The 288,358-nt window shown below is 44.6% G+C and overlaps 1 protein-coding gene across 1 annotated transcript; it reads left to right on the top strand.

Moving 5' to 3' along the window:
• Positions 1–10,031: 10,031 nt before the first annotated feature.
• On the top strand, positions 10,032–136,394 carry Chd7 (chromodomain helicase DNA binding protein 7). Its single transcript, XM_059253833.1, has 37 exons — positions 10,032–11,799; positions 50,120–50,538; positions 66,798–66,939; positions 70,918–71,055; positions 72,101–72,166; positions 78,476–78,531; positions 87,371–87,485; positions 90,643–90,726; positions 92,059–92,196; positions 92,293–92,414; positions 92,756–92,999; positions 94,119–94,295; positions 99,083–99,226; positions 100,368–100,623; positions 106,102–106,312; positions 106,958–107,153; positions 107,720–107,887; positions 108,226–108,405; positions 112,013–112,123; positions 112,208–112,413; positions 114,623–114,822; positions 115,000–115,159; positions 118,588–118,677; positions 119,102–119,205; positions 120,523–120,652; positions 120,934–121,006; positions 121,157–121,214; positions 121,833–122,061; positions 122,315–122,523; positions 122,615–123,286; positions 124,386–124,543; positions 125,955–126,182; positions 126,554–126,997; positions 130,374–130,595; positions 131,811–131,951; positions 132,089–132,193; positions 133,955–136,394. The coding sequence occupies exons 1-37, from the start codon at positions 10,159–10,161 to the stop codon at positions 134,873–134,875; spliced, it is 8,958 nt and encodes a 2,985-aa protein (XP_059109816.1). The 5' UTR covers positions 10,032–10,158; the 3' UTR covers positions 134,876–136,394.
• Positions 136,395–288,358: the final 151,964 nt, after the last annotated feature.

Below are 288,358 nucleotides of genomic sequence, written 5' to 3' on the forward strand. Positions count from 1 at the left end.
TCGGATAAGTGTCTGGTTCTTCATGCAATCTTCTTATTAAACCAATTATAAAATAAAGCTAGGAAACTTCCCAGCAGCCTTAAATCATTGCAGTTATTCTCCCGTGTCTGGTGGCAGCTCAGCTCACCACATGAAACTTTTCTTGCAGTGGGGTCTGTCCATCTTGCCAATTTAAGGTGTTTAAAAGTTAATCTGTGATCAAAATGAACACATTGTAGACATTTGAGATGGAAGAGCTCTTTTCAAACTGAAACATAAGATTTGCCTACAAGTTACAATAGCAGCCTAGTTTCAGTCATCTGGTACACTCACCCATAAAGCGCAGAGTCAGATGTGGCTTGCTTGATGATTTTCAAGGGGAATAAGATGAGGTAGAATCAGGTTATTACAGTCAGCTTTCAAAATACCATGGTGATGTGGAAAAAGAGTAAGAGTTTGTCACAAAATGCAATGTAATAAAAAGTCAGATTTAGCTTATGAGTGAATTTGCTTAGATATTAAAAATGTTTTATCAAATTAGTTTTTCTGCAGCACAGAGCTGTTTTGGGAGGAAACCTAGACGATTCTGTGGAATGAGAGAGGGCACTTGTGGTTGAGCCTTGCCTGTAGATGCTAGAAAATATCAAGTTTTAAATATATGGAGCTTGTGGAGAAAAGCTTTTTTAATCACATGCTAATGCGAGCAAAGCATTTAATTGGCCCAAAGACACATCAGGTGGGTTTAGCTGCATAAAACTGACAGTTTTGATTATTCTAGAACATACTTGAATATAGTAAATGTAGGTGTAAAGATGTTTTACAGCTATGTTAAATTTGGAAATGATTATGAAATAGTGGGTATGAAACTCTTTGCTCTGCATTCTAGCCTTAATTCCTTCTCACTTGTCAACACGATTTATTTGAATTAAGAATTGAGTGCTTCACTTATTGAATGCATAGCTATGTTTTTCTCTGTTCTTGCTGTGGATCTAACCTCCTGAGGTTCCCTGCAGTTTTCTAAAACACTTTCTTAGATGCTCTTCAAATGTCTCAACCCACCTTTATGATTCAGTCTGCAGTTACACTGCTCACTTCTCTGGAAATCTGATCTTAAATGATTCCTATGTATTTCTCTTTTGTTAGTCTGGTGCCTAAGGCATCAATTGGTCCTAGAAAGCCCTCCAGCTTGTTGAGGGACCCCTATTTTCTATCCTGTGGTACTTGCTTGCAATTGTGCTCACGTTTATTCATGACAGACAGGGCTTTCCACCACGTATATGCTGATCTAGCAAAGAGAACAAATTATTTCCATCTGTAGTGTTGCCTAAAGTTTGTTTGTTTTTTTTTTAAATAAGGAAAAGAATGTTTTAGTTATGCTGGATAGATTATGTCAACTTGATGCAAACTATGGTCATGTGAGAAGAGGAAACCTTGATTGAGAAAATGCCTCCATAAGATCAGGCTGTAGACCAGCCTGTAGAGCACTTTCTTATGTAGTGATTGATGGGTGAGGATCCAGCCCATTGTGGGTGGTGCTGCCTTTGGCCTGGTGGTCCTAGATTGTATAAGAAAGCAGGCTGAGCAAGCCTGTAAACAGCACCCCTCCATGGCCTCTGCATCAGCTCCTGCCTTTAGGTTCCTGCTCTGTGTGAGTTCCTGTCCTGGGTTCTTTCAGTGATGGACTGCAGTGTAAGCCAAATAATCCTCCCCAACTTGCTTTTAGGTCATGCTCACAGCAGTTGAACATTGACTAAGACATTAGTATATCAGAAACTTGCCTTTAATGGCCTCCTGACTATGCCTTTCAAATCAGGTAACATTGAGTACATTTACATATTAAAAATTATTTTAGGTGTATGGGTATTTTGCTTGTATATATGTCTGTGCACTGTATGCATTCGTGGTGCCCACAGGGGCCAGAAGAGGGTTTCAGATGTTCTGGAACTGAAGTTATAGACCGTGATGAGGCACTGTGTGGGTGCTGGGAATTGAAGCCAGGTCCTCTGGAAGAGCAGCCAGTGGCCTTAACACTGATTCACCCGTCTCTCCAGCCCAGTTGCATACACTTTTAAACTCCCTCTGAAATATGGAAAAAATGTATTTCAGCTTTTGAGAACCTTTTCAGTGTAAAAGAATATAGGAAATGGCCATTGCAGGTGGCTGGTTCAGCTGCAGGAAGTGAAGCAAAGCACACTACCCACAGGAGCATTTGGCTGCCCTTAGCATGTCGTCCTGTCCTGCCTCTGGCATCTTCCAGAAGTCTGTGATGCCTGGGTACCTGGACGGGTGTGTGTGTTGTGGGGGGGGTGGCCCCAGGGTACCTCTTCCCTGGTTCTTCTGTTTTACACTCATTTGTTAGCAAGCTTAACACTCAGATGGGTGTGTGTATAGGAGACCAGTAGCTTGATAAAAAATGAGTAGAGAAATATTTTCTAATGTTATTTTTTTATTAGACTGACAAATGTGGTGTTGTTAGCCTTTATAATATCTCAGGGATTTTATAACATTTAGTAAAATTAGCAATCAGGAGGTTTTATAGAATTAGTCTTCCTTCAGTCTTTGGCAGGATGGTTGAGTCTAGAATTAATTTTTCTTCAACTTAAATATGGTTTTTTAATTTTTTTTTATTTTTCAAGACAGGATTTCTCTGTGTAGCCTTGACTGTCCTAGAACTTGCTCTGTAGACCAGGCTGGCCTAGAACTCCCAGAGATCCACCTGCCTCTGCCTCCCAAGGGCTGGGATTAAAGGAGTACACCACCACTGCCTGATTTAAATATGTTAGTTAATATGTTTATATATTTTTGGATCTGCCTCTACATTTGCTCTTCTATCTTCTGTATTAAAGTTACTTAGGATAACATTAAAGAGTTAGGAGAGTAGATACACATTTTACTTATGTGCAAGGTTGCAGTACGATGGTGTGTACAGACATGTATGTTCTCAGTTCTCTCGTGCTGCCTAAGGTTGAATGCTGTGGCATTATTAGTCTATGTGGCGGTCTTTTGGGGAACCATGCTAAGTTGCATATAACATGAAGACCATGCTGAATTTGTTTTGCTGTTATGGTAGGAGACGAGCTGCCTCTGGGCTAAGGTCAGGGTGCTGCATGCCTGCTCATGGTCTGTCTTCAAAGAGCCGGCTTCAGGGCTGACAGTTGAGGCTGAGTTGCAGTGTGAAGGACTTTCTCTGAAGGAGGTACTTTCTGATTTTTTTGGACCAGAGTGGCACAACTTGGGGATGGGGCAATATGATCGTTTTGGTCATTTAGAAAAAAATACTGGGTGTCCTCAGTGTCCTAAGTTGTTACTCAGTGCTGACTGCCTTGTTGTCTTTAAAGCAAACACTAGTTCTCAGCTAATGGGGTGGGGGGACTTTTCATCTGAAAGGCATCTCAAGGTTGTGTAGAAATAACTGAAAGGTTTCTGCAAGAAACCTGTGAAATAGTACATTATGTAACATAGCGCTGGACTATTGTTAACTGAATTTTCTTACCAAAATGATTGGTAAGCAGATGAACATATCTTTAAATGTAAAACACTCTTAGGTGTCCACTGCCTACAGACTGTTAAACATTCAGGTTTACCACTAAGAACTGGTGGAACGTTTTTGGATGAAGTCAGTATTGTTGGTCAGTCGCAAATGCAGCACGACCTTTTCCCCTTTAAATGCCTTATCATTGTATCACTCGCTTGGTTCCCTGAAACAAGTGTCACTTGGGATTGTTGGTTCTCACTTTAAGTGGTCCTCCATACTGTGATGGAGGACAACTCACAGCCTGAGAGCAGAGTGTCCCAACATTCATATGCAGATTCCATAGCGGGGGTGGGGATAGGGCTGGGGGCGGGGTGCTCTGAGGCTGTATTCTGCATAGCAGGCAGAGGTCCAGTGCTGTCCTCAGAAGCCAACTCATGGCAAGACTGTCTCCAGGAAGAGTCACACGAAGAAACACAAAGCAGAGTGCATGGTGCTTTGTAACCCTCAGCTAGGTGACCCTACCAGGGAGGATCTCCAAACCACCTCCAGGAGGGAGTCCTGAAGCATCTTCAGATGGATGGAAGCCCTAGATGGAAAAGAAGCCAGGCCGCACTTGAGGGGATGAGGAGGCCAGAGAAGAACAGGTTCAGAGGGGTATCTGTTAATCCTTCAGAGGGAGTGTTAGAGCATAAGGAAGGACTTTGGGGAGCTCAGAATGGGGGTGCATTTGGGCATCTGATGACAGCATGCATCCAGCCACACTCAAACATCTACACAGGATCCTGAAAGCCAAGGGAAGGCCTTTAAAGATTTCACAAGAAGCAAGAAATGACTCAATAGTACTACAGAGGATTGGCCATTCTTGGTCGGGAGGACCAGGTCACCTTCCAATTTTATGTCCTTCACTGATCCACAAAGGCCTCACGTGTAGCAGGAGGAGGAGGAGGATGAAGAGGAAGTGGTGGTTCAGGTCCACATGGACCTGAGACAGGGTGAGCAAATTGAGCTAGTTCAGAATACTTGAGGGGATTTGCTAGAGCAGCAAGCTGCCTGAGGATGGGGCCACACTGTTTGGCTTAGCATTGTACGTGCACGGTGTGAGAGAACGTCTGCCATCTTACATCATCAAGATTGCTTCCTATCTGGTGAAACCATCAGTGCAATACTTATAATGGTTTAAACTTACTCTGTGGTTCTGGGGATCAAATCCAGGGTTATATACTTGCCAAGTGAGTTCCATAACCAGTTCCATGGTATTCGTTCATTCATTCTTTCACTCATTCATTCATTCATTTGGTGGTGTTTTTGAGACAGGGTCTCACTCTGTAGCACTGCCTTGGAATTTGATATGTAGACCAGGCTGGCTTTGAACTCACAGTGGTCTGTCTGCTTCTGCCTCCTGAGTGCTGGGATTAGAGGTGTGTGCTACCATGCCCAGCTCCCAGTTTTATTTTTAGTACTTTGTTTGGACTAATGCAGGCCTTCAGAAGGAACTCTCAGCTTTTTAAATACTTTTCTGTATAGTTAAGAATTATGACTATCATGGCTAAAATGATCAAAAATGGAAATCTGTTTTAGGAAATAGAGGAAGGAGAGATTTTATAGGTTGAAGTGTGGTTAAAATGGACATATGGAAAAAATACCACATATTGTATCACAAGGGATGCTATTGGCCTTTGAAATAATGTAAACCTTTGTGGTCAAGGAAGGGTACTAGTCAATATGGTCTCTTTCTGGAAGGGCCTTCGGGACGAAATGAGCAGCCTTGCTGTCTGGGCTTTCCGCACTGATGGAGGTGTTCTATGTGTGCCCTGTCTGATGAATGGCTCTTCAACACTCGAATGCAGTTTGTAAGAATATGGACTGCATTTTAAAATTCACTTAATTTTGTTGATTTTAAATGGCAACATGTGGCTAGTAGCGGCTGGCTTAGGCAGTACAATCACAGCATGTCAGCAGTGCCCAGGCAAATAAATGAGGAAGAAAATGTGGTCTTGGCCAGAGAGTTCCGGAAGGGCACCGCTTGGTCCAGAAGGCAGATCTGAAGCTGACTGGTGATGAACCGATGTTCTGATGCTGTTTGGAGGCACTTCCTGAGCCCTTCATCTGGATGCTTGTCAGTTGGATAGATGCCCTTCTCAACAGCAAGAATTGGCCCCACTGGACTTTCCTCTTTCCAAGCTGGCTGTTGGAGGCTGTGTTGGGGTAGGAAGATGGCTGCCCGTAGGCTCTGTTGAGGGCTTTCAGTTTGAATTCAAGCTCAGCAGAGAGCCCTTTATGTGGGGTCCTATCTTCTATGTGTCCACCTATCATCATGTGGATTTCGTTCTTCTCTGACAGTGCTGTCCCCCTGGTGACCGAGCGGCCTCTGTCTGGGTTGTGGACGGTGCTGATGTGCTGTGTCCCAGGACACGCCTTTGGAGACTCTGATCTGTGCTTCCCTCCATCCAGAGTCTCTGCCCGTCTTCTCAGGTCCTTTGGAGGTAGAGAGGTTGAAGGAGCCTAAGCAAAGCCAGCAACACCAGGAAGTCCTCTGTATCTCAGCAGATACTCACAGACTTCACACTAGCCCAGGTGTGCTGGACACTCCTGGAAGAGCTCTGCCACCCATGTGGTTGAACTAGAGGACATAGTTGGGTCTGAAAGGTGTTTTGAATTTGCCTGTTTCCTTGCTAGGTTTCTGGTCTATGCCTGTGACGAAAAGTCTGCAGCACTGTGGTACTGCATTAAAACTCAAGTGTGCAGAAGGGCTGTGGTGGCGCACGCTTTTAATCCCAGCACTCGGGAGGCAGAGGCAGGTGGATCTCTGTGAGTTCAAGGCCAGCCTGGGCTACCAAGTGAATTCCAGGACAGCTGGTGCTGTTATACAGAGAAACCCTGTCTCAAAAAACAAAACAACCCAAACCCAAACCAAAAGCCTAAGTGCACAGATGATGTCACTTTCAGAATTGTGGGTAATTAGGAATTAGTTAACTTTGTGAGGTTGGAAAGTTACTGCATTAACTAATCAATGTGACACTAGATAATAAAAACTAACCTACAATGAAATTCTTTTACATTCTTAAATATTTATAACTTCTCATTGACTTCTTGTATACTCATTGCTCACACTGCTGATTTTTTTTTTTTAATTTAAAAAAATTCAGAGATGTTGTGACAGTAAGCCCATGGTTTTGTCTGTGCTGGGCAAGCAGTCCCAGCCACTTCTCAGCTCATTGTTGGTTCTCTGTGCTCTTTACTTGTTTAGGTGTGCCTGTTTATTCCCGGGGAAGTTACCAGCAGTCCCTGCTTGGTTCTCTTGTGTGCTTGTTCTTAAAAGTTAGACTGCTGGAAAATTTCTCAAAAGGAATTGAATTTGCTTCTGTTGGAAGATGCATTCTTCCTAGACTCATCTCTGGATAAAGGAGACCCAGTATTGGCTTTAGTCTTTTGCCCGTATTCACCTGCAGCCGTCTTATCCATTCGTCACTCTGTCTGTCATTCAAATGTTCGTTATAAGACACTCTGTCCCGTTAACCTATAAAAGGGTGTTTCATCTGGGAGGAGGAGCTGGGGGCAGAAGGCCCAAAAGTGCTTGCCAGCCTGTAACTGGCATCGTGGTGTACTTCTGCCCATGCTGATAGTTCTCGTAGGTGGCAGTTTTGTGCCCCTTCTCACCTCCAAACACATGCATCTTGTGAACTCTCTTTCGGTTCATACCAGGTTTCATAAGGGTTAAATGGAAATTATTAATTTTTTCACTCTCTCTGCCTAGTTATAATGCATGGTTCCTAGAAAGTGAACATTTTTTTCTGACTCTGCTTCTTAGACGTGGCCCACTTGACAGTGATGTGTAGCCATAGGCAATGTAGACATTGAATATAGAGAAGGATGAAGCCTTCAAAATGGAGTTTTATTTTAAACATTTATAAAACCAGAAAATTATATACTGCAGCTGCAACCTGGGCATTCAGATGGTCTTGGTCGGAAGTATGGACCGCAGTTACCAGATGGGTTCCCGGCACAGTTGCCAGTTGGTCCCAGGGGTCAGAACAGTTGTTGATGGCCTGAATGCTAGCAGTTACTGCTGATCGACTGCAGAGCCACAGGTTTTGAACCTCTCTGCCTGGGGCACACCTGAGTGTGGTCACAGCTGCAGTGGGTGACATGCTCACTTGATACCACATAATGCTGGCATTTTGGATGCCTCCGGGAGTGGATTCTTAATGGGAATGAGTAGGGAACCGGAAGGAGAGGAACAAAGCCAAGTGTCTGGTATAATTACTCTCAGCGAGGCTCTGTGTTGTCTCTTCTCACGCCTGCACAACTTCCTTTCCCCTTATGCTCGGCCCTTAGCTGATAAAAAGCAAGTGCCGACCCCACTGCCGCTGCTCCAAGCTGGCTCTGCGATGCCCTGGGCTCCGTGGTCCTGCAGGAGAGGTACCAGGGGCCTCTGTGCTCCCTTCACCCCGGGCAGAGGGGGCCAGGATCTACCCAGGCTGTGACATTCCCCCCCCCCCCCCCACACACACACTTGGTGGGCCCCAGCTGATGAAGCTGTTGGGATACGAAACAGGGTCTCCCAGAACATATAAGTGACACTACTTTCCTTAAGAGGACGTGCTGAGTGGCCTGCATGGCAGGCTTAAGCTATTTGCAAGTCCACTGCACTATTTATTTCCTAGGAAGTTAAGGGTGAGCCTTGAGTAAATGAAGACTGACTTTTTAAGCTTTTTAGGTTAGGTACAAATTCAATTTGTCAATATTTGTTGCATTTGGCACTGGAGATTTCTACTCCTTGCTCTGGATTTTTAGTCGTTCTGTGGAAAAGCAGCACATTTTCAGCAAAATGGCTTTCATGTGTACCCGAGTCTCCCTTGTCTGACCTCTGTATTTGGAGAAAGTAGATCAGAAAATTTGTGGCAGTTAGTGGCAGAGTGAGGAGACCTTTGACGTTAGCTGACAGCTGTCACCTGAAAGCTGCAGACCTGGAGACCCTCTCAGGTGTCATGTCTGTGGTGCTGACAGTGAGCAGGAATGTTGTTTACACTTCCATAAACAGCTTCCTCTGTGTTGTGAATATGTTAGAATAGGGCAGGTAGAAGCAGATTTTATCTGTCTCACGGGGGGACTCCTCAGCGGAGTTGGCTTTTTCGATATTCTCGTGGAAGTGTATAGTAGTAGAATTCATGACCGAGTTTGTTTAGAGCATCGCTAGAAAGTCTTTCCCGTTTGCTTCCGTGCCCCAAGTGGGTCAGTATCACACAATGCTTAATGTGCTCTTATGAGGAAATCAATGAGTTAAATTCCAAAGATGTCTAAGATTTCAGGCATTTTTCTTATATGAATTCATTCTTTATGTTGATTCAATAAGCAGTGAACAAAAACACTTTTCTGTTTTGGTTGTTGAAGCATTCTTCAATTGAAATTGGTTATTTTAATCTGACCCCAAATCTATCAGAAAGCGTTTATAGAGAAGGCAGAGGGCCCGGTAGCTGTACTGTTAGCACAGGAGGCAGAGGGATGCGGCAGTGAGTCCACTCCCTCCTGCTGTGTCCTGCTTTGTCCTGCGAGGGTTTGAAAAGGTCTGGTGGGTATTTTTAACTTTCTTCTGTTAAAGTAACATCCAGTTTTGGCTAGTTTCTGAAGAGGTCTCTGTCTCTTCCAACAAGAATAGTCATCGGTTACCAGCTCGTTTCCCTGAGTTTTCGGGTCCTTAGCCCTCACCAGAGCCAATGGTGGAGCATAATGAAGCTGGTGTCTGGACCCTGCTACCATCCGCCCCGCAAATCTGGAACGTGGTGGGCCCAGAGCCATGAGTCAAATTGGTCCTCATGGAGAATGAAAGCTTTTCTTGTAGTCTCTCTCTGAATCTTGTCTATTCCTGCTATTAAGCATAATGAAATTATGAATTTATTGTGCTGCTCTCAAGCTTGCTTTTCAACCTCATTATGGGCGCTTTCTTGTTAGATGCCTCTGTTGCTGTTAGACCGTCGTATGTGGGCTGTAAATATCTAATTTGTACAGAATGACTGATTTTGGTATTTGTGTAATCCTCCAGTCAATTTCCCTAAGTTGGGCTTTTCGCAGGCCTCGGTGCCGCGCGCTCATCTGATTGCGCTGCTCAGGGGAGTGAGGTTAAGGGCGGCTGGTGGTAACCAGAGCATTTCCAGGGCTTTGGTTCAGCAGATGGGTTGCTTGGCTATATTCATACATCTGCTTGCCTGCTGTGGCAGCTGCTGCTGCTTCATGTTGTGTTCTTTTGTTCTGTTCCATCCAAGAACGGAATGTGAGGAAGTGTAGTGAATGGATTAATTTAAGGTTAAGGTTAGTGTTTTGCTGGCTTTCTACGTAACCGATCATAATGCGTCTGGTAGAAGCTAATGAGTTTCCCTTAAAGTGAACTAGATTTGTAAAATACAGCTCAGCAAGGGGCCTAGCTTAGTATTGTTGATGGAAACTAAATTCAAATGTGTAAAATACTGGCAGTTTTTATCATTTGTTCCTAATTCTTTGTTTTCTTTTTCTTTCCTCCTACCCCCGCTCTCTTCTAGGACCTATATCCAGACTTCGCCTGACACTGCAGGGTCCAGGAGAATTAAAGAAATTTAGAATGACATGAAGAAGATTAGTTAAGGATTATAGGCTTTGAGGACAAGCACCTCAGTGAAGAAGCACAGACAAGCTCCCAAGCTGTGTTTGGGGGAGCCGTGTGTTGGAAGAAGATGGCGGATCCAGGAATGATGAGTCTTTTTGGCGAGGATGGGAATATATTCAGTGAAGGCCTTGAAGGCCTTGGGGAATGTGGCTACCCTGAAAACCCAGTGAATCCCATGGGTCAGCAGATGCCCATAGACCAAGGTTTCGCCTCCTTACAGCCGCCCCTTCATCATCCTTCCACGAATCAAAATCAAGCCAAGTTGACCCATTTTGATCACTATAATCAGTACGAACAAAAGATGCACCTGATGGATCAGCCTAACAGGATGATGGGCAGTGCCCCTGGGAACGGCTTGGCATCTCCACACTCACAGTATCACACCCCTCCTGTTCCCCAGGTGCCGCACGGAGGCAGTGGCGGCAGTCAGATGGGAGTCTACCCTGGCATGCAGAATGAAAGGCATGGGCAATCTTTTGTGGACAGTGGCTCCATGTGGGGCCCTCGGGCTGTTCAGGTACCAGACCAGATACGAGCCCCCTACCAGCAACAGCAACCGCAGCCAGCTCCCTCGGGGCCACCGGCACAGGGCCACCCTCAGCACATGCAGCAGATGGGCAGCTATATGGCACGTGGGGATTTTTCCATGCAGCAGCATGGCCAGCCACAGCAGAGGATGAGCCAGTTTTCCCAAGGTCAAGAGGGCCTCAATCAGGGAAATCCTTTCATTGCCACCTCAGGACCGGGCCACTTGTCGCACATGCCCCAGCAGAGCCCCAGCATGGCACCTTCCCTGCGCCACTCAGTACAGCAGTTTCACCACCACCCCCCTACTGCTCTCCACGGAGAATCCGTTGCCCACAGTCCCAGATTCTCCCCGAATCCTCCTCAGCAAGGGACTGTCAGGCCACAAACCCTTAACTTTAGTTCTCGGAGCCAGACGGCCCCCTCCCCTACTGTAAACAACTCAGGGCAGTATTCTCGATACCCTTACAGTAACCTAAATCAGGGATTAGTTAACAGTACAGGGATGAATCAAAATTTAGGCCTTACAAACAGTACTCCAATGAATCAGTCCGTACCAAGATACCCCAATGCTGTAGGGTTCCCATCAAACAGTGGTCAAGGACTAATGCACCAGCAGCCCATCCACCCCAGCGGCTCACTTAACCAAATGAACACACAAACTATGCATCCTTCACAGCCTCAGGGAACTTACGCCTCTCCACCTCCCATGTCACCCATGAAAGCAATGAGTAATCCAGCAGGCACGCCTCCGCCACAAGTCAGGCCCGGAAGTGCTGGGATGCCAATGGACGTTGGCAGTTATCCAAATATGCCCCACCCTCAGCCATCTCACCAGCCCCCTGGTGCCATGGGACTCGGACAGAGGAACATAGGCTCCAGAAACATGCAGCAGCCTCGTCCATTCATGGGCATGTCCTCGGCACCGAGGGAGTTGACCGGGCACATGAGACCAAACGGTTGTCCTGGTGTGGGCCTTGCAGACCCACAGGCGATCCAGGAGCGACTGATGCCCGGCCAGCAACATCCTGGTCAGCCGCCTTTCCAGCAGTTGCCAACCTGTCCTCCACTACAGCCCCACCCAGGCCTGCACCAGTCTTCCCCTCCTCACCCTCATCACCAGCCTTGGGCACAACTCCACCCGTCACCCCAGAGTACCCCGCAGAAAGTGCCTGTGCATCAGGTAAGGAGACGCAGAGCCGGCCCGCACCGCCGCCTGAGAAACTTGTCTAATACGTGTCATGGAAACTCTTTCCTCATGAACACCTTGAGTTTTTAGCTTGTAGGTTGCCTCCACCCCCATTATTGCCTTTATTTACTTTACTCACTTACTGGCTCATTCATTCAAGAATTCCTTAATCCCCATGCCCTGGGAATTGTTCTAGGTGCTAAATCTGTGGCTAATGTAGTGGACTGAGACTCGGCCCACTCATCAGAGAAAGATTTCTTTTGTTGCCGTCTGTTTCCTCCTCTCCCTCCCTCTTTCTCTGCTTGAAAAATGCACTGAAACTTGATTTCCAGCAAAAGTTTGTGCGTTAGCATCCCTTATGTGGGAAGCTGTGAAATAGGTGTTTCTATAGTACTTCATTTACCAACGGTTGAGAGTGTGGATTTAAGTTATAGGAAATGACAGTGATTGGTAATTGATAGGATTTGGTTTGAGATTTGTGTACCAGCATCGAAGGGCCACAGTGTTTTTGTAAGTTAAGATGTTGTTAGCTTTCCCAATTTATATTTACAAAGACATTTTCCCCCCCGTATGTATTTTGGTCTTCGTGATCTTGACCAGTGAAAAGTGGTGTTCTTGAACAGATTTTTCTGAGTGCATATTCATCCCCCAGGTCTGCAGGTCTTCACGGGGTGGGGGCACTGTGGGTGACTTCAGAGCTGTAGGGCATACTGCTTCTTCCTGATGGACCTAATCATCGGAAAACGTGACCTGTGGGTGAAAAACAAAACAGAGTGAAAGATCACGGGTGTTTATGTGACAGATGTCCCGGAAGAGGAAATCCCAGTAAAGGATGAGTACTTGAAATTCCAGTCAAACTTACCTTAGGGAAGTGATCCCTGAAGACACTTGGTGTGGTTTTAAGGTGATTGCCCAAACATACACCTGGAGTTGAGCTTTCTGCATGGAGAAATGGGTCAGTGGGAAGGTTCTGGCCAGGGAGAGCTATTGGGATCTTGCATTCCGTTTTAAGAAATTGAACTTAAATGAGGAGTTAGTAGTGGTGATCATACCACCGTAGGACAGATGGGGGAGCGACCGGAAGTGGGAACCACCTGTCCAGGCTTGCAAAGACAGTTGGGAGCAGAACAGGTTGAAGCTGTTTGAAGTAAAGGGCCTGCCCTCGTGGTGAATTCGGTACTAAGGCCAGTAAAGTGCTGAGCCTTCAGCCAGCCCTGGTGTTGGGAATCTTCCCTGCGGGGCCCACTCCTCCCATTTCAGACCCACCCCTCAAAAATCCCGCCAAGGATTGGCTCCTCCCCTGGAGATGCTCAAGACCACGCCCATAGAGTATTTAAGACACATGTGTTTCCTCTCCTGCTTTTTATACCTCCGAGAGTCACCGGGGGTTCTTTGCTCATCAAACCTGGACTTTTAATTCCACCTTATTGCATCGGAGGAGAAACCTAGTGTCGGCGTTTGGAAACCTTTCACCGGGCTGCCAGAGCGAAGGTACAGTCAGTTGCTCCAGTCTGGTACATCCAGTGTCTCAGGAGCACTGCCGAGGTAGCACAGCACACTCACCCAGCGCGGGGCAGAGCAGACTTCCTGTGGGACAGAATGCAGCCCTCTGGAAAGGGATTCTGGAATCTGCCCTCAGATTCCAGATAGGAAGGCAATTAACTGAGCAGCTGCCTTCAGAGCCGAAGGTCCTGATGGAGAACCAGCTTCAGGGCCAGCACCGAGGTTTTTCCCTTCCTGTCTCCTCGGGGTCAAACACTCGATGGTGCTGTCCTGAAGTGAGTCAAACTGGGTACCTCCAAGGCAGAAATGCATTCGACTTAGCTTTGGGGAAGTAGTTTTAGTACCCGGAAGCGGAAGCTTTCTTAGTAAAGAAGGTATCTCTACAGTGCTGGTTTCTGACTTTTCACCCCAGCAGTTGAAAGGTGAGCACAGTTTGAGGGGTTCGCTGAGGACACGGTAGTGGTCCCCAGATGAAGTTGCTCTTTTCTGGCTTTCAGAGGTATTCAGAGGACAGATACTCTGGCTTCTGAGCTGGAGGCCAGTGCTAGGTGATATGGTCTGGGGACCCCAAGGGCATTGCGCTCTAAGCAGGCATCTCAAAAGACAAACTCAGCACTTTCGCAAGGTTGTAGACGTTTGAGCTGTGTTTCTTTGCGGGTTGAGTTTTGTTCGTATTTTTCTTGGTATTTACTTCACATCTGTGTTTAACTTTGGATCCTCTTCAGATTCTGGGGCAATCAGTAGTTCTGAAAATGAAGTTAGAAGGGTATTTGAATCTCTGCTCTCCCCTATGCAGCTTGGTGGTATCGGACAAGTGATTTAACCTCCCTGAACCCGATGCCTTCATAACACAAGAAAAATGGTACTAGTCCCTAATGCTCGGATTAGGTGGGGGTTACAAACTCCCTTGGCTGTGTCCATGCTTCTCCAGGTTGTAGTTTCTTTTTATAATTGTGATTGTATGTGTGGATAAAATATATAATTAATTTTATCTTAAACAGATAAAATACAATTAGGTTTCACCTAAGTCATAAAATAGTATGTTTGATTTGTGCAGCCAGGCACCCCCATGTTGCTGGATGTGAGGAGGTTGATTGTGTGCTTAATTCAGAATGCTCCCATGTGATCTAGAATTTTCTCTTCCTGGGTGACTCATCCTGGGCCCTAGCAAGTATATCTTTCTAATTGTGCTTTGCTTTAGAATCATTAAATCCACACTGAATTTCATATATGATGGAGTTCCAGATTGTGCTGGGCATCTGGGAAGCTATTCCATTAGTTTGAAATAAGCATGTAATTTGCCAACCACATTCGAACAGACTTGAATTGAGTTTTTGCACTTTTTTTTTTTCAATTTTTTGAAACAGTTTCTCTGTGTAACAGCTCTGGGTGTCCTGGAACTTGAACTCGCTCTGTAGACCATTCTGGTCTCAAACACACAGAGATTTGCCTGCCTCTGCCTCCCAAGTGTTGGGATTAAAGGTGTGAGCCACCACCGCCTGGCAAATTTTTCCACTTTTAAAAAGCAAGTTGTATTTCTTATTTTATAGGTTCTGATTAGGTCCTTTATGAATTGCATGCTTACATATATCTAGAGATTCCTTTATTTATTCTTAGTTATAAAAGTGTGGAATCAAAAGGTTTATTGATTGAAAATTTACAAAACTACATTATTGTTCATTGACATTCGTTATTGGAAACTCTAGACTTGGTATTTGGTAAGATTTATAGAGAAAGGAAAACTATAGCTTGCATCTCTTTTTCAGTAGCTTACACAAATGGTTTTGAAGCCCTTTCAGTTTCCTGAACATCTATTAAAATTATTGGGGCATGTAAACTCCACAGAATGTGGGTTATTTGTATTGGTATGTACTGTCTTAGAAATCAGACTCAAGTTCAAAGCTAGAACAGATACTTGATATGTGCAAGTCCCCGCGTTCCGTCCCCCCATCCCTGTGCCATCTGTGCGAATCACAGTCCTGGACCAGTCCACTGCCTGTTTGCATGGAGAGAAAGCATAAACCCAGTGTCCTGTAAAAGTAAGTGCTGCTATCCCAAACTCTCCAGCGGCCCCTGCCATAGTATTTAGAAATAATGGTATGAAGGAAAGTATAGACTTGGAGCCTGAGCTTTTGGTGGTAGTGCCACAAATTTTCATACCCCTGCCTTGAGCAACTTCCTTAGCCTCAGGGCCTTGATTTCATTATCTAAAGAGTGGGATTTTTCTACCTACCTGGAAGCACAGGAATATTAGCAGTAACATCTTGTAAACGCACAGTGAAACACCCAAACAATACACTGTCATGCCGAAAGTGTTCAGGATTACCTGTTGCCAAGTTTACAATTAGCTTCACTGATTTCAGTGTCAGACATTATTGTCGTGGTTTGACTTTGCTTTGTTCAGGGAACATTTCTCAAGCAATGGAGGCACCCTCTATGCCTTAAGAGTCCAAGTGAAGATACTTCATGAAAAGGATAGAGACCCATCCTAAAGGTGTCTCGGGGAAAGTAACTGTCCTTGTGGAGATTTGGAGGATCAGTCTGCGCTGAGGGGAGGATGAGGATGGATAGAGGCGGTGGGGAACAGTTTAAGGCTTAGAAAGCTGTGAGTACAAAAATGACAGAATGGACAGGCCTTGCGTAGCTCATGGACTGACGTGTAGCACTGAGGCACAGGACACACACTCTGTTCCTGGGAGGTTTGCAGAGTGGTTATGGCACAGGAGACGGCAACGCTAAATGTGAGGAGAATGAGGGCGGGTTAGTCAGGATAGACTAGTGTGCACTGTGCACCAGGAGAGTGTCGTTCATTTGAATGGATTGTCCCTCAGGTCAGAGGCAAGTCCAGGCTGCTGAATGGTTTCTGCTGCACAGTCCCTGCGATTTCCAGTTCCTGGGTTATTCTCCCAGGTGGAAAGTTCTGGTGGAGTTTTTAGGATCTGAACCATTGTGTTCTGGGATCAGTGTAATGTTGATGTATTTATGCTCCTTTCCTTAATTTGGTCCTTAATTTTTTCACCATAAAGGAGAACAGAAGTTAAGGGCTTGACAGTGGGTAATAATGCTCCTATGTGTCCCCCCCCCCCCCCCCCGAGATTTCTAGAAATAAATACAAGCTCTAGAAGAATCAGTGGTACTTTTAAAAAATGACTTTCTGTGGCAACTGAAGAGCAGTTTTAAAAGCCTTTTGCAAATCCTTTTCCTGGAAGCTTGAGTTAGTCCTTTCTTGACACTCTGCATTTACCCAATATGGGTAGAATCATTGGCAACCATCTAGTAAATCAGTGGGAAAAGTTGGCCATACAGCTCAAGCCATATGTATTGGAGTTGTAATTAGAAAATAGACAGAAAGAGCCTTTTTAGTGACAGGCACATGCATCCGTGACTGCTGCCTATGATGTTGCTCATGCTTTGACAACTTTAAAGTTGTCTGAGCAAGATGGGAAATTAAAGTCGCTGTGCATAAAGCCAGCTTCAAGTATAAGCGGCATTTAGGGATGTTTCCGTGTGCACACACCTGCAGAGAACAGGCCTCCAGTTAAGCCTCCGTGGAGCAGCTGGCCCTCTGTGGGAAGCACCGTTCCCGGCTTGCTGGGTTCGGGTGCTTCTTCATGACCCATTGGTAAAGCTCTGTGTCACCTTTTCCTTCATTTGCCTGTAGCAGCCTTGTGACTTTCATGACGTCCTTCTTCTGACTGCTTTTCATACGCTTCAGCTTCATGAGCAATCTCCCAACACCGTCTTCTCTCCTGATATTTCCTCCTCCCCAGAGCTGACTTTCCTCAGAGGTCAGAATTTTAGTGAGTCAAAATAGAAAGTGCCAGGCGCAGACTGAAAGCCCTGTAGACTGAAAGCACACATGCCTCCAAGACAGCTGTGTCTCTTAGCTGGCTTCTGTTTTGTGAAAAAGGACTGTTTTCTATGACAATCAAATTTGACAGTTTATTTAGTTCAGCGCTTCCCAACTTAATGCTGCAACCCTTTAATGCAGTTCATCATGTGGTGGTGACTCCCAACCATAAAATTATTTCATTCTACTTCATAACAAATTTTGCTACTGTTATGAATTGTAATGTGAACATGTGATATGCAGGGTATCTGATAATTGATCCTCGAAGGGGTTGAGAAGTGCTGGTTTAGTTTTTCAGTTATCTTTAAAGTTGGATATAAGGCCACTGCTAGATGTCCCAAGAAGCCATTTGACTTTTATTAACTGTATGTGCCTATGTAAGTTTGTGTGCACCACTTGCATGCAGAAGCTCGTGGTGGCTAGAAGAGGCTGACATTTCCCTCTAACGGAGGTTATAGGAGGTTGTAAGTCGTCACTATGAGGTTGTTGGGAACTGAACTTGGGTCCTCCTCAAGAGCAGCAAGTGTTCTTAATACTGAGCCATATCTCCAAACCCATAGTATCCAAGTTTTAAATATTTTTGAGACAGGGGTCTTGCTTTGTAGGTCAGACTAGCTTCAAACTCACTGTGTGTAGCCCAGGCTAGCCTCAAACATATGATCGTCTATCTTCTGTCCCTGAGTGCTGATACAGCCTTCATGCCTGGCAAAGAGTCCATTGTTAGATACTACAATCTCATCTTGTATCTTGGCTGCCTCCATTTAACTACATTTCAGAAAATTTATCATTTGCTCTCCCCAAGCACTTTATTAAGGCAGTGATTGACAGTGTGTCGTTAGGTGGAGGGGGAGGCAAAGGCTTCCATTTAGGTGGGTACGGAATTTTGTTATTTGAATATAATATTCTACCAACATTACTCACGTATTTATTTTATTCTATATTAGTGCTTTACAGTGGATACATATCAGGAATTGCTTGTTTACAATGTGCTATTTGAGATTTTTCTAGTGGCCAAATTAAAATTAATAAAACATTAATAATGAGTTTAACTCACCCAAAGTTTTAAGATTTTTTTCCAAATATAATTTCTAACTATTAAAAATGAGTGACATGTATTTGCGATCTTGTTTTTCATAGTTGGAGTTGCTCTAGCACTGCTTTGGGGACTCAGCAGACGTACGGCTGGTGGGTACCACACTAAACAACTGTGGAACCAACCAGGCCTTCAAAAAGTCAGTACAGTAAGTTTATGCACATTATAAACAGGTTGCAGAGTGGTCAGTGTGATTATGGTAGGAGGTCTCCAGGACAGGAGCTCCCTTTCTTTCTAAGGATGAACAAGTATTTGTGTTGCTAGGGAGCATCAAGAGACTGAAAGGCTTGAACGTGTGAGAGTTCTCATCATTAGTTCTGGAAAGGTGGGTCACTGAGATTTCATTTGCTTGAACTCTAGGAAGGCTTAGTGGTGTCTATCTTGTAGGAAAACTGACTGTGTGGAAGGAAGCTTCCAGTCATTGTCAAGATTTTAGGTTGAAGTGGTGGATGGATGCCGTGAGCAGTTAAATTTCTCCGTCGGTACAGGCCTGCTCCCTGGTGCTGTCTGTTCCTTGTTTCCTCTTGAAAGTGGTTCTCCAAGGGTAGGGAAAAGCCTCATTTTGACTAGAAATCTTTTGCCCATCTAGACCTTCCATTCTCTGCTTGTTTATTCTTTATTTTAGCCACCATTTAGAAGGGGAATCTCTAGCACTGTAGAACACAGTTGGTTGGGAAAGCATTAATAAGTGGGTTGGGAGGAAGTTAGAGAAAACCGCCTTAGTGACACTGACCTGGAGAAGTTACCTTAAGTCTTGATGCCCTAATGTTTCCCTGCAAGCTCCCTAGTTGGAGATGTAAATCTGTCCATGGTTCTAGGGACCACAGAGGATTGCCCTCGTTTTCCCTTGAGGCAGCCCTCACCCCGTGATTTAGAATCAGTGAAGAAGCCAGGGAGTAGCTTGTACTTTTGCCTGGCAAACAGAAAGCCTACTTAGTGTAGTTCTCGGGGCAGTACCCAGAGTGAGGTCTCATTTTATTTCAGTTTTTTTCTTTACTTAGTCCTAGAATGTTTTCCTGTAATTTTCCCCCCTCTTTACACTTAAGCATGGAGGAGAAATTAAGAGAAGCTGACACACACAGTTTCACAGAGTTGACATGGATACAGAGGGCCATCATTCCAGCTTTTTTTCTGGGCCGTTTCCAATACAATGAAAGTGACAGCCAGGCAAGGCTGCAAGGTGGTTCCTTGTCTCATTTTAATGTTTGAATGAAGGTCATGACTCAGGCAGTAAACTAAACACTCTCTGGAGTCCTCAATGAAGAGTGTACTGTTTCTGAGCTACTTTACTTGACCCGTTCTCCATACCTTTCTGTTTTTGTTTTGTTTTGTTTTTAAGTTGCAAGTAATTCGGCATCATAGGTTCCAGGAGATTCTTAAGACCTTAGTAAGTATTATGTAAGCAAAAGCTGGTGCTTTAAGGTATGAGCAAGCGTTGTTAATCCTAGGAGCTTTTGTTTTGTTTATTTGGTCCACAGGGTGTGAAGAGTGGAGGATATGGTGGTAGGGCAAGGAGGCATGTTGGGAAACCTGGGAGGGTTTCTGAAGGACACTGTCTTGAGGCAGTTCTGGGAACAGAAATCTCAATCAGCCTGTCTCCTGGTAGGCCAGGACACCTAGAATCCTGTCCTCGTGCACAGGTTTTCTGGACTTCTAGCAGCCTGGCTCAGGGGATTAGGAGACTGCAGATATGTTTCCCTGGTAGTGATGGGGCAAAGAACTTTAGACTACTAGATCACACATCAGTGAAGGTGAGCAGATAGACTTAAAATTCTTACTGAATATAGGGATGTTGGAATTAAAGTCCGTCTCCTCCCCCCCCCCTCCCCCGCCCCCTTCAAGACAGGGTCTATCTGTGTAGTTCTGGCAGTCCTGGAACTCACTCTGTAGACCAGACTGCCTCAAACTCACAGGGATTTACCTGCCTCTGCCTCCCAAGTGCTGAGATTAAAGGCGTGTGCCACCACTGCCCAGCAAAAACAATTTTTAGATCGCGTTTCTTGATATATTCTTACAGCCTGAACATTCTTTTTAATTTAAACAAACAAAAATTTGTGGGATTATTCATAACTATGGCATATTTGTTTCACCATTAATTTAATTAAAAATAGTTTATTTTTATTTATATGTATGGACTTTGTTGTTTTTCTTTTTCTGCATGTGTGTGTATGTACCACATGTGTGACTGGTGCCTTCAGAAATCGGAAGAGGGCATCATATTTCCTGGAACTGGAATTACAGATGGTTATCACATGGGTGCTAGGAACTGAACCTGGGTGCTCACCTCTGAGCGATCTCTCCAGCATTTCCCCATTAATTTAAAAGTTTTGGTCTGTGTGAGGAGATAGTAAACTTTGGCGGTCCCTAGAAGTGGGCAGTGGAGAACTAAGTTGGAGCATTTACCTTGCTCTCATCATCCTCTCAAGTTCAAGCAGCAGACCTGTAGGCCACCTTTAAGTACACACAGGGACAGAGCTGGGCGCTTACACTGACCCATGCCAGAGTCGACTGTGTTCTCACTGCGAGCAAGTTGTAGAGGCATTCCTGGGAAGGAGCACTTCTGGAGGCCACAGAGGCCCTCCTCCTGAAGGAGACAAGTCAGAATCTTCAGGGAAGTGTTTGATGGCGTGGAAAGGCACCGCACCGGGCAGTCTTTCATGCCCATCACTTGTTCTCTCCCCTTCTACTTTGGACACGTTCGTGGGGACAGCGGGTCATAGTGAAGGAACACGGCCATCGTCACAAGGTGCTGTGGAACTGCCTGTGTTTAGTGTCTTTGCTACTTTGACATCTGTTACAGTAGGCTGTCCCTCTTTCTTGGAAATTATGGTTGAAGACTTAGTTCAGTGAGGAAATATTTCAGAGTTTAAGTTTGAAAAGATCTGCACTTAGAACAAAGCTTCAAGGTTGCAGCTTCAGTTCTTACCAGAGAGTTAAAAATCACTAGTCACAAAGAAATAAAGTCCGTAAGCTGGGGAATGATTGGTGAATTAAACAAAAGTAAACCAAAAATCAGTTCAGAGACGAGTCATAAAATTAAAAATGATGCAGACTCATAGGTTGGTTTTAATCAGCTTTTTACATTGATTGGACTCCTAGATGGTAAGGTAGATATTCCGTTAAAAGTGAATTCAAGTCTAAGAATAAGAGTGGAAGAGATGCCAGCATGCTTCTTTGCTGTGCCACCTTACACTCCTGCTATTCCATGTAATGGCCCCAGCCTGTGGTCCCATCAGGTCTCTCATCCCTGGCAGAGGTTGCTGATGGGGGCAGGAACGTGGAGCTTTGAGGACAGTGGCTTCATGTGCGCCAAGAGCTCCATTTTCATGGCTCTTCAGTCTTTTCTTAAGTCATGTAGTGTACTTACTTCACTAAACTCTAGTTTCCTAAGGATAATAAATGTACCAATTTCCCAGGATTATTACGAGAATTAAATGCGATGATGTCTGTGGAGTTTTTAGCACAGTGTGTGGCATGCCGTAAGTGCGCAGTGAGTGTTAAATACTTGTATCCTCCTCCCTGCTGCCGCAGTGGCTGTGGAAGGGGGCGCATGGAATTCTTCCTTGTTTTGTCCCTTGCACCTTAGGTTGTGAATACTTTATCTTCAAAACCAAGACATTACTGATGCTTTAAGAATCCTCAGATATTTTTATAAGGTGAATGAAAAGTCATGATTTTGATGTGTGTGTGTGTGTGTGTGTGTGTGTGTGTGTGTGTGTGTATCTGTGAAAATTGCCATCACGTTTAAATGTCTTTTGTTTTTATTAAATTTTAGGAAACACAATGTATTTAAAATATCATTTGTCTTCTTGTATTTTCCTGGTTTCACTTAAGGTGAAAGCCACCCCTTTGCATTTAGAACCTCAAGTAACAGAGTAGGTTGGCATCCTGTTTCATATTGCTAGGGAGCCTTGCTGGCATTCCTCACTTCCAGCAAGTTAACCCGCTGAACCATATGTGGGTCAGAGTGTAGCTGTATATAGTTGAGTAGTACAGTCTTTACTGTTAAGTCTACGTTTACACTTAGCCTTAACGCCCATGATCTACTCCAGTCTTCTGTTGTTTCCAGTGTCTTCCTGTGTCCCCGGAACCTGGGATGACATTCTACCTTTGTGTAGTGAATGAGTTCCTTTCTAGGAGCACTAAGGGATACTTGTGGCTTCAGTGAAAGCCACCCGACTATAGATCTTTTTAATGTTACTGTAGCCTACGCTTTTTTTTTCTTAAAAAGTAACTTCATATGCTGAAACAAGAGAAGTGTGAAAGGAGAAGAGGACCTTGTATTATAGTAGCAAAGTTAAAAATTGTCAAGAAGGCAATTCACATTTTCCAAATATGAGATTTAATTTTTGGACATAGCTTTTATACAACTCATACCAACATTGCTACACATGATGGATATGTGTTAGAAATGGGCCCGAGTCCAGTGTTTTGTTTGTCAGGAAACAATAAATTACATCTTCGACCTACTCGGGTCTGAAGGGAAAAACCCTTTTCTTTATCATCTTCAAGCTTTATATGCTGCTATTATTTTATAATGTCTTTGTTTATTATAAGTTTTTTTCATTTGTTTGTTTTCTTTTTTGGCTTTTTTGAGGAAAAGTTTCTCTGTGTAGCCCTGGCTGCCCTGGAACTCCCTTTGTAGACCAGGCTGGCCTTGAACTCTTATCTGCCTCTGCCTCATGAGTGGTGGGATTAAAGGAGTGTGTCACCATGGCCCAGCCATTGTAAGTATGAGAAAAAAGTAAATTAGAAATCCTGTTACCTATCTAATGGAGATGTTTTTGAAAATTTTGTACATTTGCATGTGCTGCTTTATTGAAATGCATTTATACAATCCATCTATAAAATGCAATCTTCCCTTCATGTTATAAAAATACTACAGAATGATTTCAGTCCAGGCTGTTATGTACTTTTACTGAATTCAGAGTTTAAGTTTTAAGAAAAGGAAACATTGTAAAGTAATATTGTGAACTGAAATTTGTCCAGAAGTATCTCATGTTTTCCAGGTTGTTTTGAAAGAGTGTGCCCTGTTCTTTGATATCAAGTTAGTTATGAATTTTTGTAGAATCCCTGTAGCCAAGTCCCCTGAGAGACCTTTCTGATGACATGGTCTTTATTTACTATCCTGTGTGGTGGATGCTACATGTGGCTGCTGTACCCTTGAAGCTGAAAGAGACCAAGGACCTGAAACAATCACTTTGTTTAGTGTTAAATGTCCACTTTCTCGTAGGGACCAGTCAAGTGTAACAAAACAAGACAAGTTTTTTAAATTGCCAGAAAGTAAGATGTAGGTCACAGTTAATGCTAGAACCTTAAAAAAAAATTATTAAAGCTACTGTCAGTTTTATTTGTTTATAATGAACACAAAGAGAAGCTCATGTAGGCCCTGTTGGGCAGTGATAGCATAGAGCCGACAGCGCATGGCCATGCTGGTCCAACTTGTTTTGTTGTGTTTGGATAACCTAGTTAATCTTGCTGGCATTTTAGTCACTTGTTAAACACAGTATGTTTTTGAAGAATGAACAGAACATCGTAATTTAAGGTAAGAGTGATACTTTGGAAGGTTATTAAAGAGGTTTAGTCACATGCTTAGTATAATTCATTTAAAAATGAAGGCAGGTGCAGGTACATTGCTCATCAGGATTTTTGGTTTTCTAATTAGGTCATGGGTCAATAGAAAATAATTTGACAGGTCTTTAGGTCATCAAGAGACTAACATTTTTGTGAACATACTATATGTGAACATGTAGTTCATTGCAAAATGCTTGATTTTATGTTGTGTGAATCTCAACTTAATTTTTTAGAAAGTTGAAAATACTAATTTGTATCTCATTGCTGGAGAGGAGAGCCCTTTGGAAACCAGATAACGATACTGTGAAGGCCTGACATTTGTTCCCACCTGGATGATATGCTCTCCTTCCTGCTGGTCTCTCAGGCGTAGCATGACTAGCTGAACCCAGTCTCCGCCATGGAAAAGTTAGTTGCTCTTTCTACTGTCAGGATACTGGAGCAGCTCTGGGAGGGCCCACCACAGCAGCCCATGGCTGCTTGTTGTTTGGAAGCACTTGGGGTGCACAGGAATGACTGAAGGAATGCGTTTGAAAGTCTACTCAGCAGTTTAAACTTGAGCCAGCCCATGTGTGCTAACAGCCGTAACTTGTGTCAGCCCAGGGTCCAAGACTCAGAATCGATAGAGCAAAAGTCTTCAAACTATTATCTGCCAAATAATTTTTGAAAAGTTTTAAAATCCTGACTTTATGTTTGCAACACTACATTAATGAATATATTAAGATAATACATTCACCTGCATGGCAGCCAGGTTTGTTGCCTGGATGAAGTGAACCTGTTTCTATTTTCTGTTTTAACTGCAGTTCTGCTTGGCTCTTTTAATAGACTGATGAAACGAGGGTTTTAATACTGGGACTGTGAACTGGGGACACAGGAAAGGACATCTTGGTGAAGATAAGGATTGTGGGAAGAAAGCGGCAGTAGAAAGGATCAGAGCCATGTCTCCTGGATGCTTTTTGGCCTCTCTAGGGTTTTCCTTATCTGGTTGGAAGATCAGAGAGAAGGGGCACAACACCCACATGTCTTGTAAAGAAAGGTCCCCCAGCTGCTGGCGTGGGCCCTGACGGTTGATGAAGCGTCTGGTCAGGAGAGTCTGACGTGCACCCGGGGCCAGAAAGAGCTGCTGTGTGCCAGCACAGGTGGGGCCTGGAGAAGTTCAGGGCAGGCTGCAGGTGGAGAACTTGGATCTTTCTATGAAGTGGGAAGCTACCCTAGTGCATTTCAGTAAGATGAATTGGTAGAAACTAGACCAAGAAAATGGCTTGACTTCCATGTGAGCTTATCAGCACCGAGTCCCCCTCCATTTTAAGAGGATAGACGGCAGCAGTAGCTGCTGATGACCAGAGGAGTGTGCTCAGGCATGCATTCTGCCAGGACGTTATGATAATAAAACATGGCAGGAAAATGAGCAAGACCATGCATCTCCCCACTTCTCAGACAGCTGTGCAGTCCTTCTAGAACATTCCATCCACGAGACAAACGTCTCATCCATTCACACTTGAGTTTGTTTAAAGCAACATTTTTTGGATGTTTTAGTTAAAGGACCTTCATGTTCATAAACATTGACAGATCCCAAAGAGCATTTGTATGTTTGATAGTTGTATCTGTTATTTGCTACACTAGAAATTAGAACTTGGGAAATTGAAAACAAAACAAAACATTAATTTACTTAAAAAGAAACCATTACATTATTGCAATTAACATCTAAAAAAAACTGTTTTTCAACAAAAAATCAGGCTTGGAGAGGCTCATTGTTTAATATTTGCTAATGATTAATGTCCTGTTTGCTAGAGGCAGCTGGGTCCTATGTCTGCTTCTTCAGGCTGTTGTTTTGGTTGAAATACGTGAAAGTTACTGGCCATTACACACATGTAATTATAAGAAGGAGGAGTATTATAATATCTTTGCAGATAATTATAGATATTCCAAAACTCTACAAGTGGTTGACTCACTTGGACTCTTAAATGTCAGTGGGAATGTGGGGGATAAAGCTATGCCAATTAAAATTTAAAGACTGTTAATTAGAACATGTGGATCTCTACCCCCTGCTCTGAATAGCTTTGTAACCACCGTTGATTCTGTAACATCAAATATTATTTTGAAAGTATTAGTTCGTTGAATTATGTTTATCTTCTGAATTCAGGGTCTATTGAAAAGTCATTTTTTGTTTATATCATCATAGTTTATCAGAAGTATTTGCAGACTGGCAATGTGTTAGAACACTGAGGAGGATAAAGCACGAGGAAGTCCAGTAGAGAGAGACCCAGGTTTCAAATCATAAACAAAGCGTGGGAATCTGTGAAGCCCATGGGTGTCTGAGAAATTCTGATTTTTTGCTTGAAAGTTCATAGTTACATATTATAAGTACACAGTATCGGTTAACTTCCTTGAAATGAGAAGTTCACATTATTTGAGGAGGATGGCTGGCAGATACCTGATCTTGACTCTCTTTGGCTTGTCTTTTGTGCTTTCAAGTTAAAGTCGTGTCCCTTGAAGATAGGCACATGGTGGTTGTAGCCCTCCTGTTCACATATGCAGCAGCTCTGTCCCACACCGGCTTCCGTTTTTTTTTTTTTTCATGCAGAAGATCAAAAAGCATTACGAATAATAAAAAAATCAATTTTACTGTTTGTCAAGGTCATTCTTAAGTCTTTTCACTTCTTTTTCTTAGTGCAAGTTTGTAGCTGCAGGGGTGGTGGTGAATGCCAGTGCAGTGTGCTGGCGTCGTTGGTGCATATGTATCCTTGTGTCAGTGCTAGCACAAGTGAACAGACGTGTCAGGCCATGCTCTTGTGTATTATGAAGAAATCCTTTTTGTTATAGATGCCCTGAAAGAGTATTGGGGACCCCAAGTCTCGCCCACCCACACATTGAACTGCCGTTGACTGGAAATTCCGCAGGAAGTGGCTTTCCTCAGACGACGGGAATGTGTGTTTATCTGGGAAGTGGGAAGGCGAAGCAGAGGGAGGTGTCCACAGTCAGGAAGCAAAGAGGGAGGATGCTGGTGCTGGGCTCCCTTCTTGGTTATTCAGCTAGGGACTTAAGCCCTGGGATGTTGCCCCCACATTCACGGTGGGTCTTCCCTCTGTTAAGCCTTTCTGGAGAAACCCTGCAGACACAACTAGATGTTTCTGTGGTGATTCTGAGCTCCATCAAGTTAACAATCATAATTTACAAGCTAGTCCCTTGTCAACTTGACACCTAAACATACCACTTTTAAATCATAGCCTGTGGCTCTCAGAGGCTCATGGCTATCTCATAATGCAAAATGCACTCATTCTGATTTCAAAACTTCCCCATAGTCTTTAATAGTCCCAACACTATTTAAAAGTCCAGATCCTAGGGGCTGAAGATGCCTCCCTCTGTAAAGTACCTGCCATGCATCCACGAGGACCTAAGTTTGATGACCCAGCACCTACATAGAAACGAGCTGCAGTGGAGTGTGTCTGTAACAGCATAGGGGAGTGAGCAGAGTATGGAGAGACAGGAGAATCTCTGAGCTTACTGGCCAGCCAGGCTAGCTGAGTTCAGTGAGTTCAAGGTTCAGTGAGTGACTGTCTCTAAGCAAAGAGTGGAGAGAGCGAGGAGGACACCCACCACTACTCCCTGGTCTCCAACAGCCTATGTGTCCTTAAAGGCGTTTGTGCACTCACACAAGTAAGTGTATGATACGCACTTATCCAGAGTTTCTTCTGAGACTCAAGGCAGTTTTAACTGTGATCCTATAACTAATAAAGAATAAGTTATAGTATTTTAGTATCAGTGATGAAGAACATGCATTTCCACTTCAGGAGGGAGGAGAGGGTCGACAGCAGGCAGGACTGAATCAAAGCAAGACTGAAGTCCAGCCGTGCAGACGCCAAACCTGCAGACGCACGTTTGGCATCTGGGTTTGTGATAGAATCACCTGGGATTAAACAGCCTGAAGAAGTCCTATTCTGGCTCTGCTGCAGCAGCAAATGTAGACGGTCTCTTGGGCTAGTTCCATTGGGCCTGCAACCGTTCTTGGTGGAGATGCCACAGTCCTGACACCTCCATACTCTTGTCTCCATTACAGTGCAGGTTCCATTTTCCAGGTTCTGTCAAGTGGCTCTTAAGGCTTCCTTGTGGGGATATGGCCATGTCTCATGTTGCCTAGTCTCACTGGCTTTCTGGAACATTGTCTCAAGTCTCTGTGTCTCTAGTCCTTGCACTTTATTTCTGTCATGCCTGCAAAACTAGTGTACAATACTGTTCAATTCTGCGGCTAGCGCACGATGTTGCTGGCCTCCCTTGGAGACAACTGCAGGCATCTGTGTGCCTTTAAAGCTGACCCGTAGATGGCCTGTAGAACCCTGAACCCCTTCAATGGCATTCTCATTTGCACTGTTTTAAGCTGGAGCCTTTGGTATGGGATGTTACCTTCAAGGTTTCTTTCCTGTTGTCCCAATGCAGGGAACACAAATTTTCTTTAAGTACTGATTTCTCTACAGTTATCGTTGCTTTCTCTGTACACCCCACCCCCTTGTCTTCAGCTTTGAACTCAGCCACATTCTTCCCTCACTAAACCGTACGTTTTCTGTGTCTTTCTGCTTCACTTGCTACCTCTCACTTTAGACCTGGGTAAGAGCAGTAAGCAGCAACCATACTAGGACATGAGTGTCGCTTGCTGTGGGATTTCCTCCACCAAACAACTTAAGTGAAACTGAATTTAAAAGTAATGAACTAAGTTCTCAAGACACAGGCAGAATAAAGCCAGGTTCTTTGCCCAGAAGATGATATGAATGAGCTTTGGCCCAGTTTCCAGTAGACTCCTTGGTCTCTTCTGAAACCTTTTGGGTCAAGGTATCCATTGTCTACATTTCGGTCAACATTCTGCTGTTTAAAATTCCCACCTCTTAATCTCTGTTTGTGGCTTTGTAGGTTGTCCCTGGTCCCCAGCTCAAAGCTCTCACATTTCTCCTAGGAAACCAGCTCCTAAAAAGTTAGTCAGCTTTGTCCCAGTGACTCTGGCTGTGAGCTTTCTCTGTTAGTTGCTGTTCTTGTTGGTTTCCCCCAATTTTTATTAGAACTTTATTATAACTAACTTAATTTTAGAAGTTTATTAAAATTAAAAATTTAAATTAAAATAAAATTATTAAATTGAAAGCAAAACCTCATCCAGAAAAATTTACCAGACCCAAAGACTGCATCTCAGTGAATCTCTAGGCAGTTAGAACAGCCGTTTTGAAACTATGGAGCTTCAGACTGGATTTTACGCTTTCACTATCAGGTTTTTGTTTTTTAATCTTTCGAGACAGGGTTTCTCTGTGTAGCGCTAACTGTTCTGGAACTAGCTTTGTAGACCAGGCTGGCCTCCAACACATAGATATCAACCTGCCTCTGCCTCCTGAGTGCTGGGATTAAAGGCGTGCATCACCACCGCCCAGGCTCAAATGTATTTTTTTATGTACTTATCCACCATTGAAAACTGAAAATTCCATGCTAGAGGTAAAATTAGAAAACCAATTAGCTTTCTGTCCTTATTTATGACTTATGTCTGTCCATTACCTGCAGTCAGTTCCTTATTCTCACCTACTGTTTACCTTCCTTGTTCTCCTTTCTACCTGTTAAACTGTAACCGCATGTACATTTTGTTTACATATATGCTAGGATTCACGTATGAGGGAGAACATCTTTCCTTCTTTCTTTCTTTCTTTCTTTCTTTCTTTCTTTCTTTCTTTCTTTCTTTCTTCCTTCCTTCCTTCCTTCCTTCCTTCCTTTCTTTCTTTCTTTCTTTTTTCTTTCTTCCTTCCTTTCTTTCTTTCTTTCTTTCTTTCTTTCTTTCTTTCTTTCTTTCTTCCTTTCTTTCTTTCTTTCTGAGATTGTGTGACTTCATAAAACATATATTCTAAGTCCATTTTCCTGGAAATTTTGAGATTTTTTTTTCCCTTTAGAACTTAACAGTATGGTGGTATGTAGAATGGAATGCTGTTCCACTCTGCTTGTTAGTGTGGCTGTCTAGTAAGAGGCAGCAGAAGAAGCAAGGGCTCATTTTGGCATATAGCATGTAAAAGGATGCTACCCAGCATGGCGGGGAAGATATTGTTTCCATAGCACAAGACAGAGAAGGATTAATGCTGTGAAGAACTTTTGTCTTTGTCTTGTTTTAAGTCCATGCATCCCATAAACCTTGCTGACCAAATCACTAAAAGCAGTGTTTTTGGGGGTTGCTAGCCAGCCATGTCCTGTTAATCCATTCTTACCAGGTTATACAAGATTGATTATTGTACAACTTTTCATTTTTCTTGTGTGCACTCAGCTCTTGGTTTAGTTTTAAAAACTCAAGTAGCTTTTTACCATACTCATCATAAGGTACTTTAGTAGATACTTGTCTGACACTCAAAATGCTTACTGATTGCCCCTTCTGTGCCAATAATTGTCATAGGTATAGCGATGATCTAGAGCTGGCATTCTAGCAAGGGAGACAAATGAATGGTGTGTGTGTGTGTGTGTGTGTGTGTGTGTGTGTGTGTGATCAAGCACTGATAGGAGTTGTGAACACAGCGATGAGAAGTGGAGTAGAGAAATGTAGAGGGTGCTAATTTGAGTAAGTTGATTTAAAGAATGTTTTTTTAGGCGGTAACAGTGAGCAGAAACACGGGATAAAGTCTAGGGCATGAGCACAAAAGTGTCTGGAGAAGAATAGCCGTGCGTGGACCTTAAGTCTGGAACGTGAGGCTTGTCTGAGGGGCAGCCAGTAAGCTGCATTGTGGTGCAGTGATGGACGGGAGAAGTGCTCAACAGCTGGACATGAAATGAAGAAAGGCACTGGGAGTCCTGGTCAGGAACTTGAATTCTGAGGTGGACATAACCCGCTGTGTCAGGCTCTGCGGTTTTTCTGAGGACTGGATGGGAAGGCAGGTACACATGGGGGCAGATTGGAGGTTTGTTACTTCAGTTGATTGAGCTCGTGTTAACTTAGTCTAGGGTGGGCAAAGTGCTCTGATGTCTCAAGGTAGCAGGAAAGAGCGTTTGCTGACAGGTAGGTGACAAGGTTTGGGAGAATGAGGAAGGTTAGGATTTTGGCTTGTGTAGTCAGTAGACTGAGAAAATTGTGGGAAACTGCAGCTGAAAAAAAATCAAGCTCTATTTCCTAATCTCCAGCTGCTTTCTAGACTGAAGTGGAACTTTCAGGTGGGTGGCTAGGTTGTAGGGTTTGGAATTGAAAGGGAAGTTGGGCTAGAGAAGGAAGTCACAAGCTGTCATCAAGAAGATGGTGTTTGCTGTGGGCCTGGATGGCTTAGGTAGAGAATGTGGTCAGTCTAAGAAAGAGGCTCTTTGGTACTTGGCCATTCATGGTCCTAGAAATTAGAGGACTGTAGGAGACTAATCCTTGTGGGGAGGAACAAAGGAAGTGTGTGTCTGGTAACCTTAGTGCCGCATGGTTTCCAGGCTGGAGGTCATGTGATTGTATCAGGTGGTCTCTGCCTTTATGATAAAGACTGGGTCTTAGCAGGTTTAGTTTTACAAGCCAGCTACTTCCATGTTCTTACTTGCTTCTCTATTTTTTGCTGCTGTTGAACTGTAGCAGAATTTTGAGTCTGAGCTAGCCAGTTCACCTATAGACCAAGCATGGTGCTGCTTGTCTGTAATCCCATTACTTGTGAAGCTGAGGGAGAAGGATCTAAATTCACAGCTGATCTGGCCTACATAATGAGACCGTGCATGTCTCAGAAGAAAAGGTCCAAACAGCCCTGTGAACTACCAGCTGCTTGTGGTCTTACAAGAGAATGTGTACCAGATTTGTAGTGCATTGCTAATGATTAATTCTGTGCAGAAGCTCCTGATAAAGCAATGTCAGCTAGTTGTTGTTATGACCAGAATTACAGCCAAGACTTAGCGTCAGTAAAAGGCTTGCTCTGTAAACCTAAGGATCTGAGGTTAAATCCCCTGCATCCTTGTAAAGAGTTAGGTGTGACTGCATGGGCCTGGAACCCTAGTATTGGGGTACAGACAGCAGATCATGGGAGCTCAATGGCCAGCCCACCTAGTCAAAACCAGAGGTTGTGGCTTTCCAGGCAGTAAGACAGAGAGCAGTGAAGATACCTAATGTCCCGCTCTGGTCTCTGCCAGCATGCCCATCTGCACACATTTGTATAGGTCACACGCACACAGACCATCAACTTTCCATCTCCATTTCCTTTCTTTCAACTGTAGCAGTCTTTACACACATAAAATCAACCAGTTCTCTGGCCTCCCAACCCCCACTGTTTCTGTTTTGAACCAGGGTCTCACTGTCTAGCTCAGGCTGGCCTCAAGCGTCAGAGCTTCAGGCCCAGGTGAAAGAAATCCCCGTCTTAAAGCATTGGAAGGTATTTATGAGGGGTGGTTCATTTGAAAAACAAGAAAGCACACTTCCTTACAAGGTACTGCAGGAGAAATCCCACAGTCACTATGCAAAACCAGATTGCCCCAGCCAGGGCTTGAGGTCAGACCAGTGTGTGTGCTTTGTGTGCCCCACTTTCTTGCCAGGCTACCAAAGTAAAGAATCTTGCCAGGCTGTTTAGGTGGAGGTAGGGAGAGAAGGAGGTTATGATGACACGAATTGGTGAGATAAGAATTTGTTTTAAAAATCTCAGATTTTATCTTTATGACAAAGGTGTTTTGCAGTCCACTGGTGTATCATGTTTGCCTAGCCCTTCCCTTCCCTAAATCCTGATATAAAAGTTCTGATACTTAGACCCTATGACACCCCCTAAGTGCACCCTCCCCCATATATTCTTATAGAGATGCTCAGGCCAGGGCTTTGTAACATTTTACACATTAGTTACTTTTCTTAGTGCTGTGATAAAATAACTAACCAAAGTAGCCTAAGGCAAAAAGGGTTTATTTTGGCTCAGGATTGGAAGGAGATGCAATGTGTCATGGCAGGGAAGGGAAGGATACAGTGTGTCATGGCAGGGAAGGGGAGGATACAGTGTGTCATGGCAGAGAAGGTAGGGATACAATGTATCATGGCAGGGAAGGGAAGGATACAATGTGTCATGGCAGAGAAGGTAGGGATACAATGTATCATGGCAGGGAAGGGAAGGATACAATGTGTCATGGCAGGGAAGGGAAGGTAGGGATACAATGTATCATGGCAGGGAAGGGAAGGATACAATGTGTCATGGCAGGGAAGGGAAGGATACAATGTATCATGACAGGGAAGGTAGGGATGCAATGTGTCATGGCAGGGAAGGTAGGGATATAGTGTGTCATGGCAGGGAAGATATACCAGTGGATACCATAGGTAGTTGATTATAGAATCTCCACAATCAACAAGCAGAGAGATGAATGCTTTGTTGACTTTTTCACTTTTGCATTTTTTATTTAGTCTCAGTCTGTGGGATGGTGCTGCCCACATTCAGGGAGTGTCATCCCTTCTCACAGACATGCCCAGAGGTATGTCTCCTAGGTGACTCCAAGTCCTGTCAAGGTAACAGTGAAGATAAATTATTACACATTTTTATCTCATGATTTTTCTGAAATTTAGATGTATGCATGTATTAGGTGAGTAGGCAGAACCGTCAGAAGCCCTAAGCCTCCACTGGCAGCGCACCTCTGCCTGAGGGTTCCTGTCAGAGAGACAGGGCACTGATGCCTTCACTCAGAGATGCTAATGTTGAGGTAGGGCTGGCTGGGATCAGGAATGAGCCACGCCCGGTCCTTCTCTAGCTCTTGCTCCTTCCATGTCTCCTTGGCCTGGTGAACCAGTTGTTTTTAGAATGTTTTCTCTCCAGAGCCTTCCGTCCCGAGCTTGCACCCCTAATTAGAAATCTCTCCCTCTGCAATGCTGTGTCCGCCTTCCCAGCAAATGCAGATCGAGGCTGTTGACTGAATCAGTCAGCACTGTCTGGGCAGTGACCACTTCCTGCTGTTCACCAAGCATGGCAGCATTAACATGGGGGTGAAGAACATGTTGTTGGAGCCCTGAGTGCCACTTAGTGAGTTGTGGTAGAACTATGTAGTTTTTCTGGGTCTCGGTTTCTCTCTCTAAAATGAGAATTGTATATGGCCCTACCTAAAAGTGCTGTTAGAGGATTAAGGTTATGCAGGCAATGTGCCTGGCTCATGGTATGGTCGCTGTCTGTAAATTATCATTGTAATTAATGCTGCATTTTTACAGCCGCTCCTGCTACTGAACTATATTTCTGCTAGTATCCCTGCCACTGTATTCTAACTGGAGTGAGGTCAGGACTTGTGCCTGCTGTCTTCACCATCATGGGCACAGGTGGATTCTGTCTGTACTCAGATATGCAATGTGCTGATTAGCAAGGTGTTTTGGAAAAGAATGGTTTCAGGGATGTCCTGCTGCAAGGAAGGGTCCCTGCTGATCTCTAAATGGCTGGGTTGAACCCAGAGCCAAGGCTACAGGCAGCAGCATGGAAGCCTCTGGGAGAGGGGTGGGAGGAGATGGGACTACTGAGTGAGGCTAGCTCAGGAGATGGAGTGGTCTTGGGCACTGCTGTCCTGTGGGAACGGGATGCAAAACACGAAATTGTCTAGACACATTAAAAGCACAATGTTAGACAGGTAAATTGAATTGTAGTATATTTTGTTTATTTCCAAATATATACCAAATATTTTTAATGTGTAGTATTTGACTATCACTTCAACAAATAACGTTTCATACAAAAATGATTTTTTGTTTGATTGTTTATACTGAGTCTTTGATGTGATTTTAGGCTTGTGACACATTTTACTTTGGGCTGGTCTATCTCAAGAACCCAGGCTGCTGGTGGCCACTGTGTTGAATGGCTCCAGCCTTGGCACAAAAGACAGTGGCTGTAAGGGTGGAGAGAAAGAAAGCTGGGGCAGGAAAACTGCCATGCTTTTTGTGTGATAACTAACTAGCAAGTAGTTTGGAGGACTTCAGGAAAAAAGGCCAAGGTTTATCTTTGTTTTCAGGAATGGAGGGCCAGAGGTGAGCTGATGAGCTGCGCTTGGGGTTTAAGTGTGACAATGGGCTTTGTGGGTGTGGATCTTAGCTCTTGAGGCCTGGGAAAGGATTTGATTTGCTGTGAATCCAGCATGGCCTCTGGGCTATCCCTCCCAGTCAGTCCTGTTCTGCTCCTGCTCCGCTCTGCCTTGAGCATACTGCTGCTGGGCTCCAGGAAGTAATCAGCCCACCCCCACCCTGGGATGGTGTGGCCAAAGACAGCAGCACGTGTGGTCATTCTCACACGCTTACCCTTTTGCTGAAGAGATCAAGGAAACGCTCTGCAGTTCACAAGTCATGAGGGGGAGGGATAGGTGCAGAGCTCTTTGGAAACTGGAGCCTGGGACTTGCTAGATAAGTGCACTATCACTGAGCTGTACCCTCCCAGGTCCTTTTAAAGTTCATTTTAAAGTCATGTACAGTAAAGTCAATCACAAGCCAATTTTGTATTAATAAAAGTATGTGCATTGCAGTTCAGCTACACTGGGAAAAGGTCTGTACCTTGTTTTTGGAGATGAAATTCTGAGAACGTTTCCAGATCCCTGTCCAGGCACCTTGTCTCTTCAGGAGTGAGGTGATTGTGGTTACTGTAGGGAGTTATCTATCTGTCAAGTCTTTGATGCAGGGTGCTCATCTGTTCCATTTCTATCCATCTATTCATTCACCAGCCAACATAATTGCTCATTTACAATGTGCCATTCTCTTTACAAGAGCCAGAAATAAGGGTACAGAAATAAGCCTTTTTTTTTTTCCTTAAAAAAAAAAAATCTTAGTTAACATTTAGTGGTTGGTCTGCCATGACAAAAAATAAATGCAGCCATATGTAGGAACTGATATGTTGATATGCAACCAAATTATTTTCAGGGCTGGATAGAAAGGTGATGCTTGAGCCAAGCAGAAGGGGCATTGCAGAAACTTAGCAGACTGGACAGAGCATGCGCTCTCAGACTAGAGCAGATGTTGCAGCATGGCCTTGTCCCAGCTGGTAAAGTGTGTCTCCGTTTACATATCACATCTATTTGCTCAGCTAAAGGTTTACTGTCCTGTGCCGGGCACCAGAGGGGCAGAGAGAGAGAGCACGTGAGGTGCTGGGGGCCCTGAATGAGGCCTGAGAAGGGACATCCATGCTCACATTTGAGGTGTGGAGAGGCTTTGATGTTCTACTCTCAGCACTGAGCCTAAGGATAGGTCAGTCCCTGCATCAGGTGTTAGAGATGGAGAAGCAAGCACACCTGCATGCACGCACACATATGAACACATACATGCACACGTGCACTCACTCCATGCTCCTGTCCTTCATGGGGCAGAGGACTAGAGGATGTCAAAGGTCAGGCAGTTTAGTAAGAGGTCCTTGGCCTTGAGAGGTCCTTGCCTCTGCCTGTACAGGTCAGGGACAGCCCCATGAAGAAGCTATGCTGCAACTGAGTGTTAAAGACTGAGTATGGATTAATGGAGAGGGAAAGATGGAGTCATCTTACCCAGCTCTAGAGTGGGAAAGAGCAAAGTGCCCTGGTGGGACTGCAGTTGTGGGGCATGGCAGAGCACAGTGAGGGGTGAAGAGGCAGGAGGCCAGCTGGAAAGGTGGCACAGGGAAGGGCCTGACCCCTTCATGCCGAGGGATTCTGTCTTCAGTGTAGCTGGCAGGGAGCACTCGGTGGATTGTGCAAAAGTGTCCGTTTACACTGAGAATGATCATTTGGGAAGATTCAAGGGGGCTTTAAAAAGATGGAATGAGAAGCAGTTCTGTCCAGGCCCGGACTGGAGAAACATGGCAGAGATGTGGCTGCCAGTGGGACTTGGAGAAGGCAAATGTTAACCGCTATTAGATGTAGCCAGGAAGGGTGAGGAAGGAAGATTTCTGTCAGGGTCAGGCACCCAGATAATAAGCCAGCTTGGAAAGTTGGGAGCTTAGCTGAGGGAGGTGGCTGAGTTTGGCACCTCTTGAGACACCAACAGGAAGCCTGGAGTCCCCAGCGGAGCCCAGCACCTGGCTCTGCCCTGTGGCGAATGAACTCATGAGTGCTGTCAAAACCTAAGAGAGTAAAGAGAAAAATTCAAGACAGGATGAGTGAGGGAAGACGGTCGGGGACAGGAGACAGCTGAGGAGAGTGGAGCAATGCGGGCCCCCATTTTGGGTTTTGAAGATTTTCAAATCTATAGAAATGTTGGGAAATTAATACAATAAGCACCAGATAGTCATCTTATTTATTATGTGTATGTATCCATGGCGTGTGTGTGTGTGTGTGTGTGTGTGTGTGTGTGTGTGTGTGTGTGCGCGCGCATTCACACACATGCGAGTCAGAAGACAACTTTGTGGAGCTGATTCTTCTATTTCACTTTTTTATGGGTTCCATTAGGCTTACATAACAAACATTTTTACTTTCTGAGCCATCACTGCCCCCTCTAAAAATTAATTAGTTTATTATTGTGGGTCTGTGTGATGTGCACGTGTGAAACAAGTTCTTGGATGTCAGTTCTCGTCTTCCCTGGTGGGACCCAGGGATTGAAGTCACATGGTCAGGTTAGCATGGAAAGGAACTTCTACACCATCCTGCTAATTTTTCACCTAAAACAAACAATGTCGGCGTTCTGCCACGTTCATGTTAGTGTAGTCCTGCCTAAGTTTCCTGCAAAGAAAGAACTGGGGGGGGGGGGTGTAGATGTATTTTGAGGGGCTGGGTCTCATGTGACCCAGGCTTGCCTCAAACTTGATATGTTGCCAAGGCTGGCCTCTTCCTTACCCTCCTGCCTCCACTTCCCAAATACTGAGATTATAAGGTACATTACCATGCCCAGTGTGACAGGCGGCATAAAGAGCTCTAAGGACAGAGGCAGCTTGTGCAGAGACCCTGAGGTGGAAGGACCTTTAGCCTGTATTTGTTGATAAACAAGGAATAGATTTTACTGGAGCAGAGAGAAAAGGTGGGAATCATGGGAGACATTAGCATCATGGCAGGAGGCCATACCACTTGGGGCCTTCATGAAGACTTGAGAGTTTACTGTCCATGAGATGGAGGTCAAGAGAGATGTGTGTGCGCGCGCGCGCACGCGCGCTCTGATTTGTAACTTTAAGGATCTCTGAGACTATAGCAGATGGACTGGGGTAGAGGGTAATACTAGAAGAGGAGAGAAGCTGAAGAGGCGCATCCTCAGGCTAGACCACTCTCCAGGCCTGAGAGGCTGTTAGTTAGGGTGTGTTTCCTCCATGCTGAACATGGAGTCAGTCAGTTATAGACCGACTAGGTGTAGAACCCAAGACTCGGTAAAAGGACAAGGATCATGCCAACTTTTTGGCTTAGTGGTTGAGTAACAGTATGGTGGGTAGAGAATCAAGGATCAGGACTGAGATGACTGTTGCCATGTCCAAGTGGACATTGGACTAGACTGTTGGATAGAGAGGCCCACAGCTTAGGGGAGAGGTCTGAGCTGGAGGAAGGACTTTGTGAAGCACCTAGATGGAGTGCTAATTTAGAAGCGTGGGTAGAGAGGAGAGGACTTCAGGCCCGGAGCACTGCTGAATGACAGGTGGGGAAGATAAGCCAGGCAGAAAGTGCGAGGAAGGAGGGAAAGGGCCATCCTGATGTCTCCCAGGAAGCAGCAGTGAGCAGCTGTGTGGGCTGTTGCTGGTAGGTCAGGTGAGCTGAGGAGCCGGCCGCTGGGGGTGGGGTCACCTTGGTGTGAGCAGCTTTGTGGAATACTAATGTGGTTTGAGCAGACGAAGAGCACTGGAGGAGAGGAAGTGGAGACAGCAAATGTCGTCGCTCTTTCAAGGACTCTTCTCCACGGGGGAAGCGAGGAGCAGGCTGAGTGGGAGGAAGACGTGTCAGGAGGCTCAGTAAATACCTGACACAGTTAGTGTGAGCACAGTGGAGGGAGAGCAGGTGGGGAGGACTGGCCATGCAAGAGGCACATTAAGAAGTTGGTGGATCAGTTTGGAGGAGATAGTATCTAAATTACTCCCCAAGGCAGACTCCAAACCACTACTTTAAAGTGTGGCTGTAAGGGTTCTCTGTTGAAGAGGCCAGAATAGGGACCTCCTTGGCTGTGTTTAAGACTTCTAAGCTCTGGGCACCTGCTGGTGCTTGTCAGCGCTGCTGTGCCCTGGCCCCTGACTCCTGGTTCTGCTGTGTGCCCTTGGCTCTTCTGTGTATACTGGGAAGAATTCGGATGCCTGGAGGTTTCCCCATCATGATTTCCCAAGGCCAGTATCCAGCCTCCAAGGTCTCACTAGAATTTCTCCCAGGGAACCTTCCCTAACTGCAGGCTCTTGATTGCACTGGATTCCTTATGCTGCAGCTCAGGCCACACAACCTGGGGGCGTCCTGTGCCTTCTGCTTCACCTCCCCTCTCCGGGGTTTGTTTGTTAGGGATCTAGGACTTCAGTTCACAAGTAGAATGAATTTTGTCTTCCTAAGCATTATTGTTCTGGACATACTGAGGTAGCTAATGGGTACCATTTTATGACACGTCACATTGGACTGAGATGTTAAGTTCCCACGGGAGGAACTGATAGCCTGTGGGTGCCTTTCGGAGTGTTCTTTTGCACCTTTGAATTTTCATCGTCCATGGTACTGTGTTACATAGGACGTTTCCATGTAAGTATATACAGTACACTGAACATATCTCCCTCCCCTTGTCAGCCAAGTTTTGCTTCTGTAATGGAAAAAGTACATTTTATTGGATGGTTTCATTTGATTTCCAGTTCTGGTAATCTAGTCTCCATAGATCTTCAAATTAATATTGTTTTTATTTGAGAAACTTCACTGATACTTCCCTCTGAAATTATCTTTACTCCTCTCACCCCATCTTACAGATGCTTACTTTAACATCTTCAATCCAACAATGCCAAACTACCTTGAAAGTATTACTTAAGATATGTGTAAATATTGCTGAACACCCTTTTTAATGAGAACAATTATCTTCTTTTCCTTTCTCCCTTTAATGAGAGCATTAGAACATGGATGTTGATATTTTAGGCAGAAGTCACCTGAAGTAATATATTTTACACATAGTAATGAAATTAATATAGAAATAAAGTGCTCAGTGTTAAGTATTTTCAGATAGACGCGAGTATCTAAGCGATCTAAAGGAAGTTGCTGAGTGGATGCTGGTCCTGAGGCCAGGCTAACTTCACAGCTGTTTAAACTCCAGCAGCTTGGCCCAGAGGGTACTGCTGTTTTATAACCGTATTTAAAAATCTGTTCCTCTTTTACTCCCTCAAACTGAGTGCAGAGATATAATGGGTCCCATTATAGGTAAAAGGTCTGTGACTCAGCCATCGAGCTACTCAAACTCTGGGCTGTTTTAATTGCCGCCATTAAAGCTTTAGTACTTTTATCTCATAAAAATAGATATCATTGATGTAAAATGTGTGCCTGTTGAAGATACATGTGTACCTCTGCCCTCATAGTTAGCTAATCAGCCGTTTGAGTTAGAAGTTAGTTAGGTTTTATGCAAATGGGAACCTGACATAGATCACAGATTTTGTTCCGAGTTAGTCCTTTAATTAAGAAGACATTCCAGTGTACTCGGGGCAGCATCTCACTAGAATATCTTCTCAACGAACCTTACTTCTGTTGGGGCTCACATGGAAACTGCATTTAATTGCTGGAACACCTGTGGGTCCCCCCGTTCCTCGAACCCAAGAGTACTGTGATTCCAGTTCAAATGCTGATTTCAGCAGTTTGAGAGACAGACACAGATTACTCTCCTGTCCCTACTGGACACATTCGCTTAAATTGAAATGGGTAGTTAGAGGTGCTTACTCTGCCTGTCTGCTGGTGGGTTCTTGTTGCCAAAAATGCAAATTTGACGATGAGGAAACTTCAAAGTATGATGTAAACTCAAAAATGCCATGTAACTAAATATGAAAATGTGAATAGCCGGTTTGTTCTGAGCTTTTTTTCCAATGTGCTTGCATACCACCGTCATTCATTACTCATATTGCTGTACACAAAGATGACACCTCTCCAGGTCTGCAATGAGGGCATCTCAGCAGAGGTTAGCTGCCTACCCATTCATGCTCACATTTATTTCTCTGTTGTAAAAATAGCAGCTAATTAGTGGGACATTTCGGTAGGTGACTCTCGCCTGCTCCTGCAGTTATAGGATTTTATTCAGAGAAGAGAACAGAATCTTAACTCTGAGAAGGACTCAATCCAAACAATTCTAAAGTACGAACCCACCCACACAAAACATTTGTGAGCTACACAGCCAGCCTCTCTACTTGCCCAGCTGTGTAGATTCAATTATAATAATTTTCTCAGTTGCATAACATTGCTGTTTGTTTATTACTGCATTATTAGTCAGTGAATGAACCTCCCCCCTTTTGACCCCTCAGCAGTGTTTATAAAATACTTAATTGCTTTGGTATCTTCTGGTTTGTGTGTAATTTCAGCTGGAAGGAGTCATGGGGACATAGTGTAAGTGTTTAACAGACTGTTTCTAATGTGCGGTGAACTTTCTTTAAAAATAAGTGTCAGGAGCCTTTACTAATTTTTTTTTTTTGTGTGTGTGTGTGTGTGTGTGTGTGTGTGTGTGTGAGAACTTGGAAAATGGAGATTTTCTTTAAGAATCTCCTTGTGACACTGCAAGTGGTGTGGTGGGGACCACTGGCCGCTCCCCAGCCCTGTGCGGGTCGTCCTTACATCCTGCTCTCCTTGCCTCTTGGAGGAGCTAGTGGGATTCATGACTAACAGCGATGTATTGCTGGGTACTATGGTTGAGAATGTGGGCTTCGTAGAGACTGCCTGCTTTCAGTCCTGCCTCCTTTTAGGTGTGTGTGTGTGTGTGTGTGTGTGTGTGTGTGTGTGTGTGTGTGTGTGTGAGAGAGAGAGAGAGAGAGAGACAGAGAGAGAGAGAGAGAGACAGAGAGAGAGAGACAGAGAGACAGAGAGACAGAGAGAGAGAGAGACACTTGGGATAAATTTTCATTCCTTTGGATGTGTTAGCTCTTCCATTTGTAAATCAGAGAATGGTACCCAGTGACACTGTCAGCAGGGCATCTTTACAAAGATACGGGGAAGCTCTACCATGCTGTTAGTGTGTCAGTGCTCTCACAGGGGAAGAAGGATCCTAAGGGAAAGACACCCAAACCATTCACATTAGAAATAAGAAGATATGAAGGTAGGTATTTATTTCAGTGTGTGTTTTACTGTGTGACATGTTACCACAAACTTCGTGGCTTCTAGCCACATCCTGTTCCTCCTCAACATTTTGTTAGATCGGAGTCTAGGCATGGTTCAGCTGAGACCACTCCACTGCTCAGGGCTCTCCAGGCTGTGGAGCTGAGGTCTCACTGGAAACTTGATCTCCAGGTTTGGGCTGCCTGGTATAGCTTTTCTGGGTGTCACTGGAGGACACCCTTGGCTCCTGGAGGCTGCCTCCCATCATGTCTGTGGTTTCTTCTCCACTATGGCCTCTGGCTTCTTCACAGCCTGGAACAGAGTCTTTTCTTTACAAGCCTCCCTGATTCAAGCCAGTCTTGCCTAGGATAATTGCCCCTTTGAGGGAACCCTAAACCAGTGATTCCCACCTTGATCAGACCTGTGATACCCTTTTACCTTTGGCTGGAAGTTGCAGGTCCTGCCCCACTCAGAGATAAAGGGGCAGGCTTAGAACTTGCCTCCCACAGATGCCAGGGAGTTTTTATAGACCACGGTAGTCTATCATTAAGCATTTATTGTGAACTGACTAGGCTAGATTCCCAGTCTCTGAATCGTGGAAAACTTGCCTAACGTATATAAATTAACTTTATCACTAAATTCCTTTAATTTCCCCCCTTACAAAGATTGTTCTATTCCCAGTTCTGCAAAAACTTCTGCGATTGCTCAATGTTAGAGAGCGACCTGTTGTCAGTCTTTGAAGTTTGAGTTTTTTTGTTTTTGTTTTTTGGTTTTTTTGTTGTTGTTGTTTTAGTTTTTCGAGACAGGGTTTCTCTGTGTAGCTTTACGCCTTTCCTGGAACTCACTCTGTAGCCCAGGCTGGCCTCGAACTCACAGAGATCCGCCTGGCTCTGCCTCCCGAGTGCTGGGATTAAAGGCGTGCGCCACCACTGCCTGGCCTGAAGTTTGAGTTTTTACAGCCATAAGAATAGCAGAGTAAGTTGCTTTTAATATTTTACTTTTTAGATAACACATGTAAGCAGTGTAAATTGCTTTTCTGGAACCAAACTCTATACTTTTCCACTTTAAAGATCAAACTTGCTGTTGAATGCACCAGTGTTGGCAAAGCACATTGTCCCATGTACGGCAGAATTTATTGAGCTGGATTAATTTCGTTTTTAAAAGTGTGTGAGTTTGACCTTTGCCTTCATTGTCTGTGAATAGTATTCCTCCATGATCTTCTGTGTGTGAAACAGTTTGACCGACCTGGAAGCGTTGTTGAAGACGCATACAAGAGTGTTTCACTGCATTTGATCCCTGGCAGCCGGGGTAGTTTGGGCAAGTGTTTGTCCATGCTCAAACTCCAGCTCTTGACACAGGTTTGAGAAGTGAGGGCTTTAGTGCTAAAGTGAAGGGTGAAGGTGTGGATTCTCACTCAGGGATGTAACAGGGTAGCTTTGTCAAGGGAGGGCAGAGTGGACAAGAGAAGGAGGGCCGGCTTCGCAGGGTTAGCACTAAGACACCACAAACAATTGTTTTTGCCAGTTTTCCTTCTAGACAGCATCTCCGAATCACAGCGCCTGGTGTTCCTACTGTAAGCAGTTGAGAGATTCAGAATAAGGAACTAAAAGCAATACCAGCTCAAAGTTCTCTAATGGGTTCATTGTTCTGGTTTCTTTATGAGAGGCCAACGGTGCCTTGATCAGTTGTGGACCCCACTTTTTCCTAGGATGTCACTCTTATAGAACACTGGGCATGCCTGCTGTTACTAGGGACTTCCCTGCTCTTGTGGTCCAAGCAACACAAGGAATTATTCACTCTTAGTGACACAGGCCTTTAAAAAGTAATTGTTACTGTTATTTTTGGTTAAGATGCTAACAACCGGGCTTTCCCTTAGGTCTTTAATTGTGTTTGTATTGTGTCGTCCCTGCGATGGAGTGGTCGCTCTATTGGCCTTCTGTGCTTTCTGGGAAGGAGATGGTCAAGATGCAGAAATTCCAGTTATCTGCACACTACTTTTGAGCAGCCATCATGTGAGAAAACATCACTCAAGTTTCACATAAATGACTAAGCTAATTTTTCCAAGTATTTATGAAGTGATGGAGACACCTCAAAACCGTGTTCAATTTAACATCCATTTACCTTGTACTCTAGGAGTGTGTGTGTGTGTGTGTGTGTGTGTGTGTGTGTGTGTGTAGATGAGCAGCAGGCTGTTTCAGCCCTGTGGTCCTTAAATGTAAGCCTGGGATTTTATCTGCTGTTTTCCCCAAGAAATAGCAATTGACTGACAAGGTAGAGGGAGGAATGGGCTTAGAGTCCTTCCAGTGCAGTAGATTCAATGAAACACGTGTAGGCCTCTTCTTTAGGGTTTTGGGAGAGTTTTCAAGGCCGGGCGAGGAGGCAGGGAGCGAATGTCTTTTCCTGGTCCTTACAGAACTGAAGTAGTCTTCGGGATGATTCATCTCATTACCAAGTTGAATGGTACTCCTGTCCGGCGGGGAGATCTGGGAGCAATGTTGGGAAGAGTTTGTTTACTTCAAAATGCAGTAAGAACAGCAGTTCTGCATTTGGGTGAGAAGTTAGTGATACTCAATAATACTCTAAGCTGTGGTTCAGAACCAAGCTAGAGTTCTCCCCTGACCCTTTGAAGCAAAAATTTCAAATTTGTATTGAATACAAGCCACCCCGTCCTGTAGGCCAGGGCGACGGTTTTAGAGGCACAGTCTTTATGGCTTAGGTTTGGACGGGGGCCACAGCAGAGCTGGGCTGCTCAGCCACCCTTCTAGCTGAGGAACACCATCTTGGCAGTGACCAGCATGCTTCAGTGCTTCTCGGGGGAAGCTAGGCAAAACGCAGTGGCTCCATCTGTGTTAAAATTGAAAGCCTTATCATTTTCCAGCCCCGTGACTTCGGTGAGTTAATTGTAAAGCTTCAGTTTCCCCCGTTCAAAGCAACAGTAGCAACATCCACTGCACCAGCCTCACAGGGCTGTTGGGTCGTTCCAAGGCTGAAGAGGGGCGGCATGGAAATGGCGTAGGAGAGCTGGAAGCATGTCTAATTAACTGACAGCAAATAGTTGAAAGAGCAACGACTCAGTGCTGTGCCCTGGGACAGCTTCAGAACTTGCTGTTCACTCCCCCGCCCCCCATGCTAGGATGTGTCCGTCCATATAGTGCCCTCTCCATCACCGCAGGAGTGCTGGCTGAACACCAGGAGAGGGCTGTGGGCTCCTGACTCTCAGGGGCCCCCGCCCCCGCTGCAGGGAAGTACAGTATCCAGCTCTGGTTAGGGTCAGGGAAGATGAAGTAAAGACAACCAAGGGGCTCTGGGTGATGGGTAAGAGCCAGAGAGCAGGGGATGAAGACCCTGTGCTCCGGGAGAGCTCTGCTGCTCCGACTCCCTCCCAGGGTGTCCAGGAAGCTTCAGTGCTGCCCACATCTGGCTCTGCTGTGTCCTTTAGGACAAGTTAATGGGAGAGACACTACACTCTAAAGTTGCTCTTCGCTAGCTCCCTAGGCCTGACCCTGCTCCTAACTCAGGAGGCTCAAGATTGGGCATCTGATTGGAAACTTCTTCAACATGGCTGGCTGCAAATTTGTAGCTCTTAAGGGTTGTTTGTATGGTGAATCAATGTGCATTTAGATTCAGGTATGTCAGCACACACCTGTAATCCCAGGTACCCAGAAGGTTGAGGCAGATGGATCACAAGTTCAAGGCCAGCCTGGGCAATTTGCAAGACTCTGTCCCCAAAACGAAAGACACACACACACACACACACACACACACACACACACACACACACACACTCACACTCACACACCCCATGGGGACATATATCTCAGCTTGAGTAAAGTGTTCTGTGCTCTCCCTCCCCAACATCCCAGCAGTTCCCTCACTTCCTCAAATATGTGTTGAATGAATAAATTAGACTCCTGATAGTGTTAGCAGCAGTTCCATCCTGAAAGTCTCAGTAGAACTTAGTAAAACTTAGTAAACTAAATGCTCTGAATCTTTATTCTGCTTTGACCAAAGGCAAAACACCTCAGTTTTTCACCAGTCTTACTTTTTAAAGAGTGCAGAGGATCTCGGACCCAGGACTGACTGGAAAAACAAAAAGCAAAAGTTCAGAATATCTGTAATAGGAATGTGTCCAAAGTCATTTTTTATTTTTATTTTTATTTATTTATTTATTTATTGGTTTTTCAAGACAGGGTTTCTCTGTGTAGCTTTGCGCCTTTCCTGGAACTCACTCTGTAGTCCAGGCTGGCCTCGAACTAGGATTTTGTTCACTCCTGTTACTCTATGTTGCTTACAGGTTCAGACTTAAGGAGTATTGTTAAGGCAAAACATGGAAAAGAAGATAAGATAGCTTTTTAAGCCTGAAGACCCCTGGAAGAAAAGCATGCTTCAGACAGCTAGAACTTTCTCCCGCCACACTTCCTCATCTTCTCTGACACTTCAGAGCACCGTGGGTCAGCTTTGCCTAGGAGCAGAGGAATTGTTCTTGCTCCCCCATTGGCTCGCCTTTGATAAGTGCATCTGGCCCCTCCAGTTCTGTCCAAGATAGCCTTCTCGTGGGTTTCCTAATTACTGTGCTCTCAGCAGGAAAGTCAAGGATAAAAACAATATGACTGATTTTTTTTTTTTAAACATACAAAACATACACTTTGGGCCATTTTTACTTATTTAAGTATCAGTCAGCTGTTCTAGGTCCCCAGAGTACACAACACACTTCTTACAGACGTCATAGTATGTCAAAAGGCATATGGAATTATGATAAAATTGTGTCATGTAGAAAGTCCTATACGGGGTATGTGAAATATGCTTGGTATCTAAAATCCTTCACATTCGCTTTAATAAATGAGAGGTTGTCGCAATGGCCTGTATGGTAATATCAGATGTTAATGGCATTGATTACCTGTCAGGCAGTGGGGATTGATGGGAAAATGTCCGCTGTAAAATTAAATAGCATTAGAGAAGACCTTACCATGCGCCTGGTGGGGGAGCAGGGGAAGCTGGGCCTGAGAGACTTTCTCGGGGCATTACTGGGAGCTCCAGGTTTTTTTTCCCCACATGATTAAGGCAGACCATCTGTTCTTTGTTAAATGTTTACAAAAACAGCTTCCCTCTAAAAGATTCAAGGAGAAGTAGGTCTGGTAAACACTCATATCTCTGAGCACCTTTTCCGCCCTCCTTCAGATAGTACCAAAACAATTCTGCTGCATATCAAACAAGATTAATACTTTTTTGTGTTCAGTCTTCACTTTTCCCCCTCCTTATAGAAGATTAAATTTTTTACAGAGTCACTAATTTATGGACTCATTTCTTTCTAAAAGAAGCATCTAAATGATTTGTATGCTAAAGCGTGTAGATGAATTTTCAGCTTTTTTGTGTGGTGCATGAAATGCTTTTTCTAATTCATAAATGTGTGCTGGGAAAGCTCTCAAGAGACGCTGGTATTCTGTTCCTGGAGTGGATGCCATGCAGGTTGAAGATGGGTATACATGTCCTATAGTAAGTAATTTACTGCTCTAAATGGGAGTCATTGTTCTGACTTTCCCTTGCTTTCAAGGAGTAACTTTTCTTCTATTTTTTGAATACTAGATTCTCCCAGGGGAGTTTGATTTTTATGCCCCATGCAGAAAAGCAATGTCTTTTTCCTTGTCAATTACATTAAACAATATAATAATTAACTGAGCTTCAGCTGAGTGCGTGTAGTAAAAGTTGAAGTCAGATCAACTAATATTTAGCTAATGCCTAGGCTGAGGTCACTAGGACATGAAGGAATTTGTGAGGGAAAGTAGAGGCCAGCAGTGACTTCAGTGTTTGCTTAGTTCTGTTCTGGTTTCACGTTTTTCCTTCCTGGAAAGATGCCTGTGTGTAAGGCTTCAGGAGGAGAGGGGTGGAGCCAGAAGAGTGCTAGCTTTAGGAAACTTGGTCCATATTTCATCTCTTTCCTTTAGGTGGCTTCTGGTAGCCACATTGCATCCTAGAATTCACACTTCTGTCTGAAAGATGGGGTAAATATAGGCCCGTTTTGTTCCTCTGTGTAGGAGGTGCGTGTGAGTGTGCACCGGCATGCTCTTCCTCACACTGTGCTCACCTCTCTGTCCTCTGACGGGCCTTTACTCTTTGATTCCCTCATCACTATGACCAAGAAGGGGTAATATGTATTTTAAGATTGGTCTGCTGGTGGTGATGGCACACACCTTTAATCCCAGCACTTGGGAGGCAGAGGCAGGTGGATCTCTGATTTCGAGGCCAGCCTGGTCTACAAAGCGAGATCCAGGACAGCCAAGGCTGCACAGAGAAACCCTGTCTCAGAAAACAACAGCAAAAATTATATATGTATGTATGTATGTATGTATGTATGTATGTATGTATGTTGGTCTTAATACCAAGTTATTGTTGCTGTCGTTTTTTTGGAGTGGTGGGGATCAAACCCAGGGCATTATGTGTGTTAGGCAGGTGCTGTACCTCTAAGCTACATGCTCAGCTTTCCCAGATCCTGGAAGAATCTTTTGTATCTAAATCCTTCACTTAGCAGGTGAAGAAGCTGAACTTTGGTCGAGTGAAGTGTCTTCTCCAGAGAGCATGGTGGTGGGGCCTGGATTAGAGTTCTAATGTCTCAACTTGGGGTTCTGGGGCACTTCTTCGCCCCTGGTGTGGCTCAAGAATTGAATGTGATTGTCTTTAGAGTAGCCAGGGCTGGCTTTGGTGGGAACAGTGAGCTGTCCTCTTCTCCAGCTGTGTTTCAGTTTGTAAAATATTGTCTTGGGGACAGTCACAGAGCCTCTGGGAAATGGGATGAAGCTTGTACCGCCTCCCTAGAAGTATTCCTGTGTGTAAGGTTTTTAGAAGCTAGATTGAGTCAGAAGACACTGGGTAAAGGAAAGCTGCATTCAGGTCTCCCCTTATATGACCCCGGGGAGCCACGTGACCTTCTGGGACTCTTAAGTTTCTCTCTGAAAGATGGAGATAAATTACTAAGATTTTCTTGTAGATTCAGGTAAATGGACATACAAACTTCAATATATGGCTTGGGATCCAATAAGTATGTGATATTGAGATGTGGTTTCTATTACCTGTACTTAAATGTGGGATTCCCTCCTTTGCCCACAGTAATGCTTAGCTTTTGCTGTGCAGTGTTGAGTCTGTGTGGGGGAGCCTGGCCTCCACTCTGCTCTACTTTTGTAGGTCTAAGGTGTATCAGCTTGGACATCGATTCCTTTATGAGCTGTGTTTCCTCGGACAGGTTGCTTTATATTAGTATGTCATTGTTCTGTGAAATCAGAAGGTTCATTGCCTTAGTCCAAAGGTCTAACTTGGGGTATTCGGTGATGTTAAGGTCATGAAGCCCATGCTGGACACATCACATGATCACTCATGTAACAGGAATGTAGGAAAAAGGCAGAAGATGACTGAAAGTTGCAGATGTTCTCAGGTATTTTGTTGAGATGGAAAGAGTCCTCGGATGCCATGGTCTGCCCTGTGGGTGATGTGCCTGCTCAGCCCTGTTCTCGGGTCCTGGGCTGTGAGGTCACCCAGTGCAGGCGTCGTTTACTCTGATCTCAGCCTACTTCTCAGCACCTCGTCCTGTGTGTCAGCGTTTACTGATGTGCAGAAGGTGCTCTGGGCACTTCCCTAGTACATTCAGGATTTCCTCACACTGTACCCCACAGGAACTGTTTGAGTTCTTCTATCTATATAAATGACTTCAAGAAGTTAGGGAAAAGATTGTCCACATTTCATATTACTTTAAGAAAGTTAGCCAATGCAAAATCATTGTTTCACATGACATTTTAATCTAGACAATTTGATGTCAGAAATGACTGTATAAAATTTATGTTGTACTTAACTCTATCCCCCACTTTTAATATTAGAATTTTTCGATGTTTTATATACTTGTTCTTTTTTAAAGCAATTGTATTCTCTATCTTTGAGTACCGCCTCTCACATGGGGCGAGAACTCTGCAGACGGAATCCATGCTTTACTTCTCATCCTGTCTTCTTGCCGTTGAAAGGTGCAGAATATCTAACTCCATAACAAATTTAACATTTTTCTACTTAAAAGCGTTCCTCATAAAGAAACAAACATTTCCAGGCTGAAAGAAAATGGCAAGTCCCATTTTTGTAGAAGTCTGCTTCCTTGAGTACAGGGTGAACTTTGGAAGCATCAGTCACTGACTTTCAGTTCCTTTCTTTACTTTGAATAACGAGAAGCTAATTTCAATCCCATTTGTGTTTCTCAGCATTCTCCATCGGAGCCCTTTCTAGAGAAGCCAGTGCCGGATATGACTCAGGTCAGCGGACAGAACGCTCAGCTCGTGAAGAGCGACGATTACCTGCCGTCCTTAGAACAGCAGCCACAGCAGAAGAAGAAGAAGAAAAACAACCACATTGTTGCAGGGGATCCCAGTAAAAGTTTTGGTAAAGATGACTTCCCTGGTGGGGTTGATAACCAAGAACTAAGCAGGAACTCACTGGATGGGTCCCAAGAAGAAAAAAAGAAAAAGAAAAGGCCGAAAGTCAAAAAAGATCCGAAGGAATTGAAGGAACCGAAGGAGAAGAAAGAGCCCAAGACCCCAAAAGCCCCGAAGATCCCCAAAGAGCCAAAGGAAAAGAAAGTAAAAACTGTCACACCAAAACCCAAATCCAGCAAAAAGTCAAGGTAGGCTGTGGGTGGAGGCAAGGCCACAGGGCCAGGCAGCCCCAGGCTGCAGTGGGAGGTATGGGGTGTGGAATGGCTGTTGCTTTTCATATTATTCTTGAGTACCTGTCGCTCAAGAATGAAGTAAATGTGAAGGTTTTTGTGCATTCCAAACTTTAGGACTCCACTGCTACGAACTGTTGATTGAGAGTCTTTACTGGATAAAAAATTTTACTTAGCAACCAACTTCTTATTTTACAAGCCAGAACTTTACTTGGCTCTTTGGGTAACTGATAGGAAAGTTTGCAGGGGAAGTAAGGCCTCTGAAAGGCTCTGAGCATCTCAGCGCCATCTCCAGAATCTGAAAGAGAATTAATTGTGTCTACTTGGCAGGGTAAGCCTTTCACGGCAGGTTGAAGTCCTTGTGGGCAGCGTGGGAGAAACCCAGTAGCACTCATCATTAGATGTGGCTTCAAGGACAAACAGCGGGGACTTTAGGTAACAGGAAAGAGCCTCTTTGCTCTGTACTCCCACCAACTCTCTGACCCCCTAGAAGGCATATTTATTCAGTAAGAAAATCTGAGAGACGACATTGAAGACTAATTTTTTTCATTTGTTCTGAACATTTCTAACAACTGTTCTGAACCAGTTCCAAACATCTGAATCTATTTTTCAGAATATGGCTCATGTTAGAAAATATAGTTTCCAGATGGAAGTATGGCCAGACTTGGTTAATCTGAGCCTGTTTGCACACTCTGATAGAAAGCACGCTCCGCCCTCTGTCCTGTGTGTGCATGTAAACATTTGTGTGCACACATACTCAATTGTGCCATTGCCTGCATTGTCTGTGATGACTAGCTGTGGCCCTTCTGCTGGTGGGCTAGTATGTGTACGTGTACAGGCACACCAGCACACAGAGGAGATGGTGGTTGTGCCGGGCGAGCGAACGGGCAGGCCTTTCCAGTGCCCCATAGGAACAGCAAGATAACTCAAATCTGTGGTTACGCTGTGTGTTGATGATGTAAATCATAATCATTTAATTTTTTTCCATGAATGTCTTTTATGGTAGATGCAATAATTCAAACTTACTGATAATTTTGTATTTACAGTTGGGCTTTGATTCCTCAGTATCTAGTCTCTTTATTGAAAACACCTTTTCTCCTGATGAGTATTTTTCTAAGCCTACAACTTACTATAAAACCTTTACATTTATTAAAGAGACATTTTATTAAATGCTTAAGTGTTGGAATGATAATGGTGAGTAAGTAAGATGCAGCTAAAAATTTTAGTCTGACAGTATGAGTTTGTTTTTAAAGTATGTAACTGCCCAGATATAAATACTGTGCTTGGGTGTGAGGAAGCACATGCTTATGTCTCCCAGGAAGAACAGTCAAATCCTCATGTGAAGAAGAGTGTCTTTTCCTCTTAAGGTGTGTACCAAAGAGGCTTTCTGGACTTTAGAAGTGCATCACCAACACTTCCAGTACCAGGATAATTTGGTTTCAGTTTTCATTGTAATTATTTTGATCTCTCTCTCTGTCTCAATCTTTCTTTCTTTCCTTTTTAACCTGATTGTGGAACTGGATAGAATCATTCTGGGATTCTGACATAAATTTGCCACCACCCCCTTCAGCCCGAATCTGATCAGCAGGCCCTGTGTTTACAGTTTGCTTGAGCACACCCGCACCTGCTGTGGAGTACTTGGGTGGTAGAATCAGAAATGCTGTGTGTAATAGTGACCCATGTAGCAACTTCCTGACATCTGTGGGCTGCCAGGGGGTCAGCACTGGTTGTGCAGCATTTCCTTGGGCCTGCTACAGATCTCTGTTCATCCAGAGAGCCTCAGAGAGGGCTTTCTCCAGGGTGGGCCAGCAGCTGTCATCCTGAGCATGAGTTAGGGTCTCTGTAAGTGTTTAGCACAGCTACTGAATGGGGCCTGCACATACTCTTTTTGTAGGAGCAGGAGGGTATTTTCGCTCAGGAAGAAAGTATAGTTCTTTCCTTCTCGCTGTTGGTCCTCACTAGCTGTCTCCTTGTGAGCTGTACAAGTAAAAGTTGTTTTTAATCATTTGAGAATCTTTGACCAGAACACATTGATATATGTGGAGATATTCAAGTGACAGAAAGCTGGTGGGGTGTGTGCCAGAGACTTAGCAGGCCATGGGGGGGGGGCATGGTGAGAGTTGGTAGCACCTCTGTTGGCTTGGATAGCCTCAACATGTGTGTGACCACTGGCTGATTTACAGTGAAGTGTGGCAAGGACCGTCCCCAGAAGCTTTCGTGTCGATGGTCTTTCAGGATTGGCTGTCCAAACATAGGATAATTGCATTGAGATGTTAAATAAATTAACAAACCAAACCATTATTTTGTCAAACCACATTGTTGCTATTGGTCAGATGAATTGAGTATGTCAATTGTGGTCTCCTTGTTCAGTTACGTCTACAAGGAAATAGCATCCTTGAATCAAGGATAACGAGAATGCATACGACTCCATGTAAATTCTGAATAGCATAGCAGAATAATTATGTAAATTGAATATGCAGTGATGAAGGTAATAGGGGGTTTGGGTTGTGTTAGTGCCGGGGCTGAATTGCCAGAGCAGTTTGTGTCTACGCAGTGGAATACAACAGTGGCAATTTTGTTTTGCAAAATGCTATGTGATACCGGTTATTTCCATTCTTGAATAAGTTAACTTGATGAATTTGTTTATACAGAAAATAATTTTCCTACAGAGGGCTGCAACAGAGGAAATAAACAAGTGAAAAGAAAATTTAAACTAGTAACTCGTCGCTCCTTCCCTGCAGCCTGTGGGGAAGGGCTTGCTGCAGCTCTGCCCTCAGACATGCTGTCCTTTGAGTGGATGAGGAGGAAGTGACCTGCTGGTGGTCTACATCATCCTCACACCCTCCATAATGAAGGAGGCATGGCGGGGGCCTGGTGCAGCCTCCTTGCTCCCTGGAGCCCACTAGGTTCTGTAAAGAGAGAGGAGCTTGAGTTTGTAGACATCCCCCACCTTGATAACCAAAATAGGATGATTCCACATGTCTTTCCTATGCTAGAGAAACTAATATAATACAGCTGAAATGTAAACTAAAATGTAAACTAAAATGTAATGGCTGAAGCAGTTACATCGAATGGTGGAGAAACAGGTTAAACAGCTGTCTAGCATATTAGAATAAAGACACTTTGCATCCTAACAACAAGAAAAAATGGGCTCCCCCTGGGCCACACTCTTCTTCTCTAGTGGAACTATCTTCTTTTTTTTTTTTTTTTTTTCCTTGTAATGTGTTTTTCTGTACCTGTATTGCTCTCCCTGGGTGCCTTTATAGCTTTCAAATATTGGCTGTTAATATTGGAAATAAAGCCAGGACCTCTGTGGCTGGAGAGGATGCGTTTTGCATGTGCAAGGGTTCTCAGGGGATTTGCATCCTCCTTTCAGGGTGGTTTCTGTTGTGCATGCATGGGCTCTGTGAAGTGAGAGAGAATTTGGAGGAAGTGCTTCCTTTCACTGATTCTTGAAGGATTTAGTGGTCCATTTAGCTACATAAAGATTCTTTGAATGTACAGAAAGAGGGGAACTTGGCCAAGGATTGTGACTTGACTACCGAAGCCTGAATTAAATGAAGCTGTGTGGCTGCTGCTGATGTGGTTTCTAGGAACACGTTTTGTTCCTTGCTCTCTCCCCCACCCCACCCCTGGTGTTAAATTTAGCAGAAATGAAAATGTTATTTTTCAATTGAATGAAGATAGCATTTTATTGTGAACCAGAAAATAAACATATCACTCTTATTGTTTAAAAAACACACAAAGTAAAAAAAAAAAAACACACGCGAGGAGTGCTTTTTGCAAGCTCCTGTAATTACCATTAACAATAGTAGTTACTATTTGTTTAGCAGTGTCCTTCTGAGGACTTCATTGTCTCAGTTATGCTCTTACAGAGTTAGGGTGTTTTTACCCAAGAAATACTTACTCAGTCAGCAAGCCCAGTGTCTTGGTAAACTAAAATATATTTTCAGTGTGTTCCGTATTTGTACAGCTTCTTCTTGATGGAGGTTGCAAATAAAAGCAAATCTTTAAACCAGCCTTGGTAGGAAGAATGAAGTGGGCGCAGACACACATGTCATCAGGTGTCTTCCCAGCGAGTGTGTAAGTTGTGAATTAAGTTCCTACTTTTCTTTTTCTTTCTTCTTGATCCTTTTTTCCCTTTAAAACACTCACATGCTATAATTTAGTTTGGTTCAAAACATTGGAAAATCAGAAAGACATTGTTTTGGCTCATGCCAGCGGAAGAGGATACACACACATGCTGCACACACACACACACACACACACACATGCTATACACACACACATGCTATACACACACATGCTATACACACACACACATGCTGCACACACACATACACACATACACACACACATGCTGCACACACACACACATGCTGCACACACACACATGCTATACACACACACAGACACACACACGCTATCTCAGTGCCTCTAATGCGGTCCTTCCTCTCTAGTTCACTGAATACAGGCAGGAGTGGACCATGGTGGGGATATCTGCAGAGAGCTACAGTGGAATGGACAGAGGGACCTGCTGCGGCTTTGGTTTCTGCAGGAAAGGGTGGTGTGGCCCTACCTCTGACCTCTCGGTGCCACCAAATGACAGTGGGGTCAAGGAGGCCACGAGCAGCCATGGATGGAAGATGGAGGCTTCTCTAGAGACTTCTTTGCAGTCTTTCATAAGCAGAATGTTAAGGAGGAGTGTATTTTGCCATAGTAGACATGATTTTGATGTTATTCCCGATAGAAAGGGACAAAAAGGATCGATCGCAGGCTGTTATGCTTTGGAAAAATAGGAAAATCTGTACACGGCAATGTTTGTTTCCTGTTGTGTAAAGACGTTTGGCAGGTTAGCCTGAGCCTAGCCAAAGCCCGCCTGGAGTCACTGGATATCAAAGCCACAGTTTAGAGAACCAGACACTTTCCCTGTTGTCTTCTCTGTCCGCATGTGGCTTTAGCTCTGAAATGTTAGATAAGGAAATGCTATGAATTAAGGAATAAAGTTTTAGTTCTTCAAAAGTTAGAAGCGTTAAACCCTTAAACATCTACTAGAGTATGATTTTGTTTTATTTTTTTGTGGTCCTGAATTAGAGAGAACAGTGTTGTTCACAGTGGTCTACCTTCCCTGTTTGGCTAGATGGTGGTGCTTTTCTCTTTTGTGTTGATCCGCCTAATTCTCATCCTGCCGATTGCACCTGATTCAAATGTGGATGGATAGCATGTCTCCCTTGTGTTAGCCACCCTGGCAGGTCAGAGAAGATCATTGTAAGCCCAGAGAGTGGTATTCTGAGTGCCAAAGTGACCTCCGGAGTGCTGTCCATAAATAAAAGTGACATCTCAGAACATGGGGCAAGTGGTCAGGTGTGCATCCCTCAGTGTGGCACTCACGGTGTGCTCTGAGAGCCTGCTGGGGGGCTTTGGTTTGGGTCGGCACCGGAATGTCTAATTGAGTTCATCCTTTGTGCTGGATTGCAGGTCCAGAGAGTGCCACATAGCCAAAGTGGCTCATGTCTGTGTTGGATTTCGGGGAAAAGACATCTTAGCTGACTGTACTTCCTCTCCATGTTCTACTTTCTAATTGAGTCCACAAAACAATGTAGATCTTCGGTGTTATTCTTAACTACATGGTAAAATTCTTTGCTTTAGAATATGTTACTGTTAATTTAATTCTTTCAGGAAAGTTTTCTGTTGTTCTCACACCTAAATAAGTAAACAAACAACTGAATAAGACGTCCTTTAGAAAATGACCAACACTTTGGCAACACTCTAGGCAGGGGGCTGATGTTGGCTTCAGATGGCCCAGGCCGACACCAAGCATAGCTGGCCTTTACAGGAAGGTTTGCTGAGACCCAACATGCCACAGGAGGCCAGGCAGGTTTGCATCAGGCTAGGCTGCCAGGCCTGGAAGTTTGATTGTAGAATGTAAAGATGACACATGTATTTGAAACATGAAGTCAAATTAGGCTTTGAGATCTTTTCCGTTTTCTTTGCTATTCCTTTCTTAAAAATCTAGTATTTACTGTACCAAGGACATACCTTTTCTGCAATAGCAACACCTTTTAAGGCAAAAATGTAAAGGGCTCTTTTCTGGGTGTTTTATATAGTGACTTTCATAGAACTTTTTTCCTTTTTTTTGGTTTTTCAAGACAGGGTTTCTCTGTGTAGCTTTGCGCCTTTCCTGGAACTCACGCTGTAGCCCAGGCTGGCCTTGAACTCACAGAGATCCTCCTGGCTCTGCCTCCGGAGTGCTGGGATTAAAGGTGTGTGCCACCACCGCCCGGCGACTTTCATAGAACTTAATGCTAGCAGTTTTTGTTAACATCCTGTGTTATTTGTAGTAAACCCAAGTTCTTTGTGTTTCCCTCTCACAGTTCTCTGTCTTCCTCGAAAGGAGTAAGGTGAAGAAACCATGGGGATGTGGTAGCTAAGTCCCAAAGCTCCCTTGTGGAGTCAGGGAGTGTGTGTGAGCTAGGGTCCCAAGAACTCTGTGTGGAGGAGTCAGGGAACTCTGTGTGGAGTCAGGGAGTGTGTGTGAGCTAGGGTCCCAAGAACTCTGTGTGGAGTCAGGGAGTGTGTGTGAGCTAGAGTGTCAAGGCTCCTGTGTGGCGTCAAGCATGTGGGCACTTCAGGGTAAGTGAGAACACAAAGCACTAGGTTGCCTGGTCCCAGGACAGGTATTAGGGCCTCTGCTAGGGTAGGGCTGGTTGTCTTGGTGTGATGGTGTGTTATCTGATATTCAACTTGTACCGCCCCCTTTTCACTAGTTTATTCTGCTGTCTGCTGTTTATTACATACTAGTTAGGCCTTTAGGTGCATTGTAATAGTAAGGCTTTAAATTTTTTATTTTATTTTGTAGGGCTGATTTTACTTTTTTTTTTTTTTTTTTTGTTTTTTGTTTTTTTTTTTTTTTTTTTGAGACAGGGTTTCTCTGTGTAGCTTTGCGCCTTTCCTGGAACTCACTTGGTAGCCCAAGCTGGCCTCGAACTCACAGAGATCCACCTGCCTCTGCCTCCCGAGTGCTGGGATTAAAGGCGTGCGCCACCACCGCCCGGCTGATTTTACTTTTTGATGCACCACATTTTATGCTGATTTAATTGTTCTTTCAAAAGTTTTGTGCTTTTTAAAATTGACTTTTAAGTTGCATACAAAATGGGTTTCATTATCGTATTTTAATAGACATATACTTTGTTCATATTTGCCCAGTTCCTCTCCAATCCATCATTTTCCCCCAAAGAGTGCCCCCTTCCGGTTGTGTATGTGTGTGTTTGTGCATGTGCGTACGTGCAGGGATCTAGGTTGCACATGGGAGAAAAAACGTGAGTTATTTGTTGTTCTGCCTCTGGCTTGTTTTGTTTAACATGATGTTATCTATTAATTTTTCTACAAATGGTGTTATTTCATTCATCCTTATGACTGTACACACACATATGTACATATCATTTTCTTTGTCTATATAGGCATCTCAGCCTGTTTCCATTCACTGACTATTGTGAATAGTGCTGCAGTGAACACGGATGTGCATGTTTCTCTGTGGTATGCTGACTTGGATTCGGTCAGGCATCTATCCAGGAGGGGAGGGATAGAGCTGAGTCACAAAAGTTCTATTTTCAGTATTTTGAGGAACCTGTACACTGATTTCCACAGTGGCTGCCCATTTTACATTCCCGCCTGGAATGGTTAGGGCTCCTCCTTGCCTACATTCTCTCCAGTGTTTGTTATTGTTGGTTTTCTCGAATCCAGCTACCTGAGGAGTGAGATGAAATCTCAGGACAGTTTCAATTTGCATTTCCCTGATGGTGAAGGATGATGAGCTTTTTTCATGTATTTCATGTCACCTACATGCTTTTCTTTGGAGAATTGTCTGTTCAGTCCATTTTGTTCATTTGATTAGATGTTTGTTTGGAGTTATAGATTATAAATGTTAATCTCTGTCAGATACATAGTTGGTAAAGATTTTCTTCCATTCTGTTGGCTGTCTTTGATCTGCTGGCTGTTTCTTTTGCCGTATAGAGATTTTTAATTGCACTTGTGCCTATATGTCAATTTTTGAAATTATGTCCTCAGCTATAGTAGTCCTTGTAAAACAAATGCCCTTGTTTATACCTGCATCTTGTTTTGGCTCTGGAACTTTCAGAGTCTCGGGTCTTTTTTTTTTTTTTTTTTTTAAAGATTTATTTATTTATTATGTATACAGAAGAGGGTGCCAGATCTCATTGCAGATGGTTGTCAGCCACCATATGGGTGCTGGGAATTGAACTCGGCACCTCTGGAAGAGCATTCATTGCTCTTAACCTCTGACCATCTCTCCAGCCCCGAGTCTCCAGTCTTAACAGTAGCAAAATTACATTTATGAAGTAGCAGTGAAAATAATTTTATGGTTTGGGGTCACCACAACATGAGGAAGCATTAGGAAGGTTGAGAACCAGTGCAATAGGTCTCTGATCCATTTTTAATTGAGATTTTTGCAGGGTGGATATTCCATGTTCTCAGCATCAGTTGTTGAGGCTTTTTCTGAGTATGTCTTTGAGATGTTTGTCAAAAATTAGGTACAGTAGCTGTCTGGGTTCATTTCTGGGTCCTCTGTTCTATTCCATTGCTCTAGATACATATTTATGCCTTACTGGTTTTTGTTACTATGGCTCTGTAGTACATTTTGAGATCAGGTATTGTGGTAACTCCAGCATTGCTTTTTCTGCTCTGGATTGCTTTGACTATTTGTTTTTTGGGGTGTATGTGTGTGTTTTTGTATGATTTTGAGATTACTCTTTTTGTTGTTGTTCTGTGTAGAACGTCATTGGAATTTTTATGGGGATTGCTTTCAGTAATACACAGATTTTCACAGCATTAATTCTACCATCCGTGAGCGTGTGACGTCTTTCCTTTGAATGTCTTGTTTACCATCTTCAACATCAAAAAAGTTGTCATCAAATAGGTCTTTTATAGCACTGGTTGAGTTCATTCCTAGTTCCAAATTTTCTTACAATATTCTAAAAGCTATTTTGATTCCTCCACTCCAATTCTTTCTTGGCAAATTTGTTATTAATACATAGAAAAGCTACTGGTTTTTGTATGCTAATTTTGGATCCTGCTACTTTGTTGAAAGTGTTTGTCAGTCTAAGAGCTTTTCTGTGGTGTCTTCAGGCCTTCTGAAGACAGGATTGTATCATGTGCAAGTAGAGATAACTTGTACCACTCTTCTTTGTTTCTTTACCTTACTGCTCTAGCTAAGACTTCAAGTAGCATATCGAATAGACAGAAGCAAGCAGATCACCCCAAGTACCAGGCCAGCCCTAATTATATAGTGAGACCCGCCCCCCCAGAAAAGAAAGAGCCAGTCTTTCAGGTTGCCCCATTTAGTAGAACATTGGCTGTAGATTTTTCGTAAAGCCTTTATTATGCTGAGGTTAATTTACTAGTTTCTTTGGTTTGGTTTTTTTAATGTTACTTCTAATTTTCACTGTTTAGAAAGCTCACTAAGTAGTAAGGTATCTTAGTTAGGGTTTCTGTTGCTGCAACTAAAAACCACGACCAAAAGCAAGTTGGGGGATGAAAGTGTTTATTCTGCTTACATTTCCAAATGACTGCTCATCACCAAAAGAAGTCAGGACAGGCACCAAATATGGTGGGAAGCTGGAGGCAGGAGCTGAGGCAGAGGCCATGGAGGGGTGCTGCCTACTGACTTGTTCTCCGTGATTTGCTCAGCCTGCTTTTTTATGAGACCCAGGACCACCTTCCCCAGGGTGGCACCACCCACAATAGACTGGGCCTTCTCTATCAATTGCTAATTAAGAAAATGCCTTACAGAACAGACGGATCTTATGGAGGCATTTTCTCAGTTGAGGTTTCCTCTTTTCAGATAACTCTAGCTTGTGTCACATTGACAGAAGACTAGCCAGCACATAAGCGCTTAAAGGGCTCTTGATTTGCGAGCTGGTTGCACTTTTTAATCAACATTAAGCCCTGGAGTCCAGCAGCAGGCTGCATTCTATTATGGCAGCCAGAGTTGCTAAACCACAGACTTCTGTTCTACATCCTATGTGGCCGTTCTCTTAACTGTTAGCTTCACTTTATTAGAAAGTCTTTTGTTGTTGTTGCATGTGTTACTTCACACCTAGTCCAAGCTGTCTGGGAGGCTGAGACACAAGTTCAAGGCCAGTCTAGGCTACAGTGAGATCTTGCTTGCTGTGCAAGTATAGGAACCTGAGTTTGGATAGCCAATACCTATATAAAAAGCATGTGATGGCATGGACTTGTAAATTGTAGCTCTGGGGAGGCAAAAACCAGGTGTATCCCTAGAGCTTGCTGGCAGTCAGCCTAGCCATGGAGCTCCAGGTCAGGGAGAGACCTGACATCGATCCCTCCCACTGCACACATGTGCACTCAAGTGCATGCACGCCACACACACACTCCCCTCCAGCATATCAATGCCCTTCTTCTTAAGGAAGATGGTGTAATATTTTGGAGAAGCTTGAGTCCCTAATAATGTCTCAGATTAATGGTCCTGACCTAAGTCTCAAGGTTGATTTTCCCACTGTAATGAGAATCCTCATTAACTTACTTCATCTGAAGGGCCTGCTCGGTTGCTAACTCCCGCCTACTGTCCAGTCACCTTTATTAATTGACCGTATTCCTCATCACATTTGGTTTCATAATATGGCTCCTTTTTAAAGTTTCTTCTGAGAACGAATGTTCACAGGTTGACACTAATGACTGTTTAACTGCATTCTGTTTTGCCGTAAATCAGGCCAGCCCTGACTTTCTAGTAAGTTCTGGCTCTTTGGATAAAGCCTTGTTTTAATTCCTCAAACAAGCATTGGTCAACTATGAGCCACCAGCCCTGTCTTAGACACCAGCCCCCACTCTGTTTATGGACAGCTGTGTCTTCAGCTGAATAGGAATCCTTCCAGAAGTGTGGAATCCCAAGAACACCACCACAGGACAACACAACCCTGAATATGGAGTTTGTGTTTTAGGGATTGTACAGAAACTACAGAAACGTTCTCCTCAGGGTAGTGCATGCTTTGACGGCATTGGGGATAATTGTAGAACTAATGAGCTTGGCCGGGCAGTAGTGGCGCACGCCTTTAATCCCAGCACTCGGGAGAGCCAGGCGGATCTCTATGAGTTCAAGGCCAGCCTGGTCTACAGAGCAAGATCCAGGACAGGCACCAAAACTACACAGAGAAACCCTGTTTCGAAAAACCAAAAAACAAAACAAAAAAAAACAAAAAACAAAAAAAGAAAATGAACTAATGAGCCTGGCTATTGCCTGTGGACCCCACTGTGGGCCAGTGTGAGTCTGCTCTCATAATCAACTGTGAAACAGGAGAATGCAGAAGCAACAGTGGCCTTTCGCATTTCCAGGGACATCACTGGGTTTATGTTTGATTTCAGGGCTTGCTGGCGTGAGTGGAGGCTCTGCATCTGAGTAGGGGGTGGGTTAGAGCTGTATTTTTATTTTTGTCATATTGCAGATTGGGGAGATAGAAGAAGAAAGGGCTTTGACTTGGGGATGGTATTTATAAATGGTATTTATTATACTGCTTTTGAAAAATTCCTGTTTTACTCAAGTTTGTTAACAATTTAGTTTCATTTCATTTTTCCTCTCTTCCCTTTCTTTTTTTTCTTTTCTTTCTTTCTTTTTCTTTTTTGAGACAAGGTCTCAGGTTTACCCTTAAAATCCTAATTTTGCTGCGTCTTCCTCCCAAGTTCTGGAAATGGGAGTGTGTGCCTCTGTGATAGTTACTGAGGGCAGACCAGGGCCTCGTACGCCTTAGACACCACTCTGCCAGCTGAGCCTGCTCACTCAGCTCTTCGGCTCTGTTACACTGAGCTTTATAAAGCTTTATATATGGCTCATCACGAAGAGAGATGCTCTTCCAGCTCTTGTTTATCCTTTAAAAGTATTTATTTTTATTGTATATCCGAGCACACCCCGCAGCGTGCATGTGGGGTCAGAGGAGACCGAGACACCAGTTCTTGGGATCGAACTCAGAGTCCCAGGCTTGTGTGGTAAGCACTTCTACCCACTGGGCCATCTTGCTGCCGCTGTCTTGTGGTTTAGAATTTTTATAGTATTGTGGGGTGTGGGGGGTGTGTATGTGTGTTGGAAAATAGGAAAAAGCTTTGTAGCTGGGTGGTGATGGTGCACACCTTTAACCCCAGCACTTAAGAGGCAGAGGCAGGAAGATCTCTGAGGTTGAAGCCAGCCTGGTCTACAGAGTGAGTTCCAGGACAGACAGGGCTACACAGAGAAACCCGTCTTGCATGGGGGAAAAGGAAGAAAGAAAGAAAAAGAGCCCTGTACTTATTAAACTATTTAATAAATAGGAAAAGAAACCTAGCAGCCTATCTAAGTAGGCACTAGGACACAAAGATAGTTTTTCTTTTAGCTCACAGGATAGTTGATGAAAGATACACAATGCGTTAATTTTAATATAACTCAGTAACGTTAGCGATTTTTTTGCTTTCAGTATTTGTATGCCATGTGACCTGTAGGAATTTGAAATCCTACCCAATCCAGCTACTGTGGTGTTCTGAAAATGTATCGTGGACTGAATGATCTGTCAGCTAAGTCTTGCAGACGAGTAGGTAGATTTCAGGGTCCCGGAGGCCAGAGGGGGTTAGCACTCACTGTGTAAGTCTGCAAAATGAAGCTGTAAGGACCACAAAGGAAGCGACTGCTGTAAGTTGTAAAGGTTGGAGAAGGTCAGGACCCCAGCATGGGGACTTACAGACATCCTATGCTGGGGTTTGGGTTTAAACACTTAGCGGGTTTTACTGTAGTCACCTGTGGAGGTGAGTTTGCTAATGGTGTTCCAGCTCCAGCAGGATGCTGATCCAGGAGGTAGAGTAGATTAAGGAGAGAAGTGGGAGGAAACAGTGTGGCCTGTGCGGGCCTGGCTTTTCTAGTGACTCTACTTTTAGATTGCTGGGTGACAAGCCATGGAGCTGAGTCGGCGTCGCTGCGACTGCTGGAGGGACAGCGAAGCTCTGTGTCTGCAAGCGCGGCTCAGTGGCTTCATTGTCAGTGTCGCGGTGCTGGCTTAAGGGATGCTCCTAACAATGTTCTGATCCCTACAGCCAGGGCAGCTGTCTGTTTGCATATTCAAGCTTCGAATATAGTTTGGAAGAAGAGTGTGTGTGTGTGTGTGTGTGTGTGTGTGTGTGTGTGTGTGTGTGTGTGGTTATGTTTGGAGTTTGACAGAAAAGACCAGTTTGGACCTCACAGATACATACAGAATGATTCTGAAGGTGGACTCTGTCCTTTTCCACTGGTCTCATGCTGGGGACCCTTCCCATGGAGTACGAGGGTGATGTGGCCATGATTGTTGTGGTCTAGGTTGGGATGACACGTGTGTGGCTGAGGTAGTGGCAGTGGGCATGGGGTGGATGCTGTTTGTTCTTGAGGCTAGGGACTGGAATTGATCATGCATGTTGAAGTGAGCCTTGATGTGAGCCTCCTCTCTGTGAGGTCCTCAGCTGAGTTGGCACTGGTGGGTCAGAGTCCCAGCCAGAGTGCTTCTCTTGGATGTGATCCTCGTCTTCCAGGGTGTGCAGAGTGTGGCCATCTCTCTCCAGCATTTCCTCATCTTTCTTCTCTCATCTCAAACTCATAGAAACCCTAACAGTTGCAGATATTAACCTCATGCTGTAGATGAGGAAATGGAGGTGCAGGAAAACCCTAAGTGATTTGTCGGAGTCACAGTTGGAAATGTGACAGTTAGAACTCAGGCTGATTCTTGCTGATGGCAAGCACCATTCTGTAATACTTCTGGCAGAAAAAAAAAAAATGGACTTCAGTTTTACTCAGCTTAAAGCAGTTTGAATGCAACACTTCATAGGAACCCAGATTATACCAGAATCACAACCAGGACAATTTAATGTAAGTAATTGAATTTTGTCCTGGATTATGAAGTCTTTGGGTGGCCACTGAAGATTTCTTAGCCTTCCTTCTTGGGGTGCTTGTGTGGGAGAACCTAGCTGTTCCTCAACATGAATATGGTGAGGTCTAATGAGTTTGCCTCTTGCAGTATCAGATCGGAAAGGGCGTAGTTGGGCCGTGAGGTTGTTGTCTAAGCATTTGAGGAGATCCTGTCTGACTCTCAGCCATCTTGGAGGTTCTGTGCAGCTCATCTTGGACAGAGCAGATGGAAAGTCATTAGTGCTTCTGTCCCCAGCAAATAGCTGTCTCCTCAAACCTGGCTCTGGGTGGCGTCCAGACAGTCAGCCTCTCACTCCTGCAGGCTGGTGCTTCCAGGGCCCGAAACCCCACCAACGTGAACTCTATCCTTTGCTCTGGTTGAGCGAGGTCACCATGGAAAGTACTCACTGCCAGCTCAGTTTACCTGGCAATGGTTCAACTCTTTGACAGACCTACCTCTGATTTAAACAAATTCGAGAAATATGTAAAGTTTTGGAAGCAGTTTTGCACTGATTTGATAAAAGAAACCACAGAACACTGCAGCGCAGGTGTTGAGAATGTTTGAAAGCTGATTGAGGGAAGCAGATGGCTGTAGTCAGTGGCATCCAGCCAAAAGAGCAGGTGCTGGTCATGTGACCGCTGGTTACCAGGGTAATCTGATTGCTCTTGGCGTGCAGATGAAAGGAAAGGGGCCCAGTGTTCAGCTGTAGTATTGTATAATTTGTGGCAGTTAGAGCGGAAATAAATGCTGGAAATGGAGCCTCATGGTAGGGGAGACTTCTGTCCGTGTGTAGCGTAAACACCAGGACACTCCCGTCAGGAAATGCTGCATGAATTTTTTAATTTAAAAAATATTATGCTGTCTGTGGATCTTTGACTGAGTCACACCACCTTTTTGTAAATAAAATCAATGTTCAAAATGAAACTGCTGTTTGTGATAATCTTGAATTGTTTTGAGTTGTTGCCCGATGTAGTTGTTTGCTATGCTAAAATGCTCACATATCAAAATAAACTCAGTATATAAAAATAACAGGTTTAAGGTGCTCAAAGCATTGTTAGTGGGAAAGCCTGTCATAGGCGTGTGCTGGGTACACTGTTGACATACTTTGGGGGTGGTTAATGTGACACATCTTTACTCAGAATCACCAGCTCCTACAGCCTCTTCCTAGTGTCTCTGACAACGCGCTGTGTAGTGCGTTCTCTCGTGTGCTTTTGGGACTTTATAAAATTTAATAAATGTTGGGTTTTGAAATATATCTTTTGTTTGTTAAGCTACTTAGAGTTTGAGGCTCCTAGAAATAGAAAAAAAAAAACCTTTGCAGATTTTTGGATTATTTTCTGTGTTGTATATGCAACAAATGATAACTGATGTTTGGAAGTCTTGGATCCAGAGTGTAGATTAAAGGGAGCACTAAGTGTTTGCTCTGGCGCAATGCTGAGGAAGGGTTTGGGGTGATGATAACCCTAGAATTTTATTTCTCTCAGAGTATACTCATGTGTTTTGATGTAGCATTCAAATACTACTGATGTTTTTTAGTAACGTTTGGAAAGTGAGCTTTAGTTACTGGTTAGACACAAACACACATATAATTTCAGAGACCTAGCTTTTGGTAGAAATGCTAGTTGTGAGCCTGGTGATGTCCTCAGTGGTAGCACACTTGCCCTGGGTTCAGTTGCTAGCACTAGGGGAAAATAAAGGCCAATTGTGATTATCGCCCCAAAATGCTTAGCACCAAAACAAACAAAAAAACAAGCAAACAAACAAAAAAACAAAACTTGCTTGTAAATAAAAAGACAATTAAATAAAATTATTCGTTTCTAGGAAATGCATTTTTATTAAACAATTGTGAGTGGGATGTAAGAAAAACTACTATTACTGGTTTCCATAGGAATTTTAAAGGAGTGTATAAAACTTATGCCAGAGAAATAAGGATATGGTCATTAGATTGTATTTTTTTCTTTAGTTAAAAAAGGGTGAGTACGCCTTACTTTTTAGCAAAGCAACATCTCAATTTTTAATCATGGATTGGTATATTAGCAGGGGCTACAAGCAATACTCTGTAGTATTCAAAGTTTTACATTGAATTCACTTTTAATAGGTGAAAAGTTTGAGGAAGTTCATCAGTTATAAGTTTTGCTGTCAAACATTAATTAGGAGTACCATCTAATGAAAAATGGCCAGCACACATCGACCTAGCCCTCGCCACCAGTGCTGGTGGAGAGAGAAGGTTTGGGGCATGTGGGAAACCACACTGAAAGTGAACTCTAAGTGATGTACTTTTATTTCTAGTAATAAGAAACCAGATTCAGAAGCAAGTGCTTTGAAGAAAAAGGTCAACAAAGGAAAAACAGAAGGTTCTGAAAATTCAGACTTGGACAAAACACCCCCACCATCCCCTGCTCTTGAAGAGGACGAAGACCCAGGTGTTCAGGTAATGCATTCCCTCCTGCGCTCCGGGTGGGGAGCAGGGTAACTTTAGCCACGTGGAAAGCAGATGAGGTTTACCTGGCTTTGTTGTCAGATGTCCTTATTGTTGTCTGGAACGTTAGATCCATAGTGAAGAGAGCCGGGGCCAGCAGAAACTCAGCTCACTCCAGGGCTGCTGAGCTTTGAAATTAATAAAGCAAAAAGCTGCCTTTATTTCCATATTTTGACGTTTATTTATGCTCTCATAATTATTTTTAACATTGCTATTATATTGCTTCATTTAAAGTGTCATTCACATTTAAATTTTTCCCTAAAATTTAGTTTCTTGTCAATTTTTATTTGCTGATTTCTCTCTGTGTGCATATGTGTATGCACACACACACACACACACACACACACACACACACACACACACACGAGTGTGCACACATGTAGAGGCACGTGCACATGTATGTGCACATTCATGTGGGAGCCAGCGGCCACCCTACGTGTCATCCTTTGGGAGTCATCCACCTCCTGTTCCTGAGACAGGATCTCTCACTGGCCTGGAGTCTGGGAAGTATGCTAGCCTTGACCGGCCTATGAGCCCCAGAGGTTCTGTCTCCACCCCCCAGGGCTGGAACTGTAAGCTTGTACCCCAGGCTGTGCCTGTCTGTTGTCCTAGGGATCCAAGTCGAGTCTTCACGCTTGTGTGGCAAGCACTTGACTGACTGAGCCCTCATTAATCTTTTCATAATAAAAACCAAAGTATACTTATGTAGCTTATCTTCTTGACATGAGATGGTCAGAGATGAGATATATTCATGGGAGAATTTCTGTGAACAAGTCAGTGATTTCCTAACGGCAGCTGAGTTTGGGTGCCTGTGTGTGCGCTTTGCTGTCTTCACTATTTAGACTGAGAGGGGCTGAGAGGACTCACAAGTACACCTGACAGTTAAGAATTATTTCCTTGATAGGTTTCCTGGAAACACTCCAGTCTGGCCTATTGGGATGGCTGGGAATGTGGCTTGTGCAAGTGACATCTGAGTCAGCAGGGCACAGTTACTGTTGAGTCCCATTGCAGTCGTCCTTAGGACCTGGTTGGGCTTCCTCTGACCATTAGTGTGCTCCCAGGCCTTCCTGCCTAGGGTCCAAGGATTTGTAAAATGTGGCCCACTTACAAAGAATTCCCTTAGATGTTGTGTTTTTCTTGAGCAGCACTTGTGTCTGTAACGTCACAGAACATACTGAAGGAAGGACTGAAGAGGGTAGAGTGGTTCCAGATGGTGGTGGTCCACCATGTGGGTTTGAGGAATTGAACTCGGGTCCTCTGCAAGAGTAACAAGTCCTCTAAACCACTGAATGACCTCTCTGGCCCGAATAGGTACCTCTTAAAAGTTGGTTGAGAAGTTTGAAACAAAAAATTTTTAGTGAGATTCATTGTATCCTTGAGGATGGTTTGTCTTAATTTGTGCTTAAAGTAGGAGCTTTATGACAATAATATTTGGATAATATTAAGAATTATTCTCACAGGCTAGATGTGGTAGTGCACACCTTTAATCCTAGCACAGATTTCTGTGAATTTGAGGACAGCCTGGTCTACATAGCAAGTTTCAGGACAGCCAAGGCTACAAACAGAGACCCTGTCTCAAAACAAAACAAAGAGTTTTTTTCCCAAGTTAAGTAAATTCCATCATGGCTTCACAAACACAGCTGTTATTTTTTAAAAGTCTGCAGTCTGACTAAAATGGACTCTCCAGTTGCGGGTAGCATTCTTTCCTTCCCCTCCCCTCAACTCTCCCCTCTCCCCGCTTCCTCCTCCCCCTTCCCCCCTCCCCTTCTGCTCCCTTCCTGCTTCTTTTCCTTCTGTATTTCAGGTGCAGAAGAGAGCTTAGCAATTCAAGCCAAGCTCCTCGGTGTTTTCTGTCTGCTTGTCTCAGGGTAACCGCTCTGGGCTTACCAGCCAAGTCAGGCTGCCACACAGAGACCTGCCCTGAGGGCTGTCTTCCTGTCTGACACAGGAAGTGATGCAGACTGCTGTTTATTACGCTTTTTCCTGTGGTGCATCTGTGAGGCACTTGCATGAAAAATTTTGACTTTCCTGGTTGGTTGTCAAAAGTAAATGACATGCTGACTCTAACTCAGAATCATTCAAGAGGTGCCACTGCAGCAAGGCCATCGAAACACACTTAAAATTCCTCTTCAATACACAGCTCTTGTCACCAAAAGTATCTTTATAAAGCAGACGAAAATGCATCATCTCAGGCTGTGAGATGGTGTGGGGGTGCGGTCTTGCCCTGAGAAATGGCGGTGTCCACCATGCCTTCCAGTGCATTTTGCTGCTTTCCCATCTTAGTGTTTGGCTGTAAAATTCATGAAGGTCTTTAAAAAGCACCGATTCCCAGTATTACTCAGTGGTATCTTTATTCTTTCATTGTGAATTTTGATTTTCAGCCCTTTATTACTTTAAAAGTTTCCAGGATTTTTCTTTTAGGATTGAAATTAAAATACACTGCCTTCCCTTGCCCTTTACTCTTTATTCAGAGCCCCGAACCTAGTAACAATTTGTATTTCTTTTCAGATTGTTTTCTGTTAGCAAAAGCACCTACACTTTTCTTACTGAGTATTGAGACTAGAGAAGTAAAGATGTTGTACACTCTCTTTGTCTTGAAGTTATTGATCATCTGCACATCCAAATAAAGGAACAATTTGAATTTGTATTAAGTAGAATCTGAAGCTACTTAAATGGTTTGCTTTCGTTCATCAGTTTACCCTGGACAGATTTCCAAATGTATTCTGTATCTTATTGTAAGTAGAACTGCTAGGTCAAAGGGTTGGTGTGTTTTAAACATTGGTAGACATGACTACATTGTCCTGCAAAGGCTATGCTGGGTTATATTTTGACCACAGAGTGAAAGCATGCATTTTGCTAACAGTCACACTAATGCTAGCTAGCTGTTACGGGTCTTTTAAATTTTAAGGAGCGTGGTAAAAAGTTGTATGGCACATACTTTTCATCCCAGCATTTGGGAGACGGAGGCAGGTGGATCTCTGTGAGTTGGAGCCCAGCTTGGTATAATCATGAATTCCGGGCCAGCCGTGGCTGTACAGTAAGACTCTGTCTCAAAACAAACAAATAAACAAACAAACAAACAAAACCCAACATACTTTTTATAGCCACTCATTATGAATTGTGCATTCAGTTCCCATTTCTTTCCACTTTCTTCCTCCAGTACTAGGGATTGAACCCTGGGTCTTGTGAATGATACGTGAGTGCTTTATCACTGAGGCATACATCCCCTGCCCTGAACTGTTTCTTTTTTTCCACTCCAAAATTAAAGGGCATTGGAGGACCTTGGAAAATAACAGTATAACAATATTTGTATAGACCTTTATAGCCTATAGATTATTTCCTAATGCGCTACTTTAGGGGACTTTTTGCATTAGAAATTTCAGTCATACAAAACTAGAGAAGAGTATGCTGGACTCCCGTAGATTCCCTACCTACCTCAGTGTGGCCGCTGCTCTTGATGGAGATTGGCCAAGTGAGGAACACAGTTTGCCGTAGTTTGTGTGTTCTTGTCGAAGGGACTGTTGTCGGGAGCAGCAGAGTGACATGGTCCCAGGACCCTAGATCTCCAGTTTATTACTATGGTTGCCACAATGGTCTTTTCACTTGACTTCCAAGATTAAAGTCATCAGTTTTTCTTTAAGATTAAAAGAAAAAAACAAACAAAAAAATGCATTACCGCCGGGCGGTGGTGGCGCATGCCTTTAATCCCAGCACTCAGGAGGCAGAGCCAGGCGGATCTCTGTGAGTTCGAGGCCAGCCTGGGCTACCAAGTGAGTCCCAGGAAAGGCGCAGAGCTACACAGAGAAACCCTGTCTCGAAAAAACAAAAACCAAAAAAAAAAAAAATAAATAAAATGCATTACCACCATGTGCCATATAAAGAAGCCCCAAAGGTTGCCTTTTAAACTCTCTTTGCTGGGTTCCATTTTAGAAGAGGCGGTCCAGCAGGCAGGTGAAGCGGAAGCGATACACTGAAGACTTGGAGTTCAAGATTTCTGACGAGGAGGCAGATGATGCAGATGCTGCTGGGAGAGACTCTCCATCCAACACCTCACAGTCAGAGCAGCAGGTTGGCAGCCAGGCTTGTGTGATTTCGTATGGATTTTCAAGGTGGACTGGAGTCCTGTACCTGGAATCTGAGCAGTTCAGTGGCAGAGGTGGACTTTGAGCGGTGGAATATTCTGCTAATGTTGGCTGATATCCCGTGGGAAATTCTTTGTTTAGTAGTATCTTAAAAAGCCCTGCTCACTCACATTTATTTTTATGCAAGGCTATGATATGCAATTTGACACAATTTTGGAAAATTAATGGTCTCTGCTGAGGAAGAGTCTCAGCTAGAATATGAGGCACTGAATTTACTCTGGAAACTCAGTGCTGTAGAGGAACTGTAATAAACCACCGACGTTCCCTCCTGCTGTTCAGCACCGTAAGAACCCCTTTATGAAATTACTGCCTCGGAGTACACAGCAGGGCACACTTTATTCTCTGTGCAATGTAAATGATGGGTAAAACAGTTGGTATGAAACACGAGGAGTAACTTAGAATTGATTAGTGTAAAGATTTTATTTATTCATTATTTTGCTTTTACTGAACTTTAGTTAACAAACTGGTAGCCAGTGGAAAGAAAGGTCTGTTATATGCAGCTTTGTGCTTAGTTGGCAATTGGTTCTCTGTTAAATTGTTGGACGGTGTTTTACACAAACTCTGTAGATAAAAGCTGCCTACAGTAACAGAATGATCGGAGTATTGACTCCATGAGTACGGATGCAGAAAAGTGCCTTTTTAAAAAGTTGCTTTTCAGATGTAGAAAAGTTGCTGTCGTGCACTGATTACTTTGTCTTGGCAGCTAGACCGAGTGCTCTGTGGCTTGAGGGGGTCCGTGCTAGTCTCCATAATTAACCACACAATCAGGAAGTCATAAACATAGCTCTTCCTTTTGCCGTTCTGTGCAGGAGGTTTTTTTTGTTTTTAGTAATGTTTCCCACTAGTGACTTTGGACTAAGTGATTTAAAGGGCGTGGAAGCATGGGCAGAGGGGAGTGATTTCCTGCTTGCTTTTGTAGCACAGGTCAGATGTTTTCCATTCGGATCGACTGATACCGCTTTCTCTTTCAGGAATCTGTTGATGCAGAAGGCCCCGTGGTAGAGAAGATTATGAGCAGTCGTTCAGTGAAAAAGCAGGTGAGCACTGTACGAAGATGGAGACCCACGGGGTGTGGTCTGCCAGGTGGTTTGCTGCTCTCTTAGGTCCCACTGTGGAGCTGGGTACTGTGGCAGGTGCTAAAGGATCAGGAGTTCAAGCCTAACCCATTCTACCATTTCTCAGACAAACAAAGAAAAGCTCAGTAATTGCATTATTGTAAAATGAAACTTCGGGTGAAATATCTGATCCTGTCTGATATACTAGGCCAATATACGTTGGAGGCTGGGTAATTAACCTAGAATGAAATCAGAACTCCATTGAGCAAGGAAATTAAGATGTATCAACCTTTATAACACTATTTGGAGAAGGCAAGAAACCCAAATACTGCTAAGATTTACATAATTGTAGACTACCTTTTCCATAAAAAGTATTGATAAAAAGATGTTGCTTGGGAGGCCTCTTTGGAAAGATCCCCAGCAAGGTCTGTTTATTACCTGGGCAAAGATGTTTTATCAGACCTCTTACAACTTTTTACATATATAACTATGTGTTCAGACTATCTTTATTTCCACTACAAAGCTGATGTTGGTAAGCAGCAGTACCTGCCAGTGGGCAGCCGGTGAGCTGGTGGCTGAGGGACATTAGAATGAGCGCCAGTGTTTCTTCTAACCAGTGGAAGTTCTCGGCTGCAGCCAGTTGCTTTTCTTACCCACTTTGGGGGACACTGAGCCTGTATCCCTGGAAAGTACGTACTGTGGATATAGGCCAGTCAGTCAAGCCAACCTAGTTCTTTTTCTTTAAGTTGAATGAAAGTACAATTTTGTTTTTTGATATACAGAGCAGATGTGGTTTCTTTCAGTAAAATGTATGCAAGGTACATTTTCCCAGTAGCCAAGAGGAGAGTGGCAGAACTATGGGACTTCAAATTGCTATCCCAAAGCTTATCAACTGTCAGATGAGGGAAAATAAAAGAAGCCAAATAGACAGACAAAACCACCAGCAGCAGCAACAAAGTGCCAGAGACCTGGGCACTTACACAAGGATGTCTGTTAAGAAGTCATTTGTTGGGATTGGAGAGGGAAACTCGGCAGTGAAGCATACTTCCTGCTCTTCCAGAGGACTAGAGTTCAGTTCCCAGCACCCTTGTTGTTCACAAGCACCTATAACTCTAACTCTTCTGGCCTCAGAGGACACCTACATTCACATCCACATATAGACATGTAAATGAAAGTAAATCTTATTTAAAAAATAGTAATAATAAGAGGTCAGCCAGGTGTGGTAGTGCACGCCTTTAATCCCAGCACTCAGGAGGCAGAGGCAGGTGTATCTCCATGAGTCCAAGGTCAGCTTTGTCTACAAACCAAGTTCTAGGACAGTCAGGGCTGTTACACAGAGAACCTCAGTCATGCAAAAAAAAAAAAGAGGTTATTAAAATGCTGTTGTGCCAACAGTGGACTTGTCTGTACCTCCCACTCTAGTCTGCTTTTTTTAGGTTACTCGGGATGTGCACTTCTTATACATCACGTGTTCATATGAAAGCTATCAGGGCAACAAGTCAAGATATTTTCAAATTGAGTTTCAAAGTGGGGTGAGAAGGAGACTATTAGTGACTTTGGATTTGCAGGTTCTCGCCCTGGTGAGTTACATGATAGAAACTCAGTCAGATTTGCCACCTGTTGAAACAGACGTGAGCACCACTCACCTCATTAGAAAGGTTGCCTTTTTCCTAGTGACTCTAGAACTGTTCATTTGTGAGTTACAGATATATGGTAAAATTTAAATAGTTGGCATGCTTCAAAGAGAGGTCCCCTTCACTGACCTGGGGTGACTTGTTTGAGTAATTAGCATGTTGTTGGGATGGGGTACAGTCATATCTGTTAAATTGGTAATACTTCAGCAGCCATTCTCAGCAGATTTGGAGTTGCAAATTATAATTAGATCCATTATTCATAGCTAATGAGATTATACTTGGTGTGTGACACGGCTTTTCTTTCTGTTTTGCCCACTTTGGAGCATTTATCTTTTCCCTCTGCTCACCTTTATGGACTGGTATCGACAGATTAGAAATAGATAGTACCATTTTCTATGAACAACCCCATGTAGCTTACCATAAAGCGTTAGGAGTCACTACAGATGTATATGAGGATGGGGCATTTATTGCAGGCGGTTCTCAACCTTCCTAATGCTGGTACCCTTTAATACAGCCCTCGTGTTGTGGTGACCCCCAACCATGACATCATTTTCGCTGGTACTTCACAACTGTAATTTTGCTACTGTTATGAATCATAGTGTAAATATCTGATATGCATGATATCTGATATGTGACCCTTTGGAAGGGTTGTCCGACCCCCCAGAGGGTCATGACCCACAGATTGAGAGAACCACTGATTTATTGGCTCGGTGAATCCGCAAATGGAGAAAACTAACAGGAAAAGTCCTCAGGAAGATGGGGACTGACTGAAGTGAGGGAGAGTAGAGTGTCCGCAACTGCTCATCTGCTGCTGCTGTCTCTCAGAGGATCGTGAAAACCCATGAAAGAGACTGGACAGAAACAGGCACTAACTTTAAACTGCTGATGTTCTCAACATAGGGTTGCTAGATTGCTTTAAATTCTCAGTTTAAAAACAGTGTTGCACGTGGAAACAGAAGGAAATTTGAGATTTTTTTCCTGTGGATTCTAGCTTCTGGGGATGCTTGCTGGTCTGCTTCCTATTACCATGAATAATTTAAGAATTGTCTGTGAGAAGAGTGCTCGCGCTCTCCTCTCCCTCCCTCGAACGTGTGTGTGTGTGTGTGTGTGTGTGTGTGTGTGTGTGTGTGTGTGTGTGTGACTGTGTGTGGCTGTCTGTCAGTTCCATGGAAACCGACTGGACCTCCTCTCAGGCCTGTCCTGAGGGTGCTAACATAATAGGTACTCAGTGGGTTCCAAAGTCAACCCCCTCCATTCCTGAACCCTCACAAGGCTGGAGATCCGTTATGAAGGAGTTCTGTTACCTCAGCCACCTCAGCTTAGCACACCGTGATAATGGGTGTGGCTTTGCATTATATATTGTCTTAAACACAAGTTAATATACCTGAGACCCAGGCTAGGGGCCTTGTATATAAACTTTGAGGTAAGTTTGAATGTGTGAATAGAAGATCTTTAGTTTCCTACATTTAGTAACAGCGCTTCTATGTGCCTTCATCTGGGGAAAATAATTCAAGTCCTTTTTGGATCACAAGGTGAGAAGTATAGAGGCAAATTCTGAATGAACTACATTCTATTCCCTAAAATTCTTTTATGTTTTTACACTTATTTACATAATATATTTTCCCCATAAGAAGTTACTTTAAATTCCAAGATGTTTGTCTTAATTTTCCTGAATCGAACCAAACAATACAAAAGTAGACTATAAAATGAATTCAGTCCTGACCTGAGGAACTGTGTGAAGGGGTCACAGCATCAGGAAGGTTGAGAACCACCGCAGTAAATGCTCGGTCCTCATATACGTCTGTAGCGACTTCTCACGCCCACGGTAAGCTGCATGGGGTTGTTCATGGAAGGAGGTACTACCTGTTCTAATCCATGGATACCTGTCCATAAAGGTGACACATTCCCTAGAATGTCCTTATTTTCTTACTAAGTAGACTGTGACTCTCTATTTTTGTTGGAGTATGAAGTAGGTTAGACCAGAAATTGAAAGGGATTTATATCTGTACTTTATTATTTTTGTTGGGATACTTTTTCAACTTTTGTTCATTATTTAATAATATTTTCCCTTTGTTTGGTGCAATATAGTTTTGAGTAGGGGAGCCATCTAATTTAGAAAGACCATTCCTTTTTTCAGGTGTGGGATTATTATGGGCTGTTTCACGCCGGGTTAGAGAAGTAGGCTCCTTGCCTGATGGAAAGTTCTTGGTCAATGAACAATGAGGCATATAGGTTAATACATGTAAAACATCGTTTCATGTAAACCGAAAAGATTCCTTACACTTGCTGGGGAAATGAACGGAATACATATTTTTCAAATGTTCTGTTGAGTCCATGGAAATGCTTGATAAGGAGTAAGCGTCAGTGTCGTGTGTATGTATGCATGCAACTGTAAGTTACCACCCCATCCTTCACTGAGGCTCCACATTATGGGAGAGTTTCTGCACAGGTAGTGTGGGGTGCAGGAGGCTGGACAAAGTAGATGTATTTAGTCAATTCTTGAGTGCTTATGGATCCCTACACTATCGGGGAAGCAAAAGAAGTCATCTTGTACATATTTATGTGAAACGTAAGTAACAGTTGTAGTTGTGGCTCTAGAGCAAGAACATGGCCATGGTACATGTGTGGTCACATAAACAGATATCGTGTTTTGTTTACTTGGGGACATTTAGAAGATAGAGGCCCCAGGGCAGTTCTTCACCAGCTCTAGTGGTAACTGGGGTCTCAGAGCCCCTTTGCTTCTCCCAGACAGCTCTAGATCCTCTGGTGGGCTTCAGCGGGTGCTTCCGAGAACAGGTGATCACGACAGTGGGGAGTGATGAGTTACAGACAGATGGCTTTTGGAAGCAGAGCTGAGGTGGAATAAACCCATCTCCACTGCTGCAGGTTTGGGCCTGTGTGTTTCGATGCCAGCCAGACTTATGGGACCCTGAGTCCATTAAGAACAAGACGGAAAGTGCAGCATGGAAAGATTAGAAAGAAGGAAGTCAGAGGAAATGATAGTGCATATAAATGATGGTTTGTTTGACCCCACCTGGAAGAGGTGTCATTCTGAAAAATTATTTTAAAGAAATATGGATTACACCTCAGGTTTGTAAGAGCATGGTTACTGTAGATCCACATTGAGGTTGAGTTTAACAACATGCTGTAAAACCTCTCACTTTCCCTGGCTATCTGTTTTCATCTTTAATCTTCTGCTAGAGTCCCTGATTCTGTATAAATGTGATATACCTTGAATGGGAGTAGGATGAGAAAATACTGGGCTTAGAAATGGCGAGTCAAGTCCTAGATGGATTGTCACTTGAAGTGCAGAGAAGAACAAAGTGGCCTGTGTCCGTGTGCTTCCTCTTGAGGTGTGAGCAGTCATTTCTTATTTTGGATAAATAAAAACAGTATGTTGATTTAGAAAGCTGCTTTATAGTTAGGACCTTTCATAGGCACGCTAAGGTAAAACCAGATGCTGATAGGTGCTGACCATGCACTAGAATATCTAGGCTTCTCATTGGTAAGAAGCAGTTTAAAATGTAGGTTTAATTGAAATTGATAAAAGTTATGAGGGATTCTGTTTAGATTATAGTCTTTAACTTTCGTTTGACATTACAGATGGAGACCAACCCTAGTGCCTTTGAAAGATGCATGTCATCCTCCACGCCTGCTTCTCTGTTCAGTCTCTACCATGTTCCTACTCATCTTCATTTTCTTCACACATCTGGGAGGCCACATGACACCCATTCATGAGCCTCAGGCAGGCAGGCAGGCTTGGGGGCTCCAGTAGCAGCGTAAAAGAGCTTGCTGGAACGTGGATTAAAAAAAAAAAAATGTTTATGATTTACATCTCTGCTTTATCTGTGCAAACATTTGTAAGAAAATGACATTCTGAACCGTTTAACAGCCTAAAGTAAAAGCAAAAAGGGAAAGAGAGAGATGTCTAAACCATAACATTGATGTTGTCCTTGGTACCCTCTGGAGGCAGTCTGACCACTGAAACTCTTGACTTGGAGGACATGCATCGCAATTTTAACCCAGCTAAATGTGGGATTGGAAGTGTTAATTTTATTTGGCTGCTGTGTGTGTGAGACATCTTGTCTGAGAGATTTTAATTGTTCCACTGAGTAAAACTTGAACTATGAATAGTGATGCACTGAATTACACCATAAGAACAAGGTTTACTTTTATATGGTTTCTTGTTTAGAGTTATTAACTATATGGAGAAATAAATGTCTTTTAAATATTTTAAAACATTACAAAACCCACAATGTAAAGTTGCCATGAGGCAGCCAAAAATAATACATATGGCATTCAGGAGAGCAGTTGCTAATTGGCTGCTGCCTGAGAAAATGGTACACTTGGCGTCTACTTAACACTGTGGGTTTGGCAGCCAGCCAGCTTTGGGGTCAGGTTGTTGTGAATGAAGCTGCATGTGGTTAGGGAGGAGTTAAAATGATTCATGCCGTAGAATCACAAGCACGTTGAGTGGAGCAGCATGCATGTGCCTGAGTGCGTCAGTCTCCGTGGCATGGGCTGCCAAGGCTCCCCATGTGCTCATCTTTCCAGGAAGGCCTTCTCAGGCATCGTGTCCCCATGTGAGAGTGTGTGGTGCTTTTGAAATATTCCAGTATACAATTTTAAGTGTGTGCCTCAATTTCTTTTGTTGCAGAAAGAATCTGGAGAGGAGGTAGAAGTTGAGGAATTTTATGTGAAATACAAAAACTTGTAAGTAAATTGTGACTGTTTTCAATGGGGAGGGGTATACTTGGACTACAGAGTTTTTAATAATTGTGAACATGAAACCTTCGATATGATTTCTTTGGTGCCTCCAAAGGCTATTTCCTACTAACTTTGTTATTTTTGGTACTTTGTAGATGTTTTTTTCTGGAAAATATTTACTGTGTAAAAGTTGATGAACTTTCTTATATATACCCAAGAAGGTCTTTGTAGACAGAAACACCTGATGTAATTATAGCGAGATAAATAAAGTTGCCTGCCCTCTAAAGGGTGGCTCTTGCTCGCCCTCCTCATCTGTGAGATGAGAATTCTACTACTGTCCTGCAGAGCCCCACAGGCCCAGGATACCCCTCAGGCCTTCATGCACCGAGCTATGGCTTTATGTGGGTTAGTTTCCATATTTGTTTAGTGGGTTTAATTTTTTTTAATCTGAGTGGAAAAACACAGCTGCCCTGAGCTCTGTTCTAGGATCTGTGTGCTCCTGTTGGCCAGCCAGCGCGCTTTCGGGATTGGTCGTTAACCCTCCTGAAGAAGCCCGACCCCTTCCTAACCAGACAAGCGGCTGAGGACAAAGATCCTCATTGATTGCACATATGCTCTGCTTTGTCCGTCCGAAGACAGACCCTGCGGCCTGTGGGACTCAGGCCTGGGTTTTAAAGAGGGCATTTTAGGAGTAGCTGCGAAGACCGGCCCTGGAAGAGTGAGACCACTGGGTGCCATGTTGGCCCGCTGTTGTCCCTGTTAGCCGGCATTGTGTAAACGCAGCTTCTGAAAAGATTGTAAGCAAAGCATTAGTGAAAAGGTGAAGGTGTCTCTCAGTTTTATCATGAGAGTCCGTGAAATGGAGTCTGGTAGTTTAAAGTGCTCAGGAAATGTTAGCTGTCGTCATCATTGTGTCCTCATGGTGAGTTTTGGTATACACAAACTATTCCTATGACATGATTTCCTGGGAGGGGGATCGTTAAGGAGAGAAACAATGGGCAAAGAGGAGGTAACCTAAATAAGCGGGAGGGGGTTCCCTTGGATGTATCCAATCAGAGGACTGAGGCTACGTGTTCACTGACATGGAATTGTACCACCGGGCAGGCCTCGGAGACAGTGGCCGTGGGACCCAAGTGCTTCCATTCATTCCCCTGAGGGAGGTTCCAGAGAGGAACGCAGACCCTGTACCAGGCACTGGTGTCGGGAGGGAGGAGCATTTTCAGACACTAACTCAGTGTAAGGAGTCCTGAGAGCTAGTTTATGTGCGACACTTTGGAGATGTCAGGGAAGTTAAACTTTTAATAGCCGTTTTTGTTAACTTGTTTTGATGCAAATTCAGATTTGTAGAAAAATTGCAGAATCAATAGGAAGGATTTTTTTTTTATTGTGATGACTGTATATCTGAAATACTTTGAGATTGTTAAATATGGTGATACTTTCTAAGTCAGCCTATCATTCCTTCCAGGTGGGATATTTGGGTTCTTAAGGATGCCCTTAATTCTCTGCCGTGGCTAATTTACAGCCGTGTGAACCTGCGGGTTCATTTGAAGAGATTCGAGTTCTTCCCCCAAGTAGTAGTATTCATTTTGCTGTCATCACTCCAGATGTAGCTAGTGGAAGTCCCGTCAAGTTGGCCTTTCTGTTCCGTTATCTGTTTCTGAGCACTGAGGCCAGAGTGTGTTCCTGCATCATCCTGTCTCAACAAGTTGCAGTTGTGGAATTAGTTGTTTTTTCTCGAGAGTCTTGGTGTTTTCATTGGATGAGAGAGTGTAGGAGCTAAATGTAGGCTGTGAGCATGCTCATTGCTGCTAGAAGTCGCAGTCTGGAGATGTTGTAGGATTGCATGCACACCCGCAAATGCATATGTACACAGGATCTGCAAGTACATGTACCTGTTTATTCTACATACATATTTGCCTCTACCTGTGTACCTGCCTGCCTAGCTAACAGCTGCCTTCATTCGGTAATTCCAGCACTGTCCCCCACCCCACAAGGTGGCCTCTGCCCTTCCCCCTTTCGGTGTTAGCAATTCCCCTCTTCAACCCTGAGAAGCTTGGCTCACTGTCTGTCTTTACATTTTTTTTTTAATTTTTTATTTTACCAGCCTTATAATATACAGGAAGTGAATTAAGAATTACTGGCTGAGAATTGTGTGAATCAGAAGCCTGTCTTTGTTTCCTTGTTTAGAATATTTTATACTTAGTTTGATAGAGTAGAGGTTAGATACTTTACTCAAAATTTGGCAAATTCCTAGGGCCCCATCATTATAGTATTTATCTCACGGACCATTGGATTTCCAAGTTTCAGTTTGTGTCTAACTTTCTGTGTTTATTGTAGTGTAAGCGTTAAAGCTTGTGGCTGGTGCGATGGCTCAGCACTCATGCAAACCTGACAGCCTGAGTTTGAGCCCCAGATCCCACAAGGTTGGCAGGGAAACATCAGCACCAGAGAGTTTCCTCTGGCCTCCACATGTGCACCACCTGAGCCCTAAGTCATACTCGAAAGCCCTTCCTTCTGTTTGTGCGCAAGTAGAATGAGCCCACACTTGCTTCTAGTGTGTGCATGCTTTTTGTGCTTAAAGCCGTGACGTGTGCATGTTTTTTGTGCTTAAAGCCGTGACGTGTGCATGCTTTTTGTGCTTAAAGCCGTGGCGTGTGCATGCTTTTTGTGCTTAAAGCCGTGGCGTGTGCATGCTTTTTGTGCTTAAAGCCGTGACGTGTTTGGTGTTCATCCTTTCCAGCAGCAGGAACCCATTCTGAGAGTCACACCATAATTTAATTCTTGCATTGTGTAGATGTCATAGCATGTCCTGAGTCAGACCTAGATAGTATATGTCAGTCAGTCAGTATGATGCTTTTGATGTAATCAAAAGGCAGGGTAAAGATGAGCTGTCTAAGGCTGCTGCTGCTACTGTAGAAGTTCACTCTAAATACTAGTAAGGATTGTATACTAAATGCATAGCCAGGACCATGGTTGTTGTCAACATTATTTTTCCTGTATCTAATCGTATGTGCTACAGTTTTATGCCGTTGGCAGTATAGTAAGTTTCCATTTGTCACCACAAACACATGGGTAACTTACGGTCCTATGGCATTACAGTGTGTATGTACATCACCAGGCAATAGGTATTTTCTATGTCTTTTATAAAACTATGGGACCACCATCTGCCTTACATGTGATCTGTCAATCAAAATGTTAGCTGGCTCATGAACTGGATGATTGTAGCACCATAGTTAAGAAGTCCATCTTTTCCATGGTGATTCAAGATGTAATTATTGTGTGCTAACATGTTTATTTGTGTTTTGTATCTATCTATATGCTCTTCTGTTTTGCTCCTATATGTGTGTGTACACATGTGTTTGCATCTAGGCACATGTATGTGTGGGTATCCATGTATATGTCTGTACATGGATGGAGAAGCACTGGGATTCTTCTTCAATCTCGCCTTACCATAGTCATTGGGTCAGGGTCTCAACTGAACCCAGAACTCACCAATATAGCTTTTCTGGCTACCCTTACCAGGCAAGGCTTTGCCTTGTGAGCCCTGGAATTACAGGCAGGCCCCGTGCCCAGCTGTATTTATGTGGTTTTTAGAAATCCAAACTCCTAACACTAAGGTCTTAGTTAGGGTTTCTAGTGCTGTGATAAAGACATAAGGGAAGTCAGCTCAGAAACTCCAGCAGCGTAGGGACACAGCAGAAGCCAGGGGAGGGCTGTTGACCTGCTTGCTCCTCATGGTTTGCTCAACCTGGTTTCTTATGCCGCTGGGGACCTCCAACCCACAGTGGGCCGGGCCCTCCCACATCAGTCACTAATCAAGAAAACCACTACAGACCTGCTTGCAGGCATCTGATGGAGGCGTTTTCTCAAGTGAGGTTCCTCATCTCAGGTAACTTTAGCTTGTGTCAAGTTGACAAACAGCAATAACAAAAACCCAGCCCCACACAGTATCTTAACTTGATATACAAACACATCACTCATTAAATTATAACCTTTTCCTTCTTGTTCATCTCTGAGATCTCATATTAATACTGATATTACAATATAAAACCTCCCAACTTATAAAGTCTCACAGTTAGTTTATAAAAATTCAAACTTCAAAAGTCCAGTCGCTTTAGAACATCCAGAGTCTCTTTCAAAGCTAAAAGCTTCTCTAAAATATCCATAGTCTAGAAAATTCCAAAGTCTCTTAACTGTGGACTCCTAAAAAATAATAATAAATAATAACTTACATACTTATTTCAAAAAGGAAGAGCCAGGGCACAGTTACAATCAGATCAAAGCAAAACCAAAGCCCCCCAGTGTAATAAGCGCAGCGTCATACATCTGGGATTCACCCTCTGACAGAGGCTCTCAACCTTCCTAATGCTGCGACCACTTAATCCGGTTCCCCATGTGGGGTTGTGACCCACAGGTTGAGAATGGTTGCGCTGTGATCTTTTGGACTCTAGGGCCTAAGCAGCTCTGCTTCTGGCTGTACCATCTCTAGTGTACACAGCTTGTCTCAGAGACTTAGCCTGGCTCCACTCCACACCTACTGCTGTGTGGTGGTCACCCATAATACTGACATCTCCGAAATGCTGGATCTATTCTACGGCTGTGTTATACCTTTACCAATAGACTCTCTTCAGGGACTCGGACCCTGCCACGTGGTGCCAAAGTCTCCCTTTTGCTCCATTTGAGCCCTTCAACTCTGGGGACTTTTACTGCAGTTGAGGCTGCATCTTCGCTAATATTCTCTTCTGGTTTCTCACAGTGCCCAGCCTCAGCCATTCTCCATGACCCCTTCATGCCTTCAAAACCAGTACCACATCAGAGACTCTTACATACTACCAAGTTCTACTGCCAGCATCACATACAGCCTTGGTCCCCTGTGGACCACAGAGCTTCTGTGTGCTGACCCTGAAAAAACACTTCCCAGAAGACTTCACCTTAATGATGCTGGTCTCTTCTTTATCACAGCTAACTCTTCAGTCCCAGCTGACCAGAACCACAGATTCTTAATTCAAAATACTGAACAGTGCAGTAGTGTTTAGGGGACTCTCCAACTTCTCCCTGAAACTTCACAAGCCAGGCCTCTGTCATCTACACAGGTCTCAGAATTCTTACCTTCTAAGCTCCCACAGGACAGCCCACTGAACTCTTGAGCACTTTCTGTAGCTTTTCTATCCCAGGGTGCACATATCACCACAATCCTCCTCCAAAACACATGGTAAGGTCTGTTACAGCAGCACCCCACTCTTGGTACTGATTTCTGTCTTAGTTTGGATTTCTATTGATTGCTATGGTAAAATCATGACCAAAAAGCAACTCAGAGAGGAAAAAGTTCATATCCCAGGTTACAGTCCATTGAGGGAAGCCGAGGCAATAGCATAGAAGCAGGAACTGAAGCAGAGGCCATGGAGGGGAGCTGCTTACTGGCCTGTTCCTCATGGCTTGCTCAGCCTGCTTTCTTATAGAACCCAAGATCACCAAACCGCGTGTGGTGTTGCCTAGAAGTCAGTCTTAACTGAGGTTCCCTCTTCCCAAATGATCTTGATTATGTTAGGTTGACCAAAACAAGTGAGCGAATTAATGAACCACTCAGAAGAGAGTGCAGGGCTGGAAGACTTCTCTTTGGGTCAGTTTGTCTCTTCATGTCAGCACCGTATTACTTGTGGACTGTGTGGTATATTTTAATATCTGGTATGTTTCCTAGTTGCCCCTTGTTTTTAATGTTCCTGTGGATTTTGTTGCATGTTTAGTCTTATATAAGCAATCTTGTGTGAATTTGTCTAGTTCCACAAGAACGCTTACTTATATTTTTCTCTACATTGTATTACACTTATAAATTTGTGATTTAGGACATTGACTTTGTACTGTATAGAAACACGACAGTCCTTTTAGTTGGTTCAGCATTATGTTTGTGTCCCTTTAAGAGTGTGTACACGTTCATGTGCACATTTGTACATTCTCTGTTACATTTACTGCTAAATGAAAGTTTTCTGAAAGCATAATGCTCCCTCATTGGCTATTTTTGTGAATGACGTCTGCTTGTTAACTTCCACATGCCAATTTTATTTCCTTCTGCATTACTGAATTGCTTCATTCTTTGAATTAGTTTTTTAACTGATTCAGTAGAGGGGTGTGCGCGCGTGCATGTGTGTGTGTGTGTGTGTGTGTGTGTGTGTGTGTGTGTGTGTGTATAATCATATAGTCTGTGAATAGAGATAGTTCATTTAATGGCATTGGCGAATACCTTGGATAGATACACTATTGCATAGTGACTATCTATGCCATCCTCGTTCCTGATGTTTGTGGAAAAGTCTTTGTTGCTTCTCTTGTCTATTGATAAGACCTGGCTTTATGATTAAAGACTACATATTTACTTATGTTAAGGAAATCAATTCCTAGTTTCTTGAATTTTAAAACAGTCAGTGTAAATGTTGGATTTTGTTAAGCAATGTTCAACACCAATAGGAATAATTGTGTAATTTTTCTCCTTAGATATATATTAATGTTGTATATTTTAAAATACATTTCCTAACAGTAATCTAACTTTACATTACTGGAGTAAATCTTACTTCCTTGTTTTTCTTCCTCTCTTTTCCCTGTCTGGGAGTGCGGGGAACTGTCTGTCTGTCTGTCTGTCTGTCTCTCGACAACTTGCAGGAAGGAGTTGGTTCTTTCTTCCACCCTATGGGTTCCAAGGTCATCAGGCTTGGTGGCAAGCATCTCTTGGTGGCTGAGCTCTCTCACTGGTTCATCTTTTGTTTTCTTAAAGTAGTATGGGAGTGTTTGCTAACATTTTACTCAGGACCCTCTACCAACACATAGAAGAAATAGGTAAATAATTTTCCCTTTATACCATCTTTGTCAACATTAGGTATAAGTATAATTTAACTCATTTTGTAAAGAAAGATTATGTCTTGAAATGAATATTTTTCAAAGTGACCATGAGGCATGTTCTCTGTAAGCCTTCATTCAGATTATTGATTAGTCTGTTCTTCATACAGTTGACTCCTCCGTGAACATTGTCTCATGTTTTCAGCGCTAGGGAGTCTGTCAGAAAGACTTGGTGCTTTGTTGCCTTTTCCCACCAGGAGACAGTAGGCAGCCTTTGGCATGGTTTCTTTTCTTCCTTTTTTCCTGAGTAAGCCGACACAGTGGGTTTCGATGTCTGGGTAGACAGTGTGTGGTCACTGACTGATGGCTTCAGGTTGCAGGTGGCAGAGCAGGGCCAGCTCCACTGCCCAGGTGCTTGCATCCAGCTCGGAGCCATCCTGCTGGCTTCGTGTATCTTTGTTCCTTTCTCAAGGCAAGAATTTTAACTACCCATGCATCTTTTTCTACCAGTTAGCTAGAAAGACAGAAGTAGGCTATTTGCTGTTTTCTGAATATAGTTGTATTGCTTATTATTTGCTAGAAAATTGTACAAGTTGGAAGCAGAAAATACAATATTTGTTATCTTACTACTCAGGATAATTATTAACATTTTGATGCATGCACATTTGGTCTATTTTCTCTCTCTGTCTTTGTGTGTGTATGTGTGTCTGTGTGCATGTCTGTGTGTGTATGGGGTTTTTATGAATTCATATCTATGTAAGACACTTCTGTTTAAAATATTTTCCTCTTTCACCTGACTTTAGTATTTAATCAGCCCTACATCTGAAAAGACATATTAGGACATAAATATCAATGTAAAACCTTTTTGAGGATTCTGTAATTGCCACTTCATTTCTATGTAGCAGCATCTTGATGCTAGAAGAGTGGTAGATCCAGGTATCTCCCCTTTTCCTGTTTAACGATGCTGGGATGGAACCCTGCTTGCCCATACTTGTGCCTGCTCTGGTGCTGAACTCCGTTCCTGGCCCTTCGTTTTTTGAGACAGGGCTTTGTTATGTCACTGAGAGTGACCTTGAACATGCTCTCATCTCCCCTCTGCCTCCCTAGTGCTTTGGTTTTAGGCGTGGACCACCGTGCTCAGCACCAGCTTTTTAATGTCATCAACAGAAAGAAAAATAAGATGATGGGAGGATGCTACAAAATGATATCAAAATATCAACTAGAACAATGTATTGATTGTACTTTTGAGTCTTCTGGAAGGAGAAGGGAGGGTTCAGAATATGTTCAGGTTCAGGTTAAGAAAGGCAAAACTGTGCTCATGACAGGCGATGAGTCTGAAAAAGATGGGAGTTGACCAGTAAGAGTAGACATTAGCCGGTGAGTGTGTTTGAATGACAAATCCTCAGGGACATTGTTTCAAGCTTCTAGAACACAAGCTAGTAACACGGGAATGATGAGCTCTGTCAGAGGGGCACGAGCCAGAGCCAAGCTGCACCCTTGCTCCTGATGGCTAATCAGGGCCTGTGTTTAGGCCTTGGATGAATGAGGGACATACCTCTCCCCATCCATCCCCAAGGAACTGAGGCTTTAAACTTGAGTTCTTCTAACCTGATTAAAAACCTTTTATTTCTCAAAGATAAAAGGCTCAAAATATTTCATAATTAAGGCCACCCAGTAGTTCTAATTGTTTGATACTGACATGTAATCTGTTCATTTAGGAGAACACCTTGCTATTGGGCTCTTTTCTGTTCTTTTGTTTGTTTGGTTGATTGATTTTAATTAAAAAACAATTTTATGGGTAGTGGGTAAAGCAAGTCACAAGACTTGGCAGATAGCAACTTTTAAGTACTATTACATTATTGATTTTCTCTTATTTTCAAAGATTGGTGGCTATATTGAATGTTGCTTGGCACTGTGATCATTAATGAAGCGAGATTTTTGTGAACAATCTTTTTTGATAATTTAAAAGAGGACATAAATGCAATAATTATGTTTCAAAGATACTGTTTTATTCTTTCAGCTCTTATCTCCATTGTCAATGGGCATCTGTAGAAGATCTGGAAAAAGATAAGAGAATTCAGCAAAAGATAAAGAGATTTAAGTCAAAACAGGGCCAGAACAAATTCCTTTCAGAGGTATGGACTGCCTGATTCACCTTTGGAATGTTGTGTTAAAATACTCTAAAGTTTGAGTTTTAGGTCAGTAAACTATGAACAAAGACTGGTTTTCCTCATTGGGTGCTGTTACTTGCATATTGGTAGCTGGTATTGCTAAAATTTGTAAACAGGAAATTTCTCATTCTTCCTGTTGGCTTCATCTAGAAAATACGGTTCTTATGACATGGGGAAATAGCAGTGATGGTGTGATTAATATTTTACAGTGAACACACAGCTGAGAAATGAACAAAGTGAGTAGACAGAAGTCTGCTGAGAGCAGGTCAAAAACTTCAGTAGGTATGGAGGGTTAACTGGGGTAGTATGTGGCAGATGGCTGCTGTTGAAGTTTGTGCCTCTCACAGAGGTCACTGAACAGATGCTGTGTGCTGTTGCGCAGAGGGGAGGCGGTGTCTCCTACCCTAGTTATCAGTTACAGATAGACAGAGATAGCTAATCTGCATCGAGGAGAGGACCAGCTCCTAACACAGTTAGTGACCTTTTAAAGGATGCTTCCACAAGTTGCTTAGCCGGCATTCTGGACTCCAGATCACTAAGTTACCTTCACATACAAGACAAGAAGATTTTAAAAATCAACAGCTCTCTAACTTTGAAAGAGATGACTTGATGATTTCTTAGCTGCTGTCCTGAAAGAGTTAAACCAGGGCCAGGCATGTAAGGAAGTACCAGAACACTTGCTCGCAAGTGTGAGACTCTGGGTTCAATTCTCTCGCATTGACATAGGGGCAAGAAGCAAAATGTAAGTAACTAAGACTTAACTGAATATGAGCTGCAAAGAATACCAAGGTGGTAAAATGCTGCTTGCTGGGCGGCTGCCTTCATGTTCACCCCTTTGTGGAGATGAGGAGGGTGAGAAAGAAGAGCATCGTATTCTGATGCCATAGAATCCTCACCAGAGCCCCTGGCGCTGAGTGTGCTTTCCTGGAGTCTGTCTTCAGGACACCTGCAGGCAGGCGGGGAGCCCAAGATGCTGCTGCATCTCTGGCTCACCCTCCTGCTCCGCTGCCTTGGTAGCAGACACTGAGAGGATCTGACCACTGAAGGTGACTCTCTTCTCTCACCCAGGAGAATATTAAGATGATTCTTTCTTTGAAAGTGGTCTGAAAAAACAACAACAACAAAAAAGCTGGGAGTTTCGATTTCTTGTGCCCTTCTTAATGAAAGTGAAGTTGAAATTTTGAGATGCTGGGTGAGCAGCATCACTAGAGAGGGGACCATATGTCTTGTTGACCTTTCCTGAGGCTCCGTAGGAGGGAAAAGGGGAAAACACAATGGGATCTTTTTCTCATCCTTAAATCATGGTCCTGTTTATTAAATTCATTTGGATTCTGGTTCCTGTAGTTACACACTCTCCAGGGAATTGTGCCTGGCCCTAATGTCAGCCTGTTTGTCTGAACTTGTCTGTATGAGTCACTTGCACCCAGGATGCAAAGCATTGTCTTCCTGGTGAGGTGGTAACTAGAGATCTTCGTTCTGTCCTGATGGAGAGTTAGCAGAAAAGAACACAAGTCTGTCCACCCTTCTACACACATGCAGACCCCTCAGTGATCATGGCTCCACATGTCCCTCAGCTCTGTCTACTCTTCTGTCTACTCTTCTACACACGTGCAAACCCCCTCAGTGATCATGGCTGCATATGTCCCTCAGCTCTGTCTACTCTTCTACACACATGCAGACCCCTCAGTGATCATGGCTCCACATGTCCCTCAGCTCTGTTCCTGCACAATCCCTGGCTATGGCTGCTTTTGCATTCTTTGCTGACACCTAGGCTTCCTGACTCTGCTACATCTACAGTCTCTTCAGAAACAACACTTAGGCCAGGAAGTTTATCATATGCATGATGCCACAGAGCACTCCGTCAGCGGGAAGGGGCTTAGGGGAAGGTAAACTGAGCATTGACTATGGGAGCTTGTGTGGAAAAGGAAGAGGTCTTACAGAGACCAGAAGCTTCGGCCAAGCTAAATGCATCAGTCTAACACTTTAATCAAGTGAGCACTGTGGTGTATTCTGTTTCCTTACTGCTCACCTGTTCAAACGCCCACGGCGGCAGAAGCACAGTTTTGCATCTGTGCTCTTTGTTTCATAATTCATAATTTTGTAATTGAAGCACTCAAGTTGGACATTTTGAGTGGGTACAAGTAGCCCAGAGTGTTTATCTTCCTTGAACATAGTATGTGACTGACAGCTCACTTTTCCAAGGGATTGAGAATGAGGCCTAACTGACTTCTAAGCTGCCTTTTGCTTGTTATTTTTTAAAAAAATGTTACCAAGCTAATCTACATAACGATGTGGCTTTTGTTTCTGATTTGGATCAGAAACTTCACGGGTGTGGGCTTCTTAAAGTATGAGATGACCTGTATCTTCATGGGAGCCACAGTCTGTCCTTACATGTGACTACAACGTGTTTGAACCATATTCTACTCTTGTGTTCTTTCTAAGTAAGCCATATCGCTTTGCTTTTGTAAATATTGTTAGAATATTAGTTAAGTAACCCTACTTGGGCTTCAGTTCTTTGAATTCATTTACCCAAACACCCAGTGTTCAATATAAATAAATTATTAGAATGTTTAAGATTAGTCAGAAGAGTGTTATTCTAAGTGAAGTCTTGATATTGGCTGGCCGAGCTTTCCAAACATCCTACCCATGCACCCTGCCAGTCAGGGTTCATAGCTTATGCTGACCTTCTGCCCATGGTGGCTGACAGCATCAGGAGACTCAGTGGTTCTGAGATGCACACTCATGTACTGTGTAGACTCTGACTCTTTGCTGTAGTCTGTACTTTCAAGAATGCTAAATGTATTGCATGCCATAAGCCTTTTGGATTGCTCATTAGTGAATTGTAATTTCACAGTTCATTTGAAATATTCTTAAACATTCCTTCATAGTAAAAGGTTTCACACAGTAATTAAAATACCCAGTTAACAAAGTCTGAGAAGTTTGATTTCCTCACGGGTAGTGATTTTGTTAAATTGTAGCATTTCAATTAATAGACTAGAATATGTCAAATACGAAGTTTGTGTTGCTGGGACTCAAAATAGTATTGCCTAGTGAAAAGTGAAATAGTGTTTTTCTGAAGAAATGAATAAACATTTTAACCTCTTTTTCTCCTTTGGAACAGATTGAAGATGATCTTTTTAATCCAGATTATGTGGAAGTTGACCGGATAATGGACTTTGCACGTAGCACAGATGACCGGGGCGAGGTAACAGATCTTCTGGGTTACATAGGGTGGTTCAGACAGCTCACATGTGTTGACAGAAGGCACAGAATCCAGGCCTGGGCCTGCAGAGCCTCTATCACCATGTACTTGGTCTATGTTTAACTAAAACTTAATGATTTGTTAATACATTTTGTGACTTAATAGTGAGAAATATTTTTTGTTTAGTATGAAGTTTCACTTTTAATATTTTCAGTATGAACTGTGTTAAAAATTTCACAATTGTGCTGATCAATAAAGACCGCAGCACATTTTGTACATATATATCATGCAACACAAAGTTGCCCTGTGAAATTGACAGCACCCTTGTAGCAGAACAGAGTTTAATGGTAGTTGGCACTGGGCACCCTTAGTGAAGCTGATGAACTTCATTTAGTGGGATGCCTCGAGGATAATGGACCCCAGCCCCAGCTATCTTGCACTGTTTTATAAACCTCTGAGACTTCCAATAGGGAAGTGAAGACGAGGAAAAGTCTGGTAACGAGCTTGTCTCCGCCCTGCCGTGAGGTCCGGCACTCCTGGCCCTTCCATGGAAGCGCTGAGCTCTGAGAGCCGAGAGAGCACTCCCTTTCCTCTTGGCCTGTGTAGGGAAACCTGCAGCGTTCCAGAGGCCGCATCTGCGATGCATCTTTGCCTTTGCGGCCTGACTTAGTGTGCTCACAAACTCTATCTCAGAACAGGTCTGCGGTGTCAGCAGATAGCTTGGACAAGTCAGTGTACCTTGATCTTGAACGGAAGATCACCAGACTCAAGTGTTTCTAAAGGGGACAAAGAGGAGAATTCCTGCTGACACAGATTGCCCAAAATATTCTGCCCTTCATTTTTGTAGAACTCAGGTTCATTATCTTAATTTAACAGAGTGCAAACAGTCATTTTTTCCCCTGAAGGACAAAGTACATTCATCTAGTACATTTGTCTGTTTTTCACTCTTCAGGCAACTATTCAGTTACATAAAAAAGGTGCTAAGATGGTTTACTATAGAAATACAAATCATAGGTTTGATGAGTGATTGACAGATTAAAAATGAGCCTTTGATTTGGCTCCTTGCTATTCATTAGCTACTCCTTGATATTTTGGTCATGAACTAATGATTCAGATTTTAAAAAGTTATTTTTTTTTTTTTTGTTAACACCCAATAGTACAGTTTTTAGTGTACACTGGAGACAACTTTCAGTGGCTGTAGTTTCCAAATGTGGGCAGTTCCGTCTCACTGATGTTGGGGGTTATACTGATAAACAAAGCAGAGTGCATGTGTCTCCTTAGTACATAATATCTGGTCAAATGACTCTAGTTCTGATTTCTTTGAACCCGGTCCAGCCCGTGACTCACTATTTGGTGAAGTGGTGCTCACTCCCTTACGAAGACAGCACATGGGAGCTGAGGCAGGACATAGATCAAGCAAAGATCGAAGAGTTTGAAAAACTCATGTCCAGGGAGCCGGAAACAGAGCGTGTGGTGAGGATTGGCCTGTGGTGAAGGGTTTAATTTGGAAGTCGCATCGTGGTGCAGTCTTGGAGAAACCACTAATGGGATTTACTGTGTTTGGAACAGGAGCGACCTCCTGCTGATGACTGGAAGAAATCGGAGAGTTCCAGGGAGTATAGAAACAATAACAAACTCAGGGAATACCAGTTGGAGGGAGTGAACTGGCTACTTTTCAATTGGTACAACATGTATGTCAAACATGCTTCTCTTTACTCTAACAAATGCTAGAGCGCTTGTCCTTTGTAGTACTAAAAATGTTAATTTTAAAAAATCTTAAGTAATATTTAATGCTGTAATACATTTTTAAAACCCAACTGTTGGAATACACTTAATTTATTTATCAAATAGGTTAACAGAACTTTGTAGAAATAATATTTGTTTCTTAGAGACTTTCCATTGAAATGTATTTTGTTGAACTAAGAAAATAGTTGCAGTCATGTGGGATATGTATTTGTGTCGTATATATTTTGGGAAAAGAGAACAATAGCTAATACTCATTAAGCTTTTCTGTCTTCTTTCCTTCTTAAAGGCGAAACTGCATTTTAGCAGATGAAATGGGTTTGGGAAAGACTATCCAGTCCATTACATTTCTCTATGAGATATATTTGAAAGGAATCCACGGCCCTTTCTTAGTAATTGCCCCTCTGTCCACGATCCCCAACTGGGAAAGGGAGTTCCGAACCTGGACGGAGTTAAACGTGGTTGTGTATCATGGGAGCCAAGCTAGTCGTCGGACCATTCAGTTGTATGAAATGTACTTCAAAGATCCCCAGGTAACATTTGTTGGGGTGTGACCTCTGTGCATGTCATATATATTTTGGGGGAGTTGAAGACTCAAATCTTTGTGACATGAGGATGCCTTGATTTGCTAACTTGAGAAACTTGCTTGAGATTTCTTATCCATTACATGTTTGCATAATCTACATGTGTGAATATTGATTTTTATATCTTTAGCACTTGTCATTCTGATTATTTAATTAGAAGAAATAACTCTTAACATTTGGTGACCACAAAACTCCACAATATATTAGTAGTTTAGTTTTATTTTGTATCCCTAAGACAATACCAAACAGAAAATGATACTAAAATGTGATCAGAGAGAACATTTTGTACTATGACCAGAAGTGAAAAAATATTAAGTATTTTAAAAATTCAGATACACCAAAGAAGACTTTAGTACCTTAACTCTTGTAAGAATTGCTTTAATTGTTGTCTTGTTGTAGTTACTGCTTGTAATTATTGCCTAATATTGGCAATGCAGCATTATGCATGCCGTGGTAGGGCATGGTGCATGCTAAAACATGTGCAGGCTTTGAGCAACAGATGCCGTCCTGTGGTTGGAAATAAGGCTGTTTTATACACATGGACTCTTTAGAAAGTGGGGCCTACAGTTAAAGGAGAAAAATACTGAAATGTGTATTTATCTTTAGATTTGAGAAATTATAAGGTTCATCCTCTTTGGATTTTTGAATTTTTTTAATTTCAAATGTTTTGGCATTTTACAAGAAATGTTAATAAAACAAGTTAAAAAAGTAAGTTAGAGAAACTTCTAAACAAATGAAAGCTCCTTTGGCACTCAGTTCCCTTGGCCTTGCCGCTCTTAGGTTCTGTGGGCCCCATGCACCTGATGGCACTTTACTACCTGTGGTCTTCAAGGAAATTTGACCCTAGATTTCCCTAGCACTTCTCTATTTTCTTTTAAAAAGGAAATGTTTTAAAATCCTGTGTTAGCCAAAATAGCTCCAGTCTGAAAAAATAACTTGAAAGCAGAATGTGCTACCTAAAATACAGGGGTCTCCAAAGGGTTAAATACATGCATTTTAGCAGCTTGTTTATCCTCAACTACACCAATGCAGTCACTCGTGTGTAATAATTCCGACTTGTTCTTGTAGGGTCGAGTGATAAAGGGGTCCTATAAGTTTCATGCCATCATCACTACGTTTGAGATGATTCTGACTGACTGTCCTGAGCTGCGCAATATTCCCTGGCGCTGTGTGGTCATTGATGAGGCCCACAGGCTGAAGAACAGGAACTGCAAGCTGCTGGAGGGACTTAAGATGATGGACTTGGTTAGTGACCGTTGATGACGCCACCTCAGCACTGTCCCTTTAGTTTCGCTGCGTGAATGTGTTGCCTCTGAGGGGCGCCTGCAAAGCCCGTTGGTTTCCTAGCCTCAGCTGCTTGGAGGTTGCTGTTACCTTCTTCTCTCTTGCCCCTTTCTGGCATCACAGCAGAGTATAGCCGTGATGTTCTCACCAGCATCAGCTTCGCCTCAGTGGTGACAGTCCAGCTGTGTTCCCAAGCATGTGGTTTTCTCCACTGGGCCGGTTGTGTATGCACGCTGTCAGTTGGCCGAGACGCCCATTCAGTTTGTGCAGATGCTGAAAAGTTTGGGATATTGAAGACCTTACATTGATTCTGGGTTTTTAAACCATGCTTATTGTATACTCTTCCCGTTTCCAGAGGAGTAGCCATGTCTTCCTACTTCGGTGTTCTCAGATTTTTTTCGGTCCTATAGGAATAATTACCAGTAGCATATTGTAAGAATAGCAGCATTTGGTTATTTGTTGTGCCTGCTGCTGTGCGTAGGCTCCTCTGACGGAAGCTGTTCCTCCTTACTCTCTGGTTTGCAGCATAGTCTGACCGTTCCTTTCCCTCTCTACCCCTCCGGTGCCTTTACTTCCTTGTGTGGAGGGTACACCCATACCATCGCTGTACCATGGAAGTGAGAGGAGAACCGGTGGGTTCAGTTCGGCAGCAGCTGCCCTTACCTGATGAACCATCTCACCAGGCCTGCTTCTAATTTGTGATGTCCACTTGTAAAGGAAAGTTGTTAACATTTAAATGCTGTTGGCAGATTTGATGAATTTCAAGAAACTAAAGAACTTCCGTAGATGTCTTGTTATTGAGAGTGTTCGGGGCTACACACATTTTGCTAAAGACCTCAACTGCTGAAAAGAACCTCAGAGCTTTGTAAGGGGTTGGACTAACCAGCCATCCTTTTAATCACAACAAACAGACGAAATCTAATTTTACTTAAAGGAGGACGTCTGACTGATTTTTCCTACTTAGGATAGCATTTCCCATTTTTCTGTCAAGTAAACAATTTATTGACATTGTCCTAAGTCTTTTGTGAAAACACTTCACCAATTTTGGTATACCAGTCTGCAAAGCAGCATGAGCATTTAGAAACAGAAAGGTCTTGACATGGGATTTTTCTAGAAGGAACAGCTCCTAGCTGTCTTTGGTTTCTCTAGGTGACACTTCAGTGGTGCAGTGAGGTAATCCTTTTTTTGCAGGGAATCACAGATGTTCATGACCTCTCTAACTGTATCTTCAGAGCAGGGATGTGCCTTCATGGGGATTCTCTAAGAGGCAGTTGTATGGTCCCTTTCTGAAGGCTTAAAGTCATGTGGCTGAGTTTGGCTTAAGTTATATTTTATTATTAATTCCCATGTCTCAAAATAGTAGATTCTCATTATAAAACAGGCACTCCTTTGTTAGGGAGAGACATTTATTTACCTCTAACAACATCAAAAAATGTACTTGCCTTTGAGATATTTTGGAAATTAACATTTTATTAATGAATTAGAATCTGGAATAGAAATAACTTTTCTGTTACATATCAAAATATTTATTTTTTTAATGTATAATAGTGCAACATAGGGGAAATAATAATATTTTCCTTGCTGCGTCAGAGAGGGGAGGCTAAGGCTGCCCCTTGCAGTGGGAGGCCAGTCTTAGGGTTCTGACCATTGCAGCCAGTGGGCCTGTAACACATCCTAGGCTCTGACCATTGCAACCAGTGGGCCTATAACACATGCTAGGTTCTGACTATCTCAGCCAGTGGGCCTGTAACACATCCTAGGCTCTGACTATCTCAGCCAGTGGGCCTGTAACACATGCTAGGTTCTGACTATCTCAGCCAGTGGGCCTGTAACACATGCTAGGTTCTGACTATCTCAGCCAGTGGGCCTGTAACACATCCTAGGCTCTGACTATCTCAGCCAGTGGGCCTGTAACACATCCTAGGTTCTGACTATCTCAGCCAGTGGGCCTGTAACACATCCTAGGTTCTGACTATCTCAGCCAGTGGGCCTGTAACACATCCTAGGCTCTGACTATCTCAGCCAGTGGGCCTGTAACACATCCTAGGCTCTGACTATCTCAGCCAGTGGGCCTGTAACACATCCTAGGTTCTGACTATCTCAGCCAGTGGGCCTGTAACACATCCTAGGTTCTGACTATCTCAGCCAGTGGGCCTGTAACACATCCTAGGTTCTGACTATCTCCGCCAGTGGGCCTGTAACACATCCTAGGTTCTGACTATCTCCGCCAGTGGGCCTGTAACACATCCTAGGTTCTGACTATCTCAGCCAGTGGGCCTGTAACATATCCTAGGCTCTGACTATCTCAGCCAGTGGGCCTGTAACACATCCTAGGCTCTGACTATCTCAGCCAGTGGGCCTGTAACACATCCTAGGCTCTGACTGTCTCAGCCAGTGGGCCTGTAACACATCCTAGGCTCTGACTATCTCCGCCAGTGGGCCTGTAACACATCCTAGGTTCTGACTATCTCAGCCAGTGGGCCTGTAACACATCCTAGGTTCTGACTGTCTCAGCCAGTGGGCCTGTAACACATCCTAGGTTCTGACTGTCTCAGCCAGTGGGCCTGTAACACATCCTAGGCTCTGACTGTCTCAGCCAGTGGGCCTGTAGCACATTTTGTCTAATGCACTGGAAATTTCCAGTGACCTATCTCAGAAGAGAATTTTTTTAAGGTAGAAAATATTATTGTTGTTCAATTCAAAATGTACTTGTATTGATATAGTTCAGAATTGCTAATTGGTTGGTACTTCAATCCTAACTCAACATCATTTGAACCTATACTCTTATTTAACCATAGTTAAATAGTGAGAAGGAGCCCTGTGCAGGCAGGGCTGTACATCTTAGGAATTGCCATTACTTTCACTAGAATGAGTTGGGATGAGCTTGAAGAAGATGATCTCCAAGTCAGAGAAGAAAAGAAGATTTCTGGGTATCTTCCTCTACTCCATGGCAAAGGAAATGGAGAAGTATCGGGGTAGTCATGGTCACCATAGTCCTCCGTAGGAGCTCGGGAAGGAAGCCTCAATAACGAGGGCCTGCCATGAGATTGTTGGAGGTCGTCATCGATTCTGTTGTCTCCTCATTCATTGACAGGAAGCTCCACACAAAATTGTGTTGCTAAAATGAAATTAAGTACATATCCTCTATCCACACTTAAGAGAGCAGTCGTGTTTTCAAGGCAGAAGCATCTCTACCTCTCCGTTGAGACTGGAGGTGATAATGCCCAATAGCCCAAGATGGGGCTTCCTTTTTTTTCAAATAAGTTTACTTTGAAATGAATGTACTTAAAAGTCTTTAACTTTAAAATGAAGTGTTCAGAGCTTAAGCTGGTAAGAAAGAGTATGGGAAGGCTCAAGACGGTCAGTTGCCTTCCTCCACCACAGTGACTCCTCCCTTACTCTGTGACTACACTTTCAAACATTCTTGCATAAAGTCATTCAGGACTTTAGCAAATCAGTGATCATGGCCCTTGCAACTCACCAGTCAGAAGGCCTGGAATTCATTTGCAAATTGCTTGCACTTTATGAGCCTGATGATGATGGTGACCCATCTATCTTCTTTAATCAGAGACTTCTACTGAGAGAGGAAGAAAAAAGGAACAAAAACATGGAACTGCTCACCTCGCTGTTAGAGAACTTGATTGACAGATAGACCTGATGGATGCTGCCCTTCCTTAGATTATCTCACACGAGTCTAGTGAGCATATGTTCTGCATGATCAGATTTCAAGCTAAACCAGAAAATCTTAATTTTGAAACAATCACTTCCTAAAATAATTCTGTGTGTTATGCACCAAATACCAAAACAAGGAAGGAACTATTACAACTTTTAAAATTTATAAGCTTGGGGCTAAGAGTGTAGCTCAGTTGGGAGAGCCTAATATCCACAAAACCCTACATTGGTTTGACCCAGCCCCCGAAGCACTGCATAAAACCTGGCATGGTGATATGTGTCTGCACTTTTAGCACCGGGAAGGTGGAGGCAGGAGGATCATAAGTTCAAGGCCAACATGGGACACACAAGACCCAGTCTCAAAAAACATTAAAAAACTAAATTTACCGTTGTTAATCCTGATCAATCTAGAACGTAGAAAAGGAGAAGACATAGTTGCACCAAGAGCTGGAGAGTGGGGCTCACAAGCTGGAAAACTGGCTGAAGAAAGACCTAATGTGCTTCAATGATACAGAGTTAGAAATAGCATTGGCTTTTTTTCTTTTTAAGTGATTTTGGTATTTAAAACTAAGGCGACCTCTTTGCTAGCGGGAAATTGTTGCAGAACAGAATCATTTTCATGTGCTGTTGCATTTAGAAGCACTTCTTTTGTCTCTACAGTGAGTCATGCAGGAAGCAGACGGAAAGGTGAGCGTCCTGCTGATGCAGAGAGCAGAAGGGAGTGTGTAACTGAGTCTAGGAAAAATTTAACTGCAGTGGAGGAAAAAAATCTGAGACTGGGGGACTCAGGAAACGGTCACCCTTAAATATCAACCTAGAAAACTCAGAAGAAACAGTGGCAGGGCACGTGGAGGGAGTCTGCGGACTTTGCCGCGGTGTGTGTTTGCGTTTACCTGAACCAGGAACCGTGCGTGCCTGTGTCTCCTCCTCCTTGTTCTAAGTTCTGCCCTTGTGTGTGGTGCATGCTGACCCCATCACAGTGAGCAGAAGTAGAGGAGTGTAGCCACAGAGAGAAAGCATTAGCTAAGAAATGGTTCTGGTCCCGTTAGGCAAGTTGTTTCCTCATGTTCTTCTAGGAACACAAAGTGCTGCTGACAGGGACCCCGTTGCAGAACACCGTGGAAGAGCTCTTCAGCCTGCTTCACTTCTTGGAGCCAAGTCGCTTCCCTTCAGAAACAACCTTTATGCAAGAATTTGGTGATCTGAAAACGGAAGAGCAGGTACTTAACTCTCCACTTTGGCTTTTGTGAATTTTAAGATGTAAGGATTATGCCACAGTATTTGCCACCATGGCAAACAGCTTTATGCACCCTCCTCTAGGACTTCAAGTCATCATTACGAAGGTGGTCTTGTTTGTCCCTCAGCCCCCACAAAAGCCTGTTGAGTTTTTATAGACAGGTTACGTTACAAACCCAACTTTCCGAGAGTTTTGTGCTGTGTGGGTTGGTGCTGCTGCAGGGTGTCCTTCCAGGGGGCGTGTCTGCAGCCCCAGGGGGCGTGTCCACAGCCCCAGGGTTTGTAGGCACACTTGTCCACTGGAGATTTGGGTCCTTACTCTCATTTCTGAACCATACTGCTTCCAGTTTGCTTATTTTCATTTCAAAATTGGAGGTAAAACTGGCCCACTGGGTTTCTGGGAGAAATCAAAGGGCTTGTGTGTAAAGAATACTTGGTTGCTGTAGGCACTATAAGAGTTATGTGTGTACTAATTCATGTGGAGTCTCCTGTCAGTGAACCAGCAAAGACTACACCTCACTAATTTTGAAATAAATGCATTGATAAGCTGGAGCTCTTGGTTGTTTGCCCCTTTCCAGCTTACTGGCTCAGACCTCCTGGTTCCGCTCAGATCGTGCCCCGTTTTGTTTCCCCTCGGTAAATTAACAGTATTGTGCCAGTCAGTGGGAAAGAGAGCCGGACGGCGGCGTCCCTCCTCGGTTTGGTCATGGATGCAGAGTGATACCTCCCAGCTTCCTCACTCTCATTCTTCATCTCTCTCCACAACGAAAGAAGCATGGAGCCTCTGACATTGCTCCTGCCCTCTTCCTGTTCATCTCCACGCCTAAGACAAAAAGGAAAACTAAATAAACACCCTTCCCCCAACACCTGCTCTCGGTGTTTCAAGCCCTTCCGCCTATTCAGCAGTTCTGGATAGGTGAAGTTTTCTCTTTGACATAAGCCATCCAGCCTTCCTGTGTTTCTCTTAGGACAACACGCAGGTTAGCCCCTTTACATTCCTCCTAGGCTTTGGAAACTGAAAGTGGATAGTAAATAAATAAGACAGTCTTCCCTTTTACAGTATGCCAGAATGTTTTAACCCCAAGCAAATGGAGATGCCAGTATTGACATGAGGTCCTTTTTTAGGTGCAAAAACTACAGGCTATTCTAAAGCCAATGATGTTGAGACGTCTCAAAGAGGATGTAGAAAAGAACTTGGCCCCCAAAGAAGAAACTATTATTGAAGTTGAGCTAACAAACATTCAGAAGAAATATTACCGAGCCATCCTTGAGAAGAATTTTACATTTCTTTCCAAAGGTGGTGGACAAGCTAACGTACCTAACCTTTTAAACACTATGATGGAATTGAGAAAGTGCTGCAACCATCCCTATCTAATCAATGGTAAGCCTGCCTGCCTGCCTGCCTGCCTGCCTGGAGCTTGTTAAGATGGAGGGTGGTACGCTCCTCAGCAGCTTCCCTCTGCCCCTGTGCTGAGGCTCTCATGGTGTATGTTCGTCACAGCTCTGTCTACTCATGGGGGATACCCTCTTTTCTCATTGCTGAGGTTAGTGGCCAGTGCTCCCGTGGACCTGGAAGCTCCACACCATCTTGCCTCTTATAATCCCCTTCATCTGAAAGCAGGTGTTTGCTCCAGGGGTAGATGTTGTCAAGAGGAGCTGGCTGTTAAAGACAGGGAGGCCCTGTGAGGCCTTCTCGGAAGGGAGGTGGGTGTTTGATTTCAAAGCACTTAAGAGCATCCCTATGTGGGCAGCACCCTCAGCTACTTCAGGTATCTGTTGGAAAAGTGGCCTTTGGTCCCTTGCAGTCTGGAGGCTTTCAGCACATGTCTTCTGAAAATGGGAAGGAATCTTAAAGTTTTGTCCATTATATTGTCCCTTTACTGATAGAGACTCTGTTTTCTACTCCATAGTGACATGCGATTTTCATGGGTTAAATGCCTTATATACTTCCAAAAATTGTTAAGGAGATGAGTGTCCCATGCCTGTACAAGCACAGCCAGTATGAACTTAGAGGGAGCTACTAGGATGTGGAGGAACTGAGATGAAAGTCTCAGAGGAAGATGATGTATGAGCAATGATTTTGTCAGGCAGGACTAGAAAAAAAAGGGTGCTGAGGTCCTAATATAAGCAAAGAAAGAGCAAGGGGGATCTTGCCCAAAGTACAGCAATGGGTGAGACACAGAGAGACTGAGCCATCTAGACACATTGGACCTTGCTGTGATGCCCTCAGACGAGGTCACATGTTGCCTTCACTCAAGACTTCAGGTGGAGGGAAACCATGGCTGATGTTTAGCTGAGCACTGATTAGAAATGTGTCTGTGGGGCTGAGGATGTGTTGCAGTTGGAAGAGTGCTCACCTTAGCCTGTTCAAAGCTCTGGGTCCCATCCCAGCACACAGCATAAAGCCAAGTATGGTAGCACATGCCTATAATCCCAGCACTGAGGAGGTAGAGGCAGGAGGATCAGAAGTTCAGGGTCCTTGTCAATTATGTAGCAGGTTTGAGGCTATCAATGGGGGGGGGGGGTTGTTCATGAAAGCCTGCCTCAAAAATGAAAATAGTAGAGATTCTGATCACAGCCAATATCATAAAATAGATGGGAGGAAGGACAGACAGACAAGCAAAAACGTGAGCCGGAGGGCTGTCTGTGGCTATGATCTGTTTATACTGTGATGGCAGGCTAACCTGGGGTTCTTCTGGCTGTTTCTAATAGGCTAGCAGCGCAGTTGGGGAGGGCAAAGCCTCTCCCGTCTAAACTGTGAGCGTCGAGGTCAGCTGACCTAAAGAGTGCCTCACCTTTCCCTGTCTTACAGTGTACACCTGTTCAGCGCTCCGCATGCCCTTGTTAGTGTAGAAAGTGGTGTCTGCCTGGACAGTAGCCTCAGAACATAGAGCCTGAGGCCACTGCTCTGCAGTGACATCTGTGAACTCCTTTTGAAAGTAGTGGTTTTGGTTTTGTTTTCTAAAGAGAGTGCCGTGTGTGATCATTACGTGTTTATTATGCTAGCCCCAATCATGCCATTGTGAGTTGGCAAGCCATGGTGTCAGTCAGCCTGTCAGTGAGTTGGGACTTATAGAAAATACTGGTGTGAGTGGAGCCCACACCTGAGTGTGCACACACACTTTTCCATTCATAGCCTATAGAAAGAAAATAGACAGTAACAGTCTCCAACAGGAAAAAAAATGGAGAAAAGGAGATGTTCCCCCAAAGGACTCAGGGTGCTCAGCACTGTGATGAAATGCCCCCCCTCCCAGTACCTCTGCGTCCTCCATGCTCACTCAGATAATATGCATCAAGCATTGCCGAAGTTTTCCCCACAAAGCATAGCTGCTGGGTCTTTCCGTGGCTGATTTTCCTCCAGGGTCTCCTGTATAGCTCTTCTTCCAGAGCCCCTTAGGACCCCTTGAGGTATTTGTTCTAATTGTCATACCTTGAGGTGAGCCTTCTGTCCTTAGGGTAAATGTCAAAGTACCTGTTCAGCAGGTGTCCTGGTGCCTCTGGCTTGGTTGTTGTTTTTTTTTTTTTTTTTAAGTATAATTTTTAAAAATGCAGGTACACACACTAGGCTTTCAGCTCCAGGAGAACTTAGGGAGGGGGACATTGTGTCTCACAGAGACTGTCTAGGGCCCAACTGCACATTCTCATCCAGGATCTAGAAGTGTCACCTCTCGTGGAATCATTGCAATACACAATTAGCATTCATCAGGAAGTTGTTAAATTGTTATGAACTCTAGCCATGACAGAGAAAGTGCCCCAGTTGAGCTAAACTTCTGTTCCACCGGGCATGTCTTAGCAACAATTCTGTGCATAGGTGGAAATGGTAAAATAAACAAATGGGAGAAACTGCTGGAAGAAATACAAAGGCATGTGTGATTGAAGAGTGTCCAGCATATAGCAGGTGCTTAGTCAATGTTGCTAAAAGGCTGGTAACTGGACAGCCTAAGTTGAGTTATTAGCACTGACCTAAGCATTGCTCGGATAGAATTTTGTTTCCTGACTTGAGAACAAGAATAATGAAAGCGTGTCCAAAGGCCCCTGATAGTTGGAGGTGACGTGGAGTCATCGTTTGTTACAATTCGTTGTAGGAAGAGTGAAGAAAATAGGGTGCTTTGAGATACAAAAATTGAGATTGACCTAGTGGAATATATTTTGGAGGGAAAAAAAGGTTATATTATTTTTATTAACCTTCAAGAACTAGATGTTTTCCTGTTTGTTAATGACTGCACAGATGGCATTCCAGTCACCACCCCAATGGCAGCTCTCTGTTGAATTAAAGAAACTCCATTCTCGTCTCCACTTGCCTTTGGTGTGCACATCCTGGTGAACACGGTACCAGCCACACTTTAATTTAGGGCAGTCCCAACACAGTAGTTTGGTTCATCATAACCCATATCCAGTTAATGTTTTCAAGTCTGACATCAGAGGAAATCTTCAACTGCAAATTTTAAAACTTTGGCTGTGATACATAGGGCAGAAGTTGCTGCTCTCGCACACAGCCACCCCCTCTTTCTATGTACCATAATAAATATAGCACGAAAGAAATGTAAAGGGGCCTGGCATGGTGGTGCACACCTTTCCTCCCAGCACTTAGGAGGCAGAGGCAGGTGGATCTCTGTGAGTTTGGGGCCAGCCTGGTCTACAGAGAGAGTTCCAGTTCTGGGACAGCCAGATAGCCAGTGCTCTGTTTCACAGAGAAACCCTGTCTCAACCCCACGCCACCCCCCGCAAAAAAAAACCCACCAACAACAAAAAGAATTGTAAAGGATGTGTATTTGTACATAACAAAGGATTATTGATATAAAGTACCCTGGAAGAACTTGAATTCCTAATAAAATGGATCAGTTCCACATATTCCCCCCCCCAAAAAAAAGACTACATTGTCTCCCTTTTTACTGTTCTTATAAAATAAGGAGTCATGGGGGCTGGAGAAATGGTCATGGTTATGGAGAGATGCTTGGCGACTAGAACACATTTTCCTTCGGAGCAGGGACCCGAGTTGGATTCCCAGCACTCACATTGCAGGACATGGCTCACAACCATTTGTAGCTCCGTCTCTGGAGAGGTCTGATGCCTCTGACCTCCGCAGGCATCTGCACTCACATGCACATATACACACACTCACTTTAAAATAAATTCTAAAAATTTAAAGATAAGAAATTATTGGCCGCATTGAAAAGGCAGAAGAGTTATTTTACTCATTCTTAATAAATTTAAATTTTTATATTGTAAGTTCAGATTTCTCTATTTGAAATATTTATATTTCAATTTTTTACTAAAATAATTCCAGCTTATCTGACATTTGCTTTCTCAAAGTAAAAATCTCGTTTTTGAAAACTATTCCTTGATCCTTAACTTATTTTAAATTACATTACATTTCATTTTGATTCTGGATTGTATGCCTCATGGACAAAGAATGCCCAAACATCATAAAAGTAAAAAATTCATTTCTAAGTTGTAAGCATCTTATGATGCATTATACAAAAAATAAACTTTCTAAAAGATCTAATGTGATAATTTACTTTCCTGCACAGGAGAGCTTTCTGAATCTAGAGCCTGGGCTTGAGAAACACCATCACCGTCAATCAGACACACTTTGCTAGTGTCTTAAGTGGCGTTTTGTTCTTTATCTTTCCTTGGTCTGCTTCTACACTCACAAAAAAAAAAAAAATCTGAATCATAGCTTTTTGTTCATGTGGAAGGGGAGTAAGGTTTACCCTGTTCCAAAAGAGTTGGCATTTTCTGCCAGGCTCCCTTTGTGAAAAGGTCATGTGCTCTGTGGAAGGCCTGGCACTTGCGCCAGACATCAAGTGGCTTTAATCTGTCCTTGGTGATTCTTAACTAACACAGTGTTCTGCATATGACCTCCTAAGGACAGTCTCACAAGCCCCTTTCATGGCAACGGGGCAGTGCTGGAGCCGCAGCGTGTTGCCTGTGGAGGTGCCATCCGACTGATTGCAGTGGCCTGTCAGAGCCGACCTTCAAAAGCCTTTGGGAGATGTTTGTCTCCCTCTCCCTGTGTCACTGTTTACGTGCTTCAAACAGTGGTAGGGAGGGTTAGGTTCGAGGCACAGTATAATGGTAGGAAATGACCCTGTAGGTGGTTAAATTTGGTGTCTTTCTGAGGAGCAGCTCTGGTGGGAGAGCAGTGTACACAGCTGTTACTGGGGAGCCCAAGAGGCCGAGGAGGAGGCAGGTCACCTCTGCTTACCTCCAGCCAAATTACCTGAGCAGCCGAGAGGCTGCCGCTTCCTGAACCCACGCCAGGGGTGGAGGAGGTAGCGGTGAGCCTTCAGTGTCGAGCATGCCCTTCCTTCTCTCGGCTCCTGGCACACGCAAGTTTCTGCACAGTGAGGAACCTGAGAAGAAGGAAGGTAGGCAGGGAGCCTTAGAGTTGGTTCTGGTTTGAGCTTCACCGGGTTTGGGTCATTCAAAATAGAATTGCTGTGTTTACTCAGCAAGCGGCACCTTCCTCCGCAATTCAGGCACTAGGTTTCCTGTGGGCTTCTGGCCCTTGGCTTGTTTCTGCCACCTCCAGTCTGTTGTTGAAATTTGGGTGTGTTTTTGTTTGTTTGTTTTTGTCTTGTGTTGTTTTTGATATAGACAGCAAACATTTGGTTGTTGGAAAATATGGATCTCTTCCCCAGATGCCTCCGTGTATGGAACCTAAAACTCTGGTTGCTTTTGTAGGCCTGTAGTTGTGTGTGGATCTAACTTTGAGTAAGCAGGTGGCTTCCTGCTCTTAAGCGTGAATGGGACGTTCTGATTTTGCCAGTTTGTTGTGGGTTTTGAAAGCAAATCCATTGTTTTTAGTAATAAAAACCCTTTACGGTATTCACGTCATGCCGTCCAATCTCTGCAGGTGCTGAAGAGAAAATTTTGGAAGAGTTTAAAGAAACACACAATGCAGAGTCTCCAGATTTTCAGCTCCAGGCAATGATCCAGGCTGCTGGCAAGCTGGTGCTGATTGACAAGCTGCTGCCAAAGCTGAAGGCTGGTGGCCACAGGGTGCTTATCTTTTCCCAGATGGTGCGCTGCTTGGACATCCTGGAAGACTATCTCATTCAGAGACGGTGAGGCCACTGCACAAAACAACAGAGAAAGAGCAGGACTCAGAGTGGGCCACCTAGAAGGGACATTTCCAGGAGAGGTGGTGGATGGAGACAGTCTATCACCTCCCTTTAAAACCACGGTTGTGCATCAGGGTGTCTTATACGATGACTGCAGGGGGCCATTGCATACGGTTTTGTTTTGTTTTGTTCCTCTGTAGCCCTGGCTGTCCTGGAACTAGCTCTGTAGCCCAGGCTGGCCTCGAACTCAGAGATCCACCTGCCTCTGCCTCCCGAGTGCTGGGATTAAAGTTGTGCACCGTGTGTAGGGGGTTTTTGTTTGTTGTTGTGGTGGTGGTGTTGTTTACACTGCATACTGTTGTGGGCACTTTTTCCCTCATTTCATTCAACTTGGGGAGAAAAGTTCTTACTTAAAATTAAAACTGTGTGTTATCAACTATTTTTAGAATTTAGCTATTTCCTTAGGAGAGAGTAAAATAAAGATCTTTGAGTGTTCAGGCAGTTGTATGGAAAAACAACTCTGATCTGAAATTATTTGTTAAATCCTTCTATTGTGTGAGTGCATATTCCATAGTGGAATACTTACTGGAAAGCAAAAAGGAGCGAGCAGTGGTAGCTGTTTGTCAGGCGTCCTTGTTGTATTTCCAGGTATCCATATGAACGGATCGATGGCCGTGTCAGAGGCAACCTCCGCCAGGCAGCTATCGACAGATTCTCCAAACCCGATTCCGATAGGTTTGTTTTCCTCCTGTGCACAAGGGCAGGAGGTCTAGGCATTAACCTCACTGCTGCTGATACCTGCATCATCTTCGACTCAGACTGGAATCCCCAGAACGACCTCCAGGTGAGTGGGGACAGGCTGCTCCAGTGTCTCTTCTCCTTCTCCTGTGACAAAGACTCATCAGTCACACCAGGGCACGAGGGTGTCACTGCCAGCCTGGGTCTCCTGCCTAGTGATCAGCCAGTGCAGTGTATGAGAGAAAACCCTTAGTGTATTCACCTCTTTAATGACTGGGACATGCGGTCTTACAACAAGCCAGAGCCGTGTGTTTAAGTAGTTGTGTTGGTCACTTTTGGCTGCCATAACAAAAACGACATGGCTGGGCACCTTAAACGATTGCCACGCCTTTCTCCAGGTCTGGAGCTGGAAGTGTGAGGTATGGATGCCAGCAAGATCGGGTGGTTGATAGGAAACTGCTGCACAGACAGCCGTCTTCCTCCCGCACACCCACCCTCCCGCCTCTTCTTTAGGACGCTAATCCCATTCATTAGGGCACCACCCTCATGACCTAATTACCTCTTAAGCTCCCACTTCTAAATCACAGTGAGATCAGCTTTCCAGCATCTGAATTTAGGGAGGACAGCACTATGTATTCCATTTCAACAGCCATCGATTCCCTTTTCTTCCAGGCTCAGGCCAGATGCCACAGAATAGGGCAGAGCAAGTCTGTGAAAATCTACAGGCTGATCACTAGAAACTCGTACGAAAGGGAAATGTTTGACAAGGCTAGTTTGAAGCTGGGCCTGGATAAAGCTGTGCTGCAGTCTATGAGTGGAAGAGAGAACGCCACGAACGGGGTAAGCGGACACTGCCCAGGCCGTGTGTTCATTCTGGCTCATGGCTGCATCAAGCCGATGGTGAGAAATTATTTGGCATCTGGTTTTGGTTGTTTGTTTTCTTGAGAGAGGGTCTCACCATGTAGCTCTGACTGGAACTCACAGCAATCCATGTGTCTCTGCCTCCCAATTTCTTGGATTAAAGCCGTGCATCACCACACTCTACTGGCTATTTTTTTTACCTCAAAATTTAAGCATATTTTATTGCATTTTCCTTTGTTACAAGTAAACCTTCTTAAGACAGTTAGTTTCTGTCTTAATTCTAAATGACTCTGAATACTTCAACTTTCTCTAAACAGGTGCAGCAGCTTTCCAAGAAGGAAATAGAAGACCTTCTACGCAAGGGAGCGTATGGTGCACTTATGGAGGAGGAAGATGAAGGCTCGAAGTTCTGTGAAGAGGATATTGACCAGATTCTCCTTCGCCGAACCCACACTATTACCATAGAGTCTGAAGGAAAAGGCTCCACGTTTGCTAAGGTTCGAATCCACCTAGAAAAGCATGCTAGAGCTTCTGAGGAGCACTTAGGAAGGGATCACAAAAAGGAAGTAGAACCGTGGCTTTTGTTATGAATTACAGGCCAGTTACTAATTCCCTGGCAACTCCAACACATAAGGCATTCTTTTGTTGTTTGTTTTTGAGACAGGGTTTCTCTGTGTAGCCTTGGCTGTCCTGGAACTCACTCTGTAGACCAGGCTGGCCTTGAACTCACAGAGATCCACCTGCCTCTGCCTCCCAAGTGCTGCCACAGCGCTGGGTTTTCCTGGGGGGACAGGGGACATGGTCTTGCTCTTATGTGTCTTTACCCGTTCTTCCCTCTTAGGAATCTAGTTCTCCCATCATCCTCTTCTCTCCTAGACCCTGATTCCTGGAACGACCTGAGAAGATGATCAGATCACTCTGTATTTAAGGCTTTCTTGTTTTCCTCTCTAGCTACAACTCTATAACTCTGCTCATAGCTAAAACGTACCCGTCACATTCTGTTCCAGCACTGGACACTGCCTGCTTCCCACAACTCGCCCCATGTACTTTCCTGCTGTATCCAGCCTGCATGGCCAAGGATGCTCTGAGCCCTGACATCACCTAACGGCCACTTGCTCGTATTCCAGTCACACACACTGAGGCTCATTCTGCTTTTCTGTTTTGCTAAACTCCTGTTTTCCTGTTTACTTTCCATGAAGTGTGAAATTCAGCGCCTTTGACACATTACAGGCTTATGCAACTGTTAGCACAATCCTAAGTTTAAAATGTTCCTATTACCTCAAAAAGATCTTCATGCCCGCCGGGTGGTAGTGGCGCACGCCTTTAATCCCAACACTCGGGAGGCAGAGCCAGGCAGATCTCTGTGAGTTCGAGGATAGCCTGGGCTACAGAGTGAGTTCCAGGACAGGCTCCAAAACTACACAGAGAAACCCTGTCTCATAAAACCAAAAAAAAAAAAAAAAAAAATCCTCATGCCCACTAGTAAATTAGTAATTAGAGTATACCCCTCTTGCTTCACCCGGGCCTGCAAACCACATGTACTTTTTTTTATAACCACCTCCCCTGGACACACCATTATAAATGGAGATATAGCATGTGTGGTCATTCGTATATGCTTTTATATGCTTATATAATGTTTTTGAGGTTCATCTTGTAGTATGTATGTTACTTTGTTCCTTTTTATTGCTTACAATGTTCTACTGTATGGGTATCACACAGTAACAAGGTGATAATGGATATTCAGATCATTTATTTATTGCTAATTGATAATGAAATTTGGGTTATTTCTACTTAGGGATTTTTTTTTCTCCCTAGATAGTGTTTCTCTGTGTAGCTCTAACTGTTCTGGAATTCACTCTGTACACCAGGTTAGCCTTGAACTCAGAAATCTGCCTGCCTATGCCTCCCAGGTGCTGGGATTAAAGGCGTATGCCACCACCACCCAGCTTACTTTGGGGTTTTTAACAAACATTTCTTAGTAGTTTTTGCTTGGACACATTTTCATTTCTTTTCAGCATATGCAAGGAAGGGAACTGCTAGAGAGTGATGTTAGCTGTCTCTGCCCCCCCCCAACCAGATTAAAACTAAGCCTCACATATGCATGCTTATCATTTAAGGAACTAACAGACTGGGTTTGTTTGTTTCTGTTTTTCTTTTCTTTTAAAGGAATTGGAAAAAATTTAAGTAGCCTAGAGATAATGGGTTTCATCCTGGTGTTATCACTCACATGTCATTGTACACTGCCACCCTCCCCCACTGCTCTGCATCCCTCTGCTGGTCGCCCTCCACTCTGCAGTAGCCCTTCGGCCTTTATGCCACATGTGTTCCATTGTTCTTTTTACCCTTTTGCTAAAAACCTCTTCCTGTAGTTTCATGACAGGATGTGCGCACGCGCGCGTGTACACACACACACACACACACACACACACACACACACACAGCGTACATGCACACACGGTTCATATGTGAGAGAAAACTATGCGTCTTTCTGAGCCTGCCTTATTTTGCTTAACATGATGGTTTCCAGCTCCATCCACTCTCCTTCAAGTGTCAGGATTTCATTTGTCTTTACAGCTAAATAAAATTCCATTTTGTACAGATAGAGCATTTTCTTTATCAGTTGTCTGTTGTTGGACATCTAGGCTGATTCTACTTCCTGGCTATTGCAAAACATGGGTGTGCAAGTGTCTCTGTGGTGTGTTGACTTAGAGTCCTTCCTTCAGGAGTACAGTCCAGTGGTGTAGCTGTGTTATTTCATAGTTCTATTTTTAGTATTTTGAGGAACCTCCATTGACTTCCATGGTGGCTCCATGAGTTTGCATTCCCACTGGCAGTTCCTCTTTCACACTTCCTGGACAGCAGTCATTGTTTAATTTCCATTTCCCTGGTGGCTAAAATTGTTGAACCCCAATGTTTTCTAGAGTGGCTGTTCACGGTTGCCTTCCCACACTTGTGTATGAGAGTTGTGTTTCCCATGTCCTCACCAACACCATTTATAACCTCTGGTGTGATGTGGGGAGGGAGTTGGGCTCCTCTGTTGGCCCAGCTTGTGGAGGTTCTTCTCTGGGCTCTGGGCCCTCACGTCTTTCAGTCTCTTACAGGACCTCTCCTCAGGCCTTACACGCGCTGTAAGTTTAGTCTGTGCGAGACTGACGTGCATGTGAGTGTATGTGTGTTGGCGCACACACACGGTCCATCTGAGTGACGTGTATGAGAGGTCACATGTGTTGGCGCGCACACACGGTCCATCTGAGTGACGTGTATGCGAGTTCACGTGTGTTGGCGCACACACACGATCCATCTGAGTGACGTGTATGCGAGTTCACATGTATTGGCGCACACACACAGTCCATCTGAGTGACGCGCAGATGCCAGACTTGGATATGGTAGTTTTCTTGCCACCTTCACTCTTGGTGCTTCACGTCTGCCTGGTGTTTACCTCTATTAACTAACTCACCTTTTGAAAAATGTCTTTTTAGGGAGTCTTGTTTTCTTCATTTTAGTCATTATTTCTTGTATAAAGTACTAGAGTGTGCTCTAACCTCCACACTGGAGGGTGTTGCTGTAACTTCTCCAGCAGGCAGCTCTATGGTCATGTCCGTCTGGAGTTGACCCCTGTTTTTAGGTAGTTCCTGCTCCCTCAGGATAGAGGCTGGACTGCTGGCAGCACACACCAGGGCCCTTGCTCCGGCATCTGCCCTCATCGACTTGCCCATGGCTGCTCTTCCTTACGTCCCTTAATCCTTGGGTCCTCTCCTGGGCTGTGGCACATGCTCTGCCATGAACGTTTCTGCAACCTTTCTACTTTTATAAGTGCTGTAAAATATGGTCCAAGCATTTTCTTCTAGAGGAGTTTTTTTTTAAGATCTGCTCTCAGCAGTACCTTGCTGGAGCCAATTTTAGGCCTTTCTCCATTGATTGTACTTTCCCATACCTACAGCAGATGTGAAACGTGTATGAAGGACAGTCTTTCCTCTCTCTCCCATCCACTGTACTGTCTTGCACAAGAGGATGAACACATGCATATTCAGTGGAAACAGGCTGCCTCGCTCGCATCCTGACTCTGAGAAACATCTCAAAGTAATGCACACGTTTTCCTTCTAGGCCAGTTTTGTTGCATCTGGAAATAGGACAGACATTTCTTTGGATGACCCAAATTTCTGGCAAAAGTGGGCTAAGAAGGCTGAACTGGACATCGATGCCTTAAATGGGAGGGTGAGTGAGAAGTCCCATCCAGACTACTGCCTGGTACGACCCAAAGGTTGGTCTGAGATCTCACTGTATTTGCTCCTCTGTCAGAACAACCTGGTGATTGATACTCCAAGAGTCAGGAAGCAGACCCGGCTATACAGCGCAGTGAAGGAAGATGAGCTGATGGAGTTCTCTGACCTGGAAAGCGATTCTGAAGAAAAGCCTTGCACAAAGCCACGGCGCCCCCAGGATAAGTCCCAGGGCTACGCCCGGAGCGAGTGCTTCAGGGTGGAGAAGAATCTGCTAGTCTACGGGTAAGTCCGACTCACTACATGAAGTCATTTTACCTACAGCTGGAATTCTCAGTTGTCATAGGAAAACCGGATCTCCTCTTAGTGTAGCCAGGCAAATGCCTCCACATTAACTTTCTCAGTTGGTCATGACCCAAGTTCCAGTCCTCTGGGGTGTGGAAAGAGAAGTCACTGAAATTTATGAGTGTTAGCACCTTGGGAATTATGGCAACTCCAATTTACTTGTAGATTATTAAAAACTAAGAGTGATGTAGAATTGCAAAATCTTGTGGCCATATACTGTCACATAAACTTTAAGACCATAGTTATCTTTTAATAGCTTTTTGCTAGATAATCTTATCAAAGGCAGAGACTCACTCACGCACCTTTTCTCCAACTCATCTGAAGCCTAAGGGCCACTAAAACTTCAGGAGTCCGTGGGGTCCCTTTGCTGCAGGCTGCCTCCCAAACCGTCAAGACCTACATCCGCTTCGTGTTTCGTGTGCATGGCACCGCACAGCACTTTGAGTGGCAGGATACTCAGTAAATACCTGAATCAGTCGATAAGAATCACTCACAGATTGTGCGGCTGTAGATGCCATGAAAACAGAAACCGCCACCAAAGTGTCTCTCCAGAGGCTGTCCTGCCTGTGGTGTTTCTCCCAGCGCATCACTGCTCACACAGAGCCAGGGAGGCACGTGTCTGAGGCCTGCAGAGTTGTCTGTCACATGGATGCCTTCTCAGGGGTCCCGAGCTCTGTTGGGACTTTGCTTCCGCCTGTGCACAGGCTGTTCTGCCGAGGGCCCCAGGCCCCCACCCACAGGCTTGACCAGCCTCATGCCTGCCTCCCTTGCAGCACTCCTCACAGCGGTCCCCTTCGCACTCTGACCTGCTGTCTCATCATCCCAGGGTCTCTCCTGATGTTGGCACTAGTCTGTGCACACTGGGCAGTTCTCCTGCCTCCATGTAGAACAGACACTCTGCTAGCCTCAGCCCTTGACTCCCAGAACCTGCTTCCCTGATTCTGCCTGATGGTCACAGTTGGGATTTTGTTGGAAACCTTAGGAGTGGAACATACTAATAACTCGTAGTTCTAAGAAGGATGCTCAGGGCATTGTCTTTCAGTCAAATCCTCTGCTTTTACTGTTAGGGATTGAATAACTAACACATGTTGGGCACTGGGCTAGGGCACTTGTGGGCACCGGGACTACCACCGTGAGTAAGGCAGCCCAAGGCAGGAAGGTGAGCAAGCAGAAATGGCAGTATGCTAAGATGATGTGACACAGAGCACAGAAGCCCAGCATGCACCTGAGGGTCATTCCCACTTCTGGGGCTGGGAGGAGTCACAGAGGGACTATCCCTGGCGAGCATCAGTGATCCACCAGGGGTGAGGATGGGAGGGAGCAGCAAGCCCAAGGCTGGAGGTGAGTGGCAGCCTTGGAAACGGGTCTGAGAAAGGTCAAAACAGCCAGGAAGAACAGCGGTTCAGTGAGAAGCAGGCTGTGGCAGGGGATGCTTTCTCTGTTCTCAAAGCAGGACTCTCAGTTATCACAGAGAGCAGCGGAGAGGCTCCGCCCCAAGGAGGCACAGCTCAGGCAGCCTCTGCATCCTGTTTATTGTGTAGTAGATATTCCCAAGACAGTACAGTACGGCTGCTGTTTGTGTGATGGTGGCACCATGTGTACTTGTTTCCCTGTGCTTAGTTCTTCCTCCTGTCCGTTCTCTGGGAGGACCTGAGACTTGGTCAGCATCTCTCTTGAGTTGGAAGTGACCACTCCCCATTGCAAAGGAGCCACATGGCTTTTAGCTCTTCACTAGTTATTATGGTATCTATTTGTGGTGGGTTATAGCTAGTAATCACTGCAACTTCAAGCCATCTTTCATTTTAAAAGGTTGGTCACCATAGGTACATATAAATCATAGTTAAAGGAAGCACAGTATAACAATTTCCACTTCCTCAGATTACTTACATTTCCTAAAAATGACAGCCATAGCCACCAACAGCCCAGGAAAGCCATTAGCCACGTGGGTGTTTAGTGGCCACGCAACTCCTGGCTTTGTGGTTCCCTCTGTAAGGAGGTGTTTTGTGCCCATTCCTGCATTCCTTTCCTATCTCCAGAGGTTACTGATGCCAGTGTGGGTCCAGGATTTCCCAGTACTGGGGCCTGGCTGTCAAGGTGAGGTCATATCTACAACCAGGCTCCATCTGCATGCTGCCTCTTTGCTTTCCAGCTGGGGCCGCTGGACAGACATCCTGTCCCACGGGCGCTACAAACGTCAGCTCACTGAGCAAGACGTAGAAACCATCTGCAGAGCCATCCTGGTGTACTGTCTCAATCACTACAGAGGGGATGAGAACATCAAGAGCTTTATCTGGGACCTAATCACACCCACAGCTGATGGCCAGACTCGAGCCCTGCTCAATCATTCTGGTAGGTTGGTCTTGTCTTCTTTGTGCTTCTGGGTCACAAAAGGCTACCAGAAACACTGCCATTGGTAAAGCGTGGCGGTGCAGACTCTGTTTTCCCCTCTGCCCCTTAGAGTATCCACCCCTGACACTGTACTGTCCAATGCCAAGGCATCCATGACTGTGACCCTGGTACTTCTAGGTCTGTCAGCCCCTGTGCCAAGGGGCCGGAAAGGGAAGAAGGTGAAGGCCCAGAGCACGCAGCCCGTAGTGCAGGATGCTGACTGGCTGGCAAGCTGCAACCCAGATGCCCTGTTCCAGGAGGACAGCTACAAGAAGCACCTGAAGCACCACTGCAACAAGTAGGTACCACATAGAGGCAGACAGGCGCGCTGAGACATTTATAAGTCAACCGTGTGTTGCATCGTGGTACCCTGCACTCATCACCACCATCTAAGCCAGACACTATCATCACTCTCATCAGGCACTCTGTGTCTCTTAAGCAAGAGCTCCTTTCGGGGCTGGAGAGATGGCTCAATGGTTAAGAGCACTGACTGCTCTTCCGGAGGACCCGGGTTCAATTCCCAGCACCCACATGGCAGCTCACAACTGTCTGTAAGTTCAGATCTCCAGAATCTGACACCTTCACACCAATGCATATAAAATAAAGTTAAAATAAATTTAAAAAAAATAAAATGAGGCTTTAAAAAAAAGAAAGAAAGAAAGAGCTCCTTTCCCTGCCTTCAGCAGCCACTGTCCTATTCACTGGTCCATTCTATTCTAGCTGCTTTGAGGGTGGTAGTCACACAGTATTTGTCCCCTGTATCTGGCGATTTCATTTGTTGTGCTCAAGATTCGTGCCTGTTGTAGGTAGTGTCAGGATTATTCTGGCAGATGAATACTGTTCCATTATGTGTATGTCCCATTTTGTTCATCCTTTATCTGTGGATGGACATTTGGGTTGTTTCCACATTTACCTGTCCTAAGCAGTGTTGCCGTGGGATTGCAGGTGACTAGTTTGGGTCTCATGTGCAGACAGACAGATAGGGTTCATTGATGTGACTCCACCCGTAACTGACCGCTTCCACTGGGAGCCCCGGGATCTACATAAGGCTTGTGCTTTAGTTATGTCACTCTTGCTATGGAGACCCAGATGGCTCAGGCTCACGGAGCGCCTCCTGCCTCAGCGCCCTGAGTAGCTACGACTGCAGGCCTCCACATCTCTTCTTGGCAGCTGTTCTGTTTGGCAGGTACCCAGCCAGAGTGACTCACCTGAGAACTCTCCGTTAAGAGCAGAGTGGGATTGGTGACCCGCTCACTTCTGCAGTCCCTTGTCCACCTGACCATGGAGTCTGCCTCTTCACCCAGGGGCTCTGGAAAGGCTCCCAATGGTCTTCCAAAGCCTTTGGTGTCTTCAAAACTTGTTACTGTTGTAGCCCCATCATCATAACTCTCCAAAAATGTCTGTCTTTGTAGTTTACTGTGACTTTGGGTTAGTTGCCTTCTGAGTTCTGGGTTCAACCGAGGAAGTTAAATGGTTTAATGTGAGAACAATGGCTCCTTTTCCCAGTGAGGCTGTGGTGATTGTTGATTCTGCTGTCAGTATCTCCTGTCAGTAGCAAGCTTCCATAGGGATCCCTCCCCAGTTAGTACGTGTGATGAAACTGGGGTTCTTTGTATCTTTCATTTAGTCTCAGAAGAACGCTGTTGATACCTTCTAGCTTTTCTCTGGAACAGAGAGAGTGTCTCCTGGTCCTTTGTCTATAGACTATGCCTTGAGATTAAGTCTTATCAGAGTGAGGATGTATTGGCAGTAGGTAGAAAATAAGACCCAGTTGAAGGGACAATAACTGCTCTTCGCAGACTTGAGTACTGTGAGAGCAGACAGGTGAAGAGACCGAGGGGGCTGGTATGAAGGACTGTGTGCAGTCCTGGGCCTCGGGCTGCGCTCACTAACAGGATGTGGGAGAAAATGTGGACAAAGCCTGGGGGCTTGTTAGCCTCCTTGTCCATCCATCATGGAGTGAACTCCTTGAGATTGGGAGCTGTGTCCTGGCCATCCTTTTCTTCCTGGCTTCCCCTCTAGAGAAAAAAGATGTCCACAGCAGTTCATACAGTGCTCCACACTACCAAACTCCGCAACAGAAGTCTGTGTTTTCTACTAAAAGGAAAAGAAAGCATTAGGCTCCCTGTCTGTAGGTCAAGTGAGGAGTCCAGCCACAGGTCGAGGGGATTTCCGATGGAACTACCCTTTCTGAGCATCCGGTGGAAGAAGACACCGGCCTGTAGATTCTGTAACCAGGAGGAAGACACTGCTAACTGTGCTGTCAGTCTTCCTTACTGGTTCAGTATGGGAAAGTCAGTATTTGAGCTTACATACTAGCATGCGATGAAAAATAAAAAGGCATTCCCCAAAGCAACTGCTCATCCCGGCGTACGTTTGGGTATTGGCAGCCTTGCAGCCCATCCCAAACCCATGCTGGCCATGAGTGGACTCTTGGGGTGGGTGGTTCCCAGCGTGTCTACTGATGCCTGGTCGGGAGTAGTCTGTCTTAGTAAAACTGCTGCGCCCCCCCCCCCCCCCGGTCTTTTGATGTTTTAGAAACAGGTCACTACATCTTGGGAGACCTAGCTCTGAGTGCTTGAGCTCAAGGTGTCTCTGTGACCTTGGATCTCTAACTCGTCCTCTGTTACCAGCAGTGTTTACATCTGTGGTGTGGAAATGGGAACTTGCTCCACTTCATCACAGGGTTATTAGGAAGATCAAATGAGCCAGTGTATACAAATGAGAAACGTTGGTACGGGATGCTATGCAAATAGGTGACAGGCTTATTCAGCTAGGGAAAGAACACTGGAGGATCGACCTTCACCAAGAGGGTCATCTTCAGGTGTCAGTACCAAATGCACAGATGGGCTGTCTACTTGAGGACTGAGTTTGGAGTAGAGAGAGATGACCTATGAGATATACCAGGTGAGTGTTAGTTTTTAAAAAAATCACATTTTAGCCATGGAAACACAAGCAAGATAAAAAATCTGGTGCCCTGACAACGTCAAGGATTTTTAATTCTGATTTATTAAAAATGAGTATCAGTGAGTTAGATACATTTTAATCTGGTAGTGTTTATTATTTTTAAACCACAGCTTAGGTCCCTGGATAATTAAAAGTATAAATTAAAAGTAATAGAAATGTTTACTATTCCCTGAGTAGGGTGAGGACCCACCTCCTGCCCACCCTCATCACCATCTTCCTTTCTCGGAAGCAAAGTTGTATAATCTGAAAAACCTGACATTCCATATTGAGGGTTTATTGTAAGGTAGTAAAACCAGATTTTATATCTCGTTTATTCCTACAACTTCTGATGTGCTTCCAAAAATGGTATTAAGGCAGCAGCTGAGGAAATTTTATGAGATAATGAAGCAGAACAGTTACTGAAAGCCATCTGCTCGGCTGTTTACAAACTTGCTTCAATACTTCAGAGGCAGTGGTAGGGTACGTGTCTAAACTTCACAAGCTGCGCTAGGTAGAACTAAATGAAGTGCGCCTGGGCTGGGCCGAGCTCGCTCCCTCTCTGTGCAGCGTGAGCGGTTGCCAGGCAGGCCTGTTGGAAGCCAGCAGAAAGCACCACACAGAGGTGATTATGTGCCACCATCTGTCACGCTTCAAGCCTACCATACAGCATGGCTAATCAGCCTTGGCAGGATGATGGATGAACGGCAGCAGCTGCCAGAAGCCACCGTTGGCAAACAGCGCCGAAGTTAAGAACTTTCCCCCCTCTGTCTTCCTCTCCAGGGTCCTGCTGCGTGTCCGCATGCTGTACTACCTACGACAAGAAGTGATAGGCGACCAAGCAGATAGGATCCTCGAGGGTGCCGACTCAAGGTTGGTGCAAGTGCACGGTTGTGCTAGCCCTGCACGAGCTGACCCAGGTGGGTGGGAAGCTCCGTGGGTCGTGCCCAGAACCCTCACGGCCTCGGCAGCGCACCTCCTTTTCATGTCTTTCGTGCAACTGTTTGTCCTCTGGGCTTGGGGATGTGAGGAGAGCATGGGCAGGCCATTGGGGTGTGCTTGCGTTTAAGAGGGTGAGAAATAATGGCTGCCGATCTGAGGTGGGGTACCGTAGCATGGTGAGGCTCCCTTCTGGCTACTGACCACTGCCCTTTTGTTTCACCTCTGCCAGTTCTTCCCCACAGTGTAAGATGTTTATTGGGAAAGAGAGGGCACATGAGTGTGTGTTGACCACATGGGACTAGGAGTCATTTCAAGTACTCATATTTAAAAAGTGCTTAAATGGCTGTCTTTCCAGTGAGGCAGACGTGTGGATCCCTGAGCCTTTCCATGCTGAAGTTCCTGCAGATTGGTGGGATAGGGAAGCAGATAAATCCCTCTTAATTGGAGTGTTCAAACATGGTAAGGGGTGTTTCTGTTTGAATGCATCTTGACGGCGTGGCTTCATCTTTATTTAGAACTCTTGCATACTCTTTTCCAAAGTCATAATACTAATGAGGTTCGTTCCAAAGGACTCTTGGCGTCTACCATTTTTCTGTACTAAAAATCTAATATGAACTGTAAATATCAGATGCTGTTTTTGAATGTTTGTTGAGTATTTGAGAAGAAAACATTTCTTTCTTGGCTGTAAACAGAAACCATATTTGTTTTAGTAATAGCCAAGTTGTACCATTGCTTCCCCGAAACTTTGCTTCCAGAACGGCTTCCCTCACTAACTCTGCCAGCCAGTGTCAGAGTGGACGGTGGGCTTAACCTCTGCTATTAATCTGTACAAGTGCCTCCTGGGCTTTGTTCCAAGCAATATTTCACAAATGTCAGTGCTGAGGACTCACCGCTCCCCCGAGTGGGATGCAGCCTTGTTAACTTTGAAAGGCTGGGGATGCCGAACTGGCATGATATATACAGTGAGCGGTTCCTGATTATAATCCCAATTCTCCGGAGGTCGTGGAGGTATTCTCAGCAGCCCAGCCTGACTAAAGGGGAGAATGATGGCTTATAAAACCTTTCATGATTACGGTTTGGCTTGCGGCTCTACAGCAGTTAGGAGTGGTGTGTTGTAGTACACATCCTAATTGAATTGTGCTGTTCTGCCTATGTACTCCAGCCGTGTTCTGTGAGCTCGGCCTCAAAATCATTTTCCCGCAGTGCACTGTTGGGATCTGCCATTTTCCATCTAGTCAACTTGGGCAGTCAAAAAGCAAATTGCAGTTTGAAAACCAGAGAGGGAACAGTGTCATCTTACTGACATGCATCATCCTAAACCTAATAAGACAGGTTCGCTGGCCTTACGTATATGGGGATTTTTCAGCCAGCCATGTGAGCTCCTGCAGGACCAAGCGTACTCGTGGGGGATGGGAGTGGACTTGGAGAACCCCCGCAGAGGTCATAAAGAAATGTTATGAAGCCTTTTAAGTGTCAAGCAAAATTAGATGTGGGGGAAAAATAGGGTCAGAAATCTTCCGGCATCCTGCAGTTACCCTGAGCCCTTTTCTGTTTGTATTTGTGGTCACTCTAATAGCTTCTCAGTAAGTTGGCCCACAAAAGCTTCCCTAGAATGAGCGTTCTCTGGAATGCTCCGTGCCATGGTCTGCTTGGCTCACCAGACATGATGATCTATGTTTTCGCTGGCTGTGTTGTGGCAGGGCTATGATTTCTAACAGTGACGGGGGTCTTCCTTTGTTTCTGTGTGTCCTCTCTGGGCCGATGGGCATGGTCCAGGCTATGAGAAGTACAATTCCATGCGAGCTGACCCTGCACTGTGCTTTCTGGAACGAGTTGGCATGCCCGATGCCAAGGCCATCGCTGCAGAGCAAAGAGGGACAGACATGCTAGCAGATGGTGGTGACGGGTAAGAAGGACATTCTAAAATTTTAATAAACTTTATGTCAGTATTACATCTCTTGGCAGGGTTTATGCTTCACCGTTGTACTGTTACGTCTGGTTTGAACTTGATGCTCACCAGTAGATCCTGTCTGTATAGCGTAATAACTATTTTAAACAAAATAATATATAAATACTTAAAAGTGATAGTAGGTCTTAAAAGTAGTTACTAGGTTGATTGGTACTTTTCCCTCTCACCTCCTTACTCATTGATGTGATTAAAACAATTGTTTTTTAAATTTTTCACAGTGGAGAATTTGATAGAGAAGATGAAGATCCAGAATATAAACCAACCAGAGTGCCATTCAAAGATGAAATAGATGTAAGACCTTGAGTGTATTTATGGTGCCAGTAATATCTTATGTGCCCATATAAGACTTGCTAAACTTTATAGATAATAGCCTTTGATTAAAAGAGAAAACAAAATCAAACCCCAATTGAAAATAGCTCTGTTTCTTGCGTTGCTTTCAAGGAATTTGCCAATTCTCCCCCAGAGGACAAGGAAGAATCCATGGAAATGCACGGCACAGGTGAGGCTTCTGGGCAGGTGCCGAGCAGGGAAAAGGAGCCGGGCAGTCCGAGCAGCAGGATCCTATGTCATGACGTGATGACTGTATCCTATAGGGTACTCTTCCACATGGACCCTTCCCTTGGGAATAATTTTGATCCTTATTTCATTGCATTAAATTTCTTGGATAGAACTTTTTGGTTAAGATAATTAACCAGCTTATCGTCATTGTTAGTGGAAAATTTAAAGTCTTTAAAACATTTTTATTGAGAGGAGGCACTTGTTTTAATCTGAAATATTTGTGTGGACTATTGACCCTCTACCCAGTATGAAATGACGAGACAATAACTACATGCTTGTTATGTTCAAGATTACCATTGTAAGTACATTTATAGGAGAGACTGGTTTTCTTTGTGTAAGACTGATAAACTTTCCACCCTCCCTCGAAGGAGTTAAAAGTAAATCGTTTATAAATTCATTACAGCTATTACTGCCTGTTTATATTTTAAAATCTGAGGGTGCCAGGATGGCCTCTCCCACCCGTCCTCAGAAGGCTAAGGAGTCATCTGTTTTTGTTGGAAAGTTGTCTGTGTTGTGAGGATGCAGGACACGTTGTAGACTCCTTTTCCCACTTCCCCAGGCAAGCATAGCGAGAGCAATGCTGAGTTAGGTCAACTTTACTGGCCGAACACGTCAACCCTGACGACGCGTCTGCGCCGGCTCATTACTGCCTATCAGCGCAGCTATAAAAGGCAACAAATGAGGCAAGAGGCCCTAATGAAGACGGACCGGCGCAGACGGAGACCTCGGGAGGAAGTGAGAGCGCTGGAGGCGGAAAGGGAGGCTATTATATCTGAGAAAAGGCAAAAGTGAGTTCTTCACCTCTCTTGCAGCACATCGCCACCCCCCAGCCCCGGTGCCTTCTCTTCTCCTCACTACTAGGCCCACAGTAAGCAGTGATCACTCCCGACAGTGGCCACAGAGAAAGGCTTGGTGCCTGGAAGGTGTCTGTCCCTCAACCCTAAATAAGTCCTGGAAACATGCTCTGGGGGCAGAGAAAAGACAGTGTCTTGTATGCCCGCCTCCGCGAGCGTGGTGTGAGCCAGGTCTCCTTTCCCACAGGTGGACTAGAAGAGAGGAAGCTGACTTTTACCGTGTGGTATCCACCTTTGGGGTCATTTTTGACCCTGTGAAGCAGCAGTTTGACTGGAACCAGTTCCGCGCCTTTGCCAGACTGGACAAAAAATCTGATGAGAGTTTGGAGAAGTACTTCAGCTGCTTTGTGGCCATGTGCAGGCGGGTGTGTCGAATGCCCGCCAAACCTGAGGATGGTAGGTACATGAATGACTAGCTACACTGTGCCCTCGGCGGTCAGGGTGGGTCTGGGGCCTGCCCAAGTAACCAGCATGCTTCATGTTGTAGAACCACCTGACCTGGCCTCCCTCATCGAGCCCATCACCGAGGAACGAGCATCTAGGACCCTGTACCGCATTGAGCTGCTGCGCAAGATCCGAGAGCAAGTCCTCCACCACCCGCAGCTGAGTGACAGGCTGAAGCTCTGCCAACCCAGCCTAGACCTGCCTGAGTGGTGGGAATGTGGACGGCACGACAGGGACCTGTTGGTGGGCGCTGCTAAGCACGGGGTCAGCCGGACAGACTACCACATCCTCAATGACCCCGAGTTGTCCTTCCTAGATGCACATAAGAGCTTTGCTCAGAACCGTGGGGCCGGTACCGTCTCTTCTTTGAATGCTCTGGCTGTGGGCTTCGGCCAGGCTCCTCCAGCCATCTCCTCTGCTCATGCTCACGAAGAGAAGGTAATTGAGCAGGCCGAGGGCAAGGCAGAGGAGTCCGAACCCTCACCGGCCAGAGAGAGGTCGGATGGGAAAGAGGAGGAGGAAGCAGCTGGCGGTGGGGCCAAGGACAGCAAGCAGGACTGTGAGGCTGAGGCCGGCTCTCTGAAGAGTGAACTCAAAGGGATGGAAGGCAGTGCAGACCCTGGGTCCAAGTCCGTCTCGGAGAAAGGCTCGGAAGAGGATGATGAAGAAAAGCTAGAGGACGATGATAAGTCGGAGGAGTCGTCACAGCCAGAAGGTAATGCCTGGCTCCTGCCACTGCCCTGATCCCACAGCAGCTTGCTAACAGTGGAGCACAGCCTTGGCGTGAAATCTAGGCTCTCACTCGCAGAGATCCACCTGCTTCTGCTTCCAGGGGGCTGTGGTTAAAAGCGTGTGCCACCATGCTGGTGCTTCAAGCACTTTATTTTTTAGAAGTCATTGATGGCCAGGCATGGTGCCTGCGCTTTTATTTCTAGCTTTTGGAGATGGCGTCACCTTGTTCTGCTTACTCAGCTCCAGAAGTACACAAGGAGACCCTGCTCGTCCGTGAAGGAATAGTTCCAATTACGGTTACATGTGTTTGTCCTTGTAGTTTATACCTGTATACACATTTCAAAGAGTGGTAAATTCAGAGTAGCTGTGCACACATCAGTTCACTTCTGGTTTACAGACACAAGTTAACTTCATAGTCAAGTGTGCTAAGAATTCCATGTAATGGTAAGTTTGGACAAATGAATGTGAGAGAAGAGATCACTCACTGAGCAAATATGAATTATTTCAAAATAAATGATTGGTTGATATCACATTGTCCATGTTACAGATTGCTATAACCAGCACAAAGCAGAAACAAGGCACCACATTGGACTTTGGTTCTATAGTGACCCTTCCTTATTAGATGATACCCCAGCCTTGTCCTGTGTCACGGAACAGCAGCCCTTGGGTCAGAAGCATGGTTAGCCTTCAGCACCTATAACATTTACTCGTTGTAGTGGTGCATGCTCATAATTTTAGCACCTGGGAGTAGGAAAACAAGAAGGATCACAAGTTCAAGCCCAGCCTCAACTGTATAGTGAGTCTGAGGACCTCTTGAGCTACATGAGACCCTGTCTCGGTGACCACAAAGAAAAGATTTTCATGGCTGCTTCACTGACAGGCTAGGAGCACCATATACATTAATGGACTGTTGTAAGCTTTGGACAGCACAGACTTGAAAAGCACCTCGTGTCTTTCTAGATGTAGAGTAGGCACTCAACAGAGTGGAGCCGGGTGGCACTCCTGTTTTCGGCACTGTCCTTTCCAAGCGTGAGCTTCAGTGTCCTGGCCGTGAGTGCTGCACGTAACTCGTCTCTCCGCAGGGGCCGTCTCTAGAGGAAAGAATTTTGATGAGGAAAGCAATGCTTCCATGAGCACCGCCAGGGATGAAACCCGAGACGGATTCTACATGGAGGACGGAGATCCGTCGGTGGCTCAGCTCCTTCACGAACGCACGTTTGCCTTTTCGTTCTGGCCCAAGGTTGGCAGAGTTTTCTTACTGTGATTACTTTGTTGACTGAACAAAAGAGCAGGAAGAAAATCTTTGTAGCTTGATTCTTTTCAAGTAATTTGAGGTAAACATTGTCGAGCATATGAAAATTGCAGAATTTTCCTTTTTTTTAAAGAATGACTGGGAAGAACCAAAATGAAGAGGCATTTAGAATATTTTTGTAATAAGATTAAAAAAAAAGCTTGTGTGGTAGAATAAGAATCACTGGTCCTCTTCGCTCCTTAGGGCTCCTCAGTCTGTCGTGTTGTCTCATAGAAGCTGTGGGTTTTTCAGTAGATTTGACAAAATGAAAAGTGTGGAACTTTGAAACCATGTTCTTTTTAAAGATTGAGTAAAGCTTTTAGATTTGAAATAATGTATTTGAAAACCCTCTATGTTCTTAACTCCAGAGAAGGGGTGGTAGTGGACCCCTTTGCTCCCATTCATCATGAGGTCATCCCAGATGTAGTTATCTATAACTCAAGGCAAAGGAAACTTGATCTTTGGCTAGGAAGCATAATTCTTTAAAATGTTCTCCATGCCATTTGGGCCTGTGTTTCTTAAGGTAGGAAGTAATCACCATATGTGCTGTGATGGGACTTTCTAGTTTAAAGCAGTACTGCACACCATGGGTTTGAGGTCATTCATCCCAGCTAGTCTTCATTGGTGTTAATGTGGCTTAAGAAGGAGGTGACATTTTTGTCTGAAGGGTATGCTGTCGAGATCTTTTTTCCAGTTCTCTGTGTCCTCTTGGTTCCTGGCTATACTAATTTCCCACATTGAGTCTAGAGGGGAGTTTCTCAGATCAGTCAAAGGTTTATAGTCACAGGCACTATTAATCTGTGGAAACTTGGTCTAAGGAGCTGTAATTAGAAAATTTTAATGTGCACGCTTCAATGAAATTTGGAGCGATAATAGGTGGGAAATACAGATTGACATTCATTAGGTGTTCCTAGGTTGGTGCCCACTCCATAATGCTGAACTTTATTAATAGTGACGCTAATGATGTCCCCCTTCCTGGGACACACTGCACTCTGGCCTGTGGATCTGAAGGGCCAGACCACTGAAATGCTAAGTGAGAGGCTCCATTGTCCCTCACTGAGGTTCTTGAAAGAGTTACAATTTGAGGTTGTTTTGAAGGTGCTGTTTACTTGATGTGCTCCCTGTTTTGTGCCCCAATGTGCATAGTTGAAAATAGTTCTTTTTCTTTCTTAGAGCAGTTAGAACATTCCATCAGAACCAAACCATTTTGATGGATTTTGTGGGTTTACTTCTTCTTTACTTCAGTCCCAGTAATTGACCTTTAAGCATTCTGTGCTCTTCAGCATCTTGGAGGACATATTTATCCAGTAATTTTTAATAGGTCTTTGTTGGAAATTTCCTGTGATTCTTCCCCCTTCAGGACAGAGTAATGATAAACCGATTAGACAACATCTGTGAAGCTGTACTGAAAGGCAAATGGCCAGTAAATCGGCGCCAGATGTTTGATTTCCAGGGCCTCATCCCTGGTTACACGCCTTCCACCATGGACAGTCCCATGCAGAAGCGGGGTTGTGCCGAGCTCTCCATGGTCAGCCAGGCCAGCATCAGTGGGAGTGAGGACATCACCACTTCTCCTCAGCTGTCCAAGGTAAGCCACAGCAGTTTGCTTGTGTGTTGGAAGGAAATGTCTGTGAATTTTAACTGATTGGGGAGCTTGTGTGCGCTAGTGTGGCTTGGTTTTGTATATCTGTTTAACTGTGTTGCCATATTAGCCCCAAATTCCTGGGCTCAAACAGCCTTTCTGCCCCAGCCTCTTGAGTAGCTGAAGTCACAGGCACACGTTACCACACCTAGCTGACTAGTCAGACTTCAAAACAAGATGATTGCTGTTTCCATAGCTGTAGCTTCCAGTACAGAATGTCCAGTTCTTTGGTGCTCTCGGATTTTTCTGATGTTAGCCCCCGTAGCAGATAAAGGTTTGGCTCATTGTAACTCTGTTCTGTTGGAATCTTTCAATAGGATGATGCCCTTAACCTGTCTGTCCCTCGCCAGCGGCGGCGGCGAAGGAGGAAAGTTGAAATAGAGGCTGAAAGAGCCGCCAAGAGGCGAAATCTTATGGAGATGGTCGCCCAGCTTCGAGAGTCTCAGGTGGCCTCAGAGAATGGACAGGAAAAAGTTGTGGACTTATCAAAGGCCTCAAGAGAGGCAACAAGTTCTACCTCAAAGTTTTCATCTCTTACTTCAAAGTTTATCTTGCCTAGCGTGTCTACACCAGTGTCTGATGCCTTTAAGACTCAGATGGAACTGCTACAAGCAGGCCTTTCGCGCACACCCACAAGGCATCTACTCAACGGCTCCCTGATGGATGGAGAGCCCCCCATGAAGAGGAGGCGGGGCAGGAGGAAAAACGTGGAGGGCCTCGACCTGTTTTTCGTGAGCCACAAACGGACAACGTTCAGTGCAGTAAGTTGGGTGTTGACTCCCACTGTGTGTACCCCTTTTGACAGCCAGCCCTGGGCTGCTGACCCCACTTCTCTCAGCAACATTATGTTGGAGATGGCTTCTTCCACCAGAGAAACAGAATTACAATGGATGGAGCTGTGGTTCTGAGCCAGAAAACTGTGTTGATCCTGGTGCAGATCATTCAGGCTGAGCCAAGGGCGGCAGGAGGACTTATTCTTCCCGAGGTTCTGACTTATTGATTGCTATAGAAAGATTAGCACAAAGCAGAAACCTATTTTTCTGAGCACACAATTGTTATCTCTGAGTTCTTGAGGAGGAGGCGAAGGTTCTGCTCTTAGAAATTCTGATGTTGGGGCCGGCATCAGTTAGACTAGTATAAATGCTTAGTGCCAGGCCTTAGATATGTACTCATTTGCCTAACTAGTGGCTTGGAGTGCTCTCTCACACCCTGTAACTAGTTGTTTTTGAAATTTGAGACACATCATTGCTAGTCGGAGGACAAGTCAGTAGATTTTTAATTAGAAGGATATAAAAGGCAGTATAATAAATTCTCTTCTCCAAACTTTCTCAACCACATCACCCCAAAATGGGGCCTCTGACTCTCTGATGGCAAGGATTCTACCCTGAAGAACTCCATTACATGTGCTCCTTGAAGGGTTGAGGACTTCATATCCTGAGCTATTGACCTGAAACTCTAATCAGTAAAGCCACGTTGGGCTGGGCCACTGTGAGCCTTTCCATGGGCAGTGGGGCAGTTTTGAAAAAGCTGTGATTTGAAATAAGAGCCACTGGTTGTTCTTTCTGGCTTGGCTTTCTTCTTCCATCTCTGTTATTTGTACCACCACCCCGTTCTCTAAAACAGTATCTCACTGTATCCCAGGCTGGCCCCAACAGAGATCACCTGCTTCTGCTGCCCCGAGTGCTGGGATTAACGGCATGCGCCACGATGCCCAGCACTAGTTACTTGACCTAGAGAGGGGCTTACTAATTCAAAAGGAGGAAATGGCATGCTTGAAAAAGTTACAAAACAGCAGTCATCGAAAAGTTTTAGCTCCAGTGGGGTATAAATGGAAGGGTCCGTGTGGGTTAAGAGTTAACGTTAATGTCAACTCAAATCTAAGAGAACTCTTTTTTGTTGTGTTGTGTTGTGTTGTGTTTTTTAGACAGGATTTTTCTGTGTAGTAGCCCTGGCTGTCCTGGAACCTGCTCTATAGAACAGGCTGGTCTAGAACTCAGAGATCTGCCTGTCTCTGCCTCCCTAGGACTAGTATTAAAGACGTGTGCCACCACCACCCATCAGGAACTCTCAATCAATGTTAGAAGATGTATTTTTAAAGACATTTTTAACTGTTAGATTCTGTAAGTTTGGGATTTCCCTCATTATGGAGGCTGGTTTATATATGAATAAAATACAAGGAAAAGGCTGAGTTGGCGTGGGTGTGGAGATCATCAGTGTACAGTGTACCGAACACAGTTTTGTCTCCACATTCCAACTGCCACTGCTTGTCCCAGAAGAGGAGGGTGCCCATGGCGTCACCAGTGCTGGCTGTCTGCTGTGTCAGAAAAGCACTGATGTGACATTCAGAGAGAAGTCAGTGGTGGGTGTCAGATAACAGAAAAGTAGCTCTGAGTGTCCCCCAATTAAAACACCCAAAGTGCTCCAAATTCTCAAACTTTTGGGCACCAACAGAACACACTAATAGAAAATTCCACAATTGACTTCACATGAAGGGTACAGTCAAATCATAGCTGTAGAGCAGGAAAAATGACTCAGTGGGTAAGGGCACTTGCCACCCAAGTCTGGTGATGTCATTTTGATTCTGTAAGAGAAGTGCATATAGATGGAAGAAGAGAGACAGTTCCTCAAAGCTGCCCTTTAACTTCCACATACATATCGTACATACATGTGCACATTTGCACACACACACACACACACACACACACACACACACACATCAATCATGCATGCACACATAGAATCAATGAAAAAGTTAAAAACATAGTTATAGTGAAAATACTGCATGAAGCCAAGTGGTGGTGGTGGTGCATGCTTTTAATTCCAGAACTCAGGAGGCAGAGACAGGTGGAATTCTGTGAGTTCCAGGCCAGCCTGCTAGTTCCAGGATAGCCAAGGACAGCTAAGGCTACACAGAGAAACTCTGTCTCAAAACACCACCTCACCCCTCACCCCTCACCCCCAAATTGCATAAAAACTGCTTAAGGCTATGTGGTAATGATGTATATAAACGAAATGAATTCATGTTTAGACTTGAATCCCAGCCCCACTGTATCTGATAGTGTATATACAAATATTCAAAAATACAAAATTCAGTACATCTTGGTTTTAGGTATTTTGGGTAAGGGGACCAAACTTCAGTGATCTGTCATAGTTATGTATGTGTGCTGGGACTACAGCACGCTTGCGGTGCTCCAAAGGAGGGCTTGGTGTGCAAGAAGGAGATTGGGGAACCCACAAAGGAATTTTCCTGAAGATATTGTCTGTCGTTAAGTTTCGGAGATCTTGTTGGAGCCGAAGTACCAGGGCAAGAGAGTTCTTCTCATGTCTGACTTGGAGACATGAGAATTTTGCGTGAATACAATGAGGAAGTTATGAAGATGTGGCCATGGTGATAAAGTGAGGTGCAGATTATGGAAAGGCCAGAGTGCCAAGTTGAAGAACACGGGGATGTCCTGAAGGCATTAGGGAGCCAGTTATTGAAGTAGCCTCACTAAGGGAATGACTGAATGGCAGCTTTTGACCAGGCAGAGATTACTCATTTTAGAAAACCTGGTATGATATAGCAGCATGGAGATTGGACTAAAGAGTGTTGGGACCTAGAGCAAGGAAAGTTGTAATAATACAGGGGGAAAGGGGAGCCCTGGGGATGAGGATGGTGTTTAAATGTTGAAAGGACAGTGTTCAAGGACCAGTGGTAGAACGAGGGTGGAGTGTTAATTTCTAGTGTTTCCACACCTGCCTAACACAAAATGGTGCTCTACCAACGAAGTTATACCGCTCTCAGAGTGCCGATAAGTTGGTTACTTATAAACTGATGCTCGTTGGAGTGGTATCCAAGGATCCCTGTGAGCCCACCTTTCACACCTCTAGCTCAGGCTGCCGCATAGCATGCTGGTGTAGTCCTAATGGCTTGCTTGGCCCTTAGGCTTTGGATTTCCTACAGAAGTACTATTCCTACCATGTGAGGAATCTAAAAGTGTCATCTTGTAATTGGAAAGTCATCCTAAAACTGACATTGTTTCAGATAGCTTCTCCTTTTTGATGAAAGGTCATTGGGCTGGGAGAGGATTTTCCTGGGGTAGAACATCCTCAGAATCTCATTATTCAACAATTCAGATCACTGTCCACTTCCTGCAGGAGGATGCTGAGGTGACCAAAGCTTATGAAGAAGATATAGAGACCCCACCAATGCGAAACATTCCTTCTCCTGGACAGCTGGACCCTGACACACGGATCCCTGTGATAAACCTTGAAGATGGGACAAGGCTGGTGGGGGAAGACGCTCCTAAAAACAAGGACTTGGTTGAGTGGTTGAAGCTGCATCCTACTTTCACTGTTGATATGCCCAGTTATGTACCAGTAAGTAATGCAGAGTCTGGTTGGTTGGTTGGTTGGTTGGTTGGTTGGTTGGTTGGTTGGTTGGTTGGGGTTTTTCTTTCCTTTTTTTTTTTTTTTTTTTTCTTTTTTCTTCAAGACAGGGTTTCTCTGTGTAGCTCTGGCTGTCCTGGAACTCACTCTGTACACCAGGCTGGCCTCAAACTCAGAGCTCCGACTCCCTCTGGCTCCCGTCTGAGATTGTGAAGCCTTGCTGGGCCTGCCTGGTTGCTTCTCATCTGAGGGGGTTTTTGACCGCTACCTGCACCCTCTGTCTTTGGCTTGAATGTCTCCAGGTTCACACATGTCCCAGTTTTCTGCTGTAACTTGTACATTGGAGAAACTGGTTCAGTGTGTCCTACTGAAGGACGCCCTCACAGTTACCTGAAGACGTCTGTTACTCATTTTCCTCCTCCCCGCTCCTCCCCAGCATGCTCTCCTCACGTGGGCTAGGTGTCTAGGCTTGACAGTCATGAGTGCATTTCCTTGGGCTTCAGACAAAGTGACCAGCTCAGAGCTATTAAGCTCTTGTCTCCAGAGATTTCTTTTTAAGCCACTAAGCCTTCTGTTTTATACTGCACATCAGTCAGTCAGTACCTCTGTGTGATGCATCCTGAGGTCCACTTTCTAGCTGGCAACACAAACCTTTTACTTCTGTGCTTTTGTGATTCTTTTTCTTTTTTTGAGACAGGGTTTCTTTGTGTAGCCTTAATTTTTTTTTTTTTCTTTTTACCAAGTTCGGGCAATCTCATCTCCTGCTACTAATAGTGCCCCCACCCATCACACCTCAAAGACAAAAATCTCATCCAGTTATTTAGGGTATCATCTCTAGATTCATTTGTGTCATTGACTAGAAATGAGTAAAGGTACTACAGGAAGTCTCTTTTAAAATGGCATGATTTACATAAATATTTGGAGATATTAACCCTCCTCCTGTTTTGTTCTTGGTGCCAAGGACTGAATTAAACTCAGGTACTCACAAAAATACTCATGCATAAAAAAAATAAATGAATCTTAAAAAAATTTTTTAAGTAGATTCTCAGTACCTGTTTGATGGGCCAGTCAATGCTGGGAGATCCTTTCTCAGAAAAGACAGTTTCTGTTAAAACTCCACAGTGCTTGAACCTCTTCTCTTAGGCATTTATAGGAAGGGGCCAGTACTAAATATAGCCTTATTAAATAAACCCTTTTCTTTTGCAGAAGAATGCAGATGTGCTGTTTTCCTCGTTTCAGAAACCGAAACAGAAGCGACATAGGTGTCGGAATCCTAATAAGTTGGATATAAACACTTTGACAGGAGAGGAAAGGGTCCCAGTTGTTAACAAACGGAACGGGAAGAAGGTAAATGCCAGGGCGGAGCTGGTGACGACGAAGAATTGCATTTCTCTAGAACCTGTGTGCTTGGGAAGAGGGAGATGAGGGAAGTAGGAAAGGAGACCTCTGCAGTGTTCCGAAGTTCACTGTATTCATTTTCCCAGATGGGTGGAGCCATGGCCCCTCCAATGAAGGACCTGCCCAGGTGGTTGGAGGAGAATCCTGAGTTTGCAGTTGCTCCAGACTGGACCGATATAGTCAAGCAGTCTGTAAGTACTAGAGATACACATCAAACCATTTATTGTCCTCTTGGCTATTAGTTACTCAGTTGAAACTTTATCTTAGCTTAAAAGAGTTGTCATAATGCATCATTTTCATACACCGTTTCATACAGAGTCAGAGTCAGGGCATCATATTTTATACACAATCGGAAATGAACTGATTGGTCAGCTCTGATGTAAAAATACTGTGTGGCCGGGAGGTGGTGGCGCACGCCTTTAATCCCAGCACTCGGGAGGCAGAGGCAGGCGGATCTTTGTGAGTTCAAGGCCAGCCTGGTCTACAGAGAGAGATCCAGGAAAGGCGCAAAGCTACACAGAGAAACCCTGTCTCGAAAAACAAAACAAAAAAACAAAACAAAACAAAATACTGTGTGGACATACCCACTCCTGGCCTGGAGGTGGACTTGTTCCAGGTAAGCCTAGTTAGCATCATCTGGGTGATGCAATGTGTATTGGTTGGGAGCAGTAAGATTATTAGCTGCGATTTCCAGTTTTAAAACAGACAGCAATTCTGCATAAAAGTTTATCAGTATTAGTTTCTTTTCAAGACAGATTAATAGCATGCTTATTGGGTTTGTTTCTTTAATAATACAATTAAAATTGACTCATGATGGAGCATTCTAGCCATTATGTGGTAATGAACCGTTTTTTTTTGTTGTTTTTTTTTTGTTTTGTTTTTTGTTTTGTTTTTTTTTTTCGAGACAGGGTTTCTCTGTGTAGCTTTGCGCCTTTCCTGGAACTCACTTGGTAGCCCAGGCTGGCCTCGAACTCACAGAGATCCACCTGGCTCTGCCTCCCAAGTGCTGGGATTAAAGGCATGTGCCACCACCGCCCGGCTAATGAACCGTTTTTATGGACTGGTACCTACCTGATCTCCTGTGGTAGGGTCCTTGTACTTCCGGTCCACTTCTGTATCCCTGACGACTGCTGACCTAGTCTCCCTTCCTAATGTCTTGTCTTTCGGAGCTGCATAACGTGGAAGTAGAACTATGTTAGCTGAGACTGTGGCTTTCCCTGAGTATTTCCCAGTCGCCCAGGCTGGAGTATGTATCCAGACCTGCTCTTTCCTGCTGCACAGCGTGCTGTTGCGTGCTTGGCTTCACCCATGGAAAGACCTCCGGGATCCACATTTGTGAAACCATTAGTAAAACTGCAGTAAGCATTTACATGCAGGTTTTGGTGTAACTGCTCATTTTTCTGGGGTATATACTAACATGTGAATCTAACTTATTAAATTTCCCACATTGTTACACTTATCTATAGTTGAAATATCCAGTACACACAGTGTATAGAATAGCTTGTGGTCTTGTGTGCTCTTTCATGATAACTATTTTTATCATATTTCTTCCATATAAACCCTTTTTAAATTGACAGATAGTTATCTGGCAATTAATTGACAAATGAAAAGTTGTTTGTACTTGAGTCATGTGATGCACATGTACACATCAGGTACTGATTACAGTCAATCAGCTGCTAGCTGGTGTGTTGATCCTTAAGTTAATTATGGATTCAGCTACCTGGGCATTTACTTCAGTGCTGGAGTAGCCTTGAATTTTTTTCTTTTTCCCTGCAACTCAGCACAATTCAGCAAGCAAACATAGCGGTAAAAAACAGAACCTGTGCTTTCCCAAGTTCTTGCATTAAGCCTTTAGAACGGAAACAATCGCTCACACATTTAGAACATTGGTGTGAAGCTCATCGCTCTTCACTGGCCTTTACAGCTGTTGTCTGCCTTTCCCTGCCCTCCAGGGTTTTGTTCCCGAGTCAATGTTTGACCGTCTTCTCACTGGACCTGTGGTGCGGGGAGAAGGAGCCAGCCGGAGAGGACGGAGGCCCAAGAGCGAGATCGCCCGAGCAGCCGCCGCGGCGGCTGCTGTCGCCTCTACTTCAGGGATCAACCCTCTGTTGGTGAACAGCCTGTTTGCTGGGATGGACCTGACAAGCCTTCAGAATCTCCAGAACCTCCAGTCCCTCCAGCTGGCAGGGCTCATGGGCTTCCCTCCAGGACTGGCCACAGCTGCCACCGCCGGAGGCGACGCGAAGAACCCTGCCGCCGTGCTGCCCCTGATGCTGCCAGGGATGGCAGGCCTGCCCAACGTGTTCGGCCTGGGCGGGCTGCTCAACAACCCTCTCTCAGCTGCTACTGGAAACGCCACTACTGCTGCGCAAGGAGAGCCGGAGGACGGCACTTCAAAAGCGGAAGAGAAAGGGAACGGAAATGGAGAAGAGAATCGAGACTCTGAGAAAAGCACAGACGCCGCCGCCGTGTCGGCTGCTGACTCTGCGAACGGATCTGTTGGTGCTGCTACTGCCCCGGCTGCGTTGCCCTCCAACCCGCTGGCCTTCAACCCTTTCCTCCTGTCCACCATGGCCCCCGGCCTCTTCTACCCATCCATGTTTCTACCTCCAGGACTGGGGGGATTGACACTGCCTGGCTTCCCAGCCCTGGCGGGACTCCAGAACGCCGTGGGTGCCAGCGAGGAAAAGGCTGCTGAGAAGGCGGAGGGAGGCCCCTGTAAAGACGGAGAGACCCTGGAAGGCAGCGATGCCGAGGACAACCTGGACAAGACGGCGGAGTCCTCCATCTTGGAAGACGAGGTTGCACAGGGTGAAGAGCTGGACTCCCTCGAAGGCGGGGAAGAGATGGAGAACAACGGAAATGCCGAGTGACAGCAGCAGTTCCGCTGAAAGTGTTGAAGACTGTTGACAGGTGGTAGTCCTACTGTTTACACTCACAGTTAATGTTCATACCTAGTTTTATAAGCTGTTCTGTAACATAGTGTAGCAAAAGAAAAAAAAAGGAAAAAAAGTCCAAGTCATGTTATGCAGGTGTGTCCGAAGGTATCTTGGTCATTAAGTATTGTGCAGTGCATTATTTATTATCCCTAGGAAAGATGAAATTTGAGAGGTGATCATGTCTTTTTAAGGAAACTTACATAATGCTCTGCGTTTTTCTTTGGGTACCACTGGTATTATAATAAAGAGCAATTTGTAACAGCGGCACTAGTGGAAGGAAGTGCTGCTCGAAGGAAGTATGAAGTTATATATTTAATTTTTTAATTTTAATTTTTTGCTGTGAAGGTCAAGATGAAATTTACCATACATATCATAACTTGCCCATTCGTTTCCCTTTCTGACTGTATGGGGGTTCCCACATCGCGCATACACACACATCCATACACTCTGACAATCTCCACGTTAGTGTGAACGCCTCTACCCCGAGGTGCAGCAATAATAAGGCAGCTGTTGAATGTGAAGGGTCCCTTTGGAAAATTAACCTACTGGGAGGGTTCTTGCCAGACAACTGCAGTTCCATTGGCTTGTGGTCTTGTGATGCACTGGTATAAACAAAATAAATAGATTAAATAAAAGAGTGAGAAGTGAGAATCAGGTACCTTTTTTTTTTTTTTTTTAAATTAAAGGACTTTGTTACTTTAGCCACAAAGCTAAAACAGCATTACCTCAGCTCTAAACTAGCCTTGAAGTTTACAGACAGGACTTTGTAAATGTTTTTCTTTGTTGTGATGTCCTTTTATTTTTTTCTCTGAAAACTGCTATCATGTAAGATAAAATGTAAATTGCTGCCAACTGTAGTACTGATGCTTTTAATAAAAGTGACCCATGATATGCAGAGATGTAGTTATAGAATGCAGTGTGTAGGGGAACTGGTGTTTGTTCACTCTGGTTTTTGTATCCGCAATAGATGCAAGTCCAGCATTCTGGCTTTCGTACGGTTGCTTGCTATATCCTCTTATGCTAGATTAGCTGTTAGTACCACACTAACTGTCTTCAAGACTAGATGGGGAGAAAACCTTGAATTACCTTTATGTAATTCCATACCAGATATCTCAGCAGACACACACACAAAAACCTCTTATTGCTCCCCTGAAAGGGCATCTGAGAGTAAGAATCCTGGAAATGTGTGCAGCCTGTGATAATGTGGTACACTGTAGACAAAGGGGCGGAAGAAAAATGAGGCTTTAATAGGCACACTATCTAGGTCATTTATCCTTGGATAATGGGAGAAAAACACAATGTCGTCGTGTCAGCAAGGGACACAAAGGCATTCTGGTGTCCTGCCGACCAGAGCTTGATACCAGAAGCTGGTGCGTGGAAAAACACACGTGGAACTAAAATGGACCCACTTAAGCATGTGAGTGTGTGCACGCACACACATTCACCCAGTCTCAAGGGCTACTAGTTTATTGAACCTTTTATTTTTAAAATAAAATTTAAATTATAAGACCTATTTTCTATGTCATTTGAGCAAACCCTGTTTCCCTCCATCTGAAAAAGAAGTCATGAGGATGGGATTGTGTGTGTCTCTTATCTTCCTACACACACACACATACACACAGACATACACACACACACACACATAGATACACATATACACACACCACACATACATACACACACCACACACATACATACATACGTATACACACAGACACACACACACATACCACACACACATACACACACACACACACACTACACATACACATGGACAGACATACACACACATACACACACACACACATATACACACACCACACTCACACCACACACACACATACACACACTACACACATACATACATACACACACATACATACATAAGTACACACACACATACACACATACACCACACATACATATACACACACCACACACTCAAACCACACACACACATGCACACATACACACACACTACATACACACACATACATACGTATGTACATACACACCACACCACACCACACCAGTTCCCACACAAGTTATCCTCTCCATGTGATGGGACAGCCTATCTAAATTCCTTTTGGACAGTGAGATTCCATCTTGTAAAGCCCAAGATGGAAGTATGGCCCCATGACTGGAAGAGGAAGAACTTGAAGCTACCATTATGGCTGATCCTTGAGGTTAAGCAGCCTGTGCTCAAGAAGGAAATGTCTTGGAATGCCTTCTGAAATGGATTCTTGAACATGAAAATAAAACCAGACTTGCACAAAACAGAGGGACTTCAATATTTAACTGAAAGGCTTTCGTAGGGAGAGCTGGTGTAATATGCATTATAAAAGGGTCTGTTCCGAAAATTCCTTATTTATTGGAAAGTTTCTTCTTAGCTTCTGTAAATGGAGATGTGATCGTGACTCTGCCCCTGTCAGCATCAAAGGTTGAGTGATGAGGATCTTCAGAGCAGAGGTGTCCATTGCTTGGAGGCAGTAAGAACTCAGAACTTAGAAGTCAACATCCATTTTATATTACTCAAAGTCATTCAAACTTCCACATTGGAAATACATTTTTTTCTTCCAATGGAACGAAGTGCTGATACTACATCTTGAGTCTATCTAGAAAATGTTCGCGGTTCAGGCTTGTGCTAGCCAGTGTTCCTGCAGTGTAAGTGAAGCACCAAGGTCCCCGAGCTGTTGTTGCCATGCAGCTTGGCGAGGAAAGCTGAGAAACAAAATGGCTAACGGAAGTAATTGGCTCACACTAAGTTCTGGAGGATGGTCTGGATCGAGAGAGCTCACCTTGCCCTCCTGAAGTATTGCATTCTTGGGTTGCAGAAAGAAAAATGGTAGAGGGATGATCTAATGTTTTTGGTGTTAACTATATTTTTATATTTTCCTCTTCACAACTGCATGTTATAGTTGAGGCTGAGACTTAGAGGAATGCTTTCTTAAGTTCGTTTTTTGAGACAAGGTCTCTGTATGCAGCCCAGACTGGCCATACATTCACTCATTCCTGCCTCAGCCTCCCAAATGCTGGGGTCATCGGTGTGTGCCTTGCACAGGAAAGCAAGCCTGTGAAGTTAGAGCTGGAAACTAAACACCAAGTAGACTTGAGTCCCAGTGAGTGTGTTTAAATTTGAAATGTATGTTGTCCCACAAGTATTTCTACTGTATAAAGAAACCCAAGTTCTGGAAAGATGAACTTGACCCAGATGTAACCTGGTGTTGAAACCAAATTTGGCCTGCCCTCCAAACCCAGGCTCTTAACCACTGACTGTCCTAATGAAACTACAGCTCAAGAGAAGGCATACACTGGTACTGGACTTCGATGAAAAAAGTGAACAAGAGACCTGTCCCCTGCTGTCGTGGTGCTGGCGTTCTAGTTGGGAAAAGACTGGTGGAGTTAAGTTTCGGCAGACTTCTTAAATGAGGTGATGGATAGGTAAAGATGAGGGTCTCCAGAGGACACAGACAAACTCACCTGAGCTGTGAGACACAGTAGGTGGACTTGGCTGTGCGATCTCCCAGGCAAAAGGAATAACCGGTGTGGGCACCTTGAAGTTGAACTGCTGTGGAGAGGGAAGGGGTATAGCATGTCTGCCTGGAAGAGCTGGGACCAGAACTTACAGGGCCTGGATGGTCCTGGTGGACAGTTGAATTTCATTCTAAGCGATAAAGAAAATCATTGGAAGGCTCTATCCAGGAAAGTGAGATATTTATGCCTTTAAAAGATCAATATGGGAAGAAGAAAAAAAAAAACCTTAGCTGGGCAGGGGTGGCACATGCCTTTAATCCCAGCACTTGGGAGGCAGAGCCAGGCAGATCTCTGTGAGTTCGAGGCCAGCCTGGTCTACAGAGTAAGATTCAGAATAGGCACCAAAGATACACAGAGAAACCCTGTCTCAAGAAAAAACAAACGAACAAAAAAAAAAAAAATCAATATGGGGGCTGGAGAGATGACTCGGCAGCTAAGAGCACTGGCTGCTCTTCCAGAGGACCCGGGTTCAATTCCCAGCACCACATGGCAACTCACAACTGTCTGTAGCTCCTGGTCCAGGGGACCCAATACCTTCACACAGACATACATGCAGGTAAAACATCAACGTACATTAAAAAAAAAAAAAAGATCAATATAGCAGTAGCACAAAAATGAGGGCTTGTAAAAGGGAGTGCAGAATTCTAGCTGGGAGGTGGATCTAGCAGCCTCGGGTCTCAGCAGTGGGCTTGGGAAATACTAAAGCATTCTGTTTAAGCAAACTGCTCCATAAATAATTCCAATTAAGTCTTAAGGACAGTGGTCCCAACTCTCCTAAAGGATCTGTTGCTCTGGCTTTGGATCTTCCTTCATAGAGCTGAATTTTAATTTGATCTCCTTCATCGTTTTACTGTATGGTTTAAATGAAATAGAACAAGACAGTGATCATTTCCGGTATCCTCACTTCTGACGTCTATGTAATGTGATGCATGATCTATCTGGCTCCTAAGCAGACTGAAGCTTTTATCACAGGAACAAAGGCGGGAGCATCACATGCCAGTGTGCTCATGGGTGTGCCCCTGGAGTGCAGCATCCCATGCCAGTGTGCTCCTGGGTGTGCCCGTGGAGTGTAGCATCACATGCCAGTGCACTCATGGGTGTGCCCCTGGAGTGTAGCATCCCATGCCAGTGTGCTCCTGGGTGTGCCACTGGAGTGTAGCATCCCATGCCAGTGTGCTCCTGGGTGTGCCCCTGGAGTGCAGCATCCCATGCCAGTGTGCTTCTGGGTGTGCCCCTGGAGTGCAGCATCCCATGCCAGTGCACTCATGGGTGTGCCCCTGGAGTGCAGCATCCCATGCCAGTGTGCTCATGGGTGTGCCCCTGGAGTGTAGCATCCCATGCCAGTGTGCTCCTGGGTGTGCCCCTGGAGTGCAGCATCCCATGCCAGTGTGCTCCTGGGTGTGCCCCTGGAGTGTAGCATCCCATGCCAGTGTGCTCATGGGTGTGCCCCTGGAGTGCAGCATCCCATGCCAGTGTGCTCCTGGGTGTGCCCCTGGAGTGCAGCATCCCATGCCAGTGTGCTCCTGGGTGTGCCCCTGGAGTGTAGCATCCCATGCCAGTGTGCTCCTGGGTGTGCTCCTGGAGTGCAGCATCCCATGCCAGTGTGCTCCTGGGTGTGCCCCTGGAGTGCAGCATCCCATGCCAGTGTGCTCATGGGTGTGCCCCTGGAGTGCAGCAGAGCCTTCGCTGCCTCAGGCTTACTATGGGCAGTCTTTTTTCCCATGGCCGTCCTGGCCCAGAGAGAAATCTATCATATGGATTTGGAGTTGTAGCTAAGCAACAACTTGATAAGATTTCTAATGTGTAAAACAGAAGCATCTATTCAAAACATCATTTACGCTTCATTCTAGATGACTTCCTCCACTGTCCTTTCACTCCCTCGACATTGTGCTCTGAAAACCTAATTCCAGAATTCCTGGAGAAGCCTGATGCTCTAACCTGACAGATCAGGATCCAGGTGATGCACTGGCATCATAGTCTTTGCAACTCAAAACTCTCTCACAAGCAGTTTCAGTTCTAGAAACTTTGGATTGGACATGGGCTGGGTGTCTGAAACCTCAGCAGGCTGTGCAGTTAATGGGTTGGGGAAGGCACGTGCACCTGAGAACGGCATATGACTCCTGCTCAGCATGTTTCACCATGCCTCCCTGGGAGCAGGACGCTCTGCTTTGTAGATTTCATATTTTGTTTGTTACTATGTACTCATGAGCTAATCCACACCGCACCCCAGCCAGTGAGGCCCATGCTGTGGCTACTAACCCTTCGTGTGAGAAATGGGGTCATTTGCCCAAAACCAAGTGGTAAGACAAGTGTGGTGACTGAGAAATGTGATCTCCCATGGCTATCTTGACCGTCTGTCTTGATTATGAACCTACCATCAACACTAGTTTAACCTGTGGTCTTAAAATACTAACAGTTAAAATAGATTGAGCCATTTTTTATAACTCCTTAATCCCTGGTGGTAAGCTCTGAAGACTGTAAAGAAGTTTCTAGAATCATATGCTGCTACAGGACAAAACTGACTAATGAAGGCTAACAAAGTCATGTGTGTATGTGTGTGTGTCCAAGAAATTACAAGTATGCTTAATATTCCTGCTATTTTATCATATAATCTAAGCAACTAACAGTCTAAAGTTCTTAAAATTGTGTTTGTGTGTGTGCATGCACATGTGCTCGCACCCACATGTGGGAACAGGTGTGTGAGTGCCATGGTGCATCTGGAGCTTCCAGCACAGTCTTTAGGGTAGCTTCACTCTGTTGAGTTAAGATCTACTGTTTGTGCTGTTATAGTGCTTAATTCAGGCCAGCTAGCCCGTAAGATGATGGGTTGTCCTGTTTCTACTTCCTATCTCCCCTTAGAAGTATTGGGACTACAGGGTGAATATCTCGTGGTCTGAGAATTGAGTACTGCTAGAGGAAAGGTGGAAAGGTTTGCTTGGTTAGCACTGTTACCGGCACACACACACACACACACACACACACACACACACCTCTTCTCACACTCTCTAGGATTTCTGGACAGTTAATATTATCCTTTAACCTGTTGATACAACAGCCCCAATTTGGAGTAGTTGACTTGAGAATTCTGGAGCACGGTTAGGACAGAAAAGCATCCCACCGGAATGGTGTGTCTTGTGTCTTCGTATTTCTCCCACATCACTTTGTGCTATTGTAGCTCTCACTATGGTTTGCACATCTGGAGTTTCCTTTGCTAGGGTTGGAACCCTCCAGGACAACTCCACAGGCCTCTCCCCCTTACCATGAGAGGTCTGGAAAATGATGGCAGCTGCTACCTCTTGCCATGAACTGATTCTGCCCAGTCTGCTCCTTCTTCTTCCTGAGGGGCAGCTAGAGCAGCTCACAGTAGCCTAAGAGGTCCTGTAAAACCATCCTGGAGTTCTTCCTTTGCCCTTCTCTCTCCAAACTCTAAAGGAATAGACAATCTGTGTCCTCTTCTGTATAGAGCCAATGTGTCAGATCTGAGAAGGACACTGTCCCTGTCATAGCAGCTCAGGGATGAAGTGGTTGGCTTGGACTCTCTGCCTTTAGTCCACTTTGAGTAAAGGACTCTAGACTGAAGGACTGTGGCCAAAGGAGGGGGCATAACTAAAGCGGAGGACTCTTTTACACGCCAGGCAAAACACTTCCATAGGAGTGCGTGGGTGTCGGTTTTCCTGTTTCAATCTTGCTAAGGCCCTTGAGATGATTCAGTGGGTAAAGATGCTGCTAAGGCTGCCAACTGGAGTTCAGTCCCCAGGACACAGATGATAGAAGGAGAGAAACAACTCCCTGCAAGTTACCCTCCGATTTCCCTGCACAAACCAACACACTATGTCAAAAGCAATGCATTTTTAATTATATATTAAAACCCTTGTTGGGGGTCATGACCCCAACACCTGAGTCATGGGGTACAATAATTGGTGTTTATGTTGTATGTTCCCTTCTTGTTTTCTGCCTTGTTTTGGGGTTTTGTTGTTTTGGTTTTTGAGACAGAGTCTCACTGTGTGGCCCAGGCTGGCCTTGAACTCTCAACTCCCCTGCCTTAGACTCTGAGTGCTGGGATTACTAGTGTGTCATGCCATGCCCAGCTTTAATTATTTTCTAAGACTTAAAACAGGCCAGATGAGCCAGCAGTGGCTTGCCAAAGGGACTGAGAAAGCATGGTATGGACTTTATGCAGGGAGAAAACTGACCTTGCTAATCATTGCTTTCTCCTTACATTTGGAGCTCAAATGCACCCACAGCCAAAGCCTACCCACCCCACCCGCACCCCTGTGCCCCAGTTGCCATGATGAGTGACATGGGAGAATGCAATGTCAAAAAAACATTACCTGGAAGTTTCCCAAAGCCATTTACAATTCTACTGGCTAGCTTGGTGCAGCCAGAGTTGTAAAGGATAAGAACACATGGACCATTGTAAAGCCACATGACACTGGACATATCCCTGCAAATTAGAATGCTCATGAATGTGATACATTTATCTTTACCAATGATGCCATGCCACACTCAAGGAGTCACTGAAACCCGCCAGAATTCGAAGGTTAGGCAAACACTGTTTTAATAGCTGTTATGCACGCAAATGTCTCTAGCTCCTTGATTGTTAGTCATGGCTAAATGTATTGAATTACGTAAGAAGTTCCCAAGCCCAAAGATCTGAGGAGGGACCTGTGGCTTCATCAGTGGTCTTGGCTTCCTGTAATTGGACCTCATCTAGTTTGCTTTAAGGCAAGCCCATCGAGGCTCCTAAATGATTGGGATTAAAGCCAAACAGTCACTACTAAAGTTTAAAACTTTACGCATTGTTTACACATTGACCTACACATTGACCTATCTTGCATTACTATGGCCATATGCTATGTTGGCGATAGACTGAGAATAACGCCACTGCCCAATTCTAGAAAACTGGACACATCTTTGGTGATTTAAATGCAACCTTTTAGATTTTGCTTTGGGTCTTCATGTATTAATTATTTTCAGGAATAAATACTATAAAGACTTTTTCTGTATTTAGTAAGGAAACATTTTCCAAAAATGTTGTGCCAGATAAGGTAATAAGCAGCATTCTTAGCCTTCTGCAGTGGTATATTGCCAAATATTTATGTTGGGAAGTAGGGGTTAAGGAAAGAGACTGTAGCTTCACCTGTTTGCTAGTAGAGGTTTGAGAGCATGTGTGCATGCACTGTCTCAACTGATGCCTGCAGCCTTGAAACCAGCAAAATACTCATTACTTTCAGACTAAAAAGATTCTAAAGTTCAGTTTTAAGGTTAGCATTGGGCTTGGTTGGATCTTGAAGGCTGGTCCTAAAACTCTAAACCACATGTATTATCTTCCTATTACCTTATAACTAACCAGGTGACTCCTACTATACACAGTGGGAACAGGAACTTGGCCCATCGCAGTCCTCTTTCTCATTTGTTTACTGGGAAAAAGCAAATGAATTCTGTTCATACCTCCCTCGTGTTATGGTATGTGGATGAGAGATGGGACTATCAAAGTCACGTGTCTGAACTGGCACTGACTAAATGGTACCTTCAAAGCCACCGCCATCTGATGAGCTTCAAAGTGGCACAGGAGAATGTGTGAGAAACAGGACTGGGTGTGAGAAACGGGACTGAGTGTTCAAACCTGTAAGGATTGTTCAAAGAAATAGAATGGGTACCTGTCCTGCAAGACAGGCACTCTGCTGAGATGCTGAGTCAGTTCTGAGCCTGGAAAAGGAAGCCAGCCTGGCCTAGAGGCTTTGTCACGCCATAGCAAGGGGCAGGGATAGCTAACTGGGGCCTCATGCACATTTATAGTTAGGTAGGAATGTTTTCAAGCTTCATAAAAGGCTGAGTATAGCTCAGTGGTGGAGTAAATGAGGGCCTGGAGTCAGTCCTCAGTACCACACATGTGAGCACACACACACACACACACACACACACACACACACACACCTACCTACACATGTGCCCTGGAGCATATGTGTACACACACATACACAGACATACACATGTGCCCTGGAGCATATGTATACACACACACATACACACACACACACACACACACACACACACACACACACACACCTACCTACACATGTGCCCTGGAGCATATGTGTACACACACATACACAGACATACACATGTGCTCTGATGTATACACACACACATACATGCATACACACACACACACACACACACACACACACACAATGAAAAATGGCTAAAAGTTCACAAAATATATGGTTATTCCCTCTAATACATGCTTTTCTGTTCCCATTTTGTCTACTTTATTACAATAAAGAAGTGGATATCATACAGCTCTACACTATGTATGACCAAGTAATGATGATTGGCATCCTGGACTTAGAACCATCCCACATAAAACTAGGCTCTCTACCTTAAATTTAAAGTTAGTGCCTCCAAATCCCCTGACCTTAGAAGGACAATTGTGTGTTTGTACATTTACAGCAAGAGGGTTTCTGCCTTGATCTGGCCTTCCAAGTGTCTGTTACCTCTCTCTCTGAGAGCATCACTAAGAGGGAGATGTGACAGGCATGGAGGCCCGTGCTTGTAATTTCACCGTGATCTAGGAGACCAAGACAAGAGGGCGTGAGTTCCAGGCAAGCCTACTACACAGAGAGATCCTGTCTCAAAATAGGATTATTGACAATAAAGCAATCTGGCAAAGGGGCTTGGAGGTGGTAGAGATTGCTTTCAAGGTCATCGTACAAATGGAAGAGATGCGCAGTCAGGTCCTGCAGAAGTAAAACCGTGCCAAACTGTGTTTCCCTCCAAATGCATCGCCTGTGCTGTGGGCTCGGTTCTCTATTGTGTCACTGAGAAGTGAGCACACCTTCGTTCTCCATCCCAAAGTGAGGACCACAGAAGCACCCTACATGCCAGCCTTCTGCAGACACTGAATGAGGTCATGCTCGATCTGCTTGGCACACTGGCATACAACATACACAATGTCCACTATTGTGCCTACTGTGCCTATGTGGTGACAGTACCAGAGGGAACTCTGCCCCATTGTGTCTGTCCAGTGCTTTGTGAGTGTGTGTTTGTTTTGGGTGGAATGAACGGTTTTCCTCATTCATTGAGACTGGGAGAAATTCGAGCACTCTAATAAGCCTCTAGCCTCTACCCTCAGTACTCAATCAGAACTGCAAGACACAAACAAGACCTTTCTTACCGGCCTGGCTTCTGGCAGCTGCATGGTGGCTCTGTCAAGCTAACGCAGGTTCCTAAATGCCCAAGGTGTGCCCGCCCCTGCCAGATGGCACCCGACACCCACGTCACCACTCCCTCCGCCCTGGCATGCTCAGAGCAGAGCTCCTGTTCCTACTCGCCCTTTCAGTATGAAAAGCGAACCAAACCAAAACAAGATAGGCTCCGGGGAGCTGCCCTCAGCCTTCCTTGTGTGTGGGAGCTGAGGTGAAAGAGAAAGGCATTTCCATCCCAATTGCCTGCCATTTGGACACTCTGAATTCTTGCCTTCTGATCTAAATTCTAACATTCTATTTGCTCCATGCTGTTTGGTCCTGAATGCCAGACCCCCTCCTGGCCAGGGCAAAAGCACTCCTGGCTACCATGGAGTGGAGGGAGCAGATCCAAGCTGTGTTGAGAGGGTTATGGACTCCAGGAGAGACGATGAATGTAGTGCATGCCCAGACATCTGCCACCAGGCACTGACTTGGACTCACCAAACCCAGTCATTTTATCTTATTTATTTATTACTTTGAGGCAGGATCTCCATACATAGGTACCCCTTCCTGGCTTTGAGTTCCCCATCCTCCCGCCTTCGCCTGCCAAGAGCTAGGATAATCGGAGTATGCCACCATGTCTGACTCTAAAACCCAGTTTAAATCGGTCAGCTTGTCAGGGTGTTTGCTGCCAATCCTAACAACCCGAGGTCCCCAGAACCCTCAGGCTAGTTAGAACTAACTGCAAGTTATCCTTTGGCCCCCATCCGTACACCACGTCACATGCATTCCCCACCCCCACATATTAAATCAATAAATGTAAAAAGATAAGTGAAGAGACACAATGACAAAGGGTCTTCTGGTTTTACCAGCTTACCTCTGATAAGGAATGAAGGGCTAGGGGCTAGGGAGTGTGGCTGTGAGTAGAACACTTAACCCAGAGAGCAGAGGGATAAACTCCTATAGCAACCGGACCTATTTGTTTTTAATCAGATGTTTTCCTAGGGAGCTTTTCCATCTACCAAAGGCCCACTGCCCACCGTGGGCTGAATTGTGTCTTCCTTTCACCCAGCAAAGTCGTAGCTCTCAGTGTCTCTGAGTACGACCACATTCAAAGGCGAGGTTTCTAAAGAGACAATAAAAGTAGATGAAGTCTTGTCCAGTTGGTCAGTGCACCAATCCATCCCAAGGCATGTTTTAGAAGGAGCGGTTAGGACATAGACGGCAGAGAGAAGAGCATGGGAACACCGAGAGAAGACAAACGTGTCTTCACTGGGGAACAGACCCTCCCAGGAGAGACCCTGCTGTCTCTTTGGTCTGGGACTTCCAGCCTATTGTACAATGGGGACACAAATTTCTGTTGCTGAAGCCGCCCAGTCGAGAGTGCTCTGCTAGGACAGCCCTGGCAGGCTCAGACACTGCGCCTTTCATGAATACCTATTTCTAATACAGTTGACAAGTCTGACCAACCACCTTGGAAAAGGGAAGTCAGAAACCACACACGCAGTGAAGGGCCGCATTGTGCCATGGTTAGAATGGACTCTGACGGTTGAGCCAACTGCAGGCTCTGTGTGCCCTGGGCAAGCTACCTTACCTCCCTGGACATTAAGACGCAAGTTGGTAATGATGGTGATGGTGGTGGTGGTGGTGGTGGTGGTGGTGATCTCACAGACCATCTCAGGAGCTGGCAGTGAAGATTCCACCAGGCCACACACTGAGTCGCGAACCTGCACTTACAAGCACAGTGCACGTGGTTATGTGGTTATTATTAGGGACCCAAAACACGGGTTCAAGCCCGAGACATTATCCTTTCCAGACACACTGAGAAAGCCACCACCTGCACCACCAGTGACACAGCTGTGCACAGGCCTCAGTGATGCTGGTGGCTTCCTGCTCCAAGTTTTTCTTCCTTTCTCCCTTGCATTCTTTCTGGAGTGTGTTCATGTGTATGCAAGAGTGCATGCACATATATGTGTGTGGTGCTGGTCAAAAGTCAACCACTGATGTTGGTCATTCCTCAGCAGCCATCTTTTTTTTTTTGAGATGGGGTCTTCCATTATCCAGATGCTCACAATTAAGCTAGACCGGAAGGCCAGTCAGCCTGCAGGGATTCCTCTGTCTCTCTCCTCAGCACTGGGCTTAAGGCATGCACCCTGGTTTTTCATCTGGATTCTGGGGACCAAAGTCAGGTCCTCTGCTTGTGCAGCAAGAACTTTACCAACTGAGCAAGCATCTCCTCGGCCCACACATTAGTTTTCTTAAGAATACTGGTATGAGGAGGCACGTCTTGTCGGAAGCAGTGGGACATCCTGGTGAGTTACAAGGAAGTAACAGTTCTTGAGTTTCTCTATGTGCCCCTGGCCGACAAACCCAAGCAAGTGGAGGATGCCTTTCAACCAGATTTCTTTAAGACAAAAATTGCAGCCTTGGACTCTAGCTATCAGTACTGAAAACAGGAAAGGGGGCAGAGGAATCACCAACTTCTACTTTCAAACAGTACAGAGTGGGACTGTAAATCTGTTTAGGTCTCATCATGTTTGACTTTAAGAAAATGGCTGAGCTATGGGCAAGGTAATTCAGTAGGATATAAATGGCTGCATTATAATAAGCAGACACCTATTTTAAGCATGATCTATGTTTTTGAGAAAATTCATTATAATAAGTCTTACAATCCCAACCTCTTCAATGAATTTTTCATGTCTGCATACCAAGATATATATAAAACGATCGTAATCATGCACCTTTGGGGCGCCGCTGAGCGCCAGCTGTTTCGAGCATGATTTATAGGTTGCCATGCTCAAGGTTAATAATCAGGAGAAACAGGTTACAGTATGCAATGGATTTATGTCAGGTTAGAAGTTCAGTTAGTGGAGATAGCATGAGAGAAGGAAGCACACACTTTTAATTATTTTCTGCCCCCCCATTTGTAATAAACTAAACATAAATGATGTTTTACATAGGAAACCTTTCTTCTAGGCATACCTTCTGGTTACTTTTGGCTTTATTCAAAGGGAAACACAGCTAGAAATTCATTATTAGTTGTGCATATGAAAACACAGCTTGAAGGTACTTAAGCATCTGTGCAATGGGTCTGCACAGAGTGCTTGACGAACTGCTTGAACATCATGCTAACTATGCCCTGGCTGAACCGGAGCATGCTGCCGCCAGCCAAATGGCGAGAAGAACTTTCAGAGATGTGGCACACATAAGCCACAAGTCAACCTCCAAGGGTGCTGACATGTAACTTGTCTCTCTTTGGGGGCAGACTTATTGTATCCGTTTTATATAAATTTCTGAAATGTCCCCTTTAAGTTGAAACTAGAGATTTATATTGTGGACCTAATGGAATTTTTTGATATAATAAAGAGAAACTTTTAAATGTTTTCTTAGCAGATCTCTCATTATCATTATCTGTACAAGTCTCTTGTTTCATTACTTTTTATGAGACTAAGTATCTCAGCTCTTGCTCATTCAGCCCATGAAGATGGTTCCTAATATGCTTATTACAGACATATTTGTGTCTATGTCTATATTTTTTAACAAAGTGTGTGTTGTTTTCTCTGTATATACACTTTAATTATGTAAATGGTATTGTTATATACATCATCATTTTAGTCTATCTCATAGCTGTTTGTGTTTGTGTGTTTGAGTGTCTCATGTAGCATTGGCTGGCCTTGAACTCCTCGTCTTCAGGCCTCCACTACCCAAGAACTAGCAGTTACAATATGCATCACCATGGTTTGGTTTTGTTGTTTGGTTTTGAGACAGTCTCACTATACAGCCCCAGCTGGCCTGAAATTCACTATGTAGACCAGGCTGGCCTCAAATTCACAGTGATCTGCCTGCTTCTGCCTCTCCATTGCTGGGATTAAAGTTGTGTGCCACCATGCCTGGCTAATCCACAATCGTCTGTGTCAGCCTCCAAGTGCTGATTACTAGTAATCAACGGTGAAGAGTCTTGTTTGATGTCTTCTTATGGACATCCGTGCAAACTCCTTAGGACTTGTGGCCAGGAATGGATTTGTAAGAACAACCTGGATGTGTGATTATAGTTGTTGTTATGGCTACAAGACAATGAGTCCCCAAAAGGCGCGTGTGTTTCAGGCGTGGTCGCAGCTGGCAGTGCTGATGAGGACTGACTGGGGTTGCAGCGGTGGCAGCCTTAACTTAATCTGCTGAAGAGTTATTGAAGAATGGGATGTCTGGAGGTGGGGCCCTGTTGGAGAAACTAGTTCCCTGGCATGTGGTGGTGGTGTTCCTCAGCCCTGCTTCTCTGCTGCCTTGAGAGGAGCAATGTCACTTTACTGTCTCCTTGTAATCATGCCACTCTACTTCATCTCTGGCCATAAATGGATGGTGCAGGTTGTCTGTCCCTAGACAGAAACCTCAGAAACTGTGAGGCCAAGGTAACCTTCTCTCCTTGCGATTGCTGGTCTCCTGCACTTCGTCACAGTGTTGAGTTGGCTAATAGAGTGGCAAGGGGTGACCGGTTGCTCTTCAGGAAGGCTAACCCAACTTCCAGAAGCCAAGTATGAATGTTCTGTCTCCACCTCCCAGCCAGAATTTGCAGCGCTTCGTCTTTTTCATTGTGGCTAGATATAAAGTTAGGTTTCATTTCTCACGTCTCTAATTAGCAGTGAGTTTGTCTCTCTTCGTGTTGTTAGCCTGTTTTACTTTGGTTTTGTAAACTGCTTATTTAGCTCCTGTGCCCATTTTTCTACTGCATGAATTTCCCTGGATGAATTGATGTTATGTTAAAAGCCAGTCTCTAGACCTCTGTCAAAGAGGTCATAGCTGGAGATGAAACTCAGTGGTAGAGAGCTTGTCCAGCACACACAAGACCCTGAGTTCAGTCCTCAGTACTACAAAATAAATAGATGATAGATGATAGATAGATAGATAGATAGATAGATAGATAGATAGATAGATAGATAGATGAAATATTCTATCCTATGTTATTTTTACTTTATTGTTTTATCTTTCACATAGGGTTTTCAATCTATCTGATGTCAATGTCGCATTTGCCATTATAGGAATATGCAATGCTACTTTTCTAAACGGAGTGAGCCAGTTTTCCCATTATCAGCTACTAAGAATTCTGGCCTTCGTTGGTTTGTAATACCACAATTACTCTATATGAAGTTCCTCTATGAATAGGTTTATCTGTTATTATTATTATTATCATTATTATTGCAGACTTATGGTATGCATTATTACCTATTGTAAATATTCCTATTTTAAAGGTAGATTTAGGTATATCATTTTTGCATATGGGGGCTCATAAAAAATTGGATTTCTAATCATGATTATGCTTGTATTAAAATCATGAATTATTGATATAGTCTTACGTGTATGTCCCCATTTTTAAGAACATCTATATTGATTAAATTTGGTGTTTCCAAAAGAAGACTTCAGGGTTCCTAGTCCATTCAGATGTTGTATAGATGTTGTCACTTTTATGAATAAAGGTACTTTAAAAACTAGTTCCTTCCTTCCTTCCTTCCTTCCTTCCTTCCTTCCTTCCTTCCTTCCTTCTTTTCTTTCTTTCTTTCTTTCTTTCTTTCTTTCTTTCTTTCTTTCTTTCTTTCTTTCTTTCTTTCTTTCTTTCTGCAGTCCTGAGGATTGAACCCAGGACCTTGCAGACAAAAGCAGGTATTCTCTGGTAAGTTATATCCTTAGGCGCATGATCTGATAGTTCTAACTCTTTCTTGTTGTTATCATTTTCTAGGTAAATTGTCTATTTTCTTCTGCACGCTATTCCAGGTTTTGTTTTTTTGTTTGTTTTTTTGTTTTTTTCTTTAGGGAATATTTATCCCCAAATCCTGTAAAAGGCATATTATATAATATAGAGTCCTTTGTGAAGACATTTATACTTTTCTTAACATGTGGGTTAGTTACTTTTCTATTGTTGTGATGAGACACCATGGCCAAAGCAACTTATAAAAGAAAGTGTTTTGTGGGGAATTACAGTTTCAGAGGGTTAGAATTCATGACGATTATAGTGAGGAGATTGGCAGGAGTGATGGGTATGGTGCTGGAGCAGTAGCTGAGAGCTCACATCTTAAGATACAACCATGTGGGGGAGAGAGAGAGAGAGAGAGAGAGAGAGAGGGAATGGCATAGGCTTTAAAAAACTTCAAAGCCCATTCCCAGTGACACACCCCCTCCAACAAGGCCACACCTCCTAGTCCTTGCCAAACAGTACCATCAACTTTCAACTGAGTATGAGTATTCAAATATATGAGCCTATGGGGGCCATTCTCATTCAAATCACCACATTGGGAAATGTTTGTACTGGCTGCTCTCTACCACTTCAGTGCTACCCATGAGGATGACTGAAGAATTGAAGATTGTAAGTTAAAATTTCTAAAAATTATCATGTCTCTCCTTCTTGCTGGGCCTTTCTCCTCTGAGTGCCTTTTTAAACGCAGTGTTAAGGTTCAGTTAGAGGAAGGACATTCAGAAGGGCTTCCTCGGAGCTAGTGGTAAAATGTCTTGTCATAACGTCATGTCTTAAATAACTCCCCACCTCCCAGCAGCCTGCTCCCAAGCTGTCAGTTCAGTGCAGCAGAAGCTCCTCTCACATGAAAGGCAAGATGGCTCAGGTTTTCCAGTCAGTGTCGGATCCTGCTTCCTAAAGGAAACAAGAAACTTGGGAGAGTTTCTGGGCTGCAGTGTCTAGGGAGTATGTACAGCTTAGCTCACCTGTTGCCTCACAGTAGAGCTAAGTAGTTATCATCTTGTAACTCATTTCAAAGATTTGATCCTTTGAACCAATGTTTTAAAAAATGTTTTAGGGGGCTGGAGAGGTGGTTTAGTGGTAAGAGCAGGTTCCCTTGTAGAGAACCTGAGTTTGATTCCCAGCACCCACACTGAACCAGCTCATAACCACTGTTAACTCCAGCTCCAGGGGATCCAGAACCCTCTGTTGGCAGACACACACACACACACACACACACACACACACACACACACACATACACACACAGACACACACACACACATACACGCACATGTAAAATTAAATGAAAGGTGTATGCGAGTGTGCATGTATGAATTAGGACTTGTAGAGGTCAGAGGTTAAACTCAGATGTCAGTCCTCAACTTCTACCTCATATGAGATGGTCTCTTTGTTTTTTTCTTCTGTGTATGCCAGACCTGTAAGCTTCTGGGGATTCTCCTGTATCTACCTCCATGTCCCCATAGAAACACTGGGCTGCAGATTCTAACACTACATGTCTGGCTTTCATATGTGTTTGGAGAATTTGAACTTGGGTCTTCATACTTACACTGAAGTATTTTTGCCCACTGAGCCATGCTGACCCTTGGAAAAAACCCAAAGGAAAGGGAGTCCAGCTCTTCACATTACAGTCAGGATGTTCCCCTCTCCAGCACACAGCCACTCGATAGCAGTGTTGAATGACTCCCACCCATCCCCCTCCCACCAGTGAAAAAAGCATACTTCCTCTGACCTTTGTACAGGCAAAATGCTGCTATAGTAACTCTCTAAGAAAAGGGTAACCTGGGGAGGAAAAGAAGGAAGCCGATACAGAACAAATAATAACTAACTTTGGATATTTTCCCATCGATCAAGAACAAGGTTAGCTGCTGTCACTGAGCCTTCCTGTGTGCATTGCATACAGATTATCTCACTTAATCCCACCCGAACCCTCTGATGGGATGCGGTTATCATTCCTACTTTATAGATGAAAACTGGGCTTGGGACTGTCAAGTAACTTCAGAGAAGTGTCAGAGAAAGCACTCAGATTAGAACTCTTAGAGAAGGCTCTGGGTGTGGCTTAGTGGTGAAGGGCTTGCCTAGCATCCCAAGGCCCTGGGTTCTCTTCCCAGCTCCTCGGGGTAGAGTGGAAGCAGTTTTCTTGCTTCCACCCCGTAACAATAGACCTAGGATGCAGCCCAAAGTGTCAGAGTTCTTGATCACAAATTAAGTCGACATTTTAATCAGGAAGAGGAGACAGGGAAACTCACTGATTCTGTGTTTAAAGAACACTGAAGCGAGGTCCACCACCAAGCAAGCACCAAGCCAAGCTCTGGGAGTCCAGTCGGAGGGAGGGAAGAGGGGTTTTGTGAGTAAGGGGGAGCAAATCATGATGGGGAAATCTACAGAGACAACTGAACCAAGCTCCTGGGAACTCACGAACTTCAGACCGACAGCTGTAGAACCTGCATGGAACCAGACTAGGCCCTCTGCATATGGGAGACAGTTGTGTAGCTGGGTCCATTTGAGGGGCCCCTGCAGTGTGATCAGGATCTGTCCCTGATGAATGAGCTGGCTTTCTGGATCCCATCACCTATGGTCGGAGGCCTTGCTCACCCTTGAGGCAGCAGGCAGGGGCTTGGTTCTACCTCAACTGAACGTACTATGCTTTGCTGTACCCCCATGGGAGAACTTACCCTTTTGGAGGAGGGGATGAGGAGTGGGGCTAGGCAGAGGTTGGGGGAGAAGGAGGAGGGATGAGAGGGGAATCTGTGTTTGGTATGTAAAATGAATAAAAAAATTTTAAAGAAAGAATACTGCAGCTGTATGAGGTGACTGGGGGTGGGGTTCCACCAGTCAACCCCATGTATCTCTCTGTCCTGCACTGAACACCAAATCCACTTCTTCCTCACCACACACCTGCTGACCTCTCCAGCCATACACCTATTTTTTGGCCTCTTCTCCCAAGGGCAAGAGGACCACAAAACACCCCAATGCAATGGAAGAGTGTCTGCCTTTGCCACGTGGAAATATTCTTCCTCATTTATTATGACCTCCAAACAAAACCCAGACCTACAGGGTCACAAAAGAAAATGGCTGCCAGTTGTCACCTAGTCATACCACGCCCCTGACCATCACTTTTCACAGGGAAAACAACACGCTCTGATTGTCAGTTCAGCACATTCTATATACACCAGAATACCATAAAAGTACTTTTCTTTTAAGGTAAAAAGTATTCTGGGCAATACCATTTGATTTCACTTAAAATTGAGGGGTTTTTTCCTCCTTTCACTGTTGTGAGATGTGGGTCTTCGTTCAGGTGTTCTGTTGTTCTCACGGGAAGCTGAGTGAGCTGCACGTTACCTTTATCATTGCTCTGATGAAGGTTACTAGAGGAAAGAAATGTTTATTTTGCTTTACAGCTCAAATGACCCCAGTCCGTCATGGCCGGGAAAAGCGTGGAGGCAGGAACATCAAGCAATGTCACATTGCTTCTGTAGTCAGGAAGTAGACATTGGATGCTGCTGGTCAGAGCCTTCTCCTTCCCGTTCAGTCTGGAACCACGCCCATGAACTTGTACTGCCTACGTTAGGGTGTGTCTTCCCACTTCAGTGAGCCCAATCTAGAACATCCTGCACAGGCATGCCAGAGATTCATCTCCTAGGTAATTCTAGATTCTGTCAAGTTGACAGTCAGTATTAACCATAACAGGCTAAATGATTAGATTGGTGATTCTCACAGTCAGCCTGTTTTCTGATTTCTTTCACTCAGTGGTAGAAGCCATTTTGTGTGAATGTGGTACCATCCTGATCAATAATACATCCATAAAGATCACACAGTTCAGGAAAGAAGCTTGGTAAGAAGGGAAGCAGATGTAACCTAGGTCCACAGTGAGTGTTTATTCCAGGAAAAACAAGTTGCCACTTGTTTTATTGTGAAGAGTCTGATGTCATCAGCCAGCTACCATGAAGATGACTTCTCCCGCCGGGCACACTGCCATGTTGACTTTCAGGCTTGGTCACTGCAGTGAGGAAGTTGGAGGCTCTGTCAGATAGGGCGTGTCCACATTTCTGAGCTGTGCATAACTCCCTGCCTCACTCCGTAGCATTTTAGTTTATGAACATACTGAACAAGTGCTGGGGTGCTGGAGACAGTGGCTCAGTGATAGAGAGCAGACCTTTATGTCCACCTTATTGAGAAGAGCCTTTTCCACCATCAGAGACTTCTGGTGATCATTATGCACTATCCTCAGGAGTCAGTCCATGGTCTCTCCTAAGTATGGCCACCAAATATTAACTCTTGTTCTTTACTAGTTTCTTGCCACGAGGCCAAGCAATTACCCCTGGTCTGTATGCCATAGCCAGTGTCTATGTCCTGCTACAGTGTTGTTTGAGAACTGGTAATCATATTTGATACTCTTGGGGTTCCATTGGACACCTTTGTCAGGTTTGGGTAGAAGAATGGTTTCTGCCAACTCAGCCAGTTGGAGAGTAATGGAACTCAACTTAAAGGTTTTCTCATCACATGGGACACAAGAGGACAACACTACCAAATCTGGTATATGTTGTCCCCAAACCATAGAAAGGTTCTTTCTTATGGGCTATTAGATCAACAAACAGTTCTTTTCTTTTTTTACATGCGTTGGTGTTTTGTCTGCATGTGTGTCTATGTAAGGGTGTCAGATCCCCTGGAACTGGAGTTACAGACAGTTGTGAACTGCCATGTGGGTGCGGGGAATTGAACTCAGGTCCTCTGAAAGAGCAGCCAGTGCTCTTAATCTCTGAGCCATCTCTCCAGCCCCTAGTTATTTTCTTTCAAGGACATGTGCCTTCAGACACCATGGTCCTGCCAGGAAACTTATAATGCCCTCAGAGGTACATACAGATTCCTATGAAAATAAGATCTAGGCATTAGCTTTCTGTTGCCATTAAAAATAAAGAGGTAAAAAGCAAGGGTTTCATTTGGTTCACAGTTCTGGGGGTTCTGGGGTCTCAGTTTATGCTTTGTGGGCTTATGGCAAAGCAGCAATGTGCCAAGAACAAAGCCACTGGAAAGAGACGGAAACTCGAACATTGACAAAAGGAGAAGACCAGTAACCCACAAATGGACAGACTGCCATTTAGAGTCTACATCTCCCATAGCACCATGGGTAGGGGACCAAGCCCTCAGCACATGTACCTAGTCGTCATGGCTCTTCCCACAACGTAAAGGCTTTGTGGCTGAAGAATTAGTCTATATGTCTCTTACCAAGATATCCATGGCAGCAAATATTTCTTGCTCACAGAGTCCCATCATAGTGATATTATTAATGTAATAATCCAATGTGATATCTTTTGGAAAGAGAGTTAATCAATGTTCCATAGAGTCCCAAAACAATATAATGAAGAGTTACTGGTGCCCAGCCAAACAAAACAAACTTCTTTTGATGATTTCTATTTACTATCATGGAGAAAATAAAGCTTTTGAGATAAGAATCTTTATAGAAGTACCATGGCTAAGTTGGTTTATTTCAGTGGAGAGAGACCATCTCCAGTTTGAGAATGGCGATTCCATCAACCATGTTATTAATCACATAATAATCCTCTAGCACTTCCAGAACATCCTGGGGCCTGATCCTACTTATAGAGCTAATTAGAGGTCTAAGAGGGCTATAGGTATGAAGCATGATACCAAATTGCTTAAACAATGAATCTTCCATAGGAACACAATAGGCTACCAGAGCAGGGCAGGCAGGCTTCCTTGGCCACAAGGAAGACTTGAGGAGCTAGAATGTTCTGGCCCTCAGAATCCACTGGATCTTCCAAATTGCCATTTAAATTGGAAAGCTTTGACTTCTAAGCAATATGCTACATGTTACATATGTGATCTAGTAAAACTGAATTAATTATCTTACAGGATCCAATGCCGAGTCCACCTTTGCCTACCTCGGACCTGTCAACAATGTAAGAAATAAAGACTTTAAGAGTCTCAAATTTAATGACTATATTTTGATCCCAATAATGGACATGTTTGAACTTTCTTTAAGTCATTTACCACTTAATAAACATTAACCCCACACGTAAATGTCCATCCCAGGAGCATACCATTTTGCTCACATGCCACAAGACCTGTGAGTGCCATGTCCTCTCCATTTTTTTAAAATCCACTCCAAGCAGGCTTAATAACCAATGCCATATTTTCTCATTATGTGATCTCTTACTTGTAACTACTGCTGGCTCCAGTTTCCTCTTCTGTGAATATTCTTAGTTGCAACCAGCAGAGAGTTACTGTCATTGACCTAGGGAAAATAAAAACTCATTTTAAAAAATACCATGTGGGCCAATGAGATGGCTCAGCAGGTAAAGGTACTTGCTGTTAAACCCGATGACCGCAGTTCAATCCCCAGAATCTACGTGGCAGAAGAGAAAGAGAGCATCATCAATTCCTTTCAAGAGCTGGGCCTTCATTGACCTAATTATTTCCCACTGGGTCCTCCTCTTAAGCTTCCCACTACATCCTAATAGCACTACCCCATGCCACTATAGCGTAGTCGGGATAGCCCAAGACTGTTGATCACACTGTAGATCAGCAGTTCAAGAAGTTCTTGTTGAGTAACAATGTACATTAGGGATGGGTAAGTGAGTACAATAAACTCTCTAAAATTATGGAGGTTGGACTCTTGTGTGAGAAATATACTACAGCAACTATGAAATAATATAACATATGCTAGTAGCAATATTTATAAAGACTGTGATAACAGGGAATGGAAACATTAATTCTGACAGGGATAATTGTGAAAGACTTCTAGAAGGCATGATATTTGTATCACATCTTTCTTTTTTGTGTGTTTTTGTTTTGAGACAAGATTTCAATATATATACTAGGCCACACCTGAATGCAGAGATGTGTCTGCCTCTGCCTCTTGAGTGCTGAGATCAAAAGCATGCACCACCACAACCAGCTTGTGGCACATCTTAAAAGCTAAGTGCAACTTGTTTTGGAAAAATAACAGGTGGGTTGGTGTGTGTGGTGAGAGTCCCGAGTGGATGGTAACGTTTATTAAACTCGGTGGCACATTCAGAAAACCCCTAGCCTTCCAAAGTTAGCAGAGCAAATCAAACTTGAAGGAGGAGATTACAAATGGGTTTCAAGGTCTTCAAAGCTAGAGTAGATACTTATCTCCTAAGGGAGCCGGTATTGAAGTGAGAACGAAACAGGTGAAACCCCTGTTTCACAATGAGCACCTTGGAAAATGGTTTTAAGGGTGAAAAGTCCAAGAGCAGTGTCTTAGGGTTTCTGTTGCTGGGATAAAACACATGACCAAAAGCAACTTGGGGAGGGAAGGGTTTAGTTCACTTCTGCTTCCATATTACAGCATGAATTCAAGGCAGGAACTGAAGCAGAGGCCATGGAGGCGTGCTGCTTACGGCTTGCTCCTCATACTTGTTCTCATACACTTCAGGTCCTCCTGCCTAGGGATGGCACCACCTTCAGTGGGTGGGGCCTGTCCACATCAAGCATTAATTATGACAGTTCTCTAAGACTTGCCTCTGAAGGCATACTTCTTAACTAAGATTTTCCCCTCCCAGACGTGTTTAGGTCTGTGTCAAGTTGACAAAACCTAACATGTAAAACCAGTAAAGTCAAGTATTGTCCCCAGGGGTCAGATGTAAGGCCTGGCTGTCATAACAGATGGGACTGGTCTGAGAGTGCTGGTTACATGGGTGATGATGCGGATATGAACTAGTAGGTTAAGATAGTAAAAAACGAGTAGGTTAAGATAATGGTAATGACTCTCACCAGGGTGGCTCAGCTTGAATGTTTTGACAGAAGAAGAGCAGGTAGAAGAGAGAGAGTTCACTGTTTGGTTTGGGATTTTCTCAGTTTAAGGGTATGAAAGGCATTCATGTTGGAAGATTGGGTTGAGATGCCAGAAGAGAACTCCAGCCTAAAAATATAGACAGTGGATTTGGAGGTTTACAGGCTTATGGAAGGTTTTTAAGGACTCAAAAGCCACAGTGGTTGGCCAGGGAATACAGGCACACTGACATGAACAGAGCTTGAGGTCCAGCAAAGCTTAGCTTGTGACTGGAAAAGGAGAGGAGAATGGCCCAGAGAGTAGAGGAAAAGGAGGAGAGAGGTCTTCGCAGAAATAAGAGCACCAGGGAGGAGGCCTTGAGGAGTGTCCTGCACAAAGAGATCAAGCAAGATCGGGGACACTTAGGAAACTAATGGCAGAAATCTGATGTCAGTGAGCCTGAAGGAGACAAGGGAAAAGGGGGAAATGGAGCCAGGCATACTGTGTCATGAGTAACGGTTGAGCAGAGCTGACTCAAATGTGGACTTCCATGTCTGGAAGACCCCACAGGTGCCTGCCGCTGTGGATAGTACCAAACACTACAATTCAGTCTTTTTTCCTATCTTTCTATTTTCAGTGTACGTGTGCATGTGTGCGTGCGTGTGTGCGTGCGTGCGTGTGTGTGTGTGTGTGTGTGTGTGTGTGTGTGTGTGTGTGTGTAGGTCAGAAGTCAGCTTCAGGTGTCATTCTTCAGCAGTTAGCCACATTACCGCAAGACAGGCTCTTTTTCTAGGACCTGAGACTTACTGATTAGGATAGATTGGCTGGTCAGCAAGTGCTGAGGACCCACCTGCCTCTGCCTCTCAGAACTTCAATTACAGGTATCACTATCATGCCCATCTTTCTATGTGGGGCTTAGGGATCAAAGTCAGGCCCCCATGCTTGTGTGGCAAGCACTTTCCTAACTGAACCATGCCTCCAGCCTATCTTTTCAGTCTTAATTAAGGACTTACTATGGAGTGGGACCTTACTGCTTGCAGTTTGGGGTAAAACAGTAAAACCAACATGGATTTCTTTTTCTTTCACGATGGCACAGAAGATTCATTCTTACTATAGATTTTAGCAACCTCAGCATATGATTTCTTTCCTTTGATTTTTTTTGGCAAGAACAACCACTGACCTAAAGATCTCACTGGCTTCATCTTTCAAAGCTTCCTCCACCTTCCAATAGTACCATCCTGGAAACTAAGCCTTTGAACATATGAATCCTGGGAAGACATTAAAGATCTAAACTGCAGCATAGCTGTATAACCAAAGAGGGATAACTTTTAAAATGAGTAAGGTGAGATTGGGCACATTTAGGCTGATATGGCCATAGAGAGTTGGAGACCATAGGCAACATGTGATTTTCTAGGTTGAAAGGCGGGATGGGGTAGAAGCAGAAATGGAGGCAGGTCTCCCTGGCTGTGGTCCAGGCGGTGGGGCTGTAAGCAGCCTCATGTACCTGGAGGCAGATGACATTTGCAACGCCGTTCACACCAGCCCTGTGTAGGAAGGGGTGACTGATGGCTGCACCCCACCCCCTGCTCCTGTTTACCCTCACTGTGGAACTCACCAGAGCATGTTAAAAGAACAAGTCTTCCTTTTGATGCCAGGGTTTGAACTCAGAACTTCATCCATGCTAAGCACTGGCTGTATCACTGAGCCATACCTCTAGCCTCAACTTAAAAAAAAAAAAAGGAAAATTATGTGTGTGTATTGTAGGAGTGGGGTGGGGATGGATGGGGTGGGGGTGGGGTGGGGGTGGGGATGGTAGTGGAGAGATAGCTCAGCACCTAAGAACACTTTCAGAGGACCAGGGTTCAATTCCCAGCACCCACATGGTGACTCACGACCATCTGTACTCCAATCCCAGGGGATACAGTACACACTAGCAAAGCACCCACACATATAAAATAAAATTAAAAAATTAAAAATTAAAGAAATAAAAATTGGTAGAGCTGCTATCTATTTTGGAGCCATATGGTCTGTCCTCTTGTCCCAGAGGAGTAACACAACTGAAATAATAAATCCCCTCGAGGTTCCAGAACCGAGGACACTAGAGAACTCTCTCATAAATTGCCTCTCCATTACACACTGAGTGTATTCACAATGGAGAACTGCAAATAAGATGAAGGTGAGGCTAATTCACTTTAAAACATCACTTTACATCTCTTTCTGTGCCTGAGCCACAAAATTAATTACGACTGAGAAAATGGCAAAAAGAGGGGGAGGGGCTTGAAAGTGTGCTGAATATTAGCAGAACCTCTGCCTACATCACCCTGAATGCGCCTGATCTTGTCTGAATCCTACCAGAGCCAATTTTCTGAACCAGTTTGCTTTCCAAAAGATGAGTGAATGATTTCATGACTCTGAAGCTGCCGGTTGGCAAATCACAGTTATTGAGTGCTCAGCAGAAGATAGATGTAATATTCCTATCATCAAAGGATGCTGCTATATTATATTATTATTCTGGAGCAAGAATAAGTCCCTGGGTAGGACTGTGAGGGGAAGCCCACCATCCTTTAAGAAATGTGAAACTTGGAAGACAAGTAGGCGCTTCCCGGTGCATTTGTTTTGTTTTGTTTTGTTTTGTTTTTTGTTGTTGTTTTGAGACAGGGTTTCTCTGTGTAGCTTTGTGCCTTTCCTGGAACTCACTCTACAGCCTAGGCTGGCCTCGAACTCACAGAGATCTGCCTGCCTCTGCCTCCTGAGTGCTGGGATTAAAGGCATGTGCCGCCACCGCCCGGCCTCCTGGTGCATTTGTGCATGATGGAGTTCGTTGTAGAGATGTCCATGTGTTCTTTTTCTGGTGTGAATTTCCAATCCCTGCAAACTCTGTTCTCACAACTTCTTTCCTGGAAAGTGAAGAGTCAAACCTTTACCTGATTACAGAGGCAGGCCTTTCCAGGGAGTTGCTTAGACCAGACTACCTCATTTGAATCCGAGCCCACTCTGGCGAGCATTAAGATTCACTTACTGACATCGACTGTGTCTTTCTTCTTTTGCTCAAGGTCTTTGCTAAGTGAGACCCAGAAGCCTATGGGAACCAACAAACCTAGTAGCAAATTAATTTCTGCTGACTATAAACACATACAAGATCAAAGTGACACCCCAAGCATTCTATACAGCTTTGGGGTGCCCAGAGGAGAGTAGCTTTTCAACAATCTAAGCACACAACTATCACGGGCACCGCATAAATGATTACGGATGAGCAAACACAGCAGCCACTGGTATTGACTGCACATCTGTTCCTTGTCCTGCCTCTTCCTAAGGCCCATGACCAGTCTCCCAGACAAGTACAGTCCTGCCGCCTTTCCTGCAGAGTTGGGGAAACTGAGGCAAAGAGAGCAGAACAGTGCACCCCTGAAGCACAGAACTACCAGTTGAGAGAACTGGGATTTGAATTAGATTGTAGTGACTCACATCTGTAATCCTAGCACTTTGGAGGCTGAGGCAGGAAGTTTGCTATGAGGTCGAGGCAGTCTGGGCTACGCAGCAAGACCCTGTCTCAAAAAATAAAAATCAGACAAGCAAAAGATAGATATGTGTGACTCCAATCTAGAAATATTGCAATAGCCTGCTTTGGGGAGACAGGGGGAGAGGGAGATCTGGGACAGGTGGTAACAGGACCCCAGGACTTTTGTTAGATTATTTTTGATTAATCAAGAATGTTTCTTGGCTGCATTCACTGCCCCCCCTCAATTTTTCTGAATGGCACATGTGGGTCAAGTTGATAGAATGTTGCTAATCCATATTTCTCTTATTTACCCCCACACCACCTCGTGCCATGACCTCTGTATTTCTGGGTCCTCTTCCACCCTGTCAATCATATCAGATCTTTATCACAATGGGTGCTAACTGAATCCAGCTCCCTCCCTTACTATGACTCATCCATGCCCCAAGGATACTTTCTTTCCTGTGTCATGATGATGGAAATTGTAATGGTGTCCTTTCCCCTTGAGCAGGGTTATGAAAATGCTCATTTTATGAGGTTTGCTATGATCATAGGGAAATGCTACCTCTGCTGGTTTTATCATTGAATTTCACCATTTTCTTGGACCACCAAATCTTTGCATTGCTAAGCAATTACACTTCAAAGTATCAAAGGCTGTTTTAGAATTGCCACAGAGTTTATATCCCCAAATCCTTCTTAGAGCTTCCCTCACATGCCGAGGGAAAGACAACCCAGGCAGATCTATGTTCCAGATGGAAATTACTTGGCAATTGCTATTTGAGTGCTACACTATGAACACCTCTAGGAAGTAGAGGTGGCAGTTGGAAGTCTGGGCTTCTCTGGGGAGAGCTCAGTTTCCATGTGCCTTAGAATGACTCTTGCCTTTAAAGAGATGGCTTTTTCACAAGTCTCTATTTAAACAAACCACACTGGCTTGTTCTGGGCTAGATAGGCATCAACTTGACCAGCTGTGAGGGGAAAGTAGATGTGTTAGACTCTGGGGAGACTATCTCCAGGTGGCTCCTTCCTAACTGGTTTGTAGAATGATTCTGAAACTTTAGGACTTTACTTTGATGTCTGATCTGTGATGATGATGACCATGGTTTTGTTTATGATGATGTACTGGTTGGTATTTGAGAGTCTGATCTGTGATGATAAAGATGACCATGGTGTTGTTTATGATAATGTACTGGTTGGTATTTGAGAGTCTGATCTGTGATGATCAAGATGGCCATGGTGTTGTTTGTGATGACGTACTGGTTGGTATTTGTCACCTTCACATAAACTAGAATCACCTGGCATTTTCTTTTATTTGTTTTTAATTGAAAAAAAATTCATATGATATACTCTGATCATGATTTCCCCTCCCCCAACTCCTCACAGATCCTCCCCACATCCCCAACTCCATGCTCATTCTTTTTAGAAGACAAACAAACAAAACTTAAAACAAACAACAAAAAAGAAGAAACACACATACAATCCCTCCCAAAGAGAAAGCAAAATATACAAGCAAAAGACAAATATGACAAAAATAAAATGCCCAAACAAAGCAAAATGAGACGAAGTCTGCAGAAACACCATTGAATTAGTTTTGTGTTGGCCATCTAGTGTGGTTTATCTACCCACTGAGACTCCACTGAAGAAAACTAATTTTTCCTTTGCAGCAGGTATCAATTTTAGATAGCTTCTTGGTTAGGAATGGGAGCCTGTGTCCACTTTCCATCTCTCACCCCTGAAACTCCATCTGACTTGAACCTGTTCAGGCCCTGTGCATGGTGCCACAGAGTTCATATGTGAATCAGTCCTGTGTGTTTGGAAGATAGTGTAGTTGAAGTCATCCATCATCCCCTCTGGTCTTAGAATATTTCTGCTTCCTCTTCAGTCCAGGAGCCCTTAGGGGAGGGGTTTGAAGAAGACATCCCATTTAAGACCAAGTGTTCCAGAGTCTCACTCTCTGGATATTGTCCAATTATGAGTCTCTGTATTAATTCCCATCTGCTACAAGAAGCAGCAGCAGCTTCTCTGATGATGGCTGAGTGAGGCACCGATCTATGGGTGTAGCAATATGTCGTTAAGAGTCATTTCATGCTCTGTTCCTTTAACACAACAATAGTGTTTGGTTTTCCTCTAGCTCTCTGGTCTGTCCAGCTTCAGGCTCCTGGCTACCCTAGCAGATTCAGGCATGGATTCCACCTTGTGGGCCTTCAATCCAATCATGTGGTGGTTGGTTACTCCCACAACGTTTGTGTCCCATTGCACCAGCATATAGTGCAGGTAGGTCACCATTGTAAGTCGCAGGGTTTGTAGTTGGGTTGATGATTACTTTTTGTAGCATGCAGAGTACCCTTCCAGTACCACGAACACTAGCCAATGGGGGCGAAGCCTCTCGCTAGGCACCAGCTTGACTTCTACATGTTCGATGAGATATGTGGCGTTGTCTTCTGCATTAGAGCCTTACCGTCAGTTTGTGGATGGCGACCACGAGCCTTCACAATAACTTGTGATATTTGCGGGTTACCATGGAGTCCCTCTGGCCAGTGACTCAACAAGATGTAACCCATTCCTGACACTGGAGGTTTCACTTGGTGGTATAAGATGTCTAGTTGGAGCATTATCTCCCCCACTATTTGGTGACTCCATTTAGATGCCTTTCATATATGTATATATTTTAGGAAGCATCTACGGTAGGTTTCCATATGGCCCCTCCTATTGCCCTTAGTGTTAGTTGGCCCTCCCCGTATTCCCTCTCTCACTTCTTTTCCATCCCCCTTTCCATTTAATCCTCCCACTCCAGTCTCCCCCCACCTCCACCTCTCTATAACAATATATTCTATTTCTCCTTCTTTGGACAATCCAATGAGGCATTTTCTTAATTGCTAATTGATGCAGGAGAGGCCAGCCCACTTTGGGAGGTGCTATTTCTGGACACGTTTACCTGGGTTGAATAAGAAAGGTGGCTGAGCAAGCTGAGGAGAGGGAGCCAGTAAAATAGCTTTCCTCCATGACTCCTGCCCTGACTTCTTTCAGCGATGGGCTGTGAGCAGGGCGTGTAAGCCAAGCAAACACTTTCCTCCCCAAGTTGGCTTTGGTCAGTGTTTTATCCCAGAAAAGAAAGCAAACCAGGGTAGATGACAATGAGGTAGATCATTTACTCATAGCTCCCTGAAAGGCAAGCTTCTTTCTTTCAACACGCATTGTCATAGATTTATATGTTGAAAATAGGAATGATGGCTATTCCCTCTAATCTAAGTTGGGCCCAGCCATTGCCCTATACCAAGGCCTCCTGGTTCAGAGGGGTCTATAAACTGGCTTCACATTGGTGACTTACACTTTCTTCTCATCTCTGATTTTCTCTGGTTTGCTTTAGAGCTGACTTTCTTTACAAGTAGCTTCCTTGGTGATTTCTTAACTGCGGCAAGAAGAACTCCTCTTTGCAGGAGTTCTGGAAGCTACTCCACTGGCTCTCGCTGACACAGATTGCATCACGCACCCATCTATGAGCTTGCCATTAAGGCCTGGATGTAGATGATGCTGGCTGGCTGGCTTTTGGCATAAGCAAGTGGGCAGCAGGGGAGGGAAGAAAACCTGGGGCCAGCTGGCAGCTGCTGCCTGAAGACAGGAGAATAGGTGTCCATAAGCAGAAGCAGCCCACAGCAGATTCTCAGACCCTTTCAGGTCACGCTGCCACAGCTGTGTATAGTGGTCTCCCTTATCCGTGTTTTTTATTACCAAAATCTATTTACCTGCTAGCAACTGTGGTCCAAAAGTTTATTTCTGGAATATTCCAGACTTAAGCATTTCATGGTTTTAAATAACATTCTTTACAGAATATCGTTAAGGTCATTCTACTTTGTTTTTACCTATGGTTGTTGGTCTCTTACTGTGTCAATTTTATAAATTAAACATTTGTCTGTTTTCATATAAAGGGGAAAAACATAATTTCTAAGGATTAAGTACTATCTGAAGTTTCATACTTCTGCACAATGTCTTGCAACTCCCCAATAGATAAAGGGAATCTGTCTGTCTGTCTGTCTGTCTCCTTCCTCTGTTAACTCATGGCTTTTTCTACTTCTCAACTTCCAAGTCTTTCTGAGTGTGGTGTGCTTTTTCCTCCACCTGGACCATTTCTGCTCCACCCTTGCTCCCCTTGACTCTCACACCCCTTAGAGTGTGTCTCACGGGGAATTCTGGTTAGTTTTATCGTGCCCTCCACTGACTCCATCCGATTGGCTTACACCATGTCTGTTGGCAGTTTTCTTGATTGCTAATTGATATAGGAGGCCCAGCAGCTGGGGTCAGTGCTGTCCTTGGGCAGGTGGTCCTGGGATGTGTAGGAAAGCTAGCTAAACTGAAGCCAGGAAGCAAGCAAGCAAGTGAGCAGGATTTCTCCATGATCTCTGCTTCAGTTCCCACCTTCAGATTCCTACCTTGACTTCTCTGTGTTGAGCTGTTACCTAGAAATGTAAGGTGAAATAAATCCTTTCTCCCTCAAGTTCTTTCTGGTCCCTGCATTTGTAGTGATTTGAATGCCAAGCATCCCCATAGACTCAAGTCTTTGGAAACTTGGCAATGACCTCTTTGGGGACAGTTAAGAAGTGCGGCTTTGCTGGGAGAAGCATTTCGTTGAAGGTGGGCTTTGAGAGTCCGTAGCTTCCCACACTCCCACTTTGTTCTCTGCTCGCTGCTTGTGGTTGAAGAAGTGAAGACTCAGTCTCCTACCCCCACCACCATGCCTGCCGCTCGCTGTCACGCCTGCCTGCCTGCCTTCCGTGATGTACTTTTATCCCTCTGGAACCACGTGCCCAAATCAACTTCTTCTTCTTCCATAAGTTGTCTTGTTTTATGACAGCAACAGAAAGGCAACTAATACAGCGTTTCTCACACCAACATACAACAGACTGGAACCCTGGGTCTGTTGTGTTCCCTGTAACGTGTTCCCATTAAGCAGTGTAGCCATGGAAAACTCCCCACAGCCACTAGCCAGCTATTATCTTTCCATCAGTCTCGTTTGCCTAGACAGTCAGGCAGGACTGCCGTAGCATCAGAAATCAGGGGATCTATGTGGGAGGGGCAGGCTCTGGCAACTTAACTGAAACAGTAGAATAATCAAGGCTTTGTGGCCAAACAACCAAGTTTTGTGTTTTTCTTAAAATTTCTCGTAGTTTTCCTAAAAATGCCACAGAAACCAAAGCCATTCTTACTGAAAGAAAGGTCTTTGTAGAGATCGTGTGTTTCTTAGATTCTAGAGTGGATGGTTCATGGAAAGTCCAGAAACAAGTCATCTTAATGACTAACGGGAAATGAGTTTGATAAGAGAAGATGAAAGGAGTTCAGAAGGACTAAAGGGGACCACAGGATACTTTCAGGAAAAGAAAGGTTAAAAAAAAACATTGCTTGCTGGGTGGTGGTGGCACACACCTTTAATTGAAGCACTCAGGAGGCAGAGGCAAGCAAATCTCTGTGAGTTCAAGGCCAACCTGGTCTACAAAGTGAGTTCCAGAACAGCCAGAGCTACACAGAGAAACCCTGTCTGAAAAAAAAACAAAAACAAAAACAAAACAAAAAAACAAAAAAAAAAAAAAGGAAGAAGACGTTGTTCAGGCTGGGGCAGGGGCTGAGGCTCAGCAGCTGAGTACTTGTCTAGCATGTGAAAAGCCCTGGGTTAGATTCTCAACACTGCAAGAAGTACATACATATATGTATATATATTACTGTGCTGAGAATCTAACCCAGGGCTTTGCACATGTTAGACAAGTATAATATACTATACTATATATAAATAATGTGTGTAGTATAATATATGCATATATGTTTACTTGTATACTACACATATATAGTAAATATACTATATAATATACATACTTTTTGTATGTATGTGTGTATATGTATATATATACAGTGTAAAGACATCACCTGGTTGTTCCGTACCTACAGGAAGTACAGAACATGATAATTGGCTTTTCAATAGTAACAAGAAGTATCTTTATTAACCACAGATGGAAATATGGAGAGAAGCTTCTAAAGGCTTCTGAGAGTATATTCTTTTTTTTTTTTTAATTATTCAGTTTTTCGAGATAGGTTTTCTCTGTGTAGCCCTGGCTGTCGTGGAACTCAATTTGTAGACCAGGCTGGCCTCAAACTCACAGAGATCTGCCTCCCAAGTGCTAGGATTAAAGGTGTGTGCCACCACGCCCGGCTGAGAGCCTGTTCTTGAAGTACTGTGGGATAGATAGATGCCTGACTGCTTCAATGTAGTCAGGGTGTTATAATTCAGGGGACTTGCAATACAACATATAAATATATATGTTACGTATAATATAAAATATCTAAACTCTAACAAGAATGGGAAGTCTTGTACTTCTTTAATTAATGTTGATTAGTAAAGGAGTCTTTATTTTACCTGCATCTTAACTAGCATGCTGAGGTAGAGCAAGGTCAGCATCAAATTTGAGGAGGCCTTCCTTCCCAAGTGCCTGTACTAGCAAGAGCCTGAGCTTGAGGACTCCTTACATGCTGCACCCTGGGACCTGCTGCCTCTTGTTAGGTCCAGCCTTTTGTCACTCACTCAGCTCTGCTAGGCTGGACACGCTGTCCCGCCTTAGCCTTCGGAGGACTTCGTTGACAGCCATGCACCACCACACCCAAAGGCCTCGCCTCTCCATTAGGAATGGGTGGCTTCACTTCCCGAAGAGCCTTTTGGTGCCTTAGATGAGATGATCATTTTATTATTTTCTTCCTGACCCAGGTTGATAGATTCAAGCTAAAATAAAGAATTTAATTTGTCTGCAAGAAAGATAAGGTAAAAAAAAATGCAAGTTTTTCTAAATTTTTTTTTTAAATCCTGTTTTCATTCATTCTAGTTTGACTGTTTTTTTGTTTTGTTTTGTTTTGTTTTGTTTTGTTTTTCCCTGTCTCTGTGGGCTATCAAACATGGACCATGGCTGGAATTGTCCCTAAGGCTGGCGGCGGGTAGCCACCTCTGATCGTCACACAGGAGATGTCTCCTCTATCATCCAGGTACTCTCTAGACATGTCATGTTCTTGTGACTTATTAATAATTGGCTGCAACCTTTCCAATTTTCCCCTCTAATAGGCTTGCGGCGTTTTGTTACTTATCTCGTTAAGAGCCCCGTTCTCCCAGGGTTCATATTACTTGTCTAAGGCCTTCAGGTGGATGGAAGGACCACCTGAGTGACTCCCGCTGATGAGGGAAGTTCCGAGACAAATGCCAGCCTAGACAGGACCAGAATGCTCTCTGAAAATGTGGGTTAACTGTCACCAGGTCATTTGATGTGACCACACCATGCCTGCCTTTCCTTCCAGCACTGAAGAAAATATCCCACGGATAGTGAACAAATATTCTCCATGAAGGAATCACGCGGGGCTGAATTTGCTGATTTTCTGAGTGGTCCCATATTCATGCAGGCATCTCTTCATTCCTCAACTTCCTAAGACACCGGACTCCCCTAGTGAGCATCTCTCCTAGTCATAAGCACAGTGTAAACTTCAGTCCTGTCAGGAAATAGTCTAGGCTTCTTGTCCTGCTGGAACCAGGGACATCCATAACTATTCTTCTTTAGTCACTTATTCCTGGAGAAAAAAATCCCTAGAAACTTTGACTTAGGGTATCTACTTTCAGATTATATTGAAAAAAAAAAAAAAAGACTGCTTTTTTCATTAATTATATAACAAATATCAGGCCTTTGTGTTGTAAACTTAATTAACACAATTAATCAAAACCAAATATCAGTGTGGTGTGTTACAAGTCAGGTATGCGCTTCCTTCAGTTTGTTGGTTGGCTGACTTCAGACCGAGAGAAACTTCGGGTATCATCTGGGCTGTTGGGCCTGTTGGTCTGGTCTCTCAGGGGAAGTGAGTCTATGGCCTGTTTCTGTGCAAGAAATGATTTGTTAGGGTGCCTGGAGGTGTTTGGCTTAAGATTGGCTCTTGCTTAACCCAAACCACAAGACATTGACATGGGAACTAGGAGTTTAATTCATTTATTCTTAGTGTAAAGTATACCAGGCCACTGACAATGTGTGTGTATAATGCTGATGGCTACTGATGTCTGTCCTCAGGAATCCCCTGCGTTTATCTTTCCTGTAAGGAGGCAAATCCCAGAGCATTGAGCAATTTCAGCCCAAGGTAGGACTGTCTTCCTTTCCCTCTCCCCCAAAATATCAAAATATGAGAGAGAGTGTGGCAATTTTGGGGTCAAGCTCTCTTTCCCAATGTCCCCATGCTGACCACCTCTCTTTACGTTTACCGGCCATGTCAACCAGAGCCCACTCAGTGACAGGGGATTTTCTTCCTGAGAATGTTCACCCATCATCTTGCAAAACTGGGGTCCTTCAACTTCTGTAAACCATTCACTTGTTGACAATTCCTAAAACCACCTTTTCCACAGGTGGATGGTTATGGCTAGCACACTAGGGGTTCCCAGGGTGCAGGGAGATACTTCTCGAGGTCTCAATGGTCTCTACTCATGTTAGTGCCTCCAAGAATGGACAGTTACAGTTTCTCAGATTTACTTATTTTTATGTGTGTGAGTGTTTTGCATGCATGTTTGTAGGTGTACCACATTTGTGCATGGTGCCTGAGGAGGTCAGAAGAGGGTGCTGGATCCCCTGACACTGGATGGTTGTGCGTCACCATGTGGGTGCTGGGGACTGAAATGGGTCTTCTACCAGAGCAACGAGTGCTCTCGGCTGCTGAACCACCTCTCCAGCCCTAAATAAATGATCGATGTATCTTAGACAGCAAAGCAGACTGAAATTCTGCTTGGCCTCCCTCTGCTGAACTGTCAGCCTCCAAGAGCAGCAAAGATATGTGGGGAGGTCTCAAGACTGGAAAACTCCCCTGACACAAATGTGTGCCATTGGGTGTGTGAGAAAGTAAGCCAACTGAGGAAAAGAGAATTGGAAACGGAAACAGCATACACTCTCGACTGAGTGCTGTCCCCATCAAGTGTGTGTATTATAAACTTCTTAGCACACTGAGTATACTTAAGAATCTATCTCCTTTATACCTAACAACACACGGAGAATGCTTGTCCAGACTGGCTGTGTGGGGAGGCTTTGCGACCTGAATTCTCACAACAGCAAGAGATGATTGATACCAAGACCAACTTGAAGTTGCTCTCTGCAGCCACCTTCTCATTGCCCCACCCCACCCCACCCCCAAGCACAACTCAGCTTTGTGTCTGTGTGTAGCAGAAAGACTCAGACAGGGGGAAAAAGCAACATTGATTAGTCAGAATGCAGTCCTCACTGGAAAACCACCTTTGGAGGGCCAGGAAATGACCGTTTCAGCCTCCTGTGGTTTGTGAAGGATAAGCCATACATAGCGTCATGTGAAACCAGAGACACTCATGTTTCAGGAAAGCCCCTCCCTCCTGGGGAGGGTGGTTTGTGTTCTGTGTGAATCAATTCCTGTATTTTCCTCTGGTTCCTGCCGGAAGGAAATGAGAGGCTTTAGTTCTCTGCAGGGAAAGCTACTTCTGCAGCCTCCAAGCCCTTACTGGAAACCCTTCTATGTTTCCCCTATAAGGCGCTGCAGGTTTAGCTGAGTGGTGAAAGCTGCACCAAGATAAGACCCAGGGACAAGTTCCTTGCTACCAAAACGCCATCTGCACAGCGTCTGGGGAAGCAGGGCTCCCAGGACTTTGCAGACACCATAGTGATTACAGTGACCCTTCTCTGTTTCAATTTTACCCTTCTCCTCTGTGCCCCTTCTCACAAGGGATGCGGACATTCAGAGGGAAGCAAGCAGCTTCCTGCATCTGTGGCTTTGGAGCGCTCCTGTGCTCTACAGAAAGCATTTTCTGTCTGGTTCTGCAGGTAATGGCAGAAACGACTGGATGCATGCCTCCTGTCCACACTGTTTAAAAAGAACTGATATTTGTTTTGTTTTGTTTTGTTTCTTAATGAACTCTTGGTCTTGCACTTGCTAAGTAAATGCTCTACCACTGAGCTACATTCCCAAAAGAAAAGTCTAACAGTTTATGATCAGATGCTTAGAAACACATTCAAAGGAAAAAAATCTGAACTCTCAGGAGATTCAGCATCTGCAGACATGTCACTGGTACCTGTGTGGCTGGAGTAGATGCGCCTGTGGCAGTCGGATAGATCTGGAGACACTGTCTTGATAAGAACTGAAATGGTTCACAGGATGTGTTCACTCTCCGTTGAATACATCATCATCATTACTATCATTTCCTCCTCCTCTGCTTCCTCCTTTTCCTTTAAATGCTGGGGATGAAACCAGGTCCTTGTGCTTGTTAGGCATGTGCTTTACCACTGAGCCACATCCCTGGCCTTCTGCAGAATCGAGATTTGGATATTTCTTCAGGATCATGTGTTTGTCATATGGTTTTTTGGTTTCAATCAATAGTAGCAACTCAAGATCGTTATGACCTCATTCTAGGCCCACTTGACTAGCCCAAGCCTCAGTTACAAAGTGAGGATAATAGCAGTATCTATCTCTGAAAGCATCTATTTATTCATTCAACAAATATTATTGCACGTCCCCAGAATGTCAGGTGTTGAGGACATAGTGGGAGCGACACTGAAGGTGTACCCCGACTCCCTGCTGTTATGCTGTAGACGGTAAAATGAACCAGGAGGCAAACAAAGATAAAGTGAGTTGACAAAATGAGAAGCACTTTAAAGGAAAAGAACGAGGTTTAAAGGAAGTAGAGACGCTTAAATTAAAGGAGGGAAAGAACGGTATATAGGCGGAGGAAGGAGGATGTGCCAAGGCCCTGAGGTCCATTTTGAAAGACGAACAAGGCTGCACAGGTAACACAGACTTGGAGAGATGAACTGTGGACTGGTGGAGCAGGTGCTCAGGCTCAGGACCGCTGGCCACCAGAAGGCCTGACTAAGCAAGACTTGACCTTGTTGACTTAGACAAGGGTTCCCTGGCTTCTGTGCAGAGCAAAGGAAGGTATAGAAGCCAGGACGTCATTGTAATGACTGAACAAGATAATGAATACTTAACATTTCCTGACACAGGACACACACACACTTGCCCAGTTGTGTTAGTGATTTTTGTTAGTAATAATGAACAATAACATTATAATCAGATTGCATTATACAAATGCAACGTGTACACCAGGAATTAAATGTCATCTCTGATTTCAGTTACTACAGTGTCAGAAGTGGGGAAAAGTGGATCAGGAAAGTGAATTTATTGACTTAGGTAGGACTCGAATCTAAAGCTAATTTGAATTCCCTACTGTTAAATCTTATTGTCTTCATACAAACTTCACAGATCAAATTTGTGAATTTTTTTCAGTATTAAATTAGTCTACTGATCTTAAAGAAAGCACTGCTCAGAATTATCTTCCTGAAACAACAGTATTTACTTTTGTGAAAGCTACATTTTGAAGGTTGGTGATGAAAAGCCTCGGTGACCGAGAAGCTCTTCACAGGAAAGCTGACTTCACTGACAACACCTGTGGCTGTGGGGATCCAGGAGGCATGCCTCTGCTGCCATCCACCACTCCGAGAAGGCAAAGGGACTGCCCTGCAGATGGAACTTCCATCCCCACCCTTTCCTGTCCTGGAAACCCCTAGTTCCCCTGATCCTCCTCTGCAGGCTGGCCTCCGGGAGAGACTGTGGTCCTTCAGTTCTGATTAAAGGATCGATGCTGATTCTGGATCTATCTATTTCTTTTATTTCCAAATTGCCCCCATCCTGACCTAACACAGTTGACACAAATGAGCAGGCACGTAGAGAGAATGTGTGTCTGGAAAGCCAGCATCCACAGAATTCTCAGGCTACAGGAAACAAAAAGACACCACTCTCTTCCCCTTGCTGTCCTGTTAGTGTTTAGGTCTTGGTGACATTTCCTCAACTTCCAGGCACCAGACAGAAGAAGCTAGTCTTTACTAGACCAGGGCTAGCAGGTAGCAGGGCTGGGGATGGGGCTCAGGGGTAGAATTTAGGCCCCACCCTAGGTTCACCTCTAGTGCTGCAAAACAAAAATAATCAGATGGGGGAAAAAAAGGAAACAAGTGCAAAGAAATCCATAGTGGCACTTTCCCAGACTTCTGGAGCCTGTGCTCGTATTTATCACGTGACTCTACAAGACCTGAGCGAAGATCCTACCACACAGTCCCACATGTACACATTTAGCAACTGCTGTCTGTTGAGGCAATTACCAGACACCAAATGCAATAAAAAAAAAAAAAAAAACTACAGAGCGAGATCCAGGACAGGCACCAAAACTACACGGAGAAACCCTGTTTCGGAAAATAATAATAATAATAATAATAATAATAATAATAATAATAATTTCTGGTGTTCCAGGTGGAATTAATTTAGATATTAGAAACTAGTACAAAGATCTCTGACCTATTACCTGTGACCTTAATTTAACTCTTGAGCCAAGATGAGGCCTGGGAAGAAGCCTCTCTCCTCTACCAGCCCTGGCCTTGGTTGCAGGGTCTCTTGGGAGTTCTCCTGAAGTCACAGACCAGCTACCCTGTGCAAGGCGGCCCTCTAAATCCTTGAAATTACACTTGTAACCTGGGCGTTTGAGACGCCAAGGAGGCTGCGGTTTCAGTTCCTTCTGTCCCCTGCTTCTCTAATTATCTTTGTAATGCTCTAATGCTAAGTAATGATGCCGCTAATGCACGCTGCATTTCACACACAGGTGCCAGCTGTTACCTCGCTGGGCAGCTGACCTCAGAGTGCAGACGTAGGCGTATTCATGGCCTAGCCCTGCCCACACAAACAAAACAAAGGAAGCCCAGCTTTCTGCCGTCTACCGCCCTCCCTCCTCGCCTCCCCGGGCCTAGCTCTCTCCGCAGCCCCTTACCTCACCCTTGCCCTATCTGCCCTGCCTCTCACGCTGGTTTCTTCCTGCAACAGAAATCCAGGAAGCCGCCCCTCACCCCAGCCCACCCCATGTTTCCTCTACCCACATTTTCTCTGGGGCCCTGAGTCACACAGTTTGGCGTCATCGGAGTTCTCCGTTCTCCGCCTCATGAGGAATCCCACTCTCCCATTTCTCCCATTCATTTCGGGAACTAGAGCTTGCCAAAGAGGTTGCTTAGGTTTGAGTCTGATAACTGTCATCACTAATTTTTTTAAAGGCATATTTAAAACAAATGACCGAAGAACAAACGCGAGGCTGTTGGCTTTACAGGCACACTCATACATGCACACAAAGACCTTTCACACTCCTCCGAGGGACAGCCGTCAGCAGACATCTGCAGGATGAGTTTTTTTTGTTTTTTTTTTAACTTTAATCTCACAATTCATTGTGTCTGTGGTGATGGTTACGCCGCTAAAAGGGTGTAACAGCAGCCAACTTGGCACACAAATTTAAATGTGAACCGAGGGGTTTGTGCATCTTATGATGACTGGTTTTGACTTATTGCCAAAACTCAAAAGCAAAAACAAACAAACAAAAAAACCCCCAAGAGGTGGGTTAGCGAGGGTCGGGGGAGGAGAGTTGCAGTTGCTAAACAGGGTGGAGGCTCTTTTAATCCCGACAGCACGGATGCTAGCAGGGGTCACCGCACATCTGCTCCAGCAAAGACAAAGGGCAAGGTGGGGCGGCGGGGCCGGCGCGGGGCTCCTGCAGGGAGTCGGGCCGGGCGAAGGGGGCCGCAGCCCCGCCGCAGCGTTTAACCTTGACTTCTGCCTCTTGGCTTCTGGCACCGGAGCAAAGCCGGGCCAGATGGGCGTCCTGAGTGTGACGCGACCCCCCTCCCCGCGCACTCTCTCTCTCTCTCTCCCTCTCTGGCACAGATGTCGCCCGCTGCCCCTGGGGTCCCCGCCACGCCGCCCAGGAAGGCGGCCATGGCTGTGCAGCCTACACCCTCCCTGCCCGCCCGCCCTGGGCGCCCTCGCGTCCTGCACTCGGCCTGGCCCCGCTGGGACCTGAGCGCCCAGGCCAGCTCCGGGTGTCCCCGCGGGAGTCCCCGGGAACAAAGGCGAGCCTGTGCTCGGCCGGCTAGGGGGCGTCGTCTCTGCAGCTGGTGCGTCCCTCGGGGTTGAGCGCTGCGCTGTCCCCGCGGCCCCAGGCCCGGCTGCCCCGCGGGGCGCCAGGGAAAGGCTGGAGGGGGGGGGGGCCTCTGAGGCTCCAGGACAACAGTGTCGCCCGCGCCCGGCACGTCCATGGAGACAAACCAAGCAGTGACAGGCCGGAGGCGGCTCCAGGGATCCATAATTTATGATGTCGTTCTACCAACAGGGGTTGGGATTTCACAAGCTTTGTCTGTTTCCTTCCCATTTGTTGCTCTGTGTGTCCCTTTAGAGAAGACTCTTTCCCCCTCCCAGACAGAGCAGTTACTATATTGAATTAATGTGATAAGAAGAAAGTGGGATTGTCATGGAGGGAGGGATGGATGGATGGGTGGGGTGAGGGGACACAGGTAAGGGAGCAGGTGGCTTAGTCCATGGTATAGTGGACTAATTTTCCCTAGACTATTCAGAACAAAACAACTCCCCAAACATTCTTTAGACCCTTCCCACCACTACTGCCAGTCATCTTTATTTTCCTTTTTCATAAACAAGGCATTTGGCCATTAGTATCTTTTTTTCTTCAGCAGACCTGAAGCAAACAACATCACCACTCCTCAACAAACAAGCAAACAAAAACGCAAATTTAGGTGGCAGGAAGGGAGGAGGTCAACAGTCTCTTAGACTGTTCTCTGTCCCTCCCTTGGAAGACCCTCTTTGCTGCTGTGTGGCTGGCCTTGGATGCTTCTAATTTAGAATACTTCAGTGGCCCTTGGGCAAAGGTCCTGAAAATCTCTTAAATTGCTTTGGTGACTGGGAATGCTTTATGGATTTTTATCAAGTTTTGTTGCAATAATGGGTTGTATGTGCAGCAAAGGGTCCTAAAGTGGACTTCTCTTTCTTATTACCTTTCCTCTTTTTTTCCCCATTTGAAAAACACATTCTGAGCAGGGAGTGGTGGCGCACGCCTTTAATCCCAGCACTCAGGAGGCAGAGACAGGCGGATCTCTGAGAGTTCAAGGCCAGCCTGGTCTAGGAGCAAGTTCCAGGACAGCCAGAGCTACACAGAGAAACCCTGTCTCAAAAAACCAAAACCAAACCAACCAAAGGAACAAACAGAAAACCGTGGTCTGAACTTGCTCTTTTCTTGTTGGATCCAGAGTTGCAAAATGGAACCAGCTGGTGCTTACTGTGGTTGCTGTGCTGCAGAAGCCAGGAAGGACGTAGATACCAAGAGGTTTGAAAGGGCAGACTCCATCTTGCTGCAGACAGACGGAGGCCCTCCACTGGTAAAGAAGTGTCAGGCCTGGGAAGACCTGCCTGCTCGGCGACCCGCAACTCCTACGGATGGCTGGGCCATTTTGTGGTTTACAAGTGACCAAGTCGGGCTGAAGCCACAGTGACCCAGTGGTGACACACCCTTCCCCTTTCTTTTCTGTAGCGCAAGTTCTTTTAAAAGAACATTATTCGACATCTTGCCAGCTTGATTTTAGAAACTGCCCATGTACACAAGGAAAAACAAAATTGCAGGAGGCAGGAGACTGAAGTCTGCCTGTAGATTCTACTGGAGCTGCTTTGCTGAAAGGGAATATATCTGAGTGTGGGAAGTAGATTTCTCTGACTGATGAGGAGAGAAGCTTTCCAAGTTCAAGGATAGCTTTTGGAAGGGATCCTGAAAGAGAATCTGTGAGGGAAAGAATAGAGTCCCTAGTTGCTTTGACTTGGCCATTTGTAAAATGAAAGTGGGGGTGGGGGGGGCAGGAAGGGGAAGAAGAACCCTCAGTATGGAGGTTGATGTGGCTTTTTTTAACTTCTTTAAAAAGCACTTCTTTTACCACAGGGGTACAGGAACTTGTAAATAAGAACTGCCTGCGATAGTAAACAAATCAGTCTGAGCTCTTTTATCTGAAAAAGTTCTCTCTCTCTCTCTCTCTCTCTCTCTCTCTCTCTCTCTCTCTCTCATGCAAAACAACCCCCCACCCCATTCTTCAAGGCTTCTTTGCTGGTGTTTGTCCAGGAACAAACAGCCTTCTATATAAATGGTCTCCAAAAGTTCATGAACAAAAAAAGTGTCCACTGTCTGAGTACCCACAAAACGACCTCTGCTGCATAGCGGAGCTTTTCTGTCCTGAATTTGTGATCTGCTATCAGAGTCCTTTAATTTCTCTGAACAGAGGGCTCTTTGGGAGAAGAAAGGGTGGGGGTGGGGAAGCCGCATTGGAACCATCGTGGTTTTTTTTTTTTTCCCTCTTCCTTTGCTGTGTTCTTCTAGTCAGCAAGGAGTGTGTGCCTCGCTCTGATCTGCCCCAGCGTCTGGCTGAGGTGGGAGCCTTGAAGGGTTAAGGGAGGCCACCACCAGCTTCCCTGCTGAGTGGGACAGCTAGACAGGCCCCACCTCAGAGCTGTTCACAGAAAAGAGACACCCCACTCCTGACACCCTTTATCTCCTTTGGAGATTTTCCTTTTACTGTGTGTTTAAAATGCTTTTCAGTGATGACTGTCTTTTTAAAGCCATAGGTTTCCTTTAACCACTGGGAATCACTTTCAATGCTCCAAATGCACGACCTGGTGAAAGGAAAGGCAGCCATGGGGTGGGGGTGCACGAGACACAGACACTTTGACTACTGTTCGAGAGCTGGGAAAAATCATTATTTGTGATGAAATTTTAACAGCCAATTAAGAGCATGTTAAATATTTGGCCACTTGTTCGCGGGTCGAAACTTCAATGTCATTGAATTCATTTTAACACCCTTTGAGCAGTCTCAACAACAGCCATGTGCTTTCTCTGGTACCTGGATTAGGGGAGGGAGTAAGACAGGCCAAGCCGTGCTCTCCTGGCAACATATTCCAGTTAAGCAGAGCTAAGAAAGAAGTTTTCAATTTAACTTTTTTGGTAGTGGAGATCCAATTGAGGGCATTATCCTAATATAAACCAAGTGTTCTATCATTGAGCTAAACTCTCAGCTCAAGATAGCCTTGTTGGTTTCCACCCCGGCAGCAGCCTGCCTCTGCTGCCAAAGCAGCAAAATTACATCCTCACCTACGGCCAGGTGCCTCTCCGTCCTCAGCTATGCGCCCCTTAAAAGTGCCCGCCAGGCATAGCTCGATCTCTGCCCTCCCTTCTTCCTCTTGTCTCTTCCCTGTCTGTCTGTCTGTCTGTCTGCCTGCCTGCCTGCCTCTCATGTCCCCACTCCGACAGGGCCTTTCACTCTCCTCTCACCCCTTTCCCCAGTAAACTTCTCACCCTAACTCTGTGTCCTGTGGCATGTTTGCTGAGTGGCTTGCCTTGGTGGGGCCCAGCAAGAGGTACCCACTTTGCCTGTTTTTTCTTTATCATTATAACCCAATTTACAACAACTTTGGGATAAAGATATGTTTCACAGATAAAACTCCATGTTGAGGGGCCGATGTTTGAGCTGAGACTGAAAAACAGAAGAAATAAAGGTGTTGAGAGAGAGAGAGAGAGAGAGAGAGAGAGAGAGAGAGAGAGAAGAGAGAGAGAGAGAGAGAGAGAGAGAGAGAGAGAGAGAGAGAGAGAGAGGAGGGAGTCCAAGTAGAGGGTCGGGGCAGACTTGAGCTGCAGAGGAAGGAGGAAGGCCTGAGCTGCAGGCTTGAGGAGAAGCAAGAGAAGATGGTGCTCGTCATTCTCTAGTTCTGTCTTGCCGCAGCCGTCATCTGGACACCTTCAGGGCCTCCGCCATTACGGTGCCTGCTGCAGCCCATGCCCACCCCGGGCCCTCTCCATCTGAAGCCAGCAGAACCGTGAAGGCCCCCAACAGAGGGGCTTTCATTGTGCCTTAAACCCATATTCACTGAAAGCAGGACATTTGGTAGAGCCAAGAACAGTTCCAGTTTAAGAGGGGAGACACAGACACTCATGTCTTATGGAGCTAGGGATGGTGGGAAGAGCTGTGAGTGACTGAGTTGTGAGGTGAGCCATCCCCATCACCTGTCTCATTGCTAGTGACTTTTAAGAGAAGGCTGTGCCCGTCAGCAGTATTCCCTCAGTCCAGGGCTGTGTCCTGCCCTTCTCTGGTTCATTCTACTCTTCCTGTACCACAGGACTAGACATTGCCTTCTACTCCCAAGTCTGTTCCACCTATCCTCCAGGGAGCCTGGGCCACCTTGCCATCATCTTCCCCGTCTTCTCATCTGTCCTGGCACCCAGCTGACATATGTGGTTATGTCCCACAAAGCACCGAGTCACCTGAGTTCCGGAGGGAAACTTACCTCTCTTCTTTCATTCCCAATGCTTCTCCTTCTAAACTTGGGTTCTTCATGGACAGAGATGCTCTTGTCTTTGGTTAGAGTGTGGGTGAGAGAAAGAAATTAAAGAATTGTTAGCTGGAACAGTGGAGAGAAAAGGAGGCAGGGCTGTGTTCTTGCCTCTTTCTTTAATGGGGTGTAGCAGACATACGCTGCCGTTGACCTTAGGAAAGTACCCGAGTGGTGACCCTGCATTGACTGGGCTGCCCACATCCTATTCATTTCAGGGCCTCTGGCTCCTTGCTGAGTAGTAGGCATTTCCTTCACAGGGCCCTCAGAAGTTGGTTCCAGATCTTACTGACTGTTGAAAAGCACCCACAGGACTGGCAAGGTGGCTCAGCTGGTATGGGCACTTGCTGCCAATCTGACAACCTCATTCTGTATTTGTAAGGAATGTAAGCTGTAATGGACATGTTAGAAGAGGTGGTTCATTGCAATGTCTATAGTCCAAAGGACAAAGCTATGATACACTGGTTTATCCATTCCTTCGAGGAGCTTTTTAAGCAGGCAATATACTTCAGCATTGAGGTGTCACCGAGCACTGTACTGCCTGCCAGCAGTTTGTCCCCAAGAAAGAGAGATGGTGAATGTAATTAAGTAATTGTACTGAAGGTCTGCAGGTGGCCTGTGTGCTCATCTACAGGTTACAGGAATGTATATTAGGGCTACTTAAGCTTTGTGGAGGACAGAAGCTAAGCTGTGACGTGGAGAAAGAGGAAGAGTTCATGAGGAAGAGAGGGTACCAGGCATACAGAAGTCCTTTGGGCATAGAAGCATGACATTTTTGAGGAACTGAAAGAGGTCCAGCTTCAGCAGCTTGTAGGCAGGATGCTGAGGATTAGAGAGGTTACACTGAGCAGGGCCCCTGTAAGCCATGTATGAGAGTTTTGATTTTACCGTAAAAGGCAAAGGAAAGTGACTGTAGGGTTTTAAATGTGCGTGTGCATGTGTGTGTGTGTGTGTGTGTGTGTGTGTGTGTGTGTGTGTGTGTGTTTGTGTGTGTGTGTGCACCAACAAGACTAGTGTTAGAGGGTCCTTCTGGTTGTTAGAGAAAACAAGACAAGGACAAAGGAGCCAGTGAGAGGTACCATGAGATAGATGGAAGGCTATGAAGCCTAGACTGGAACAGAGCAGGAAGGAGGCGAACGCGTGGGTGGATTGGGATGATATTTGAGAGGGCTTGTGATGGTTGAATAAGAAAGCGATGAAGTAAAACAGTCAGGGCTAGTTCTAGGTTTCTGGCTTTAAGCAGTTGGAGGGACTATGGCTTTCAGTGAGGCTGGAAACAAGGGGGCAGGGAGCATGCAAGTGGAGGGGAGCTTTGCTTTTCTGCATGTTGAGATTGATGTTCCTGAGGGGACAGCCAGGTGGGAATAAGTTGGGGAGCACTGGTCATCAATGGCAAAGCCACTAAGAGACCTGAGAAGATGCTTCTCTTACACTATGTTTATTTATGCTGGAGTCTCAGATCTTTGGTTGTAAGGAAAGAAATGTACTCAAGCTAGCTTGGTTAAAATAAGGTATGGCTCTGGCACAGCAGACTTCAAAGAGCGTTGCTCATAGGGAAGCCCTGAGCAGGGGACAGCTCTTTGGAACTTTGTAGAGCGAGTGAAGCGGACACTCCCAAATTCTTGAGAAGATACTGCCAGTGAGGCACCAGCAGCATGGTGGCTCTGACGTGTGTGTGTGTGTGTGTGTGTGTGTGTGTGTGTGTGTGTGTGATTCCGAATAAGGGGTGTGATTTAGCCGCTTTTAATGCACAGAACTTTTGTGAATGTACAGAATGTTGATGTTTGCTTAGTTATGTAACATGCTAAATTATCAGTTCGACGGTTGCTACATCTTTCATGAAGCAGGAAGAGAGCCCAAGTGAGAATACCTGCACCATCAATAACTTCTTGTGTGTGTTACCTATATTGTTCCTTTGAGCTTCAACTTCTAGGCTGTAAAGTCAGTGATGCTATCTCACTTGCTGGAGAGAAAGAGATGAATGAGATGCCACCACGGCAGGTAGAGGGTGCTCCTTTTTTCCAGTTACTCCTCCTTCCTGTCTGTTCAGGTCACTGCATACCAGCATTCAGGAAACACACTTGTTAAGTCACTGTTTGGGGTAGTGAGTCCAGGGCTGGAACACACACAAGTGTTTATGGACTGAACTTATCCTTTATTGCATTAAGAAGTAACCATTCCGGCCGGGCGGTGGTGGTGCACGCCTTTAATCCCAGCACTCGGGAGGCAGAGCCAGGCGGATCTCTGTGAGTTCGAGGCCAGCCTGGTCTCCAAAGCGAGTTCCAGGAAAGGCGCAAAGCTACACAGAGAAACTCTGTCTCGAAAAACCAAAAAAAAAAAAAAAAAAAGTAACCATTCCACCTGGTAACAGTTTGGGGCAGAGTTGAGGAAAAGTCATTGAGGCCAGCTGTGGGGGTGCATGCCTCTAATCCTAGCACCCAGAGGGCAGATGCAGGTGGATCTCTGTAAGTTCAGCCACAGCTACACAGTGAGACCCTGTGGAGAGAATTCCCGCCGAGCTACACCTAGTTTGGCTCGGAGTGTTAGCACCCAGCTTTGATCTGCGTCCTGTGATTGCTGCCTCCTGTCTCTGTACCTTCTGTTTGAATTCTCTTCTGAGAGTTTTCTTCGGGATTGAAGCCTTTGCAAATTTAGTTTAGGAACAACTCAGAACACTGTGGTATTCTTTACTGAGAATTTACATTTGGCATTGTCCCTCTGGAGGGCTTAGAGAAGAAGCTTTGATTACAATTGACTTGCTGAAGGTGTGAAGTGTATAACAATAAAAGAGCCCTTTGCTAAGCTAGAGTGAAGAGTCCATAGAGACCAATTCCCCCCTGCAGCTGGGAAAGGCTAAAGAGTCATCCTTGAGGTGCCTCTGTCTCTTGATTCCAGGACCATGTGAACCTACATCCACACCCAATACACAACAAGACCCTGTCTCAACAAATACATAAATAAGCTGGGCATGGTGGTACATGCCTTTCATCCCAGCACTCAGGAGGCAGAAGTAGGCAGATCTCTGTGAGTTCGAGGCCAGCCTGGTGTACAGAATGAGTTCCAGGACAGCTACGGCTGTTACACAGAGAAATCCTATCTCAAAAAACCAAACCTCAAAATAATAAATAAATAAATAAATAATAAAGCAAAAGTCATCGAGCCATGATCCTGCTATCTATAAAGACACATAAAAATTACTTATTTAACTTTTTCCTACACCTTTTTTATTTTAACACTAGTAGGGTAATTAACATACAATAAAAAATAAATGAAAGCTATACTCTTTAAAAATATCTTCTGATTTTCTCTGGGCAGTGGTGGCACAAGCCTTTAATCCCAGCACTTGAGAGGCAGAGGCAGGCAGATCTTTGTGAGTTCAGGTCCAGCCTGGTCTACAGAGCGAGTTCCAGGACAGGTTCCAAAGGTACACAGAGAAACCCTGCCTCAAAATACCAAAAAAAAAAAAAAAAAAAAAAAAAATTATTTTCATAGTCTAGAATGATTGACACCATACTCTAATTTCTTCCTTTGGGTCTTGAATATCTTTTGTGACAGAATAGTAATCATTCAGTGAGAACCCTATCTACCAAATCAAAGTGTGTTCTAGTGTTGCAGAATATGATTTTAAGGTGTGTTAACTTTCGTTTATATTGCATTTGTTTAACTCTGTGAAGCTGTGTTACTTTGCCTGTCTAGAACACCTGATGGTCTAATAAAGCGCTGAGCAGCCAATAGCAAGGCAGGAGAAAGGATAGGCAGGGCTGGCATGAATAGAGAATATACAGAAGGAGAAATCCTGGGGGAAAAAAAGAAGTAGCCAGAGAAGGAGGAGGACTTCAGGGGCCAGCCACCCAGCTACACAGCAAAGCCCCATGTAAGAGTAAGATTCACAGAAGTAAGAGGATGGGAAAAGGTCAGAGGCATAAGGATGATAGGATAATTTAAGATAAGAATAGTTGGCTAGAAACAAGCCAAGCTAATGCAGGGCGTTTATAAGTAAGAATAAGACTCTGTGTGATTTATTTGGAAGCTGGGTGGTGGGCCCCCCAAAAGACGAAAGAGCAAAACAACAACATTTTAAGTAAGAGCTGGAACATTTTGACATATTAGACTTAATGCAGGGCCAACAAAAGCAAGCCTTAGGCTTTATTCTAATAAAAGATCATTATCTGTATGAAGTGCCACAGCCACAGATTTTACCCAGGTCTTGGTTTCCACTTTGCAAGTGAGTGTCTGGGATTCCAAGGAACAGTGACCCTAGAGAATTTGCTCTATGCAAATCCCTGGCTACTATTAGGCAGATAACTCAGCTTCTTCATCTTTGAGTGAACTTGAAGTGGTGAGGCAGTGAGGGAGCTGAATTGGACAATTAGAAGATGTGATTCAGTAAGTATTCCGTTCCATTCCAGGATGAATGTTCTAGACAGAGCTAGAACAAAACTAGTCCAGAGTTTGCTCCTTTCAAAGGACACTGTACATAAAAAATGTCTCGCTCTGGGCAGTAAGGCAGCTAGAGGATCCCTTCAGCAGGGATCTCATTCCTTAACAAAAGGTCACTCAGCTGGTTGGAGTTACTCATCCTGAGAGATGTGAGCAGCAGCTACTGATGATTGTGTCTTGACACAACTGAACCTCAGAGAACATATGGGGAAGAGCTTGAGAGAGGTAGGAGCAGTTTGAAAATACATTTACTGTCTAGTCTGTTTACACTGCTATGGCAAAATGCCAATGTCTGGGGGACTTATCAACAACAGACTGATTTTTCTCTCAGTTCTGGAGGCAACTTTGGTGTCAATCATGGAGACTTCTAGCATCATCATTGTGTGGTAGAAAGGTTGAGTGATCTTTTATAGACTTCTTTACACTGATTTCAATCCCTTTCAGAAATGCTCTGACCTCAAGACACCATCACCTCCCAAAGGCCCCACCTGCTAATATCATCACTTTGGGGGTACGTATTTTACATATGGATTAGGGGGTCTGCATAATATTCTGCCATAGCCATTTACCTTGGATTGTTTTAGATTATTAACAAAACTTTTAAAAACCCATTAAATAAAAATGTATCACAATCCTGGAGGAATTTCTGCAGCATTATCAAGTCTTTGTGAGCAGATGTTTGTACAAAGCCTCACCAGTGCAAGATGGACCCCTCTGCTTTCTGTACACTGCCACGCTTTCTTTTGGGTGGCACATACATGTCCAATACACCCTGCAACTGTGGAGAAAAGTTGAAAACTATCGTTTGCAGGTCTCTTTGAAGGTCTTCTGTTAAACGGTGGGTGTTCGTGTCATTCAGGTATTACTCTTTGCCCTGGTGTTTCAGTGCTAAGTCCGGGACTGAGGCTCGTCTCTGTGGCAGCTGTTTGTCAGTATCTACTTATCCAGCGAGCTAGTTCAGTGGCACACTAAAGGGAAACAAGTAGTAGCGTCCAAGCTCCTCTGTTCCCCATTCCTCCTACATCTTCTCTTCTGGTTTGGAGACCACACATGTCTGAGGTCCAGAAGTGCTGTTTGATATGGTTCTGGCTTGTTACCTCATGGGTGACATCGAATGCCCTTATTGATTTACGCCTGATTGGTCCAACCTGGATCAGGATCAGCCTGATAAATGGTACACCTTATGGTCAGAAATATGAGATGTGTTTCGACAAGTCACTCTTAGCCATCAGCTCTCTAAGGAAAGACAAAGGTGGCTTTCTCTTGCTTTTTCCTTTCTTTTCCTTCCCAATGCCCCTCCTTTTTCTCCCTTGGCTATTTACTTGAAATATCCCCCCACCCCAACAATACCACTGAAATCCCAAATCCTTCCTTTGGGCCTCTGAATCCGAGGCCAGTTGAGTCACTGTCTGCAGACTGAGTGAAGGATGTTGGAAGGAGGTACCATTATGTGTGTTAAGGGGAGGGTCAGAGACCTGAAGTGGGTAGCTGGATGACAGGGCTCCTGTGCTGAGAATCTCCTTTGAAACTATCCCAAGGGCCAGTGTTCAGTACTGCAAGCTTGAAGTCAGGACAAAGGAATGTAGTTCTAGGTTTTACTTGCCTTTTTTTTTTTTTTTTTTTTTTTTTTTTTTTTTTTTTAGTGAAATTCAAGCTTCCCCAGAATTCCCACTGGAAGCCTTCTCCTTGTTTCCATGTCAGCTCCTTGCTTGCTACATTTGCTCCCCAGCCTGCTCACCTTCCTCCCCCCACAGCTGGACACATCACCATCCCATTTTTCTATTGGTTGTGACTGAAGTAGCTTGGGGTCAATTATTTCCCCAGCAATTGACAAAGAATCTTGATGAAGAGGAAAGTGACATTGTCCCTTCCATAGCATTGCTACCCCCCCTCCTCGACCCTCCTCCCTCTCTTTTTGCAAGGAGCCCAGCAGGGTAGTGGCCACTCGGTCTGCGGAAGTGAGTGGATAACATATGGGAAGTGCAGAAAAGATTTTTATTCACGGCGAAAGAGCAGAAGAGTCAGAGGCAGCCGGTCCGCAGAGAGACTGCATGCAGGCGACACAGGCCTGATAGTTTGTCTTTGCCTAGATTCAACAAAGAATGTAAATAGAGTTTGGTTTTGCAGCTCTCCCTCACTCCTATACTTCGTTGAAGGTTCGAATCCTTTGCAGTCGCAAAGGGATCAGGGGTTCAGTAAGCTTCGTGAAAATATGACCCGGGACGCTCCAGAACCTTTCCCCTCCCCCAGCTTCTGCATTCAAAGGCCAGAATTCAAAGCCCTCTCCCTGGTGCATGCGCCTTAAGCCTGTTGGTGGCTTTTGTTATTTTGACTGGGCCACTAGGTAAGCCAAGCGAGCTTACTGGTTGAGCAGACATTTGGGGCGACTGGTACTTGGGAAAAGACAAATGATTGATGGTTGTTAGGTGCCGCGGTCCTAGCGCTTCCAAGAGAGAATTTTGCATTGCTGCTTGCTAGGAGAGGTAAAAAGCTCTCTTTTTGTCTCCCAACCCCCATGGCTAGAGGGTGCCCCAAGTATCACCGGCAGAAGGGACGTCTGCGAGGAGAGTGGGTCGGATGCAACAAGACTCATTCACGCGTGACCTCCATGCACCCGTCACGCGGAGGACAGCCACTCGTGCCCAAGGGCTAGTCTCGGTCAGGCTCAGCTGCACATCCGAGCTTTGGGTGCGTGGGGTAAACAGCACTCGGACCGTAGTGGAGGCAGAGCAAACGGAAGGGAGGCCATTTCTTCTTTAGCGTTGGAAAGCTGCCCTGCTTCCTGGGTACACAAGGACTGGGAAGCCTTGGAGAACACCCCGGCGGTGGCTGGACTCCATGCCTTACTATGTTAACTCTTTGGGGCGGGTGCTTGTTCTCTGGTGCACCCCCATCCCCACCCCCATCCCAGTTGCCGAGAGACTGGGATACAGGTGCCTATGAGTCGTCTCTGGGGAAGGGGTCCCCCATATGACCGCCTTGAGATGCTGCCAGTTAAGGAGCGTCCTGCTGCACAAAGGCCAAGCTTAATGGATTCTTTCAGATAAAAAGAGCCCTGCTACCTTTCTTTCCTATAATGGCCCCTGAGGCTAATGTCTTACAGAGGAAACAGAAGGATTGTTTTACAGCACACAAGTGGGGCAGGCATGCAGGAGATTGGGACACAGAGCACTAGATACTGGGAGAGGTGGCCTCAGCTTCTTAACCCTTCCCCTCCCACAGCCCCCAGGTCTCCTTCAGTCTTTTACTTTGCACCTACCACCGGGAATGCGCAGGAGTTGGTTCTGCCTGGAGGGGACCGCCCTCTCCTGGGGCTCGCCTGCCTCTTTCTTTTCACTGTTTTCTTGCAGAAACGGAAAAGGGAAAGATCACGGGGCCCACAATTGCTTTTGCTACAATTTTGGAAGGCAATCGGAGTAAAGCGGAACATTTCCCGCAGGCCCAGAGTGACCATGCAGAGCTACCTGGATTCTTGGACCGTGGAGACACAGGCACCTGGGCCCCAAGCAGTGTGCACTGCGAGCACCTAACAGAGTTGCAGAGAAGGCAGTCAGTCCTGCTCTAAGGGCCCAGGCAGCATCGAGTTGCAGCCTGCATTGCACCTGGGGAGCTGCTCCAAGGTCACCAGGTGTAGGCAGCCTTCAGGTGTGAGATGTGTGTGCGTCCGGGTGTGAGCCGAAGATTACATTTGCAAACTCCCATGGGGGGTGGGGAGCAGAGAGAGACTGAGAGACAGAGACACACACACGGGGGTGGGGGGACTGACCCGGGGACACACACACACACACACACACACACACACACACACACACACAGTGAGTGTCATGGCTTCTTCTGCCTCCTGCTTTTTGTTCTGGCTCCAGAAGATTATAAAAATAGTTAAATAGCAGTTGGAGACAAACGATGTAAGAAAAAAAACCCTTAACAACAAAAATGCCCACAGGGATGGTTTTAAAACCCTTTATTATGGAAATCCACTGCTTACACAAAAAGGGAGAGAATGATATTTATTCAGCGGGTCTTCAATTTGAGGGTGTATCGGAGTAGCTGAGCAGAAGCCTCTGGAGGGCTTGTTAAAACACAGATTGCTGGGCCCTACCCCCAGAGGTTATTTTATTTGGGAGACCTGGGGTTGGCCCCAGCTTGAGACTTTGCAACTTGTTAGAATTCCCAGGTGCTGCTGCTGGCTGCAGAGATCCTTCTGTAACTCTCTCCTGGTTTCAGCGAGTGCAACACGGTCTCCATTAGAGGGCCTCTGTCCCCTCCCCCAACTTGCTTGGCTTGTTAGAGAGTTTTGAAGCAAATCTCAGTTATTCTGTCATTTTGCCCAGGTGAGTGGCTTTTAATTCAGTGGTTAAATAGAGAGGACTATAAACTATGGGAAATAGTAGAAAAGCCTTTCATAAGCTCCAGAAGTCCCACTGCCCTTTTGGTCATTTCACTGGGGAGGAGTCTAGCACTTCTCTATTAAAAGCCAAGCCTCTCACTCAGTCTACGAGTGCTTGCCTAGCATGTGTGAGTTCCTGGGTTCCACCCCCAGAGTCTAAATAAATAAATATGGCAACGCCTTCTTGTTGGTGCCATGGGCCCCAGTTCTCAGCTCACATCTTCCTCCTCGGTGTGTCCTCCTGTACTATGGCTTTGCAGTCCCTTAAAATGTTTTCCTAACAAGATACCTCAAAGGTTGGGATTTTGAGCTATTTTTTTGTTTTGTTTTATTTATTTATTTTTTTCAAGACAGGGTTTCTCTGTGTGTAGCTCTGGCTGTCCTGAAACTTGCTCTGTAGACCAAGCTGGCCTTGAACTCACAGAGATCCGCCTGCCTCGGCCTCTGCTGAGATTAAAGGTGTGTGCCACCACTGCCCTGCAATTTTGAGCTATGCTCAAACTCTTCCTAGGGATACTAGGCCCAGATTCTGAGAGAGTACTTCTGGACTACTTCTCTGTCATTTTTAAAATTCATTACCATTGGAAAAGGGATTTCAGCTACAGCTTCTGGGCACGGCCATCACTGAAGCCCAGAGTAGCCTTGTACCATGAGTAGGTCCTGGCACAGTCTGGCTGTGTGTTTCTTTTGCTCCTTAAAGCCACTGAGTAACACCTTACATTCCTCTTGTTTTGTCTTCCAATGTGGAGCCTCCACTCAAGCTCTTTGACTTTGCACTGGGTCACTCCCAAAAAGATTTCTTGTCCTCCCCTTCCTGCCTTAGTTAGGATTCCTTGTCCCTCACCAGGGCCTTATCATCTCTGTCCCCACCACCCCCAAGCTTACTCTCAGGCAAGCCTCAGCGGACTCCCAGGAGATTAGGAGTTTACTCTTTCATATGAAGGTGGTCCTCTCTCCTGTCCTGATTCTCCAGGAAGCCATACAAATTTTCCCTTTCTCCATCTGCTGCTGAAGAAAGCTCAGGGGACAGCGTTCACTCCTGTGCCCCAGAGCTTTGTTCTTATTTTCATACGGCCTCATGTTTGTGTGTTTTTCTTTCTGTAGCAGCCTGGAATCAGCTGTCGCTTTCTGTTTTCTCCTGGGTCCTTCTACTTGCCTTTGCTTTTCTAGCCCTTTTCAAAGAAGATGCAGACAGCATGTGTTTGTCCCCTTTGGGTCCTCAGGCACCTAATTTTGTTTGGTGGCCTGTCTGTGATGCTGGCTGATGGAGCAGTTTTCCACAGCTGTCGCAGGGCCTGCAGACCTCGTGGTTCTGGGTTCAAGTCTGCCTTGTCTGTTCCACTGACCTGTGTGAACCTCTGCTGTGTGCTGGGCGTTGCTTGAAGGCTTGTGACACTGAGCAAATCAGGCATGTTCCTGCCCTCGACTGGCCTCCAGGTAGCCCATCCATGCCTATGGATTTAGCCACTAATGGATCAAAATATGTGGGAAAAATTGTATCTGTATTAACATACACAGACCTCATTACTATTCTCTATCTGCTATAACTAATTTGTCCAGCATTTACATTCTATTAGGTATTATGACTAATTTAGATGAGTTAAAGCAGGTCTTCTGAAACTTGCTTCCACCCAGGACCTCTTTTGTCCAATAAATTTTTATATGGCCCAAGTATAGAGGTATATAAAACAGACATAGAAAGCAAACCTTTACCGATAGTTTATGTGAAACCAGTCTTTGGTATGCACGGAACTTTACCAGTTGTTGAAAGTGGAAGCAGCTTTACACACTGATGAAATGAGGGACGAGTTAGCTTCACACGCAAAACGGGATTTCAGCTTAGTATTTCAGACTGCAGGATTTCGAGCACCCTCGGTATTCTTCAAAGTTGATTGATACTTTGATTTTACAGTCATAAATAAAAATACTGTTTTATATAAATACACTATACAAAACTGACAAATATATTTAGCGCCATTTCAGAAATTATTGGAAAATATGTTCTAATCCTAAGCCAAAGCTCATTGAGCTCTTTTTCACGAAATTCAAATTAGCAATTCAAAAACAGCAATTTTTGTTGTTGTTGTTTTGAGACAGAATGTCTGTGTTATATAGTTCTGGCTTTCCTGGAACTTGCTGTGTAGACCAGGCTAGCCTTGAACTGACAGAGATCCACCTGCCTCTGAGAGTGCTGAGACTAAGTAAAGGTGTGCACATCATGTCCAGCTGTCCAAAACAGCATATTTAAAAATATAAATTATAGCCGAGTACTGGTGGCGCACACCTTTAATCCCAGCACTCGGAGGCAGAGGCAGGCAGATCTCTGAATTTGAGGCCAATCTGATCTACAAAGTGAGTTCCAGGACAGCCAAGGCTACGCAGAGAAACCCTGTCTTGAAAAAACAAAACATATATGAATTATAATATAAAATATAAATTCTTATATTTAAATAGAAGAATATTTAAAAATATTCTAAGACAACACACACCGAAGGTATATTAATTTGATATTTACTTACTGAGGAATGGTAGTAGGAAAATATTCAAAGACTTTTTTGTAATTAAATAATCATTTCTACAATGGCAGAAAATTTTTTATGTACATTAAAAATACCGCACAAGGTCTGACAGTCCGTGTATGCTTTTGGTGTTCACGGCCTGGGCATGTGCTGTCCATGTGTTGTAGTGTGTGCTCAGAGCCAAGGCTGGAGTGAAGACGCAGCATCAGTGAGCACTGTCAGAAATGCCTCAGGTTCTTCGCTTGTCTGATTCTGAATTGATTTTTATTTATTGTGTGCTCAGAAATTTTTTACTTTTGCCAAAGTTTCCACAACTCCACATTCAGTTTTTGTGGTAATCTAAAGGGACACTACCCTCAGTTCAAGAAGCTGAGGCTGGAAGCATAGGGGAATGTGCAACATGCAGATTATGTGCAATTCTGCATTCTACACGGTGGACTTGGGCATTGCCAGATTCTGATGTCCTCAGGTGGTCCCGAGGATTCTGTTGGATGACAGTGTCATCGTGAAGATTATAGATTCTGGTCTGAAAGACAGATAATAAGGGAAGGAAGCAAAATAACGCAGTGGAGAGTGTAAAGTGCCCAGTGAAAATCAAAATGGAGCGGTTGATTAGTCATGGAAGGCTCCTGACTAGAGGTGTTAAACAGATAAAGGGCTAGAAGGCAAGAAGGGCATCTTTGGGTGGAGGCAATGCTTTACACAGTTGATACAACCAGGCGGGAGATTTCATGGAGAGCTGTACACAGGGACGGTTGCTTGTCTTCTAAAATAGCAGTTGTGAACATCTCTGACTTAGTGTGACATCCGAATGTCTCCAGTGGCCTTGGTGTCTGGTTTTCTAGTTACACACTTCCTTTACTCAGCCCTAGTCTGGGGGTGAGGCCAGAGGGAAGCTTGGCTTGTTCCTCTCTGGATGAAGCACCATGGGCAGGACTAGGTCGTCCTTTATGTGTTCTAGGTTCTTGTGGCCTCAATGACAAGCATAAGAAGTGCTGATTCTGAGGTTGATCTGTTAATGAAAGGCAGTGACAGTGGGCATGACAGTCCCCAGGAGGAAGGGGGCACACTGAGGCAAGAGCCGAAACTGGTTGTAACCACAGCAGAAAGTGTTGATGTTCATTGAAGTCGCTGTCTTTTATTAACAGCAGGTGTGTGAGCCACCACGCTGCTGAGTAGGTCAGGATCCCCGTGCTCAACATGGAGTTGGTGCTATTGAGCCTGCCCCGGTCTTACTGATCATTGGTACTTCCCAACCCTCCAGGTCATCCTAGGCACTGGGCTGTAGTTGGCAGAGACTCCTTCATCCAGTCTTGTCTAGCAGTGACCGTGTTTCTTGAGTTTCTACTTTCTTCTGAGTGCTTCAGAGAATAAGGAGAAGGTGGATTATTTTTTTACTGTTTCGTCTCTTGTGACCCTTTCCCCTAAAGTCCAGTCGCTTAACTCTGTTCTCTCTGTTGTCATTTAAGGCAATGCTGACATATTAGAGCCTCTGCACACCTGCCACTCTTCCCGAGGGCTGACAGAGGAAGCTGTTGTTCTAAATCCAAAAGCAAACAGTAGCGCCACCAGGCAGCTGGCCTCCCATAGCACAGGTGAGCACAGGAACAGTGGCGTGCTTGTCGTGGAAAGGGGCCTGAGTCCCAGGGCCGGCTTCCTCTTACAGTGTCCCTGGATCAGCTGTGGTGAGGAGGGGAGGAAGGGTGTTTCTTGACTCCGCTTTGGAAGAGTGGAAAGACTCGTCTGGCCTTGTCTTTTCAGGAAGATCTCCAGAGGCAGGGAGAGGGGGAGGCAGTTACTCCACTTACCACATGTCCCCAGCTCACTTTCACAGCATCTTAAGTGACTGGCTGGCAGGAAGGAGAAGCTGCTGAAGGAGAGGATGTGGTTACTCTTCAAGACTCTAGTTCTACTACAAGATTTTTAAAAAGATGGTTGCAAAACACATTCACATTATAATTCGATAGATTTATGCCCATTAAAACACGGTGTTCATGAATGGATAGTGTGTGTGTGTTTCTCGGTATTACTAGGTGCAAAGGGTGGGGTTACACTACACTTACATAGTCAGTGGTTGTTTAATGGATCAGTATGGTTTACCAAGACAACTACCATATCACCCTGTATTGGTGTTCTAGGGCTGCCATACAATGTGCCATAGACACATTGAAATTTATTTTCATATAGTTCTGAGGGCTGAAAGTCCAAGGTCACAGGGTCCTTGGCTTGCAGAAAGCTGTCTTGTGTCTTTCCATGGTTTTCCTTCTGTGTCTGTCCCATGCTCCTTTTATAAGCTTGCCAGTGATAATGGATTATGTCCCACCAAAATGACTCTATTGATATCACCTGTTTTAAAGGCCCCCTCTCCAAATATGTCCTCATTTTGAGTTAATAGGGGTACGGCTTCATATAAAGGGGTGAGTAGCAGCACAGATTAGCTCTTTACAGTTGTTAAGCCATCACCACAGAGAGCAGGCCTTGGGAGTTTAGAAAGTGTAAGGCTTAACCTTGAAAAACAGAGATCCGCCTGGCTCTGCCTCCCGAGTGCTGGGATTAAAGGCGTGTGCCACCACCGCGAGGCCAGCCTGGGCTACCAAGTGAGTTCCGGGAGAGGCGCAAAGCTACACAGAGAAACCCTGTCTCGGAAAACCAAAAAAAGAAAAAAAAAAAAAGAAAAAGAAAAACAAACAAACAAAAAATTAATGTACGTTTTCCTGAAAAAAAAAAAAACAGATAAAACACTTTAGTACAGTGTGTGTGTGTGTGTGTGTGTGTGTGTGTGTGTGTGTGTGTGTGTCACAGTCTTGCTATGCAGCTCAGTCTGGCCTCAAACTTACCATGTGGCACAGGCTGGCTTCATACTCATATAGCCCAGCCTAGCCTCCCACTTGAGATCCTCTCACTTTAACAACTCATTGTTGGGACAGCAGGTGTGCCACTGTGCCGGACCATTTTATTACTTTTCAGAATTAGTTACACGCTTCCTTATTCTTCAAGATTAAGAATATCCAAATATAAAAGTAAAGTATGTTTCACTGGTGGAGATAAGGCCACTGAAGCTGTGTCTAGGCATGGAGGGTGCTGCTTACTGGTGGGACAATTTCCTGATGTAAAAGGACTCTGGACTGGGAGAGAGGGGTGAAGTATTTCTACTTCATGGGTTTATTGTTGCATGTTCCATCACCCTTATCATTAAAAATTACGGGCACAGATGTTCCCTTAGTATAGACTCGTGACAGTCCCTGCACATTAGACTAAGAAGCCCAGATTCAGGGCAGGGCACAGAGTGAGCTGCCAAAGCCCAGGCCTGCCCAGCCTTCCTACTGGGCAGGTGAAAGCCCCTGGGGTTGGGCGTTGGCCTGGTTCCTGGATTTGTACAGGCTGCGGAAACAGACTGGAGTTATTAAATGACATGGCCTCTGATCCTGAGTTGGGACTTTTCTGCCTTTCTCAGAGAATACTTGATTTTGTTTGTTTTTCTGATCAATCTTGAAACCAGTGCAGACTCCTCCGCAGCTTCCATGGCTTCCTTCTCAGCTCCACCCACAACACCCACACAAACAAGAGCTGAGAAGGCAAAGGTATTCTTGGGTCTAGCTAGCTTACTTTATCCCCTTTTCCTAGAAAATACTCTGAAGGGCCCTTTAGAATGCTGCTGCTTTCAACAAGAGGTGTGGCTGGGCTGGCTTTTTCTGGCTCCCCACTGGAGCACCTCCATCCAGCTGCTCCGGAAAGCACCCAACAGGGCCCTCCTAGGAAGCACTGCCCAGTGTCAGGAACGGCCGCCAACATGCATTTGCAGCATACACCACTCTGAATTCCGACTCTGATGTGAACAGACATTGTAAGTTGCACCAATGTCACCAAAGGCCAACTAGTGACTTCATTAGTCAATTGTTTCCTTATTGCAATTAAAATAAGGATGCCCAGATGTTTATTTAGAGTTGAGGAAGGATGCAGTATTGTTTGATACGTGAGAGAGTTACTGTATGTGTGTGTTAAAGTAATTCCCCAGAGTTCTGAGATAGGTGGTGTATTTCTCAATGACACAGGATCCGTTGGCCATTCCTCACTGTCAAGATCTGACTTGCCATCTGCTCTGAGATGCCCTGGGTCTCTGCCCAGGATTGTCTAGCAGAACTCGTGTCTTCTGCTTTCTCATCTCTTCCCGTTTCCCAGCACACACAACTCTCTGCTGTTGCCCATCTTTGCTTTGCACACTCGTGGGACATGATTTCTCTTCCAGCTTAGCAAAGGTCCAGAACGTTTTCTTTTTCCCCATTTGGAGTAGCACCATTAGTCTCAATTCCTTCCTTTGGTGATTTTTTTCTTTCTGGTTTTTGGTTTTTTAATACAAGGTTTCTCTGTGTAGTCCTGGTTGTCCTGAACTTCCTTTGTAGACCAGACTGGCTTCGAACTAACAGAGATCCGCCTGCCTATGCCTCCTGAGTGCTGGGATTAAAGGCATTTGCCACTACCGCCTGGCCCTTTGGTGTTTTTTAAAAATTGTGCTAAAATCACACCACATGAAAGTTTATCATTTTCACCATTGTTGAGTGAACAGTTCAGTGACACTAAGTACATTTACAGTGTGGTACAACCATCACCCCCATCTATTCAAAAACTTTCTCATCATCTCAAATACAAAGTCTGTACACATTAAGCATGAACTGTCTACTCTTTGTCCCAGTTCTAAATGGCTCCATTCTACTTTGTGAACTAGCCTAGTCTGGGTGCCTTATCCAAATGAAAACGTACATATTTGTGCTTCTGTGACTGGTTTATTTCATTTAGAAAAAGGCCTTAAAGGCTTACCTGTTGTGCAACAATCATTTTGTACACCATTCAGATACGTTACTCTCATTGGTTTAATAAAGAGCTAAATGTCCAATAGCTAGGCAGGAAGAGGTTAGGTGGGACTTGTGGACAGGGAGAGAGCTGGGATGAAGAAGGGCAGAGTTGCTGAAAGACACAAAGAGAAGCAAGATAAACATGCTGTGCTGAGAAAAGGTAGAACATCGATGAGAAATAAGGGTTAATTTAAGTTTTAAGAACTACTTAAGAACAAGCCTAAGCTATCGGCTTGAGCTTTCATAATGAATAAGAAGTCTCTATGTGATTATTTGGGAGCTGGCTGGCTGGACAGAACTGGCTAGAGGGACAGAAAAATCTACCTACACTTACCCATGTTGTATAATGTTTGAAAATTTCATTCCCTATAAAGGAATCACATCCAGTGTACATGCTATATTTTGCTTTTCTATTCATCTATTGATGGATCTTTCTTTTGTTTCCATCTGTCAGATGATGGGTAAAATGCTAAGAAAATCAATTTGCAAGATTCTCTTTGAATTCCTTCATTTTGTTAGTTTTGTTTTGAGTATATTCTTAGCAGTGGGAATGCTGGATCATGTATCATTCTATGCTTCATATCTGAGTTTTTTCCCAAATCAAACCATTTTTGAACACCTCCTCACAGGTCAGTATCACCAAGAGTGGAGTCATCATATACTTCTTGGTTAAAGTAGGACCACTCCACTAAAGGGAGAGAGCACTGAAAGTCTTGTGGCACCATCTCCTTCCTTGATGAATAAGCTAGCTCAGAAAGGGTTGAGAGATACCTGGTGCCAGACAGGAAAGACTGAATTCCAGTCCCAAAATTTATCACATTTGTCCTCTTGAATGACTGACTAAACATTCTAAGTGTGGTGACTTGAATAGGAATGGCCCCCAATAGACTCATGTGTTTGAATGCTTGGCCCATAGGGAGTGGCACTATTAGGTATGGCCTTGTTGGAGGAAGTGTGTCACTGTGGGGCAGGGTTTGAGGTCTCATATGCTCAAACTATGCTCAGTGTGGTACAGTCTCCTTCTGCTGCCTGTGGATCAGGATGTAGAACTCTCAGCTCCTTCTCCAGCACCATGTCTGCCTGCATGCTGCCATGACGATAATGGACTAAACCTCTGAAACTGTAAGCCAGCCCCAATGAAAGGTTTTCCTTTCTAAGAGTTGTGGTCATGGTGTCTCTTCACAGCAATAAAAACCTTAACTAAGACACTAAGCAATAATTTCTAATGTGCTATGTACACACAATGTGACTTAGTGTCCTTTTTTAAAAAACACAATTCTCTATTAATTTTTTTGGAATTTCACATCATGCACCCCAATCCTGCTCACCTTCTAGTCCCTCCATTTCTACCCTTCACCCCTGCAGCATGCCCCCAAAGAACCTCCCCAAAATGAATTAAAAACAAAACAAACAAACATAAAATCACCTCATTCCTCCATCTTTCCAACAGTTCTTCATTCATCCTATTGGCATTGGGAGCTGCAGTGTGTCACAAAATATATATTTTTGTCCTATCAGCCCCATCTGCAAGTGCTTATTGCAATGAGCCATTGGTCTGGTTCAAGGCCTCTGGCACATCATCATCACAGGACCCTCTGTTGTAGAATATTATTTTAAGCTGTGTTACTTTTGTTTATGTTGCATTCGTTTAGCTCTGTAAAGCTGTGTTACTGTGCCTGTCTAAAACACTTGATGGTCTAATAAAGAACTGAATGGCCAATGGCAAGGCCAGAGAAAGGACAGGCAGGGCTGGCAGGCAGAGAGTATATGTAGAAGGAGAAAACTGAGGATCTAGGAGCCAGAGAAGAAGGAACACTCCAGGGGCCAGCCTCCCAGCTACACAGCAAGCCACAGAGTAAAAGTAAGATTTATAGAAGTAAGAGAAGAAGAAAAGCCCAAAGTCAAAAGGTAGACAGGATAAGTTAAGGAAAGCTGGCAAGAAACTAAGCCAAGCTAAGGCTGAGTATTCATAAGTAATAGTAAGCCTCCATGTGTGATTTATTTGGGAGCTGGGTGGTGGGCCTCCTCAAAAGAGAAAAAAACCCCAACAACATTTTGGCATTCCAACATGGGCCATCCATAGGACCTGAGAAAGCTTTAAAAGTAAAAAGAAAAGAAAAATATACGGCTCCTTTAAGAGGTGTTGCTGTTCAGCTAGCAGGGCAGCCACTAAATAAAAACCACAAGCTAAGTAAAAACTGCCTGTGGCAACACAGGTACTGGCTTCCACAGCTAGGAAGGTTGAGTGCAGTTTTCAGTCAGGAACCTCTGGTGGGCTTTAACCTTGGCTTTCCCAACCCAAGAAGCAGGCGGAGCCAGCTGAGAGCCACACGTGGAGAATCCAGGTGTAGGTTAGCAGTTTAAAAGTTTGCTCATGCTGTCGAAAAAGACTAGAGATACACAGTAAAAGAGATCCAGACAGAAAAACCTCTAAACAAGTTACAGTGTGCTTAACAATGTATGTAGGCTTAAGAAAAGGAAAAAGGTATAGTCATAGGGGAAAAAAAAGAATAGTTTATAAAATAAAGTCTTTAAAGAGAGAGTAAAAGAAAAAAGCCACCTAATATGGGAAATACATAAGTAGTCTGGATCCTGTATGTATTGTGTTAATTTTGAATTTTTTGATTGTGGAAAAGCAAAAGACAGCTACAAAGAGACCTGGAATTGAAAGACGGAATGTTGAAATAAATCAGCCTATATATTTTAGGAAAGCCTTAACTTTTAAAAGTCAAAAAATGTATTTGTCAAATGGTAATCAAAAATGCTTTGGAGTTTTGTTCCCACAGGAGACAAGAGGCTGTGGATTCCTTCAGGGTTAATATAGATCAGGTTTGATCAGGGGAGACCTCCTGGAACTTGACAGGTGATATCTATCAACGAAGGTTATTGCTGGTCTTCCCAGGACTTGGTCATTATCTCAAAACTTTTTCTCTCTGGGGCCCTAGAGAATCTTCATCCACAGAGAGCAGGAAGCAGTAGGTAGAAAATATGTCTACATTTCCAAGAGTTAGGGGGTATGGGTGTTTTTTGTTTATTTGGTGGGTTATGGATGTTTGTTATTTAGGGGAATATAGAATATTGATATAAATTTAAAGTTATTTTGTTACATTTTATATGTTTCTACTCTTATTTAGAGGATTTTTGTATATTGATAAAAATGTAAGGTTATTTTTGTTACAACATATTATATGTATGTTTCTATTTTTGTTTGAGGTATTGTGCCTATGCAGTTCATTTGGAGATGTAGGGTGAAGTTCTAGTTTTTGGAAGCTATTATTATGAACTATACAGGACAATCAAGAAACAGAGGTCAGTAGTTAGTCATTTATAACAATCAAATTTGTAGATATGTTAGGTGTGTTTTCTAGGTTAAATTGATATATTTTAGATAGATCATCTTCAAATATTTCAGAGATCTATACAATATGGCATTTAAAATGTTTTGTTAACTTCAGGTTATTCATGACAATGAGACACATCTGCTCCTGGCAGTACCTATTTACTTCAGATATGGTAGGCATTGAAGAAACTCCTTATGGAGTTTGCTTTTACTGTTGCAAGGTTGGCCACTGGGCAAAGAAACTTCTTGTCTTTGACTGCTGACAATGTGCTGTGCAGACTGGACATGCAGGACACATAGGAAAAACACTGTTGAACTTTGCCTAAACAAGTCAGGACAGTCCTTCAAAACTCCTGCTTCACAGAAGAGTCTGCCAAATATTCTGCAGGACACACAGGAAAATGATTGACAAACTTTGCCAAAACAAAGCAGGACAGTTCAAAATTCCTGCTTCCTAGTAAAGTCCACCAGATACTCTAGACCTGTAGGCTGAAGATGGATGCCCCAATGTTGCAGAGGATCTTTGGGTGACTGTCCAGGCAAGCAAATGTCTCTGTTGTTAGATAATATGACATCCTTCTGGGTCTTTGATGGAGTTGGAGACTAGATAGTTACATTATAGTTGCAATTGTTCTTAGTTACAATAGATAGTAAATTAGGTATAAAACTTTGGATTCACTAAGATACAATAGATAATACATTATTTTCTTTGAATATGCTAACTACAAATGGACTGAATATTGTAAATTAATTCTTAGTTGATAACTGTTTTTTTGTTGTATGTAGTTATTTTTATTTAGACAAAAGGGGAAAATGTAGAATATTATTTTAAGGTGTGTTACTTTTGTTTATGTTGCATTTGTTTAACTCTGTGAAGCTGTGTTACTGTGCCTGTCTAAAACACCTGATGGTCTAATAAAGAACTGAATGGCCAATGGCAAGGCCAGAGAAAGGACAGGCAGGGCTGGCAGGCAGAGAGTATATGTAGAAGGAGAAAATTGAGGATCTAGGAGCCAGAGAAGAAGGAACACTCCAGGGGCCAGCCTCCCAGCTACACAGCAAGCCATGGAACACAACTAAGATTTACTGCTAGAGTCTACAAGAAAATGAAATAGATATTCAGCTGTATATGATAAAGCTATACCTAGAAGGATCAAGGAACCCTTCTGGAGGAGAAGTCAAATATCAAGGAATATTTGATGTTATTCAGCTTTTAATATATCAGCTGTTTCCTGCTATCAAGTTTTTGTGTGCTCATACTCCTACACCTTAATGGCAAATAGTATAAGCTCCTCAGACCTACTACTGATCTGAACTAGGTAACACCCCTACAGAGACAATGCCTATCTCCTAGGCCTAGGAGATGCATAGCTTTGTTTCTTGTGCAAATGAAGTTCAGACCCTCCTTCCCCTCACAGGCCAAATGGCATTCCAGAGCAATTGACTCAGAGCAAAAGGGATTTTGTATACCATGTGAAGGAGGATTCCTAGCTTGGATGAGAGTTAGGTGGCCGGAAGAAGAAAGAATAAGGCAGGGTTTCCGTAGATGGTAGGGACTGGGTCAAGTGAAGAGAGTAGGAAAGGAAGGAATGAGTATGGATGGAGGCACTGAGGATGAAGATGAGATCCATAGCAGAAAAGCTTAGTTAGGGCTATGAGAAGACAGGAAGAGAAGGGACAGAGAGAAGCTGAATGTGAGAACAGAACTGAAGCCGTGTAGAGAGAGAACTCAGGAAGAGAAGGGACAGAGGAGCTAAATACAAGAATAGAATTGAAGCAGTGTAGACAGAATTTTGTCTTAGAGAAATAAAGTGGATGGATAAAAGAGCATGGTGTTCATAGATTCTTTTTCCTCAGATTACTCCACGCCGGCCATAGTGTTTTTCCCACAACTCTGGAAGAAATCTTCTCAGGGCAAGCCCCTGGGAAAATTTCAATATCTGGCGCCTTTGAACATGGCACTCATAGGACCAGGGGAAGAAGATATCCAGGTACACCCTAGGAGAAAGGTGTCGCTTGGTGGAGGCTGTCCAGACAAGAGGCAAGCCTCCCTGAGAAGTTGTAAAGGTGACCCCTGAAGGTTCCAGGTACAGAACAGACCTCATCAAAGGCTGCTGCAGACCCAGGGATCTTCATACCTTGTGAATGGTGAAGTAAGAGAATGGGGAAAGCCCAGAGGCAAAAGATATATGGGATAATTCAAGTTAAGGAAAGATGGCAAGAAACAAGCCGTGCTAAGGCCGGGCATTTATAATTAAGTATAAGCCTCTGTGTGTGATTTATATGGGAGCTGGGTGGCAGGTCCCCCAAAGAGCACAAGAGTGAAAAACAACAACAACCCTCATTGAGACTCCTCTTGGATATCCTGCTGTTGTCCTGAGTCATGGAGATCCTACACTTATCATGCCACAGGACTGGTCCCTTCATGCACTCCAGCAGATATAGATGGGGTAGATGTTAGGGTGGGCCAACCCAAGACCCAGGATATGGGTGTTGGTAGTAACTGAGCCGGTCAGTTCAGGCCACTGGTACTGACCCCCTCAGGTGAGCCATCTCTTCTAGACCCATGCCACTGGGGCCAGGCCTCCCATATCTGTGGTGATGGATAGCTATGGCCATCTCTCCCAAGTCCTGCCTAGCTACTGGCCAATCAGTGTTTCATTTATCAATCAATCAGAGCAACACATTCACAGCATACAGAAAGACATCCACAGTACTGGCTCAGCGTGGCCCTTGGATTTCAACATGTATGGTTCCTATGACCCCATGTGGTAACATAGGCCATGGACATCATCAGAGACCCCCACTACAGCAGGAACATAGACCCAGACATGGCCCTTGGCAGCAGCTTGGGCTGGACATCACCATCACCTTGGTGGCAGCACAGGCCACCCAAATCAATATGGCCTCGGCAGCAGCAAGGCCCTCAGACACTGTGGTAGTTTGAAAGAAAATGGCCCCCAAAGGGAGTGGCACTATTAGAAGTGTGACCTTGTTGGAGGAAGTGTGCCACTGTGAGGGTGGGCTTTGAGATCTCTTTTGCTTAAGTTTCCCTCAGTGTGACAGTCAACTTCCTGTTGCCTGCAAGACTCTCAGCTCCAGATCCATGTCTGCCTGCATGCTGCCATCCTCCCTGCCATGATGATAACGGACTGAACCTCTGAAACTATAAGCAAGCCACCTCAATTGAATGTTTTACTTTCTAAGAGTTGTTGTGGTCATGATGTCTCTTCACAGCAATGAAAACCCTACCTAAGACAGACACCAACATGGTCTCAGGTGGCTGTCCAGACCCCTGGCATCTGCACAGCCCTTGGTGGCAACAGGAGCCACGGACATCAACCCAGACCCTGGCTGCGGTAGGGCCACAGACCCAGACATGGCCCTATGCTGCAGCCTGGACTGGTATGATGACTTAGTTTCTAATGACAAAAATGTTTACTTTCTTTGGCTATAGACACAATGAAATAAGACAATGTTGTAAAACGCTTGTCACAATTCCTGTTATGGGTGAATTTTCAGTCATCAGAAGCCACTGTTGTTATTATTTCCATATTTATAGATGAAGGGGCCCAGACTCCTGGAAGGTAACAGTTTTTTGGCTGCTTTACAGCATTCATTCAATTGGCTTTGAAATGTCTCTGTATATGGTTGTCTTTCTGTTTCTACAGTGTGTTGATAGAGCTCAAGCTGTGATCCTCTAGTGTATCACAACTTCTCTTTTTCTTCATCTCCCCTATTCTGCTTTCTGTGGATATAACTAGTACAGACAGTAATTTACAAAGAATAGAATTTGAGTTTATGATTCTAGAGGCTGGGCGTGTAGGAGTATGACTGGATCCAGGTGAGGAATTTTTGCTATAGCATAGCATGATGGAGAGCATTGAATGACCTAACAAAAATATACTAAAGACATATTACATCTTGCTTCTTTTAACCAAGTGACTCCCATAATAATCATTAATCCATTTTTTTTTTCATGAAAGTTTTCACCTCTTAACACTGCTGTAAGTGGGCACCATGTTTTCAATAAATGAGTTTTTTCTTATGCTTCCTAACCAGAACAGCACTCTTTATGAATGTAGTTTGCTGATAATTCTTTGATGAAGTATAATCTTTTAGTAGTAGCATGACTTGGCACCATCCTAATCTGTTACTTACTAATCATGTGGCTGTCAGCAAGTCATCACATCGGGTCACACTTTGGGTTCTGCCATAGGAGGTATCATATCAGATGCATAAGGTTGTGGTCAAAGCTACGGAAAACATGTAAGCAAGTACTCATGCCAGAGTTCTCAGTGAAGGACAATTTCAGCAGTCATCAACACAAATGACACTGACCATAAAATGGGCCGATAGGAATAGCACACAAAGCCAAGGTACCATGGTCTCTAAATTCATCCCTATTTCTTAGATCTTATATGCAAGGAAAACGCAAGTCTTTGAACTAATGAATTAGGGTCACTCCCTTTTGGTGCATGCCTAAGGAAATGGTCATGATGGAAGAGGAGAAGCCTGGAATCTGCCTCACCTCTTTGAAAGGAACAAAGGATCTGGAGCTGCTCTGTTCTGCCTGTGACAAAATGGGGCCTCAACTATGACAGCTCACTTACCTAGTCAGGTCCAAAGAGTCCCAGGAGGAGACAATGTATTTGGAAATGCAAACTCAGCCCTGGCACATGAAACAGAAGTTGAGCTGCTTTAGAGAGAACAAACCCCTCTCCCCCTTCTCATCTTCTGAAAAGGAAGCAGCCTCCTTAACTCATGTGATTTGAGCTGGTGTTACTGGGGAGCGACACAGTTGTCTTCCCAGGTAAACCAGCTACCCATATCCTTGTCCAGGGTTTCTTACACAACTGATCCATTTGAAGGTGCCAGCTCCAGGCAAGTGACTCACTTCTGAACCTCTAATGTAACTACTTGTATCTTGACATGCCTTTGAAGACAGCTTTGATAATGTTCAGAGTCGCATAGTAGCTGGTAGCTCAGAGTTAGTGGAATCTAGAACCCTTCTCTAGGGCAAACGGCCTCTCCCACACTTTTACAAAGTTTCCTGTGCTCTTGGGAGTTAAAGAAGGTTGTTGGTGACATCCTCCAGACTGATTAGCCTTGTGTCCAGGTGGTCTGACACAGGTTTTACTCCTGTGACTGACTTCAAGCTTAGTGAGTGTGAGCTATTGACAGTTCTAAGCACAGTAGTCTTTGCTTCCGTTCTCTTCTCTTGTACCACGTAAACACCAGCCCTTCTGGGTTCCCAACAGGATGCTGAGCCCTTTCGTGTACTGCTCTCAATATTCCTCTTTCATAGGCAGTGATTAAGCACAGAAGGAAATCATTGGTCTGTAACAACTCCAGAGGAGACTTTACAACCCAACACCTTAGCCCCTCTGGAATGGCCTGTCACCAAACACATAGACACACAGATGGGAACATGTTTCTCCCCACTTGACTCATTTTCCTTGTCATCTGTCCTTGCCCTAGAGATGGAGCTGGAATTCCATCTGGGGTCATAGTCCCTCTTTGCCAGTATTCTTAAGGGTCTTGCTTTGTGACCATGCTCTTTCTCTTGTATTTTCATTCTCTTGTGATCTACCTACTCCTATACTCAGTTATCTTCCATATTAAGAAGAAAAGCAAACTCTCTCCCCAGCCTTGAGTCCATGGGTCACAGAAACCTTTAGCTTACCTGCCACCTCTATGATGACCTTATTGTAGTGTGGCTCCATCACTGGTATCCTATGAAATATGGTCTTTCCAAGGCCTCTGTGCCTTCCATGTTGGTCAGTCCAGTGTATACTCTGTCTTCCATCTTCTGGGACAACCTGCATGGCTTAGAGATTGACATCGCTTAGGGGATGGCAATAGATACAGAAAAGCTGAGACTGGGTGGGCTCTGGGCTCTAATGAAGACACCAGTAGCCTGGAGACTCAGTGCCTCTGTTCCCATGCATCTGGGAAGTGGGGTCCTTGACATGGCAGTGCTCATGCCAATCATTCATATCCACTCAGGACTCCATCTGCTCCCTGCAATCTTCCGTACGGGAACTTGCCAGTACTTCCCACTCTGTCCTGGTGGACTCACTTCTTCTGGCTCTTCCACAGTCTGTGTGCCTCTGGGTTTCTGTGATGATTAGTTTTATATGCCAATTGGACTGGGCAAATGTGTTGCTCAGTACATGGTTGAACATTAAGGTATTTCTGGATAGTTTAAGATGGGAATTAGTAGACTGAGTAAAGAAAGTGAGTGTGCCTCACTCAGTCCACTCATGACTTTAATAGAACAAAAGTCTAAGTAAAGGAAATTCATTTTCTTTGAGGGGACATGACTAGGACATTGGTCTTCTCCTGTCTTCATACTTGAACCTGAAGTAGAAATTACACTATCAGTTTTTTGTTTTGTTTTTGTTTTTTAAATCTCAGACCTTTGAACTCAGTATGAAATTATATCGTTGATTCTTCTGAGTCTTCAGGTTGTCAATTACAAGTCAGCTTGAACTTCTCAGACTCAATGATCACATGAGCTTGTTCCTTGCAGTAAATCTCAGTCTCTGTTTTTCTATTTCTGTCTCAGTTTCTCTGTCTCACTTCCCACCCCCCACCATTGCTCCTTTGGAGAACTCAGTCTCATAGGTAGTTATCCTCTCACCCTTGCCCTCTGAAAAAAGACGCCCTCTTCTCCTTTTGGAAATCTTTACTCCTTACTAATAAGACTGTCTATGAAAAGGATCATCTCTCAGCTACCCTCTAATTGTCCTGTATTAGCTCAAATATCCGCTTGAAGAGGAATGCTCATCTCTTGTGCCTCATTTTCACATGCTGGGGGCACAGGAATTCTCAAAGCATGGAAAGTATTGACATCTCTTGGGAAAGTGCTAGAAGTTCAGTTCTCAAGCTTCACCTGACTCCTGGTCAGCTCTGGAGTGGGCTCACCAATCAAGTCTAGCATACTTTTCAAGCGTGTTCATTACTTTTCTCATTAATATGATGACAAAAATCCCCATAAAACAAAATCCACCAAAGAAACCCAACCACAGAAGCTACTGAAAAGACAAGATTTAGTATTGACATATAATATACTTGGATTTTCCTTTGGACCTTCAGCTCACAAGTAATGATATGGAGTCTTACCAATTATGAAAGCTTGGTCATTAGCTTAGGCTTTTTTCTCTAGCTCCTATAACTTAAATTAACCCATATTTTTTATTAGTTTACATTCTACCACGTGGCTTTACCTCCCTCCCATTCTGTGTGTCTGGCTCTTTGCACATCCTCATGGCATCTGCTGTGCTTCTTGATTATCTCCTCTTCTTCTCTGCCTGGAAGTCCCGCCTATCTCTCCTGTCTAGATATTGGCCATTTGACTTTTTATTATACCAGTCACAACACATCTTCACACAGTGTACAAATATTCTGCAACATTTTCCAGTTTTTGTCTAAATAAAACGAAAAGGTTTTAGCTCTAACATAGTAAAACTATATACAATAAGAACAATTATCAAGTCAGAATTACATTCCCAATGTCCAGCCCATTTATATTTGACAAATTTGGAGGAAATTACTCCAAATTATTATTATATATTGTATTTTGATGAATCCAACATTTTATACCGAAACCATTTTTTTTATCATAACTTATATTACTATCCTAAAAATATCCTTTAGACCTTAAAACATTTTCTTAGATAAACAACTTAAGCTTTATGTCTCTCAACCTTTATAAACTTTACATCTCCTTTGTGAGTTTCTTTTCTGAATTTGGTGACAAGGAAAACTATATCTGTCTCATCTTCAACTCCATCAGAGACCCAAGAAGGATATATTACATGATTAAACAGGAAGTGCAGAGAAAGCAACCTCCAAAACTGAGAAAGGAGAGAGACATCTGACTGCTTGGACAGTCACTCCAAGGTTCCTCTGCAATGTTGGGGCATCCATCTTCAGCCACAGGCCTAGAATGTCTGGCAAACTTTTTTTGTGAAGCAGGAATTTTGAAGGACTGTCCTACTTTATCTCGGAAAAGTTCAGCAGTTGCCTTCTTTTGTGTCCTGCTTGTCCAATTTGGACAGCATTCTGTCAGCAGTTGAGGCAAGGGCAGTTTCTTTGCCCAGTGGCTAACTTTGCCACAGTGAAAGCAAACTCCATATGGAAGTTCTTTGGTGCCTATTATCCTTTTTCAAAGTAGATTGGTGCTGCCAGGAGCAGATGTGTCTTACTGTCATGAAAAGCATCATGTAATTAAAACATCTTAAATGCCACATTCTGTAAGTATCTGGAGTGTTTGAAGACCACATATCTATCTAAAATATATCTCTGTTTAACCTTGAAAACATACCTATCATGACCACAAGTTTGATTGTTATAGATGACTAAATACTAACCTATATTTAATTATCATAAATAGTTTATAGTAATAGCTTTCAAGAACTAAAACTTCACATTACATTTTAAAATGAGATGCATAGGTACAATACCTTAAACAAGAGTAGAAACATATATAAAGTATGTTAAAACAAAAAAACTTTAAATTTGTATCAATATGCATAAGTCCATACTAATGTAAAATATTTGAGAATAATAGTTGCCTTTCTATCCTATATTCTTATATATCCATTTTTTAAGTGGTTTTAGAAAGTGATCCCTGAGTTTAATCTCCTTTGCTTAGTTTCATCCTTGGCCATGCCCAGTAACAATTTGCAACCAACCCCCTTAAATTATGATTAACATCCATAATTCATTGAACAACCAAAAATCACCCACCCCACCTCTTGGGAATGTGGGCATCATGTTTTCTAGACTGCTTCCTATTGTCTGGGGGTGAAGGCATCTTTAGGCAAACCTGAGAAAATTGAGATAATGGTCAAGTCCTGGGAGAGCTAACTTTTATTTTTTGTTCAGTCTCTGTGTGATGGATAAGTGTAGAGCTTATCTGAAGTCCTGGCTGGAGTAGTTTGTGAGGCTGGACCTTCTCAGCTAGCAACTTAGAAGTTGTTCTGGATGCAGAATTTTGAGGAAACTGTAACAGAGGCATTTTGGGAGGCTGGATCACCTGGGCTACTTGGGGTTTTTTTTGTTTTTTGTTTTTGTTTTTGTTTTTGTTTTTTCGAGACAGGGTTTCTCTGTGTAGCTTTGCACCTTTCCTGGAACTCACTCTGTAGCCCAGGCTGACCTTGAACTCACAGAGATCCGCCTAGCTCTGCCTCTTGAGTGCTGGGGTTAAAGGTGTGTGCCTGTGCCACCATTGCCGAGCTTTTTTTTTTTTTTTTCCTGAAAACACATAAACTTTTAAAGGCAACATATATATCTACATTAACATAAGTATGGAAAGTGTAGTGTGCAAAAGTCAGCTAAAGATAATTTTTTTTGCTTTATGTTTGAACAGGTAAAAGGCATCTGTTAACTTTGTGAGTTTGTTTGGACTGTATAATCAAACCTCTATCCATGCCACATGAAAGGATGGCATGTAATAATAAGTCATGAGGACTCTGTAGCCAACAAGATTTATCATATCTCATCCAGTCTCAAAGCTGTTCCTATAGTAGAGGATATATCACCTGTTCTGTAGTCTTTCTTGGTTTCTTTTTTCATATCTGTAGTCAAGATTTTCAGGAGGTCTCCTCCAATCAAATCTGATGAGAACCATAATTTTTTGTTTCCTGTGGAAACAAAGGCATAACCTCTCCCCCAATGCAACATATTTTTTGACTTTGTTTTTGAAGACATTTTAAAAATATATCAGTTGGCTTAATTTAGCACTTTCTACAATCCAATGTCTCTCAGCAGCTGTTGTTCTTTGTTCATTAGCATTTAAATAATTTAAAGTCAATGAAGAAAAATACAGAATCCAAGTGTCCTGTGTATTTTCCATCTTTACATATCTTATTCTTTTTACACTATTTTACTCTCTCTTTAAAGACTTTTTTATTTTTAAACTATTTACTTATTTTTTATGACTGTCTATACTCATTTTTCTTTCTTTAGCATCTAAGCACATTTTTAAGTACACTATAACCGGTTCAGAGGTTTTCTTGGCCTGGACCTGGCTTTCTTTCCCTCTGCATCTGCAGCCTTTTCTGACTGTGTGAGTCAAATCTTAAACCGTTAGGTACTGCCATGCAGCTCTGCTTAGCACACGGTGCTTTGGCAGCTGGCTTCGCCCCCTTGGTTCTGTGAGAGTCTAGTTTCATTTCAGCAGGTACTGTCCCAGGACTGCATTTACCAACCCCAGCTCTGGGGATTTGTTGTGTCTGCCTGCAGCAGGCGCTTGTACCCTAGAGACCGCTTTCTCAGGCCCTACATGAATATTCGAGCCTCCATGTTGGATGCCATTATTTAGTCAGACTTTCCTTTGGGCCATCAGCTCACAAATAATGACATGGAGACTTTAATTAAGAAAGCTTGGCTATTAGCTTAGGCTTTTCCCACTAGCTCCTATAACTTAAATTAACCCATATTTTTACTAATTTTCATTCTACCACATGGCTTTTACCTCTCTCCCATTCTGTGTGTCTGACTCATTTCAAATCTCCATGATGTTTCCTGCATGCCTCAAGTATCTCTTCTTCCTCTCTCTGCCTGGAAGTCCCACCTATCTCTCCTGACTAGCTATTGGCCAGTCAGCTTTTTATTACACCAGTCACAACAACACATCTTCACATGATGTACAAATATTCCACAACAGTATGGTTTCAGAGAGATTTCAGCTTTTCATGGTGGGAAGAGTAGCACCATCCATAGTAGAAAAGTGGAGTTCAAGCTTCTTCACAGCACGAAGTAGGTGTTCAAGCCAGAACCAGAAGTAGACATAATCTTCAGAGTTCTACCTCTAGTGAATTGCTTCCACCAGCCACACACCATTTACTAAAGGCTCCACAGCTCCCTAAGTCACTAGCTGGGGGCCAAGCATTCCAACATATAAGTCTGTAGGGGGACATTTCAGATCACACCTCAATCCCATGTAAAGCTCGAGTACAATGACGCTTCAACAATTACTGTATTCTCATAGCAGGCCCATATGTTTTGGTATAAGTTTATTGAAGTTTAATTAATAAAAACAATACTATTCTTAGATATATAGTCATATGAATTTTGACAAATGCATAGCCATATACTTGCTACCATTAGCACAACACTGAGTAATTCTGTCACTGAGAAAAGTTCTTTTATCCCTCTTGGGATTTAATCTCTCCTTCCATTTCTAATCCCGGCAACCAGTGACCCGAGTTTTGTTTTGATTTTTTTGTCATTTTAGAATAGCTTCTATGACTTACTACACTTATTTTGTGGCTTATCTATGCTGTTTAATTACTAGTAACATTCCACTGTGTGTATTCTGGTTTGCTTTCCACTGCTGTGATAAACGCTATAACCAAAGTAACTTGGGGATGAAGGGATTTAGTCTTACAGACCCTGATCATAGGCCAACACCAAAGGAAGTCAAGCAGGAATTCAAGCAAGGCAGGAACCTAGAGGCAGGAGCCAATCAGACACCACGGAGCGGAGGCAGGAGCCAATCAGACATCACAGAGCGGAGGCAGGAGCCAATCAGACACCACAGAGCAGTGCGGCTTATTGCTCTCCATGGCCCATGTGCCCAGGGATAGTGCTGCCCACAGTGGGCTGGCCCACATCAATTATTAATGAAGAAAATACCTTACAAACTTGCCAACAGGCCATGACAGAAGCATTTTCTCTATTGAGGTTCTCTCTTCCCAAATGACTCTAGCTTGTGTCCAGTTGACAAAAATCTAACCTGCACAGTGTGAATACTAACGTTTATTTCATCATTTTCCATTTGATGTACTGTTTGCATGCTTCCCAACACGGGCAACTATTCATCAAACTTCTAGAAACACCCTCAAACAGGCCTTTGTGTGGACATAAATTTTCATTTTTTTCTTTGAGTAAACTTAGAAGTGGGTTTGCTGAGTCATGTGGTAATGAGTCATTAATTTTCTCACGGTTTTTCAACATGACTGCTGTTCTCTTTTGCATTCTCAATGAGTTATGGATGAGACTTCCAAGCACTACATGTCCTCATCAGTACCTGCTTGTCTGGTTTTTAAATCTTTAGCCATCCTGATAGTATGTGTTTAGGAAGGGTGGGAAGTAGGTAGAGAGGTGAATCATTGGTAGCAAAGTTTTGTTGGTAACCTCTGTGGCTCAGCTCCATTCTGTCCTGTCAGAGAAGCTGCATTGTGATGACAAGTTGTGCTGTGATGTCGTGTGGTGAGCTTAGCTGGATAGACTGAATTCCTGGGTTGTGCTCGCTCCACTTGTGACAGCTGCCAGTTGTCTGGGTTACCTATTCTAAGGTAGGGTAGGTCGAAGCCTATTCAGGCTGCCATAGCAGAATACTGCAAACCAAATGGCAGTTTATAAACAACACAAATTCATTTCTCACAGCTCTGGAGACTGGAAATTACAGGGTAAGGTGACCGCAGATGTGGAGTTTGGTGCAGCAATTTCTGTGTCCTGCATATGTGTGAAAACAAAGAGTGCTTTCTTGGGTTCCTTTTAGAAGAGCATTAATATCAACCAACAGGGCCCCATCCTCATGACCTGTGCTGGCTAGTTGTCAACTCAACACAAACCTAGACATATTTGGGGAGAGGGAATCTTAGTAAAACAATTGCCACCGTTCAGTTAGCCTATGGACTGTCATCAAGGGTATTTTCTTGATTTCTAATTGATGTGGGAGGGACGAACCCCTGTGGGCAGTGCCAGTCCTGGGTAGGTGGTCATGGGTAGTGTAAGAAAGCAAGCTGCGCATGCCAGCAAGGTGATCTTCCATGTCTCTGACTCAGTTCCTGTCGCCAGATTCCTCTTGAGCTCCTTCCCCGACTTGGATTGTTATTGGGATGCATAAGCCAAACAAATCCTTTACTCCACAAGTTTCTTCTGCCATGGTTTTTACCACAGCATTAGAAGGCAAACTCCTGATCCCATCACATTGGCGGGTAGGATCCTGATCTGGATTCTGGGAAGACGGACACTCCCGGAAGCCCAGCTGGCCTCTGCAGTGGGTCTAGAGTGGGTGAGCTATGGCAAGCCTCTCCTCTGAAGACAATTCTAGACCTATTTGGATCCATCATTGCCTTCGTGTCAGTAGATCTTGTTTGAGAATAAAGACAATTTGATGAAATCTGAGCTGAGGGGTAGTGTTGAGAGGTAGAAGCAACAGCATGAGAAGTTCAAGGTTATCAATTATGTACTGAGTTGGAGGCTATCCTGGAATACAGGAGACTCTGTTGCAAAATGCATGAGTGAATGAATGATAAATGAATAGAAATACTTCCATCACCAGGTACTGTTCCCTGTGGACACAGGTGTTAGCTCACTTCATCTTTATAACTCCATCTAGGTAAATGCATTCAAGTTAGCATCCCTTAGTACAGATGTGTGATTGAGGGACAAAGAGAATAAGTGACCTACTCATCATCACACAGCTGGCGAACAGCAGTTCTTACCAGGCTGAGGGGATTGGAGCATCACAGCATCCTCCCTTCTTTCCTCTTCCCATCTCTTCCTTAGACTCCTCTGAAATGGCTGCAGTTCCTATCTGAGCCTTTCTCCCATCACTACATCTCCTCCCTGGCTTTGGCCATTGCCTCTTGCAGGATGTTTGGTCACACTGTGAACCCTGAAATTGTGTTATTTACTTGAGAAACCTGTTTCTAGTTATGGTGTGGCTCAGCCTTATCATATACCTTTAATCCAAGAGCTCTCTGCTTGAATATTGTAAACAGGGTTAAATAAAGTAAACCATAGGTCAAGAGGCAGAATAAGGAACCAGTTGACAGGAAGTGAACAAGAAAAAACCACAGGGAGTAAGAGGGAGTCAAGAGGATGGATAGAGAGATCCACAGGAACTAGAAGGGAGTGACATTGAGTTGGAGGTTTTGTTTGAGTCTGAGTAGGAGAAACAGTTTTTTGGGGACATCAGTGGAGGAGGAAAGTCTGCTGGGTTCTTTCTCTGCCTCTCTGAGGTAGCAGGCTTTCACCCCAGCTCTGGCTTCCGAGTCTATATTGGTAAAGTTGAACAATTGAGATTTTGATAAAAACAACAACTGCTTATATGCTAGTCAGATATGCTGTCTTGGCCTGGATTCTGACTTGAGGTTCAGATTCAAACATCCAGTTCCATCTTTGCCAGCTCTAGTTAGATACCATACTGTTTTTCTTTGGCTTCATAATAAATGATCACATCCTCAATGTCTTCAATCAACATCTAGTTTTCATCTCACAGTCTCAGTCGGCCAGTTGTCTGGGTAGGGCTGCATGAGATCTCAGTTGTGTTGTGTCTCCCTCTGGTAGTTGATTTGGGTGGGTCTGCACTCTCTAAGTCACTCAGGTTATTGGCAGAGTTATTTCCTTATGGCTTTGGGACTTTGGAGCCAGGTGTTTGCTGGATGCCTGCAGAAGCCAACCTCAGGTTTTAGAGGCTGTTCACTTTATCAGGCCCCCAAGGACACCTCTAGTCCAGCTATCTAAGAGAGAGCCTGTATTTCATGAGGTAATTATAGGAGAGGCATCTTGTTACCTTTGCCATATTCCATTAGTTGGAAGGAATAGATACAAGTTCTGCCCACTTTCAAGGACAGAGTTTTATTCCAGGGTGTGAGCACCAAGAGGCAGGAACCAAAGACAAACATGGCAATCTAGATATCTACAAGTTTCTTCAGCATGTCTCTGGTGAGACTTGCTACCTTCCAACTACTGTGCCTGCCTCCATAAATCCCTGTCAGAGGAGGCTCGTCATTCAAACCAAGGCCGAGAGCCAGGCCTGACTCCCTCCTCCGGATAAGTGCATGCATAGTTAACCATCAAGCCCTGCTATTTTGCCTTCTAAATGCTTCTTGATCCCTCTCTTCTCTTCACTGTGGGGCTGCATCTGCCCCTGCTTGCCTTCATTTCCCCTTTCCATCTGCAGCCGCAGCGACACTACAGAAATGAAGTTCTGATTATAATGTATCTTTACGTTACACTTCAAGCTCGTGTCTCACAGGCCTTAGGAAGCATCAGACCCTTTGTACTCTAGCCCTTCAACCTTTATGTTCTTTGCCCTGTTCACTAGAAACATCCTGTCTTTTCCTTTGTCAGTCCTAGTCGTTGGGTCAGATCTCAGCTCCCATAGCCCTGCCTTCTGGAGAACCCTCTCACCCAGTTGCCTAGGTTGGCTCCCTAGTTTCTGCTCACCACTCCCTGGTTTCCACATTACTGACACTGGTGCACACTATTGTCATTTCTCAGTTGCACACTCTTGTTGTCCTCTGAGACAGAAAGAGGCATCTTCGTGGCCAGCACCATCTTTTCAACACTGTAAGCTCTCAAGTAATTGCCAAGTGAAGAAAAAGATAGATGGAGCCTTGGCTCTCAGTCCACCCTTAAAAATACCTCCAGCCTTCCCCCACAGCAACACCTAGCACTTGCTCCTGATGGGCTCTGTTCCAGTTGGCAGACCTTTATAAATTGAAAGTAATATAATAATAGAGGCACCTTTGTTTAGGGTAATATTTCTTTCCTATTATGGCCAGTCCAGTCCCAAGACATTTCCTGATGTACTCAAGTGACATCAGTGCCAGGACATCACCTATTTCCTCTTATACCACATTTGTCCTTTTGCTGTGTCAATAGAGTTTTGTAAAAATAGCTGACCAACAGCAGTACATATTGTTCCTTGTGCTGGCTGGGAAGAGTCCTCTGTCCACCCTATGGGGAGGCCTACAGCTGCTCCCGGACATTCCAAGAGATGCATGCTCTCATCCTCTGGGAACAGAAGGGGCATTTGTTCCCTGAGATCACTATGGAGGGACAGCTGAGTCCCCAGTCCAGCCAGGTCAGCCTGTCCCTGAGCATCAGGGTCTAGTTTCACACAACAAGTGATTGAGCTTAATTGACAGGTGTGAAGTATGTTCTTTCTAGCCCCACTGGATTCACTTCTGCCTGTAGGGGTGAGACAAACTCACTTGGGAGCCCAATTAGCATAGTGTGTATGTGTGTGTGTGTGTGTGTGTGTGTGTGTGGAGAGAAAGACAGATGCATGTGTGTCTGTGAGAAAGGGGTTGAGAAAACTCTCATACACAGAGTCAGAGAAAGAGATGGAACAGAACCTCTAAGGGAAACGGAGAGGCAGAGAAATGGACAGAAGGCAGCAAAGGAGGAGAGAAGCAGAAGCTGTGGCCAGAGAGACAGTCAGAGAAGAGGTTGGAAAGCGTGCACACAGGCACCGCTGGTGGCCTTTTAGGTGGGTTAAGTGCACACAAATGGAAAATGGGTAGGGTAGAATGTCAGTCCCATCTGGAGGACCATGTGTGAGGAAAGGACAAAATGAGCATCTGTATAGTTGTTAGTGTATTCCCAGGGGCTGTCGGGGGTGGGGGTGGGGGAGTCTGGAAGGCAGAAGGATTAGGTCAGATGAGACTGCAAGGCCTGTGTTTCTGTGGCAGGAAGCATTAGCCTCAGCCCCAGTCAGCTCTCTTGCACACTTGTGAGGCTGGGGGAGATGTTAAAATGAACCTAATCATGATGCCGGGGCTGGGATGCTCCGGATAGGAGAGCTGCTTCTACAGGGAGGAAAAGAATTTCCTGGGATATTTTGAGAGAACACTAGCATAGAGGGAACCAGGAAGCCCAGGTAAGAGACAAACAAAGCCTTTTTGGACAATCTACTGGCTTCTAAACACCGCTAAGTGGGGTAAGGTATCAAGCATGCATCCATCCCCATGTGCTTCACGGAATGGTTGGAAACATTATCGCCTCCATTTTGGGGATGGAGATGTGATGCACAGATAAGCACCTTCCACAACACTGTGCCATTGGTAAAAGGCAGAGGTGGGCTTTGAGCCAAGAAGGATCCAAACTCAGGGCTGACACCCCATGTGCCATGATCCAGCTCTCAAAGCAGCCTCAGTCATCCTGCTGTCCTGGAACTTGATAGATAGACCAGGCTCATCTCCAATTCAGCAATCCACCTGCCTCTGTTTCCTGAATTCTGGCATTACTCAGTTCTTTGCTCAAGTTCTGTGGAAGAGGCTGTAGAACATAATGGAAAGAGCTGAGCTCCTGCTCTAGCTCTGCCATTTCTAGCTCTTAGATTGTGACATAGGTTGTCTACACTTCAGTCAGGGGCTACAAGCAAATGCACGAACCCTGGCCCCACTATCCGACCCTCCATGACACTGACCATCACCAGCTGGGTGCCATTGTCCTTTACTTAGATTGCATCAGCCACAAATTCTTCCCCTTTAAAATGTGCACAAAAACAGGGCTTTTTACACGAGGCTGTGAGAGCGACAGTTTATGTATTTATCATTCCTGGCATGAAGTAAGCTGCCAATAAATGTCACCTGTAGTTTTCACCAGTCAGATGATGCCACTCCTATTTTACATAGCCTCTTCTTTCCATGTGCACGGGGGTTGGTCCTAGGAGTCCCTGTGATACCCAAGTCCTCAGATGCCAAAGACTCTTTTATAAAAAGGCAAAGCATTTGCATATAACCTGCATTATCCTGCCTCATCACCTGTAGATTTTACAATATTGAATACAATGCAAGTCTATGCAAATAGCTTTTTATAGTACATTGTTTGGGGAATACGACAAGAACAAAAAGTCTGGACTTATTCAGTACAGATGTAGTTCTAAAAAGTGTTTTCAACCCATCATTATTATATTTTTTTGAGATGAAATCTAGCTGTGTAACTTGGGCTGGCCTTGAACTTGCTTTCTCCAACTGTTCAGTGCTCTATCACTCACCTTTCTCGTGGATGTGGAACTCCCAGCTACAGAGAGCTGACTGTACTTATTGTAGGGGTAGCATGGGCACTGACTGGGGGAGTGGCTTGCTAACTTTCCTGCGCTGTCAGGTGTTAGATGGTGCTGCTCTCATTAAGCACTGTTGGGTTCACGTGAGGAATGTGAAGAGACAGCCTTAGCAGACAATTGGCAAGTGGAAGACACTGTGGTGAGGTAGAGTGGGAAGGTGGGGATGCCGACAAGGAACTTCAATATTCCATTGAACATGGCGAGCCTACAAAAGAATCCCAATACTGTGGTTCGGAGGACAGCAGGGCAAGTGATCAGAGATGGTTAGGAAAACACGGAAAGTGTGTGGAAAGTATATGTGAAACCACATTCAGTGAGTGCATGTCACATCTCTACTCCTGCCCAGGTATTTTGCTCAATACTGGAACATAGCCGCAGATAAGACAGTGGTGTGGTACCCAGAAATGGTTTCAGAGATGAGATGTCTACTGTGGTGAGGGGGATTTGGGAGGGCATTTCAAGAGGACAGAATAGGACGAGTGAGGACAGAGATGGGAAGAGAGAAGCTTTAGAACACCTTCAGGAATGACAGTGGCTGCCACAAAGCATGCAGAGCAGGGACGTGTGTAGACAGACTTTTCTTCCCTCTTGCCAGTTCCCGAATAGCCGACACGGAGACTTAGTGTTCATTATAAATGCTCAGCCGAAAGCGCAGGCTTATTATTACTAACTAGCTCTTACTTTTTAGTTGGAACTCCACTTCAGCCTCGCTCTCCCTGATTCCAAACCCTGCCTCCTCTCAGAAAGCCCACCAAGTGGCAGCTCCTCCCCTGGAGCTGCTCAAGACTTCGCCTGCAGGGTATTTAAGCTCAGGTCCATGGACCTGCCATGTGGTTTCTCCCCTTCCCCTGAGATCACCGGGAATGCTTTGCCAGATTAAACCTGGTCCTTCACCTTTAATTCTGCCTGGTCTGGCTTTATTTCGTCAGCAGAGAAACCTAGTACTGGGGATTCAAAAATACTTATCACTTACAACTTAAATTAACCCATTTCTAGTCATCTACATTCTGCCACGTGGCGCTACCTCTCTTTCATCTCGCTCCTCCTGTTTCCTCTCTGTGTCTGGCTGGCGACTCCTCTGACTCTGCCCTTCTTCTTCCCAGTGTCCTTAGTCTGGTTCTCCCGCCTAACCTGACCCTGTCCAACTATTGCCCAGTCAGCTTCTTTATTAAACCAATCGCAATGTAATTTACACAGTGTAAAGGAATAATCCACAGAAGTGAATCCAGAAAAGGTGTTCGTAGCTGTCTTGAATAGTCTTGAGAAACAGTATGTCATTTTTAAAGATAATGAGGTACCATAAAAGGACAGTCATAATCTTGTAGCCACACAATGCCACCCAGGACTATGAATTCATATGTCTTTTTAAAAAAATATTTTTAATGTTTTTATTTCATGTGCATTGGTGTTTTGCCTGCATGTATGCCTGTGTAAGGGTGTCTGATCCCTTGGAACAGGAGTTACAGACAGTTGTGAGCTGCCATGTGAGTGCTGGGGATTGAACCTGGGTCTTCTGAAAGAACAGTCAGTGCTCTCAAAACTTTTTCAAGGCAAGAAAATGTACATTTCTTTTTTTAAAAAAGATAATAGTAATCAACTGCATGAAGTGAGAAGTTTGAACTTTTCATAGACTCAGCATATAAGGGAGTATACATCAGTAGGTTTCATGCTTTTTTATGTTGTTGTTGTTTTTTTTTTTTTTGGTTTTTCAAGACAGGGTTTCTCTTTGTAACAGCTCTGACTGACCTGGAACTCTGGAACTTGATTTGTAGACCAAGCTGGCCTCAAATTTACAGAGATCCACCTGACTCTGCTCCCCAAGTGCTGGGATTAAAGGCTTGTACCACCACTGTGTTAAAGTCAGTACTGCATTTGAGGTACTTATATATGTCGTTTCCTTTCAGTATCAAAATCTAATGTGTCACTATATAGTATTCTAGAATAAATGTATATGGCAAGGTAATTGTTCAAGAATTAAAAGGTGTGCCAACAAAACTCTTGTAAGCTTTATTTCATGACATTTGGGGCTGTTGTTTTTGCAATGTTTCCTGTGGTAAAAGAGGTAGATTAAAGATCATTGCAAATCAAAGCGATGCTTTCACCTACTATTGAAGGCACCTCGCCTTTTCTTCATTTCCCACACATTTGCATAGATCTGTCAACTGAACTCTGCAATCTTTTACGGGTGATGCTGGATTCAAAGCTCTGAGCACCCAGGCACCGCCAAATTGCTTTGCCCCAGCTTCTTCAGTTCACGTCTCCCTGCCCTTCCACTCACCCTCTCAGAAGTACATTTCTCTCTGCAGGTTCGGAGGGAGTTTGAGGAGATGGAAAAACTTAAACACAAAACAATACTGCCAGACTGAGTTGGACTTCTGAGCAGTCACGCATTGAGCTCCTTGTTTTGCCCTGTTTCTGAGTTTAACAGTTATTTGGCCAACACTTGGGGAAGTATGTTTTCCTGGGGAAATGATCCCAGTATCTTTTAGGTGGGTCCAAGTATTTATGTGTCTGTTCTGCTGGGGTGGAGGATTGTTCTGCTTTTGGTGGGGTTAAAAAACAGGAGCTAGAGAGTCCCTAGCCGAGGGAGGATGTCACTTACTGCCTGACACTGCTCATCTAGTGTGTGCTACCGCTGTCATTTACAGATATTCATCTGACCAGGGGCTGGCTCTGTCCTAAGGTTTTGCCAGACAGACTCAGGTTTGCAAGACACATCAGCTCTGCCTGCATTTAGGCCGCTAACTACAACTGTCAAAGTCTACAAAAGAAACAAAACCTCCAGGCAAGCGGAGTCTTGGTTCAGTGCACATTTTGTTTTCTACTATGTTTACTTCTAATTAATATCACAGATCAAGCCCACAGCTAAAGAACACATCTGCCTGAGGTTTGCATAGCAATTCACAATATGTTTTTATTCGTATTCCTTTAATTAGGGCTTAGAATTCTTTTGACACTCTCTCAAGTAACAGGTGGTTTTCTGACCATGATAAATGCTAAGTGCTGTGGAGGGTAAGGCAGTTAGGCATTGTTTTCTTAGCTGTGGTTACACCTAGGCCCCAGGCAGCTTCTCATTTAGCAGCTTGCAATAAACTGGAACTCCTGGGGGACTCGACTTAACCCTTAGCTCTCTAAAACCTGTTTGCAATGCACTGTTGGGTGGGGCTTCTCATCACCCCAGCTGCTTGGCAGATGTACTTTTTGTATCCTGGGAGGTAGAATTGGGGTTGAGGGTAGGTCAAAAAGTTAATATGTCAGTGCTCTGAAGGGTGACGGGGGTAGCAACTTGATGATATTAAAGGTGATTTGAATTTAGATTTTTTGAAGAATAAAAGCATTCTTTTATGTATCTGCAATAGATGATAACAATTAAATAAGTCACACATGAATCATTGGAATTGGAATGAGGGCAAAGACCTATTAGATCATACAGCCAATTCCCTAGTGAATGCAGACTTACTCTCTACAGTGTGCTCAGGGTGCTCCGTATGGTCTTTGAAAGACTTGAGCAATTAGGGCCTTCGATTATTTCCCAAGGGAAAGACAATTTTTTTTTTTTATAAAGGGCCTCAGTGTGTCCCCCTTTCATCTGATGTTTTCATTTAAAATACAAACAAACAAACAAGAACCTATTTACACGGTGCATACAAAATCATTTACAGTGATGAAAGAAATTATACATACTGATTTCCTAGAAAACAGTATGCCCTTGGCATTCTTCTGTCTGCTCCCATTCCTATTTTTACATGCCCCTTGAAGAAGGACATGGCATGGATACATCCTCCAGAGAACTTCCTAATGTGTCCCTTTACCAGCTGCTCAAGTGTAACTCTGCATCCCTTTCTTTTGAAACCAGGGAAAGAGGTTTTGGAATCAGTTCTGCTCAGACTGTCCACATCTTTGGGATGACGAACACTCTATATGCAGGAAGTGTTGTTACTTAGCATTCCCTTCTCTTTGGAACAATCTTGTCTATTTTGTGCTCTTTGCATCAGGGAGGCTGCTGATTATGGGCATATGAAGGGCCTTCAGGATAGACACTCTGCCCCAAATGCCCTGCAGGGACCAGAGTCCAGTGAGGACAGAGGGATGCACAGGCCCTCCTGTGGAGCTGCCACACTTTACTGCCACAAAGTGCCCTTGAAGGACCCTTCAGCTCTAACGGTCAGAGTTTATGAGATTTTTTTTTCTTTCAGATTTTGGATTTTAAGAGTCTGGCTATAGACTCTGAAAGTGAATACGAGAGGGCTTATGAATGACATAACTTACAGAAATGGTGTCTGTGATTTGCAAACCTCCTATCCATCCCTACTGTTAGAGAGCAGTCAACTCAATGTGCCAGGCAACGAGCTGAGAACGGCAGAGCAATGAATCACGTTTACAGCCTTGGAAGACTTCATAAAGAGGTGAGGCAGGCAGGCGTGGAAATGGTTCTGAGGCATGGAGGTAAGGGCTGTGGCATGGGGAAGCAGGGAACATAGCCTGAGTGTAGAGTAATGGGTCTTCAGAGAGCCTGGGGTTGGGAACTTCTGAGGAAGATGAACTTGAAGGACAGTTTCCAGGAAGGACAACCAGGGCAGGAATAGCAGAGGTAAAGGCAGGGGAGGGAAAGCTTGAGAATGGTAAGGGGTGGGAGAAGACTGACAGGGGGTGGGGAGGGGGAGGCTAGCACCTTGGAAACCTTGCCTGCTTGCCAGTTTTGAGTCTCAGAAGGGGCTCACTGTCCTCATTTTCCTGACAAACTCACCACAGCTCAGAGAAATGTGGTGTCTTCTCTTAGATCATGTAGCCGAAGAGAGAGCTAGGATTTAAATCGTATCTCGTCTAATGCCCTCTGGGAGAGAAAGTGATGCTGGAAGCTGATAGCTGCAGGAGCTGCATAACTCTGGGGCAGGGAGTGGGGGGCTCTGCCGATGACCAGAACCTCTGTTTTCCATCACTATGGGACAGAGACAGGGGTCTTAGTGCCTCAGTTTACAGGAAAGAAACAAATGCTCCCAGTAGAGTTCATCAGCTCTTGTAACGTCTTAGAGTGACTCACATTGCAGTATATCTCATGGCCTCTGCAGTCTAATCTTTCTGACCAGAGCTGAGTCAGCCAGGCCTGTGGGAGCCACGCTGAGCCTGTGGCCATGGGCAAGGCAAATATGTAGCTCTGTGGTTATGGCCTTCCAGAAGGCATGTGAAATATGGGAAACATGAGAACATTCTCTACCTCAGAACAGGGAGGAAGAAGGAGAAAGACAAAGGAGTGGCTGGCCCACTAGGGACATGTATCAGACTTGATGCTGGGTCGCTGCTGCTGTGTGGGTACTGTTTGCATTGGTATGATGTCTGCGATTCTTTTCTCATGCCTTAGTCACTCAGAATCTGTTATGTCTGTCACATCTACTCAATTTTGCCATTATAGGGACAGAATAGCCATCTTTGAGCAAATAGTCATAGGCATGGTCCAAAAAATATCATAGCCCCACCTTAGCCCTTCCAGCCACTACAATAAACACAAGGTCTGGTGGCCTGTGAATAGCAGGGGATTTTTCCCCTCACAGACCAAGGTATTGGCAGACTTGATTTCTGGCGGGGGTTCACTACTCTGTTCACAGATCTTCTGTGGGAAGGACCTAGAACCTTTATTATTAGGGCACTAATCCCATTTACAAGGGCCCTACCATCACAAACTAAACACCTCTCACCCCCTAATCCATGGTATTGGTGACAAGGTTTTCATCATGTAAAATTCACGGCATTGGTGACAAGGTTTTCATCATGTAAAATTCAGGGACGATACAAACATCTACACCATAGCTTAACTGAAACTTGAGCTTTGTGTAATTTGCACTTGCCTCATAGTATTCTTAGAAGTATTTGAAACATTAAAAAGTCCAGAAATCCATGTTAGCTCCAAGCTGCACAGAAACAGGCGGTGGGTTGGGACCTGTCAATAGGTCTCTGACTCCTGGGTCGGGTATGGACAGGTTGCTTACAGTCAGAAGCCACTGATCATAGGTCTTACTCAGTATGTTTTGGTTCAGTGGTTAGGAGTAAGTCCAGGGCATACTTCTCTGTGGTGCCCCATGCTCCCTAGGCCACTGTTTACAGGCAGCATGTATTTTATAGTCTCCAGCCATGGATGCTCTCCACCTTAGGGTGGGGTTCATCCTGACAAACCCTTGGTGAAGTTGAATGTATCTCAAGTTGCAAACACACAACACTTGCCTACCACACTCTCTGGCTTGGCATAGCCTCTCTTCATTGTGCTCATAACTTTTACATTGACTTGAGCAAACTCATCTAGCACAAAGCCCAGTCTATAAAGAAGTGCTGAAGGCTTTGTATAATGTACGAGTAGTGTATTTAAAAAAACAAACCAGAATGGTGAATTGGACACCACTGAAAAATTTAAAAATTAGAGAGTGAACTATGATACGTTAAGAATCGTTTGTAGGCCGGGTGGTTGTGGCACACGCCTTTAATCCCAGCACTCGGGAGGCAGAGGCAGGCGGATCTCTGTGAGTTTGAGGCCAGCCTGGGCTACCAAGTGAGTCCCAGGAAAGGTGCAAAGCTACGCAGAGAAACCCTGTCTCGAAAAACCAAAAAAAAAAAAAAAAAAAAAAAAAGAAAAAAAGAAAAAAAAAAGAACCGTTTGTATCTTCCATGTGAGAGTTTAATGATGTGATGAGGTAAAAGAATGGTATATAGTGCCTGGTCAGACGGAAGCTCAGCAAATGGTCCTCTTTCCCTCTCTCCGTTCCCCTGGGTTGTGCTTGAAATCCTCTCCCAGCAGTGCTCCTGGAGGCAAGGGTGATGCTTCACCTTTCTTTTAAGACAAGGTAGGAATGCTGTCAACCTGGTGACCGGCTCTTCCGGTTATACTGAGTGGTGTGACAAAAAGGATGCCAGCAGCTTCCATCAGGAAACCTCGGCTGCCACTAGAACCAAAGGACTCAACAAGACCGGCCCACATTTCCATGGAGAGCTCCCAGAAGACCTGAATAGCTCTGTTCTTGTGGAAATATTGGCCTGTTCATCTGAATCCTGTTGTTTTGTTGAAAAACAAATGAAGTTACTGTGGGAAGCCAGGAGGAAGAGTCTACAATTCCTTCTATATTGCAAAATCATAATGTAACATCTTAGCAGACGCTTCTGATTGGCTTTCTTTGCATTTTACGTGCATTGGTGTGCCTGCATGTATGTCTGTGTGAGGGTGTCAGAAGCCCTGGAACTGGAGTTACAGACAGGTGTGAATTGCCATGTGAGTGCTGGAAATTGAACCCATGACCTCTGGAAGAGCAGCCAGTGCTCTTAACCACTGAGCCATCTCTCCAGGCCCTTGATTGGCTTTCATAGCTTTCTATCTTCTCTTTTCTCGAAGTTTTATTTTACTGAGAAATTCATATCTCTCTCTCTCTCTCTCTCTCTCTCTCTCTCTCTCTCTCTCTCTCTCTCTCTCCTCTCGTGTGTGTGTGTGTGTGTGTGTGTGTGTGTGTGTGTGTGTGTGTGTGTTGCATGTGTATACATACTGTGTATGCAGATGTTAATGTTCACCTATGCATGCTTTCGTGGAGGTCAGGGGAAAATGTTGAGTGTCGTGCTGTATCACTTGTTCCCTTAAGATGGTGTCTTAGTTAGTGTTTCTGTTGCTGCAATGAAACACTGTGACCAAAAAGCAAGTTGAGGAGGAAAGGTTTTATTTGGCTTATGTTTCCACATTGCTGTTCATCATCAAAGGAAGTCAGGACAGGAATTCAAACAGGGCAGGAACCTTGAGGCAGGAGCTGATGCAGAGGCCCTGGAGCGGTGCTGCTTACTGGCTTCCTCCCTATTACTTGCTCAGCCTGCTTTCTTATAGAACCCAGGACCCCCAATCCAGGGATGGCACCACCCACAATGGGCTGGGCCCTCCCTCATCAATCGCTAATTAAGAAAATGTCTTACAACTGGATCTTATGGAGGTATCCTCTCAGTTGAGGGCCCTCTCCCTGCTTTCAGATGACTCTAGTGTGTGTGTCAAGTTGACGTAAGACCAGCCAGCACAGATGGTTTCTCACTGACCGGAAAGGTACATTGGCTGGCCAGAGAGCTCCTGCCTGGTTATGCTCCTGTCTTAGCCTCCCTTACTGTCTAGTGCTAATGTGATGAGCATAGGTGGTCACACCTGGCTTTCTACATGGATGCAGAAAATCTGAACTCAGTCCTCATACTTTTGCAACAAGTGCTCTTACCCACCAAGCCATCTCCCCAGCCCCAGCATTGTATTCTATCCCAGAGTATCTCATCACAATCATATCCCTTCTTCTATGTGCTGGTCTCCATATGTTCCTTTCAATGATGGTCTGTGAATGGGACACTGCTAGTTTCTGTTTCTCTGTGCAGCCTTGGCTATCCTGGAACTCACTCTGTAGACCAGGCTAGCCTAGAACTCAGAGATCTGCCTGCCTCTGCATCCCAAGTTCTGGGATTAAAGGCGTGCACCACCATCACCTGGCTCAAACTTTTTATTTTCTATCATTGTTGGAAGATAATAGGTTGACAGCATTTTTTTTCTTTCAGGCTTTGATGACATGATCCCACCATCTTTGAGTATCATTACGTCTGATGAGAATGTGCTGAGAGATGGTTATTCTCTTTTAGATTTTTTTGTTGCTTCAAAAAACAACAGAATCTCTTTTGCTTCAACCTTTTTCTCTGGCTTCAATATTTTCACATCATGTACCCATTATGTGCGATTATTTTTTTTTAAAAACTTGCCATGGAATGTCTTACATGTCCTGTCCTCATATTCTCCTGTCCTTCCTTAGTTTTCTGGGAGAAGGGAAGATCTAGGAATGAGAGAAAGTCGGAAGACTCAGGGTCCATCCACCCAGCCACCCAGCCAGCCACGGAGTAAGAGTAAGATTCACAGAAGCAAGAGAACAGGAAAAGCCCAGAGGCAAAAGACACATGGGATAAGTTAAGGAAAGCTGGCTAGAAACAAAGCCAAGCTAAGGTGGGGCATTCATAATGAAGACTAAGCCTCCATGAGTGATTTATTTTGGAGCTGAGTGGCAGGCCCCCCAAAAGAGCAAAAACAACAACAACTTGTTATCTCAACGTGGGGCTCAAATATCTATCTAGAGCCTGAGAAAGCTAAACAGCAACAACAAAAAAGAATATACAGCTCCTTTAAGTGACAGTTTCTGCCTGTCACTGAGTGCTTGAGCAGTAGTACCTTAAGTAGGAACAAAAAACTAAGTAAAATTGCCGGCCACAGAGCAAGCATTGGCATTCTAGAGCTCTAGAAAGGTTGAATGCAGTTCCTGGTCAGACAAACCTCCTGCTAGTTTCATGCTTAGTTTTCCCGATGGGAGAAGCGAAGAGAGCCAGCTGACAGCTGGGTGCAGAGGATCCAGGTGTACCTCAGCAGTCTAAAGTTTGCTCATGTGGTCAGAAAGACTGAGGATATGCAATAAAAGAGGGCCTGTTAGAAACACCTCTAAACAGGTTACAGTGTGTTTAACAATGTTCGAAGGCTTAACAAATGGAAAAGGGAGCCAGGAGGTGGTAGCACACACCTTTAATCCCAGCACGCTGGATCTCTGTGAGTTTGAGGCTGCCTGGTCTACAGAGTGAGTTCCAGGACAGGCTCCAAAGCTATACAAAGAAACCCTGTCTCAAAAAAAAAAAAAAAAAAAAAAAAAGAAAGAAAAGAAAAAGGGTATAGTCATGGAAAGAAATGAATAGTTTAAAAATAATAAAGTATTTAAAGAGAGAGTAAAGTAATATAACAGAAAAAAGCCATGTAAGATAGGAAATACACAGTGAGTCTGGGTTCTGTATATTATTGTGTTGATTTTGAATTTTTTGATGGTTGAAAAACAAAGGACAGCTGCAAAGAGACCTGGAATTGAAAGACGGACTGTTGAAATAAATCAGCCTATATATTTTATACTTTATATAAGGCATACTTTAGGAATGCCTTAACTTTTAAAAGTCAAAAAGTATGTTTGTCAAATGGAAATAAAAAATGCTTTGGAGTTTTGTTCCCACAGGAGATGAGAGGCTGTGGATTCCTTCAGGGTTAATATGGATCAGGTTTGATCAGGTGAGACCTTCTGAAACTTGACAGGTGGTATCTAGCAGTAAAGGTTACTGCTGGTCTTCTCAGGACTTGGTCATTATCTCAAAATTTTTCTCTCTGGGACCATAAAGATACTTCATCCACAGAGAGCAAGAAGCAGTATGGAGAAAACTATGCCTACATTTCCAAGAGTTAGGGGGTATGCGTGGTTTTGGTTTATTTGGTGGGTTATGGATGTTTGTTATCATTTAGGGGAATATAGAATATTGATACAGATATAAAGTTATTTTTGTTACACTGTATGTATGTTTCTACTCTTAAAGGATTTTGTATATTGATAAAAATGTAAGGTTATTTTTGTTACAACATATTGTATGTATGTTTCCATTTTTGTTTGAGGTATTGTGCCTATGCAGTTCATTTGGAAATGTAGGGTGAAGTTCTAGTTTTTGAAAGCTATTATTATGAACGATTTAGGATAATCAAGAAACATAGGTTAGTAGTTATTTACAATAATCAAATTTGTAGATGTGTTAGGTATGCTTTCAGGATTATATAGAGATATATTTTAGGTTGATGGTCTTCAAATACTTCAAAGAAGTACAGAATGTGGCATTTAAAATGTTTTGTTAACCTAAAGTTTTTCATGACAATGAGACACATCTGCTCTTGGTAGCACCAATTTATTTCAGAGATGATGGGCATTGAAGAAATTTCTTACTGAGTGTGCTTTCATTGTGGCAAGGTTAGCCACTGGGCAAAGAAACTGTTTTTGCCTTTGACTGCTGACAATGTGCTGTGCAGACTGGGTATGCAGGGCACACAGGAAAAAGACTGCTGAACTTTGCCAAAACAAAGCAGGACAGTCCAAAATTCCTGATTCATAGAAAAGTCTGCCAGATACTCTAGGCCTGGAGGCTGAAGATGGAGGCCCCAATGTTGCAAAGGAACTCTGGGTGACTGTCCAGGCAAGCAAATGTCTCTGTTGTTAGATAATATGACATCCTTCTGGGTCTTTGATGGAGTTGAAGACTAGTTATAGATGCAGTTTTCATTAGTTATGATTGAAAGTAAATTATGTATAAAACTTTGGTGTCAATAAGATGGATGGATAGTGGAATGCTTTCTCTGAATTTGCTAAATGTAAGTGGACTGAATATTGTAAATTAATTCTTACTTGCTAACTGTTTTTTGCTGTATGTTGTTTTACTATGTTAAAGTTAAAAACCTTTATTTTTATTTAGACAAAAGGGGAAATGTAGTAGAATATTATTTTAAGATGTGTTACTTTTGTTTATGTTGCATTTGTTTAACTCTGTTAAGCTGTGTTACTTTGCCTGTCTAAAACACCTGATGGTCTAATAAAGAACTGAATGGCCAGTATTGAGGCAGGAGAAAGGACAGATGAGGTTGGCAGGCAGAGAGAATATGTAGAAGGAGAAATCTGGGAGGAGGGGGGCCAGAGATGGAGAAGTGAAGAAAAAGTAGACAGAGAAGAAGGAGGACTCCAGGGTCCAGCCACCCAGCCACACAGCAGGCCATGGAGTAAGAGTAAGATTTACAGAAGTAAGAGGACAGGAAAAGCCCAGAGGCAAAAGGTAGATAGGATAATTTAAGTTAAGGAAAGCTGGCTAGAAACTAAGTCAAGCTAAGGCCGGGCATTCATAATTAAGACTAAGCCTCCTTATGTGATTTATTTGGGAGCTGGGTGGTGGGTCCCCTCAAAAAAGCAAAACAAACAACAACATAGTTTTCTGACTTTCTTAGCTACTATTTCTTTATCATCTCATCTCCAATCTTTCTATAGAATTGTACTTGAATATATGTTGGGTCTTCTTATTTCTTTCTTTTCCCTTACCATTTTGTATTTTTTCATTTTTTTTTTTTGTGTTATATTCTGGGTGTTTTCTTCAAATGCGTATTCAGCTCACTAATTCTTTATTCATGTTTTCTTTGCTGGCTGTCTCTATCTACATATTGTCTATCTTTTGTTTGCACATGTACAAGTATAAGTATTATTTAATATATATATATATATATATATATATGGTTTAGATACAATTTCTTTTTTAAAGATTTTATTTGTGTGTCTATATATGTTTTCCTGTCTGTGTGAGTATATGTCACACATGTTCAGGTCCCCAAAGAGTCAGAAGTTCAGATCCCCCAAGTTGGAGTTATGGGCAGTTGTAAGTCACTGGGAACCAAACTCAGAGTCCCTCCTCTGAGACATCAGTGAGCCTTTTAGCCACCAGCCACCTCTTCAGCCCTTGTTAATTTCATTTTCATAAAATCTACTTGGTTATGGTTTAAATCTGATCATATTTGAGGCTTCTCTTTTGTTTGATAATTTTTTCTATAATTTGTATAGCTTTTGACATTTCATTCATATTTTTATTTATTTAATTTAAAATTTTGTATTGTAATCAAATATACACAGAATGACTTACTACTTTTTAATTGCTCTAACAAAACACTGTGACCAAAGCAACTTATAAAAGAAAGTGTTTAATTTGGGACTCATGGTTCCATAGGGTTAGAGTCTATGACCATCATGGTGGAGTGTGGCAGCAGGCAGGCAGACATGGTGCTGGAGCAGTAACTAAGAGCTCACATCTGGATCTACAAACAAGAAACAGAGAGAGCTAACTGGGAATGACATGGACTTTTGAAACCTCAAAGCCTGTCCCTCCAAGTGACACACATCCTTTATTAAGGTCACATCTCCTGATCCTTTCCTAACAGTTCCACCAACTGGGCACCAAGTATTCGAACATGTGAATCTATGGGACCAATCTCATCCAAGCCACCACAGCTCAAGACAGCTGTAACTGATTTCAAGTATTTAAATCATTTTGTGAAGCACATGTACAGTATACATAGTTATTTTATGTTCAAAATTCGACAGTTCTACTGTTTGAAGACCTTGCAGGTTTAAATTGTGGTTATTTCTTTCAACTCCTAGTTAGTATATAATTTTTTTCTTTTTGTGTATACATGTGTGTGTGTGTGTGTGTGTGTGTGTGTGGTGTGATGATCCAAGGTTGGTGTTAGGTGTCTTCCTTGCTCACTCTTCATCTTTTATATTGAGGCAAGTTCTGTCAGTTGAACCCAGAGCTTGCTAATTTGGCTAGTCTAGCTAGCCAGCTTGCTCTGGGACCCACTGATTTCCATACTCTAGAATTACAGGTGAGCTGTCATGCCCAGCCAGTTTTTATGAGGATCCTTGAGATACAAATTCCTATCCCATTTACCCACAGAGCCATCTCCCCAAGTGTGCATCTTTTTATATTTAATGGAGTCTAATGTGTGGGAATCATGGGTAGTGAAAGTTTTGTTTCAGAGAGTATTTGTGTGTCCTCCTGCACAACATTTATTTTTTCTGATATGGAGTTTAATTAGGATTACACGAAAATTAAAAGCAGGCCCATGATTACCATTTCTCAGGAGGTCATTCCACTATTTTTGTTATCATTACTATTAGTAATAAATAATGTTTCCTTACCCAAAGCTGCAATAGAGCCAGATGTCCTTCTGGAGAGTTTAGCTGGCAGGTGTTTTTCTGTAGTCTATTTTTTCTGTGGAGAGTGAACCTGTGTTAGTTACTTTTGTGCCACTGTGATCAAATCACGTGACATGGACAGCTTAAAGGAGAAAAGGATTGTTTGGGTCACGGTTTAAGGGCATGCAATTTTTCCTGGTAAGGAATACAAAGTAGAGCCCCTGGCAGTGGGAGTGCGGGGTAGTGGTGGTTCATACCGTGCCAGATTGAGGAGCACAGAGCTAGCCAGAACCAGAGGCCAAGGTATACCTTTCAAAGTCTCACCTCCAAGATCTACTTCCATTAGGTGGGTCCCACTGCATAAAGGTTTCCAGCCTTCTAAAATAGAGTCTCTCTAGTTGGAGAACGGGCATCCCAAACCTGGTCCCGAGGGGTCATTTCAGATTCAAACCATCACAGAGCCTGTTTCAAGGTTTAAGTTTTATGTTAATTTTAGGTTTACTCTCATCCCTGTGCAAGCTCCAAAGACCACATTTCTTTGAACAAGCATGAAAAATGTTCTAAAGGGTCAGATAGTATGTATTTTAGGCCTGTGCACCATATGGCGTCAGCTGCACCTGCAGAACCTTATTGTAACACAAAAGCAGCCACAAACCATATGTAACTGTAAGGGCGTGGCAGTATGCCAATAAAACTTTATTTACAGAAGCAGGTGGTTGGCCTACACATTGTTTTGCTAACCCTACTCTAGAATTCTGGTGTTAACATTTATTTCCTGAGTAACCCCTCATTTTTTAGAAAAAGTCCTCATTTTAAAAAAATGTGTTAATTCATTTAACTTTGTCATTTATCCAGCATTGCAGTGTTTTGTAACAGAAGGATTTTCAAAATACCTAGGCTTCCATAGAACCAGTAGCAAAATTTAGCAATTTTCTTTTTTCCCTTCAGTTTACATATCCACTCAGCTAAAACAAACCTAATATGTTAGCTAAATGACAGCCATGTGTTTTTCCTTAAGCAGCTCCTAAGTCCTTACACACCATGCCACCAGTTGAACTCTCCTTTCCCTTCTGAGACCAAACATAGCCTCCCACAGTGACTTTCCAAGAGAGACACTAAGATTCTGACATTTCTGTTGGGTCAGAGGGTGGTGTGTAGATGGTTTTGGCCTGTAGTGGTTTGACTCACGATTTTTTTGGCTTTATAACTGAGTCAAAGTGTGCCCATAAATCATTCTATTTTTCACTTTCAGCACAGTATTCAATAAATTATCTGAGCTGTCCAACACCTTGTTAGAAATAGGATTTGTTAGATGAGTTTGCCCGTCTGTGGATTAACATAGGTACTCCAGCACATTTACGGCAGGCTGGGTTAAGCTATGAAGCTGGGTTAAGCTGTGATGTTTTGTGGGTCAGGTGTACCAATGCGTTTTACCTTGTGATAGTTTCAACTTATGCGTGACGGCCTTATTGGTCTGTAACCCCACATAAATCAAGAACCTTCTGCAGAAGAGACCGGAGCATTGTGTGGAGTATGGTCTCCTGCCTTCTGTGAGCTCCCCCAGCCACGTTTATTGAACTTCTATGGGCCTCTTTCTGGAGGCCCACAGAAGTTTCCTAGTGAGAACTTACTCCAGGTCAGAGAATCTGAGCTTGCTTTACCCAGCAAAGCTGCATAATGGGATGATTTGGCCACGAGCATGGTTACCAGGTGTTTTGAAGGGTCTACACTTGGCTGTATGTTGTACTTTGATTGAAAGGGGGAGGTCTTTGCATCTCCCCTTGACATTGTACAAAAAGCCCTTTGGAATAAACCTTGAGGCACCTGGGTATTGACCCAAGGCCCTCCCCTCCCGAAGCTGCCCTGTGTCTCTGTCTTTCGTATCTTCTGTCTTTCTATCTATTATTTCCTTCTTCCTCTCTCCTCCCCTCAAGAATCCTTCAACAGGTCAGAACTGGACTCCCGCAGACTCCCACACTCTTCGTAATGCTAGGGGTTGAGATTCACTCGTAGAGAAGACAAAGAAAAAATCCTGCTCTCTTGGACTTGGCATTATTATAGGAAGATACAAACAAAACAACAGCAGGCAAAAAAAAATCTTTTCATTTATTAAAGCAGGACATTATCAAGAAAGAAGAGAAACTGTTGAGAACGATAGAAGTCATTTTAAGGTGAATGGGTGAGAAACAGTAGTTTTAGACTCATCAAGGGGCAGTATTGCTGTCTAAATGGAACAGAATCTTAGGACAAGTTGTGTGAAGATCTGAGGAGGTGAAGGGGAACAGTTCTGTTGTTTTTTTAAGGGTTAGAAAGAACACAACTACAGCTGAAATATAGTGGTAGAAAAAGTGGAGCAAAAAGGACTGAACAGAAAAGAGAATTCGAAATCTGAGGAACAGAAGGGCTGATCAGGGCAAAGAGGCCCTGGGATGTGAGCTGCACCACAGGTGTACAAACCATTGATCCCAGTTAGAGCAGGAAGGCCAAGGAACCAAAAAAGACTGTCTAGAATAACAAAGGGACTTCAGCAGCGATTGTGGAGCATGCATTGGTCTGCTATAGGTCCTCTGTGCACATGTCATGGTTGTTGGCTTGGTGTTTTGTGGGGGACTCCTGACAGTGGGAGTGGGAGTGTCACTGACTCTTTGGCCTGCTCTTGGGACCCTTTTCCTCCTATTGGGTTGCCTTGTCCAACCTTGATGTGAGGATTTGTGTTGGTCTTATTGTATCTTCTTGTGCTGTGTTTGGATAATGTCCCTGGGAGGCCCACTCTTTTCTGGGGTTTGAGGGGGCAGCAGTGAATCTGGGGGATAGGGAAGGTGAGGGACTGGGAGGGGTGGAGTGAGGGGAAACTGCACTCAGGATGTATTGTATGAGAGAATAATAATTTTTTTTAAAGAAAGGGGCTTCAGGATACACATTATGTTATGGAGAACTTGGGCAGTTTTCTTAAAATGGTTGCTTTTCTTAAAATGGACAGCTCAGTTGGTACAGTGCTTACTTCACAATCATGAGAACCTATGTTCTAGCTGCAGCACCCATCTAAAAAGTCAGGCATTGAGGTGCACACTTACAATCTCACTCTGGGGAGGTAGAAACCCATGGATCCCAGGAGCTTGCTGGCCAGTCAATCTGGCCTAATTGGTGAGTTCCAGGTCCCGGTGAGAGACTCTCAAAAACAAACAAACAAACAAACAAACAAACAAACAAACAAACACACACACACACCAACCCCATTGTGGACATCCCCTGAGAATGGCACCTAGAGTTGACCTGTGGCCTCCACATGTACGTACACACATGCATGTATGTCTGTATACATGGGCACCCTCACAAATGTGAGTATGCACGCCCCTAAGCCTACACAACAAAATGGAAAGGCAGAAACTGGCGAAAAATAAAAGCTTTGTAAGAAATTAACAATTTAAATATGATGCACTTTAAAATGTGGCTTGGTTTAGAGCAGATGACGTGATCCTGGCACGTCATGCTGGCCCTTGGAGCCACATAAGCACAGTGACGCAGTGTTCACTTGCTTCCCTGCATTTTGTTTTCTCTTTTAACATTTCAATTAAACTGAGTATAACAGCTTGTGCCTGTAATTCTGGCACTCGGGAGGCTGAGACAGGAGGATTGCCATGATTTGGAAGCCTGGACTACCAGGTAAGAACATTTTTCACCACCCTCCAAAGTATGTCTTGATATTTGAATATATGTATGCATTCTAAATACATCTATATGTGACTATTGTAATAAAGCTAATTTATATGTCTGTTGTCTCTGTTGCTAGTGTGTGTGTGTGTGTGTGTGTGTGTGTGTGTGTGTGTTATGTAACAACTCTTCCATGAAAACAGTCCCACTCCTCAGTGTTCATATTTCTGCATCATTATTGGTAGTTGTTCCTATCCTTAGGTCCCCAGCACTGTGATTACAGATGTGTTCTCCATGCCTGTCTTTTATGTGGGTGGTGACCATCTTGGTGTAGTGCATATTTTACCACCTGAGTTACCTATCCAGCTCCAATGCTTACTTCTTTTGTAGTAATGGAGAGTGAATGCAGATTCTCACACAGGCTGGACGAGTCCACCACTGAGTTAAACTCATAGCCAAGGGGGACACATTCAAACCATTAGCAAGCAAATGACTGCCCATGACCTGTGAAGAAAGTGCACATTCTTTGGCAAGATTTACAAAGTCTCACACATGCATACTCATCCATACACATGCGCCATTGTGCATTGTGAGGCGCTGATGAACTCTTGAGTAAATGTGCGTTATTGACATGAGCACAGCCATGATAAATGTCTCAATGCCTCAGACGCATGGGAGTGGCACCAGGTCGGGCTCAGGGGAACGGCAAGGCCTCCTCTTGTCTGGTGTTACAGAGTGTGCAGAAAGTGTCAACCACAGCTTCCTCCTGAGAGACTGCGACTGGAGACTGACCTTGGGCAGAGACCTCCCACAGAGATACGCTAACTAGGCTCGTGGATTTCATGGTCTCGGCTCTATGTAATAAACTTGATGTGTTTCCAGGCTGTTGCTGGTGCACCGCCATCAGAGCACATGACGCAACTTGTGTGTATGTGTGTGTGTCGCTTCTACATTTCTGTCACCCCAGTCATGTCAGTCCTAAAGCCATGAAGTCATGGCAACATACGTCGCTTCTTCTTGCCTTCTTCCATCTTCTTGCCTTGCCTCTCGCTCTCCACAGCCACTTATGTAGCTGGCAGGATACAGGCCTCACATGTGGCACTGAGGTACTGTGTAACTTGGTGTCTGTTTAACTGCGACTGGGATGGAGTGACTGGAGTCCAGGCTGGGGTCCTCTCTTGGCTCCAGTCTTCTTGACTGTTACCATATCCCTGGGCAAGTGATTTGACTTCAAGGAGGTTCTGTGCTGACCTGTAAGAGGTCATTGTGACCTTTACCTCATGGGGCTGTGGGAGATGTGTGCGACATAGCACAGAGCCTCCAGAACCGTGGCTTTTACCTTCTGTCCCCAGTTTAAGGAGATCCTCAGGGTGTCTCTCCTGTGCTTTCTTCCTTTGTACTTCCGGTCTTCCCCTTCATGACACACACCAACCTTCATTGTAATTGGTGCTGGATGTCCCCTGGTTTGTGAGCTCTGCTAACATGGGGGGACATCACCGATTTCCATGACATTCCTAGTGTTCCCACATAGCTCAGGAGTGGGAGGTCTCAGGAAAAAGGGCAGGAAGGGAAGAGGAATGCAGGAGGCAGAAGCAGACTGTAGCTAATCTGACTTGCTCTGACTGCTCGTGAGGGTGGTGGAAACCTGGCAGGCTCTAGCAGGATGCATCCCTCTTTAGGAATGCATGCTGTAGCTTCACAGAGGCTGGATTAGGGTATACATTGACTGATTATTAAAAAGTATGTATTTCCCTGTCACATTTCTACCTTGAAGGACACCAGAGAATGAGGCTGCCTTTCTGACCAGCAGGACCACAGCTGTCAACTGAAAGCACACAACAGTAAGGCTGGGCCTGCCCTGTGGGGTGTTGGCTGGGAGCAGTCTTAAGAAATAACGGTGTTTGTTTCCCCAAACCTGCCACAGAGCAGTCAGTCCTCCTTCTGTGAAGAGCTGCCTCCAGCTGGGCTGGCTGACGCTGGGATTGGTGTGAAGGGAGCTGAGGTAGTGATCTGGCCCCTTTAAGAGCATGGTCAGGCTTCTGGAGTCCCTGGACTCTCCCTGCTCATAGCAAGCAGCAGAGCCCAGCTGTCTGAAACCCTATAGGGACTTCAGTGTTTACTGAATGGTCATGTGGTAATCTCTTCCAACTCACGAACAGGCTGCATGGTTACCTCATCTGTTGTCCAATGACCTCATCCACCTAAAATGTAACAAGTATGAGCCAGGAACAGAGCCAGCCAGAGTCTCACTGGAGCCCAGCAGAAGCTGGGCCAGCTTCTCATGGGCTTAGGGAATCTGCAGAGAGCTGTCCACCTGGTAATCATTCCCAGCCCGGAGCAGCTCCCAGCCAAGTGGTGTGTTTTCTGTGGAGTGGAGCTGGGAGGTGCCTGAATGGACACACGTGTGCTCACCTGGAAGTTGCTTATCTCGGGTGATGTGAGTCGCGTCGCTTCTCATTCCTAAGAAGGGCCACTGACTGCAAGCTGATAAAGCTGCTGACCCCACATCCTTAGCTAGTCACGCCCAAGACACCGACACACCAAACAGGATTGAAGCCACACCTTGCAAGGAGGTGAAAGGCATGTGGTCTTACAACTTGGAGGTGGACGCAGGACTAGATATTGTTTTACTGTTTATCACTCTTTTTGAATTATATTTGCTCTCCCCTTCCAAAAATATTGCATGTGATGACTGGGAATATAAAATAAATTACCTTTGCCATAGGCTGCTGGGTTTATTAGCCCCTTTCAAGCTCTTCACAATGCAAAGGACAAAGTGACCTACAGTCGACCCATCTTTCCAAGGAGTCTCTCCCTCTCCCTCTCCCTCTCCCTCTCCCTCCCCCCCCCCCTCTCTCTCTCTCTCACTCTCTCTCTCGGTGCGTATGTATCAGGACCTCTGTTATTTGTGCATGTAATGGCTTAACTCTTTGAGTTACTTAGAGCTCTGTATTCTTTTCCTGGTTTCTCTTGAAATAGCATTTGGTGTTCTAGGGTTGGGGGCTTGGCATTTGGCTAGCTTGCTCAGGTCTTGGCTTCCATCCCTAGTGTGGTGAAGAAAATTGAACAAAGACATAAAGTAATTGAACTTTATCGAGGCATAACTAGCCATTAGAAGTTGTACCTATCTATGCTACGATATGCAATACAATATCGGGTTCTTCCCCCCTCCCCACTTTTTTGCTGAGCTTGTGATCAAACCCAGGACCTCAAGAGTACCAGGCAGGTGCTCACCATAAGCCACCTTCCCAGCTATTCACTCCAGCTGAAGATTTGCCTTTGTTTTACATTCTTAGGTAGCTGATTCATGTTGCCCATGTCATGTACATTTGAAAAAGTAAACACATGAGAAAACAAGGCCAGGAAGTAAAAATGAAAGAATCAACATAGAAGTTCAACAGTCCCAGAGGTCATTCGTGTATTTGGATAAGCTCTTTATATCAAAAGGGTGGAGGGAGGCTGGCCATTTTCAAGAGCAAATGTTAATAAACTCATGGTCAGCCCCCTGACTAGTAGAGATCAATTAGCAATACAGAATCTTTCACTCTTGGTTTTTTAAATGCTGGAGAAAACCAGTTGTAGGGTGGTACCTCATGGAGAGTCTGGACCAGGGTTTGGGAGGCAAAGACCTGGCTCTAATGAGCAAAAGAGAAGGGTCGTTATTTCTACGGTGTTTGCAGTTGACTCCTGGGCATGTGCTTGACATATTCCTTCTTGTTAGCAGGCTCAGAGCAACAGTGGAGAATATCCAAACATTTCTCCAAAATCTGGGCTCCAGGCACATCTTCCCGAAGGCAGACCAATGCCCCTGTGAGCAAATTGCCTTGCAGCCTGTTCTGAAACACCTCTGCTTCTGGCAAATGGTTTCTCAGAGCAAGGTAAGTAAGCACTGTGGAGAACTGGAGGCTGTATATTTCAACAATTAGGAGCCTGTGTGCCTGAGCCTCCTGCTGCACTGTCCCAGCAAGATGGTGTAATACGTGCGCTTTACATATCAATAGCAGAGGAGCCTGTTTCCAGATGGCGGCACCTAGTTCAAAGCCGCCTTTTTATGCAGAAGGAAGACTGTGTGACCTCCCTCCAAGTAAATGTGTTTTGTAAGCCCTGGGAGTGAATGCTTAAAAAAATGGTCCTGGGCTATATTTCATGTCCAGTCCAACGTGTGGTGTGTGCACAGCTGTTCTGGGCTGGCATGTGGTAGCATATTAAAAGGAAGATTACCATCTCCAATTTTTCCCCTTCTGAAAGCTTGATATGCATATATGAAACTTGTGGAAAAAAAATAGGCATAATGAGACGGGGAAGCCAGGTCTCAAGGCGCTAGCCGGCACACATCTGGAGTTTCAGCATTCTACGGATAGTTACTTATTCCCAAGAGTCGCTGCCGGAGTGGGGATGGTAGCCTGGTATCCATGGTGAACATCCCTATCTCACCGTGCCAGGTGTGCGCGTGTGTTATTTCTTGGAAAGGCTGTCCTCTGAGGGGGTGGGGAGGAGAGAGGACAAGAGAGGAGAGAGAGGGAAAAAGAGAAGGAGGTAATTGGGCACCACCTCTTCCAGTGGAACCTGCGCAGGCGTCTGAGAAAGGCTGAGCGTTGGAGGGGCCGGAGCAGTCAGATGAGGCACGCAGAGCCTTCTTGCTGCCTGCCAAATCTACACTTGTTTCTATGGGTACAAGGCCAGGGAAGAGAAATCCTGGGGTCAGAAAAGACCTTCGGCTAACAACACGGGCAGGATGGGCCCTGCTGCTTGGCTCTTATGCACTTTGATATTCGGCTTGAACGAGAATCTGAATTCACACTGTTTGTTCTCCCTCCAGTTAAGAAGCTGGAAATGTTTTAAACCCCACAGTCCCTTATTTAGAAGAAGGCTTCAAGGGATAGTTTAAAAGTGATTCTTTTTTATTTTTAAATTCTTTTTTTTTTTCTTTTTACATTCTCACTATGTAGCCCAGGCTGGACTTGAGCTCTTCATCTTCCTGCCTCAGTTTCCTGCTTCGACCTCCTGAGTGCTTCCAGTCCTAGCTTAAGCACTACTGCTCGACTGGTGCGATGGAATGGCTGAGTTTTATATTCCACTTAACAGCTTGAGGGAGGAGCTGGACCTGTGTATGGGCTTGCCTCACAGAAGATGGAAATTCTCCTTCAAAGAGTCTGTTACAGTGTCTTAGATTCAGAGGATGAGTAGATTTTGATTAAAAAAAAATTTTTTTTGAGCCACAAGACCTTGAGGTTCCAGATGCTTCATGTAAAACAATGCCCCACAGGGAGGGGAAGTGTGGGGTCTGTCTGGAGGCCACCCTTGGAAGAGCTATAAACAGCAGCTGCTTCTAGTGTGAGTGCCAAGTGCTGCCTAGGAAGAGAGAGCGCCCAGCTCCTTGTTTCTGTCTCTTCAACCAGATGTGACCAAGCAGGAGTTTGTCAATGGGAGGGGGAACCCCAGATGGTGGGAACCAGGAAGTGGGAGGCACAGGGAGCTTTCGGAAGGCCCTCTGCTCTTCTGCTTCTGCTTCCTGTTTCTACAGCTCATCTGTATTCCCTCTGCTCCGCTCTCTCCAGCTGAGCGGAGGGGGAAAGGGTGCCTGAGGTGTGGGATCTGCAAGCTCAAATCCGGGCTGATAAAGGGCCAGGGTGGTGACAGGAGGACCGTTGAAAGGGCCCTGATGCCCCAGATGGAGGCAGCAGAGGGAGAAACAAAAGAGCCAGGTGCTGGGACCAGGCAGGACCCGGATGATGCAACAGGAGGATGTGGGCTGGAAAAGACAGGCTTCTCCCTGCTGCCCCCGGCCAAGGCTTCATCAATTCCCTGTTGGCGAGGCATAGACGTCAACCTCAAAGCCACACTGCCTCTAGTTAATTAAGCAAGTGTGTTTACCCGTTTGCCATTTAAGAAACTGACTTCAGACACTTCATCTCTCTTCTCTCAAGGTAGAGGTCCTTGGAGGCATAAACAAACTCAGGCTGCTAGACAAGCTGCCCCTTGCTGGGAGAGCCGAGGGCCAAGTCTGAAGAAGAGGTGGCCTGTCTTCAGTGCAAGGACAGGCCCCAGGGTCCGTCAGTATAGCCTCTGATGTTTTTTCCTTGTTCATCTCATGGAGGTCGTCTTCTGATGTGCACACGAATGCTTCCACACCCGCTTCTCTGGCAGCGACTTCCCGCTTACATGGTGAAGGGAAAAAAAGAAAGAAAAGGAAAGGCTATGACTGGTCCTGGGTTTCAGCACCAGATGAGTGAAAAAGAGAAATACAAAGGAAGGTCATGACAGCTCCTGGACATGGTGGAGGAGAAAGTTTACTGTAGATAAAATGGAGAGCATAGCCAGAGGCGGGGGATGTGGTCCAGAGTGGTCATGACCCTGAGCCACGTGAGGAGATGGGGTTGGGGAGCGGGAGGGGGAAGGGAGAGAAGAGGGGAATCAGGTGCAGCATCCAGAAGGCCCAAGGTACAAAAGGGGTGGGTAACCAAAATGTCTGGATTATATAGGGAAGAGCCTCTGGGGGAAGGGCAGCCCAGCCCCTGGGCTGGAGAGTTCAGGGTAGGGGGTCTGTAACAGGGAGGGACTGAGGGATGCTGGGAGACCTTGGAGGCCAGGACTGCTTTCTGTGTTAAGTAGGTACCTCAGCCATTTGTCCCAGGTTTGAAACCTAACACAAAGCAGGAGAAGCCAGCACATAGCTGGTAACAATGGCTGGGTGGGAATAATTCACGAGAATATTGTAGCCAGATTATAGGTTTATACAGGCCTTCTTGCAGATCCCAGTAGATGCCAGGGAAACTCTGGCACAAACATGTCAAGATGTTTCCACCAACATTATTTTGGGTCTCAGAGATTTGGAGGGTAGTGTGTGTGTGTGTGTGTGTGTGTGTGTGTGTGTGTGTACTGTCACTTGGGGAACAGATAAAATGTGGTGGATATGGTGCTGATTTCCATTTTTGTTGCTTCGAGGCTGCAGAAGTAGGTGAGAAGTAGGGGCCTCTCTCAGCATGCATGAAACCCATGTGCTCCTTCCCCAGCACCAACAAACAGAAGAGGACAGTCTTGGATAAACAACTTCACGAGATGAAAGATTTGTTCCGCTCCCGGTGTCAGAGGGTTTGTCTGTCACAGCAGAGGGGCGAGCAGGGCAGGAAGAAGAGAAGGGGCTAGAGGATGGAGCCAGCGCGAGACACAGCTTCCAAGGACAGCTCTAGTGGCCTCCTTCCTCCAACTAGCTCTACCCCCCAGCTCCTTTGCACTGCCTCTCCATAACGCAAATACATGACTTCATCACACAATCAGTTCATCAACTGGACCAGAGTCCTGAGCGTCTGATTACTCCCCACAATCCGGGCAGCTGGAAAACAAGCCCCAACTATAGTGGTGTATGGGGGACATTTCTTATTCCTAACAAATATTACACAGCAACTGATGAAGCAAAGAAGATGGGTTGGGAAAGATGTTGACTGAAAATATAAGAAAAGAAGCAAGACCCACAGTATACTGCATTAGTCCTTTGCAGTGATGCATCTTAAGAAGAGGAACGAGCAGCTGCAGACGTACCCATCTGTCACTTGGATCCAGGTTGGTGGCTAGCAAGCCCCAGTGGTCCTCTTTATTGCCTTCTCATAGCACAGCTGTTACAGGCACGTGTAGCCATGGCCAGCTTTTTGTGGGGGTCCTGGAGGGTCTGAATTAAGATCTTCATGTTTGGGCAGCTTTGAGACTTAAAAATAATAGTAGCAAATAGTTTGTTGTGGCTATGAGAAACATTCTGTGGTGAAAGCTCTGCCCTGGCCTTTGGGGCTTGGCAGAGGAGAGGAGCACGGGAGTGTTGGGGCTGGTGCTGGCTGGGATCGGAGAAGGCCTTAGTTTGAGGTGAGAAAAGGGGATGTAGTGTCCACTTGTCCTGTGATCCAATGTGCTTGGCCTCCAGGGCTCTGTAAGAGGCACTTCCTACAAGCGTTTGGACCTTCCTCCCTCAGAGCACAGCGTCTGGAACTGGAGAATGGGTTTGGCACTGGACAAGGTGATGTGTCTGCTGCCACCAGCATCGCGTTTACTTACTGCCCTGCACCCTTGGGGCTACCTCCCAGCACTGTCTCATGCTCCCTCAGTGGGAAGGAGGAGGGGGTTCAATACGACAGTCACTTATTACTGATACACGGAACCCTTCCACTTTAGTAACAGACCTTCCGGTGCTCATGTTAAAAACATCGAATCTCTACACGCACACATGGAAGGAGTCAACCAAACAGCATGAAGTTTGTTAAGAAAAGAGAGTCCAGAGTCCCCTTCTGTCCACCTCGTCCTTCTTAGAGCCAGTGACTCAGGGCTGTGTCTCTACGTTCTTTTTGTATTTACTTCTGTTTCTAGTTGATGGGGTAAAACTGTTAATTTTTGTTTGCTTGTTTGAGGCATCTGTAGTACGTTTCTCCTCATTTTGACACACCACCCAGACAGAAACAGCTTAGGGGAGGATGGACTTATTTTGTCCAGTGGTTTCAAGGGACATCAGTCTATCCTGGCAAGGAAGGTGTGACATGTGAGGCTGTGGGAGCCTCTGGGAGATGCACTGTGTGTTTTGGCCTATTCAGCAAAAGAGGGGTCCAGATGGAACAGAGGTGGTGTTGACCTTCAAGACTTGCTACCAATGACGAGCTTCTGCTAGCTAGGTCACAGGTCACAGTGGTTTCACAGACTCCCCCAAACAGAGCTATGATCTGGGGACCAAGTGTCCTAACACATGAGTCTGTGAGGGACATTTTAGATTCAAATCATATCAGACTCTATCCATGGGCTTCATACTGAGGAAGAAGGGCATAGAGCTTCATTTTTACTTCCTCCCTTGACAAAAACAATTCCCCTCCACCATCGTCCCAGTGGAGTTTGTATTATATTTTGGTCAGTTCAATATTCAGAATATGCTATTCAAAACCAAGGAATTTCAGGAATCATGGTTATTTTTTCTAAGTTTTTAAAACTTCTCTGGGACTCATAGGAATAGCCAGAGAGCCAATGCTCTCTTGAAATGTGACCATGACTGTGGTAGCTGCAGAACTTCTCCTTTTCTTTCTTTCTTTCTTTTCTTTTCTTTTTCTTTCTTTTTTTTTTTTTTTTTTTTTTTTTTTTTTTTTTTTTTTTGAGACAGGGACTCTTTGTGTAGTCCTGGCTGTCCTAGAACTCTCTGTAGACTAGGCTGGTCTCAAACTCAGAGATCCACCTGCCTCTGCCCCCTGAGTACTAGAATTAAAGGTGTATGCCACCACCACCTGATAGAACTACTTAATGTTGTTTAATTTTAATACTTTTACAACTTAATTTAAAAAGTTGACAGTTTTTGAGAATGTTTGGAATACCTTTGTTATGTAAATCACCTTCCATTTGAAAATTCAATGAAAGTTCTGTAGAGCTGAAATCAAATATTTCTGAGAAATCTGGGTGGGCAAATTGAGAAGGCTGGTAAATGCAAAATGCACCCCGAAGCTCAAATACTTCATTTGAAAAGAGAATATAAAATTCCTCACAAATAACTTTTATACTAATATTATGTTGAAATAATATTTTGCATTATAGTGAGTTGACTATGACATGTCATAAAAATGAATCTGAGCTCAATTTCGGCAATGACAAATTATTTAAAGTTACACCTGGTGTGCATATTATGTTTCTGCAGGACAGGACTGTACTGAATTGTATTTGTTTTTGTTTGGCCTTTCGGTTGCTACGCATTTATCAGCCTTTGACTTCATGCCAGTGTTCTGAAGCTCCTCTCGAGGTGGCATTCACAGTGGCCAGCCTGTCTCCTCTGCCCTTGAGACGCTCTCCACTGGCCTGGCAGCTGTCATGCTGAGGTCCCTCTTCGCTGACACCTTGGGAATCCCTTTATTGCTCCACATGCTGAAGCCTTTTTCCTGGCTGTCTTCTTTCTTCTTCAATTCTGTTGTTTCACAAAGCACCCTTTCCAGTGGTGACCTGAAAAACAGTTCGTGGGAGGCTAACACTTTGCAGCCTCATATGGCTGAGAGTTCTGCGCACGCCCTGACACAGCAGTTTGGGGAGGTGACTCCACTATGGAAACAATTATTCAGAAGTTGGAAGCCACCACACCATTGTCTTGTAGCTCCTTTGTGCCGCTGAGAAATCCTGTCACTTGCCGTGCATCCTTTGGACGTGAGCTTTCTCCAGCCATCTTCCTTTCTTTTTCCTCTGGTAGAATCTTCCTTATCTCGCCACTGCAGTGACTGCCATGACTTTCTGTGGGTCATAACTTCCAGTTCTGGGAGATACTCCTGACTTACACAGTGGGTGATTTCTTCTCCTTCATTTTGCTTTCATCCTTTCTCTCGGGCAATCTTGACTGTTTGGATGAAACGGATGGTTACTGGTCTGCCCTGCTCTTCTGGTCACCTTATCTTCTTGATTTCTCACCTGTGTCTTTTGCTCTCCTGTCTGAAACATTCCCTGGACCTCTGTCCTAACTCTTCCCCTCAGTTTACACTACCGTACGATTAACACTGAAGCTCTTCTTTTGGTGCTCGGCTACTTTCTCTTTTGACTGCATCCTGCTCTTGTCATATGGGTATTGTGTCCTCTATACCTTGTCTTCAAAAACAATAGGGATTGTCTTAGTATTTTTCTCTTTCTACCGCTGCCCCCTGCCCCTGCCGCCGCTGCCGCCGCCTTCTTTCTGTTTTAGGTTTCTTACCCTCTTTGGAAAGGTAGCAATCCTGCGTTGCTTGGGCAGCTGACTGCCAAGGATGGGGGTCAATCCTCCTGGCAGGGCAGCTGAGGGGAATTCCCAGGACAGCTGCTGCTTTAGGTGTTTCCTCCAGAGCTGCTCAGATTTTCCAGTAGGGACTCTGCCAGTCTCCTGCCTTGAGGGTAGCAGCATCCTGGATGCCAGCATTCTGGGAACTGACTTAGGGAGAAAGCTTGGAATTTCACCACTCTGCATTCACTACTGCCTGGTTCTTTGAGGCACTCCAGGCGGCGGTTGGCTACCTCTGCCAGATGATCTATTTCTGCAACAGCAGACTGCCTCACAACTCTGAGGCCTGGGAAAATAATTTTATTTGTTTATGATTTTTTGAATCAGGCTTTTTGGTAAGCTTGTCTGAATAGTGTGTCTGATCACATGGTCGCAGCTGGTGCTGCAGAGACATAGGGTCCACTCTGTCCTTCCCATGGCTGGCACTTCTTGGTTTCCGTCTCTCTGTCTCTTTCTTTTGCGGCCTCTGTCTGTTTCTCCCCATGCTCTCTCCTGAGAACCCCTTCATCTGTTCTGGGTTTCTCACGGCCTGGGAAAGTCTCAATATAGTCATACTTTTCACCCTGCCAACTCTCAATGGGCATCAAGCAGAAGCTGCCAGTTGAGGACTGTGCCCACAGAAGACACAGTGTCACTCTGAGCACATTATACTGGTCAGAGAAATCACAGCCCCTCCTTTCCCTTGCCTCCCCAGATTTAAAGGTGTGAAAAAATGGACTCCTGTCCTTGATTAAAGAAGAGTCTCTTGCAAATGATTACATGGCTATAGGGAGGAGCATCTCTGCAGAGTTCAATCTGCCTTACTGCCTGGACCAAAAGGAATGTTTATTACGTGTGTGTGTGTGTGTGTGTGTGTGTGTGTGTGTGTGTGCGCGCGCATGTGTGTATGACATGTTGCTTGTATAGAAGTCAGAGCTTGACTTACAAGAAGGAGTTGGTTCTCTCTCTCCTCCATGTCTTAGTCATTGTTCTGTTGCTGTGAAGAGACACCATGACCACAGCAACTCTTATAAAGGAAAACATTTAATTGGGGCTGGCTTATAGTTTAGAGGTTTAAACATTATCGTCATGGAGCATGCAGGCAGACATGGTGTTGGAGTGGAGCTCCAGTTCTACATCTGGATCCACAGGCAGCAGGAAGAGAGATGCTGGGCTTGGCTTGAGCATCTGAAACCTCAAAGCCCACCCCCAGTGACATGCTCCCTTCAACAAGGCCACGTCTCCTAATAGTGCCACTCCCTATGGGCCTATGTGGGCCATTTTCATTCAAACCACCACATATCATGTTGGTCCCAGGAATCCAATCAGGTCACCAGGCATGGCCACAAGCATTTCTACCTGCTAAACCATCTTGCTGGCCTGGTCAGTTTTTTTTTTTTTTCTTTTTTAGGGGACACAAGTTTCATTTGGTATGAGTATTTATTGTTCCTTCATTATGTTGAAAACCAAAAGAATATTTGTATTGTACCAGCTTTTGACACATGCCTGTAACACCAGCTACTCAGGAGCTGAGGCAGGAGGATTCCTTGAGTCTATCTTCCTCAATTGTTCTCCACGTTATCCACTAAGCGGCTCCTCTCACTGGGCCTAAAGCTTACAGCTGGTTGGCCAGCTTGCTTCAGGATCCTCCTGTCTGTCTCTGCGCCCTGTCTGTCTCTGCCTCCCGAGCTGCAGGATTACAACTGGTTGCTTTGCCCTCTCAGTTTTTATGTGGGTGCTGGGGAGCCTCACACTTTACCCACTGAGTCATTGCTCCAACCTTCAAGTCCAGGAATTTTATGCTATCCTGGGTGACATTGGGAGATACAGTATCTAAACACACACACACACACACACACACACACACACACACACACACACACACACATACACTTTCTACAAGTCTTCAAAGTATTTTCTCTCTTTTTGTGTACCAAATCTTTTAATATACTCTTCCCTCAAGTTTGCACTCTCTTTTCTTTTAGAAGATCTGAATTTATTCACTTGGAGGTTTAGAGCATCTTATCAGTGATTGTCTTAGTTCCTGTTCTCCTCATGCCAAAGGGGAAATTTTATGCTTTTATTACTTTGGCAGGTTTGTTTTTTCCTCACTTGGAAGTCTATTCAGCTGGGAGATAGACAGATGTTGGTTGGCAGATAGGTTAGGTTTGTCTTCAGCTGTCCCACAGTTCCATTCTCTTCTAGCTCAAGTCTGAGAACTTCTTAGTGCTTTGGGGAGGGTCTTCCTTTGTTGACTTGTAATAGTGATTGTCAATACCTTGTATTTTCATTTTATCCTTTAAAATCATGTGTGTGGGTCTGTGCATGTGAGTGCAGGTGTCTGTGGAGTCCAGAAACAGGTGTCAGATCTCCTGGAGCTGGAGTTACAGACCACGTGAGCTGCCTGGGTGGCCAGTATTACTAGCCTCTCTCCATCACAACCAGCGTTCACAGATTTTCTCCAAGTTGCTAGGTTACTAATACCATTTTTTTATTTGTTACATTTGCGTTTAGACTTTGCCCTCCATTGGTGTGGCCCTTATGCGCCTTTTGTTGGGCTTTGGGAAGTAGAGGACATTTAAAACACTCACATCATCATCTTTCATTTTCACAGTTGTTTTGTACTTGGTCTAGGTTAGCCAGGCCTTTGAAGAAATGCTTCAGGAATGGGATATGCTGGAGTGGACAGTTTCTCTCCAAAGGCTAAGAGGAGGGCAAAGCTCCAAAGCAGTGATTCCAGTGATTAGCCCGGGGGACACCTAAAGAGCCCAGGGAGTGCTGCTGATGAAGTGCCCATGATCAGGTCATACCCAAGAAGCTATGATTTGATTGACTGTGATAGGACCCAGTCAGCTTTCACACAAGCTCCTTTCCAGGTGGTTTGGTCCTTAGTGTGGATGCATGTCTTGTGCCTATGGATGCTTTGGAACTGAGAAAAGCAGAAAAAAGAAATAGTAGGAGTTAAAGGATACTGTTACAAGGAAGAGAAAAGGAAGGTCCTGGGAATTAATGCATGTGTTCTTTCCTGGCTCTGCAGCTGGGCATTTTATGGCCATCTATTACTTATTGTGTGCTCTATTTCACTCTGTGAGATAGCAATAATGATGCCTACCTTGTGGGTTTGAGCAAGATAAAACTGCATGCTTGTGCAAGTAAATGTTTGTTTATGTAAACAACAACAAAGAACATAGAGAAAAAAAGAACATAAGAGAGAGAAGTAACAGAAAGAAAGAAAAACTCCCAAGACAGAGAACAACTGTTTTCCTTTTGTGGGCTCTCTAACCTAGGCCAATTTGAACCACTAAAATACTGTCATTTAAGGTAAAAGACTGCAGAGGACATTTCAGGAAGAGAACACAGTGTCTCGAGTGGTGCAGAAGTCTCAAGTCTTTGAAAGTTTCCCAACCCCATCAGCCTACCAGCTTACCGTTGTATGCCAGCCATATTCTCAACCGTACTGGTTATTTTCGTTGTAGTTGTAACAAAATACTTGACAGATGCAAGATGAAGAAGGAAGGTTTATTCTGACCCACCACAGGCAGGAAGAGGCAACAGCAGTGGCAGTGTGGCTCGCTGGTAGCATCCCGTCTGCAGTCAGGATACAGAGGACGTTGCTGCTTGGTTCAGTCTCTCCTTTTCTCCTTCCATTCAGAAGAAACCTGACGTAATAAGATTGATGTTACAAAGAATTTACTGACAGATTCTCTTAGGAGACATTAAGTCACACAAGGAGCATTTAGCTAAAGGAGTGCTACCCCAGAAGTATCCCAAAGATAAGTAAGATGCTAGCCAGGCCTGTTAGAGACAAGAGATGTTTAGGATGCTAGGATGTAAGTGTTTATTCACCAGGGTTGACTCCACTGGACTCCATTCCCCCCAGAAAGGACATGCCTCTAACAGGCAGCTCAAGGGGGCAGCCCAGGGTCACAACCATAGGTTCTGGTCTGCCATTAAGGCCTTTGTGCTTATCAGAAGACACAAAATTTTGCCAAGTGGGCAAGATTTCCTGGGGTAACAACTATTCAAAAAATAACAACATTGGTATACTTAAAATAATTCTGGCTGGGCAGCGGTTGTGTGCACCTTTAATCCCAGCACTCAGCAGGCAGAGGCAGGTGGATCTCTGTGAGTTCAAGGCCAGCCTGGTCTACAGAGCAAGATACAGGACAGGCACCAAAACTACACAGAGAAACCCTGTCTTGAAAAAAAAAATTCTGGCAACGTCTTTGTGGTATAAATCTCTTACCTGTCCAAGCAGCCAGACTTGTGGTCTCCTGTCTCTTTTTAAACTGTTCAAAGTATAACCTGGGGCTGGATCTGAACGAGATTGAAGGATGGCAGTGTAGCTGGAGTGCAGAAGCCTATGGTGTATACACAAATCTTCTGTTGAAGGCCAGCTCTTCCTTGGTCATTGGCCTCAGCTGGGCAGACACTATTAAAGGACTGATCGCTAAGTGTAGGGAGTGATTCCTCACTGGGAAGGTTTGTTATTTCCATTACAGTACAGTTCTACAAACCCACAACTCATGCCTTCAAAACCAGTACCATGGGAAGGACACTCCAAATTCTGCTACCATCCAGAGGTGTTGTCCTGTCCCGTGTAGCTGGAGAGCTTCTCTCCAGGTCCCACCAAGCCCCCGCAGACCCACAACCCACGTATAAAATAATCACTCTGAGGATTATGTTACTTATAAACTGTATGGCCGTGGCAGGCTTCTTGTTAGCTACTTCTTCTATCTTAAATTAACTCATTTCTATTAAGTTGCCATGTGGCTTGTGGCTTACCGGTACCTTACATCTTGCTTGTCATGGCAGCGGCTGGCAATGTCTCTCCGCCTCAGCCTTCCACTTCCCAGAATTCTCCTCTCTCCTTGTCCCGCCTATACTTCCTGCCTGGCTGCTGGCCAATCAGTGTTTTATTTATACAGAGCGATATCCACAGCAGTCCCGTTCTGTCATAGTTGTAGCAGCCCTGTGCGTTTGGTGGCTGGCCTTGGGAAGGCACTTCTTTCTCTAGGTAGTTTTCTTGGGACAGGTTCTCACATACCACAGGCTGACCTTGAGCTCACTAGAGCTCCTGTTCTTTCTGGCTCAGCTTCCTGAGTATTGGGGTTGCAAGTATGCCCAATCATGTCTGGCTGAGGCAGGGGGTTTTGTTTTTGTTTTTCCTCATTTTAAGCAAAGCAGACACTCCAGAGAAAGATTGGAATGGGTGGTTCTGAGTGTTCTGGAGAAGCATGGTGTCCTCGAAGTTGTTGATAAGGGATCCTCAGTGGCAAATTAATTTGCATTTTTATTAGCTAGAATCTTTGATGGGTGGGGCCTTGCCCTCCAAGCACCTTTCCTTTTGGTCCAGTGCAAACAGAGGTTTTCTTTTAACTAGGTCTCTGCTAAACTCTTTAACAGTTACATGTGCTTGTCGGCAGCGTCAGACTCAGGCACACTCCCCTTTCTTGCTGATTGCACTTTCCGTATCTCTCTGCTTTGAGGTCTTTGTCAACCTCAGTAAACACAGTGAGCCTTAGCCGTGTCACAGCCTGACTTTTATTTTGTTTTAAAATTTCCTCTGCCAAGCAACTCGATCTATTATTTTAAAATCCATTTTCACTCTGGTTCTCAAGATGGATAGATGCAGCCAGATTCCCTGCTGGAATACACCACGAATGGCCTCTAGTCCAGACCCCAATAGAATCCTCATTCACCCCTGAAGCTCATGGGCCCAGTTCTACTGTCTGCATTTCTGTTGGCATTCTGGGCTTTTGAACTCTAGCCAGAATGACCCATTGAGCTTTGTTTACAGCAAGGCCCTCAGTAGCTCACAACTTTTAAATGCTTCCTGAAATCCATTTCAGAAGGCCTACGAACCACACGGCCAACTTTCTCACAACCACCCCACTCTTAGGCACTAGATTTCTTATTAGTTTTTCCGTTGCTGTGACCAAACACTTGACAAAACAGAACTGCAAAGGAGGCTTGTGTGGGTTCCCAGATCAAAGGAATGCTACCGTCATGGCAAAGATGGCTGCTGGTGGGGCAGTTTGCTTCACGGAGATGACCAGGAGCAGAGAAAGGGAAATGTCCGTGCTCAGCTGGTTTTCTCTTTTTGCCTTTGTATTCAGTGCAGAATTCCAGCCCATGGAATTCAGGGTCAGTTTTTCCTCTTCATTTATGCCTCTGCAAACCCTCACAGATGTACTCAGAGGTGTGTCTTGTAGCTGACTCACAGATGTACTCAGAGGTGTGTCTTGTAGCTGACTCACAGATGTACTCAGAGGTGTGTCTTGTAGCTGACTCACAGATGTACTCAGAGGTGTGTCTTGTAGCTGACTCACAGATGTACTCAGAGGTGTGTCTTGTAGGTGATTCCAAATCCAGCCAAGCTGACAATCAGCATTTAACATCATACCTGCCCATCCTTCCAAAGACCACTTATAATATAAACTAAGGATTGATAGACAGGTGGAATAAATCCTGAAGTTTTATTTTCTAAATAAAGTTGTTAGGTAGCTAGGCAGGGAGCAGTGGTGTTGGAAGGCATCAAGAACCGATATCAGGGCTCTGTTGAGGCCCATTATGGGAAAACTATTTCTTCCTGGTCAAAATGATGGCATTTACCTTTGCTCCTGGGTGGAGACATGGTATTAAAAATTTCTACTTTATTTTATGTGTATGAGTGTTTTGATTGCAGTATGTCAGTGTACCACATGTGTGCTTGGTGCCTGTGAAGGCCAGAGAGTGTCATATCCCCTAGAACTGGAGCTACAGGTGACTGTGGGCCACCAGGTGGGTGCTGGGAATTGAATTGGGGCCTTCTGGAAGAGCAGCAAGTACCCTCAACCACTGAGCCACCTTTCCATCCCCAAGACATGACATTTTGATTTTCTCCAAAGATTAGAACATTGTAGACTTTGTCTTCCTTCTTAAGAGTTAACCCAGCTAGGCTGGTCAGTCATCTGGCCAAGAGAACACACTTGTGGAAGGCTGATTCACCCAAGACCAAGTTAAGGAGATGGGCAAAATAGCCATTTAATGAGATAATCTGCTTCTTTTCCCCAGTGCACCCACTAATAGAGTCCCCAGGATTCAGGCTGCCCTCTTTTCCGAGTCCTAACTTAGAAAAGCACCCTTTCCCTTTGCTTTCTCTCTCTTTCCTTCATGTGCTGGCCAAAGCCTGAGCACGCTCTCCCTGACACTTAGGACCTGTTCTCTGAAGCTGCCCACTTTCCTGCGTGTGGCTGTTTGTTCTTTTCCTGAATCTGCTGGTCTGACTCAAATCACAGACCTGTTTCTCTGCTTCCCTCTTGACAGCTGTCAGAGTTTTACGGCTTGGCTGTCCTGTTAGTTTTCTCCCAAACTCTAATAAAAGCTGTTTTCTAGCTTCCTTCTATGTTTATTTCCAAATTCTTTTATTAACAAGACTAAGAACCCCAAACAAAGAAACTTCAGTCTCCCCAAATGTCTTAGTAAGGGTTACTATTGCCATAATCAAACACCATGACCAAAAGCAACTGGGGGAGGAAAGGGTTTAATTCGCTCACAGTTCATTATCAAAAGCAGTGAGAGCAGGAACCTGGAGGCAGGAGCTGATGCAGAGGCCATGGAGGGGTGCTGCTTACTGGCTTGCTCATCAAGGCTTGCTCAGCCTACTTTCTTATAGCACCCAGGACCACCAGCCCAGGGATGGCACCACCTACAATGGGCTGGGCCCTCCCCAGTCAATTACTATTTAAGAATATTTGCCTGGTGGTGGTTCAAACCTTTAATCTCAGCACTTAGGAGGCAGAGGCAGGAGGATCTCTGTGAGTTCAAGGCCAGTCTGGTCTACAGAGTGAGTTCCAGGATAGTTTCAAAAAACCAAGGAGGAGGAGGAGGAGGAGGAGGAGGAGGAGGAGGAGGAGGAGGAGGAGGAGGAGGAGGAGGAGGAAGAGAAGAAGAAGAAGAAGAAGAAGAAGAAGAAGAAGAAGAAGAAGAAGAAGAAGAAGAAGAAGAAGAGGAAAAAATGCTTTATAGCCAGATTTAAAAAAAAAACAAAACTTTTTATTGCTTCTTTGTGGATTTCACATCATGCACCCCAATCCCACTCATCTCCCCCCTGCCTTTGTATCTGCTCTCTGCCCTTGCAACCTTCCCATAAAATAAAATAAAATAAAATAAAATAAAATAAAATAAAATAAAATAAAATAAAATAAAATAAAATAAAATAAGACAACAACAATCTCATTGTGGAAACTGTACTGTATAATAATGAGTCACAGTATACCTTTTAGACCATACATATTTACTTGTAAATGTTCATTGCAATGAGTCATTGGTCAGGTTTGAGGCTCTGGCTTCTGCCACACTATCAATACTGGGTCTTCACTGGGACTCCCTTTGGATATCCTGTTGCTGCCCTATGCTGTGGATAGCCTGCAGCTTTGGATCTGCGGAACTGGCCCCTTCACACACTCCAGCAGTTCATAAATGGGATGGATGTTACGGTGGGTCATCTCATAGCCCTGGATCTGGACCTGGGTGGTAGCTGAGTTGGTCAGCCCGCAAGCTCTCCTGCATCCTCACCACCAGGGCAAGCAAGTGAACTGCTCAGGCTAGTTCACTCAATGCTGTAGGCAGCAAAGGTTGTGACCAGTTCTGCTCTCATGCCTTTGGGTCTGCTCACCTACACCCTCATCACCAGGCCCAGTTCTACTGTGTTGCTCAGATGAGGTGCAGGATCTGCTCTCCAGAGGGCTGTAGCTGGTGAGGGGCAGAGACAGCTCTCCCACTCTCATGTCCCCACAAAGTGAGCTCTCCCATCTGCTGCAGGTTATCCGTGTGCTTCTCGGCATCCAGAATCTGTTTCTTATGATGCCCGGCAAGCACCATGAGTGCCACTCTCGATTGTTCTCATAGTTTCCTCTCTTCACAACAGTACTGTCTCAGTTCCTTCTCATGAGGTGGAGGAGAGAGGCTGTAATGCTTACTCTTGGGAGAGATCAAGGCCCTGGCCAAGGCTACAGCCCTGTAGCCTTCACTGAGAGCCCAGAGCATCACACTCAGGCTGCTGCCACCGCCAGTACCATCTTGATTCCCCTAACAGTCATATGTTATGGAGGCATTTTCTCAACTGAGGTTCCCTCCTTTCAGATAACTCTAGCTTGTATCAAGGTGACATAAGGCTAGCCAATACAATTGACCCCTTGTCAGCTTGACACACAAGCACATCATTCTTTTTTTTTTTTTTTTTTTTTGGTTTTTCGAGGCAGGGTTTCTCTGTGTAGCTTTGCGCCTTTCCTGGGACTCACTTGGTAGCCCAGGCTGGCCTCGAACTCACAGAGATCCACCTGGCTCTGCCTCCCGAGTGCTGGGATTAAAGGCGTGCGCCACCACCGCCCGGCTAAGCACATCATTCTTAAGTCATAACCTTTCCTTTCTTGTTCTTCCCCACTATCACCCATTAACATTCAACATTACAACATAAGTGTTCCAAATTTTAAGTCTCTCAGTCTTTTAAAATTCAAACACTTTAAAATTCAGTCTCTTTAAAATAGCCAGTCTCTTTGAAAACCCAAAGTCTTTTAAAACTCAGTTTCTCAACTGTGGGTTTCTATAAAATCAAAATAAATCAAATGCTTTCTTACTGCAAGAGGGAAGAACCAGGGCACCGTCACAATCTGAACAAAGCAAAACCAAACTCTAACGGTGTAAATAACTCAATATCCAGCGTCTGGGAGTCACTCATGATCTTCTGGGCTCTTCCAAGGGGCTCGGCTCATTTCTGTGATTCTGTCTTAGCACGTACAACTTGGCTTCTAGCCTCCAGCTGACTCCACTCCACTGCTGCTACTGTTCCTGGTGGTCATTCTATGGTACTGGAATCTTCAACTGGGCTGAATGTTCACCAATAGCTTCTTCTGGGCTCTCTCTTGGGACTCTAGCTCTGCCACACAGTGTCAAACCTCACCTGCTCTCCATGACCCATTCATGCCTTCAAAACCAGTACCGCTTGGGTGACTCTCACACTACCAAGTTCAGCTGCAAGCATAAGATACAACCTTGGCCACCTCTGGAACACAGCTTCTGTGTGCTGACCCTGAGGAAACACTTCCCAGAATTTCACTTCAATGATGCTGGTCTCTTCATCACAGATGATTCTTCAGCCCTGACTGATCAGCATCCACTGTCCAACAAAGCAATGTTTTTTTCTTTAGTGATTCTGGTCTCTTGTTAATCACAGCTGACACTTCAACTCCAGCTGACCAGATACCAAAAATTCTTCACACAAAAGGCTCTGTAGAGTCTTTGCTTCCCTCTGCAACTTTACATGTCAGGCCTCCATGGTGTGTAGTACTCTCAATATTCTTGTTTGGAGAAAACTCCTACAGAACAGCTCACTGAGATCTTAACACTCAATGGCTTTCATAGCCCAAAGTTCCAATGTCATTTCATAATCCTCCCCAAAACAACGTGATCATGTCTGTCCCAGCAATAGCCCACTACCCTAGTACCAATTTCTGTCTGTTACTGTGCTATTACTTTGAAGAGACACCATAACCAAATAAACTCTTATACAAGAAAGCATTTAATTTGGAGCTTTCTTACAGTTTCAGAGGCTTAGTTGTAGCTAGAGTTTTCCTGCCTGGCCCACAGTCAGGACAAATCTCTCTCACCCGCCAGTCCCACAGCCACTCAGACCCAACCAAGTAAACACAGAGACTTATATTGCTTACAAACTGTATGGCCGTGGCAGGCTTCTTGCTAACTGTTCTTATATCTTAAATCAATCCATTTCTATAAATCTATACCTTGCCACATGGCTTGTGGCTTACCGGCATCTTCACATGCATGCAGTGTCTCTGACTCAGCCTTCCACTTTCCAGAATTCTTCTCCTCATTGTCCCGCCTATAATTCCTCCTGCCTAACTACTGGCCAATCAGTGTTTTATTTACTAACCAATCAGAACAACACACTTGCCATACAGAACATCCCACAGCACTCAGTGCATTATCATCATGGCGGCGGGGGGTGGGGGGGAGCATGGTGACACACAGGTTCAGACATAGTACTGGAGAAGGAACTGAGAGTTTCACATCCTGATGCACAGACAGCAGGAAGAGAGAGAACTGGATCTGGCATGGGCTTTGAAACCTCTAAGCCACCCCCAGTGACACACTTCCTCTAACAAGGCCACACCTACTTGAACAAGGGGACACTCCTAATCCTCCTACTCTTCTAAAATGATGTCATTCCTTATGACTAAGCCTTTAAGTATATGAGCCTATGGGGGCCATTCTTATTCAAGCCTCTACACTCAGTCAAGTTTGTTAAAGACCTCATCTCTAGCCAGAGGCAAAAGAAGTCTCCATTAAAGGCTTCCTTTGCCTTCTCTGTGAGATATTGCTTTCTTAGGTTGATTCCATAAACAGCAATCCATTGGTGTAATTATTCTGTGTTAATACTATTAGATTTTGTAGGCAAACAAGGATTTCTCCTTTTCTTTCCTTTCCCCTGTATGGATTGAAAGGACATGTCTGCACCTTTGTGCCATGTTTGCAGTAACACAGTCCTCTAACCCTCCAACACTGACTTTGGATACCCAAAGATTAATTACATCCTAAAACTGCCTAGAGTGAGTGTAGACCCCACATGTTAGAGGCTCAGCCCACAGCAGTGACCCCCCCACTCCAGGGGCTAGTTACAAATCTCAGGCTACCGTTTTTCTTGCTGCCTGGCTATGAGTCAGGAGTTCTCCTACCTTGTCCCCCAATCCACTCTTTGTAATTGGTTAGAGAAGCCCAGAGAACTCAGGAAACAGTTAATGATGTTTTCTGGTCTATTATAAAGATTATACCTTAGGACTAGTCAGGCTGATGGAGTGAGCAGGGCCGGACACAGCGTTCCTCTTTTATTCCATGTGTACCTAGAAGCGGTTTCCACCTGGAAGTTCTGGGGCCTCAAGGCTCAAGAGATTGTATAGTGTTTATGCTTTAGTCTCCAGCCACTTCCTGGAGGGAGCTGAAGCTCAGGTCCCAACTCTCTGATCATCTGGTCTTTGTGATGAGTGACCCCAGCTTGAGGCTATCAAGAGAACCCACCATATGTCACCTTACTGACACAAACTCAGATGTGACTGGAAGGAGTTCATTGTGAACAACTGAAACCATTCACTCAGGAAATCTGAGAGTTTAATGAGCTGTGCTTTGGGAACCAAAGTCAGACCAAATATATGTTTATATTATGCCACACCATGATAGCTATGTATCTGTTCCTTTTTTGCACCAGTATAATAATATATGTTGAAAAACAGACTACATCAGCAATTTTATATAAATATTCCGTTATCATCATCATCATCATCATCATCATCATCATCATCATGAATCTCTTACTGTGTCTAAAATAAAATTTAACTTTATCCTAATATGTATGTGCAGACGAACACATGGTTGACATTGGGTTTGGTGCATCTGCAATTCTAGGCACCTCTGGGCATCTGGGATATCATGATGGTTAATCTGGGTTGTCAGCCTAATTGAGTCTGTAATCAACAAAGTGCTAAGTCCTTGGATGAGTCTGTAAGGGTATTTCCTGGGAGGATTAAGTGAGCAGGGAAGACCTTCCCTCAGAGTAGGTGGCTCCTTTCAGCAATGGCCCAGATATAAGGTTTGAGGGCAGAGCTACTGCTTTCTGCCTGCCCGCTTTTACCCTGTTGGTGAGCACAACTAACAGCGTGTTTTGCTGCTGCCGATGCCACTGCTGGCCTTTACTGAGATGTCAAAGCCCAGCTTCTCCAGCTGCCCAATGTAGACTGAAGACCAGTGAGTCTCAAGGACTTCAGCACCGAACTGGGACTGCTGAAGCATCCAGCCTCGTGGAGCTAAGCACCTACTGGGTTCTCAGTCTCTCCCATGTACAGACAACCATTGCTAGATTACCCAGCCTGTACTGTGTAGGACAATCTAATAAATCCCCTTTGTAATAAACAGTCAGTCTGTTAGTTCTGTTTCCCTAGAAAATCTTGACTCTACAGCCTGTATCCCCTGCACATAAGAAGGAACAAATATAAAAAAAGTTTTCTTTCCTGAAAAAAAAATTATTCTTTGACAGTTTCATATATGTTTATAATGACTCTTAGTTATTTTCACCATTACCCCCTCTCATCCCTCTCCTCCTCCCATTGAAATTCTTTTTCTTTTCAACAAGTCCCCCCAATACTTTCATGTCTTCTTTTTGTGTGTGACCCACTGGGTTTAACTAGATTTGCTCATACGATCATGGGGGAAGTTTTATACTGGAATGTGACAACTTATTAGCAGATACTCCTCTGAAGAAGATGAAACCCTCTCCACCAGCAATCCCCACCTGCCTAGGGAAGGGTGGGAGTCTCATGGCTGCCTTTCTTGTTCATGACGAGATTATTGGCAGGCCCAATTTAGTGCAGGTCTTCTGCAAACAACCACAGCTGTGGAGAATTCTCAAGGGCAGTGATGGTGTCATGTCCAGAAGACATCTCTTTTTCTGCACATTTACCCATCCTCTGGCTCTTATATGCTTTCTTCTCCCCCTTTACTGGTGTTCCCTGAACTTCAAAGGGGGTGAGTTTGGCTAGTTACAAGTATCTGCATTAACTGCCATCCATTATATAAGAAGCTCTTCTGATGAAGACTGAACACAGAAGTAACTTCTGATGGCAATCGCGGCTTGTATAGTGTTTTTAAAGTAAAAATAAGAATCTTCAGGTGAGATCACCATGGTGTTTGGATTTACACTCAACCCAATGACTCATGTCCTTATAAGGGCCTTGAATGGAGAGACAAACACACAGGGAAGAAGACCGTGTGAATGGAGGCAGAGGCAGAGGCAGAGAGACACTGCCACAGGCAAGGCATGCTGGGAACCACCAGAAGCTAGAAGAGGCACAGAAGCTTTGGTATCTCTAGAGGGAGTGTGGCTCTGCCAACACCATGGTTTGGAACTTTGGGCTCCAGACTGATGAGAGAACAAAATTTGTTGTTTTAATGCATCTCCGGTGCTGGGATTAAAGGCATGTAACAGCATGCCTGGCTGCAGTTCCTTTTTGTCTTTTTAATTGTAGACCTGTGTGAGAGTGATGACTAACACACACGGCAGACTTAATACTAGGTTGTCTTGAAATCTGCTCTGCTAAAGAAATTAGACCTGTATTTTTCAATTTAGCCTCGATCAAATTCTTAGTACAAGGGCAGAAGGTAGTCACATGCTTTGTCAAAGTATCGCAAGAGTGGTCTCTAATCCAGTTGCTAATATGGTTTCTTCTGAAACCTCTTGAGCTGGGCCTCCATGGTCCACACAACTCTACTGTCTTCTAAGCTTCTACTAGAACAGCCCATTAAACTCTGCTTAGAACATTCAACTGCTTTTCTACTCCCTAGCCCTAAGGTCCTACACTTTCCTCCAGAAGCATCTTGGTCAGAGTCTTCAGGACATTATACCCCTTCCTGATACCAATGCCTGTCTTAGTTACTTTTTGTCCTGCTGCGATAAAACACCATGACCAACTTAAAGAAGGAATGACAAATTTGGCACTTAACAGCTACTAAACAATAGGAGTCCGTCACTGCCACAGCGGGGGACACTGCATCAGGCAGGCGTGGCACTGGAGTAACAGCTGGGGGCTCATAGCTTCATCTGGAAACAGGAACAAGAGAGAACACACTGGGGATGGCACGAGTCTCTTGAAGCCCCAAAGCTCACCCCCAGTGACACACCTCCTTCAACAAGACCACACCTCCTAATCCTTCCTAAATAGTTCCACCAACTGGTATTGTGGAATATTAGTTGAAGAACATTTGTTTAATGATGCAGAGATATGTTCCATTTGTTTAACTCTGTGAAGTTGTGTTACTTTGCATGCCTAAAGCAGCTGATTGGTCTAATAAAGAGCTGAATGGCCAATAGCAAGACAGGAGAAAAGATAAGTGGGGCTGGCAGGCAGAGAGAATAAATCGTAGGAGAAATCTGGGAAGAGAAGATTGAGGAGCAAGAAAAAGGAGAAAGAGAAAAGGACATCAGGGCCAGCCACCCAGCTACACAGCCAGACATGAAATAAGAAGGAAAGAAAAGATATACAGAAATAGACAAAGATAAAAGCCTAGAGGCAAAAGGGAGATAATTTAAATGAAGAAAAGCTGGCTAGAAACAAGCCAAGCTAAAGCCGGGCATTCATAAGACTCTGTGTGTAGTTTATTTGGGACCTTGGTGGTGGGCCCCCAAAGAGCTAAGTGTAAAGAGTAAAAACAATCAACTTCAAACTGGTGGTAAATATTCAAACATAAGAGCCTGTAGGGGCCATTCTCATTCAAACCACCACAAGCCCTATGGCATGAGCACACGTATACCTTTCACCCTCCCTTCTTCTTTCCCTCCTTCTTCCTCAGCATAATTCTGATACTTCAGACAATATCTAAGTAAGCTAGAGCAAAGATCGTAAGTCCCCAAAGAAGTTAAATGATATGCAAGTTAAATGTTCAAACAGGACCACAAGATGGGGTTCCACAAGCCACCCGGCAGCTGAGAGCTAAGGGGTCAATAAGTATTGGAAGGGTGGAGTGGAGCCTCCTTTGTCCTACTTTATTTCTCCCGATTGGGATCTCGGGATCCTTGGATCCTGAGAACCAGATTTCTCACTCCATGCCTTGGAAGATGTTCCTCCAGGCAAGGGAGATGATTGCGAGGGTCAAGTGCTTGCCATACAAGGAGCTGGATTCTTGGCCTCAGACAATAAATACCCAGTGGTCATGGTGGTCCATGTGGTCCTCCCACTGGAAAGTGGAGATAGAGGCTCTCTGGAACAAAATGGCCAATACACTAGCCAAGTTGCCAAGCTTTAGGCTCTAGTGAGAGACTGCCTTAATACATAAGGTAGAGATTGATTGAGGAAGCCATGTCTCTATAGGCATACACACGTGTGAGAACACGCATACACACACACACACACACACACACACACACATGCAAAAGTAAAAGGTGCACCTCATTCAGTGACATCACTTTAGTCTACAATCTGAGCCACAGCCTAGACTCTTCTTTTTTTTCCAGATCACATTTATAGATTTTTTTGGTCCTTTTCCTGTCTTCTAAAGAGATTTTAAAGAAGATAAGCAGTTTAAAGATGATTGATTTAAAAACAAAACAAAACAAAAACAAAAAAAAATCTCTGAGTTGTTTATCCCCTGTGAGGTATCATGAGAAAAGTGAAGGTCCCCATCAAAGCCATGCTGGGAAAAACATGTGCTCTAAAATAAAATCAATAATACGGAAAACTGACCAACAAGAAAATGGCCAGGCTGGAGAAGGCTCAGTGGTTGGCAATGTGCTGTTCTTCTAGAGGACCTGAGTTTGGTTCCCAGCACCCATACCAGGTGGTTCACAACTACCTGTAACTCCAGCTTCAGAGGATCTAATGTCTCCTCTGACCCCACAGGCACATACACACACACAAATAAAAATAAGAATAAATCTTAAAACAAAAACATTTAAAAAATTCACAGGGTCTTTTACCTTCTGCCCAGTCTATTTTGGAAGGCCCACATTTGTGAGAACCTCTGCCAGGCCACTACACAATGCTCAGACAGTGAAAAAGGAACCCTAGTGACTACACAGAATGAATAGAGACGTTTCAAAAATGGCTAAAAGAAATGGATGGCTCCCTCAACAAACGAGAGCCAGCAATTCAGAGCCACTCACAATGCTCAAAATGCCTACCTCTCAACAGGAAGAGAAATACAAAATGCCCCCACCTCCCATGCCATGAGGCCCAGGTGCACAGAGGACAGTTACAGCTCCTCCCCAGGACTCTTGCCCGGGGTGGGCAGATATCAACCTGGAGCCTGCCCGGCAGCTGTGTTGCTGGGTGGTCTGGCACCGTTGTGATGAATGAGTGTATGGTTGTAATGAATGAGTGTGTGGTTGGGAAATGGAAGAGAGAAAGAGAGGAAGAAAGGTTTGTGTGCTAGGGAGACATGCAGATAATGAGGAATCAGCCATTGTGGGTGGCCTGCTTGTACCCATGGTCATGGTGCTGTCTGGGCCCGGGCTGCTGCCAAGGGCCATGTCTGGGTCCATGGCCCTGCTGCGGCCTCTGTCTGTGTTGATGTCTGAGGTTCTTGCTACCACCGAAGACACTGAACCATAGGGCTGCACAGATTTGGCCCTGCCTCTCACTGGCTGAACACTAGGGAGAACTGGTCCTGCCCGCCTACCAACTGCAGCACTCAGGAGAGTCAGCCATGCATCTTGTCTGGGCAGCACAATAGAGTTGACTCTGTTAGGATGTGGATGAGCTGGCCCTAAGGGTGTGAGCGCAGGAGAGCTGACCCCGCCCCTTGTTTGCCATGTGGTGGCATAGGTGAAGAAAAGATGCCCCTCCCAGCCCCACCCCTCCAGCCTTGCCACCTGCAGCTGACCTCCAAGAAGCACTCACTGCCCCTCGCCTGGGCAAAACTGTAGAGCTGGCCCTGATGGGGTGCATGCAGGTGCCCCGGCCCCAAGGACGTGAGAGGAGGAGAACTGGCCCCTCTCCTTACTGCATGCTGCAGTGGGTGAGCTAGCCAGGGCAATGCTGGAGAGCTTGCCCTGTTAGTGTTAATGAGGGAAAGTTGGCAGACAGACTAACCCAGCTACTACTCAGACCCAGAACCAGGGCTGAGTTAGCCCACCCCAACATCCTCCTCATCTATGAAGTGCTGGGGCATATGAAGGCGCCGGATCTTCAGACCCAGAGCTGCAGGATCTCCATGACACAGGACAACAACAGGTTATCCAAGAGGAGTCCCGGTATCAAGGGCGTTACAGAAGCCAGAGGCCTTGAACCAGACCAATGTACTCATTGCAATGAACGCTTACAAGTAAAGATGTATAGACCAAAGGGTATACTTTATATAAAACGTCTATTTATATAAAGCAATATAAAATGTGCATAAAACTAAAAAAAGAAACACAAAGAAACAAACATAAGAGAATATGGCTCACTTATGGGCCAGAATAATCGGTAGAAGCCATCCTCAAGAAATCCCAGACACTGGCATCGTTAGTCAAAGATCTAAATTGACTATCTTAAATATGTCTAGTGTGCTAAAGAAAGCTGGGTAAAGAACTAAGAAATCAAGAACACAGCTAGTGAAAACTGAAAACACCCACAAAGAAAGGAGCTGCAGGGTCCAGCAAGTGAGATGAAATTTCATGCAGCATTCAAGATGTGAACAGGTCCACAGGAACAGTGGACTCAAAGACAAAACATTTGAAACTGAGGAACCAGTGAAAACAGAAGAGAAAATGGAAGATGTGCGAGAGACTGTTAAACACATCAACCTATTCATTATGTACTTCAGCAAAGGGGAAGAAAAGTATTTGAGTGGACAAGAGCTGTAAACTTTCCAAATCTGCTAACATGAGCATACACACCCAGGAGGCACCATGAATCCCGGAGATAAACTTTAGGAGATGCTCTGGGGTACACTGGTTAAGCAGAGAAAACCAAAGAGAGAATTCTGAAAGTAAAAGCAGAGAAGCGGCTACCTACCACGAAGAACCTCAATAAATTAACAGTTGACTGTTTCCAGAACCACAGAGGCAAAAAACCAGTGGGATAACGTGAAGTCCTGAAAGAAAAAGAAAAAGAAAACAAAACAACAACAACAAAACAAGCAAGGCAACTGAGAATTCTCGGTCTGGAAAAGTGATCATGAAGAATGAAGGTGAAATTACAAGTGAAAGCTGAGGGGTCACTACCAACAGACTGACTACAAAAAATGCTGAAGGGAGTTCCTTAGGTTCAAATGAAAAGACAGCAAGTTGAAGCTCTAAGAAGAAATAAGAACCACCGGTTAAGGCCACTACTTAGATAAACATAAAACCCAGCATCCTTGTCTTTGGTTTGAAGCTTCTTTCTCTATGACTTAATAGACAAACGGCATTGATTATATCTCTATAGATACTATCTATCTATACCTATACATCTATCTATCTATCTATCTATCTATCTATCTATCTATCTATCTATCTATCTATCTATCATCTATCTATTTTATCCTGGACACACAATATATAAAGTCTTAATCTGTGATAATAATGATGTTGAGGAGGAGGAGATAAGCACATGAACAGAATGTTCCATCTCAATGAAATTAGGTTAGCATCATTCAAACCAGAGTATGATAAATCTAAGCTGTACATTGTTTTCCCCAAGATAATAAGAAATTAGCTTTAAAATTATAGGAAAAGGAAGGAGAACATAAAAATAGTGTGTTAAAAAATTAGTTGTGATAAAAGAATCTTTCTTCTTCTCTTTCTCCTCCTCCCCCTCCTCCTTCTCTTTCTGAGTAACTTTTAATATTTTCTATTTGTTCATTTTGCACTCACAATTCTCAGAACTCCCAATACCTAGACCTTGGCAGTTTGTAAAAAACATCGAGTCAGTTTTACAAGGCAAGCCCAGACCTTGGATTACACAAAGTCTATTAGAATAAAGGCCTCACTAAACTCAAGGACAGCAAAAGAGGCCTCTAGCTGCCTGGGATCTTGGTGTTAGCAAGCCATGCAACATAGACAACATTTTCTTTCTTATCCAAAGGGGGGATTTTTGAAAATTATTTTATTTATTTTATGTTTGTAAGTGTTTTGTCTGTATAGCTCATGCATGCCTTGTCCTTGTGGTAGGTGGACGAGGGTGTTGAATTCCTTAGGACTGGAGTTACAGATAGTTGGGAGCCACTACCTCACAGGTGCTGGGAATCAAACCCAGGTCCTCTGGAAGACCAGCTAGTGTTTGTAACCACTGAGCCATCTCTCCAGCCTGAGATGATATTTTTATTAATCTGTTTTTTTTCTCTTTTTGTTATTATAATAAAATACATAAGGTAACCTAACTTAATGAGAAGAGGGCCAGGTAGTGGTGGTGCATGCCTTTAATCCCAGCACTTGGGAGGCAAAGTCAGGCAGATCTCTGTGAGTTCGAGGCCAGCCTGGTCTACAGAGCAAGATCTAGGACAGGCACCAAAACAACAAAGAGAAAGCTTGTCTTGAAAATATGAGAGAGAGAGAGAGAGAGAGAGAGAGAGAGAGAGAGAGAGAGAGAGAGAGAGAGAGAGAGGAGGGTTATTCAGCTCACAGTTCTAGAACTCAGAGGCATGATGATACATCAGCATGGCTCCGGTAAAAGAGTCCTCATGGATAAGCATATATGAGAGGGAGAATTCACCAAAGGAAGAACCCAAGACATGTTGATCCTACATTCTGTTATGAGACCTCTGCTTGTGTGTGTGTGTGTGTTAGTTTGAATTTAATTGCCCCCCTTAAGCTCATAGGGAGTGGCACTATTAGGAGGTATGGCCTTGTCAAAGTAGATGTGGCCTTGTAGGAGGAAGTGTGTCACTGCAGGTGTGGGTTTTGAGGTCTCTTTTGCTTATGCTTCACTCGGTATCACAGTCCACTTCCTGTTGCCTTCTGATCAAGATGTAGCCAGCATCATGTCTGCCTGCAGACCACCATGCTTCGCGCCATGATGATTGAAAGGTTTCTTACCCCAATATTATGTCTCTCCACCAATGCAGTACGCCAAATCAGGTGGAATTAAAAATGAAAGACCAATTTTATTGGGCAAAATGCTCCTAGGTGACCTTTTCTGGCCCCCAGAAATGAGGTGAGGAGAGGAGCCTGGGAAAAACCACGTGGCCACTCTTTAAGAGGCAGGCTAAATACCCTGTAGACTTGGTCTTGAGCAGCTCTGGGGGAGGAGCCACCACTTGGCGGGCTTTCTGAGAGGGGCAGAGTTTGGAATGGGGAGAGTGGGACCAAAGCAGAGCTTCCACCTGAACAATGATAATGGACTAAACCTCTGAAATACTAAGCTGCCAACTCAATTAAATGTTTTCCTTATACGAGTTGCCGTGGTCATGGTGTCTCTCCACAGCAATAGAAACCCTCACTAAGACAGGAGCATACTCCAGCCACCTCCAAACTACTCAGTGTTGAACTTGATGATCTCAAAGGCCCTGTCTAGCTTGATGCCTAGGTTTGAAAGCGGTTGCTCTCAGAAAGGCATGTACTTGGATTAGAGGAGCAGAGTAGTGGAGCCCTCGCTCTGCATCTCACAAGCATGTGTGCATTGTCAGAGGCTGATTTAGAAAGAGATGGAAGCGTCATGTGGCAGGAAGGGCTTTGAAGGACCACTCGGGAGAAGACCAATAGCATCTGTGTCGATGGATGCCTTTTATGTGTGTTGAGGGTTTTAGAATTATCTGTAGAGGCAACCCTTAAAAACCTGCTCCATGTGTGAATCGGATAAGGCAGACATTCAAGGAAACAAATTGTATAAACTGAGGACTTCAGCACCAGATGCATATACACATTGAGGGTCTCGGCCCTAGATGTATAAACTGAGGACATGACTGCTCCCAGGTGTGGTTAAAGGGAAGGTTTGTATTGTAGATATGAGGGAGAGAACAGCCAGAGGCTGTTTGTTTGTTTTTTGAGGCAGGGTCTCTGTAGCCCTGGCCATCCTGGAGCTAGCAATATAGACCAGGCTGGCCTCAAACTCACTGAGATCCTCCTACTTCTGCCTCCCAAGCTGAGGTTAAAGGTGTGGGCCACCATACCTGTCAAAGCGTGCATGAGCTTCTAGTCTCTGCACAGGGAAGGCAGAGACGGGACCATTTCTAGGGCTCCCTGGTTAGCTAGCCTAACACACTGGGCAAGTTCCAGGCTGGTGAGGGTCCTTTGTCATGCCCTCCCACCCCCCTAAAACAGGTTATTATGCCCTATCCTGAATGCATGGTTATTAAACCATGCCCCTTACATAGACCACACACACACAACACACACACACACACACACACACACACACACACACACACACACACGCTCACACGGTGCTGGTTTAGGGAACTCATATAGTACATGTTTATCTCTAACCATATTATCTATATATACTTCCCTAGGTGAGCAAATTGTTACTTAGAAAGATCAATTCTCAACATCACAGAAGGGAGGGTTAGTTAAGGCAGGAAGCCAGGTTTCTAGGTCACAGAGTTTACCATACTATCAAGCTGACAAATTTCAGGTCATGTCTGTCTGTTCTTCCTTCCTCTTTTCCTTTTTATTTGACAGAATACCATGTCTCCCAGGTTGGCCTCAAACTGGCTATGCAGCTAAGAATGACCTCAAACTCCTGGCCCTCCTGCCTCCAGCTCTGGGTGCTGTGATTACAGCAGGAGCCACCCCATTTCCCTGTTTCTTTCCTGGTGTCCACAGTAGGCTACTCTGTTTGGACATGGGCCCTGGTCTGGTATACGTGAGTAGAAGAGTTTTGTCTCAGTCAGTAGACTGCCAAGCTCCCACTGAAGTTAGACTAACTTCCTCTTGTCCTATTTAATTGGAAAACAAAAACAGAAGCAAAACAAAGCCAATAAGTAGCCTCTGCCCGTTTCACTTCTGATTAGCAATACAAGTTCCTCATTCAGTGTTCCAGAACACACAAATGCAGCACCTTAGGGGAGGAGGAGAGGGAGAGAGGGGGGAGGGGAAGACGGGAGGAGGGAGGAGAGGATGAGGGGAGGAGGAGAAGAGGGGAGGAGGAGAGGGAGAGAGGGAGGAAGGGAAGAAGGGAGGAGGGAGGAAGGGAAGAAGGGAGGAGGGAGAGAGGGAGGAGGGAGAGAGGGAGGAGGGGAAGAAGGGAGGAGGGAGGAAGGAAGGAGGGAGGAAGGGAGGAGGGAGGAAGGGAGGAGGGAGGAAGGGAGGAGGGAAGAAGGGAGGAGGGAGGAAGGGAGGAGGGAGGAGGGAGAGAGGGAGGAGGGGAAGAAGGGAGGAGGGAGGAGGGAGGAGGGAGGGAGGGAGGAGGGAGGAAGGGAGGAGGGAGGAAGGGAGGAGGGAGGGAGGGAGGAGGGAGGGAGGGAGGAGGGAGGGAGGGAGGAGGGAGGGAGGGAGGAGAGGAAACATGGCTCAAGCCCCAAGCCCAGGCCATACTCAGGGCCAATGTTGCACAGCTCTGGCAGACAGGTTTGCAAAGTGAGTGCTTCTGTCCTTAGTGAGGAAGCAGGCCTGTTTCCTATCCTACGGGGTGGTGGAGAGAGCTGGGAATGACTCCTCCATTTCTCTGACTCCACCATTTCTCTGACATTTGCATTGACTCATAGCTAATTACAGATTGTCCTCAACTTATGGTGCTGTGACAATGACTATTTATAGTGCAAAGTGGATGCCCATTTAAAGGAATTTCAGTTTTGGATTTTGCTCTTCTCTAAGGCTAGAGAGTCATAGTAAGGACCTTTCTTCCAACTTGGGGCAGTAGCAGCGAGCTTCAGCTCCCAGTCAGCTCACGGTTATAGGACGATGACATCTGTAGTACACTGTGTTGCTAAGTTGGGATAACAGTCAGCAAGGTGGAATCAGTGCTTTTCCAACTTTACGCTTTCAGCTTAGGGAGGAGATGCAACCCTACACAGGTTTGGGGCCCTTGTTTGTAATGGCTTTGCCATGGGCATCTGCCTTTACTTGGCACCTACTTTATAATACCTTTGGAATAATTTTATGTTACCTACATCACAATGTTTACTGGTGTCAGATCTGAATGGACAATAAGGAATTAAACAGAGGTTAGTACTGTGAACACTGTAAACCTAACCAAACCAGACTTACAGCCAGGGAGGCCCTAGGTGCTAGTGAGGAGTTCACTACTGTTGTTTAGGTAAATTGACATGGTGCCAAAATGCATTCTAATATCTGATATAACCTAGACAAATGCTACTCTTATCCTTAATCAGAGAAGCTTCCCCCAGCAGGGAACTGTGGTGAATACAGAGACTCATGGGTTCATGGTTGCTGAGAATGAGAGACCATTGAATGCTCAGTCCTAAACAGGACGTTCATAACATTTTCTTTAAGGCTTAGGGAGCATGAGGAAGAGGAGTCAAAAAGAACACGAGTTAATATGTAGTGAGACACCGGGTGGTGGTGGCGGCGGCGCACGCCTTTAATCCCAGCACTCGGGAGGCAGAGCCAGGCGATCTCTGTGAGTTTGAGGCCAGCCTGGTCTACAGAGCGAGATTCAGGAAAGGCACCAAAACTACACAGGGAAATCATGTCTCAAAAAAACAAAACAAACAAACAAAAAAAAGGAATGAGACCAGATTTGAAGTGCTAGTTAGGGCAGGACACAGCCATTGCAAACATGATTCCCAGTTGCCTACACTGGGCCTGCACAAGACTGGCCCAGTCAATAGTCAATCATGGATCAAGAGAGACTCAGTCATTGTCTTCAGCTGTCTACTCAGGGTAAGCTCACCAGGCTCCAGTGGACAGTTCTAAACCTGTGGCTACACAGATTCTTCTGGTTAATATCTGTGGGTCACAAAACAAAAAAAGACATGAATGAAAAAGGCCTTGTATGAAGGAGATGGAAAGGTATACAGGGAGGAAAGTAAAAAAGGGTAGGGTAAGAGTAAACAGAATATTCACGTGTGATATTATCAAAGAACAAATTTAATCAATAAAAGTAAATACTGAGAACCAGGGCTACGAGTTAGCCCATCCCAGAATCCACAGCATCTATGAACTGTTGGAGCATGTGAAGGGGATGAATCTACAGATCCAAAACAACAGGATCTCCACGACACAGGACAGCAACAGGACATCCAAGAGGAGTCCCAGAGAGAGCCCATTATTGATAGTCTAGCAGAACTCAGAGGCCTCGGACCAGACCAGGGACTCACAGCAATGAACATTTACAAGTGAAGATGAATAGAGTGAAGAGAAAACTGTGTGACTCACAGGGCCACACTACAGCTTCCATGAGAATCTTCTCCTTTTTTTTTGGTTTGGATTGGTTTGGGTTTTTTCTGTTAGATTTTGTTTTGTTTTGGTGGAGAGGTTGCACGGGCAGAGGGCAGAAGGGAGGAGATGGAGAGATAAGTGGGATTATGCATGATGCAAAATCCACAGAGAATCAATAACAGCTAATAATAAGTAAACAAACATCGATACCCCATGAACAGCTACAACGATAGCAACAACAACAAAAGAATTGAGCATAGGCGTAGCTACACACATTCTAATCCCGGGAACCTGTACACATCATATTTGGGCGAAAGGTCTTTGCACATGTGACGAAGTTGAAACTGTAATTGTTCTTTGATGGGCCCCCAAACCATCAGATAAAGTACCATTATAGACTGGGGGTAAAGTTCAGTGATGGAACAATTGCCTGAAGTGAACAGGGCCCTATGTTCTGTCCTCATATTACACACACACACACACACACACACACACACACACACACACACAGGTCTTTGTAAGTGAGATGCAAAGGAAGGTGACACAGAGAGAAACTGGAAGGCATGAGAATAAGCAGACAGAGGTTAGGACGAAGAGGGCATGAGCAAAGGTATGTGGCTAGAACAGAGGGGACTGTTTTCTTCTGGAGACTCCAGAGGGGTGATACTTTGCTTTTGGCAGAGTGGTGTTGATATTGAACTTCTGGCTTCTGGAGCTGTGCCAGAATGAATTTCTGCTGTTTGATCAAGCTACTTGTTATAGCAGCCACAAGAAACTAATACAAAGATTTAAAAAAAAAAAAAAGGCTGTGCTTTAGTATTCAGCTCTGGAAAAGCCAAAGGATTCCTGCTCAGATAAAGAGGTTTTAAATCATAAAATAAAACACACAGAATTATGTAGCATGCCAAATATATTAAAATGCAGTCACCAGAACACAAAGAAGTTCTGCTCTGAGCACGTTAACCGAAATGAGGCATTTCAAATACAGGCGTGTTAGAGATGATTTTATTTTTGAAAGACATAAGTGTGTGATGACTGGCTCTGCTCCAATCAACACACTGAACAGTGGGAGACTTCAGGGGAAGGGGCGGGGACAAGACTATCCTCCACTGCAGGGTCTCAGCCTCACTGCTGTTTGGAAATAGTCATGAGGGTAAACTGTCCCAAGATTTTTACAGTGACTGCAACACAGTTGTGAAGCTATCTGGGGTTCTCTGGTTGCTGAGTCCTGGGGACTGCTCTGTGGTTTATTGCCTACATTCTTAAGATGAGAAACATTCTTAGGTCGTGAACTTCAGGCTAAGGAAAGGAGGCATGCCCGCTTGCCAGGGGACCGAGAGTAAGGACGCAGATCTGCAGAGAGCCGGCGGGCGGACGTCGGACAGTGCATCAGCGAGGATGGCAGCTGGGACAGATGTGGGCTCTCTCGTGCAGCCACTCTGTGAGGCAGCAAGCAATAAGGCAGGCACGGCAAATTGGACAGGGTGTCAGCTTGACTATGAAATATGACGGATTAACAGGCTAGGATGGCGGTGTGACCTGCTTTCAGACACTTCATTTAGAAGCTATCATATTGCTGGATGCTTCCTATAATTTGTGATGATGCTGATTGTGATAAATCGTGAGTTTCTGGCAAACTCCGCCAGCCTGCTCCAATGGTTGAACAGAGAAAATGTGTAATTCTCTGGGAACATTCATGCCACGAACGAGAGCCGGGGTCTGGCCGTAACCACAGAGTGCTCAGTCAGTGAACAAAGTAATTAAATCAAGCTAATTAAATCACAATAAAAATAATTTTAATTTAATTAATTTCTCTGCACTGATGGAACATTATGTGGAAACCAAGAGCCTTTCTGAACACTAATAGAATTTAGGAGCTGGGACACCAAAGTTGTGGTCACTGGTGTGGTACATGGGTTAATGTTGAGGGAATGAAATTAAATACACTTAATGAGCTGCTGATATGTTGACTGGGCCACAAATGGAAAATGATTTTGGAGGCAAGATAATAGGGTCTCTTCTTTTCCCTGTTCTTTTCGGTACTACATGTCAAATTCGGTAAAATTTGTGAATAGTTAGAGATTTAGAGTTGATGAATATCCTTCGGTCAGTGTGTGGAAGGAAATACTGTGTCAGGGACACTCATTCACACCACTGTCAGCCCTGTCCTCAGCGTGGTATCTAATAAGGACCCTAATGTATTAGCACTGACTGAGATTCTGTGCGGTCCCCACCCAAGATGAACCAAATGCTGATAGGTTTTTACCAGCATCTTGGAAAGGCTAAGTGAGCCATACAGAAGGCCATCTTGTCAGGAACAGGCATTAACCAAAAGCTAGTTACTACTCTTTGAAGGCATGCACCCTACTTCCCCCTGCCCTAACCCTTCGCTCTCAGGGCCAAGCGGAAAATATACAAGCTGGAACTCAAATAATTATTAAATCAAACCATTGAGGTCTCCTAAAGAATTCCTCCCCTCAGGACTTGAACATTAGATGAATGCTCTTCCTCTGGCATTTAGACATTGTTCAGCTTACACAAAGGGGGATGTGCCACTAGATGACCTCTCAAGGTCATGGCCTAGAGACTAATTTTGTCATAGAAGCAACACTGGTGTTCTAAGAGTGATTTAGCAGCCACAGGCGTAATTACCAACTGTGATTTTAGAGGCGTTCTGTGCTTTGGGTCTCAATGTTATTTATCATGCACGTTGTTTTAATTAATATGTCACATGTGTGCCAACATTTGAGGCAGGCTTTGCTCTGACTTGCCTGGGCAGAGCATTGTTTTTGCAGTGGTATTGTTTTTGGGGTGCAGCTGGTTTCCCTCCCTCCTCATAGGGGTGAGCCAGGAAGCCACACAGCCAGCCTTGACGCATGACGCAGTGGACAACCACCTTGTCCTGGACCACTTGCCAGTGAGGGATTGTTTCACCATCAGAAGGATGTGGAGATGCCCACAGCAGTGGGATTTGAAAGTAGAATGAAGTAGGAAGAAGGAAGGGGACCAAGGTTCATCCGACTTGGTACTTCAAGGCAGCCTCCAAAAGGCAAGGGATCTAGGAACCTTTTCTGTTGTCTGTTAAGTAGCCGTGCTAACAGTAGGCAGCATATGTCAGTGTGATGCTTAGCTCAGGAGTCCCAGTTCATCTCAGATCACGGGGTGGGGGGTGGGGGATGGGGGTGAGGGTGTGGGGTGGGGAGGTGGGGGTGTGGGGTGGGGGTGGGGGGGATCCTGCAACCTCTCCTGGCCTTCCTCCAGAGGGTTAGAAAGACATTTTCAAAAGAGCTTTGTCTTTCTGGAAAGAAGATTTCTAGCTGAAGCAGCATTCTGTACACTTCGGTTGGCTGTAGTTCCAGCCTTGGGAGCACCCCTGCCTCCTCCTAGCATTTCCAGAATCCTGCCCGCCCTTCCTCCAGAAGGAAAACATGGTGTGATAATTCCGGAGGCAACCCTTTTCTTACCTGGAGAGTTTTCTCTGTGCCTCCCTTTGATGTGACACTTCATCCCCTGTATTTGTTAACAGAGCTAAAGCCTTTAAAGGCTTTCCCCATGTTCATCTAGTTCTAGTCATATTTTAAAGTAATGCTATAGCCTTCATTTTAGGTCCTATAAGGGCCAAGCCACATGCTGAGCACATGATCAGATCATTGAATTCCCCCCCCCCCCAGGGACTCTAGGACACAAGTGCTGTTTTATTTCCTTCCTAGAGATGAATAAATGGCAGTGTGTAGGAGTCAGTCACACTGAGGCAATGCCTGGGCTGCACCTGGAATCCAGGCCCCTACTTTTCGAGTCCTTGTCCGGCTCTATCATGTAGTTCCATCTGTAAACACTGCTCCTTGGTCTTCCGTCACAGGTGCCTACCATTACAGGCTGGCTCACAGGCGCCTTCGCCCAAAGGCCCTTTTCCAACCTGAATTGTTATATTCAAAAGGAACATTTTGGACCAATTAGGAATGGTAGGACCACGTTTTCCCTCTCTTACAAGGCCAATTAGCTACTCATGTGACATCAGTGTTGACCCAAGGACTCCTGTCATGGGAAGAAATATCTTTAAAAGGGTTGCCCTGGAGAGCTGAAGATGACTTAACACTGGATTTCAATTGGCTTGAGTGTCTGGTCCCTGTGCCCACAGACTCAGCAGGTGCTTTAGGGGACCCAGGACTAGTCACAGGCAGCAGGCCCCTCCACGTACCACCCGGGGAGCCTCACCTTTACCCCCACTGGTCCTTTCTTTGATCTTTCTCCCTCTTTTGTCCAGTCTGACTTTGTCCCTCTCTCCCCATCCCTGAGCCCGCCTGGCCCTTCTTTTCTTGTCGTCTTGACGGTACAGGTGCCTACCATTACAGGCTTCACACTGCAATTGTTGGGGTTGCCTTTACCTGCTTTATCATTCTTTGCTGACAATGAATAATAACAGAAAACCACAAAAGAGAAAATATTTATTGGTTCTGAAATGGCTTGAATTAGTGAAATCATGCTTTGGGGCATTTAGATCGAACCTGTGTAATTGTGGGTCGCAAAGAGTAATAGTAGCTCATGCAGGGATATCATTTTGAGCTATTTTACTTTCAGGTTTTTGTTAATCTAGTGGGTTTGGTGGAATTAGAGGGCTGCTGTGAAAAAAAAATATAAGCCAAGCAGCCTGCTGGTGTGAGCTCAGCCTTGTCAAGCTAGCAGGTTGCTGCGCGGTCCTTTATGCAGCTCACAATAAGGGCAATCACCAGGGCCTGCAGAAAGAGTATTGAACTGCCGACACAGGACATTTTTGTTGAAAGTAGTCCTTTTGATTTCATCTTTCCCGACTAATGTAATAAAAACAGGCATTATGGAATGCATTCATCTCAGTTTGATAGGGGTCATCATGAATACCCAGCAATGTGTGCAGTCGTAAAGGTTATCTTACTGCTGTAAGTCACTTGTAAGATGATTCTGGTCCAGGGGTTGAGAAGACCTTATACCAGACAAGGATGAATGCTGTCTCATGAGCAGGCTAGTGTGAGTCCAGAATTGCCACACTTCCCATTTAGCAACACTTCACTCCTAAAACATCCTAAGTTTGAACCATAGGTCCGACCTCTCTAATTAGCAAAATCTTGATTGTTTGTCTCCAAGTAAGAGGAAAGGAACACAAAGTGGAGTTCGACTTATTTTTGCTCATGGGATGGCTGTTTCTATGGAGACAGAAACAGAGGCAGGGGCCAGCCTTGCACAGCTAGGGTCAGGGCCTGGTTTATGTCAGCCTCTCTGTGCGTGAATTCCATCCTCTGGCTCTGTGAGTTTATGACCTCAGTGGGGACTGCTTGCAAAGAAAAGCACTTCACATAACTTGAGAATTTAGGAGTTTTCCTTCAAACAAAAAGCTCTCACAAGTTAAGCTGACTCTGGTCCTCGAGAGGAGCCGAACTTAACTGAACTTGAGTTCTTTACTACTCGAAGTACTCCGAGTTTGCTGTGGCATGGAAACAGCACCCTCAGCAATGGTCCTGGGATTGCCAGGGCACCATTTCTCATGCCCTTGCAGAATGGCAATGGAAAGAGTGTCCTGTTCTCCACCAGCTATGTCCTCTCAGAGTTGAGGGGTAGAACTCTTCCAGGTGTCACAATGGGAACAAGTGGGGATATAGTCTCCAGACTCAAAAGTCTTATAGCTCACTGTTCTAATAGTTGTTGAGTTCACGGTGCTTTATAGCATATATTCACTCATGCATGCAATCAGTATGCTGTCACCAAGAAATCATTGTGCCAAGATTCAGGCAGTGGATTCTAGTTCACAGATTAAAGACATGACCTCTGGCCTCGAACTTCCTATCCAGAGGAGAATCTGAGTCAAGGCAGATGGTTACAAGTATCAGATAGGGAGTGTGATACCGGACAGTGGGAGCCAGGAGAGCAGCCACTTGTGTGTGTTGCCTGAATGGGTGTCTGTGCTCACATGCCTGTGGGTGCATGCCACATGCTCATGGATATTTGGAAGTGTTCAAGAGCAGAATTTCTGATCCAGATATCCAAAGTATGTCTTGAAGGATAAATAGGGGTTAGACAATGGAAAGAAGCAGGTTATGTCTTAGATAAGGGGAACGACATGAGCAAATGGCCTTCTGAGAACAACCAGCTTCTCCATGAGTTCAGCTGTAATTCCTGGACCAGAGAGAAGTGTAGTCTGGGGACACTGGAAGTGCTCTTGTGTTTCATCTCAAGGAGTTCATCTGTTGAATGAAGGAAGAGGGGGAAGAAGGGACAACATTAGGGAGTCGTTGAAGAACAGGGGAAGATCGGAGATTTGTTCTCTGTGTGCTCAGTGGTTTTCAAAAGTACATTTTATCTCTTAATATTTAACCTTGGAACTTCAGTTTCCAAAGAGAGACAGTGAGTGAGCAAGCAAGAGATCCAAAAGATGTTATAAAGGTCAAGTGAAGCATTGATACCAGATACTTATCACGGCCTCAGTGACAGTGTCATTATTATCACAACATGTGTGGAGGAAAGAGGCCACTTAAAGTGTCAGGAAGGGAAAATCAAGGTCAGCCTGGCATAGTGCCTTTAATCTCAGCACTCAGGAGGCAGAGGCAGGGGGATCTCTGTGAGTTTGAGGCTAGCCTACAAGGACAGCCAGCCAGAGCTACATAGTGAGACTCTGTCTCAAGAGATAGATAGATAGATAGATAGATAGATAGATAGATAGATAGATAGATAGATAGACAGACAGATAGATAGATTCAGAGAGAATATCAAGGTCTGATATGCTCCATCGGAGAGCATGGGGGTCAGCATCTGCACTGTTGGGGAGTGTGTGGGTAATGAGAAAACAAAGTCAAAGGCAACATCCAGGTTTCCAACTGGGTACATGGCAGTCCCTTCCTGGAGATGGACACAGGCATCTGCAGGGATGTTCACAAGGCAGAAGCCCACACAACACTGACTGTTTCATGTTGTCCTCACAGAGTACCATAAACTGGCAATTTACAGTGAACAGTAATTTTGTTGGTTCGTGGTGATAATGGTTAGGAAGTTTGAGGTCAAGATGGAGGCAAAACCTGGTGGGGGCTTTCTTGGCATATTACCATAAGGTAGAAATCATCCTGTGGACAAGAGAGAGAAGGATCCCAGGCCTTTGATTAAGTAGCATCAATCTGTTCCTGATACACCACCCCCCATACACACACACTCAGGGCTCCACCTCCAAACCCTGTCACATGGGAGACAAATTTTCTAACATATTCAAACCACAACAAACACCCAAACTTAAATAATCTTTAGTCTACTAAGCTCAGTTTTGTAAACGGGACTTAACGAGGACCACGTAGAGCCATGGGGTGTGCTAGTTGCCGGACACGAGACATTTCAGTAAGAATGAGGGTCACCGTGTTGTGGACTGCTCTTCTACCCATGCATAACAACTATTCTCATCTTGATCAGAGTAGGGGGAACTACGTATAAGAGGTCCTCAAGATGGGGCCTGTTAGTGTTCCTTCACAGAAGGGAGGAGTAAGGAGGGCCAATAGACCTGAGAGTTCACCCCACTGCACATGGTCCTCAGAGGGGCTGGATGCTGTAAGGTTAACTGAAGGGGATGTTCCTGTTGAGTACAGACATCCAGGCCAGGGTGAGACTTTTCAGTCATCCGGTTGTTGTGAGGCCATGCTCCTATGATTACATCTTTACCTATTCTCTGTAAATAAGCCCAATAAATATATTGGCTCACCAAACTAGATGTTGGTGGACTCATTCCTTTGGCCTGGACACTCTATCTGAAGTGAGCAGCTGTTTGTTCATAACTTATAAGAAAAATCTCATGCAATGCACAGCAACTCTGAATGCCCTCCTCCATGCTTAATGAGCACCACATCGCCCTAGCCCATCCTCAGATGGTGAGGTTCATTCCTCTGTCACTCCACAGCCACCTGTGAGGATGCAGCTTCTCCTGTGTCCATTTTTCACCTGGATGTATGACCTGTGACATCAGTAACCTTTGTTCTTTTCTGTACATCAGACCCAGTGCCGTTAGATGTAAACCTACTGCTGGAAAAAACTCACAAGAGTTATGAATCCTGCCTCGTTGTGTTTCTGCCAAAGCAATAAAATTTATTCCCAATACTAATACTGCAATTTAAATTTATTATCTTTGTGCTTTACAGTATCCATAGCAGTAAAATCTGTTCCCAAGAGGATAATTTCATTGCCAACTACTTAAGGAATTATTTTTGTTTATGTTTTAAAGCCACAGCAATAAAATTTAACACCAACAATAATACTACAACTTTGTATGCCTTTAAAACTTGCCATAAATGATAATTGTGAGAAGAATGTAAACATTTAGAAACATTTAGATGTCTCTCTAGGAGAAAGCAGTTTTGTGTGTATTTTTGCATAGTAAGGTCCAGGTTTTGTTTTGTTTTGTTTTTAAACAGAGCATGGAGAAACAATCCTTTTTAATTGATCAACAAATTTTGCCAATTACCAGTTCTGCACATTTCTGGAGTAGCCCATTCCTCTGTCCTTGCAGCCTGACTTAGTTAGGGTCCTTATTGCTGTGATGACCACACCATGCCCAAAGCACCTTGGGGAGGAAAGGATTTATTTGGTTTACACTTCAGCATTGCTGTTAATCACTGAAGGAAGTCAGGACAGGAACTCAAGCAGGGCAGGAACCTGGAGGCAGGAGCTGATGCAGAGGCCATGGAGGAGTGCTGCTTACTGGCTTGCTCAGCCTGGTTGTTTTGTTTTGCTTTGTTTTGTTTTTATAGAATCTAGGACCACCAGCCCAGGTCCGCACCACTCCCAATAGGCTGGGCCCTTCTCCATCAATCACTAACTAAGAAAATGCCCTACAGCCAGATCTTATTGAGGCATCTTCTCAATTGAGGTTCCTTTCTTTCAGATAACTCTAGCTTGTATCAAGTTGACATAAAACTAGCTACCACACAGCCCTTTGATCTACCACCTGGTACCGTAGTTCAGGGAGTCCCAATCTCCAACGTGGGTGTCTAACATGGCCTTCCCCTTGCCTTCTTCAAATACAAATTATTCCAGCTTCCAGAAGAAAGAAAAAAGATAGATAGATAGATAGATAGATAGATAGATAGATAGATAGATAGATGATAGATAGACAGAGAGAGAGAAAGAGAGAGAGAGAGAGAGAGAGAGAGAGAGAGAGAGAGAGAGAGAGAGAGAGAGAAAATGTGTGTAATATTGCAAGGAACCAATAAGATTCATCAGAACTTAGACAAATGGACTTTTTTCTCTAACAAAGCAATAGCAGAAATGTAATGAGTCTTCTTCTGTTCCACCAGCTAGCTCCCAAATAATGACATGGAGACTTCTTATTAATTATGAAAGTTTGGCTTTTAGCTTAGGCTTGTCCCCCAACTAGTTCTTATAACTTAAATTAACCCATTTATATTAATCTATGTTCCATCACATGGCATCACCTCTCTTTCATCTTGTACCTCCTGTTTCTTCTCTGTGTCTTCTGACTTCTGCATGCCTAGATTCCTCCCCCTCTTCCTTTCTCTCCCCAGAAATCCCGCCTATAGCTCCTGCCTAGCTATAGGCCGTACAGCTTTTTATTACACCAGTCACAGTAATACATCTTCACACAGTGTACAAATATCCCACAACAGAGTAAAAAGACGTAAGCCTGAACGGGGCAGAAGAGGACCAGTAGGTGCATAAGGACCAAGTAACCCTTGTGGGCTGTGCACGGCCCTGAACCCAGAACATCAACTGTATAAAGAAAGGCATGCATGAGAAATGGAGGCAATGTGAGCGTAGCCTAGCCATTAGATGGTATTAAAGACTTAAGTGTTCATTTTCTGGATTAAGTCTCTTCGAAAGGCTTCTGAGGTCCATGCTGCTGCCAGAGGCCGTGGTGATATTCATTGCTGGAGACTATGTTGATGTCTATGCTTTATGCTGCCACTGGAGGACATGTTGATGTCTGGGATCCGAGCTGCCACTGGAGGACATGTTGATGTCTGGGATCCGAGCTGCCACTGGAGGACATGTTGATGTCTGGGATCCGAGCTGCCACTGGAGGACATGTTGATGTCTGGGATCCGAGCTGCCACTGGAGGACGTGTTGATGTCTGGGATCCGAGCTGCCACTGGAGGACATGTTGATGTCTGGGATCCTTGCTACCGCCAGAAATCAGGTGGAAGTCCATAATCCATGCTGTCACCAGCTGCTATGGGCAAGGAAGCTTCTATTGCAGTGGTATTGGTGATGGTGGCCTTAAAAAATTGATGGTATGAAGGGTGGGCACACAGGCATCCAGGAATGTAGCTGCCTGTAAGTAGCCAGGAGACTTTTCAATCATGTGACTGCTTTTGAGTAACTCATGTTTGTTGCAGGATGTTGTTTTAAGATGTGTTACATTTGTTTGTGCTGTGGAACATTTGTTTGATGATGCAAAGACGTGTTGTGTTCTTTTATGTTGCATTTGTTTAACTCTGTGTTACTTTGCCTGTTTAAAACACCTGATAGTCTAATAAAGAGCTGAATGTCCAATGGCAAGGCAGGAGAGAGGATAGGTGGGGCTGGCAGGCAGAGAGAATAAACAGAAGGAGAAATCTGGGAAGAAGGAGCAAGAGAACAAGAAGAGGAGGGCGCTAGAGGCCAGCCACCCAGCCACACAGCAAGCCATGGAGTAGGAGTGAAAGTAAGTTATACAGAAGTAAGAAAAGGAAAAAGCCCGAAGGCAAAAGATAGATGGGATAATTTAAAGTTAAAAAAAGCTGACAAGGAACAAGCTAAGGCCAGGCGTTTATGAATAAGAATAAGCCCCTGTGTGTGATTTATTTGGGAGCTGGGTGGCAGGCCCCCAAAAGAGTAAAAGAGTGAAAAACAGCCAAAAAGAGTAAAAGAGTGAAAAACAGGTGTCTTTGGGATTTGGTTCTATCTGATGTTTCAGGAACTAACTGGGGAGTTTGGAACATAGCCCCATGGATAAAGCAAACATTGCATTGACAGTTTAAAAAGGCGCCATAGTTTCCCAGGGGTAACACACTAGCCCTCTTCACTTCAGAGTGGTTTCAGGCAGCTGGAAGCTAAATAGGCTGGAGTCAGCCTGGGCTTCTGCCCTGTTCTGTCTCCCGTTGACAGAGGCCAGTTGTTTTGCTACTGTGCCTCAATCTTCTCGACTCTAGAATGGAATGACAGTAGCTCAGGGCTCACAGATGTGATGAAGATTATCAGGTTTATTATGCCTTAGGGGCCCCTGTGTGCCCCACATACACTTCATAGGTACCCTTGCTGGCTGGCCCACAGCTTGTGGGACTGTTCTCTGCCTGGATCCGCTTTCACATGACACCTGCAGTGCAGCCATCCCTGACCATCAGCTGGGAGATTTAAGGGGCCATGACGATCAGGGTCTTTTCTACCCAGTGCGCCTCCTGTTTTTAGTAGGTGGTAAAAGCCATTTTCTTCTCCAGTAAAATGGAAGACATATGGATGGCTCTTGGACTTTCCCTTTCACATTGTGTGAAAGCCATGTGCATTCAGCAGAAGGTACACTTTAAATTTGAACTTGGCTCTTTAGCATGGGTGGGAGACTCTCTCAAGATGTAGAGCAAAGGTTCCCAGTCAGCCTGGGGATAATTTGGAAAGCATCAGTCCACAGTTATGGTGTCGCTAAGCAGAGACATTTGGCAGTTTTACGTGGACAAAATGCAGTTTTGAGCTACGATATTTTCAGTTAATAATGGGATGATTGGGGTACAGTCCTGTTGTAATCAAAGAGCATCAGCATACAGGCCATCGGAGAGATAGAGTCATTTGTTCAGCTGCCATAACAAAGTGCCGCAGTCCATGTGGCTTAAGCAGCATAATGTAGTTCTTCACAGTTCTGGAAACTGGAACTCCAAGACCAAGGTGTGGGCAGTCTGGCTTCTCTTCTGACGCATGGACGACCATCTTCTCCCTTTGCTGTTTTGTGGTCTTTCTCTGTACATGCCCGTGTCCTCATCTCTTGGTTTTATAAGCACACAGCAGTGTTGGGTTGGGACCCATGCACAGGATTTCATTCTAACTTAATGATCACTTCAGTGGTCCTGTCTCCATGTACAGTTACATTCTGAGATGCTAGGACTTATTTTTCAGGGGGAGGGGGACACAAGCTAGGCATAATAGAATGCTAAATGAGAAAGTGAACTGTAGCTGTAAGTTTTTCTGGTCCCACCCAGTCCAGCGGTCACATGTTTCTCCAGTCCCACCCGCCCCAAGGTCCCACAGCCACTTATAAAACAATCACTCAGAGACTTAATATTAATTGCAAATTATATGGCCTATGGCTCAGGCTTCTTGCTAGCTAGTTCTTATAACTTAACTCAACCCATAACTATTAATCGCCACGTGTTTTGTGGCTTTACCTGCATCCTGTTACATGTTGCTCTTTGGACAGCAGTTCCCGGTGATCCCCCCCCCCCCACACACACACACATACTCTCCTTTCTCCTTTCACTGTCTCTCTGGGAGTCTCCCACCTGGCTCCATCCTGCCTTGCCGTAGGCTAATGCAGCTTTATTTATCAACCAATCAGAGTAACACATATTCACAGCTTACAGAAAGACATCCACAGCAGTGTACATTGAAACAGCTTAATGCAGATACTTTGTAAGTGGCAGTAAAATGTGTTGGTGCCTTTTCTAGACTGTATTTTGTTAAGATAACCAGTGGTAATCCCAGCACTTAGGAGGCAGAGGCAGGTGGATTTCTGCGAGTTCGAGGCCAGTCTTGCCTACAAAGTGAATGCTAGAATAGCCAGGACTGTTACACAGAGAGACACTGTCTTGAAAAACTGAAAATAAATAAATAAATAAATAAATAAATAAAGGCTAGAGAGGTGGTTCAGTGGTTAAGAGCACTGGCTGCTCTTCCAGAGGACCTGAGTTCAATTCTCAGCACCCACATGGCAGCTCACAACTGTTTGTTATTCCTGTTCCAGGGGATCCAGCACCCTCATATAGACATACACACAGGCAAAACACCAATGTACATAAAATAAAAATAATATATTATTTAAAAAAATGAAGATAACGAGTGGTTCCTGCAGAGGCTGGGGATTGCCCGGATTGGCAATCAGGTATTTCCTTCCATTTTGCATGGCTATTTTCTTATGTCCGTTCCTTTCCTCCTGATGTGCTACCTCCTAATGGCTGTGGTGAGTGAAGAGCCAAGAACTTAGGTTGTTTTAAATACTTCTTTTATTTTATGTGTATGAATGTTTTGCCTGCATATATGTCTGTGTACCACACAAATGTCTGGTGCCTACGAAAGCCAGAAAAGGGCATTGAATTCCCTAGGACCGAAGTTACAGATGTTATTTGTCTCCATGTGGGTGCTGGGACTCGACCCTGGGTCCTCTGGAAGGGCAACCAGTGCTCTTACTGGTGAGCCATCTCTCCAACCCCAGCTAAGAATTTCATAAGGAGCAATTTCTTGCAGGAGCAGCATAATGGAAAATGAGTTTAGTAAATCTCTTAGGCTGCATATTCCTAGGGCTCGAGGATATCGTGTCTGTTCCTTGAAATTTGCTTTGCTGGTTACACATTGGAACTTGAGCTCACAGTCAGTACTTTAGGAAAAGAGGGAGAGCTGAGGTATTTGGGTTGTAAACAGATTTTCAGTATTTCTCCAATTAAAACACAAACAAGGCAACAACAGCAACACCACGGGAAGAAATGGAGAAAGGGACGAGGAGCCACTTGGATCCAGAGGAGAAAGGTGAATGTCCCTCTGAGGAGGACATCCTTTGATGTGGGAAGGCCTCCCTCTCTCTTCTCTCAGCACTTAGTCCCAGGTTCCTCCATAGTCCACACGTCCCCACCTGTCACAGACTTGTTTGCATGGTGCTCTGGTGGTTTTCTGTCATTCAAATGTCCCTGAAGCCGAGGTTAATGACTGTGAGCAAGGACTTGCTGGCTGACACCTTCCTTCTTCAGGGGTGAAGCTGGCAGAGGTGTTCAAGGCCCACACTGTTGTCTGCAACCTCTTACTCTCCAGGGACCCTGAGTTCTGACCTCCTCTGCCCTTTCAGTTAATGACAATTATCAATGGTCGAGAGACACACCACCAAGGCAAGAGGCTTCAGCTAATTGGGCACTGTGATTAAGTGTGGGCAGACTTTGCCCTCCCCATTCTTGTATACAGCTGTGTATATTTTAATAGTAAAAATAATAAATTGGAGAAAGAAAGGCTGAGACCAAGTGGTGTTTTAAAAGAAAAAAATTCTAGCTCTAGAATTTATATATATGCTGGTTGTAATTTTGGACTCTCTGGATGGAAGGATTTGCTTCAGGTGGGGGATGTCAACAAGCTCAGGTGTGGGGCAGGGAGGGTGGAATACAGCTGCGGTGCAGAGAGGCCAGCTGGCTGGCAAGGAATCAGGGAAACTCAGGGGACTATAACATGGAGAAGCCCTCAAAGAGCATTCTGGGAGCCACCACAATTAGCATCTGGAAATGACTGCAGGACATCCTTGCCTAAAATAAAGGTCCACAGTGCAGTACAGTCTCAGCATTTGGAGCATGTATTCAACATAAACACATAAGCAAACCAACCAATTAGTATATTTAGCATATATTTGTGTGCATATATATTATATGAGTCATGCATTAATCAAATTGGTGTGTGTTAAATCTATGCTGATTTTAATAAAATTAAACAAGGGAAGAGGTGACGAGTCACAGGTTTGTAGTTGGCATCTGCTGTAGACTTGGGCACACTGCTGTGAAGAATGAGGCCCTGGTTAGAATCTAACATGTCCCCCACAGGCACATTTTGAGTGTTTGCTCCCTGGTGGGTGCTTCAGCTTCTGTAGGCTATGGAATCTTTAGGAGACAGTGCCTAGCTTGTAGAAGTTTGTCAGCCAGGGGAGGGCCTTGGAAGGTTGTAACTGGACTCCTGGTTCCAGCTGTGGTACTCTCCAGCTCACTGTGACACAAGGATATTCCTGTTGCCTCCACATATTCCTGTTGCCATGAACTCTGCTGTGCCTTCCTGACATGATGGACTGAGACCCTCTGAAACTGTGAGCCAAGCACATCATCCCTCCTTGTTTATATCAGATATTGGGTCGCAGTAATACACAAGTTACTGTTACAGAAGGGAGTAGATCCCCGAAGCCATGGACAACCCCGCCATGTGCTGGCCGAGGCTGGATTCTACTTTCTGTAGATTTGTACCAGCAACTTGATGAAAGCTGCCATCACTCCGCAAGTGAAGTCCAAGCTTTCTCTTCCTGAGCTGTGAAGTGCCCGAGACTTTTTTTAAAAAATAGTACAAAACATCTCAGATAGCCAAGTGGTCACTGTCAAAAGAAGATATCCTCAAATTCAAGCACAATTCACCCAAAAGGTGTTTATAGCTATCAAGGCCCTCGAGGCACCTCTGGATGCGTGCCTGTGCATAGGCATGAATGTTGGGATGATGGGAAGTGTGAAGAGAGTGGAAGGTGCCTGTGAGTGGTTCTTCACTGTCAACTTGACTAGGTGAGACTCCAGGACACAAATCTCTGGGTGTGTCTGTGAGGGTTTTTACAGAAAAGATTGACGGAGGAGGGGAGACCCACTCTGAATTCAGGCACCAGCTAGCCCCTGGGCTGGACTGCATTAAGAAAAGGAAAGTAAACTGAGCTTTCCTGCCTGTCGGTTCAATGTGACCAGACACTTCCTGGATCTGCAGCCACACCTCACTGTCAAGATGGACAGTATTGTCTTAGACACGAACAAGCCCCTCCTCTCTTGTTACTTCTTCCCGGGTGTTTGCAACAATGAAGAAGAGTTACTGATGGACGGCTGAGGGTTTGTGATTTGTCTGATGTCTCCTGTGAGAAAGGCACTCATGCAGGGGACCCCTGGCTGATAGCTCTCTCGCAGAGGACAAAAGATAAAGGAGAGGGGGCCTAGTCCTGCTCTCTCAGTAGTAGTGCTGATGCTGATAGATGGCAGCTGGAGTGGAGAGTAGGTGACAGGAGGGGATCCTGAATAAGGGGTGCTCACTAGCCTTTCTTCCACACAGCCTACCCAAGCGCGGCCTATGCTGCTCCCGTCTTCAGACGTCACCTTCCACACCACGGGTGGGGTGTTGGACCTTGACCCCACTACCTCAATGCCATACCAAAACACCCAACAACAATTCCATGTGAAGAGTGTCTGTCCTAGTGATGACTGTCCCTCCGTGGAGTGACAACGGTCCTTTTAGTGTGACTCTGCTTGCTAGGCAGAATTCTACCGCTATCCCTGATGACTTGGAACAGCTAGGGACAAGAGAATTCCTGCCAGGCTTTGGGTAACAGGAATTCCACATGCTGTCCCAACCCTGCTAATTGGACCTTTTAGAACAGCATTGCATTTCCTGATATTTGGATTTGCTGCTAGTTCTTTAAGGAGAAATGCTGGATTTGGTCCCCAAATCTTATTTCAAAAAGATGGTAAAATGGCGTGCTTATTTATTTACTTATTTATAGCAGCCTTTTCCTTCAGAGGCACTTTGTTGGCTGCCTCACATGGTTTCAGGTGTAGGGACAATCACTTAGGCCACCAGAGACTCTGTCACTGGGTCTTTCAATTTCCGTTTTATGTCCATGTCTCTCTGCCCCAGGGAATGCTACAAAACACGTTGAATTTGAAGAAATAAGAACACAGATGAGCTCCTAAGAATTGCCAGCCTCAGTGGCTTGGGATCACAGGGAAAAGTACTGCTATGAAGGGGAGAGTATCTTGGAGGTGTGATGAGTGTGGGGGACAGAGGTAGTGGGTCATGAAGGAGGATGTGATAACCGAGACAGCTTTGAAGTAAAGTCCTTCTCAGGAGAGAGCCGATAGCCAATCCAGAGTGGCAAGACGTAAGCCAGAGCAGGACCTGCAGCTGATTTATTCTTCCCAACTTAATGTCGCATCCAACACTGCTGACTGACAGTCACTGTGCAGGCCTCAAGAGGAGGCAAAACCATGTGGGGGAAGCCATCTTGAGAAGTCTGAAGATAGAGGCAACGTTCCAGGAACCTGACAACGGGAAGGAAAGGATGATGAGGGGCTGACGGGGACGCCGTGGAGAAAGCGTATGATGCAGAGGTAGACAGCTTGGGCCCACTCTGCCCTTTGTGGTCTGGAAAGCTGTAGGAAGAGGATATTTTTGCCATCTGTAAAATGGGGCCATTGGTGGTCCTCACCCTCCCTACCACACAAGGGTGCATCATGACACTACTGTGTGAGTTAAATGGAAGCATTGAAGTCCCACAACATAGAAGTTGGCCAAGACCCTGGGACAGACTTTGTTGAAGCTACAAATAGATAGGTGAGCATAAAAGGGAGAATAGAGACAAGATGAAACAGAATGAGCAAGAGGGAGCAAAGGACCGGTGCAGGGGTGG

This window comes from Peromyscus eremicus, chromosome 2, assembly GCF_949786415.1.
Source record: "Peromyscus eremicus chromosome 2, PerEre_H2_v1, whole genome shotgun sequence".
Taxonomy (NCBI): domain Eukaryota; kingdom Metazoa; phylum Chordata; class Mammalia; order Rodentia; family Cricetidae; genus Peromyscus; species Peromyscus eremicus.

What these genes read in the sequence shown, in the direction of transcription:
- Chd7 (XM_059253833.1), top strand. Translation starts at nt 10,159, where the DNA reads ATGGCGGATCCAGGAATGATGAGTCTTTTTGGCGAGGATGGGAATATA. An exon ending in AAATCCAGCAAAAAGTCAAG is followed by an intron (nt 50,539 to 66,797) that starts GTAGGCTGTGGG and finishes TTTTATTTCTAG; the next exon opens with TAATAAGAAACCAGATTCAG. An exon ending in CTTTTCAATTGGTACAACAT is followed by an intron (nt 92,415 to 92,755) that starts GTATGTCAAACA and finishes TCCTTCTTAAAG; the next exon opens with GCGAAACTGCATTTTAGCAG.